Source organism: Rana temporaria, chromosome 1 (assembly GCF_905171775.1).
Source record: "Rana temporaria chromosome 1, aRanTem1.1, whole genome shotgun sequence".
NCBI lineage: Eukaryota > Metazoa > Chordata > Amphibia > Anura > Ranidae > Rana > Rana temporaria.
In genome coordinates, this window is record NC_053489.1 from 423,360,875 (window position 1) to 423,608,489 (window position 247,615).

A 247,615-nucleotide genomic window follows, 5' to 3' on the forward strand; every position below is an offset into this window, starting at 1 on the left:
TTAAAACATACGGTAACTTTAAAGACAGTTCCATGTAAAAGAAAGGCTTGTATGTAGAGTACAAAAATGAAAATACATATTTAAATAAATAGGTAATCGCATCCAATGATCAGATGGGGAAAAACATGCAAGACTGCTTTCACACTGAAAGAAAAAAAGTGCTGTTAATTTTAGGCCGCTTTTCAGACGTTAGCGGGGTACTTTTAACCCCAAAAAAGGGTTAAGAATTCCAGTTTTGCTGCGCTTTCAATGCACTTTTCAGGCACTTTGAAAGCGCTGCCCATTCATTCCAATGGGCAGGGGGTTTTGGGTTGGCCAAATATAGCGCTCCCAACCCGCCCCAAAGATGCTGCTTGCAGGACTTCTCCGAACGTCCCGCGAGTGCACCGCCCCAGTGTGGAAACACATACTGAAATAAATGGTAGGAGATTTTTAGGCACTTGGCAGAGGCTATTTCCAGTGCTAAAGCACCTGAAAAACACCCCAGTGTGAAAGGGGTCTTAGCCGCAACAATGTAAAACAGGTTCAAACTGGCAAAGAGCAATTCCTTCCTTCATTGCAGAATAATAAAACAGATTATGAAAGCTGCACAAACATGAATTTTTTGTTTCCGAGGCTGAATTAAGGTAAAATGTGGCTGTGTAGCGTAGTCTCTATAAGACTCCATAACAGAGAATCTAGCCAAGAATCCCTACTTCAGTAAAACCATTCAGAACAAAAACTCATAAAACACCATCCTTTGCCAAGTCCAGGGTATGCCTGGTAATGCCATTGGAGAGGTGGAGGGACCAAAGGACAAAAGGGCCACCTCACATGAACTGGGGTACTCTGATAGCAACAGGGAAGGTACTCCTCATAGTAGCCAAGTCTTTGGGAGAAGTTGTATGCCATTAGGCTTTTGTCCAGCTGCCTGTATGCTAACAGTGGAGAGCAACTTACCTGGCTGCAGAATATTTGACAAGGTTTTTTGCCTCATCAGGTTTGGCTTCTCTGAGTTGCTAAGGAACCAACTTCCTTGAGTATGTCCAGGAACAAAGGCAGTTGTGGAAAAGGGAGTTAAAATGCCCGCATCTGCATTTGAGCATTGTGAGTAAATGTGAACTCTGCTACACAAACATCTAGTCTGATACTGGAAATAACTAAATACCTGCTATTGCCACCCCCTCCATTCATCCCCCCCCCCAACTCCCATATACTGGCACTCTTGAAAGGTGGATCACTTGGAAAAAAATCCAAAACAACTGGCAATCCTGGTAATGTAAACTTGAGGCCTCTTGAACCCAATTGGCGTATTTGCTCTTAATGCCCGATTTACTGTACCTTGTGTAAATAATCCTATACTACTCTGTGTCTACTACTGCCTGTGTAATTCTCTGTACCATACATATTTCTCTCAATACAATGAAATTCTTCACCGTGAAAATACCTGCTATTGGGTTATATGTTATAGTAAGGAACACGGTTTCTCTTTTATTAAAGACTGCACATCCCTTTATAAAAGTCTGTGTTATCGTATCTCAAGTACTCACTATTTTCAGAATTATACTGTATGTCACATATTTAAATAACAAATATTTAATTTAATTTAGAGTCATCATTTACCATTACAAAAGTACACTTATTCTGTCAAAAGTACATCCTCAAAAATTACCAATTGTTAAAAACCTATGGCCCCGTACACACGAACAGAAATTCCGACAGCAAAAGTCCGATGTGAGCTTTTGAACGGAAATTCCAAACGTGTGTATAATCCATCGGACTTTTCCTGTGGGAATTTCCGCCAACAAAAGATTGAGAGCTGGTTCTCAAATTTTCCGACGGAAAAAATTCCTATCGGAAAATCTAATCACCTGTAGCAATTCCGACGTGCAAAATTCCGACACATGCTCGGAAACAATTCTGCGCACGCTCAGAAGCTTTGAACTTAATTTTCTCGGCTCTTCGTAGTGTTGTACGTCACCGCGTTCTTGACTGTCAAAAGTTCAGAGAACTTGTGTGACCTTATGTATGCAAGCCAAGCTTGAGCGGAATTCTGTTCGGAAAAACCATCCAAGGTTTTTCCGACAGAAAATCCGATCGTGTGTAAGGGGCATAAAGTTAAGTGTAGCCAACATAAACAGTTAAAAGGAAATCTATACTTTTTACACCGAAACCCCTGTGACTGAGATTGCTGGACTACACTTTATGAAGAAATCTGATGCTGCACAAATATTATTGCTGCGTGTGTTCATACACTATGTTATGCGGGTATTCATATTTTGAGAAACGAATATGAGACAACATTCCTATGAAAACAATAACTAAAGCAGGTACTTTCTACAATCCCAATGCACTTAACATATTGAAGTTGCAGTATAATGGCCATAGTTACTTGACGTGTACGTGAAATACATTTTTTGTTTTTTTTGGAATTATGCCCCACAGCAGTATAGTTTGCCTGCTGTAAAAGCTTCTTTAGTTGGTTGTTCCTGTTTGCCTATGTGATAGACCTGATAGACAGCCCAGTGGTCAACTGAAAGAGCACACACGGCAGGTCGACAACACTGTTGTTAGCAGGCAACTAAAAGTGCTTTTACTGGCAGGATCTCAAGGTAAGAAACTTTACAAAAAAAAATTTTTTTAAGAAAAATGTATACATAGCGTCATTGTGCCAAGCATGCTGAAATTTTTTTTTGGGTTTACATACACTTGAATAAATAAATTCATATAGATATCGGCCTTCCTAGCCTCCAGTCTTGTGAAAGAGTAATTTCCAATGAAAGTTTTGGAATAATATTATGGCTATTGATTATCAAAAGATGGAGCTTGTTGATCAATGGTCTCGATCTCGGATTTCCTAGAATTATAACGCACGCCTTAAGAAATGGTCTAGATCTCCTCTGGTATCCCAACACTAACACAGTTAAACAATTAATAAGATATTATCTAATTTCATATTAGAATAGAATAAATATAGAATGCAAGAAGAAAATAAGAAAATGTAATTAAAACTCTAGTAAAAAATTTCTGTTTTATTGCGGAGAAATATTTTAATTACAGTGCACTGATGACACAACATTCCTTACTTAAACCCCGAGCTTGAGTGGGTTTGTTTTAGTTGTGTGGGTTTGAGTATAGCAAAATGCAAGTCCAATGAATAGTCTATCTGCTATCAAACCATGGCATTGAAAGATAAAGCCATATATCTATTTCAGTCATTTATGTATCCTTTGGCATTGAACCACTGCATATAGAATCCCATTAGTTTCTTGGCATACTGGCTAATAACAAGGGGCAGCAAGTATTTTGTTCCCAAGGCAGTTGGTCATGAGAAGGCAAGGTCCAGTCCTTTATGGTATGAGGTCTCTATAGTCACATGAGTTCCTACGTTGACCACATGGGTACAGTAGCAGTTCCTTTCCCAATAAGGTAATGGGTTCAGTCTGTAAAAAATAAAAATAAAATGTAAGTGCATTAGTAAACCTAGTTTTGTTTTCTTCAGTGCATACAATAGAGCATTAATTTCATTTTACACCCTTCAATGCTGAGCTTTTATAGGACTAGTTTAAAACCAGGAGTCTGTTTTTAATTGGAAACTTTAGAAAGCTCACTTCTTCTGCCTCTACCTGCTCATACACTGAGGAAACTAGTAAGACTGCACTGTTTTTCTGGTTTATTCCTTGATTTAAACCTTTTTCAAATACAACACAACACTTACATTGTATACATACACGCGTACATTAGTTGCCCCCCCACTCCAGCAACATTGCCACAGAGGTCTTTGCTGTGTGGCTTCTGGGAGACAAACAACATTTCTCAGGTGAGTAAAGCCTCGTACACGCGATCGGATTTTCCACTGACAAAGTGTAGGATTTTTGTCCGAAGGGCGTTGGCCGCAGTGTTGCCAACCATCCGTATTTTTATGGACAGTTCGTAAAAACAGCCGAGATTGGTTCGGCTTGGAACTGTGCATGGAGATTGGATGCAGGGGGTGATTGTAACTGCGGTGACGCCTGAAGTGGGGGATGGAGGCAGGGGGCAATGAAGGCAGGGGAGATTGGAGGCAGGGGGAGATTGGAGACACCGCAGAGGGGGGTGGTGGCACCGCAGAGGGTGGGGGATGGAGACAGGGGTTGTTGGTGGCACCAACGATGGAGGCAGGGGGTGATTGGAGGCAGGGGGCCTGTGGGAGATTGGAGTTAGGGGGAGATTGGAGGCAGGGGGAGATTGTGGCATCGCAGAGGGGGGTGAAGGCAGGGGGTGTTGGTGGCAGAGGGGGATGTAGGCAAGGGGTGATGTGACTAAATAATTTGCCCTTATTATATCGAAAATAACAAAAATATGTTTTTTTACCTTAATATCTACCTTAAATCACATTGCTATTTGCCTAGCGTACTTGTTTGTAGTCTAAATACTGAAATGTGCACCTAAAAATGTAATTTAGTAACTTTTGTGAAATGTCAGTAAAAACGTGGCTGCGCCAATACATTTTGGGTGTCATGCCAATAAATTTCAATCTGGTAGGTTGGCAACACTGGTTGGCCGTGAACTTGTATTGCATACAAACGGCAAAGAATTGTTGACCAACAAACGTGAAACAACGTGGTTTTGTAGCTCTTTAGCTCCACCCTTTGGGCAACTTCTGCTAATGTTGTGTTATGGCTAGCTTTGCTTCTGAGCATGCGTGTTTGCACTTTGGATTTCTTTCCGACGGACTTGTGTACACACAATCGGATAATCAGACATCACACAATTGTTGTAAAATGTTAAAGCATGCTATCCCACATTTGTTGTCGGAAAAACCGACAATTGTCCGATGGAGCATATAAACTGGATTATCCGACAACATTCTGCCATCACGCAATTCCTGTTGGAAAATCATGTGTACAAGGCTCAAAGCTGGCCACAGATGGGTAGAATTTCAAACAAAAGTTCTAAGGAAAATAATGTTCTAAGGGAGTTTGTTCATTTTTCTAATCATTCGTGGGTCAAATTGACATTCCTTTTTGACCATAAAAAACAGAAAACTCAAAGGAGCAGGCTGAACAACTTCTCAAACAAATTAATTTCTAAAGCCCTGTACACACGATCGGATTTTCCGACGGGAATTGTGTGATGGCAGGATGTTGTCGAATAATCCAACCGTTTACATGCTCAATCGGAATTTCCGACAAATGTGGGATAGCATGCAAACAAATGTGTGGTGTCGGATTATCCGATCGTGTGTACACAAGTATGTCGGAAAGAAATCCAAAGTACAAACATGCATGCTCAGAAGCAATGCTAACCATAACACAACATTAGCAGAAGTTGCCCAAAAGGTGTCGCTAAAACCACAAAGTTTTGTGTTTGTTGGCCAACAATTCTTTGACATTTGTATGCAATACAAGTTCACGGCCAACGCCCTTGGGACAAAAGTCCTACACTTTGTCCGCGGAAAATCCAATCATGTGTACGAGGCTTAACAGTGTATGTGGTCTTTGTTCTGTAAAGTCCATTCATTCCAAAATAAAATGTTAAAGCAAACAAAATCTGTCGACCAAATGTTCTGAGAATTATGTGCAAATTTTTCTTAGACTTTTCCTAAACATTTTCATTTGAAAAATTCTATCCATCTATGGCCAACCTAAAGGAGAAGTATAACCAAAGCTTATTTGGCTGTAGTTCTCTAGCGGATCACAGGAGTGCAGATCGTTTTGCACTCCCATGACCCATTTTCAGCAGACAGCAGGCCCACTGTCGGATGATTTCACAGAGCCTGTTCAGGCTCAGGAAAGATCACGACCATAGGATTGGGATCTGCCCACATGTCTGGACTGGAACTGCTGGACGCTCCTGCTCCCTCCACAGCCCAGCACTCCAGTAAACACAGGGGGGTACAGCAGAGCGCCAGTGACTGACAGTAACCAGCTCTTTGCTCAGCACTGAGAACCAGCAGTGTTTTGATCACTCCCAGCCTTAGAGCCAATGGGGGACAGATACAGCATCGGACCGATGCTGTGTCTATCTACTTAAGTACGATTCAAAAAATAAATACAAAATTCCCATACTTCTCTTTTAAGGATCAGCATCAAATGAAAACCATTAAAAGAACGCAATCCATTTATCATCGTGTGTTTTAGAGCTTCAAAGTCATTTTTGTCAGCTAGGCAGGATAAATTCTTCCTATGCAAGGTATATTTTGCTATAGTAGAACTGAAAATAATTTTTAACCTCCTCAAACCTGACAAAACTGCACCAGTCCCATTCTACCCCTTGGTCACTTTCTCACCATTGCTTAGATATGATGTTGGTCTAATTCAGGTCCCTGTCAATTCAGGCACAGATAGGCCTGGGCACACACAGGAGCCCCGACTGAGTACAGCCTTTCATTTGTGAACCAAACGGCTTGACCTTAAAGCTGAACCCCAGTGTTACTTTAAATATTAATCCTCTTCTGTTCAGAATTTCTGACTATATTATTGCATTTTGTAGGTGTCTAACAGTGTGTACCAGATGCTGTATATTCCTGAATATCTCTTTCCTCTCTTCTGGGGCGGACTGGATGATTATTTTATTGAATCTCCAACCTCTTTACTCTGGCTGCTCTCAGAAACAGCCAATTCTGGAACTGAAGTGACCCACTGATTACATCAGTAGGTCATATATATATATGTAGCACCCTCTAGTTTAGTGTGCTAGATTTAGTGTACATAGCTGTAGTGCAGGTAGTAGTCTAGGTAAATTAGCCAGCTTGAGAGCCAGGCTGGGTTGAATCTGGGACAGAAAAAAAGAGAGAAAGATGGGGCAAAGTGAGGACCCCTGAAAAGCCCTTGTGGAGAATCAGCCACAGTATACCGAAATTAATTATAAACTTTATTGTTGTATCAAAGGGTGTGCTAAAGTTCCGTTAAATGCTAAATGTTACATATGAGGAATACGGTATATCATCGTCATATCCATCGATAAAAAACATACTTACAAAACAGTAAAAATAGACAACGGCGCCTAAACTAAAGGCGCCAGACCTAAAGGCCCCACACATACACATGTACGTCCAGCTAAGGACACTAGATGGTGCTGCTATGTATCCTCTTATCCAGCCTCTTCTGTGAGGAAACCGGGGGTGAATCATATGGGACTTGTGCTCTAAACAAGGTGAATCCACTATACACCCCCCTGAACTGTTTCCATAGACTTTTACAGCAATTGTGTTTGAAATATTAACATTGGTTGTGCTTCAGAAATGGTCAGCAGTCATCAATTAAAATATCATCAGGATAACTACTCATGGACTAGCTACAATGAAAATGGTCTTTAATAGACATTCAGAGCAATATCTCTTTGAGATCCAGTCCAATTACCAGAATCTAATTTCCATGCTAATATTAGTTTAGCTGATACATTGGAGCACCATCTAGTGTCCTTAGCTGGACGTACATGTGGATGTGTATGTGTGGGGCCCTTAGGTCTGGCGCCTTTAGTGTGACAACGTTGTCTATTTTTACTGTTTTGTATGTATGTTTTTTATTGATGGATATGACGATGATATGCAACATTTAGCATTTAACGGAACTTTAGCACACCTTTTGATACAACAATAAAGTTTATTAATACATTTCAGTATACCGAAAGGGCACAAGGGCTTTTCTGGGAACCTCACTTGGCCCCATCGCCATCTCTTTTTTCAGTTGTGTTTTTTGCTCTGGAGGTATCCCGTCCATTTGCGACGAAACACTAACCGTTATTCCTTCATTATAATAGCCACGCTATTATAGCAGTATATTAGATTCATGGATGTTTTTATTTTATTCCTTCATTATAATAGCCACACTATTATAGCAGTATATTAGATTCATGGATGTTTTTATTTATTTTATTGAATCTAGGACAGGGCTGAGTCACTCAGGGAGGCTGGATGACTCAGCAAAAAGCACCTTTGCCACCCCCCACTTGCTGGAACCTTGGATAAGCTTCCGGAAGAATGGGTGTGGGGTTAGGAGGGGCAACTTAGAGTATTGACGAGGGCCCTAGCCAATCCCAGCCAAGTGGGCTGGCAGGGAACAGGCACCTCTTAAATACTCCTGAGTCAGACCAGCAAGAGCAGTCGGGTGGAAGATGGAGAAGATGTGCTGAGGAAACCGTCTGTGGCCCTTGAAGGTGCACCTTAGGTCTAGGGCTCTTGTGCTGGAGGTATCCTCTACAACACACAGAGGAAACCTGTCTTGGACGCATGGGAGCAGGTGTGAGGACAGCGCATCCTGGAGTTCTCCAGGAGAAGTCAGCCGGGTGGGCTGGTGAATGTACAATCAGGGAGGACTGTGGGTAGTAGCCAGGAGGGTTAGTAAGAGAGGCAGCTGCAGCCATGTGGGCTGGCAGTGCCTGAAGAGCTAGTGCTTGGATCAGTAGCCACAGGAATGTAAGCTGGACATTGAACTTTACTACACCACCAAGGGGGGCTGCAGTCACTGCCTGTAAAGGGCTTTTGCTTCAAAATCTGACTGTTACATTTTTGTTGGATCAACCATCAGTGTGCCAGCTGGGATATCTGCAAGAAAGTGTGTTGAAGGAAGCAGTGGAGTGTATATGGACGGTATATAGGAAAGTTGTCCCTGAAGAGTTGTTTTCGGATTCTGGGAAACTGTGGAAATTCGGTGTGCCTGACTGGGGGAAGAGTTTGGGATCAGGCAAGTTATAATTTTGTCAGCCTAAATATCAGCTTTAAATAGACTTCTCCATTGTTCAACCTGCTCTTAGCCCTCAGGTACTCTGTCTTTTCCTGAACCGGTTCTCCCAGTGTCAGCTACAGTACCTCATCTAAACTGACAGCCAAAGCTCCTGCCCAAATTAGAAATATTTCAGGTCTAAATTGCTATGTGATTTTGTATAATTCAAAAGATGACACTCACCTACATGATGGCAGTGTTTGTATTGTAAGGAAATTAACAAATCACAATGATGCCATGACATACCACCACCTCTGCCAGTCGATGGAGTTGAATGTTTATTGCCTGATTTTTGCAGGATTCAGAACCTCTGCGGTGAATAAAACATGAACGCCACCAAATATGGTCGGTCTCTGTCTCTCTCTCATTTTTTTCAGTAATAATTATATATTATATATATATATATATATATATATATATATATATATATATATATATATATATATATATATACACATACACACACTATTCTTGTGCAAAATATGGATTGCTCTGTAAGTATAGTCACAGGCTTGATACATTATTTTCAACAGAAGGTAAAATAGAAAAAGATGGCTCTCTTATTATTAAACAAGTATGGCCAAAGCTTTTTTGGCTATATTTCTGAGAGCCTAAGCCAGCCTCTCACGCTCCAACCCCCTCCACAGCCCAGCACTCCAGTGAGCGCTTGAGGGGCAGACAGTTCTCTGTCTTAGAGGTGGTGGGGGACAGCTGCAGCTGGGATCGGTTCTGCAGCCATCTAGGTGGGTATGATTATTATTATTTGTTTGCAATTCCCGAACTTCTCTTTTTAGGCAAGCAATTCTTTTTTTCATGGCCTGGAGATGGATTTGGTTTCAAAGCACCTAGCAGGAGCCTGATACTTGTTCCCTGCTGCCTAAAATAGAGAAATCAGTTTTGAGTGGTGTTGCCATTTGTGATATACTCACTAAACAGTGACTTGCAATTAGTGGAACAAATATTCATCCAATAAGATATGAACAAGCCTGTACAGGGAGCTAAGCAAACAACATGTGTTATTACAATAGTATTACCTTGTGATATTCTACAAGGTCAGCCAGAGTTGCATGCTGTAGTTGATCCACTCCCAAAAAGCCACAAGAGGTGCCAGAAGCATCTATAAGAAAATGCATGTATCCATCTTCATGGCGATATGAGAGAACATAGCCTTGGATCTTCTCACTGACACGAAGAAGAAAGCTTCCTGGTGCCTGGCCTTTTAAAAAGTCTTCGGATTCTAGTCTCGAGATGATGCCTATGAGCAAAAAAATGAACATAAAGTTGATTCCTTTTTTTTCTGTTCTACCCCGAAGCCATGTTAAGCAATGCAAGTTTTCCAAAAAAGTGAAAGCCAAAACAGGTTGTTTTTTTGTGGTTTTAAAAACAAAAACAATGCAAGTCTAATGCTCTGTACTTAAAAGAGAAGTATGGGTTTTTTTTTTTTTGCTTGTCAGTCATACTTACTCAGACCGATGCGGCATCTGTCCCCCGGTGTGTCTGCACTGAGAACTGAGCCACGAACACCGCCAATGGCTTGGTTCTCACTCCTCCACGAGCAGAGCGATGCTGACCGTCAGTCAGCATCCCTTCTGCTCTACTTCTCAGTGCTCATTGGAGCGCTGAGCCATAGAGGGGCCGGGAGCTGCCGTCTCAGCGGCTTGCTGAGACTGCCATCAATCAAGGCAGCTGGCGGATCCTGACTTGGAAGTTGTGATGACGCGCTGCCTCGACTGACGGCAGTGATGTCGGGACCCGGCGCTAAGAGGCTGAGCCAGCCCCCCGCCCCCTCCACAGCTTAGTGCTCCAGTGAGCGTGAGGGTGGTAAACAGTCCTGCTCAAGGAGCCTTAGCTGCATCCCCCTATTTGCACTGTAGAGGAAGTCATATTTATTTATTTATTGAAGAACATACAGGTAGTGCAGAATTATTAGGCAAGTTGTATTTTTGAGGATTCATTTTATTATTGAACAACACACATGTTCTCAATGAACCCAAAAAACTCATTAATATCAAAGCTGAATATTTTTGGAAGTAGTTTTTTGTTTTTTTTAAGTTTTAGCTATTTTAGGGGGATATCTGTGTGTGCAGGTGACTATTACTGTGCATAATTATTAGGCAAATTAACAAAAAAAAAACATACCCATTTCAATTATTTATTTTTACCAGTGAAACCAATATAACATCTGAACATTCACAAATATACATTTCTGACATTCAAAAACAAGACAAAAACAAATCAGTGACCAATATAGCCACCTTTCTTTGCATGGACACTCAAAAGCCTGCCATCCATGGATTCTGTCAGTGTTTTGATCTGTTCACCATCAACATTTCGTGCAGCAGCAACCGCAGCCTCCCAGACACTGTTCAGAGAGGTGTACTGTTTTCCCTCCTTGTAAATCTCACATTTGATGATGGACCACAGGTTCTCAATGGGGTTCAGATCAGGTGAACAAGGAGGCCATGTCATTTGTTTTTCTTCTTTTATACCCTTTCTTGCCAGCCACGCTGTGGAGTACTTGGACGCGTGTGATGTAGCATTGTCCTGCATGAAAATCATGTTTTTCTTGAAGGATACAGACTTCTTCCTGTACCACTGCTTGAAGAAGGTGTCTTCCAGAAACTGGCAGTAGGACTGGGAGTTGAGCTTGACTCCATCCTCAACCCGAAAAGGCCCCACAAGCTCATCTTTGATGATACCAGCCCAAACCAGTACTCCACCTCCACCTTGCTGGCGTCTGAGTCGGACTGGAGCTCTCTGCCCTTTACCAATCCAGCCACGGGCCCATCCATCTGGCCCATCAAGACTCAGTCTCATTTCAGCAGTCCATAAAACCTTAGAAAAATCATTCTTGAGATATTTCTTGGCCCAGTCTTGACGTTTCAGCTTGTGTGTCTTGTTCAGTGGTCGTCGTCTTTCAGCCTTTCTTACCTTGGCCATGTCTCTGAGTATTGCACACCTTGTGCTTTTGGGCACTCCAGTGATGTTGCAGCTCTGAAATATGGCCAAACTGGTGGCAAGTGGCATCTTGGCAGCTGCACGCTTGACTTTTCTCAGTTCATGGGCAGTTATTTTGCGCCTTGGTTTTTCTAAAAGGTTCTTGCGACCCTGTTGACTATTTTGAATGAAACGCTTGATTGTTCGATGATCACGCTTCAGAAGCTTTGCAATTTTAAGAGTGCTGCATCCCTCTGCAAGATATCTCACTATTTTTGACTTTTCTGAGCCTATCAAGTCCTTCTTTTGACCCATTTTGCCAAAGGAAAGGAAGTTGACTAATAATTCTGCACACCTGATATAGGGTGTTGATGTCATTAGACCACACACCTTCTCATTACAGAGATGTACATCACCTAATATGCTTAATTGGTAGTAGGCTTTCGAGCCTATACAGCTTGGAGTAAGACAACATGCATAAAGAGGATGATGTGGTCAAAATACTCATTTGCCTAATAATTCTGCACTCCCTGTATAAGATATATGCACCTTTTATCTGAATTGAATTATTAATTTTAGAGTGAGCGCCCCTATACCCCTTTCTTATATCCATTTTGCTATCAGTGTGTGAACACTTACTAGGTGGCTGCTACACAATTGTTTAGTTTTTTCCCCCCACCCCCTTGTTGGTTTGCGCATTAGTTTCCCCTAATTTTCCCCCTAGACAAGTATAATTCTAAAAAAAACAAAAAACCCATACTTCTCTTTTAAAACAGAACTCAACGGTATGTGAGCACCACAAACTGAAAGCCCCTATTTGATTGTTTTTTTTTAATATTCAAAGCAAACTCACTGATCCATCCATGTCTCCATGCTTTATTTTGTTGAGAAATTACACCTTCCTAAAAAAAAATTAGCAATTACTTCCTGGAATCCATCTGCCCATAGCTAAGGCATGCAGGCAGGAGGGTGTGTTTAGCCAAGAAAGCCCCTCCTCTCTCAGATGAAACAAAAATGCCTATGAGGAATCATGGGATGTATGACATTTTGGCCTAGGCCAGAAACTAGGAAGCAACTGAAGAAATGCAAAAAAAATAAAAAAAGTTTAAAACCAGTAAATATATTATACCCAAAGTCTTAACCCCCCCAGGGACTCTCCCTCCTTATTGGCTGATACAGGGGATACTCAGAGCAGCAGCTTCGGAGCAAACCTGCTTGGGTGCCCTCACAGCAAGCTGTTTGCTATGGGGGCATTTGGCAGGAAGGAGGGGCCAGGAGCATTGGCGGGACCCGAGAAAAGTAGGATAGTAGCTGCTTTGTGCAAAACCACTGCACAGAGCAGGTAAGTAAAACATGTTTGATATAAAAAAAAAATAACATTGGCACCTAAGCCAAAATCCACTTCAAAGAAAAACCTTTAACCTGACTGAAGTAAGGATCCTGAACACCACAATATTCAAATATTTTTTTTCCCCTAAGTCAGAGCTCTGACCTGCCTGTGACATGCACATCATTACAGGTTAGTGAGCTTTGCTCCTGTTTTCGCTTCTCAGACCAGTGGCACAATGCATGCCCCTCCCCCCCCATCCATGCGCCCAGCCCCTTTCAGGACGCATGGACTCCTATGGCAGGGGGTGGTTTTTATTGAAGCAGGTGATTAGTGCCAGAGGCTCTAATAGGCTTCAAAAAAATGATGGACTTGGGGCACAGAGAGTGCGCCCTGATCCCACCCTGTTGTGTGACCATAGCGAAATAAGCCTCCCCGCCAATCAGTAGGCAGGTCAGTGAGACCTGTTTCCCGATTGGCCAAAGCACCAGGTGATCCTATTGGATGCCCAGCACTCTCACACAGGGGAGGAAATATGAGGATCAGACTCCTCCGCCGCTGCCTGCACTGAGACACAGGGGGAGAGGACCCTGTCGGTGTCTCGAGCCCCCGCGAGCTGTGGGGGGATGGGCAGTGCTATCAGTCCTATCTGCCATATCTGTGATGATGATCTATATACCATAATCTGTGATGCTGCTCTATGCACCCCGATCTGTGACGCTGCTCTATGCACCCCGATCTGTAAAGCTGACCTATATACCCTGTCCTGAAATGCCAAGCTATATACCCTGTCCTGCAATGCCGAGCTATATACCCTGTCCTGCAATGCCGAGCTATATACCCTGTCCTGCAATGGCGAGCTATATACTTCTGTCCTATGATGCAGGGCTGTATACTCTGTCCTGTGATTCTTGAGCTGTATACCCCTGACACTATGGGTGGAAGCAAGTGGAATACAGGGGACAGAGTTGATGGATTATATAAGCAGTGGGGCTTGTGAGAAGTGGGATGAGTCAAAAAAAGAAGGGCAGGATTTAGCGCCCCCCCCAATCCTATAACTTTACCAGCTGCCACTGTTACATACTAAAGTGAAACTATAGTCTCTTTCTGCAGTAAAAACAAGCAACTCCAGACAGACATCTAGCTCATAGCCAAGTATCAGTTATTAGGTTTGTTCCTAGTTCCAATTAAACTTTAACAAACCCAGAGGGAGGATTTTAGCTTCAAAAACTGGACTATTTCCAAATCAGATTTTTGCCCTCCGCACCTAGACAAATAATGTCACATTTAAAAAGGCGTGACTCATCAAAGAATTTGCTGGCAGCTACCATCATGTTTGCCAACCTAAAGCCAAATCATTTTATATACAGTACATGTTTTATCCATATATCTATTCTAGCACCGATTACACATGTCGGTATGTTAAGATTTTTTTACTTCCTGCTAAATCCCATGGGTAAAGTAATTCTGAGACACTGAGTTATGCTGTTGTCTTCAGGAGATTGGACACTGGAAAACCAAGCTGTAAGACCTAGTATGACCGCTCCCACTCCCATCATAGTCCAGAAGGGTGAGACCTGTGTTCCTTAGTAAACAATCCTATTTTATATTAATTCATTAGGGAATCATGGAAAAGTTATTTTGAGGCGCTGGGATGTTTAAAAGTAGTCCATCTAAGGTGTGGGCAACACAGTAAGCAAAATGCTATCGGGCACACACGTAAGAGCAGGTGAACAGAGGGAACTCAATAGGAATGAATGTGTAAACTGAAGTCCAGGTTGCAAATGAGGGAGTAAGTGAGCTACAGCACACGTAATGGCAAAATGGGGGTGTGTCCAATGTCTTAATGGTGGGAGGGGCTCACAAATGTCCCCCTAGCTCTCTCACCAATGCCCCCACCCTAGCTATCTCGGTAACCCCCCAGCTCTCTCACCAATGCCCCCCTCCTCTCTTAGTAATGACCCACAGCTCTTTCACCAATTCCCCCCTCCTCTCTTACTAATGCCCACCCATTAGTAAAGGGGTGGGTAAAAGAGGCGGTGGGTGAGTGTGAGAGAGGCGGTGGGTGACAGAGAGAGAGAGAGGGGGTGGGTGACAGAGAGAGAGAGGGGGTGGGTGACAGAGAGGGGGTGGGTGACAGAGAGAGAGAGGGGGTGGGTGACAGAGAGAGAGAGAGAGAGGGGGTGGGTGACAGAGAGAGAGAGAGAGAGAGGGGGTGGGTGACAGAGAGAGAGAGAGAGAGGGGGTGGGTGACAGAGAGAGAGAGGGGGTGGGTGACAGAGAGAGAGAGAGAGAGAGAGGGGGTGGGTGACAGAGAGAGAGAGAGAGAGGGGGTGGGTGACAGAGAGAGAGAGAGAGAGAGAGAGAGAGAGAGAGAGGGGAGGGTGAGAGAGAGAGAGAGAGAGGGGGTGGGTGACAGAGAGAGAGAGGGGGTGGGTGACAGAGAGAGAGAGAGGGGGTGGGTGACAGAGAGAGAGAGGGGGTGGGTGACAGAGAGAGAGAGGGGGTGGGTGACAGAGAGAGAGAGGGGGTGGGTGACAGAGAGAGAGAGGGGGTGGGTGACAGATAGAGGGTGGGTGGGATAGAGGGGGAGGGTGAGACCCCCTAGCCATGCCGGCAGTCCCTATTGTTCCTCCCTGTCTATGGGTAGGGGTGCGTCTGTGATGAATCTACCTCCCGTCCATCCTCTGAGTCCTTGGTCAGCCTGTCTTCTTAATGAGAATGACAGCTGGGAGCGGACTTTGGAGGAGTGCAGGCAGGCTCTGGGACTCAGTGCCGGGGGATGCTTCGCCCACTGCTGCTCAGGTCAGGGTGGCTGCCATTGAGGTCTTCTCCTACTCCTTGTTTCTATCCAGCCTCCGCGGTTGAGCCTCGCGCTGCTCACCGTTTGAAGATTGCCACCGCTCTGGATATTGCTTGCTGCCCTGCACCCCGCTGCCACTGGACCAGTGGAACCATGACATGGAAGTGGTGGTGGGACTCAACTCAAAGGGCAGCTGCTTGAGGTGCTGGGCAATGAGGGAGTCGCAGCCATGTCACTGATTGCTAGACTCCAGTCGGCTCTAGCAACCAGTTACCAGGAGTAGAGTCAGGATAGGTGGAGGTTGAGCCAGAGCTACAGTGGCTTAGTCTGTCAATGTCCCCTACATTCCAGACGGCTAACTTTCTTTTAATTGGGGGGGGGCACGGAGCCACTGGCTCCGGAACTTCAGCCCAGATCTGCGGGACCCCAGGACTTACCTCAAATCACGGGAAGGTTCTGTGGAAACCGGGACAGTTGGGAGGTAGGTTTAAAGGAATAAGCCACTTTTGAATGCAAAGAGACCCTAGGCCTCAACACAACCTTGTCTTTTGCATCACAAGAAAAGTTTCTTTACAGGTTAAAGCTAGGGTTGTTCTGATACCACTTTTTTAGGACCGAGTACAAGTACCGATACTTTTTTTCAAGTACTCGCCGATACCGAATACGATACTTTTTTTAAAATGTGTCCCCAAATGCCGCCATGTCCCCCCACAAATGCCGCCATGTCCCCCCACAAATGCCGCCATGTCCCCCCACAGATGCCGGCATGTCCCCCCACAGATGCCGGCATGCCGCCATGTCCCCCCACAGATGCAGCCATGTCCCCCCCATATGCAGCCATGTCCCCCCCATATGCCGCCATGTCCCCACACAGATGACGCCATGTCCCCACACAGATGACGCCATGTCCCCACACAGATGACGCCATGTCCCCACACAGATGACGCCATGTCCCCACACAGATGACGCCATGTCCCCACACAGATGACGCCATGTCCCCACACAGATGACGCCATGTCCCCACACAGATGCCGCCATGTCCCCACACAGATGCCGCCATGTCCCCACACAGATGCCGCCATGTCCCCACACAGATGCCGCCATGTCCCCACACAGATGCCGCCATGTCCCCACACAGATGCCGCCATGTCCCCCCCATATATGCAGCCATGTCCCCCCATATATGCAGCCATGTCCCCCCATATATGCAGCCATGTCCCACCTTATAAGCAGCCATGTCCCACCTTATAAGCAGCCATGTCCCCCCTTATAAGCAGCCATGTCCCCCCTTATAAGCAGCCATGTCCCCCCTTATAAGCAGCCATGTCCCCCCTTATAAGCAGCCATGTCCCCCTTATAAGCAGCCATGTCCCCCTTATAAGCAGCCATGTCCCCCCATATATGCAGCCATCTCCCCCTTATAAGCAGCCATGTCCCCCCATATATGCAGCCATCTCCCCCCCCCCTTACCTGCATGCTGCTGCGCCGCTTAGTTAATACGAGCGGGGAATATCACAGCTTTCATTTGAATAGCTGTAATGTTACCGCTGCGCTGCGTATAGACACTCCCCCTTGCTCGGGATTGGACAAATCACCCGAGCAAGGGGGAGTGTCTATACGCGGCGCGGTGGTAACAATATAGCTATTCAAATGAAAGCTGTAATGTTCCCCGCTCGTATTAACCAAGCGACGGCGGGATGCGGTGTAGCGGCGGCGGCGCCCCGGGGGGGGGGGTTGGGGATCTGAGTATTCTATTTAGGCATCGGCGGTATTTGTGGGAGTACAAGTACTCCCGCAAATACTCGGTATCGGGACAACCCTAGATAAAGCCACAAACTCAGAAAATCACTTTGCAGAAGTGGTGGAGACAAAGAAGGAAACCTTGTAAGTGAGCGTAAACAAAGAAACATCCCTGATAGGTTCAAAGGGCTGTTTTGAAAAACAGACAAAACCTGGTTGAGATCTCACAGTGTCGTTAAAGAACGTACAGGAGAACCATCTTCACAATACTCTGTATAAAGGCTTTCACTAAGGAATGCGAGGCAAGCAGTCTTTGTGAATTACTAGGGTTGAAATTTGACTCTTGATGGTACTCAGAGCCAGATGTTGATCCAGGCCAGACTGGGGAAAAGACAGGATTCCTCCCATAGAGCTTTTCCTGGAATAGAATTTCCTTGCCTTGCACCATGAGAACTATGCAATGTTGGAAGCTAGGAAATTGACATCTTGCAAAGTCATAGGAATAACAGAATTGGATGAGCCCCTATTCCTTATGACCTGGGTCTCCTGCACGTTTCTTTCAAGCCCTGTGCCATGAATGGCGGCTGTTATCACGGCTCCTGCCAGTCGCAGAGCTGCAGCCCATGAACCCGGAAGCAAAATGGGTGAAGATGGAAGTGGCTGCAGTGCTGACATTACGGCACTGGAACAGATTTGTTTTAAGGTAAGTTTCAGATAATGTGCTAGTAAGCGATTCATACTAGCACATTATGACTTTACCTTGCAGGAAAAAAAAATAATCCAGCTGTATACAACCACTTTAAAAAAATAAAAGCGTGTCTTCTGCCCTGAGACACAAGACATATGGGCTCATATCACCACTGCAAGAGACTCACAAAAGTGCAGACTTTCTGCTCCATGTATTTCCCTGCAACATCCTAACCAGGAGTTGGGTTCTCCTTTCTTAACAACCCATTCTTGAGAAAATAGTGTTTAAATGGCCAACCAAGACAAGACTAGGATGTCCCTATTTCAGTTTTTAACCCATAATAATAGAGTTGAGCATGAAAGTGACATATCCTTTTTACGCATCATGTGTTTGGATGTGTTTGGATGAATCCAGTGGACTGCTTTACCAGTCACCAAGAGAGGGAGTTGCACCTTTTTGCAAATTACATAATACTTACTTTAATTCATACTATCCTCTATCTCCTGGCCATTTAATCAAAATAAAAACCTATATTCCAATGACTCAACAACCACGTCCTTCTTTTGTGAGGTGTGATTGAAGGGATTGGCTAGGATATAAAATTATTCAGGGTGTGAAGTACTGAACTGCTTATTAGAGGATCAGAAGGTGAAAGTATTAAATTAAAACATGTATGCAGATCAGGAAATTAAAGAAATATCAATAGATCCTATGTGTGTGTTTGTTCTAGTATAGAAGTAAGAGGGGCAGCATGAGAGCCAGACAGCTAGAATATTCTAAGAAGTTGCAGTCTTAAAAGGGTTTTGTAAAATCTTTTTTTTTTTTAAATAACAAACATGTCATACTTGTGTAGCACCCCCTTACTTTCAGTATGGGCACTACGCTAAAGTTAGTGGGGAATGGGAGAGTTATTTCGCTCCCATTCACAATTTGCTAAATTTGGGCTGCTGTCATTCCTGAACTGTCCTGTAGGTCAGTTTGCGCTCCAGGGATGTAGTTTCCATCCCTGGGCGGCAGTTGGTGCTAGAGGGGTTCTGACAGAGCCGCTTTTCCCCAGCAGCCAATTAGAGGAGTTCTTCCCTCGCGGGGCATGCTGGGGGAGAGTATATCTGTGGCAGACGCCATTTTCTTTGGTCCTTCGCGGGTTCCAGGTTCCAGATGCGGCACCCACCTTCAGGGTGTGCGCATCCAACGGACCCCTGTGATTGCCTACCAGGCCGGGGTCGCATTCCACGTGGAGCTCAACTTTGCTAAAAGGGGCCCCAGTGACTTGCTGGGTCCCCAGTTTGACTGAGGAGATCCCAGGCTGTGTGTGTGGGGGGTCGGCTTGAGGAGAACCCGGAGGCAGGTTGTCCAACAGGGCTTGAACAAACCATCGGGGATCTGGTGACCGGAATGTTGACAGGTACACTATTGCCGTCATCCGGTGACCTATGCTTAATCTACTGGGAGAATTCGCTCAATCTCAATCCGTTCATTTAGCTCATTCAAGTAATTGGCCTGTGGCAGAGGCCCTAGAGCCAAGTCTGTGTCAGAGGCCTGTTCCTCCCAGAAATCTCAAGTGACACTTCGGCTGCCAGGCTTGTGGCAGAAGTCTGTCCGGGGGCACTTCACCCACTCTGGCTAGAGTGGCAACGAATTGTGTGTATTACTACTGTGTTACTGAGAGCAGGATTGCTCGGTTCATATCCAGGCCTGATACTGCAAAGTTCTCTCTTGCTTCATCAACCTTTCTCTCCTCATTTGATGTTGATGTTGGCCATGTTGGGCCTGGAAATAAAGCATTTGAAAACCCTTATTCAATGACTGGACATTCGCTCACTACTCTAAGGTACTCTACTTATCAACTACACCCCTAGACAACACTGAGGTAACTTAATATGCCGATCCCAACAACAACCAGCGGCTCCTCCGGGGGTAGCGCTACACTTGCCTCCTCTGTACAAGGGTTTTGCGCAGAGTGGCCCCGATGCTCCTTTTCTGGGGTCCCTCCACAGCGCTCCTGGTTCCTCCTCTTCTCGAATGCCCCGAAAGAGAATCGCTTTCCCTGGGGGCACTCGTACAGGCACGTTCCCGTGTCCTGCATCCATTGATACAGAAAGCAGGACCCAGCTCCACCCCCAAGTCATTGGATTTGAGTAACAGCAGCGGGAGTTAATCAATCTATCCAATGAGGACCTAAGACACCTGCTGGAGCTGTGTGCTTGTCCCAGTCACTGGAAAGACCGGGTTCAGGTAAGTAAAAGGGGATGCGATTCTGGGGGGCAGCTGCTGCACAGGCGGTTTTTCACCAAAATGCATAGAATGTATTACGGTGAAAAATCATGGAGGTTTTACAACCCCTTTAATGTTTTTTTGTATGACACCTTCTTAGTTTAAAAACAGAACCACACTTCAATTCAACAGGAATTCTTCCTTAAAGTGATTATGAAGCTTTATTTTTCTATTACAGTAATAAACATGTCATACTTACCCTCTCTCTCCGCAATGGTTTTGCACAGCCCCAATCGTCCTCTTATGTTGTCCCCCCACTGACGCTCCTGTCTCCCTCCCCCCTTACTGGAAGTGGCTTGTGCGTGCTCCATGCTGAGTGGTGCTGCTGGCATCTAAAAAAGGATGCTTGATACTGTATCGTAGGCAGCATAAAGGTATAGGACTTCTTGCTGCATCAAGCCTCAATAATATGAGTTGTGCCCCACTTTCCAAATTGGTATTTTTATTTACCTCCGGATCACCCTATAGCAGTTTTACTTCTACAGGGTGGCACCTCTGCACTGGATTCACATATATACAAGTGATCCAACTCTTCAGGGTAGGGGGAGCCCATGCACACCGCCTGCGGCTTGCTCCTGATGTGATCACACAGCGGCGGGTACCATGAACTTGATGTCCCCCATCACCCGCCGATCATCGAACAGAGAGGCAGAATGGTGGTCTGCCTATGTAAACAAGGCAGCCTTAATTTATGAAAAAAATTGATTTCTTTTAGAATTTTTTTTTTAGTAGATATTTTGTAAAGTAAAAAATATTGTTTTGTTTTTTTCAAATAAAAAACGCAGAGGTGACCAAATAACAAAAAAAAAAAAGCTTGGTTTGTGGGAAGAAAAAAAAAGGACACACATTTTATTTGGGTCCAGTGTCACATGACCGCGCAGTTGTGCAGAATCGCAAAAAATGGCCTGGTCACGGAGGGGAGTAAATCTTCTGGAGGTCAATTGGGTATTTAACATTTAGGGGCCCTCCCTCTGAAAATCAGGGTCGAAGCCATACTCAGCTAAGGTAGGTCAGGCTTACTTTAACCACTTCTCTACCTGCCCATAGTGATATGACGCCCGCAGGAGGGATCTTCCATCCTGGGTGGGCGTCATATGACGTCCTGGGCTTGAAGATGCCCCGTATTGAAGTGGTTAAAATGTTTTCAGTAATGAAGGTTTTCTTTAAATGCACATAAAACTCAGTAAAATTTTCTTGTTCACTACAATATGTTCCAGGAAGTGAACTGTGTTTTTACTAGTTCTTAAGAGCTTGCTTACTTGCTATATCAGCACACAAAAATCAATACTCTGCATTAGGCAACACAAAGTATGATTCATAACAAAAGGCAAACAAGCGGTAGAAGTTGATTAACGGAAGCTGGCTGATAAGGGTTTCCTATGAGGTTATTTGAGATCTCAAGGGCTGGGATACAAAATTATCTTTTGCATATTAAAATATATTAATTTTGGGAAGAACAAGATGGCAGATTAATGCTTAAAGTACTGTAGATGTTTTAGGGGTTGTGGCCAGATTGGGACCACATACCATATTTGGTGGACCTGCCCTAAGGTTAGGAGGTTCTGGATCAGGGTTTATAATTTCATTTATTCTCTGACTCAGTTGAACATGGTGAAATCAGCTAAACAGGCTCTTTTGGGTGGCAGGGTTGTGGAGGCCTCTAAGGCTCAAAGGCGGCTGCTTACTTTCATTTTTATATCGGCGAAGATTACAATAGCCAGAAATTGGCGATCCGCCACCCTGCCATTCGATCAGCTTAAACGAAAATTATCCTGGCTGATTTTGAACGAACGATTGATGGCACTGGTCCAGGATAAAATTAAGTTATTTCATGGAGTATGGGACCCATGGCTTGGATATCTTACTAATGATTTAAGGACGCTGGAGACGTAGTTATAGTGGTATTAGATGGATTTTGGGGCACTGGACGGTTGCTCTCCTGTTTCTTTCTCTCTCTTTCCTTTTTTCTGTTTCTGTTTCTCGAGAATTCTCAAACACTGGTCCTCATGCTGAGGTTATAGTTCTGACAGTAAGATGGGCCTACGATCTTTTGCCCGGGGATCCTCGGCCTGTAAGGCTTGGGGTCCATGGGTTAAGCATTGATTGTTTGTTAGTTTGTTTGTTTTTTGTTTTTTTCGAATTTTGTTAATACTTCTGTTGGACTTTATGTTATATTTAATAATTGCTGTATGGGCCTTTGCTTGCTAATATCTTGGGATGCTTTTGTACTATTTTATAAATCTTTTCAATAAACATAATTGAAACATAAAGTACTGTCGATAACTTACTTAGTGGGGACAATTTACTAAAGACAAAGAGAATGTTCGCTTTGCAAGGAAATTTTCCCCAGAGCTTAGTGAATGAGGTTAAGTTCTGCTGCATTTCATCATCCAATCATGTCCAAGCAAAATGCTGTTTTCCCTTGCATGTGATGGGATATTCTTTACAAATTAAAATGCCACCACATTAACTAAACTCTGGGAAAAATACCCTTGCCCAGTGGAACCTCAAAAAATCGTTTCCCGTTTGTCCCTGCTGTGACAAACGTTTTACCATGCGGTAAAATGTCTGTCACTGCATATTGTGTGAATTCACCCTAGTAAAAGTGGATTCAATTAACTAAGCACTCTTAGTTATGGTCTGTGTGATTATTAAAATAACATTTCCACATCAAGTGAACATTTTTACCTAATAAAACATGAAAAACATGAAGTTGACCCTTAGGGCGAATTCTCACTACAGCGCATAGCCACCGGAGTGACTTACCACTCTGACAAGCTCTGTGTTCCAGCTGCAGTAGGGGGCAGTGTAGTGCGGGATTCAGTGCATTACATGGCTCCCTTTTTTTTATAAACTTTATGTGAAGTGTACAAAATATACTATTCATTCACCGCAATGTAGGGCAGCGCAAAGCACTGTGCTGCTTTACATTTCAGTGCGATTTGGCCCCGTGCGCTAAGATAAAATGCAGCATGTCTGCACTCTACTGCAGCACAAGGCTGCATTGCAGTGTGAATGGGACACATAGAAAACAATGGTTTCCTGAGTATAGCCTCGTACACACGTATGGGTTTCCCGTCTGACTTTTTACCGCCTGGAAACCTAAGGGGAAAACCGAGAACCTGCTCGGTAACTTTTTCCCCCTACACACGACCGGGTTTCCCAACAGGAAAACTGCCATGAGAGCTTTGGTCGGGAATCCTGGCCATGTGAATGCTCCACCGCTGTGTTTCCCATATAAAAACTGCCGAGTTAAAAACCGCCGGGAATTCCGGCAGAAAAAAAAGAGCTGATGGGAAAACTGCGATGGAGCATACACACGGACGGTTTTCCCAGCCAAAAGCTCTCATTGCACTTTTCCCGACGGGAAAACCAGTCGTGTGTACGAGGCTTAACCCTGTGGTGACAGACATTTTGCTCTGCAGTAAAACATATAGTGTGAATTATCCCTTAATCCCAAAAATTACTGGCTAAAGAGAGGCTTTATCCCCTTCACGCCGACAGTACACATAAATGCAGCCTCACTGGACTGGGCTTTTTTCCTGTGGGACCGCATGTATGCGTATTTGTCTTTGTGCTGAGAGCGGGGTCTCAGTGGGGACTCTGGGTCCCGTACTAACGATCGGGACCCAGAACCCCCAGATCCAGGTCACCCAATTGCTGTGATAGCCTCTGATTGGCTATCACAGTGATCAGTCACTGTGAAACCTGCCCCTGTGTTTCTCCCTCTGTGAATGGAGAGAAAAGATACACGGCTTCTCTCTCTGCAAGGAGAGAGTGCGATACAAACAACTGTGTGTAAACCAAAAAAAAAAAATTGAAAAAAAAAAAGACAAAATATATAGATCTAGGTCAGTGCCAGTGTTAGTTTGGGTCAAAGGTCAGGGTCAGTATATTCTAGGCAATATTTTATTTATTTAATTAGTATCAGTGTGTTTTAGGTCTCCACCCACTCTCCTTCCCCTTCAATGTGCTTAAATCTCGTTGTTGCCGCTCACTCCGTAACTTTGAAAAAGCGCATGCGTGCGAAACATGCAAGCCACGGCAACCCAGAGTTTGCGGTCCACCACAACAGATGGGCTTCCCGTTTTTCCTTTGTTTACGGCACGACGCGGACGTCATCCAGTGCGCCCGGCTCCAACCAGCTTGTTCGGCTCTCCCGGTCCTATTCCTCAGCGTGGACATCCTACCACACAGCCAGTGGCTCAGCGTGGTTTACAGCCGTGACCAGCTACAGAGTGTTGCATAAGGGCCCTCGGCCATTGTGGTTCCTATCCTGGACACCAGCAGAGTCTGACCACCAGCCAGAGGTAAAAGGTTGTGACACAACTATCCCCCTCTGATCACCGGGCTTCCATCGTTATTCACTTGGATCACATCCCTACCCATGTTCTACCTGCAAGCTGACCGGTTGATGTTAACCCTTCCTCCACCCGGATGTTATAGTGGTTCCGTTCTTTTTAATAACAATCTTTTACATCAGTATCTATATTGGGAATATATGCTTCTATGACTGCATTTGCAACCTCTGCAAGTTTTTATTACTGACAGTTGCTATTTATTTCTCAGAAATGCAATAAATTAACTTTTTACTTAGCCAAAGGTTTACAAGTATTTATGCTTTGCCCATAGAGCGCTGCTTTTTTGTCTGAAGATAGTGAATCGCCTCAGAGGCAGCAATGAAAATTTTACTGGAGTGTTAACCATTTTAAGTCTATCTATAAAGGGCACATTCACACAGGAGGGGCTGGGGCTTCGGTATTTTTAGCAGCGCTTAACCGTCGTTTTAACAGCAGTTTTCAGCGAAAGACAGTTAAAAGTGCCCGCAAAGCGCCGCTACAGCAGTGCTTTTTGCCAGTGCTTCAGAGGCACTGGCAATGGGCAGGGGTGCTTTAGGAGCGGTGTATACAACGCTCCTACATCGCCTCAAAGATGATGCTTGCAGGACTTTTTTAGCGTCCTGCCAGCGCACCACTCCAGTGTGAAAGCCCTCAGGCTTTCACACTGGAGTGACAGGAGAGGTGTTTTACAGGTGCTATTTTTACTGCTATAGTGCCTGTAAAGCACCTCAGTGTGAAAGTAGATTAACTGTAACAAAACGTTTGGGCTATAGATACACTTTAAGAGTTTACTTTACCACACACGTTAAATTGCTGGGAATTGGGTACAAATACAGCAATATTGTGGTACATCAAATTCAATAAGGATTGAACCTATCATCTCTGTGCTTATTTTTCGCTGATATTAACTCGGACCAACTATACACATACCGTATTTGCCGGCGTGTAAGACGACTGGGCGTATAAGACGACCCCCTAATTTTCCAGCTAAAATGTTGGTTTTGGGATATACTCACCATATAAGACTACCCCCTTCCTACTAGTCATGCCTCGCCTCACCTCACTGTGCCATTACATGCCTCACTGTGCCACCATTACATGCCAGACTGTGCACCATTACATGCCTCACTGTGCACCACTACATGCCTCACTGTGCACCACTACATGCCTCACTGTGCACCACTACATGCCTCACTGTGCACCACTACATGCCTCACTGTGCACCACTACATGCCTCACTGTGCACCACTACATGCCTCAGTGTGTCACTGCTTACCTTATCAGTGACATGCAGATCGCGGCCATCCATTTTTCAAAAGCCGCGCCTCCTCTTTCTGCTGTTCCGTGGTAGGCGGAACACTCAGCTTCCCAGGAGACACTGTGTTCAGTGTTCCGCCTATCACGGATGCCCTCTCGTCCTCGGTCTCGGACGAGAGGGCATCCGTGATAGGCGGAACACTGAACACAGTGTCTCCTGGGAAGCCGAGTGTTCCGCCTATCACGGAACAGCAGAAAGAGGGGGTGCGGCTTTTGAAAAATGGACGGCCGCGGTTTGCATATTAGGTTACCGACATATAAGACGTCCCCCGACTTTTAAGAAGAATTTCAGGGGTTAAAAAGTCGTCTTATACGCCGGAAAAGACGGTAATTAGCAGCAAACCTTTACTTTTCAAAAGGTAATTATATGTTCACTGTGTTAGTTATTGATATCCTTTGTGACTTTCTAGGGCAGGGGGTCTCCAAACTTTTCAAACAAAGGGTCAGTTTATTGTCTTTTAGACTTTAGAAGGGCCAGATTATGGCCAGCAGGGGCAGAAAATGTCCTGGGCCCGGCATCAGTAGGCGGAATAGTATCCCATTATTGGTATCAGTGGAAGAAATAGTGCCTCCTTGTTGGTGTCGGTGGAAGGAATAGTACCTCATATCAGTGAGAGGATTAGTGCCAGAGGGCTGGATAAAGGCTAGCAAAGGGCCACAGTTTGGAGACCCCTGGTCTAGGGGAAAAGGGTCAGCAGGCCCAGAAAAGGGCATCACTAAGAATTTTAAACACTGCACACCACTAAATGATTCATAGATGCCCATGTTGTGTGGAAATCAGACATTTGGGTTGAATAAAGGTCTGCGCTAATTACTTCCCTTCTAAGAGCAAGGACATTGTTCAGTATATGGACACCACCAGGTAGTACTGACTAGTGCTTACCGTGAAACCAAGGTGCAATGCTGGTTCCAGATCTGTCCCATCCAGCATAAAGAGGAAGTTGCTCATCTTTATACCATTTGATGATATTATCACGTGTGCAGCTAGAATTTAATCTTCTTATACCTGGTCTTCTGTCAGACCTTAAAAAAATACAATAATTAATGCATTACAAAAAAAAAAATCAAACTGTTGGTTTTTGTTATTACTTATCATATCTAACCTAAAATAGGAAAAGCTGTGTTTGACCGGGATACTTGCTTTTTTTAAAGTGGCTCAGATTTGAACCTTTACTAATCAAATTTAGAAGCAAAATGACATTTGCGGAAGCTACTGTAATAACAAACTCAGGAATATTCAGTCAACAGTACAAGTATGGATGGAAAGCTATAAAGCTGAAATTAAGTAAACATTTAACACTTGAATATTGAATAGTGAATATTTAATACATTTGCACTGCACAATTTTGTACCCAAGAGTGTTGCACCTTGATGGAATTGATAGAAACTAATGAAACCTCTTAATGCACAGAACACAAAAGTGAACATTTGTCTCTCTGAATAAAGCACAACCCTCAAAACAGACAAAAATGTTTTATTGGTCTTGAATAGGATGAGGGAGGGCTGAAAATGCTCGCATTGTGGTCTTTACTACACTGGGGAGTTTGCTTCTCATGTTTTTTTCTCTGTGACACCAGGAAACTAGAAATTAGGTGAATTACCCTACCAGGAAAGTAAGGCAATGCAATTAAATTACAGAATTTCAAAACGCTTTTGGTCACAGGAATTTATGTAAAATTTCTTAAATGGGCACAAAGACAGCATTAAAATATATGAAAGTGGTTTTAATTTTTTCTTACTATAGTTAAATGGAAAAAAATGTTTGGAACTGGGCTTTAAAGTAGACATAAAAAACAAAACAAAAAAAAACGACTGACATATAAACATCTCCATGTATTTTTTTCTAACCCTGAATTCAAGGCTGCACTAGCATTGAAAACTTCCTGGAATGTATCAAACGTTGCCTGCCCCCTTCTGATTGGACTGTTGGCAGAAACACCAGAATAAATAAAACTGACTTAAAGAATTAACACATTTAATTTTTAAATGGATTGAACTGGTTGTGGCCCTTTATTATTGGTATTTAAATAACTAGACAGTTAAAAAGATACATAACCATTTCATAATATAATTATATACACCATAACTCATACACCGTTATATATATATATATACAGGGCTGGACTGGGACAAAAATTTGGCCCTGGACTTTATCCAGACTGGCCCACTTTGACAGGTCTCTCCCATGAAGGCCAGACAACTCCTGCACCTCCCCCGGCCACCCAAGCCCCCTCTACCCCTTCACTAGCCATTCTACTTCAATAGAGTAGAACGGCAGTACCAGTGGGGAAGCTAGACATTATTTCACCCTGGGCAAAGAATCAGTTCGGTGCCCCCCCTTATGGGACAAGATTAGGCTGAAGTGATAAACTCCCACGCCATAGCTGTTGAGTCAGCTGTCTGTCCCCTCCCCCATGCTCCTCTGTCGTCCCCCCTGCTCCTCTGGTCCTCCCCTTGCTTCTCTGTTCCCCCCAGTTGAGCGCTGCGGGGAGGGAGAGGAGGTGAGCGCTGCGGGAAGGGAGAGACAGAGGAGTGGAGGGGGGCGGCAGTCCACTGTCACTGAAGTGGCCCACTGAGCCATCGGCCCACCGGGAAACTCCCTGTAGTCCCAATGGCCAGTCCATCCCTGTATATTATATATATATATATATATATATATATATATATATATATATCTTTAACTCAGCCATAACACCTTGATATAGAACAAAAAAGTATAGGGGAAAAAAAAAAAAAACTGTTCCCTTTCAGAAGAAAGTGACTAAAACCACATAACAAAAGACTAAAACGATGGGCAGGAGTGTAGTACGCTCTTTCTCTGCTGTCAGCCGCTGACTGTAGCTTACTATGCTATTTGTTTCTTATATAGGTACCTGCAAATGCCATTACAGTTAATTGGAACATGTGACAACAAAACAAATCAATTAAAAAGGTAATTATGCAAATTAACTTTCACCAGCTAACTTTCAGAAATGTCTAAAGTCTGCCACGGTCCCATAGGTGGACAGTGCAAATTTCTTTGCCCCTCCCACCTCATATTCTTAATGGCCTTACACCAGGCTGTACTGGAACATAGGCATATCCGGTATGTGAAGGATGCAACAGGGGATGGTCAAGCATTAACACTGTTAAGAGACAGACAAAACTTTTCAGAATAAATAAGACATGGAAAAGAACTTGGAAACTGCTGAAGTATGCCAGCACCTTTAGCTTAGACTCTTTTATAACACTTGACCACAAATTGACAAAAGTGACAACCAACCCAAAACAGATTATTGTATCAACTACCATGTTCAAAATGTTCCAAATTTTTTATCTCAACTTACATTTTTATTGGCTCAGTAGAGAGTCACCTGTTTTGCCACAACCTTGGGTTTTACCAATTAATTTTACATTAAACATTCAAAAAATTGCTAAAATTAATATGTTTCACTCTACCTGCTGATCCCACAGTTGCTATTTGTAGATGAAGTTGGCTTTGGTTTTGGTGGTAAAGGGGGTCGTTTAGCTTCTCCAAAATTTTTGGCCCTCTGAGCCACACTTCCTCTCTCAATGGCCTGCATTGACAGCCTCTTGTAGTCGTCCCTGGCCTGTTTAGCCATAGAGCTCCGTCTCTGATCAGCCGCCTTTGATTTTCTTACTGAAAATTGGGAAGCAATATGATTTTATTTAAAAATGTAATGCCAAATACAAACGTTCACATATCCATGTAATACGAGGAAGGGGTGATTTTTTTTCTGTATATGACTGCACTGGGAAATTTTTCCCTGTGACACCAGGTCAAGACATGGGAGAAACTGGAAACACAGTAGGCACAAAAGCAATAAAAACTTCAAACAGGTTCTAATTTTTCTCCACCCTACTTAAAATAAACAATAAATGTTGATGCCTGTGTCACTCCCTGTCCCTCTGATTCCCTGTCACTAGATGGTAGGGGGAAATCTTTTGGGACACAGATGGCAGTTAACACCTGACAAAGGTTCTAACTGTTCAACCACAAAAAAATAAAGTTTCTTCAGCTGAATTAAATACTAATTTTGTTTTACTGCCAAGGATTAAAGTACTTTTCCTGATGGAATAGCGTGCATGCTTGTCCGTGATATAAACAACACAGAATTCTGACAATAAGGCTGCATTCACACCTGAGCGTCGGTCGTTCGGTCGTTTTTTTCCGGTGTTTTGTCACGCGTATTAATGCTTATTTGCGCGTTTGCATACATCGTCGTCCGACGTTTTTGTACTTTTAGCCAATAGGAAAATTATTATCTTTTCATCACTTGTTGCTATGTTGGTAGATTTTTTTTATCTTCTGCCTGGGTGAAATGTTCTATTGATTAAAGCGACGAAACGCCCGTAGCAAATGCTCGTTGTCGCGCTAGTCGCTTGAATCGAGCGTTTCCATTACTTTCTATGGGAAATGGAAACGCTCAAAAACGACCAAACCGCCCGATACGCGCGACAAAAAAGGGTCCGGAACTTGTTTGAGCTTCAGGCGTTCGGCGTCAGGCGTTTTGTAGTGGAGATGTGAACCATCTCCATAGGGAATAATGTATTTTTTCCCCTGTAGCGTTTTTGCGCGACGCGCTTCAGGCGACAAAACGTTCAGGTGTGAATGCAGCCTAAATAATCACAGTTAACACAAAAAATTGGATGGGCAGTACAAAAGTTTGGAATATATTTACTGCATCAAGCAGCCAGCATTTTAGATTGCAAAATAAGACAACATTTACAAAATAGACGATTCATGCTTGTTTTTAGTAACCATTTTGTGAGTATATGTAGTTGCCAATGCCTCATTCCCCAGCTGGAACTTTTGAAAATGCCTGGTACTTCAGGGTACAGGTGAGCATGTGACCTCTTCAGCTTCCTCTCAGTACGTGGTGCAATCATTGTATTATTCAGGAGAACCTGTTACTTTACTCCTCTGGACAGGTTTGCTTTAAAGGATTTAATTTGCAGTTGCTAAAAGTAAAATATAATATATGGCTAAAAAGGGTTATGGATACCTGACCATTACAACTATAAGAGCTTGGTGGACATCCTATACCAAAACAATGGGCATTATTGTGGTTAATATTGCAGATATGACAACTTCCACACTTGTGGGAAGGCTTTTCACAATATTTTGATGTGTGTGAGGGCCCGCTATGCAACTTTGCATGTTTTCCCATACCTCCTTGAGCCTGCCATTTCCAGTTGTCTGTCAAGAATTTAAATTAAAATAAAATCCAACAAAAGCCAACAACCCTATTACAATTTTTAGATCCCCAGTGTTCAAAAGGAGGACGAAGAAAACAGGTCTCCCCACAACAGCTTAACAAACCACCTTAACAAACCAATTTACAATACATTTTTCCCTGAGCCTAATTCCGAAAAATATTGGAAAGCCTCTAAACCAGTATCAATAGTGAAATGGATACTGTGTGGATAAAATATATTTTAAATTAGAATCCTTTAGAGGGATGACTACAACACACTACAAAGGGCCAGATCCACGTAGCGCGGCGCATTGTTGCGGCCGGCGTAGCGTACAGCGTATTTTCCTTATCCTCCAAAAAATTGTGGCGTAAGTTACGGCGGCGTAGTGCAACTTTGGCGGCGTAAGGGCGCGCAATTCAAATCGATATGATGGGGGCGTGTTTTATGTTAATACGTCGTGACCCGAAGTAAATGACATTTTTTTTAACGGCGCATGCGCCGTCCGTGGCGGTATCCCAGTGCGCATGCTCGAAATGAAACCGGAACAAGCCAATGCTTACGACGGTGACGTCATTCTACGCAAAGCCCTATTCGCGAACGACTTACGCAAACGACGTAACATTTTCAAAATTTGACGCGGGAACGACGGCCATACTTAACATAGGATACGCCTCATATAGCAGGGGTAACTATACGCCGAAAAAAAGCCTTACGGAAACGGCGTAAGAAAAATGCGCCTGGCCGGACGTACGTTCGTTCGTGGATCGCCGTATCTAGCTAATTTGCATACTCGACGTGGAAATCAACGGAACGCCACCTAGCGGCCAGCGTAAATATGCACCTACGATCCGACGGCGTACTAAGACGTACGCCAGTCGGATCGATCCCTCATTCAGTCGTATCTTGTTTTGTGGATACAAAACAAAGATACGACGGGGGGAACTTTGAAATTCCGCGGCGTATCAATAGATACGCCGGCGTAATTCGTTTGTGGATCTGGCCCAAAATGTGTATAACTTGGTTCTTGTAAGCATTCATATTTCTGTAAGTCTTTTCCGGGGACAGCACCAGACCTAATATTACAGTAAAATGTGATATTTTAAACACTTATCACAATAGATGAGTGCCAGCCTGCAGAACAGCAGCCTTAAAATAACAGCAGACTTGTCTGAGAAGCTTACCCCTCCCCCAACACATTCTTATGTCTCTTTGTCTTTGGAATTATTCCTATATACAGTTTGAAAGTTTGTTGTCCTCTGTTAATTAGGGACAGAAAACTTGGTGGTACTTCCGCATTACTTTGTTTGAAATAACCACAAGATATAGAGAAGGCTGCAGAAAAATGTTAATTATTTGCCCTGGTGTTACAGCTACTGCACCTTGTCAAAGGGGCTTTTTTTTTTTTTTTTTTTAAGGGAAAAATGTAATGTCACCTTCCTCAGTCCTCTCAGTCTGCAAACCAAATGAGCGCTGATGCACCCTGTTAAATATATTTTCCTCATTCTTCTTTTGCATTGTAACAAATTTGCGCCCTTAGTAAAACACATATTTCTCCTGTAACGTCACCTGAACATCATTTCTTCTAGATGTGTGTTTAGATAAATTATGGGATTGTTGGTTGACTAAAGGAGTAGAGAATGTTCACTTAGCAAAGTTAATGTTCACCTAGTTTAGTCATGTGAAGTTGTACTCACTACAATCATGCAGCCATGTGCAGGGCTATTTTTATTTATCTGGTTATTTAATGTGAACACAGCTTCTGCTATCAATCATCCAATGAAGAGCCGAGAAGAGCCGAGAAGCCAACGCGTTCATGACGCGGGACTTTCAAGGGCTCAGATAAGTAAACGGGGGGCTGTAGGGGCCTGTAAGCATCGGATGTTTTTTCACCTTAATGCATAGGATGCATTAAAGTGTCACTAAAGGAAAAAAACATTTTTTCTTTAAAATAACAAATGTTATACTTACCTCCAATGTGCAGTTTGTTTTGCACAGAGTGGCCCCAATCCACGTCTTCTGGGGTCCCTCGGCGGCTGTCTCTGGTCCTCCCCACAAGAACTCATCACATTCATGCGAGAGAGCTCGCATGGTGATGAGTCCTTGCGGGCACGCTCCCGTGATACAGCGAGCGGCCAAAGCCGCTCGCTGTATCACTCAGCCCCACCCCTCGGCACGCCGCGTCACTGGATGTGATTGACAACAGCGCCAGCCAATGGCTGCGCTGCTCTCAATCCATCCGCTCTAGCCAATCAGCGGCCAGGCTGAGCGGCAAAGAGGATCTCGGGACTTTCGAGGGTAAGTAAAACGGGGGCTCGGGGGGGCGGCCTCATCAGATGTTTTTTCCCCTTAATGCATAGATTGCATTAAGGTGAAAAAAAGGTTTTCTTTACAACTCCTTTAAGGTGAAAAAATGCAAAGCTGTACAACCCCTTTAACCCTCCTGGCGGTGTTCCCGAGTCTGACTCGGGGTTAGATTTCTGTGCTGCGATCGGTATCCCCGAGTCGGGCTCGCCTCGCAGCATCCACAGACAGTGTTTACTTACATTGTCCCTGGATCCAGCGATGCCACCGCGCTGTGTGAGCGAGCGGGTGCTCGCTCGATTCACACAGCTTCATCCTGTGCCGCCGATCTCCGTTCCCTGCGACGTTACGACGCACGGGAGCGGAGAACAGCGCCAAATTCAGAAACGTAAACAAACACAATACACACAGTATACTGTAATCTTATAGATTACAGTACTGTATGTAAAAAATACACACCCCCCTTGTCCCTAGTGGTCTGCCCAGTGCCCTACATGTACTTTTATATAATAAAAACTGTCCTTTCTGCCTGCAAACTGTAGATTGTCCATAGCAACCAAAAGTGTCCCTTTATGTCAAAAATGGTTTTAGAGCAGCTAGAAAACAGCGATAATAAATTATAATCACTTGCAGAATTGTGCGATAGTGGGGAAATTCGTCATAAAAAAATAAAAGTAATGACAGCGACAATTCTGCAACTGAGAAAATTTCAGTGATTTTGAGCTGATTACATTATTGAATAATTTTTATTATAATTATATTAATATTTGTTATAATTATTTATAATTATTTATATTATAATTTATAATTTTGTTTTTAAAAAAAATGTCATACCCGGGATGCCTATTAAGCCCCATACACACTATCAGTTTTCCTGCTGGTTTTCTCTTCAGGTTTACCAAAACCATCTAATATGAGGTCAAACCTTAAGCATTTCAATTTGAATGCAATCAGGCAGGTCCTTGTACTACATGGTTTTGGTAAACCTGAAGAGAAAACCATCAGGAAAACTGATAGTGTGTATGGGGCTTCAGACTCTTGTTTGGTCAGATTTAAGTGAGTTATTCCTAAGAATTACAGGCCTACAGTATAAAACGCCAAATTTCCTTGCAAATAATGGTACCGCTTTCAGCACCTTTTTTCTGAAAGAATCATACCGCCAGGGAGGTTAAGAGTGGTTGAAAACATATACTCAGTGAAATAACTAGCATCAGATGATATACAGAAATGAAAAAAAAATCCTCTTACATAAGTTGTACCCGTTTATCTGAGGCCCTCTGTCCTCCAGTCATTTTACACAAGATCTCTTAACGCTGAAAAGCAGGGGGCAAGGACCTGAAGTCCCAGTGCCAATCTCAGTGACTACAGCTCTGAGCCCTGACTAGACGAGAAGGGACACTCCCCACACATATTACACAGAGAACATGCATAGCTGTAGCTGTTAATCACAGGCTGGAACTCTCCCCCCTTACCACTATTTTATCTCTTGGTGTCAGAAAACTTGTCAGAAGCGATTCATACAAATAACAGAGAAATGAGGCAGCAGAGAGAAATCAATATCAGTGGTTTGGATACAGACAAGTACACAGTAGAAGAAAGATATAATTTGTTCATTAACCACTTAAGCCCCGGACCATTTTGTTGCTAAAGGACCAGGCCACTTTTTGCGATTCGGCATTGTGTCACTTTAACTGACAATTGCGCAGTCGCGCAACGTGGCTGCCAATCAAAATGTATGTCCTTTTTTCCCCCCACAAATAGAGCTTTTTCTTTTGGTGGTATTTGATCATCTCTGCAGTTTTTATTTTTTTGCTCTATAAACAAATATAGAGCGACAATTTTGAAAAAAAAAACAATATTTTTTACTTTTTGCTTTAATAAATATCCCCAAAAAATATATATTTTTCCTCAGTTTAGGCCGATACGTATTCTTCTACATATTTTTGGTAAAAAAATAAAAAATAAAAAATAAATCGCAATAAGCGCTTATTGATTGGTTTGCGCAAAGGTTTTAGCGTCTACAAACTAGGGGATAGTTTTATGTCATCTTTATTAAAAAAAATGTTTTACCAGTAATGGCGGCGATCAGCGATTTTTATCGTGACTGCGACATTATGGCGGACACATCGACACCATTTTGGGATCATTGTAATTTTTACAGCGATCAGTACTATAAAAATGCACCGATTACTGTTGAAATAAAACTGGCAGTGAATGGGTTAACCTTTAGGGGGCGCTGAAGGGGTTAAGTGTGCCCTAGTGAGTGATTCTTACGGTGTGGGGGCGTGGCTTGGCGTGTGACGCCACTGAACGTCGTTCCCTATGACAGGGAACAGACGATCAGTGACACCCTCACTAGGAAGAACGGGGAAACGTTTGTTTACACTTACCTCTCCCCGTTCTTCAGCTCTGTGACCCGATCGTGAGACACAGGATCAGGTCCTGCGGGCACGGTCACGGAGCTCAGGACTGGGACCCACGGCTGGGCATCTTAAAGGAGACGCACCTGTACGTGCTTATGCCCAGCCGTGCAGCTCTGCCGACGTATATCGGCGTTAGGTGGTCCTTAAACGGTTAAAAAAATAAAATAAAATTAGGTACTTATATAGTGCCATCAATTTATGCAGCGCTTTACGTATGTATTAGGCTGGGTTCACATATGTGCGACCATGGCTCACAGCATGGGGTTTGGTGCGTCCCTGTTCACCGATTCAGGTGCGATTCAGGTCTGGCATTTTGCCTGAATTCGCACCTGAACCAAGTCCAAAGACGCACAGGACCCTTCTGCAATCCGGACTGCGGCCGCCTGTTTCTGTGTGAACCAGCTCTATTGAGATCTGGTCACACTTGCCTGACATGCGATTTGAATGTAGGAATACCTGCATCCAATTTCCATATCTGTGAACCCGACCTTATACATTCACATCACTCCCTGCCCTCAAAAAGCTTACAGTCTAAGGTCCCTAACTCACATTCATACATACACACAGGGGCAGACTGACAACTCATGGGGCCCCCGGGCAATAGAAGAGTATGGGGCCCCTCTGGCTTACAGATGGCCACCACGCCAGGAGGTAGTGCAGAGGCGGGCAGCTAAAATCTTGGGATATTCACATTAAAAGCATGTCAGTTTCGGACATATCAGGGACAGATATAAAAAAAAAACACAGATTTTTACATACTGTCCCTGGTTTTACTGAGCCTGGCAACCCGGATGGGGCCCCCTAGTGGCATGGGGCCCTCGGGCAGTGCCCGAGTGACTCAATGGTCAGTCCGCCCCTGCATACAGATACTTAGGCCAATTTAGATAGGAGACAATTCACCTACCAGCATGTCTTTGGAGTGCGAGAGGAAACCAGAGTACCCAAAAGGAAACCCACGCAAGCACTAGGAGAACATGCAAACTCCAGGAAGATAGTGGCGTGATTGGGATTCAAACCAACAACCCTAGTGCCACCATACAGAAGTGCTAACCACTTAGCTGCTTCATATTATATGTCTGAGGTTTACAATGACTGTAATTTCTCTATGGAGTTGATTTACTAAAACTAGGAAGTGCAAAATCTGTTGCAGCTGCACATGGTAGCCAATCAGCTTCCAATTTCAGCTTGTTTAACCCGTTCTCTACCGAGTCATTGTAAAATGACGTCGGCGGGAACCCTCCGTCCCTTAGACTGGATGTCATATGACGTCCTTGCCTTCTCGGGCAGTTAGGGGGCGCGCGCGGATTGCTCGGGTCTCGGTGCGCGTGCCCGGCCGCGATGTCCGCCGGGCACCCACGATTCCCCGCAATCACGGCAGGACCATGGATCTGTGTGTGTAAACACACAGATCCATGTCTTGTCAGCGATGAGGAGACAGATGTGTGTTCCCAGTACAGAGGAACACACATCGGTCTCCTCCCCTTGTGAGTCCCCCTACAGTTAGAACACACTTTAGGGAACATATTAACCCCTTCCTCGCCCCCTAGTGTTAACCCCTTCCCTGCCAGTCACATTTACACAGTAATCAGTGCAGTTTTATAGCACTAATCGCTGTATAAATGTGAATGGTCCCAAAAATGTGTAAAAAACGTCCAATATGTCCGCCACAATGTCATGGTCACAATAAAAAAAAAAAAAAAAAAAAAAAAAAAATCGCAGTTCGCCGCCATTACTAGTAAAAAAAAAAAAAAATGCCATAATTCTATTCCCTATTTTGTAGATGCTAGAACTTTTGCGCAAACTGATCAATTACGCTTATTGCGATTTTTTTTTGCCCAAAATATGTAGAAGAATACGTATCGGCCTAAAAAAATTATGATATTTATTAAATCAAAAAGTAAAAAGGTGTTTTTTTCAAAATTGTCGCTCTTCTTTTGTTTATAGCGCAAAAAAAAAAAAAAAACGCAGAGGTGATCAAATACCACTAAAAGAAAGCTCTATTTGTGGGTAAAAAAAGGGCGTCAATTTTGTTTGGGAGCCACGTCACACGACCGCGCAATTGTCATTCAAAGTGTGACAGTGCTGAAAACTAAAAATTGGTCTGGGCAGGAAGGGGGTTTAAGTGCCCTGTATGGAAGTGGTTAATTGAGCTTTGACAAAAAAAAAAAAAAAACTGGAAGCCGATTTGTTTCTATGCAGAGTTGCACCAGATTTTGCATGCTCCAGTTTTAGTAAATCAACCCCTAGGTGTACAATTTTAAATATAAAATTTCCGTTTTGTTTGATCAATTTCCTATTGCTGCATTATTATTTTTTTTACTTACCTTCTTTTGGGTGTGCTGAAGTCCTTTTCTTTGCTTGTCACTTTATCACATGAATGTCACTCATTCAGTTCTACTGAACTCTTCACTACACTGGGGCTAGGAAGATGCCTTACATACATGTTCTTTGTATTCATGGTGCCCGCTTGGTTCACGTAGAATCGCGGCAGCGTAACATATCCTAGATACGTTACACCGCCGCAATTTTTCATCGCAAGTGCCTGATTCACCAAGCACTTGCGATGAAAACTACGCCGGCGGCCTCCGGCACAAGGCGGGCCAATTTAAATTAGGCGCGCTCCCGCGCCGGACCTACTGCGCATGCTCCGTTTCTTAACTCCCGCCGTGCTTTGTGCGCCGTGACGTCATTTTTTTGAACGGCGACGCGCGTAGCGTACTTCCGTATTCCCGGACGGCTTACGCAAACGACGTTAAATTTTGAATTTCGACGCGGGAAACGACGGCCATACTTTAGACAGCAATACGCCTGCTGACTAAAGTTAGGGCACAAAAAAAAACAACTAACTTTGCGATGGGAAACTAGACTAGCGGCGACGTAGCGAACCTGAAAAACCGTTGTGGATCCGCAGCAACTCCTAATTTGCATACCCGACGCTGGTTTACGACGCAAACTCCCCCCAGCGGCGGCCGAGGTACTGAATCCTAAGATCCGACAGTGTAAAACAATTACACCTGTCGGATCTTAGGGATATCTATGCGTAACTGATTCTATGTATCAGTCGCATAGATAGAAACAGAGATACGACGGCGTATCAGGAGAAACGCCGTCGTATCTCATTTGTGAATCTGGCCCTAAGAGTACAAAGAACAGAAACAAAAAGTAGGAATATTATTTTGTATATGTTTTTTGTCAGCACCAGCCATGTATTAAACAGCTGCTGTATTTACACAGTCATGTTGACAGTCAGGAAATGCTGACTGGCTGCATTGTAAACACTGGATTAAAAATGAAAAAATGTATAGAAAATGTATGGTAACAAAAAAGCAGCCAAATCATAAATGCATACAGTATTTGTAAGCATGCTCCCCAGTATTAGGCAGGTAGGCTGCTAATGGACTTGTACTGCATTTGTCCAGGAACGGTGTTTTGATAAAAAATATATATAAAATCACAAAGATAAGTACATTTAGTTACAAGAATGCAGACTTGAAAGGTCAGATGTTGAGAAATACAGTATCTCAGAAAAGTGAGTACACCCCTCACATTTTTGTAAATATTTTATTATATCTTTTCATGCGACAACTCTAAAGAAATTACACTTTGCTACAATGTAAAGTAGTGAGTGTACAGGATGTACAACAGTGAAAATTTGCTGTCCCCTCAAAATAACAACACAGCCATTAATGCCCAAGGGCCCTTTCACACGGACGTGCCCATGTACGGGCTCCGCTTTGCTCAGTGGGGATCGCTCCATCTATCCCCGCTAAGCAGGCAGATGACAGCTCTGTCTCTGCACACTGTACAAGTACCGACCTGTCAGAGTGCTGCTCTCCCCTATGGGGGATCGGATGAAGACGGACCGTACAGTCCGTGTTCATCTGATCCGCCAAACGGATAGAAAATAGAGTTTCTATCCATCACACTTTAGCAGATCGGAGCGGGTTGGATGTCAGTGTGCATGTCACCGCTGACATCCGTGGATCCATAAACCTGCATGGAGTGTCCGATCAGGCAGACCTGAACGGCCCGTGTGAAAGGGGCCTAAAACTCTGGCAACAAAAGTGAGTACACCCCTAAGTGAAAATGTCCAAATTGGGCCCAAAGTGTTAATATTTTGTGTGGCCACCATTATTTTCTAGAACTGCCTTAGCCCTCTTGGGCATGGAGTTCACCAGAGCTTCACAGGTTTGCCACTGGAGTCCTCTTCCACTCCTCCATGACGACATCACAGAGTTGGTGGATGTTAGAGACCTTGCGCTTCTCCATCTTCCGTTTGAGGATGCCCCACAGATGCTCAATAGGGATTAGGTCTGGAGACATGCTTGGCCAGTTCATCACCTTTACCCTCAGCTTCTTTAGCAAGGCAATGGTCATCTTGGAGGTGTGTTTGGGGTTGTTATGTTGGAATACTGCCTTGTGGCCCAGTCTCTGAAGGGAGGGGAATCATGCTCTGCTTCAGTATGTCACAGTACATGTTGGCATTCATGGTTCCCTCAATGAACTGTAGCTCGCTAGTGCCAGCAGCACACAGGTAGCCCCAGACCATGACACTCCCACCACCATGCGTGACTGTAGGCAAGGCACATTTGTTTTTGTACTCCTGGTTGCCGCCACACAAGCTTAAAACCATCTGAACCAAATAAGTTTACCTTGGTCTCATCAGACCACAGGACATGGTTCCAGTAATCCATGTCCTTAGTCTGCTTGTCTTCAGCAAACTGTTTGCAGACTTTCTTGTGGATCATCTTTAGAAGAGGTTTCCTTCTGGGGTGACAGCCATGCAGACCAATTTGATGCAGTGTGCAGCATATGGTCTGAACACTAACAGGCTACCCCACCCCTTCAACCTCTGCAGCAATGCTGGCAGCACTCATATGTCCATTTCTGAAGGGCAACATCTGAATTTGGTGCCGAGCATGTGGACTCAACTTCTTTGGTCGACCATGGCAAGGCCTGTTCTGAGTGGAACCTGTCCTGTTAAACCGCTGTATGGTCTTGGCCACCATGCTGCAGCTCAGTTTCAGGGTCTTGCCAATCTTTTTATAGCCTTGGCCATCTTTATGTAGAGCAACAATTTTTTATTTTTATTTTTTTAAGATCCTCAGGGTTCTTTTCCATGAGGTGCCATGTGTAACTTCCAGTGACCAATATGAGAGAGTGAGAGCAATCAGACCAAATTTAACACACCTGCTCCCCATTCATACCTGAGATCTTGTAACACTAACGAGTCACATGACACCGGGGAGGGAAAATGGCTAATTGTGCCCAATTTGGACATTTTTACTTAGGGGTGTACTCGCTTTTGTTGCCAGCGGTTTAGATATTAATGGCTGTGTTGATTATTTTTTCTTCTTTTTCTTTTCTTCCTTTCATTTAGAATATCATGTGTACCGTCTTTCCACTCACACTAGTGACATTAAACATACTACTACATACTATACCTAATGGACCATTAACTAGGTCTTTTCCATCCAGTTTACTATTGGGGATGAATTCCCCTACATAACCGCTAGATGGCAGCCCTAGCATCAATACTAATCATTATAGTTAAGCTATGCTGAATATCCTAATTCACTACTATATGCCTGATGTTCATTGGGTAGTCAAACCATAATGGCCATTCCTGTGCGGTTTCTGTCTAGGCATATATGTTTCTTGTTGTTTTATGCCCTGGACTTTATAGGCCGTTTTGGGCGATATGCCATAATACTCCGCCTTAGTGGGATCTTTATTTATGCGCCGTGCTATCAAAACGGCGCGCATCTATGACGTCATCACGTCATACGTCCATGTGATCCCACAGCCTATATAAACCTGATGCTCATGCAATGGCGCTGTGTTACCGTGTGTACACCCTGGGACACAGACGCATTGCTGCAATCAGTTATAGGGTAAGTCACTTCTCCTGCTCCAAATTGTTCCCTCAATTTCATCACACTTGAGAATGACCTATTGAATGTACACATTGTTTCATCTTAACAGGCCTGTACTAACGCCCCATGTAAATGCTGCTACAGAAAGGGTTTCTTTATGTAAGCCCCCCCACATTGCTGTTATACTGCCATCTGCTGTCCCAGTTTGCTCAGGACTTCATAAAAATAGGTAACCTGGATCTTTTGGTTAACTCTTTACTTCCATCATAAATGTTAGTCTTTAAAGGCTGTTTAATAGCTTCTTTCGTTATATTTTTTTATTATTACAGTCCGAGTAACTACTCTCCCTGTGGTACACATTTTCCACTCTTTGGACTTGTAGTCTTGACTCTTTCGACTTACCCAAGGTGATTATGGTGGCCGTTATGTCTTTATATTAACACCGCAGGAGCTATGTAGTAGTGATATCCAGTGCATTTGTTCACATGATTCTCTACCTTACTTCATTTCCTCCATATTATTTTATTATTTTATTTACATATAATTTTTTTTTTTTTTCTATCTTTTTCCCTTTTCTTCCCCCTCTTTTTCTTTTGTATGTGTGCGTGCATGTATGTGCATCTAGGTTTATACATGCATATACACATATGCAGGTCTCTAGTGTTTTCTCTGTTTCATCCCTTATCTTTACTATTTACTCTATCTTCACTATTTTCTATATGGTATCTGTGTCTGCACGTTGACAGCAGCTACGATAAGAATTCATATATCATATTTAATTACTGCTATATATATATATATATATATATATATATATATATATTTGTCAACTAGATTCTCGATATATGGAAGCTTGTGCCTAAGCTTATCTCCCGACCTGTTTTATCTCCATCTGTATCTTATATGCCCCGTGGACGCATCCGTTGAGGGACCACCAGCCATGTAAATACACACTATGACACCTCAATTCATTTCATTTTAATTCTGTATTTCGATTAATATTTCTGTTTTACTAATGTGCCACACTGTATCATTGCAGATAAGTTTCTATCTCTCTGCTAACTTTATATTCCTCATCCTCGCCCTGAAGAAGCCCCACGGCGAAACGTGCGTTGGCGACTTCGGAGGAATGTACAGTGGTCACTTGCTGTTGATTAATTTGTGATAATTTTTCTTGTATTTATTTATTATTATTATTTTTTGTATATCCTGTTTAATTTATTTATATGCTATTAAATTATATATTTTTACAAAACCATACTTCCTTGGCCTTAAAGTCTGACCATCAATGTCCACTGGCTGTGTTGAGCTATTTTGAGGGGGCAGCAAATTGACACTGTTATATAAGCTGTACACTCACTAATTTACATTGCATCAAAGTGTCATTTCTTCGTATTGTCACATGAAAAGATATAATAAAATATTTACAAAAATGTGAGGGGTGTACTCACTTTTGTGAGATACTGTATACTATAAACAGACTTGAAGCCTGTGTGAGTCATAACAAACTTTTCCCTTTTTCCCCAGTCAGGTGACACACCATGTCATACCTGGGCCAATTATACTTTCAATTCTGCAATCACACGTGTAAGACTTAAATTATAATGTAGACTTTTTGAGTCACAACATAATTGTTTTAAAATTAGATTGTCACAAAGAAATACTCCTATATTAACCTGTAACAGCAGCAGGCCTGACCTCATGGCTGATCATGAGTAGTTTAAGGAGTAGGTGTACTGTAGCTTGTACAGGAGTAGGTGTACTGCCCAAGAATTAGTACAAAGCATGTGTGTGTTTAGCTTTGTGAAGTTGTTTAAGAATTTATGTACCACTTGGTTTCATCACTCACTATATTGAAAATGTAAGAAATGGCTTATTTTTTAATAATGTTAGAAATGACCATTTTCTACTTTTTCAGGTTCAGACTTCTTTTTGAATAGCAAATATATTTACAAGTGAAGGAAAAAAGTATTTGATCCCCTGCTGATTTTGTATGTTTGCCCACTAATAAATAAAATGATCAGTCTATAATTTTAATGGTAGGATTATTTTAACAGTGAGAGACAGAATAACAACAAAACTATCCAGAAAAACACATTTCAAAAAAGTTATACATTTATTTGCATTTTAGTGAGTGAAATAAGTAATTTGATCCCCTATCAATCAGAAAAATTTCTGGCTTCTAGGTGTCTTCTATACAGAAACAAGCTGAGATTAGGAGCACTCTCTTAAAAGGGGAGTACTCCTAATCGCAGCTTGTTACCTGTATAAAGAGACCTGTCCACAGAGGCAATCAGATTCCAATCTCTCCACCATAACCAAGACTAAAGAGCTGTCCAAGGATGTCAGGGACAATATTGTAGACCTACACAAGGCTGAAATGGGCTAAAAGACCATCGTCAAGCAGCTTGGTGAGAGTGTGACAACAGTTGGTGCGATTATTTGCAAATTAAAGAAACACAAAATAACGGTCACTCTCCCTCGATCTGGGGCTCCATGCAAGATCTTACCTTGTGGAGATTTAATGATCACAAGAACGTGAGGAATCAGCTCAGAACGACACGGGAGAATCTTATCAATGATCTCAAGGCAGCTGGGACCATAGTCACCAGGAAAACAATTGGTAACACACTACGATGTGAAGGATTGAAGCCCTGCAGCGCCCGCAAGGCCCCCCTGCTCAAGAAAGCACATGTACAGGCCCTTCTGAAGTTGGCTAATGAACAATCCAAATGACCCAAGCACTAAAATTGGCCATACACTGTACAAATTTCCTCCTGAGAAATTAGTGGGCGAGTGGCCTTGTCAGCCGCCTCCCACCCAACATCCCTCAACTGAAAAAGAGTCCGACTGGAAAATTTGTCAGCTGAAAAACAGCTGCATCCAATTGGCAGGGAAAAAGAACGTCTGTCTTTCTTGTCTAAGCAATGAGGTTTGCCCCCCCCCCCCTCAATTCTGCACATGATCAGATTGCTGCAGGGCTTTGGGGCCCTACAGTACATGTACGCACACACACGTGCGAAGATGGGCTGGGATTCAAGTCCCAAAGCTTGGTGTATCTGTACATGTGTGGCAAAATCCCTTGCGTGTGAACAGACACGCTGTAGGGTTCTGCCATGTTTGAAGGCCAGGCAGTGCCTTTTGGCTCATCTGCGCACATGCAAAAATAACATACGTGGCTGTGTTGGAGGTGGGGCAAGGCCTAATGGAAGGGAACAGAAGTTCCTCTTTAACAAAATCTTTATAGTAGAATTATGGCCTCTTATTTAAAATATGTGCTGCAGCATTTGTCAGGCAGCACCTGGCCTCACCTACTGCTGGCCACTGCTTTCTGAATTGGCAGCACTGCCTCTGTTGTTGTAGCCGTTCCACTGTGAGCTGCAGTGCCTGGGAGGGGGAGCATGCAAGACATAAATTAAGGTGGATTTGGCTCAGTAGGTGAAGGTAAAGGGTGTTTTTTGTTTACTGTATATGGGATATATTTAGACTGCTGTACAGGAGCCTTTAGTCACACTTTAAAGTACAATTCAGCTGCAATTTGGGGAGTTCAAACACAGATCGTAATGGGAGCATGACTCACTTTAAACAAGCGCTTAGCAGGCTTCATTAGACTTTAGCATTACTTGAATCTTGTTAAAAGCCTGCTAACAATTTGTTTAAAGTGACAGCCAGCATTCCTTATAATATCTATGTTTAACATTTTCGTACTGAAGTTTTCTTTAAAATATGTAAACCCAACAATGAATTTCTCTTCTTTGCTCCCTTTTGTTCTGCTAAATATACCATTGAAAAAATATTTTGTTATACCTGTTCGATAAATATCAAAAGTACCTGTTGATATTTTTCCAGAAATCTTGTGAGCTGCTGCTCTCTGCCTGTGCACAAGGAGGGGTTATTGAAATGGTAAGCTCTTATAAGCATGGCCCGTCTAACCATCTTGCATTAAATTGGATTGCAACTGACCTGTCTCCCTTTATATTGTAAAGTGCTGCACAAACTGTTGGTGCTATAATTCTGTATAATAAAAATAATAATATTTATAAAAATAATAATGGGGATGAGAAGAGGTCCATGTGCTTTGCAATCCATTATAAATAAAATAATCAGAATGACAGCACATACTTAGGAGCTCAGAGCTGAAAATACACAGTGTTGTTGTGTCAAAGTGGAAGGTACAGTGCCTTGAAAAAGTATTCATACCCCTTGAGATTTTCCACATTTTGTCGTGTTACAACCAAAAATGTAATTGGGATTTTTTGTGATAGACCAACACAAAGTGGCACCTAATTATGAAGTGGAAGGAAAATAAAGAGTGCATTTGTATTCAGCCCCATTACTCGGATACCCCCAACTAAAATCTAGTGGAACTAATTGCCATCGGAAGTCACCCAATTAGTAAAATAGAGTCCCCCTGTGTGCAATTTAATCATATTATAAATACAGCTGTTCTGTGAAGCCCTCAGAAGTTTGTTAGAGAACCTTAGAGAGCAAACAGCAACATGAAGGCCAAGTTGTTACTTGACAAGTCAGGGATAAAGTTGTGGAGAAGTTTAAAGCAGGGTTGGGTTATAAAAAATATCCCAAGCTTTGATCTCATGGGGCACTGTTCAATCCATCATCCAAAAATGGAAAAAAGAGTATGGCACAATTGCAAACCTACCAAGACATGGCCGTCCACCTAAACTGACAGGCCAGGCAAGTAGAGCAATTAATCAGAGAAGCAGCTGAGAGGCCCATGGTAACTCTGGAGGAGCTGCAGAGATCCAAAGCTCATGTAGGAGAATCTGTCCACAAGACAGCTATTCGTTGTGCATTCCACAAATCTGGCCTTTATGGAAGAGTGGCAAGATGAAAGCCATTGTTGAAAGAAAGCCAAGAAGTTTAATTTGCAGTTTGAGAGGAGCCATGTGGGGGACCCAGCAAACATGTGGAAGAAGGTGCTCTGGTCAGATGAGACCAAAATTCAACTTTTTGGCCTAAAATCAAAACTCTATGTGTGGTGGAAAACTAACACTGCACATCATCCTGTTGATGGGAAGATAGGTGAAGTCAAATACAGGGCGATCTTAGAAGAAAACCTCTTAGGCCGCGTACACACGGTCGTTCCAAACCGATAAGAATGGTCCGACGGGCCATTTCCATCGGTTCACCGCTGAAGTGGCCTGATGGTCTGATGTGCGTACACACCATCGTTCCAAAAAACGATCGGGTCAGAACGCGGTGACGTCAAACACACAACGTGCTGAATAAAACGAAGTTCAATGCTTCCAAGCATGCGTCGACTTGATTCTGAGCATGCGCGGGTTTTAAACCGATGCTTTCTGTACTAACCATCGGTTTGGACCGTTTTGGCAGTGGTCCATCGGTTCGATTTTGAAGCATGTTTTAAAATTTTGGACCGAAGGAAAACAGACCGATGGGCTATACACACGGTCGGTTTGGACCGATGAAACTGAACTTCGGTCCATTCTCATCGGTTTTGTCCGACCGTGTGTACGCGGCCTTAGAGTCTGCAAAAAAGACTTCCAGCAGGACAAAGACCCTAAAAACAAACAGCCACAAGGGAATGGTTTAGATCAAAACATATTTATGTGTTAGAATGGCCCAGTCAAAGTCCAGACCTAAATCCAATTGAGAATCTGTGGCAAGACTTGAAAATTGCTGTTCACAGACACTCTCCATCAAATCTAACAGAGCTTGAGCTAGAAGCAAAGAAGAATGGGCATACCCAAAAAGACTTGCAGCTGTATTTGCAGCAAAAGATGGTTTTCTAAAGTATTGACTCAGGGGGGCTGAATACAAACGCACGCCACACTTTTCACATATCTGTACAAAATATTGAAAGCCATTTATCATTTTCCTTCCACTTGACAATTATGTGCCACTTTGTGTTGGTCTATCACATAAAATCCCAATAAAATACATTAAAATTTTTGGTTGTAACATGACAAAATTTGGAAAATTTTAAGGTGTTTGAATACTTTTTCAAGGCATTGTGTATTTTTGAGCTTTATGTCAGATTACTCTTTTCTTAGTAAAAGTATTGCTTCATTATTAAAACAGTCCTGTAGTCAGACGTTTTAGACTGTAATAAAACTCTTCAAATTGCTTGCATGATAAATACAGTATTTTTTAATATATGTGCAATATTAAAATTATATTATATATTATAAGTTATGATCATTTACACATGGAATCATTTAGAAAAAATCCTTACATGTTTCTTGCCACTCAGAATCTTCTTTTTCCAATTTTTGTTTGATCTCCTGAGCTTCTTTCCAATTCATGTAAATTTCCATAGTTCGTTCCTCTAATTTTTCATTTTCATTTATTTGTAAATTCATTGTGGCCGATTTTTTCTGTGATAACACAAATCAATGAAGAAATCATATCATACAGATGTAAATTAAAAGGAATACTAAATAGAATACAATGAACCTCTGCGTCTCTGTAAATAATGTGCAAAACAGAGTGTTGTAAGCTGCTGAACACCTATTTCCAAAATGAAAATGATAAAGCAGTTCAAATATACCGTAGTTAGATTGGAGCAGCGCTCGCAACAAAAACATATACAGCACTAAACTCAAACATACCAAATAAAAAATAAATAAAAAATCCACTTAAATTTGCTACAGGTGGTTGCCAGCTTTTACCTTGAGGAACTGAGAACTATTAACTTCTGTGCAATGTGTGAAACTATTAAGAACAACTATTATGATCGTCTTTCTTGCCTACTGTACTCGACTGTTCATTCCCTCCACTTAATACAATAAAGTGTTGATTTTATAAATAACTGAGACTGGGGACTTGTATGATAAATTTAAATTTTCTACAGGAAAATCCAGAAATGTTGCTGCTGGTAGGGACCCAGAATCTGTAAGCAGGTTACAACGTAGAACCAAATTAAGAGGATTATAGCACTTTATCCACACAATGTATTATTTTCCACTCACAGAATAAGCAGCTATAACGTCATTGGTTATTTAGGCTGACATAAGGTCCCATAGGTAAACTATTCTAAGCATTTTCCAAATCTTTTTTAGTGATAAAGCTCTTGGTTGCAGCAATCCTCAGTTCCCCTCTATCTGATTCTAATAGTTTTACATGTCCTCCAACCATCTCATCCTATGCATTTGGAGTAATTTTGGGAACTGCAAATAAGACGTAAAAGAAGAGAGCAAACGCAGGAATTATGCATCATATTAACAAATGATAAAGTTAGCAAGGAAGTTTTTTTACCTAATAAGAGTTTCTATCTAATGCCTTAACTGCAGGTATTAGAAAAAATCTTGTTTACTAAAAAACGTAATCTTCATATGCTGGGGGGTGCATGTCAGCAGGAGGCAGAGAAACAGCAGCACACTTATCTTCCCACTAAAAAGCTGTATAGAAGGGTGCATCAGCACTAGTCTTGACTCTTGAGGAACAGGCAAGTTGTGCTCTCGGCACAGCCAGAAAGCCGATCACACTGGGATGGACGTGATTCTATGTCTACCATGGTCAATTCTAAATAGGAAAGCAGGGGGACTGGCAGGATCACCAGGTTTTTTTTTTAACACAAAGGAAGAAATACAAAAGAACAGAATACCTTTTAATACAGGGCTGGAGTCTACAGAAATGCCATTCCCATGAGTTCCTGCAGCTTTTTACACTGCAGGAACGCCGTTCCCATTAGCAGCCGCATCCTGCAGGACTGGCATTTGAACCCGGAGGGGATAAACCCTCCCCCCTCTCCAGCAGCTGATCTCTACCTTTGTATTCGTCCCCCCTGCAGAAGCGCTGTCTACAGGGTAGAGTGCTGTTGGACTCCGCCCAGCATCAAAAAGAGACGGAGAGTAGGGGAGAAAGTCCCTGCAAGATGCCTCCCCAGTGGCTGGTAACTACACCAGGAGGAAAGCAAGTACCTCTTCCTCCTCAACAGCTTGGCACTACCAGCCTACATTCCCTACCAGCTGAAGCGCTAACATTGGAGCAGAGGGTCTCTTGTTAGCGAGACATCAGCAGACCTCTAATGTCTCTTTTTTGAGACAGAGAAAGGGACTGAAGACAGACCCTTTCTCTGCAGCCTGGACTGTACTGTAGATGAATGAGATAGAAGCCTGTATATATTTCCCAAAATTAAATATAGTAAACACTGTTTAGTGATTAATGAATAGAGAAGCGATCAGCACTGTGATCGCTGTCTGTATTCTTTCAGGAAAGGAACTGGTAAACACATGTTTACCAACCCCATCCCCAACTCTCCATCTATCCATCCAGACCTCCCACACTAGCAGCGGCTGCAGCCGGCAGGAGGGGGGGTGGAAAAGTCGGGCAGCTGTTGCACGGAGCAACCCCCCCTACCCATCCACATCTCCTGAATTAGAAGCTGCGGGAGGGGGAAGTGGCCAGCAGTACATGGACATGGCGCCTGGCAATCAGGGGCCCTAAAGAGGGGGTCGGAGGAGCAGAGGGGGATCTATCTGGACAAACTGATCCCTCTATGGATGCCCTGCAGCTCTCAAAGTCGGCGGGAGGTCAGAGGAGGGAAGCTGACAGCTGCAGGGCATCAGGTTTGCGGGGGTCATTGTAGCGGGGTGAAGTGGCAGGAAGAAATAGCCTGGAGGTGGCAGCAATGCCCCCCTAAAAACTGCCGCCCAATGCCTTGTTTGCCTCGTGACAGATACGCCCCTGACTTACAGGACATAGTGAATACATGTTACAGAATCCAATACCATTAAAAGTAATAAGAGTAGATTAGAAATAATTGTAAAAAAATGTGGAAATTATAGATTTTACATTTTGGCCACAGATACATTTTAAAGTCTAAAGTGGTTGTAAACCTCTGAAATATGAACAAAACACGTCCCTCTGTAGTGCATACTTGTCTCAATCCAGAGCACTAATGCCGCATACACACAATCAGGCTTTTGCCCGGCCAAATCACATCGGAATTCCATTGGAAAAAAATAGAACATGTTCTATATCTAAACTCAGATGGGGCTAACTCTGATGGGGCTCCAATGAAGAAACTCTGATGGGGCTACACACGATCGGAAAATCCGCTATAAAAAGTCCATCTGACTTTTTCCATCAGAAATTCCGATCGTGCGTACGGGGCATTAGTGTCATTTCTGTCTGCTAACTGCACGAGTCACTTCTGACAAATTTTCCTAACACCAAGAGGTAAAAAGGTGACAGGGGAGGGACCTCCAGCTGATTGACAGCCTCAGATCTGTCCCTGCATATTGTGTGAAGGAGGGCGTGTTCCTAATCAGCTCCCACTGAGCTCCTCAGAGTGCAAATTCAGCTCCCTGCCTCCTGCTTTCTGAAGGCTCAAACAAGCTTTATAAATTATACACTTTGAACAGATGTAGAGGCGAGAGGGCTACAGATAAACAGGTAATTGCAGGTATTTTCACCCACTTCCGGGAATACACTCCTGTGGGAGTCACGCCCCTCCCCCCTGCTGTCTTCTGGGAAACACACTGGTCCCAGGAGACAGTGGGGACCAGTGAGGACGAGCCATGCCTCTCACGCATGCACATTAGGGAACCGCAATGCTTCAGTTCCAGATTCCCTCACTGAGGATGGCGGCGGGGGCACCCGAGAGACAATCGATTGCTCGACTTTGGCTGCCGACATCACAGGTGCGCTGGACAGGTAAGTGTCCATTTACTAGAAGTCAGCAGCTGCAGTATTTGTAGCTGCTGGCTTTTAATATATATTTTTTCGTGGGACCTTTGCTTTAAAATTTCTGCAAGGATTTTATACTTGTCATGGACTTCTTAAGCAATATTTACCTTTACTTCCTGTCACTTTGATACACATACAAGAAACGAGGAGTGAAGCAGCCACAAAGACAGGAAGGCACAGACAGCAATGAAAACACAGAAGTTTAATCCCTTCTCCACCGTAAAAAGCATTGTTTGTCTGTGTTCCCGTTGTGGAAATTTCCCATTACATTTTGTCTGAAGTTGTCCTTTTCTGTTTAGACATGCTAGGAGTACATGCACATTTATGTATAGCATACACAGAAACGAATAATAATGAAGCATTGTGTATAGCATAGCAGTAACTGTACAGAGACATTTTTGTCATAAAAGTTAATAAATGTACATTTCTATTTCACATAAAAAAATTGGCTTTTGTCTTTCACTACTCTAAGTTTAAAAATTTGTAAGTGTGGGCTATACTACTGTATGAACTCTAAACTGCCATTTTTTGGATAGTCCAGTGATGTCAGAGTTTTTCTTTTTTTATTGGTGGTGGTATAGGTGGAGTTAGTAAGATACATATAGGTGTCCATTTATAAAAGGATGTGTGTGTGTGTGTGTTACAGTAGTGTGCAGGTTGGGGATGGTGTAAGGTGTAGTGTCAAGGGATCAGTGTGTATAGGCTGTGAGTGAGGGTCTGAAAAAATATTATAACATACAAAAAAATAGGGTGGTGTTTAGAGAAAGGGATGAAGGTCAGCCATAGGCGGGGTGAGTTTCTTTCCTGCAACCACAGGTTTCAGTAAATCAATTAGCTTGATTCTCCTATGAACATAATCAGTGTTGATGAGGGAATCCCTTATGCCAGGCCATTGTCTTCTCACAGAAAGGGGGGGTGCAGAGGAGGGAGAGGGCTGGAAGACGACATTGATTATCGCTAGCAGCTATAGCAGCCACAAGTGACAATCGCAAGAGAATGCAGCAGACCGGTCAACTTGATACATTTAGCCTGCAGATTATTGGTTTGAATCTCGGCCGGTTCAGCAGGAGATTTGAACGGTGTATGGCCGGTCTAAGAGGTTGGAAGATGGGGACAGGTTTGAGTAGAAAATTGGATATAAAAAGTTGTTAACCACTTGGATATAAAGGCAGAAGTTAAATAAAGAAATAAACAGGGTTATGGAAGTAGTTAAAATCAAACTCCCTCTTTTATAGCAGATCTTTCAAATTTTATTAGATAGCCCCAATCAGATGGGGTAAGGGTATAAGACTTGAATGAGGGCCTGGATAGCAGTAAAAACCCAACAGAAGTTATAAGCCTTTGCCACACTATCCAAAATTAGCACATGTTTTGGCTAGACTTATGCCCTGTACACACGATCGGTTTGTCTGATAAAAACGGTCCGATTGACCGTTTTCATCAGACAAACCGATCGTGTGTGGGACCCATCGTCTTTTTCCCCCCATCGGTGAAAAGAAATAGAACCCGTTTTAAAATGTTCTGATGGTTAAAAAACCAATAGAAAAAAACGATCGTCTGTGGGGAAATCCATCGGTCAAAAATCCACGCATGCTCAGAATCAAGTCGACGCATGCTCGGAAGCATTGAACTTAATTTTTCTCTGCACGTCGTTGTGTTTTACGTCACCGCGTTCTGACACGATCGGATTTTTAACTGATGGTGTGTAGGCAAGACTGATGAAAGTCAGCTTCATCGGATATCCGATGAAAAAATCCATCGGTCCGTTTTCATCGGATGAACCGATCGTGTGTACGCATTATACTTTAATAAAATAACCGATTAGGAATCACCTGTTTCAATATAAATTTCATTTAGCTTGTAACAATTGCAACAGAATACTTAACAGATCGTTGGCAAGATGAGATTTTGGCATATTTTTGCCAGAAAGGAAAACCATTTCCTCTAACACAGATGAAGTAAAAAAACAGATGCAAGTAACAAACAGCTAAACAGAACAATACTCTGATGACATAAAATGCAGTTTGGAAGTAAACAGGCTCACAAAAGAATTTTATTTTGACTAAAAACTTAAAAATATTTAACTCTGGGGATCCAAGAAACTATACTCTCTAAAACTAAATCCTTTAGTCTGCACAAATCCATCCTTGGAATTTTCTTCTTAAATTAAAACCTTATTTTTGGCATGGGAACAGGGTATATTAAATCCGAGTCTGGCCTGTGGATTTGGCCATGTTTTTGAAGGTAAACCTAAAGCAGCTACCGAGATGTGGTAACCCCCAGGAGCAGAAATGTTTAGTGTTGGTATACGGTAATTTATCTTTGTTCAGATTGGCTAATTAGAGGGAGAATCAACATAATTAACCACTTGTCTATCAAGGTACTTTTATAATGGCATGGTAGAAAGGGTTTAAAGCAAGTCCACATCTGCTACTGCAAATGTAAACTTGGTACCGACTAACAGCCGGTGGGCATATTCTGGTAAAAGTGATCTGATCACTTTTAAAGGGCTCTGAAACGGCATAATCTGTGCTTGATTAGTCGCATTGTAGGGCAGAGAATCATTGGAGGTACAACTCCTGATGTCTCCATAAAGAGGAGTTGGCACCTGCCCAATTCTATTACATAGGGAGTAATTAGCAGTAAAAAAAAGGAAAGTAAAAAAAAAAGATAAAACAAAAATTGTAAAAATATGTTAAAATATCAAATGAAAATAAAACTGCAAATAAGCAATAAAAAAAAAATTAAAAATTAAAAGCACCCCCACATACACACCCCATAAACATCAATTGCACATATGAGGTATCATCACAAAAAAAACAAAAACCTTAAGCAACTTTCTGCACAAGAGGAGGTTTTAGATTTACCTTTACGAAAGCCTGTTCCCCGATCTTCACTCTGTTGAAGCAGTACAGTCTTTGCCAGTATCTTGAACATCTGGGGAGTGTCATGCCTGGTTCCATCTACTGACCTTACATTACTACAGGACCCATAGTGACATAAGGTTCAATGGATGAAACCACAGTTTGCATTGGGGGGAGACAGACATCTGACACTCAGGCCTCGTACACACGACCGAGTTTCTCTGCAAAAACCAGCAAGAAACTTGCTGGGAGATATTTTGCCGAGGAAACCGGTCGTGTGTACATTTTCGTCGAGGAAACTGTCGAGAAACTCGAAGAGCCAAAAAGAAAGAAAGAATGTTCTCTATTTCCTTGACAGGAATGGAGAAAATTGGCTTGTCGGGTTGCTCAAGGCTTCACAAGGAACTTGTCGAGCAAAACGATGTGTTTCGCCCCGTCGAGTTTCTCGGTCGTGTGTACGAGGCCTCATGGAAGTGTTGCATGTTGAGGATTCTGACAGAGACTGTAGCGCTGTGAACAAAGATAGGATATACAAGTCACTAGAAAAGTAAGTATACCCACTTGACGACAGCCTAACTGGGAAAATACATCATGATTTTGGCGTTTAATACCAGGGGTTATGGCAGCAGTTAGATGCCATAACCCTGGTATTCTTTTTTCCCTCATCTGCCATCTCATAAAAGTTTTCCCGAGTAGCAGATTGGCTTTTAGAAGGTGGTTTTCTGGCTTACCTAGCTGTTTGGGAAGCCCCAAAACCGATCCGGAGCTGGCGGTGGCTAGGCACAGAGATAAGCAAAGGAAAGATGGTCTCCACTCATCTCTATGCCCTAAGACAGGGGTCTCCAAACGGTGGCCCGAGGGCCAGATGTGGCCCTTTGCTAGCCTTTATCCGACCGTTGGGGCACTATTCCTCCCACTGACACCAACAATGGGCCACTAGATCTTCCACCAATATCCCCAAGGGGATACTATTCCTGCTACCAATAGGTGCACTACTCTTCCTCCTATTGACCACCAACCCTGAGGCCATATTTATTTTCACCGATGCCGGGCCATTTTCTGCCTCTGCTGGCCACAATTCGGCCCTCCTAAAGTCTAAAGGACAATAAACTGGCCCTTTGTTTGAAAAGTTTGGAGACCCCTGCCCTAGGAGGACCAGAGTGATGTCATGACATCACTTCCAGCTCCATGTAAACAAGGTCAAACTTTTTTTGATCTTTTGCTTTTAGACCCCAGATCTCTCCATAAAGAGGACCTGTCATGATGTATTGTTATTGCAAGTGATTTTAAAAAAAATTAGGCACAGTGTAAAAACAAAAAAATGTAATAAATAAAACATTTCAAAGCGCTCCCAAAAGTGAATGCATACGTAGGTCACATCCACACTTTAAGTTTCACCACAAACATCAGGAGGAGAGTAACGCTAAACTGGTAACCTGTAGAAATTTCGAATGAATCGCCTATGGAGATTTTTTATGTACCATAGCATGGCGCCATTCCACGAGAGTAAGCAATTTTAAAGCATGACGTTGGGTTTCTTTTTGCTTGTCATAACACCAGCTGTTGGGGTATATATTGTGTTTTGTTTTTTATGTCTTTTTTTTTTTTAATTGCATTTGAAAAAACGCTGCGCTGTGAAATCGCTTTTTAATTCTCCTGGGCCTCTGCTAAAAAAATATATATAATGTATGGAGGTTCTGAGTAATTTTCCGGCAAAAAAATACAGATTTTTACTTGTAAACAAAGATTGTCAGAAAAAGGCCTGGTCCTTATTATAATACCCCATTTTTCTTGTTGTTTCAGGAAACAGTTTATTAGCAATGGTAGTGTTGCTTTAAGCAAAAAATGATGCTGGGATGCGATACATAAAAAATTGCAACCACCACTATTTTATTCTCATGGGCCTCTGCTAAAGAAAATATATAATGTTTGGGGGTTCCACGTCATTTTCTAGCAAAAAATACAGATATTTTACTTGTAAGCAAAGATTGTCAGAAAAAGGGCTGGTACTCCTTATAATACCCCCCCCCCTTTTTTTTTTTAGCAGGAAAACGGTTTATTAGCAATGCTTTAAGCAAAAATAATATGCTGGGATGAGATACTGTAATTCAGATATGATCCTATTAACTGCTTAAAGACCGCCGCATGACTATTTACGTTGGCAGAATGGCACGGCTGAGCACATAGGCGTACAGGTACGTCCCCTTTAAGGTGCCCAGCCGTGGGTCGCAAGCGTGTCGCCAGCGGCGCGTTTGCGGCTTGGTTCTGTCCTCCGTGACCGCGGGACCGGCGGACCCGATCGCCGCTGGTGTCCCGCGATCGGTTCACAGGAGCTGAAGAACGAGGAGAGGTGAGTGTAAACACACCTTCCCCGTTCTTCTCTGTGGCTTGTCACTGATCGTCTGTTGCCTGTTATAGGGAAACTGAAGATCAGTGACATCACACCTCCAGCCCTGCCTCCCTACAGTAAGAATCACTTCCTTAGGGCACATTTAACCCCTTAGCGGTTAACCCCTTCACTGCCATTGTCATTTTCACAGTAATCAGTGCATTTTTATAGCACTTTTCGCTGTGAAAATGACAATGGTCCCAAAAATGTGTCAAAAGTGTGCGATGTGTCCGCCATAATGTTGCAGTCACGAAAAAAACATCGCTGATCGCCGCCATTAGTAGTAAAAAAAAAATAATAAAAACGCCATAAAACTATAACCTATTTTGTAAACGCTATAAATGTTGTGCAAACCAATCAATAAACGCTTATTGTGATTTTTTTAACCAAATATATGTAGAAGAATACGTATCGGCCTAAACTAAGGAAAAAAAAAGTTTTTATATATTTTTGGGGGATATTATAGCAAAAAGTAAAAAATATTGAATTTTTTTTGTTTATAGCGCAAAAAATAAAAACCACAGAGGTGATCAAATACCACCAAAAGAAAGATCTATTTATGGGAAAAAAATACGCCAATTTTGTGTGGGAGCCACGTCGCACGACCGCGCAATTGTCAGTTAAAGCGACGCAGTGCCGAATCGCAAAAAGGGGCCAGGTCCTTTACCTGCATATCGGTCCGGGTCTAAAGTGGTTAAACAAAGTTTCAGGTCACTTGGTGGATGTATATGGGTTTAACAAAACTTTATAAATGATTCGTTTGTTATTAGAGTGAACTTTCTCTGCAGAAGAATAGTCACCCAGGGTCATTACAGCTTAAATTTTCCTCTGAGCATGTGTGCTTTCAGTATAGCACCGTATATATACATACATTGTGGAGAACTATGGCAAAGTTCACATTACTTAATAATTGCAAATATACCCAAGCAGCATTTATTTTGTGCAAAGCGGAATTGCAGGTCAAAATAAACAGCAAAAATATGACATAGTTATCCTCACTATTTGATGGCATGAAGATCTTTTTATTTTTAGCTCTTTTATAGTCACACTTGTTTGACCAGTTCTTACAGGAAGATTTTGTAAATAACAATGACAGTAAGGAAGCAATGTCTCTGAGGCTCACTGCCGGCAAGGACATACCATGGGAAATTCAGACCCAGGTCAAATGACACAGAAATTTGGCAAAAAGTAGCTCTAAGGCCTCGTACACACAACCGATGAACTTGTCGTAAAAGAAACATTGTTTTCCTCGACGAGTTCCTTGTCAGGCTTGTGGAGAAACTTGACAAGCTTTCTTTGCATACACACTGTCAAGACTAAATCTCCTCGTTCTCCAACGTGGTGACGTACAACACATACAACGGCAGGAGAAGTTTGATTCCACTGGCACAACCCTTGGGGCTGCTTTTGCTAATCTCATGTTACTGTGTGTTAAGTAAAAGTTTGGTAAGAGACAATTTGCACTTTTCAGTCTGTTACAGCGTGACGAATGTGCTATCTCCATTACAAACCCTACTTTTACCGAAGGTGCGCTCCCATCTCATACTTTATTCTAAGCATGCGCGGGTTTCTTACACATCGTGTTTCTCGTCGAAAACCAGCCCGACGAGGAAATTGAGACTCCCGTCGACTTGTTCTCTTTTTTCCTTGTCGAGTTCCTCGACAGTTTTCTCGATGAAAAGCATACACACGTCTGTTTTCCTCGGGAAAAAAGCTCTGCCACCAAGTTTCTTGATGGATTCTTTCGAGGAAAACGGTCATGTGTACGAGGCCTTACAGGCAAATTCTGTTAGCTTATATGCAGGGCCAGTGTAGATGATGCAGCAACACTGGATATGCAAAGCTGGGTACAATTATTTAATAAAGTGATTCTAGAATTAAATCTGTAGAGAACACCAGAATCCATTGAAATGGTAATGGTTAATTTTTTTTACCAATGCCAAAAGATCTTCTAACTGCCAAACAGCTGCATATATCTCACATGCTAGGAAGAAAATGTACTTTGGGGCTAGTCAACAGTGTCAAATGGACTAAAAACACCCCAATGCATACTCTGGTTTCAGAATATGAGGGAAAATGTAAAGAAACTCCTACATATACTTGAAAATTTAATAACCAAGGGCAGTGGCAACCTGTCCATAAGGGGCCCCGTCCCTAATCTACATGCAGGGCATCGGACGCATTAATTTTTTTTTTTTAAGCACATGATTAGAGCCTGATGATCCCATTGGCTTCAAAAAAGGGTGTGCTCGGGGCGCATAGCTCTGTGCTTTGAGCGCACCCAGTTGTGTGACAATAGCAAATGAATCAACCAACCGAGCGGTGTGGGAGGGGGGGTGGTGGGTGTTTTGTTTGTCGCCTCCCCCCAAAAATTGGAGCACCAGCTGCCACTGACCAAGGGGCTACAGGAAATAAACACATTTATTTCTGCTTAATGGACCACTATGAATCTTTTGAGCATAACATGCGGCTAGTTCTTAAAGGAAAACATGTAATGTTTTTTTTTTTTTTGCACAAAAACATTTTGTTTCCTTATTTATTAAGGGATTCAGTTATTTAGAGATCGAGTTCTGCTGCAGCCTACAGGAGGATTTGGACACTGGCAAACAAAAAAGCAATTCACTAGCCAAGTATAACCACTTCCACTGTCAGCATGCTTTGGATTTTGCTAGTATAATAGCAGGATGGAGGTCTTTTCTCTTATGAGAAAAGTTTAGCTATTTTACTAGACATTTTTCTATTTTGGCATTGTTTTCTTCTTTAATAAAGACTCCCTCTACATGCTTGTGCATTCTATTTTGCCCACTGCAGGTAGTGCTCAGGCAATGCAGATGGGGGAGGAAGTCAAGTGGAACCTAGTTCCTCTATGGATTCCGCGGTCACAGGGAGGCAGCTATACGATTGGATGCCGACACCCCATGTGACTTTGGCGTCCATCTTGGGTCAGGCAGATTTGAGTGATGGAACCAGGTGAGCTGGGGAATGGACTCCTCCCAGGGGTGCTAGCCTCAGCTTGCCGGCCGTGCATCTGAATAGGAAGGAATGGATGGGTGCACACCAAGGTAATAAGTCTCTTTATTGTAAAAATCTGTGACATGAATAACACCACAAGACAGGAAAACAGGTACAGGTAGACTTGTTTCACACAGCGACGCTGTGCTTATTCAGTACGTCTTTAGTCTATTTGAGACCCTGGCCCCCGGGTTTGGCATGCATTTTGTGAGTGGCTTGGTGTAGGGACAGTGACCAGGTCTCTTGGGCTGGAGCACCCCTCCCCCTTTTCATTACCTCACATTAGTGGCCACCAGTGCATAGGTGGAATCCCTTCAGTTCTCCCATATAGAGGAGTTTATCTCCCAAGGTAGAGACACTAGGTTCTTTCATTCTATTAACAGGTTAGGACCCACTAATCCGGGGTACTTTGTCGCAGTAAGTGGGCATAGCACTATATGACCTTATAGTGTGACCAAACCCCCGTATTTTTTAATACTTTCAGGTGTTTTTAACTAGCCTTGCAGGATAAATGTCATTTTTGCATGTGTGCTATAATCTGATTTGTACTGTCTTATAGCAGCACCATCTTAGATGTATAGCATTTTTAGGGTGTGCCCCCCAAGTATGTCTTTGTAGGTGTAGGGACAGGTCACCCATCTAACAGGGACAGTATCTAGAGTCAGGGAAAGGTTCTGAAGGTATAAGAAAAGTGCAGAGACCACACTAACCCTCTGGAAAGCCTCCCCTTTGGGTACGGACCAGCCAGGCCACACTCTGTTACCAAAAGCTGTCGGCATCTCGAGTCTATTGTCTCATCCCCGTTACACCTGGTAAGCGTCCCCAGTGGGGTTACCTCCCTGCCAGCCTGTTGTGTACTGCTAAACATTTGTTGCAATATATTTCTGTTACTACACTTGGACTCCTTGTGCTTTCTGCCCGCCACATCATGCTGCACCTACCAACATGCTGCTGAGCTGGAACCATTATGCAGCTATTAGGATCAGCGCACCCTCTGCAATAACTTTGGAGGCTATACCCAGACCCCACTGCAGTGGAGATTACAAAACCTAACCTGTCTGGAATGTGATGTTTCGGCACTGGGTTTCTGTTTGTGGCACCTTCCCGACCTTGAGTACTGTGTTCGCTGCAAAACACTTTCCAGGTCCAGAGCCATGGCACAGCTTCAGAAGTAATGGCTAAAATAAACAAAGTTTAAAGCCTTGGTGTGTGTCAGTGAGTGGTTTGATGGGGTTAAAATCTCTTCCAGTCCAAGGTGCCATCTGTTGTCAGGGGGAGAGCGTTCCCTCCCATGGGACACAGTAAGCCTGGCACTGACACACAGCAGACAAAGCTGTGCGATCATGTACCACTGAAAAATTGGAAAACAAAACAATTTACTCTGATTTATTGCAGTATGCAACATGTTTATAAGCAGTGGCAAGGTAAGGCTGTACATTGTGTTTATTTTAGCCTTTAGTTAGTCATTATTGCCCCCTACAGTAACCTGGTCACCTCTAGCTATTTAAACATGTCATGCTTTCAGCAGCTGGTTTTTCATTACTCAAGGCTTTTATCTGGTGTTCTGAGTTAGGAAAACCAGGTTAATCAGGCCTCTCCAGTACACAATTCACTAACAGTTATAAGGTGGCCTGCAGTATCCCTTCGCAGGGACCTGACAGACAGTCTGGACCCTTGTCCTCTGCTTAAGTCTTTACACTCCCCGGAGTCTCTCCTTAGCCATGTCAGGTGTGGCCCCCTTCACTCCCGTATGCATTTAAAAATTCTCCTCATTTATGCTAGATTCTATAGGCCAAACTGCAACTATCTTTGTCTGGAAGTGTAGTGACCTCTGACCTATCTGAGAAAAAAATCTCACAAATCCTTTTTATTTTACTACAGGTATTTATAATGCTTCAACAATTTATTTAGAACTTTACAAACCGTACACTCATATCAGTCTCTGATCTCAAGGCGCTTACAATCCAAGGTCCCCAACTCACATACTAGGGCCAATTTAGGCAGAAACCAATTAAGTCGCCAAAATGTCTTTGGAATGTTGAAGGAAACCGAAGTACCCAGTGGAAACCCACACAAGTGCAGAGAGAACATTCAAACTCAATGCAGCTAGTGAGCTTTTTGGTATTCAAACTGAGTACCCTAGTGCTGCAAGGCAGAAGTGCCAACGATGAAGGCACTGATGACCATGCATGATTTTGTTCTTGAGGAGTCACAGGTAACTGCTTAAAGATAACACGCTACCTTAAAAATAGAATAGCCTTAGCTTCCACCAGTGCTGCTACTAGCCTGGAATCCCAAGGCTGTAAAAACATTTCCAGGACAAACTTAAAGGTAATTTATACAGAGACTGAAAACATCCTGATAAACTTTTCACTCCTCCTCCTTTTCAATTATTTTTATTCAAAGTTTTCAATTTTCCATAATAAAGAAAGAATACAAAACATATAAACAATTTAGTGGCAGTAATTACCACTCCTCTCATTAAGGCAATCATACTCCTCCTATGATACAGTACTAACATAATGCCTTCAAGGATGCAATATATATTAACAAAACAACTACAAACAAATTTCTCTAGTGAGATCTGAATTTAAGCTAAATACAAATTTTAGGCTACAGGCTAACACTCTACGTAGCTCCATCATCCTAATCTGGTGCAACCAAGAGGAAAATTGCACCCAACAAGAGGTAGTTTAAGAAGAAAAGGAAAGAATAAGGAAAGAAGTTGAAATTTAGAAAGTGACCCTCATACCCCAACCTCCGCCCCCCACCTGCCCCCTTAATTTTGTGGTCCCGACTCCCGTTAGATACTGGATCCAGGGACTCCATGTCTTTTCAAACTGCAACATTTTATCATTTAAAGTTGCAGTCATTCGCTCGTTGAGCATAATCCAGGATAGTTTGAGTTTGAGCTGGTCAAATGGCACCACCGCCGACCTCCATGATTTTGCATATGAACCAATACCTATTTGAGGATGCTTTTATCAAACAGTGGGCCATTCCACTTGTGAATCAAGAGTTATTGTATCATAATCAAACACTAATCGTATACCTGTTGAGAATGCATCCGTTTTTAAGGATCTAATTAAAAGTTGTGTATTGTGCTAGCATGTCCTGTTTTGCAACCTGCCATAGTCATCATGTCAGTCTGTCAAACCTTAGGGGAATGGAATTGACTTGCATAAAAAGACCTAGCAAACTTCTTTACTAACCCTTTATTGGTAGTTGGCTTAGAGCCTATGCCTTCAGCTATACATTAGTGTGTAGGTAGGTTGGTTGATATTGTAGGTTTCCCCTAGGAGTCTCCTGCTATATAAGTAAGAGAGAGAATGGAAGACATCCCTCCCCAATATCTTGTCCAGGAAAAGTTATGACAAAAGATTCCTAAAGGAATGGATAAGGAACTGTAAGAGAAACAAATGTTTATAGACTGGCCTGGTAGGCAAAAGTCTATGAAGTCACCCATGATTGATATTTACCACAGGATTAACCACTTCAGATCCGTAGGACGTCCTGGGACGTCCTGGACTTTGAGCGGTGATATCTGAATGATGCCTGCAGCTGCAGGCATCATTCAGATATCGCTATCTTCAGCTGGCGATTCTGTGCACCAGAAGAACGATCAAAGCGGCGGTTCCGCCGCTCGATCGTTCTTCTAGGCAGCGGGAGGGGACATCCCCCCCTCCCGCCGCCATCCGGTGCTTCTCCGGGCTCTCCCGTGCCATCGGGGGCCCGGAGAGCGAATCGGCCGGCGCTCGTTGGTGAACCATAGAGATGACTGGTGACCAGACGGCCACAGTCCTCTCTATGACCGTCGGAGGGCCGGGCGCGACGTTATGACGTCACGCCCGGTACCCAGAAGTAAACAAAGCCGCTATCGCGGCTGTCGGCATGTAATCGGTGAAATTGTTTTCACTGATTTCATGCTTGTAAGCCTGTAGGAGAGATGTGGGGTCTTATTGACCCCACATCTCTCCATAAAGAGTACCTGTCACACTGATTCCTATTACAAGGGATGTTTACATTCCTTGTAATAGGAATAAAAGTGATAAAAAAAAAAAAAAGACAAAAAAAGTGTAAAAATAAAAAAATGAAGTAAAAAAATAAAATAAAATAATAAAAAAAAAAATTAAAACGCCCCTGTCTCGGTCGCTCGCGTGCAGAAGCGAACGCACATGCAAGTCCCGCCCACATATGTAAACACCGTTCAAACCCCACATGTGAGGTATCATCGCGTGCGTTAAAGCGTGTGCAACAATTCTAGCACTAGACCTACTCTGTAACTCAAAAATAGTAACCTGTAAAAAGTGTGCGCAATTTTAAAGCGTGACATGTTAGGTATCTATTTACTCGGCGTAACATCGTCTTTCACATTACACAAACATTGGGCTAACTTTACTGTTTTGTTATTTTTTAATTCATGAAACTGTTTTTTTCCCTATAAAAAGGCGTTTGAAAAATGATTGCGCAAATACCATGTGAGAAAAAAAGTTGCAATGACCGCCATTTTATTCCCTAGGGTGTCTGCTAAAAAAAATATATAATGTTTGGGGGTTCTGATTAATTTTCTAGCAAAAAAATTGTGATTTTTACATGAAGGAGAGAAGTGCCAAAATTGGCCCGGTAACGAAGTGGTTAAACAAGAATGTCACTGGGATTTAAATACAAGTTGAAAAAAAATGTTTTACTATTCAGCTTGGAAACAAAAAATAGCCAGCACAAGGGCCAATGATATGATTCTAACCAATCTTGGGAACCCAGTGGTTAAAATTTGTGACTGTATTGTATAGCCAAATATTTAATAAATCAATTTAAAGAAGGCAGGAAAGACAGGTGTTTACATCTGCGATCACCTGCAGTAACCAGCGCTGCTATTCGCATATAACTGTGGAATCAGTGGATTTCTGCAGCCGTGGGTAAACACCAGTGCTAATACAACCTCAGCAAATAAAACAGTAGATCCTGACAAATTTGTGAAAAAGTTAAATGCTTTGGGCCTATAGCCATCGCTGTGCTGATGGATTTTGGATTCCCTAACAGGCCACAAATCATGAAAATACTATCATTGTGAATACAGGGATACCACAGGGATGTGTGATGAGTCCGGCCCGGTTTACATTGTTTACGCTCGACTTAACTCCCATATATGCGTCTAACAATATAGTGAAGTTTGCTGATGACACCACTTTAGTGGGACTCTTCTGAGATAATGACAGCTCATAGGCAGGAAATTCAACATTTGGTTGAGTGGTGTACAGAAAATGATACTGCAAAAACTACAGAAATAATAGTGGATTATAGGAGATCAAGAAAGATCAACCATTGACCAGTTTAGAAGGGTGTTGAGGAAATGGAAAGGGTGGACACTAACATTTTTGGGAGAACATATTACGAGTTGTTGTGATCTCAAAATACTTTTTTTTCTTTTTGTGTGTGAAAAAAAGCACAGCAGAGACCGTTTTTCTTTCAGAGGCTGGATTGCCCTTAAGGCTTCTGATCAATTGCCATCATTGTACCATTGAGAGTATTCTTCTCCACTGCGCTGTAGTGTGGTATGCCAGCTGCAGGACGGAGGATAAGAAGTGCCTGTCTTGTGTGATGAAAACAGCCCAGTGAATCATAGGTGTGGAGTTACCAAACTTAGACACAGCATATGCCAGCTGAATAAAAAAGCGGGCAAAAGCTATTAGTAGTGATTCAGCCCACAAGGTTACAGTGCGTTTGTCCTGTTTCCCACCAGAAAAAAAGATATAGAGCACTTAAAGCGCACATTAATCGCATAAAGTATAGTTTTTTCCCTAGGGCTGTATTGTCCATAATCCCACCAGGTACCGCACTTTAGGAATTTTATGTGGATTTAAAATTTAAGTCAATTGCTAGATTGGCTTATTGTGAATAGGAACCAACTGAATTTCGTTCCATCTGCATGGCCAGCTTTACCCTCAGTTATAAAACGTATTTGTATTGTAAATAAACATTTATGGTATTTGCTTTCATAGTATGAGGTCTATTTATTAAGATTTGAATCTATCAATTGATACAAAGTTGGCCAACACATGGTAATTTGTAAGTTACTGCACTTTGAACTTTACTATCAGCCTAGAATAAAGACACATATGTTAGTAAGAAGGGCAATTCACTGGACTTGAACTTTGGCTGAAAAATCAATGTAGATAGGTTCTTGCATCATGGAACTATTTACCTGTGAAATCTGCAAAACATTCCCTGATGCTTACCTCATGTGAACAATTGGGGAATTCCACTACTGTCATGAAAATGTGACACTGAGTCATAGTCTGAGTACAAAACTGTCCAGTTAATCTAACTTTTTTTGTTTACACAAATGGGCAAGTAAATGTAGCAATTGCAAAATCTGTAAGGTCCCTTTCACATGAGAGGTCTGATCAGGTCTAGCTTTCCATTTTCAGTCATCCTGATTGTACCCCCCTTCTCTTCTATGGAGTGCCGGATATAACCTGACTTGTGTCCATTCAGGCCCCTTGCAAACACGAGGTTCAATCGGGTCTGGACGTCTGTTTCTCAGCCAGACCCAATAGGACCTTCCATTCATCTCAATTGAGCGCTGGATGTAAACGGATATGGGTCCGATCCGATAAAAAAAGAAATAAAAGGAAGGGAATCAGAGGGCAGTCATGTGTAAAATGGACAGATGGTCCATTTACATCCAGCTGTCCATAGGGCAGGACGAGCTGTGCAAAAGGGGTGTGATAGGGGCCTAACAGGTAAAGTAGGAAAAGGACTAAAAAATCTACACTTACTAAAAGTGTGCTAATCTACACTTACATCTCCATCTCTATTGGCTTGACATACAGTGTCTTGAAAAAGTATTCATACCCCTTGACTATTTCCAAATTTTGTCAAGTTACAACCAAAATCGTAAATACATTTTATTGGGATTTTATGCGGTAGACCAACACAAAGTGGCACATAATTGTAAGGGGAAATAGAATGATAAATGTTTTTCTAATTTTTTGCAAATAAATATGTGAACAGTGTGGTGTGCATTTGTATTAAGCCCCCTTTACTCTAACTAAAATCTAGTGGAACCAATTGCCTTCAGAAATCATCTAATTAGTAAATAGTGTCCACCTGTGTATAATTTAATCTCAGTATAAATACAGCGGTTCTGTGATGCCCACATCTCACGGAGCACTGTTAAAGCCATCATCTGAAACTGGAAAGAGTATGGCACAACTGAAAACCTACTAAGACACGGCAGTCCACCTAAACTGAGAGGATGGGCAAGTGGAGCATTAATCAGAAAAGCAGCCAAGAGGCCTATGGTAATTCTGGAGGAGCTGCAGAGATACACAGCTCAGGTGAGAGAATCTTTCCACGGGACAACTATTAGTGCACTCCACAAATCTGGCCTTTATGGAAGAGTGGCAAGAAGAACGCCATTATTGAAAGAAAGCCATATGAAGTCCTGTTTGCAGTTTGTGAGAAGCCATGTGGGGGACACGGCAAACTTGTCTAAGGTGGTGCTCTGGTCAGATGAAACCCAAATTTTACTTTTTGGCCTAAAAACAAAACACTATGTGTGGCAGAAAACTAACTACACATCACCCTGAACACTCCATTCCCACCGTGAAACATGGTGGTGACAGCATCATGTTGTGGTGATGCTTTTCTTCAGCAGGGACAGGAAAGGAGCCAAATACAGGGTGATCTTAGAAGAAAAACTGAGTTTGCAAAAGACTTCAGACTGGGGTGGAGGTTCACCTTCCAGCAGGACAACAACCCTAAACATACAGCCAGAGCTACAATTGAATGGTTTAGATTAAAACATATTCATGTGTTAGAATGGCCCAGTCAAAGTCCAGACCCAAATCCAATTGAGAATCTGTGGCAAGACTTGAAAATTGCTGTTTACAGATGCTCTCCATCCAATTGAACATAGCTTGAGTTATTTTGCAAAGAAGAATGGGCAAAAAGGTCACTCTCTAGATGTGCAAAGCTGGTAGAGACATACCCACAAAAAGACACGCAGCTGTAATTGCAGAGAAAGGTGGTTCTACAGAAAGGTGGTTCTACAAAGTATTGACTCGGGAGGGGGGGGGGGGCCGAATACAAATGCCATATTTTCAATTTTTTTACATTTTGAAAACCGTTTATAAATTTTCCTTCCACTTCACAATTATGTGCCACTTTGTGTTTGTCTATCACATAAAATCCCAATAAAACACATTTAAGTTTTTGGTTGCAACATGACAAAATGTGTAAAATTTCAAGGGGTATGAATACCTTTCAAGGCACTGTAATTGTTCTCCAATATGACAGAAGTAGTTAAGCTAAAGTGTACTATTTTTCTTATTAACACAATATGGACAGCAAGGGGACAAGTTGGGTAGGGATTTTTGAAAGTCCAAAAAGAAAATATGTTAAATAAAAAAGTCTCACTAGACTTCAACAACTTTTATGTAATCCTTTAGGGCACCAAGTACATGTAGCACTTGGAATCTGTACTGACATTGCCAAGCAGCATGATCAAACAGCCCATCATCTACCTCCCCTTTCCCTTTTGACATTGCTGCTAATAATGAGAGTTTCACGATTGATAGCATTGGTCTCTATAAGCTGGAGCCAGCTAACAGAGCCTACGTTCTCTCTGCATTGAAACATACACACCACTGGTTGATGGGGTGTACCATGCCACTGCACAGTGCTGCGATTGGCCAGGATTTTTTAGCAGAGTTCTGTATAAATATCATATTTTTTATACAAAATTATATTGTCATCAAGGTATCACCTGAAAAGCCCCTAAAGCACATTTTTATGTTATTGTACATGTTCTCAAAAGCCTTTATTTAGTACCAGTTCTAAAGGATTCAACACACAACAGATCGATCATGTTGTATTCACAACTGTCTATTAATTAGTCACAACTGTCTGTCAATTAAAAGCCATTGATCATTTTGGATGTGCAAAGAAACCTCAATAAATTACAACTTCCTACTATAATTTTTGTAAGATATGAAAGTAAAAATTATAAAAAGATTTAATCAAACTATTCTCGAAACATGTCTTAGCTGACCCATCCATAAATAAGAACACAACTCATACAGATAAGGAAAAAAAAAAGCAGAGCCTACCTATGCCAACTTATTCAGGGGGACCCACGGCATTTCTAACTTGTCAAACTGATATTCTGCATCAAAGAAGCTAATGCCTAGTACACACGATCAGAAAATCAGACAAAAAGAAAATTTTCAAAACTATTGTACGATAAATTTGATCATTAGTACACAGCTTTCGAAAGCCAATCACGACAGTTCATGTGAAATTATCCAAAAAAGTTACAAACAATTTTCTCGCAGGATACCAGAATGAACGATTTTCGATTAATCCATACAGTATTCGCCAAAAAAAAAAAAAAAAATCAGAAGTGCATTTTTAGAAATTAAAGAATACAACAATACAATACTTCCAAAGTTGTAGTCTATCGTACAAGAATTTTCCTTACTTTAGTAACCTCTTCATTTTTAATATGAGACTAGCATGGAAAAAAAAAAAACGAAAAAAAAAAAAAAGAAATCAATCGTCCGATATTTTCATTGTGTGTACGAGGCTTACGTGGTAGCAATCTGCCCAACTCATAGGCACTGCCCAATTCAGGTGGTTACCTTGCCTCTTTAAATTAAGGAACTCATAACAGGAGGCCTTTCTCCTCTGCAGAGATCAGAATAACCAATTGTACCTCTCTGTCATAGGAAAATGCCCTATGTAATATAACAAAAACTGTTATTAGAGTAATGGTACACAATCATTCTCAGAGCTTTGGTGGTTTTCTAAAAAAATGTATAACTGGCGAGAGCAATCCTTCATAAAATGTTCACCTAATAAAGAATTGTGCTACACAAGGTCAGTGTGCTTTGTACCTTTTAACACTAGAAAAAAATGAACTCTTTTTTAAACTAAGGTAGTTTCATATGCCTTTAAAAGAAAGTTAATCTTTAACCAAGATCAAAGAATTTCCCTTGCGGACTGAAAGCCAACGTGACCACAGCAAAATCAATTATTTTTAAGAATATTGAAATCTACACAGTACATACAGTATCTCACAAAAGTGAGTACACCCCTCACATTTTTGTAAATATTTTATTATATCTTTTCATGCGACAACATTGAAGCAAATTACACTTTTCTACAATGTAAAGAAGTGAGTGTACAGCTTGTATAACAGTGTAAATTTGCTGTCCCCTTCAAAATAACTCAACACAGAGCCATTAATGTCTAATCCGCTGGCAACAAAAGTGAGTAGACCCCTAAGTGAAAATGTCCAAATTGGGCTTAAGTCACAATATTTTGAGAGAGGAGAAGGACAGCAGTGCAGGAAGAAGGCAGATTATGAATTCTGCCTAGCAACAGAGCTTTCAAGATTAATTCTTGCAACTGCAGACCTGGAATCTAAATGTTGTGAACTGTACCGATTTTTCTGGATGTTACCAAGGATTTGTAAAATAGAAAGGAGAAATGGGATTACACTATTGTGGGTCTTTCTTCCCTTTTAAACCTGAGGACATTGAGGATATTGGGAGAGCTTTTCTTGGGGATCGATTGCAGTCCAGATATGGGAGACGATTGCATACACTGTTTTGTCAGTGCCTGCTAAACTCAACCTTTTGGTGAGTATAAACCCGAATGGGGGTGTGTGACACATGGTGGAAGCTACTTGCAGTGGAGAGCACTTCGTAGTCTAGAAGCACCTGTGGGTTTAAATGGATTCTGACACTTCTTTTAGCTTCCATACCTCTTATGAAATATTATAAGAAAAATTGGTCACGTTTAGAGGAGTGACAATTAGCGCTGCTTTAGTAATTTACAAGACCTTAAAGACTTGTTTTACTAATTTTTTATTTTTTTTTACAATATTTTGTGTGGATACCATTTTTTTTCCAGCACTGCCTTAACCCTTTTGGGTATGGAGGTCACCAGAGCTTCACAGGTTGCCACTGGAGTTCTCTTCCCCTCTTCCATGACAACATAATGGAGTTGGTGGATGCCCCACAGATGCTCAATAGGGTTAAGGCTCAGAGACATGCTTGGCCACTCCATCAGTACTCTCAGCTTCTTAAGCAAGTTACTGGTCATCTTGGAGGTGTGTTTGGGGTCGTTATGTTGGAATACTGCCCTGCGGCCCAGTCTCTGAAGGGAGGGGATGATGCTCTTCTTTACTATGTCACAGTACATGTTTGCATTCATGGTTCCCTCAATGAACTGTAGCGCCCCAGTGCCGGCAGCACTCATGAAGCCCCAGACCATGACACTCCCACCACCATGCTTGACTGTAGGCAAGACGCAATTGTCTTTGTACTCCTCACCCGCTTCCCAACATACACGCTTGAAACCAAAGCGTGTTGGTCTCATCAACCACAGGACATGCTTCCAGTAATCTATTAGTCTGCTTGTCTTCAGCAAACTGTTTGCAGGCTTAATTGTGCATCATCTTTAGAAGAGGCTTCCTTCTAGAGAGGTAGCCATGCAGACCAATTTGATGCAGTGTGCGGCTTATGGTCTGAGCATTGACAGGCTGACCCCCCATGCATGTGCACTCAAACTCTTTGGTCGACCATGGCGAGGCCTGTTCTGAGTGGAACCTGTCCTGTTAAACCACTGTATGGTCTTGGGAACTGTGCTGCAGCTAAGTTTCAGGGTCTTGGCAATCTTCTTCTAGCCTAGGCCATCTTTATGTAGAGCAACAATTATTTTTTTCAGATCCTCAGCGAGTTCTTTGCCATGAGGTGCCATGTTAAACTTCCAGTGACCAGTATGGGAGTGTGAGAGTGATGACACCAAATTTAACACATCTACTCTCCATTCACACCTGAGACCTTGTAACACTAACGAGTCACATGACACTGGGGGGGGGGGGTGGCTAATTGGGCCCAATATGGAAATTTTCACATTGAGGTGTACTTACTTTTTTGCCACAGTTTACACATTAATGGTGTGCCGAGTTATTTTGAGGGGACAGATTTATACTTTAATACCAGCTGTACACTCACTAATTTACATTGTAGCAAAGTGTCATTTCTTCAGTGTTGTCATATGAAAATATATAATAAAATATTTACAAAAAGTGTACTCACTTTTGTGAGACTGTATATACACACACATGTTGAAGCTAAGGGGGAAATAATACTAGGACGGAGTATGCTGTAGGCCCCCTAACCTGAGGGAGGAGGGGGAATCGGATCTCCTATCACAATTTGGATTAGTAGCAAGAATGGGAAGTGTTATCATATTGAGGGATTCTAATTATCCAGACAGACTGGGCGATGGGAACCACAAATTTGTCTAAGGCTCAAAAGTTCTTAAATGTCTTGCAGGACAATTTCATGGGTCAAATGGTAGACACACCAACTAGAAAAGTGTTACTAGATCTGCCGATTACCAACAATACAGACCTACTCACGGATGTGGAAATATGGGGCAATTTAGGAAACAGCGATCACAGGTCAATTGGATTCAGTATAAATCACACGTGATACACACCTTGCCCTGGGACACGCTTGATGTCCTACCCACAACAAGCGGTAACTACCCCTCTGCTGATGGTATACCCTAACCGGTCACCTCCAGCCTTGTACACGGCTCTTACAATAACAGCCATCTATTATCAGATAGGTCCCAGGGCCATCTAATTTTCAATACCTTCACACAGTCACTACAGGTCCTCTCTGCGCTGGGGAAATGTTTCCAACTAAACCTCCGTGTGAGAATTTTTTTCTCCACGCTGGACCCATGCTCCCCCAGCGAGTGGATATCTTGTGCACAGAATAATATCTCCTGACGAAGCTACCACAATAGCTAGTAGAGATGAGATCTTGACTTATACGACCCCCTTCGCTCCACCGCCACCCTCTGATCAGGGTCCCATACCACCTCGGTGATGAGTTGGCTGGTCGTATAATTTGTCTGCTTTACAATACTGCTGATGTATTTTATAAAACTGTGTATTTCCTATTTTTTTGTGTCACTTTCAATAAATTGATTCATTTTTTTTACCTTTACTACATCTCTCTTCTTAAATCACTTACCGAGTACCACTATAGTCCCCCTGCCCCTACCTATCTCGTTGGCTTTTTTGGGCCTCTGGGGTCCCAACAAACCATATCTCTATTCAAACTTATGCTTAGGATGATGGTACTTTAATTTTGTATTTATTTTCGTTACTGAGAGGCTTCTATATAAATCATAAATCACACAAATAAAAAACATAAGGGAAATACAAAGACACTGAATTTCAAAACAGTCAATTTCCCTAAACTACGAACCTTGCCAAAAGGCACAAATTGGGATAAAACCTTAGGAGCAAAGAACAAGGAGGAGAGATGGGTTCGCTTTAAGAGCATATTAAATAAGGGCGTTAGCCAGTGCATCCCATTGGGTAATACATTTAAAAGAGCGAACAAAAGTCCTGGATGGCTTAACTTCAATATAAAAATGCATATAAAAGCAAAAGAGAAGGCTTTCAAAAAATACAAGGTTGAGGGATCATCATCAGCATTCAGACTTTATAAGACATGTAAAAGTGCAATTAGGATGGCTAAGAAAGAACATGAAGGACACACATAGTGGAGGAGAGCAATAAAAAAAATCCCAAGAAATTCTTTAAGTATGTAAACAGTCAAAAAAGGGGAAGACGGACCATATTGGCTCCATAAAGAATGAGGAAGGACATCTGGTTACAAAGGATGGAGAGATGGCAAAGGTATTGAATTTATTCTTCTCCTGAGTCTTCACAAGGGAATCGGGGGGACTTTAGTAACCAAAACTACAGTGTTTATCTTCGTGAACAGGCACTGCCCGAGGGCCCCATCAGGATTGCCAGCCTCATTAAAACCAGGGACAGTATGTAAAAATCTGTGTTTTTTTACATCTGTCCCTGAAATGTCCCTTACTGACATCCTTTTGGTCTAAAAATCCCAAGATTATAGCTGCCCCACCTCTCCAGTACCTTCTCAGTGTGTGTGTGTATGTATAATGTGTCTGTTTGTACTGTGTCTGTATGTGTAGTCTGTGTGTATGTATACTGTGCATGTATATTGTGTATCTGTGTGTGTATACTGTATGTGGGACCCCATAATCTCTTATTGCCCGGGAGCCCCATAATCTCTTATTGCCCGGGAGCCTTATAATCTCTTATTGACCGGGAGCCCATAATCTCTTAATGCCCAGGGGCCCCATAATCGCTTACTGCCCGGGGGCCCCATAATCTCTTACTGCCCGGGGGCCCCATAATCTCTTACTGCCCGGGGGCCCCATAATCTCTTACTGCCTGGGGGCCCCATAATCTCCTATTGCCCGGGGGCCCCATAATCTCCTATTGCCCGGGGGCCCCATGACTTGTCAGTCCGCCCCTGCCCGTGACACATCACTGTAAGCACCTTCATGGCCAACAGAGAACAGAATTAGAATTAGACTTTGGAAACAACATTAATAAACCACTGGGACTAGATTGACTTGCATCCAAGGGTACTTAGGGAACTCAGTCAAGTTAATGCCAGACCTTTGTTTCTATTTTTTACTGATAGTCTAATGAATGGAATGGTTCCAGCGGATTGGAGAAAAGCCAATGCAGCACCATTTAAAAAAGGCCCAAAATACATCGCTGGGAATTACAGAAAAGTTAGCCTAACATCAATAGTATGCAAGCTCTTGGAGGGGATGAAAAGGGACTATATACAAGATTTTAGTCATGAAAAAGGTATCATTAGCAGTAATCAGCATGGATTCATGAAGAATGGTTCTTGCCAAACCAATCTATTAACCTTCTATAAAGAGGCGAGTTGCTATCTAGATAAAGGAAGGCCCGTAGACGTGGTGTATCTGGATTTTGCAAAAGCATTTGAGACAGTTACCCAAAAATGTTTACTGTACAAAATACATGGATTAAAAACTGGCTACAAGGTTGCGTTCAGAGGGTAGTGATAAATATGGAATGCTCGGAATGGTCAGGGGTGGGTAGTGGGGTCCCACAGGGTTCTGTGCTGGGACTAATCCTATTTAATTTGTTCATAAACGACCTGGAGTATAGGGTAAACAGCTCAATCTTTGTATTGGCGGACGATACTAAGCTAAGCAGGGCAATAACTTCTCTACAGGATGTGGAAACCTTGCAAGAAGATCTGAACAAATGAATGGGGTTGGCAACATGGCAAATTAAGTTTAATGTAGAAAATGTTTACCAAGACATGTGGCCACTCATTAAAATTAGAAGAAAAGAGGTTTAACCATAAACTACTTAGAGGGTTCTTTACTGTAAGAATGGCAAGGATGTTGAATTTCCTTCCACATGCGGTAGTCTCAGCGGAGACCATCAATATATATATATATATATATATATATATATATATATATATATATATATTTTTAACCATTAGGTAAGCACCTGAATGACCGCAACATACAGGGATATACAATGTAATACTGACATATAATCACACACATAGGTTGGACTTGATGGACTTGTGTATTTTCAACCTCACCTACTGTAACTATATAGTGCCACCAATAAAAACTATGTAACTATGCAACACACACACACACAGGTGAGGCAAAATGTACAACAGTGATTATTCTTAGTGTAGAGTATATATATATATATATATATATATATATATATATATATATATATATATATATATATATATATATATAGAAAAATCCAAAATAGGATTGCTGCACATAACATTTAAAAAAAAAAAATCAAAAGATTACAATCATCAGAAAGCTCTTTCTGATGCTTGTAATCTTTAGATTTCTTTAAATACTATATATATATATAATATATATATATATATATATATATATATATATATATATATATATATATATATATATATATATATATATATATACACACACACACACACACTAATACATGTCTGATGTTTACCTCATTCTCCTGATTTATTTTAATTTCTTCTGCCATTTTAGTTTCTTCTTTGGGTGTAATCTTTTTTTCAGTATTTTTCTTCCACGTTTCCTCGGTTTCATTCTGTGTGCGTATTGTCCGGGCCACTGTTAGATGGGGTAAATTTTTCTCTTGTCCTTTCCTGTGAGACAAACAAAGCCATCTAAGTACTCATGCAGTAACAACTTCAAGCTAGACAACTGTAGCACTTAAAAAAAAATAAAAAAAAGTTTGAGTTAAATATATTTACATGCTACTTCTGTATTTGAGAATACAACATTGCCATAGGTACAATAGGAGTTGAGAGAAAATCACTGTGCAGTGGAGGGAAATCCCCTCTTATCTGTAACCACAACAAATGTCCCCATTGAACGTTTTACACTCTAATTCTGTTCCAGTTAAAGCTTAATATGTTGGCTTTAGCCCAGGTTCACAATGGGCTGCAGGAGTGAAGCAGTGCGAGTTCAGCTGAACTCACACGATTTCACTCCCGCTGGCAGATCCGATTTCAGCTGCGATTACAGAGACATCTGTACAGATGTCAATGTAAATAGCGGGCCGAAATCGCAAATAGTACAGAAACTACTTTTAGAAATCGGTGCAGCGCCTCAGATGCGTCGTCGCACCGATTAAGACGGTGTCATGACATGTCAAATCGCATGTCAAAATGCATCAGTGTGAACCAGGGCTTACTCCCACTTTCTGCCACAGTGATAGTGGTGACTGGGACATATAGAGGAACCAACACAGTAATTAAAGTGGTTGTAAACCCAACCACACAACTTGCACCTAAAGGTAAGCCTAGATTAAGGCTTACCTGTAGGTGCAAGAAATATCTCTTAAACCTCTACGGAGGAGATATTTACAATAATGACAGGTGCCGATGTCCACGGCGCGCAACGGCACAGGCGCACTGACCGTTCACGTGCGCATTCGCCCAATCACAGCGCCGGAGCGGTGATAACAGGAAGAAGATGCAAGGGGACATGGCGGCGGTGGGAACGAGGAAGACTTCGATCTCAGGTAAGTGACACATAATGAGCTAGTATGCTATGCATACTAGCTCATTATGCCTTTCTCTTGCAGGTTTTTTTTCTCTTTAAGAAAAACTGACAGAAAATCCAGCCCCTCCCTATTCTATAGTAAACATGGTGCAATACAACACTGCATTATTTTAACTCGCAATTGCACGATCCTGCAACGCTGTACCTAAACATTGATGTTACTTTTTTCCATAGATAGAGCTTTCTTTTGGTGGTATTTGATTACCTCTGTGTTTTTTATTTTTTGCGCGATAAACAAAAAAAGTCTGACAATTTTGGAGAAAAAAAATTATACACATCCCCCACACACAAAAAATGAAGACACTCCTTCGATTTTTTAGATCACCAGAGGCTGGTGATCTAAAAGGGCCTCGACAAACCACCGGGGATCAAGGTAGCCGGACACTGAGGAATTGATCACCTGTCAGTCGGTACTTGGGCGACATTAAGAAGGAGATCCAGGAGTAATTCACCCAAGGAGGATTGCCTCCGTAGCTGCAGTCAGAGACGGCCCGTGGCAGAGGTGTCTCCCTGAAGTTCCTTTTAAGGAGGGTCTGTGGCAGAGACTTTATCCTACAAAGGTTTGAGTGATACTCCGGCTGCCAGGTCAGTGAGAGTGGCCTGTCCGGGTACACTAATTCCACTCAAACAGGAGTGGTGCAGAGAAGTGTTACGCTTGGGAGCAGGACTGTTTCCCTATCACTACGCCTGAATTTGCTATTCTCCTTTCTTCCTTCAACTTTACTTTCCTCATCACAAGTTTTATTGTTTTTACCTGGCTGGGTAATAAAGAGCACATTGAAGAGCACCTGTTGCGGACATTTCTTTACTTCTACTAAATGCACCATCCACGAAAGTGGGTGGGATATATTAGGCAGCAAGCGAACATGTTGTCCCTAAAGTTGAGGTGTTGAAAGCAGAAAAAATTGGCAATTGTAACGATTTGAGCGACTTTGACAAGGGCCTAATTGTAATGGCTAGACTGAGCAACTCCAAAACTATAGCTCTTGTGGAAAAAAAAAATCAAGAGATGGTGTTGCGCTCCAATAAAGTGTATAAGTGCAATACTAAAGTAAAAAGACAGTATGCATCAAACTGAGGGGGTACAGTAAATATATAAAACAAACAGTGATGAATAACGTGCAAACTTGCTAAATAAAGAGACTGCAGTGTAAAAAATACTGAAAACAAGTCACAATGAATTCAACCCTGTAACGGTCACCACCGTTTACGACCTTCCATCCAACCAACAGGCTGACCCGATCCATTCCATAAGAATTCCCTCAATAACGAGACTGACAAGCTCTGTTACTGCGTCAAAATATGAACTGAACTTGTAATGGTTTCTTCTCAGCTTTTTATACAGTGCAAGGCATGAAAGGAACAATCAACTTCCCACCCACACATCACACCGTGGGGGGGCTTCAACCACATTCTTTAGGCAGACGTTCTGTCTCCGACAAGTACATTCCACACATAAACAGTATTTAGCATACATAATTAGAGGAGCAGACCTGGATTAACACCTTTACAGCCTTACACAATGGTAATGAAATGTCTAGGGGTCTATGCAGTTAACACCTTTGAGCATCAATAGGCTTAAAGCAGTGTTATCACACAATGAAATGTCTTCCAGGCCTGACTCAATTAGCATGTCACTATTCAGGGCTAATCATAGAATATTCTTTGCAGGCATTAGGGAATATACTGTAGATCACTGTCCATGCCAAAACAATTCAACATGTGTCCCCCATCTCCTGGCTCAATCTGTGCCCAAAAGTCACTCCTGTTACATGGCTCCCTCCTTGTGGAACACTCCGGCAAACCCGGCTTGATCCTTTTCGGGTCAACTTGGGGATGTCCGGAACTAGGAGGCCAGGATGACGTCTGTTTGCCGGGATAAACCATCAGCATTGCCATTTGGCTTACCAGGTCGGTAGCTGATGGTGAAGGTGAATAATGGAATTCAGTTCTGGAACAGTCACTTGCTTTGCTCTCTCAATGGCTCCCAAAACCTGTTGCTGATGCTCTTGGGACAGATAAGGCACCACCTGGATGCAAATCCCATTTAATCTTTTGACAATTTCAGCCTGTTTGTGCATTTCAATGTTCAAGCTACGGGACATCTCATAATACATGATATGTCGTTGCATCTCTGATTTCTCACTGGCCAACTTGTCACATTCCCATTTTAGACTGTGATATTGTGCCGGATCTACAGTACATGTCGGGGAAGGTAGTCTTACCCGGGTCTCAGCAGCAAGCAAGTTGGTTCCAGCAACGCGGGTTGGGGCACAGGTAGTCACTGTGTGGGCTTCAGCGGGACACATCGGGGCGTACGCAGAAACAAGGGGGGCCAAATCATTCCCCAGTAGTACATCTGCTGGCAAATCCTTCATCACCCCCACATTCACATGTCCCGAACCAACCCCCCTATCCAGGTGAACCCGGGCAACGGGTAGCCGGAAGACGGTGCCTCCCGCTACTCTTGCGGCTACGGTGTCTCCGGTGTGCTGGCTCTCTGGGATGAGTTTCTTCCGTAGCAGTGTCATTGTGGCCCCAGAATCACGTAGTCCATTGGCTACCTTTCCATTGACCCAGACAGTCTGCCTGTGTTGCTGCCTGTTGTCCTGGTTAGCTGCTTGTATCGGATCTGCCCCATGCAGAACGCCCCAATGTTCTTCCTCAACGCAGTGGGCCGCAGGCATGGATGTGTGGGGGTTCCCCCTTTCTGGCTGTCTCCATAACTGTGACTGCCTGGGTGGATTCAATGGACAGTCTAGCTTTCTGTGTCCTAGCTGTTTACACCCAAAACACCTGATGAGCTGTGAGTAGTCCTGGGAGTTGAACCTAGGCTTCTGAGGATAAGTGGCCGCTGGAGGTGGTGTTGTAGGACGGTCCGACTGGGGTTTGTAGGCAATAGCCGGTGGGGGTGCCGCTGATCGATAATCCACCCGAGCTGTGGTCTTGACCACAGAGTTGTCCAGTTTGCGGGCGTCTGTGTATTCGTCCGCCAGACGAGCTGCTTCAGACAAGGAGAAAGGGTTTCTGTCCCGGACCCACTCTCTGACTTCCCGGGACAGTTTGTCAAATAAGTGCTCCAGCAGGAACACCTGCAGCACCTCTTCCCCGGATTCTGCTTAGCATCCATCGACCCAGTGGGATGCTGTGCGGTGTAGGCGGCATGCCCACTCGGTATATGAGTCTCCAGTCTGCTTGCCCGTCTCTCAGAACCGCCTCCGGTATGCCGGCATACCTGGCCAAAAGTGCTTCTTTTACCAGTACATGGTTCATAATATCCTTGTCTGGGATGGCCCTGTACGCTTCACTGGCCCGGCCGGACAATTTCCCAGACAAAATGGTAACCCATTCCTCTGTGGGCACCCGGTTTAGGGCACATTGCCGTTCAAAATCAGCAAGATACCCATCAATCTCCCCTTCAGTTTCAATGAAGTTCTTAAAAGCAGCATAATTAGAGGTCTGGGAGCAGACCTGGATTAACACCTTTACAGCCTTACATAATGGTAATGAAATGTCTAGGGGTCTATGCAATTAACACCTTTGAGCATCAATAGGCTTAAAGCAGTGTTATCACACAATGAAATGTCTTCCAGGCCTGACTCAATTAGCATGTCACTAGTCAGGGCTAATCATAGAATATTCTTTGCAGGCATTAAGGAATATACTGTAGATCACTGTCCACGCCAAAACAATCCAACATGTGTCCCCCATCTCCTGGCTCAATCTGTGCCCAAAAGTCACTCCTGTTACAAACCCCAACAGTAAACTGAAAAAATAAAGGTGCAAACAACGCAAAAACAGGTGACTCTGGTGCCACAACATTTAAATTATATAAGGAGCTGTAAAAATTGTTCTAGTACATATAAGTGCAAACTGGTGCAACTGCTGCTCAGTCCAGAAGTAATGCAATCTTCCTAACTGGAAAGTGCAAAGTGCAGATGAGTAAAGGTGCTAAATGACAGCAACAAGTGGCAAGGTGACTTTGGTAGATCTTCGGTGTGAAATAACACCCGCAGGTGTGCTAACTTTTTACCTTACAGTTGCAAGGTAAGCAGCATTTCAATGAAATCAATTGGATCACTCTGGGACAGAGGGGAGATCTCCTATTCTTTCTTCCAGTATGTGCGGCGCCTAGGGGGTTAAAGCTTTCTCCAGGGCTATATATACAGCAAGGTGTATCAACCAAATGGGGTAGAGAAATAGAGAAAGAGGCTCTCTGGTGTAGTATGTTTAACACTCTGTATTATTTACTAAGCATAGAGCAACAATCAGGGCACTCACATTTAAGTAGAGCAATAGTACAATGTATACAAGATGAGCAGCGAGCTTGCGCCATAAAAACGTCACTTCCGGTGTCCTAGTTTAGACACTAGGACACCGTTTTTATGGTGCAAGCTCGCTGCTCATCTTGTACATTGTACTATTGCTCTATTTAAACGCGAGCACCTCGATTTAACCCCCTGATTTAATCTACATTGGCTTATATAAAAATAAATAAAAAAATACTGAAATGCTGCTCCAGGTATATCCACACGTCGAGATGTCTCACACATTTGCACGCTTGGCTGATTAATCTGTTATGCAGTTGTTTCAAATAAACAGCCTTTTTCGCTCTCATCCTACGGTCTTTATTTGTAGGCATACTGACCTCGTGACCACAGCACACCCCAGGTCACTTTTGCCACCTTCCTCCCTTTCCTTTTCTGGACTGTCTGCAATAGACTCCAAATACAAATAGGAAGGCTGACCCGCAGATCAGCCTGAAATTGTAGGAGTCGTCACGCCCTTTAAATACCTGCCCTCAATCCACTTATCCCATTGATGTTTCTTTTCACATTATCCCACCTACGCATTCCCCTTTTGTTTTACTTTCTATCTTTATCAATTACTTCTTGGGTATGCCCCCTTTTAAGCATACTGGCCTCGTGACCATGGAACACCCCAGGTCGCTTTTCCTGCCTTCCTCCCCTACCTTTCCTAGACTGTCTGCAAGAGACTCAGGCCTCGTACACACGACGAGTTTCTCTGCAAAAAACAGGAAACTGTCGAGGATCCCGTCGAGCCAAAAGGAGAGCATGTCTTCCTTTTCCTCGACGGGAATGGAGAAACTTGCCTTGTCGAGTTCCTCGACAGCCTAACAAGGAACTCGATGAGGAAAACGATGTGTTTCGCCCGTCGAGTTCCTCGGTCGTGTGTACAAGGCTTCAGAGTACAAATAATATGCAAAGTGGTTGGATGGAAGATGTTTTTTATTACAAAGTATGTGAGCAGACTGCAGTTCCTCTTTAATACTACTTGACTGTATAAAGTCACTATGTACATATTTTTTGTAAATGCCAAGCAATTATTAAAATAAATTCCATGACAGTCTGATCCACAATTTTCTTGACTTGTATTCTATACATATTAGTTCACATTCATCACATTTAAAAAGGCCACTCAACCTTTGTACAGGAAATGATAAAAATGCCAGTCGCTGTATTACTGAGTCACATATGACAATGATAATTTAATTTAGGCTTCATGCAATAAATGAGCAAGCCGAGATAACAGATTATTGCCTCATTTAACCTATTCAAAGTAAACAATCATCTGATGGTTGCATAGACTGGCGCACCTGCAGGCTGCCAAGCCCAATCGATTTACTTTACGTAATGGGAAAAAACATAACTTGAAGTAAAAAACTGGGACCTCACAAGCTAAATATTGTCATTGAATTTGGTTATAGGGGCAGCAGTTTTTTTTTTCCATCATTAAAGTGTATTAAATATGTACTTAAAACGATTACAGTTGAAATACTGTAATTTTCAAGCAAGTTTGTTAGTATTATTATGTTACAATAAATGTATTTTTTTATGCTTAGAACACCACACCACTTAGTGAGCAAAAATAAGATACTTTAGCAAAAAAAAGAATGTTTGCTCTGTAAAAAGGTCGACAAAAAGAAAAAAAAAATTCCAATTTTTAAGACCAAAACTGCAGGACAGATTTTAATTCAAACTGAGGGTCTATGGGAAAGCTAACTCGCACAAAAACGGTGGTTTAGCTGTGCTATATTTTTTTCTGATCATCTCGGGCCTCTTTCAATCACTTTCTGTACATGTACTCTCCATTGCTTTGGACTAGCCTCCCGATGGTGATAACAGTGGACCATGCTTGCACAATAAGCGTTTGCACAGTCGATTGTTGTCTCCACCAGGGGTGCTTGTGACATGGTGACAACTCCCTGCAATGCCTACACCAATGAATACAGATTGCACCAAGAAAACAACTCTGGAAATTACATTAACCAGTTACCTACCTTGGGCGTCTTACAAACGTCCATAAAACCCCCTCCTCTGTAAACTGGACGTGCCTTGTACGCCCTGCACTATCTTATATTTTCTTATCTCCTGCTCAGCTACTGTGCACGGCCCTTGAGATCCTATGACTGGGACCTTACTGAATGATCACTCTGACAGACAATCTCGTGAGAATTCAATGCAACATTTTGAGCCAAAACAACAAACAAGTAACTAATAGCCAGATTCAGAGAGACGGGCGCATCTTTAGTTAGGCGTAGCGCATCTCATATACGCCGACGTAACATTGAGAGGCAAGTACTGTATTCACAAAGCACTTGCTCCCATATGTACGCCGGCGTAACGTAAATGGGCCGGTGTAAGCCCGCCTAATTCAAAGTAGCAAGGCAGTGGGCGTGTTGTATTCAAATGAATCGTGACCCATGTAAATGCATGGCCCGAACGAACGACGCATGCGCACGCATGCTCAGAATCACCTCGCAAATACTCCCTACGATACGACGGCTCAATGCATACGACGTGAACCTAACTTACGCCCAGCCCCATTCACGTACGAATTACGTAAACGATGTAAACTCCGACGGCACTTCCGACGTCCATACCCTAAACGACTTAGACCAGCTTTTTGGTGGTTTAACTTTACGCCGGAAAAACGCCTAACAAAGTCGATTACAGCGATGGGCGCAAGTACGTTCGTGAATCGGCGTATCTAGCTCATTTACATATTAGACGCGTAAATCAACGGAAGCGCCCCTTGCGGCCAGCGTAAATATGCACCCAGGATACGATGGCGTAGGAGACTTACGTCGGTCGTATCTTGGCAAAATTCAGGCACATCTCATTTTAAGAATGAGCGCATAGATACGACGGCAGCAAAGCACAGTAAAGAGAACAAGCAGCAAAATAAAATGTATATGTTTTCCTCACATTAATGGTACTAGTGTTCACAATAAAACTGATCAAACTTGGATTTTATTTTACTCTTTTTCCTCTTAAAATGCAAAAAAATATAAAAATTCTATGAGGACTTTAGGGTCACCAGAAAGCCCCATTTGTCCCCCCAAAAGCAATATACATATTAATTCTTTATCATAAGTAATTACAAAGTTATAGACTCATGAACAGACATAGCAGAAATGTGAAATATGATCTGGTCCATAGGGGTAAACAGGTGTAGGAGCCAAAGTGGTTAACATGTTAAAGCTTATATGAAATGTTAAGCCTCATACACACTACTCATTTTTTCCGTTCAACCTAGCGGGCTTAGGACGGAGCCGCTGTACTATGTGATGTTAGTAAAGTGGCCTTGCTGTTCTATTGTGTTCTGACAGGGGGACGCCCCCAGCCAAAATACTCTGGTCAGTGTTCTCAGCCATTGGCTGAGAGCACAGAGCGGCAGCTGATCGGCAGATCTTTTTTGGTCATGCCCCTCCGATGGAAGGCAGCTAAATGGCTGCAGTACACATGGGTGGAATTGTCAGCTGGTTTCTATTGCACCAGCCGATACCGCCCGACATTCGACCCATTTGTACTAGGCTTTACACAATTTAACTAGACTCTGTTTATTCCCAATACCCACATTGGGTTCACAATCAATTTTAGTTTTGTTAAACTGTCTTGATCCTGACTGGATGGATTGACACAGACACTCCTGCTCCTGAGTGCCTATGCCTAAAATCTTCAACAAGCAAAAGCTTTGCAATATCTTCCACAAACATCAGATAGCAAGGTACATAGAGTGGGTGGGATTAGAAATACTAGACTATAAATTAAAGGGGTTGTAAAGGGAAAAAAAAAATCATAATAAGCATCCTTTACCTGCAGACATTCCTCTTTTCACTTCCTCATTGTTCGTTTTTGCTCAGAAGTTGCTCTATTTCTTCTCTGTTCTGTTCACTTCCTGCTTGTCTGATTTTACTGACCACCGCGAAGGGAGGCTTTAGGGCGGTGGTCAGTAACGTGCTCACCCCCTCCTGGGAACTACATCTGTGTGGCAGGACGCTCTCTACGTGTTAGAGACTTCACGGAGGTGTGAATTACTGGGCGTGCCGCAATTCATACTGGGAAATGTAGTTCTTACATGAACGAGCGATGCAAACCAGGAAGTGAATGAGAGAACAGAAACTAGAATGCCGGAGGTGATATAGATGAAGTTATTTAACCACTTTCCCACCGCGCCAAATGACGGAGCGATCACTTGTAAACAAACCGGCATCATGTAATGACGCCGGTTCCTCCCTCTCCTCTCTGTACCGATCGGTACAGTGTGAGAGGAGGGGGGGAGCGGGTGTCAGCAGCAGCTGCTGTGGGCTGGATCTGTGACTATTGCAGTGACAGATCCAGCCATCCCTCCCTGCGCAATACTCGGCAATAACACCCCATACTGTCTGCAATACCCCCCACACTCTGCAATACCCCCCCCCACACTCTGCAATACCCCCCCCACACTCTGCAATACCCCCCCCCCACAATACCCCAATACTCCACAATACCCCAATACTCCACAATACCCCAATACCTTACAATACGTCGCCTATGGGGATTTTTAAGTAGCAAAGTTTGGCGCAATTCCACGAGTGTGTGCAATTTTGAAGGGTGACATGTTAGGTATCTATTTACTCAGCGTAACTTCATCTTTCATAGTATGCAAAAAACATTGGGCTAACTTTACTGTTTTTTTTTTTAAGCACAAAATACCGTGCAAGATAAAAAGTTGCAACAACCGCCATTGTATTCTCTAGGGTCTTTGAAAAAAAAAAGCATATATAATGTTTTGGGGTTCTATGTAATTTTCTAGCAAATAAATGATGATTTTTACATGTAAGAGAGAAATGTCAGAATTGGCCTGGGTGCTCCAGAACGCCTGATGGTGCTCCCTGCATGTTGGGCCTCTGTATGTGGCCACGCTGTGTAAAAGTCTCACATGTGTGGTATCACCATACTCAGGAGGAATAGCAGAATGCGTTTTGGGGTGTAATTTGTAGTATGCATATGCTGTGTGTGAGAAATAACCCGCTAATATGACAGAAACTAGAACTTTTTTTTTATTTTTTACAGAATTTTCAGTCTTTTTTCTTTTATAGCCCAAAAAATAAAAACCGCAGAGGTGATCAAATACCACCAAAACAAAGCTCTATTTGTGTGAAAAAAAGGACAAAAATTTCAGACGGGTACAATGTTGTATGACTGAGTAATTGTCATTCAAATTGTGAGAGCACCGAAAGCTGAAAATTGATCTGGTTAGGAAGGGGGTTTAAGTGCCCAGTGGTCAAGAGGTTAATAGGTATTTACTCGTTTTTTAACAGAATCATTACACTATTCTGCCTGTCTACCTTGCAGACATTAATTTTAGGCAAAAAAAAAATTCCTTTACAACTCCTTTAACATAGTTCTGAAAAACAGGTTACTGGAAACAAGTGACTGAAAAACAGTAGGATGGTTGGTGTACATGACATTTGCTTTTATTGTGGGGAAAATCTTTAATGGGAGACACAGACAGCATTTTATAGTAGAATAGGAAAGGGTTAGAACCTGTCCAAGTTTCTGTTGTCTGTTGGTGTCCCACTGAGATTTTCTATGTGTGTCAATTGAACAAGAAATGGTGGAAAAATTCTGCAATGGGGCAAAGATATTAGTAAAAACCTGACACGGAGTGAGTCTAATGTTTCCCTAATCTAAATGTAAAAAAATAAAAATTGCATATATTTAGTTTTTTTATATATATATTTTTTTCTAATATGGCAATAATTGTATTTCCAAAAAGGCTGTAGAAACCCTACCTTCGCTCCTCTGCTTCTTTTTCTGCTTGCTTGCGTGCTCGTTCTGAAATTATCTCATCACAGAGATCATCATATGGTTTGTCCAATGAATGTTCACCCATGACCCAGACCCACACTTCTTCATCTGCTCCAAATTTCCAGTTTACCGATTTGTGTGACGCTGGAAAACAATACATTTTTCAAGATAAAATTCCAGGATTGCACAAAACAAAGCACACATATTTTTTTCACAACCACTTTTTGGACAAATATCTTTTAAATGCCTGGTTATAATATATTTTAAATGCCTGGTAATATCTGGTTAACCGATGAAAACGGTCCATCAGACCCTTCTCATCGGATGGACCGAACGTGTGTACGCGGCATAACACAAGTGATATATGAATTTGACTGGGTAGGGGTTTAGATAGCATAGCTTTGTTATGTAATCCCTACCATAATTTTATCATACTTTATATCAATATAAGAAATAAACTGGTCATTGCTGGAAAATTCAAAAATTTACATTCCAATTATGGAGGGGAAAATCCAGCAAAAAACTTCTGTGACACACTGTAGATAAACTATAACACTACTGGGGTAAATATGGCCACATTTTATTCATATGTTATAAAAATAATGCCCCTTCGCACTTGTTCATGTGTTTTTTGTGTGCATTTTTTTTTTTAACATGTCCCTTAGTAATAATGTGGGTGGCCACCATTTTGGTTGATTTTAGCAACAAAGGTAATTAAGGCAGACCATGACAAAATATTTGTTTATGTAGAGAAAAAAAGTATAACAAAAAGGTGCAGTTGACCTTTAAGTTTATTAGGTAGACTTCTTCCCATTAAAAAATATTTTTCCGCAAACTGTAAATTTCTACACCCATCACCGATAAACAAGCACACCGTCACACTTTAAGTAGCCATGCAAGAAGAGGGATGTAAAATGTGAAAACATTAATACAGTTACAGCTTGAAGTTATATTATACAACACAAACATTTAGAAGACTGGCATTGGTAAAAACAAACATTTAGGTCGAATAGTTCAGAAAATATCAAAAAGACGAATGTTTACCCAGAAAATGTAAAATGTAGAATTTCCTTTGGCAATGACAAGTGAGATTCATGGGCTTCTCATTTACCAAACCTTGAAAAACAATGGATCCCATTTTGGTGAATACATTGGTATTTCAACACTACAAAGGGGTACTGCAGCACTACAATGGTTATCCTCAGGTTATGTTTAGGAAGTTACACTTTCCTTTTTTTCATTTAATATGGACCTATTTAACAAGACAGCCAGTGCAGTAACTTGTGGCAACCATCAGACAGAGTTACAATACTTGACAGATATGGAGCCACTCAAAGACTCCTGTGTATCATCCCCCCGCTCTTTCTCTCCACTGCAGGTCCCTCTAAGGAGAATGTCCAGTTTCGATAATCCTAAGTAATACAAAGCCCTGGGCCACACTCTATATGTATCAATTACTTTTCAAAGTGAAAGTATAAGCTTCAGGTACATTCACTTCCTGTTGGCCATGACCCTCTATCGGACCGCTACAATTACGCCCGATTCTGGTGAAACACATCAGTGGGGTGTGGCCAATGGGTGGGGACTGTAGCTCAAGCTTGTACTTTAACCAATCAGTCAGATTTTACTATTTAAGAATTTGACGTAGCTGTGATAGAGAAAATGATAGCCGATTGATTACAATGAGCCAATTGCAATTATATATCAGACAGGAGGCTCATATCTTATGCATTAATCTTCCTTTATTAATGCTCACAGCAGAATCTATTTCTACAAAACTTCAATGTAAAACTTTTTCAAAACAACTACCACCCCCAGCAGTCCATACAGTCTCTAACCACGCCCCTACGGGGACCTCCATAAAAGGGGACTGCCTGAGGTGGATCTTCCTCTTTCTTTCTGCTCACAGCACAGAGAAGATAAGTATTGATCTCCTATAATTACGATTTCTAGTGCAGGCAGTGCAGGTTTCCCTGCCTTTTCTCATGTCTGTTATTACACTTGATTATTCTTATTCAGAACTTTCTCCTTTATATTTATAGGTGTATATATATATATATATATATATATATATATATATATATAGCTTTCATACAGTGTCCTTCCCTGTATCTTTTTGTGACATTCATATCTTTTTGTGACATTCATATGTGTTTCCCCTATGGTTATTGCGCTGTATTCCGCTTGTAAATCAGGGATTCTCTTTCCCCCCTCTTCACCTGAGACTGTCCCCTTACACAGATCCCCCTGCGCCATACCGCCGCCATTCTGAAGGAGGATCCTTCTTCCTTCTCTCGGCGCGCACGTACGGGGGGCGGAGCTTACGATCTCGCCGTCCGACCAATCAGCGCCCAGCGGGGGAAGTCTCGCGAGACTTCGTTCCCGGGCTCTGGGGATCTCAGGCTCCCCTCCTCTCCGTCACCACTCTGGCGCCGACGGAGGGGAGGTCAGGACGGAGCCTGTAGTTCAGAGCCCTGCTGTAGGTACATTTTTTGCCTAATAAGCCTTACAGAGCCATCCGGTTTACTGGCCATCCGTTTTCACTACTAATAGCCTAACAGAACCATCCGGTTTACTGCAATTTACCCTAACAGAGCCATCCATTTCCTTAATCTGCATTAACCCTTGCAGAAGCATCCACTTAAACTGCATTACCAGCAGAGAGCAATACCCCTCATAGACCCTTTTAAACTTATACTGACATTTAATAGATAGTGCAGCCGCAATATATATATATCATGTCAGAAGTTAACCCAATGAACCCCATTGGAGATGCAAATCCCACAGGCACCTCTCATACACTGAGTGCCTCTCAATTGCAGGACATCATACACATGTCCATACAGGCTGCATTAGCATCCACCACCCCATCCGCCTGGACGCTACAGTCCACTAACAATAATCCAATACCATCCCAACAGGATGAACCTCCCTCAAAAAAGGGAAAATCCTCACATAAGAGGAAGCACACTTTGGTGGTACATGACTCCCCCGGCAGGGAAGTAAACAGTTTGCATCAGGTAGCCCCCACCACGGTCTACCAACCCCAGCACCAATCCGAAACTTCTCGACCCCTGGACCCCAGGGAGACTCAAAAGGGGTATAGAGCCTCTAGGAGGGCTAAGCCGGACTCATACATTGATTCCTCGGAGGACGATTTGGCCGATCCCTCTGAGGGATCGGACGTTTCAGACGCCGAATCATACATAGAGGATGCTGGGGCCACGGCGCTTGACACAGCCGCCAATCCTGCCACGCAGGACCAAGTCCTTCTGGACGCACTCGGGGAACCCTTTTTTCCACCCGGACGCAATCCACCCATCCGCCGTTCGGGGGAATGGACCCCACTGCCACATGTGGCAGAATACGTGGAGTTATGGGCCAGGAGTCTTTAGATAGGACTGCCCGCAACAAATTGAGGGCTGAGTGCCCTAGGCCCTCCATACCCAAAAAAGTGGTAGCCACACCGGAGGTGGACCCGGTCCTAACCAAGTACCTCCTTAGACGGGGAAGTTTCAGAAGAAGGGTATTGAACGATCCTTTCGCTCAATACAGGACCGCGTCCTGGACCTCATGGGTCCACTTACCAAGATACTCAACTTGTCCGAGCAAGCTGCAGCTTCGGGACAACCTGTTGATCTCCCACAACTAAGGGGTTTGGGCACAAAGAGCCCTATGCCTAGCCGGCACTGCCAACACGGCATGCTCCGTGGAGCGGCGCAGATCCATCCTCATGCGCCTTGACCCCCAGCTTTCACATCTGGCGGAATCCGAACCCGGCCCATCGGCTGAGGGCCATGCTTTTGGTGACTTGGTCATTAAAGATATTAATAAATTCGTAGGCTTATTCACCAGCCTAGACAAGGCACAGAAACTCCTTAAGGAGGACAGGAACCAATAAGGTTTTCAAACAGGGCCGGCAGAAGTAGAGGCGTTCTGCCGGCCGTGCCAACTACTATAGGCCACAGAGTAGAACACCGGCTCAATATCACTACCAGGCTCCATCCTACGACCCACCTGTGGCTCAACCGGCGCCCTTTTTTCCTCCCAGAGGCAGACCATGGCGCGGACGTGGAGGACGCGGTTACCCTCGATCCCGACCTACTGGTAAGCATACCTCACACCACACTCGATCACATTCCTGTGGGGGGCCGTCTGAGATTTTTTACCCACGCCTGGTCTGCGATTACGGCAGACGCGTGGATTCTAAACTCAGTAGGAGGGTTCGTGATAGACATACTTGTCCCACCTCCTCTCAACATCATCCCCCCTCCCATTCGGTTCACAAAACGAAACACCCTCCTCATAGACAAGGAGATACTAGACCTGCTTTCCAAACAGGCTATTATAGAAGTGCACCCTTCTTCCCCAGGGTTCATGAGCAATCTCTTCCTAGTACGCAAAAAAAGGAGGTGGATATCGACCAGTGATCAACCTCAGGGGTCTGAACCAGTACATCCAATACCGGCATTTCAAGATGGAAGGAATTCACTTCCTTCGAGACCTCCTCCATCCTGGAGACTGGCTCATAAAAATAGATCTAAAGGATGCATACCTTACAGTTCCCATTCACCCAGAATCCCAATACCTCCTATGCTTCCCATGAAAGGGCAAGATATGGCAATTTACTTGCCTCCCGTTCGGACTGTCGTCCGCCCCATGGTGTTTCACCAAGATCATGAAACCTGTGGTGGCAGCTCTAAGGAGCAGGGGAGTACGTCTAATCATCTATCTAGACGACTTACTCATCATGGCCTATTCCAAGAACCAGGCCCTTCTCCACATGTCCTGGGCTATATCCCTTATACAAGGACTGGGCTTTGTAGTCAATCACGACAAATCGATTTTAATCCCATCCCAACAGATGGAATTTTTAGGATTCACGGTGGACACGGCCCCTATCCACCCTCAGTCTACCCAAGCCAAACTCACTCTAATCCGCAAAGAAATTCGTCAGCGCTACGCAGAGGATACCTCTCCCTCCGTACGCTAGCACGCCTGGTAGGCCTATTGGCGGCATCTATCCAAGCCATATTTCCAGCCCCACTACACTACAGAGCCCTTCAGAGGCTCAAAATTATGCACCTGAGACAGGGCCTCAGGTATTCGGACGAAATTCCCCTTTGCCAAGAGACCACCGAGGAGTTGCGTTGGTGGCTTCACCACGCAGTCGAGTGGAACGGCAGAACCATCTTCAATCCCAGTCCGGACATCGTCCATAGAGTCGGACGCCAGTCGTCTGGGGCTGGGGGCGCCCGGTGCGGCTCAGCCTCCACAGGGGGAACCTGGTCCCCTTCGGAGACTTCTCTCCATATAAATGCGCTAGAACTGTTGGCAGCCCTGTTCGCGGTCAAGAGTTTCATGCCTTATACTCCCACATGCTGCATTCTTTTCGCATGGACCAATGTGGCGGCGGTTGCAATACGTCAACCGTCTGGGAGGCACCAAATCCAGAACCTTGGCGTATATTGCAAAGGACTTCTGGCACTTTTGTCTAGCCCCACGGCATCACTCCCATAGCGGAATACATCCCGGGAATATACAACTCGGTGGCCGACTGGAATTCCCGGTATCTGCGCGATTCCAGCGACTGGAGACTAGATCGTTCGACATTTCTTCTCTTACAGAAGCTCTGGGGGACCGCTATCCTTCGATCTCTTTGCTTCCTGACTCAACCACCAACTGCCTCGCTTCTTCAGCTGGAGGCCGGATCCGGAGGCTTATGCAGTGGACGCTCTCCGCCAACCTTGGCCGGAGGGAACACACTACGCTTTCCCTCCATTCCAACTAATCTCCAGACTTCTTCTACGGATATCCAACCTGGGAGCGAACGTGGTTCTAATTACACCATGGTGGCCGACCCAACCTTGGTTCCAATTCTACTGGAGATGTCCATAGATGTTCCCAGACTGATTCCACAGTTTCCCCATTTACTCACCGCTCCGAACGGGGAACCCCATCCCCTAATTCAAGAGGACAACCTTCCACTTCTCACGTGGTTAGTCTCCGGGGTCCAATCTCTCAGACTCCTTTCAGACTCAGCTCAGAACCTCCCTTACCATGGCCTGGGCCCCCGGGACTAGATCGGCGTATCGATCGGCTTGGAAACGATGGGTCCGTTGGTGTGATCAACGGGCAAGTTGATCCCGTACAGGCACCTGTAGCATTAGTAGTCAATTACCCTGGCGGATTCATTTGATTCCGGTAGCTCATACAGCTCAATTAACATCTATCGGTCAGCAATTTCGGCTTATCACTGTCCCGTAGACTCCTTGCCTCATTGGCAGACATCCACTCGTGTGTCGTCTGCTGAGGGGTGCAAAATTTCAACGTCCCCCTAGGCCTAGATACCAAGCGACCTGGGATGTTTCCAAGGTGCTTGATATGTTCGCCAATTGGGGGGACAACACGGATCTCTCACTAAAGCTCTTATCCATAAAACTAACCGGTTCTTCTTTGTCTGATTTCCGTCAAAAGAGTATCCGACGTTAGAGCTCTAGATATTTCCAGACGCCAATTTTCACACCTAGGGGTTATGTTCTCCATAGTGCGTAGAACAAAAACCAGCCATTTCCTCGGTTTTTTACCCCTCATTCCCGGCATCACCCACTCCCTCTGTGTCGTTCGTTGCCTACGTGCCTATGAACTACGGGACATCTGCTCTACGACCTGCAGATTCCTCCCAACTTCTTGTGTCATATGTTAGACCTCATTCACCGGTCTCGTCTACCTCTCTGGCACGCTGGGTGAGAACCGCCATGGAAATGGCGGGTATTGACGTTACCATGTTTGGTGCCCACTCCACCAGGAGTGCTATGGCTACCAAAGTTCTCGTATCAGGAAGGCTCGCTCTCCGATCTCTTGAGAGCAGCGGACTGGTCTTCGGAATCCACGTTTCGCCAATTCTATTTCAGACCTCAGGATCATATCTCATTGTCAGTTATCTCTTAAGACTAATATAGCTGTGTATTGTCATGTTGTATACTGTTTACAGTTAGCTTTGACTTGCCATAAGATATGAGCCTCCTGTCTGATATATAATTTGAGATTTTCCTAGCTTGTGACTGAAAATATGATTATATGAAGACAGGAGGCGAGTATCTTCCCTCCCTATTACGGCTGTTTTTGCTCTCTTCACAGGCTACTGAAACTCCGCGTACGTCCTCTCGACGGATTCTTCAGTTTGAAGGATGAGGACTCCCGCCCTTCGTGCTGATGCACAGATTCTACTTTGATATCCCCGGTTGGGAATTGATCGTTCCTGGGACCCCGTTGGGTCACGGTCAGTGGTTAGCTGCTTCCTGGAAGCTGTTGGACGTCGACCGGTGGTCTGGACTCCGAAGTTACATCTCTGTCCTACGTTGGTACTGTTTTTCCTTAGACATCATCGCATAAAGAAAGAGGAAGATCCACCTCAGAGCAGTCCCCTTTTATGGAGGTCCCTGTAGGGGCGTGGTTAGAGACTGTATGGACTGTGGGGGTGGTAGTTGTTTTGAAAAAGTTATACATTGAGTTTTGTAGAATAGATTCTGCTGTGAGCATTAATAAAGGAAGATTAATGCATAAGATACTCGCCTCCTGTCTTCATATAATCAATATTTTCCGTCACAAGCCTAGGAAATCTCAAATTTTATGTTACTCATTGTAATATTATAATTTTAATAAGCATATTTCTATATTCTTAAGGGCTTATTCATACCAGCGCATGCACATTAATGTTCGAAAAGCACGTACATGCTGATGTGTGCTATGAACACGTGCTGCATTGCATTGTTAAAATGCATCACAGTGCTTTTTTTTTTTTTACCCAGCTGTATGTAGTTCTTAGATTTGTGTCATGATGCATTACATTATGTTGGAACATGTTTTGCAAAAAACGCAGCATGTCCTACTTTTTTTCAGCATGGTGGTGTGAAACTGAAGCCATAGGGACTTATGGCAAATTGCCTCATTCTTGCACTAGGACTGCCTTGGGCAACGCTGTCCCAACACTGCTGGCATGAACAAGCCTTTATGGTTTTGAAAGCTGGTCAGATAATGCAGGAGGCATGACAAAATATCTTTGAATATAAATAGTCTGTTTCTCACATAAAAACTAACTACGCAGTCTGGAGCGGTAAGAAAAAAATGTGCAGTGTTGATCCTATATCCCAGTAGATTACAAATAACAAAACCTGATCTAATCTCCCATAATCTACATTGCTATGCCAGACCCTGAAAAGATTTTCTTTAGTTTATGCCCTCAGACCTCAAGTAATTGGCTTGATTGGTTTTACCCTAAACCCACCTTGCCCTTGGCAATCAAAAAATGAAATTCTCTGTGAGGTTTGGTTACATTTAGGCAGGGTAAGCCTAAATTAATAAATACATTTTCTTTCACAAAAGTTGAGTTTTTACCAGTTTTAAGAGGAGCTTCATCCTGTAAACAAAAATTTAAAAGTCAGTATTTGTAGCTGCTGACTTTAAAAAAAAAACACACATCTGTCCCAGGATCCAACAATGCCCTTACCTGACCCGGCTCTTTGCCGGTCTTCAGAATAAAAGTATAAAAATAACAAATATAGGATATCAGGTACGCTGGGGTAAAAGTTGACATAACAGAAAGGCGAGGAGTCACATTCAACACTCCATATTAAAAATTAAGGCCAGCAAATAAATCCAAGTATATGGGCTTACGTGGGTAGTGGGTATAGCTGTTGGTCAGACCAAATACTGGTAGTCCAATACGTATTGGGCTAGTGTTCTCTCAATAAGGATCATTAAATACATCTTCAAAAAACATACTAGGGGAGGTAGTACTAGGATATAGGACAAGAGAAATTAAATCTAAATGTTCACAAGCTACAATTATGGCAAATTCAGTGTAAAGGCATGTGCATAGGTATACAAGGGGATATAGTTGGTTTAAAGTGGTTAGTAACCCTGTATAACCACTTTTAGCTACAGGTAAGCGTATAATAAGCCTTACTGCAGGTACCGTGAATATCTCCTAAAAACTTGCACAGTTTAAAACTGAAAATTTCACACGAAATCTCATTAGTCCTTCACACCTGTTTTTTAGTTCTTTACTACAGGTGCATATAAAGCACCATCGATTTATGCAGTGCTTTACATTATATATTGTACATTCACACCAGTCCCTGCCCTTAAAAGAGCTTACAATCCAAGATCCATAAATCACATTCATATATACACATAGGCCCGGATTCACAAAGCACTTGCACCAACGTATCTCCAGAATACGCCGCGTAAGTGCAAATATGCGCTGTCGTATCTGTGCGCCGGACCCACATACTAAGATACGCCTAAAAACAGGCTTCATCCCACCGACGTAACTTGCCGGCCGTAGAGTGGGCGCATATTTACGCTGGACGCATTTGGCGCTCCCATTGATTTTCCATTCAAATATGCAAATGAGGGAGATGGGCGCACGTACGTGAATCGCCCTGACGCAAGTGCGCGTAAGTTATGCCCCATAAAGGAGGTGCAACTCAGCAGCATCCATGCAAAGGGCTGCACCAGGGAACACAAGCCGGGGTATTTTTTATTATTTTTTAAAGTGCAGCTTTTAAGAGTAAGAAATTTTTATTTGAAACAACTTAAACCTACATCTAAATACAGACAAAAGCAAGGAAATGAAAGCAAGATGTGGAAGTTGTGGTCCAATCTGCTCTGGTAGTCCAATCATGATGTTCAAATGTCCTTTATAACTTCTTCTAGCTCCTCCTTACAGTACATATGAAATTTCTTTCCAGGCTCTATCGTTGCAAGCTTAATGTTTATGGCATTCAATTTTTCTTCAAGCCGGCGTATTTTACGTTGGACGTGAATATGGCTGAGCGTAGGTTACGTTCACGCCATAGGCAGTGATCCGACGTATCTTAGGGAGTAGTTCCGACGTGATTCTGAGCATGCGCACTGGGATGCGTCCACGGGACGGCGCATGCGCCGTTCGTTATACGTATCTTTCTGGCGCTTGGCCCATCATTTGCATGGGGTCACGCCACATTTGCATGGCTCACGCCCACTTCCACCTACGTCGGCTTACGTCTAGGAAACCCAGCGCAGTTTTGGGAGCACTGGCTTTGTGAATTCAGTGCTTGCCTCTCTGCGCTGCGTCGGCGAAGCGTACAGGAGATACGCTACGGCGGCATAAATGTGCGCCGCTGTCTGTGAATCCGGGCCATAGTGTGGGAGGAAACCAGAGTACCCAGAGAAAAAAAGCGCTGGCACAGGAAGAACATGCAAACTATGTGCAGGTAGTGACAGGGTTGGGATTTGAACCAACTATTCTAGTGCTGCTAAGCAGATGTTTGGAGTTAGGAGAATTCCCCTCATAGACAGTTTTTCCCAGAACAGGCGTCTCTATTGAAAGATGTCCTCTTAGCTTTTGCTTTGACCACAACTCTAAAATTTGTCCTCACTTTTGGTTTCAGTGACTGGTCATCGGTACAACTAGAGGGGTGAATCTCCCCAATGGGGCTACAGACAGCAATATCTTCAATTGGGATTTAAATATAGTGAAATTTTACTTGGAAAAAAATTACTTACTACATCTTTATAACACCAAGATTTTTTTCTACTTTCAGAGCGAGTGCGGCTGTTAATTTTTTAATGCTATAAGTAAATAGTCACTGTAGTATTTATGTTCATCTCAGCCAATGAGGCCTCTGTTAAATAGACAATTCAAGAATTACCAAGGACAACTGAGAATTTGCAGTGCTTTTTTTTTATTGAAACGAATGGGATTTTGAATGAGAGAGTATAGTTATCAAAATATAAAAATGTCACAACACAATACAAACTATACAGGTTTCACAAATGCCGTAATATGTTTATCATCATAGAATCCACCTTTCCATAAATGTATACAGCATTAACCTCTTCCCCACCGCGCCATAGACAAAAGACGTCTACATCGCGGTGGAGTTATTCTGGGAGGACGTCCCTGGGACGTCCTCCAGAATCCTTCACTCGCGCGCCCCCTGGGGCGCGCTCCTGGAATCATCTGTGAGCGCCGGGTCTAGAAGACCCCGGCGCATCACAGATCGCAGTAAATCGCTGCTAATAGCGGCGGTTTACCACGTGATCGCTCCGTCAAATGACGGAGCAATCACTTGTAAACAAACCGGCGTCATGTATCGGTACAGTGTGAGAGGAGAGGGGGGGAGAGTGGAGGCAGCAGCAGCAGCTGCTGTGGCTGGATCTGTGACAATGCAGTCACAAGATCCAGCCATTTCCCTGCGCAATACTCTGCAATAAAATCCATACTCTGCAATACCCCCCATACTCTGCAATACCCCCCATACTCTGCAATACCCCCCCCCCCACACTCTGCAATAGCCCCCCCACCCTCCAATAACCCCCCCCCCCCCCCCCCCCCCCCCACCCCCCCCCCCCCCCCCATACCCCCCCCCCCCCCCCCCCACCCCCCCCCCCCCCCCCCCCCCCCCCCCCCCCCCCCCCCCCCCCCCCCCCCCCCCCCCCCCCCCCCCCCCCCCCCCCCCCCCCCAATCCCCCCCCCCCCCCCCCCCCCCCCCCCCCCCCCCCATACCTCCAATAACCCCCCCCCCATACTCTACAATAACCCCCCCCCACCCCCCATACCCCCCCCCCCCACCCATACCCCCCCCACCCCCACCCCCCCCCCACCCCAATACCCCCCCCCCCCCCCCCCCCCCATACCCCCCCCCCCCCCCCCAATAACCCCCCCCACACACCACCCCCCACCCCCCCCCCACCCCCCATTACCCCCCCCCCCTCCCCCCCCCCATACCCAATAACCCCCACCCCCCCCCCCCATACTCTACAATAACCCCCCCCCCATACTCTACAATAACCCCCCCCCATACTCTACAATAACCCCCCCCCCCCATACTCTACAATAACCCCCCCCCCATACTCTACAATTACCCCCCCCCATACTCCACAATACCCGCTAATATGACAGAAACAAGATTTTTTTTTTACAGAATTGTCAGTGTTTTTTCTTTTTTAGCGCAAAAAAATAAAAAACCCAGAGGCGATCAAATACCACCAAAGAAAGCTCTATTTGTGGGGAAAAAAAGGACAAAAATTTCAGATGGGCACAAGGTTGTATGACTGAGTAATTGTCATTCAAATTGTGAGAGCACCGAAAGCTGAAAATTGGTCTGGTTAGGAAGGGGGTTTTAAAGAGGAGTTCCACCCAAATTTGGAACTTCCTCTTAACCCACTCCTCTCCCCCTTACATGCCACATTTGGCATGTCATTTTTTTGGGGGGGGAGTGGGGGCTTCAGCAAGAGTGGGACTTCCTGTCCCACTTCCTCCTTCCTGTAGGCGACTAAGCTTAATCGCCTTCAGGAAGGGGCTGCTGTAGGCGATCGCCTAGGATACGTCACAGGTCCTAGGCGATCTCCTGGCCAATTACACGGCGCGCCGCTCGCGCATGCGCAGTGCCGCTTGCGCATGCGCAGTGGGTGCCCGGCCGTGAAGCCGAAAGCTGTCACGGCCGGGTGCCCACACTGAGAATGAAGACGCCGGCCGGGGAGGGGGGGGAGGAGAGGAGCGGAGCCCAGGCCGGCGCGTCGCTGGAGCAGGTAAGTGTCTGTTTATTAAAAGCCAGCAGCTACACTTTTTGTTGCTGCTGACTTTTAATAAACATACAAATGGCTGGAGCTCCCCTTTAAGTGCCCAGTGGTCAAGAGGTTGTAAAGACACAAATATTTTCCTCTTAAATTAAAGTCTGACAGTAGCTGATAAAGTAAAAAGTAATGTTTTGCATTATAACTAGTTTGATACCTGTTGAAATCAAGCTGTTTTATTCACCTCCAGCACTCCTGAATCATTATTCTCACTGACTTCCTGGTTTGCGGTGCACATTCATTCTTGCTACATCACGGCCTAATGGGAACTACAGTTCCCATTAGGCTTAGCCTCCATGCCTGTGAGGGATAAGAGATCATCTTCACGCAGGGCTGTAGTCATAGGGAGGGGGGTGAGCACATTCTGCTTTCCACCATGCAAAACGGCTCAGATGCTGGTGGAAAGCAAGAAGAGGAGTGACAGGAAATGGCATTTTCAAACCTGGATTACTGTATTTTGGAGGTCAAAAGGAAAAATGAGGTAAGCAATATTTAAATGCTCTAGCTTACAGCAATCAATTGATCTAATAAAAAACAGTGTTCCTTTAATGTATACAGCCTCAATTGTGACAACAGTAATACATCTGGACTATATTATACAACTTTATATATATATTAGTGCTGTCAAGCGATTAAAATTTCTAATCACGATTAATCGCATTAATGTCATAGTTAACTCACGATTAATCGCGCGATTAAGGAGGTTCACCCTTTAAAACATTTTTTTTTTGTTTTCTTATTTTTTTTTTCTCAATATTAAATTGTGTTTTTTTATTTTTTTACATTTTGATCACTTTTATTGCTGTCACAAGGAATGTAAACATCCCTTGTGACAGCAATAGGTGGTGACAGGTACTCTTTATGGAGGGATCGGGGTCTAAAAGACCTCCGAGCCCTCCTTTGCACTTCAAAGTATTCAGAATCGCCGAAAACGGCGATTCTGAATACTGTGTACTTTTTTAAATCCGGCGCCATTGGCAGCCGAGAAACCCGGAAGTGACGTCATGACGCCGCTTCCGTGGTTTCAATGCAGAGACTAAATCAAAGCCGTTTAACGGCTTAGTGTCAGTCTCCGCCTGAACACAGAACGCGGTGGATGGAGGATCGGGTCTCCCGGTGGGATGGGAGGGCCCGGTCAGAGCGGCGAAAGGCGGCGGGAGGGGGGGATGTCCCCTCCCGCTCCTCCGGCATAACAACCGAGCGGCTTTTAGCCGCATCGGTTGTTATGTTTGGATAGCCGATCGCACCGCTCTAAACAACGGTACGGGATGATGCCTGCGGCTGGCAGGCATCATCCCGGTTATAACCCCCAAACGCCGAGGACGCATATATGCGTCCCGTCGGCGTGTGAAAGGGTTTAAGAGGTACGTGCTGACAAAAAAAAATAGGATTTTTTGTACTCACCGTAAAATCCTTTTCTCTGAAGTCCATGGACGGACACAGCTACTTAAAATCTTGACCAAGTGGGTTATGTTCCCTGTTTACAGGAGAGGACTAGGCAGAAACATGTTAAATAGTTAAATACATGTTACCATTAACAGAGTTGAACAGCCCCGCCCAGGGGGCGGTCCCTCCAGACATAACCCTCCTCACTGCAGCTTGCAGCCTCAGTTCGTAACAAGCAGTACAACCTAAAAAGGAGGGGTGGGAGCTGTGTCCGTCCATGGACTTCAGAGAAAAGGATTTTACGGTGAGTACAAAAAATCCTATTTTCTCTTATCGTCCATGGACGGACACAGCTCCTTAAATCTTGACAAGTGGGACGTCCCCAAGCAGTGTCAAAAAACGAGGGGTGGGAAATATATCAGTAAAAACAATTTTAACTTCACCCCAAAACAAGCAGAGCTCCTCAACGGAGGAGGTGCAACTTTAAACAGCCGCCGGCAAAAACTAGCGGCTGAAAAAAACATCATAAGATGCACTCACAGCAACCATGTAAATTCTGGAAAAAAGCGTGAACGGACGAGCAAATCGCCGCCTCGCACACCTGTGAGACCGACGCATGATGTCGAAAAAAAAAAAAAACCCAGGAAGCACCAATTGCCCTGGTCGAAAGTGCCGTGACCTGAAAGGGGGGCCCGCCCCTTAGAAGCATAGGCCTGTATGACGGCCTGCCTGATCCACCGAGAAATGGTGGTCGACGAGACCGCCAGGCCCTTTTGTGGACCAGACACCGACACAAAAGAGAGTCAGAAGCTCCGAAATGGAGCCGTAGTAGGCTGGTATACCCGCAAAGCGCGTACCACGCCTAAAGTATGAAAGGCCGAAACCTCCTTCGGAAGAAGGGAAGGTCGCGGGCGCACCATCACCTAATCCTTATGGGGGATCAAGCATGGCGGCTTGCAAGACAAGACCGCCAACTTTCTCTTGATAGTGTCAAGAGAAAATGTCTCTGATGTTTCCAAAAGGAAGGTTCCTGAAGAACCGAGAGCACCAGAGTCAAAACTCATGGGGGAAGAGATGGGCCAAGAGGGGAAAGTATATGACAAACCCCTTGCACACAAAAAAAGGGGACCCCACCAGGGAATGGGCCGCAAAAAGGCCACTAAACGAACACAGCCAAGGCTGAAATCTGCCCCCCAAACGGTGCTTTAAGCAATTTTTAGATCCAATCCAAGCTTTAAAAACAGCAGGACCCTTGACACCGAGAGTACGCCCGTGGACGTCACTCCATCCCTTCGCACCAAGAGAGGTGCGACGGTAGATCCTCCGGAAGAAGACTACGGTGCCCTGTTGAGATGACCGAGTCAGACAGACCCTGGTCACCTAAAGTCTGGCTTCCAATAACCATGTTGAGCAAGTCAGTGACTGTACAACAGGAGGAAGTATGGGACCTTGAGACAGGAACCTCCTGCCCTGGCAATCGCCAGGGTGCCTCCGCTACCAGGCGCCTGATATCAGCGTACCAAGGACACCGAGGTCAATCTGGAGCGATTAGAATCATCGGGATCTCCTCAGCATCCACTCTGTGGAGCGGCCCGAGGAAGCAACTACCATGGAGGAATGGCAAAAAATCACTGATACAGACAACACAGGGCCACCAGCGCGACTGACGCGTCTGTACAAGATCACTAGACCTGGCCACTAACTTTGACACCCTTGCGGCGAAGACAAGCTGCCAGGAGATCCATGCCATGTGAGGCTCACCTCCTGCAAGGGAGCCGAAACAACCCAAGCACAAAGACCAATCGCCCTGGTCCAGCATCTGGCGACTCCAGTAGTCCGCCTGCCGGCATACCTGATGGTAGACTGAAGACAAGGCCGTGGCGTTGTCTGGCTGAAACCAGATCGGTCGACCACAAGGAGAAGCATAGCCTGATCGCCTAAAATAGTAGGACAATGAACAGTAGACAGCACCTGGTATTCCCAGGCGGTCTCCCACCAGGCACTAGCCAGGCCCGACCCTGGGTAGCTACCGAGACCAGACACATTCAAGGAGGTGTGGTCATAGGTCCACGCAAGTCCAGCGACTCAGGGCCGACTGGACCCCCCAGTTTTGTGAACCTGGAGGTTCACAAAACGTGAGCTGGCATCCGTCGTAAACACCGACCACTGGAAGGAAGGAACAACTTCCCGGACGAAGAGTCGGGAATCTCTGTCACAACTCAGAGAGACTCTGACTAGGTGGCGCACAGGAATCTAATGATTTCAGAGACAAGAGATTTTTTACCACCTGGACAGTAGTTCCCCTGGAAAACCAGGGTGTGAAACTGGGCATACAGTACACCTTGAAGGAGGCTACCCACAGACCCGAACCAGCAGGCGCCCGGAGAGAGAAGACCGATTGCGTGATGCCAATACCTTCACCGCAGACTGAAGAGTCTGCAATTTCTCCAGGGGGGAAGAAGGACCTTTGCCAGTGAGGAGTCTGGATCAACACTAGATACTCCAACGCTGAGTCGGAACCCTAGCATGCCCATGATTTGAACCCTGGGTCGCACACATGGAGGGCAGGCTTGCTGCCACGAGCTACACTTTCTGGCCTAAACGTTTAACATCCACCCGAATCTTCGGAGGGTCTGAATGGGAATAACCCATCCACTAGGTCGGAGACAGAAGCTGCTCTCAGAAGAAAGGCGTCCAAGTAGCCAATGAGGCAAAGCCTCGCTGTCCCAACAAAATTCAAATAAGTGCGAGCTCCTAGCTGAAAACCCATGGTGCCGACGCCAGATCAAAAGGGAGGGCCACAGGCTGACAGAGACCCTTCTCTCATCACGAAGCACAGAAAAAAACACTGTGACATGTGCAAAACGGGACATGAATGTATGCATGCATTCCTGATGTCCGAGGACGTCAGGCATCCCCCGGATGAAGCGCAGCTACCACCGAAACAAATGGATTCATGCAGAACATACCCGACGTTCAAAGGTATTTAGGGCCTGAGGCCCATAGAAAACCCCAAAACTCTCGTCCTGCAGGAAAGGTAAAATTACCTCGCAGCTTAGCAAAATCCCACATTGCCCAAGGCCAGACCGACGGGCCGGGAGAGAGGAAGAATTGTGAACCTGCAAGCCGCCCCTCCCACCCAGAGCCTAGGCTCACACTGCTACGAATTCAAAATCGCGGCAAAATGCGCGATTTTACCGCGATTTAGCGGCTGCGAATCTTGACGCGATCTTTGCCGCGATTTCGGCCGCAATTTAATGTAAATCGCGGCCCAAAATTGCAAAAAGTAGTACAGGAACTACTTTTTGAAATCGCACTGATTAGGACCGTGCCATTGCCGACAATTGCCGCCGATTTGAGATGCGATTTGACATGTCAAAATCGCATTCTCAAATCGTTCCAAATCGCACCCAGTGTGAACCAGGGCAGAGACAGGGAGGGAAGGCTATATACATTGGCAGGGATTTGGGTGAGGCGGTGATCGGCTTATGCACCCAGGGACAGAAATAGTCCCCCAGCTGGGCCTTTGACGGCCTGGGAGGGTTGCCCCTAAATAATACACACACATGGTGTGTATGTATATTATGTAGGTGTATGCACACATGTCTTTGGAGGAAACCGGAGTACCCGGAGGAAACCCACGCAGACACAGGGAGCGACAATGCAAGCTCCAGGAAGATTGGCGTCAGTGTGCGGATTCTAACCAATGACTCTTTTGCTGCCAAGTAATGGAGTTAAGCACTACACCACCGTGTGCATAAAAGCATTCAATGAAGCATCACAGACCTATATGAGGCCCTGGACCAGCTGGTCGCTAGGCTAATAACCTCAGGAGAGAGTCGGTGCTCTCCACTGTCTGGTGCAAAATGCTCACTCAGTGAGTTGTATACAGCACTAGGGGTCAGAACTACTCCAGGATGGCCGCCGAGCGTTCAGAACGCAGGCCACAGGAAAATGGCCGGCACAATGTAAGCTGCGCCATAGCGGGGGCTACGACAAAATGGGCGCCAATGGGAGTTTTCAATGCAATTGAAAAACCTCCCAAAAAATGGTGCCAGCGTCGACTGAGACCCCAGTGTAGTGGGCACAAGCCAGACCCCAGCATGGTAACATGGAATGGGTCAGTACTTCGGATCTTCTATCAGTCAGATCCATAGAAGTGGGGGTTCCCGCCCGGCGGTGAGGGGACTACAAAAGCCCTCAGCGGCTTTTCTCATTCCGCATCTCAGAAATTATCAAAGAAGGGCACAGAAGGAAAAGACCTACACAGCGGTCTGATTTGTGTGATCCAAAAAAGACCGAGCCCTCGACGGAAACCCAGCTGCACTATGCAGCTTAGGAGAGTCCCTTGCAGCAGTAAAAAGCGCCACCCATAAATGCCTTATTCTGCCTTTTTTTTTTTTTTTTTTTTTTAACTAGGTACCTGGTCCATGGCTCCATAACAGAGCATTCCCCAGGGGGATAACGGGGAAGGGGGCCACTCTTTTACCGCCCGCCCGCAGTCCCCCCCCACCCTGGCACAAACTGTGTCCAGGACTAACAATAAAAAACTCTGTGGGAATCCCAGGTGCTAACACCTGCTGCCACCACCAGCATGTGGGGAAGGACCCAGATACTGACTCCAATATTTACATAGTGTGTATTATAATATGCACACCTGTCCATAGAAATAGACAAAAGCTCCTAGAGCCCTATTCAGGGCCTCTCACCCACTTGCTGCGCTGACCAGGGGTAACCAGGGGACTCCCTCAGGAGGAGACTGCCCAGCGCTGCCTGTGAGGAAAGAACCGTGAGGTAACTTTAGCAGGGACCTGTGTTTAAACAGGAAAGCCTCCTAGGGCTGTTTTATTTAAGGACAAGTCACAGATACAGCATAAAAAGCAAAACCATTACAGGTGTCACCAATCAGTCCAGCGTCTGCTGAAGTATAATCATAAACATCCTGTGCTCATCACAGGGCTTTTTACCTCACAGGAAAGCCCAATACAAAAAGAAAAAAACACAAGGCCAGATTAACCACAGTCTCAGGAAGTCCCCCCTCCCCCCTGACAGCGGCAATGTTAGCAATGCAGCAAGGGAAAGGAGCAGGGAAGGGAGAAGGGACCCCCAAACCCCAGGAATGCCCAGCTGTACCAAACCCACCGAAAGCAGGAGGGGACTGTACTTACCCGTCCAAGCGAGGACTCGCTGAGGCATTCCTGACAGAACCTACAACCGAAATGGAGGTAGCTGTCGGCCCGGTCCCACTGTGAGTGAGACAACACCACAGCCCAGTCATATGTGGACCTCGGAGCAAAGCTCACCGGCCCACCCCAGGAGTCATGGGGGTATGGCGTGGCAGACCAAGCCTCTTTGCAAAGGTGTGCCCACGCTTGCTGGTCGGACTGAGTAGACTACAAGGATCTATATTATCCAGCCTGTCTCTCAGCCGACAGTTGAAAGAAGATTCTTCAAGAAAAAGTGAAAATAAAATAAAAGAAGATAGAATAAAATAAAATTTCTCCTCAGGGCGCTGGGCCCAAAGGGAGCCATACGTCCTTCTCCTTTGCTAGGCAGAACGAAACTGAGGCTGCAAGCTGCAGTGAGGAGGGTTATGTCTGGAGGGGACCGCCCCCTGGGTGGGGCTGTTCAACTCTGTTAATGTAACATGTATTTAACTATTTAACATGTTTCTTGCCTAGTCCTCTCCTGTAAACAGGGAACATAACCCACTTGTCAAGATTTAAGGAGCTGTGTCCGTCCATGGACGATAAGAGAAAAAATGTTTTTAAAGGGTGAACCTCGTTAATCCGCGCGATAAAGAAATTGACGGCGTTAAAATGGGTTTGTGTTAACGCCATTAATAACGCGTTTAACTGACAGCACTAATATATATATATACATACACACACACACATACATACACAACTAGAGTTATATTACAAAGTTATACACTTATGCTTGAAATTATACCATAATAACAAAGAAAATATGAACATATTATTGGTGTACCATGTTTATATAAACATTTATTCATGTGATGTTGCAATACAAATGAGTCTATTAGTTTAGAAAGGTCAGAACATTTCTCTCCAGCCAGCATTGACACTCCTTGCAGTCTTAAAAGGGAAAGGGAATATTTTGTTGCATAACCCCAGCAAGGAAACTATGAGCTAAAGATCATAATTGCCACAGTTTGCACACTACTGATAAATTTCTATGCCGAAATATAACTATCTTTCCTCCACTTTAAGAACTACACAAACAAAAGAATTTTGCATTTTCTTCTTTGGAATGCTGTGTATGAAATGGTTAATAATTTTTACCAACACGTCTGTACTGAACCCTTTTATAGATGAAACTAAAAACGTGAAAAATGTTTTTCATGATTCCCTAAACAAACTCTCAGGCTGGGTTCACAAATATGGGAAGTGCCCACATCCAATTTGCATGACAAGCGTGTGCTAGGCTCTCAATGGAGCTGGTTCACACAGGTCAAGGGCGGAACCAGTCCAGATTGCAGAAGGGTCCTGTGCATGTGTGGGTCAGGTTTACGGTGCGAATTCAGGCAAATATTTGGACCTGAACCGGTAAACAGACACGTAGCGGCACAAACCTGTGGTCGCACATATGTGAACCCATAAAGTGGATGTAAACCCTCACATATACTCAGTGAAGTGAACAGCCTCAGATGATACAAAGAGATAAACAAATCTCCCTACGCAAGTTAACATGTATATATACACACACTGTCTTCAGCTTTATATACCATTTAGAAAGTGCAAGTCCTGTTAGAATTTCCTCTTCCTGTTCCAGCAGGGGTAGGAGAGTCTTGCCATACACTGTGAGACAGATTATTGGGGGAAAGGCACACCCCCCTCTCCACAAAGACAAAGACTTGCAGAGCTGTGCTGTAAGTTTACCAGGCTGTCTGCTAATCTATTTATAGCACCCACCCTGACAAAAAATTCCAGGATGGTTTTATCACATGTGTCATAGAACTTGTCAGAAGTTATCATGTGATAACAGAAGAACGGAGCAAAAGAAAGCCACGGGACATAGTGCTTTGGAGAGAGGTACTAATATATATATATATATATATAAAAAAAACACTGCAGCTACATGTGCCCCAGCTCAAATTTCATGATTCGGGGTTAATATCTACTTTAACCACTTGCCAACCAGCTCACGCACATTTACGGCAGCAGGTTTTCTCGTTCCCGCGAATCGCTATACCTGTAGTCGGCTCCTTTAAGAGCCATAGGCAGACGTGCACGCCTGCTGCAGGACAGGGAACCCAATCGCAGGCACCAATGCCAGAACGGGGATCTGTGCATGTTAACACACAAATCCCCATTCTAACAGGGGAGGAGAGACAGATCTGCTGCTCCTAGTAATTAGGAACAATCCGTGTCCTTCTCCAGTCAGTCCCATCCCCCCCAAAGTTAGAAACACCTCCCAGGGAACACATTTAACCCCTTGATCGCCCCCCTAGTGTTAACCCCTTCCCTGCCAGTGACATTTATACAGTAATCAGTGGCTATTTTTAGCTCTAATCTTCTGTATGTCACAAACTACGGTGAACAGAAGTGAACCACAACTGCAGTTTATGAAAGATTTCAATGCACCTCTCTATATTATGTGAAATATCAGTATTGGACCCCAGGCGTCACTCCAATCAAAGAACAGGAGTTTGGGGGTTCTCTATGTAGCGCCCCCCTACTTTCAGTATGGGCCACTACACTAAAGTTAGTGGGGAATGGGAGAGTTACCTTGCTCCCATTCACGAATTGTTTACATTTCTGGGACTTCTGTCATTCCAGAAATGTCCACTGGGTCAGTCTGTGGTCCAGGGATGCAATATCATCCCTGGCCAGCAGTTGGCACCAGGGGGATTCTGACAGAGAAAGTTTTCCTCAGCAGCCAATTGGAGAAGTTTCTCCCTCGCAAGGCATGCTGGGGAGGAGTATATCTGTGACAGGTTGTCATGCGTTCTAAAATCTTTGCAGGGTCCCATTCCAGGTGCAGCATCCACCTTCAGGGTGCGCGCATCCATGGACCCCGCCGGCGTGGCCCACCTGGCCAAAGCTGCAGTCTACGAAAACCCTCATCCGGAGGTACAAGGGGACCCCAGTGACTCGCTGGGTTCCCGGTTCTACTAAAAGGGATCCCAGGCTGGATGCCGTGCGATTGGGGAGTCGGTTTGAGGAGGACCCGGAGGCAGGTCGTCCAACAGAGCCTGGACAAACCAATTGGGGATCCGGTGACCAGAGTACCGACAGGTATGTTGCCTGTCATCTGGTGACCAACGCAGAAATCTACTGGGAGGATTGCTTTATTCATCTACCTAGCTCAGTTATTGTCCTTGGCCCGTAAGACAGGCCCGCATCCTCCAGATATCCTAAGTGACACCCTGGCTGCCAGACTTGTGAAAAAAGAGTCTGTCCGGGGGCACTTTACCACTCAGATGGAGTGGCGACGTGTTACAAATTGGTACTATGACTGCTCCATTTATTATCCAGGCCTGATACTGCAAAGTTCTCTCCCTCTCTTCATCATCCTTGACCTTCCTAACTGATGTTGATGTTGGCCGTGTTGGGCCTAGAAAAATGAAGCATTGAGAAAACCTTTATTCACTGTCTGGACCTTCGCTCACTGCTTTTGCTCTCACTATTCCACCCCTAGACAACGCCAGGGTAACTTAGCAGGCCAGTCCCAAAACAAACCAGCGGCTCCTTCAAGGGTGAGCGCTACATCTACATCATATCACTTTCACATATAGGAATGCGATGAGCTACTAAGGGAGGAGGTATTACAGCATGCCATTAAGCCCTAGCATTGAAAGACTACGACAAACGTGAATGAGCACAACTGCATTAAAGGTTCCAATGCACTTCTCTATGCAAGTGATTATCAGTACGGGGACCCCAGGCGTCACTCCAATCAACGAACAGGAGTTTGGGGGTTCTCTACATCATATCACTTTACATCCTTATCCTTAACATCCTATCCCTTAGGATAGTTAGAGTGAACATATTCAGCATTTTAGGGCGGAAGCCCCGTATACAAATAACAACAAATGTCAAGCACGTAGCATTTGAAAATACTGTATGCAAGTAGCATTAACTTGTGAGAGGCAATTTCAGTTTAAATGTCTTAAAAGTGTATGTCCCTTTAAGATAGTCCACAACTGTTACATGAAGGCACCATTAGTCCTCGCAAGCATAATCGTAGTAATTACTAGAGCCAGATTCAAATACAGTACTTAATAAAGCTATACATGAACCGGGTATTTGTACAGTAACAAATGTGATGTAGTAATGGTACTTATCCGTTTGCAGGGATGAGTGTTTTCCAGTAAGCAGGTATCGCAGCAGCCTTGGGATTCTGCAGTGCAGGGTCTCCTGGTAGGGGATATTATAGGGTGTCCCCAGCCACAGCAGTTAGATGGGCAGCGTGGAAGGAGGCAGTAGATAACCAAGAGGTAGCATGGATCCAGTTGGCGCTGCTACTCAGTTCAGGGGATATGCCAGTAGCTTGTATGTTTAAAAGTAGCCAAGCCGGCTACGGCCGACTATAATAGAACCCTGTTTGAATGGGGCTAGAAGGCTTTATAGGCAGCTGAAAGGTGCATGGAGCAAACAGCGGTGATCGCAAAGAATTAAATTAATTAGCCAATTTTATCAAAATAATGGAAGCCAGAAAAACTATCTGTAATTAAAATACACCCCTATGGGTGCCCCTCTATCATTGTAGTCTTGCTCAGTGCAGGAAGCTACTCGTGTCCTAGAGCTATGAAGTTACCTGTATATATCAGTATGTCACCGATAGTGGACAGGTAGGCTGAAAAACAACTCCACCTAACTAAGAGGAAGGTAAATGGAATATATTTATTTTAGATATCACTGAGCATACTTCTTGGCACAATATATTGTTATAGCCGCTGATTTATTTATTGTTGGGATTATTATTGAGTGGTTTGTTTTCAATGTCAATATACTATCATTATACCAAAGCAGTATATGGTGATCAGTGGCGTGTAATTACATAAATGTATTTTGTTGTAATATTGTGTATGCTTAAAATTCAGATTTGCGCTGCTGTAAATGGTTTGCTTTAAAAGGTATACTAAAGGGGCCTAGTTATAAATGTCACATAAGATTTACAAAACCTTCACCCAAAAACAAATATTTTAAATATATTCAATTTAATAAAGTATGAATCATGGGGAAAAGTTGTGTGAATCATGAGTGAATTTTTTTTTAAATAGAACTTTAAAGCGACATTAAGCCTAGGTTCAGACTAGTGCGATGCGGGAACCTGCACCAGTTCCCGCTTTGCTTCTTTCCCGTAGGCAGTTCACACTGCCCTCTGTGAGTGTCAATACAATGTTAATGACACCCTCAGAACAGTTGGAACTGTGGATTCATACAGGAATCGGATTGCATGGGTGAGAACATCCATGCGATCCGATTCCAGTGCCGGGAAAAAACAAGTTCTTCACTTTTTTCATTGCGAATACAATGCGAGTTCAGCCATACAACTGTATGGCTGAACTCGCATTGCTCAGACATCACATGTGATTGGCAGCTGCGCTGCGGGTGCAAATCACATGCAATTTCTTAGATCGCACTAGTTTGAACCTAGGCTAAACGTTTTTGTTTTTTTAACAAACTTGTTATACTTTCTATGTAATTTTGCACATTACAGCACTGATCGTCCTCTTTTTGGGTCTCCTGCCAACATTCCTGGCTTCTCCTCTTCAAGACACTTGCCAGAGCAACAGACCCACGGCTCGGCCCTGCCCCCCGCTCGCTCCTTAATTATTCACTAGCTGTGATTGAAAGTAGCCAATGGCTTCTGCTGTTTCAGCCAATGAGGAATGAGAGACCCGAGAGAAGCTTAGCTCTTGTGCACATCGCTGGATCGAGAGGGAGCTCAGGTGAGTATTAGGGGGGCTGCTGCACACAGTTTTTTTACCATCATGCACAGAATACATGAAGGTAAAAAAACCTTGAGCCTTTAGAACCACTTTAACAAACATTTTAATGGGGAAGTAAACCCATTCATAAAACGGTTTTTAATTTCCTGCATGTCCCATTGGCTGTCCTCTCAACCAAACTGTCAAACCATCCAATGGCTGGTGTCATAAATGATCACATGTGCAGCATCATGGCAGTTGTAGATTAAACAGAGGAAAAAATGGCAGCTGAAAACGATAGGAGGCTTTACTTACACTTTAAGTACACGCCTATTTTTTTTCTTTCAGCAATTTTGGTAAATTACACAAACTGTACAACAATAACATTTTATTAGTGCCAAATGAATATTTGGATAAAATGCAAGTCTTATTTTCAAGAAATCACGATATGCCCCACTCTTTCACACAAAGCGTCTAAAAATAATATGACCTTTATAATTAAACATAATATACTGTATTTATTGATGTATAACACTCACTTTTTTACCCTGAAAATACAGGGTAAACTGACTGCGTGTTATACACAGGGGGCTGTGGAAAGTTTTTTTTCCTGAAACTTCCCTCTTAAAGTTAGGGTGCGTGTTATATGATAAATACGGTAAACATAATAGTCTCCTTTGTAAAACTAAGTAGGTTGTTTATGTACACAGTATTCAAATTAGCTGACAGTCACTATTTCAAGATAAATAACATTTGATCTAAAAAAAAAAAAAAAAAAAAAAAAAAGAAGAAGAGACAAAATGTTTATCCATGTGAATTATGTAAGATTCCTTACATCGTTCACATGGATCAATGCTACAGGATGCACATGACAAAGTACGTTTATAACTCTTTAAAGTTTAAGTGCTTGTAACAGTTTTATCAAATTGATATGCAATTAAGCCTCTTTGAGGATAACGTAATTGTTTTACTCCAGCTTATGTAACATTCCCGTGTGTGTGTGTGATGTCACATTCATGTTATGTTTACTGCATAACAGTCATTCTAAGGGGATAAACATTATGCTTACATCATGTTAGTAGAATTATAGTTATATACATCATGAACTAGTCTACATTCCAGCTTGGAAAGCACTGATGATGATGCTAGGTATGAAGAGGTGCTGTGTACCATTGCATTTTGCTGGAAGATTAGAGTTAATAATGTCTTGTGAAATGCTTATGTGTGTGCGGGTTTTAAAAAAGATAGCTTAACTTTTCAAAAATGTTTTCGACAATTGCCCCCTTCCAATATTTTCCACAACCCCTCGGATTGTTCAACGACCACCATTAGAGCCAACAGCAGCTCTAATGTTTTTATGGTCGTCTTGAGATACCAAAGACAAGGAGCTTTTCTTCATAGGCTCCATGGGACTAGACATTTCCCTGCAGCCAACTACAGTATGTAGTACAGGGTTAGAAGGGATAGGGAGGCCAGAGAGACAGATTGCCATAACATAGAACACACTCGTCATCAGAAACTGGTTTTCCAGCATGTCCCTTAAGGCCCGTACACACGATCGGATATTCTGACAATTGTCCGCTGGACGGGTTTTGTTGGATAATCCATCCGTCTGTATGCTCCATCGGACAATTGCTGTCGGAATTTCCGACAACAAATGTTGGATGTTCATGCTCTCAAATTGTCCGACAACAAATGTGTTCCGTCGGATCATCCGATCGTGTGTACACAAATCCGTCTGACTAAAATCCAAAGTAGAAACACGCATGCTCCGAACCAATCCTAATCATCAGACAACATTAGCAGAAGTTGCCGAAAGGGTGGTGGTAAAGAGCTGAAAAATCACGTAGTTTCACGTACATTGGCTGAAAATGTTCTGCCGTCTGTATGCATACCAAGTTCATGGACAACGCCCTTTGGACAAAAATCCACGGATTTGTCCAATGGAAGTCCGATCATGTGTACGAGGTTTAAGACAAAAGCCGCTCATTAGACTGGCTTCTGTTGGACAGACAGCTGTACACACTGACCGAATGTTGGCCAGTTTGTGTACCCATGCTGGGTGGCAGTGGCTAAATTGGTGTTGGTGGCAAGAACAGGCACAGCATGACTCCCATGCTGTGGCTCCCAACACTAATATAGTCAGTGACAGATTTGCATATAGACAACCCAGGCTGTGACACACAGCCACCAACACATTAAGTTGTTGATTGTCTATACACATATTTGAGTTTATAACTAAATATTATAGAAGGCTACCCTTTCTGCCAGTAAAATCCCAATTTTGCGGTCCTTGCAAAGGCGTATGTGTGTATTTTTGGTTGAAAATTAGGCGGTTGATTTACTAAAACTGGAGAGTGTCAAATCTAGCTCTGCATGGAAGCCAATCAGCCTCTAACTTCAGCTTGTTTAATTAAGCTTTGACAAAAAAGTTAGCGATACATTCCATTCACCTTTCTTTAGAAAATGTGTCACATTTTTATGTAGCTGCTATTACACTATTCATTATTTATTGTTTTTTATTATTTTGTTTTTTTTCACCCTCATTGTTTGCGCAGTATTTTTTCACCCATTGACAAAAAAGAAAACTGAAAGCCGATCAGATCTATGCAGATTTTGTTTACAGTTCACCCTAGTAAAACTGTTTACCCTAATATTTTATTTCATGGTTTAAGTTGAACTGAAAAAGAGTGGGTGGGCTAGCTCTTTTGACTCTCAGGCCTCGTACACATGGCCGAGAAACTCAACAGAATCCATCAAGGAACTTGGTGGGAGAGCTTTTTTGCCGAGGAAATACGTTTTTCATTGAGGAAACTGTCGAAGAACTCGAGAAGGAAAAAAGAGAACAAGTTCTCTTTTTCCTCGACGGGAGTCTCAATTTCCTTGTCGTGTTCCTCGTCGGGCTGGTTTTCTACGAGAAACTCGAGCGTGTGTATGCTAAGAAACACACGCATGCTCAGAATAAAGTATGAGTAAAAGTAGCATTTGTAATGGAGATAACACATATTTCACGCTGTAACAGACTGAAAAGTGCAAATTGTCTCTTACCAAACTTTTACTTAACACGCAGTAACATGAGATTAGCAAAAGAAGCCCCAAGGGTTGTGCCAGTGAACGAGGAGATTTTGTCTTGACTGTGTGTACGCAAAGAAAGCTTGTCGAGTTTCTCGACAAGCCTAACAAGGAACTCATCGAGGAAAACGATGTGTCTTTTCCGATGAGTTCCTCGGTCGTGTGTACGAGGCCTCAGTCTCAGCATGTCTTGTAAAGCTATGATGTTTGATACTAAGGTAGCAAGGCAACTGGCATAGAAAGGAGGAGCACAAAACAGTTGACACAGAGGAGCAAAATGTATAAGCCCTGGTGATAACAATATGCGGAGAAGAGGTGACCTTACATTTGTATAATTGTTAGAGGATTCTGGGTCCCATCATCAGGTATCAACATGTTCTTACTAAGAATTAGCGTTCTTTCCCCATCGTCATCAGCAAGATTCAAACTTTCATAACATGTCCGATGCTGAATAATGGCTATGATGGAGATAAGTTTGGTTCTTATTTAGAACATGTTGATACATAAGGCCCACATGTATATTTGAAAGTGCAGTGGACATTTTAATGTGGCCAATTTAGGTGAAAACAGCACTTTAATGCAATGAAAAAAAAAAATGAAAAGAAAAAAAACAATATAGTGGTAAAATCCAGCAACATGGATATGTTCTGTATGTCTGTACAATGACTTATTTTAGTATGAACTATGGAAATGTACAATACTATACTCTGAAAAATGAATATACAATATTTAAAATGCATGCACGTGACATACATATGATGTGTGATGTAAGAGGAATGTGAAATGGTGTGTGTCAATTTATGTACAACTTCCTTATTTCATACAGTACATTCTACATAGCTTTTACATGTAGTGTAGGTGATAAGAAACACCATAAGATAAGCATGTGTAGCTATAACAGCATGCAATTCATTGAGAAGGTATATTTTCTGCTAAATACTAAATGAAAGTGTACTGTAGGTATTGTTCTATACAACTACTGGTATAGATAACATATCTAATAAACCCACTTCTTTTCTTCCTCATAATTCTCATTGATTTTAGAAATTATACTTGTAGGAGTAGCAGTCTGGGCATTAACATGTTATTTTTCTAAAACATTTTAGTTGATATTTAGAGGGTAGAGTAATATCAGCATAAAGTGTTTTTTTATTATACTATTTTGCTGTCTTCCTATGAAAATACTTGGAGTATGATAATAAAACATGGTCTAGAATTACGAAATACACAAACATATGTTAATGTTTTACATTTAATGTTATTGTAATCTATTATAAAACTGCAGAGATCCACATTTCAAGCTTATATTTATATAAAACTTCATACACTGCTGGAGTTGGAGGACCTTCCACTGCTTTCTCGTACCTCTATGGTCAATATTCCTATGCTACAGATTTTTGTTTTAAAATATATTACATATTAATTATATATATATATATATATATATATATATATATATATATATATATATATATATATATATATATATATATATATATATATATATATATATATTTAAATAATGTTCCTTTCCTTTTTTTGTCCGCTTCCGATTTCCTCTTCACTTTTTGCCGACTCAAATGGTATTGCTTTGCCATTATTATGGTTATACTCTCAGGTATTTGTCTATATGGAGTTCCCTATTATCTTCAATGCCGTAGCCCCTCCTCACTTTTCATTTCCTACTTTCCCCTACCGTGAAATTGCCATTTACAATGCATTACCAAAGGCAAATGTTGCGATGCATTTTAATGCTACTCTGGTTCAATGTGGTCCTAATTTGTACTTGCTAGCCTTTACCTTGAAAAATCTTGATTGTCATTAGGGTGCCTCCCCTGGTATTAAGATTTCGGTATCTGATGAGTTATTAGGTAGGTTTTTCTAAGCGTCACCAATGTATTATTGTTCTTAGTGTTATGGTAACCTGAGAAATTTATGATATCTTTTTGGCATTTTCTACAGTTTTTACTTTTCTTAATTTCAATAAAAACATTGAGCTATTAGTCTATATAACACTCTCAAATATCTCTGTGTCCCCTATATATTTAGCTTTATTCAAGCTACTAAATGCAACAATTTGTGTTTTTCTTTTGGAGAAATCTGCATTACCTGGCCTTAAAGTGGTTGTAAAGGCAGATTTTTTTTATCTTAATGCATTCTGTGAGCAGCAGCCCCCCTAATACTTATCTGAGGTCCATCTAGATCAAGCAATGTTGCTGGAGTGTCTCGGCTGTCCAGAACTCCCCTCTCATTGGCTGATACAGCAGAGCAGCACCATTGGCTCCTGCTGCTGTCAATTAAAGTTACTCAGCCAATAAGAAGAGAAATGGTGCGGGGTGGGGGCGGGCCGCCATGTCTAAATGGACATAGGGAGCTGTGGCTCGACTGTCCCCATAGCAAGCTGCTTGCTGTGGGGGCACTTAACAGGAGGGAGGGCCAGGAGCTTCGAAGAGAGACCCGAGAAGAAGAGGATCTGGGCTGTTCTGTACAAAACCATCACACAAGGCAGGCAAGTAAATCATGTTTGTTATTTTTAAACTAAAAAGCTGATCCAGGCTCTGGAAGGATTCCAACCATATAGTCAGGATCCTCCCAGCTGCCTGATTGAATCTGGCTCCAGCTCTCAGCACACAGCCGAGAGCCAAATTCAGCTGCACCTGCACCCTCTCCGACCAGATGCTCCAGTAAGTGCTGGAGGGACAGATCAGCAAGTAGTGACCAACATTCACTGCTCTCTGCTGCGAGCTGATCAATAATTAAGTGATCAGTGGCCATGGGATCGCTAAGTTTTTGGTCTTAAAGCCAATGTGGGACAGCTGTAGCATCAGACTAATGCCGCAGCATATAGGGGAGTTTAGATGTTTTTTTTTTATAACCCCTCAAACTTCTCCTTTAAAGCTGCACTCCAGAAATTACATATATTGTATATTTATGTTAGCCCAGCTTGGCACAATGTAAGTATGCATATCTCATACATGATGGGCTGCTTGGAAAGCTGAAACTCTTCTTTGTCCTGCATGGGTTCCATGCAAGCATCTATCCCTTTGCACACTGACCACAGGGAGTTGCTCACTCAGAAGCGCCAGTATTTATAGAACATATTGCATTTATTTCAATAATACAACACATTCACTGAATAGACAAGGTGGAGCTTGTGACATCACAACCCCTTCTCTTCACCTTGCCCAATCAGAGAAAACCTTGTATTCATTGGAAAAATGCAAGATGTTCTATAAATTGGAGGTACGGAGCAACCAACATCCTGTTATAAGTCTAGAAAATGGAAGCCAATCACATTTTTATTAATGCATAACAAAATTAAGGGGTGTTTTATTTGCTTAGTGTTCAGCTTAAATCTTAAAGTGGTTGTAAACTCCAAGAAAAAAAAAAAGCATAATGAGCTAGTATGGTTCATATACTAGCTCATTAGGAAATACTTACCATAGATCAAAGCTGTTGGAGCGGTCCCTGCACACCGCTGTGTCCGGTGACATGTCTCCTGGAGTTACTTCCGTGTTTGCGGGCTCGGTCATGGTACGGCTCCTGCAGAAACAGCACGAGCGAGCCGTTTCTTCAGTGCGCATGTGGCCAATGGCATCGGCAAATGCGAATACAGTGAAAGTTTAGGAGATATTCACAGTACCTACAGGTAAGCCTTATTATAGGCTTACCTTTAGGTAAAAGTGGTGTAACAGGGTTTACAACCACTTTAAGGTATCATGTACACAGGGCGTTGGAAAAAACGAGCTGCAAAGTCACTACCAACAAACGGCTGTAAAAACGTACTTTACTTAGCTTTTTGCATTGGCGTTAATGCACGTTTAGCTGCACTAGCTTTTAGCGGCGTTTCTCTGCCTCTTTTCAAAATCAGTGGTTCTCTATGAGAAACCATTGATTTAGATTAAGTCGGAACACGATGATCCGACGTGCAGTGCAGCTTATGCGCTGAGGATCTTGAAGAGGAACCCCCGCTAAAATGGGGGGAAAAAAATTAGCATGGGGGCCCCCCCCCCCCCCAAGAGCATACCAGACCCTTCGGTCTTGTATAGATTTTAAGGGGAACCCCCACACCCAAAACATTGGCATTGGGTTCCCCCCAAAATCCATACCAGACCTTTATCCAAGCATGCAGCCTGGCATGGCTGTCATCATCCTGGACCATACAATACCACATGCCCTCAACATAAGGGGGGGGGGGGGTACTTTGGGGCACATTTAGCAGCGTCAAAACTTTTTACAGCTCTAAAGTCGGTCCTCAGAATGCTCTGGTCCTGTTTGTTTTTTACAGGAGTCTGTGCCACTTACAGCTCCTAAGGCCCCTTTCAGACGTCCGCTCCACCTGTCCGTTATTACAAGTCTGTTAACAGACTTGTAATACATCCCTATGGGATCGCATCCGCTAACGTCCGCATCCGTCGGGATCCGGTTTTCGGACGGAAGAAAACCCTATTTTTCTTCCGTCCGGCGGAACGGAACTGATGCAGGCGGACACACGGTCCGTCTGTATCCGGTTCCTCATAGGGCAGAGCGGAGCTGAGACAGGGCGGTCTCTGCACTGTGTGCGGGGACCGCTCTATCCGCCGACAGCTCAGCGGGGATCCCCGCTGAGCCGACGGAGACACACGGAGCGGACCCAGAAACGGTCCGCTCCGTGTGAAAGAGCCCTTAAAGCCTGTGTGTATGGACACATAGAATAACATCTGACGCTGCTAAAAGCAGATATATAAACGCCCTTTGTGCATGAGGCCTAAATGTTAATGTTATACTTTCCAAACATGTTACATAGGACTTTGCTAATTTGTTGTTACAGATCTGTAATTTTGACTGTAGCTTGAAAAAAAAAAAAAAAATTGCAACAATAATGTTGTGTCATATAACATGTATGAGATTAACTACATTTTAGTGCTGGTTAGGAGGAGCAGAAAAATATTGTTATCTCCAAAAAGCAGCTACTGTACCCAACTACAGATAGAGTTAACAAGATCCACATTCCTCAGCAGTAGAATGAAGCATAACAGGAATTAGAAGGCTCAAACAATTCATCACAAAGCATTAGTGCCCTGAGTCATAGCTAACAATTAACTTTTCTTTCTGCTCTTAGTGACAAGAGAATGAAGGTTTTATTTTACCACGACAAAATAAAATGTAACAACAGAATGGCTTTATGTATGGAAATATTAAAAGGTTAGAGTGCTCCTTTTCACAATTGTGTTGTACCAGGTTTCTAGCACAATAGAATTCTTTGTTGCTTCTCAGATAAATCTTAGCATGATTGTTGCCAATATATGTCACAATACGTTCCCTTTGATATGTAGCACCGTTCTTTTGTTTTTTTGAAGTCTCCTAAACAATCAATTGGTAATGAACCATGTTACATCTGGAACTGATCATTCAGCAGAGAGAAAATGTTTGAACAATTACAGAACGGGCCCATTAACAGCGTATAACTAAAAAAACAGCAAACACAGCAGTGCCAAGCTAGGAGAAGAATTTTGTACTGGTGAGTTATTTACTAAAGTTTTAAAATGACTGGTGATGGTGTTGCTTATTGCTTACTTTAAATTAAGAAGGCTGCAGGAGGGGAAATTACAGCATTGTATTTCTTTTTGTAACAAAAAAGGCTCCTCCTGTCTGTGCTGCCTTGCAGAGATGTATAAAAGTACAAAAGTGACTGAAAAGAATTACAAATCCTTTGGCAGCCAATACAGTTCACACATGTACAATTTAAGAATTTGCCTTTAAACTCTTGCTGCCCAAGTAATGCATACGTGCAGTGGCAGGGATGGACTGGCCATTGGGACGACAGGGAGTTTCCCGGTGGGCCGATGGCTCAGTGGGCCGGCTTCAGTGACAGCGGACCGCCGCCCCCCTCTGCCTCTCCCTTCCCGCAGTGCTCACCTCCTCTCCCTGCCTGCAGCGCTCACCTGGGGAGGAACACAGAAGCAGGGGAGGACCAGAGGAGCAGGGGAGATGACAGAGGAGCACGGGGGAGGGGACAGACAGCTGATTTAACAGCTATGGCCTGGGAGTTTCTCACTTCTGCCTAATCTTGTCCCATAAGGGGGGGCACCAAACTGATTCTTTGCCCCACTGGTACTGCCTATAAGAGTACCAGTACCAGCTGTTCTACTCTAATAAAGTAGAACGGCTAGTGGCTAGTGAAGGGGGAGAGGGGGCTTGGGTGGCCGGGGGGGGGGGGGGGGCGGGAGTTGTCCGGCCGCCATGGGAGAGACATGTCAAAGTAGTCCAGTCTAGATGAAGTCCAGGGCCAAATTTTTGTCCCAGTCCAGCCCTGTGCAGTGGCGAAGAGGGAGGTAACACATAGGTATCAGTGGGTGGCAAAGGTTTCTGTGCTCAGAATGTGTCCAATGCATGCCCCTAGCAGAGACTGAGCTGTCAAAGACTGTCTCATGATCATATGACCAGCCAATAACAGTGGTCACATGACTAGGCAGACCTCACGCCCCGGTCATAATACCCCAGTTATTGCGATGTGAGGGCAAGCAGGAAGGAGTTAGGAAATACAGAAGTATTATTTTGTCTTACTTTATATTATTTCTTACACTGGTGGACAAAGCTGGGGCTTTGACAGGAAGCCTAAAGGCTCTTATACACAATTGGATTTTCCGACAGGAATTGTGTGATAGCAGGCTTTTGTCGGAAAATCAGACCGTTTGTAACAATCGGACAATTGCTGTCAGTTGTTTTTTTGGCCCCTCTAGGCCATGAAAATGTGAGGACTACTGCTCTTACCTCACTCAATAATTACCATGTTTTGTGCCCACTCAGACCGCATAATTCTTATTGGTGATATCGCATTTGATAATATTTTTTTCTCTCTCACTGCTCCTGTGCTTGCCCCTAGTCCCCCCCCCCCCCCCCCCCCCCTCAATCCTAGTTACGTGTCCTTTTAGGTCTGTGTCTTCCCCTATTTGTCTGTCTTTCCGTTTAGTGGTCATTTGTTCTCTTACACAATCTCCTGATAAAGGGAAAATTTAGTCCTTCCATGCAGCCGAACTTCAGGATGCCCTTGCTATATACTGTATTCTTTCACTATATTAGGAGATTCTCTGCACCCTATTTGTCATGTACAGGTGCATGATTTTTTTTTGATTATCAAAATGTTAAAGTGGATGTAAACCCACTCTCATCCTTTCTAAACTACTGCCATAGTGCTGATATATAGTGATATACATACCTCCTGCATGTATCCTTACCTGTCAAATGTTTCCCCTCTGTCTGTTATAAGAACTGAAAAACTGCAGATTCTGTGGGTGGGTCTGTTGTCTGAAGCTGTGGGTGGAGTCGTGTGGTCAGTAGACTGCTCCGCCCTCCTCTATACTCCCCTTGTCAACATTCATTTTGTCCTATGTATTTCTTACACTGAATTCTGCTATGATCACAAACATCCAGTCAAAATCCAGAAAAGTAACCACATGACTTTAGAAAAGGAGTGGGGGTGGCAATTAAAAAATAACGCCCGTCTCCAGGCTAGTGCATGAGATATATAAATAACCTGTCACTCACAGCAAGAGGGTGGAACGGACCAAGGTTTTTCTTTGCTAGTCCATTTTATCTCACTGAACAATAAAAGAGGATTGCTCAGAGCTGGATTAACTCTGTGTGGCAAGACTGGGCACAGATGATAGGAAATCTTTTACTCTACATTGTGACAGCAAAAAAAAAAAAAAATTGGGTTTACATCCACTTTAAATTTATTTCAGTAACTCAATTCAAAAAGGGAGACTTGCATTAGATTCATTACAAAGAGAGTGATATATGTCAAGCATTTATCGCTTTTAATTGTGATGCTTATGGCTGACAGCTAGTGTAAACCCCAAATTTAGTATCTCAGAAAATTAGAATATTGTGAAAAAGTTCAATATTGTAGTCTCAAGGTGTCACACGCTAATCAGCTAATTATCTCAAAACACCTGTAAAGGTTTCCTGAGCCTTTAAATTATCTCTCAGTCTGGTTCAGTAGGTTAACCACTTAAGACCCGGACCAAAATGCAGCTAAAGGACCATGCCCCTTTTTGCGATTCGGCACTGCGTCACTTTAACTACTTGCCGACCGCCCACCGCCGTTATACGTCATCACTTTAAAGATGAATATCTCGGTAACGGCAGCAGCTGCTGCCACAATCGAGATATTCATCTCTCCAGTGGGCGGTCCGGTACACGATAACGGCAGTCTCCGCAGCGGATTCGCCGCGAGATCGCCGTTAACAGTGGCGGGAGAGGGCCCCCCCTCCCGCCGCTCTCCCGCGCCCTCCGCCGCTTACCGGAGCCGTCGGTAGCGGCGGAGGGTATCGGGACCATTCGGCAGCTGAGTGGGGACGAGACTGAAGGAAAAATCTCCTTCGCCCGTCCCCATAGCTCTGCTGGGCGGAAGTGACGTCAAAACGTCAGTCCCGCCCAGCCTCTTAAAGCAACATTTTTTTTTTGTCATTTGAAAAATTTCCAAATGTTTTTATTTTTTTGCATTTAAGCCCAAATATGACATCTGAGGTCTTTTTGACCCCAGATCTCATATTTAAGAGGACCTGACGTGCTTTTTTCTATTACAAGGGGATGTTTACATTCCTTGTAATAGGAATAAAAGTGATAATTTTTTATTTTTTTTATTTCAGTGTTAAAAATTGTAAAATAAATATAAATAAATGCGAAAACCAAAAAAACATTTTTTAAAGCGCCCCGTCCCGACGAGCTCGCGCGTAAAATCTAACGTATACGCGAGTAGCACCCGCATATGAAAACGGTATTCAAACCACACAAGTGAGGTATCGCCGCGATCGTTAGAGTGAGAGCAATAATTTTAGCCTTAGGCCTATTCTGTAACTCAAAAAATGCAACCTGTACAATTTTTTGAACGTCGCCTATCAAGATTTTTAAGGGTAAAACTTTGACGCCATGCCACGAGCGGGCGCAATTTTTAAGTGTGACATGTTGGGTATCATTTTACTCGGGGTAACATTATCTTTCACAATATATAAAAAAATTGGGCCAAATTTATTGTTGTCTTATTTTTTTATTTAAAAAAGTGAATTTTTTCCAAAAAAAGTGCGCTTGTAAGACCGCTGCGCAAATACGGTGTGACAAAAAGTATTGCAATGACTGCCATTTTATTCTCTAGGGTGTTAGAAAAAAAATATATATAATGTTTGGGGGTTTTAAGTAATTTTCTAGCAAAAAAAAATTTTTAGTCTCGTAAACACCGACTCTGAAAAACAGGCCCGGGGCTAAAGTGGTTAACTGACAATTGGACTCCCAAACAAAATTGGCGTCCTTTTTTCCCCACAAATAGAGCTTTCTTTTGGTGGTATTTGATCACCTCTGCGGTTTTTATTTTTTGTGCGCAAAATGTATAGCGTTTACAAAATAGGGGATAGTTTTCTTGCATTTTTATTAATTATTTTTTTTTTTACTACTAATGGCGGCGATCAGCGTTTTTTTTCATGACTGCGACATTATGGCGGACACTTCAGACAATTTTGACACATTTTTGGAACCATTGTCATTTTCACAGCAAAAAATGCATTTAAAATGCATTGTTTATTGTGAAAATTTCAATTGCAGTTTGGGAGTTAACCACAGGGGGCGCTGATGGGGTTGTGTGACCTCAAGTGTGTTTACAACTGTAGGGGGGTGTGGCTGTAGGTGTGACGTCATCGATTGTGTCCCCCTATAAAAGGGATCAACAATCGATGACGCCGCCACAGTGAAGAACGGGGAAGCCGTGTTTACACACGGCTCTTCCCATTTTTCAGCTCCGGGGACCGATCGCGGGACTCCAGCGGCGATCAGGTCCGCGAGTCCCGCGGTCACGGAGCTTCGGACCGGGTCGCGGGAGCGCGCCTCGGGCGCGCGCCCGCGACCCCACGGCTTGGCTTAAAGGACAATATACCTATACGTTGATGTGCCCAGCCGTCCCATTCTGCTGACGTATATCGGCGTGAAGGGGTCGTTAAGTGGTTAAACAATCATGGGGAAGACTGCTGACTTGACAGTTGTCCAGAAGACAGTCATTGACACCCTCTACAAGGAGGGTAAGTCACAAAAGGTAATTGCTAAAGAAGCTGGATGTTCAGAGAGTGCTGCAATCAAGCACATTAATGGAATGTTGAGTGGAAGAAAAAAAGTGTGGTAAGAAAAGATGCACAAACTGGGATAAACTCAGCCTTGAGAGGATTGGACTACAACTATGTCAGTGCTTCAAGAGCCACCACACACAAACGTATCCAGGACATGGGCTACAACTGTGGCATTCCTTGTGTTCAACTCCTGAACCAAAGACAACTTCAGAAGTGACTTTCCTGCGCTAACCAGGAAAAGGACTGAACTGGTGCTCAGTGGTCCAAAGTCATCTTTTCGGATTAAAGTAAATTTAGCATTTTATTTGGAAATCAAGGTCCCAGAGACTGGAGGAAGAGTGGAGAGGCCATTGCACAGAGCAGGTAAGTTTAATATAGCGCTTCTTCTTACAATACACACAATGAAGAAGGCACCGGTTACATAAAAAATTAGGATATAACGGAGAGCAATAAAATAAAAAAATAGGGGAGAAAAAAGGAAGGAAACTTGAAAGGTCTAAATAAACAGTGAAAAAAATATATGGTATATCCTGTGCATAGAATACAGTGAAACTATGCATTCACGTGTTAGTTTCAAAAGTTTCTGCATCAAAGATAGTGTTACCTTATTTTAAATATCATTCTTTGTATATTGCCATCATGCAGCACTTATTCTAATGTATAAAATGGTAGACTTTTCAGCATAGCATACTGTTGTGCGCTTATCAACATAGGCCCAGATTCAGGTAGATTTGCCCTTTAGTTGCACATGTGAAGAGCAGCTGATTTGCTCTGCGCTGGGGCAAATTGGAAAGATTGCCACCTGATTCAGGATTCCTTTTGTCTGCTAACTTGCTCCTTTGTAAGGCAAAAATCAGGGCCTAAGGCAGCGCAAGTGAAAGTGGGTGTGCCCTATGCAAATGATCTTTTTTCCACTCAGCAGTGGTTTGCGCCTATTTTCAGGGCAAATTTTGCCCACCTGCTTGCACTGAGCAAATAAATAGGGGCAGACCTGCGCAGGTCCTGTGCAAAATTACATCCTGCTTGTTCCACCCCCCCCCCCGAGCAAGGTAATTTTGCCCTTTTTTCTGAGATGGCACCTCCTGATAAGAAAAAAAAAAGAAAAGCAAATTTTGTCTCCGCTGAGATGGATATACTGCTTGCGGCACTGACGCGCCATACTGCCGTTCTTTTTGGTTCAGAGCGGAAGAATACCACCGTAGCCCAAAGGAGGGCAATATATGAGGCTATTACATTGGACATAAATGCCCTGGGCATTGAGGAGAGGTCCTGGGAGGACATCCAAAAAAAATTTACTGACATGCGTCGTCGAGTCAGGGACAAAATTGTCCTAATCAGAAAGCATAGCAGGGGCACCGGAGGAGGACCAGCCTGTTCTGTGCGACTCAATCCGGAGGAGGAGGTCATCTCTCAGAGTCTAGCGCTGGAGCAGGTGGAGGGACTGCCAGGCTATGACTCCACTGTTGGGGACTTGGGGACTGGTAAGTTTTTGTTTCTCATATTTGCTGTGTATCATGGGAGGGGGTAGAAGTGAACATATGAGGGGGTAGAAGGGAACATGTAACAAGTTTATGTTTCTCATATTTGCTGTGTATCATGGGAGGGGGTAGAAGTGAACATATGAGGGGGTAGAAGGGAACATGTAACAAGTTTATGTTTCTCATATCTGCTGTGTATCATGGGAGGGGGTAGAAGTGAACATATGAGGGGGTAGAAGTGAACATGTAAAAAGTTTTTATTTCTCATATTTGCTGTGTATCATGGGAGGGGGTAGAAGGGAACATGTGATAAGTGTGTTGCTCCAGCAACATATTTTTTTGTGTCATCCACAGATGTTGATGATGAGGCTGGGCCGTCGTTGGCTGTAGGGCGACCCACGCCATCCCCAGAACATCATGGGGTGCAGTCAGGCCCCCTGCAGATCCTGGGCATGTTGGTGGAGGAGGATATCGCCCATAGTCCATCTAGGGAGGAGGAAGTGGTGGAGGAGTCCATTATCCTCAACCTGGATGAATCTGTGTACCTCCAGGAGGATCCCACCATCCCTGACCTCCCCACCACCCCCCGACCATAACATCATCCCCCTCCAGTGTCCCCTCCTCCAGTGTCCCCCCCTCCAGTGCCCCTCCCTCCAGTGTCCCCCCCTCCAGTGCCCCTCCCTCCAGTGTGGCCCACTCCCCTTCTTCTCCCTCAGTTCGTGCCCCAGCCTCTCCTCCAAGAAAGGCTCTATGTAAAACGAGGGGTGTACCCTCCAGCCTCCGTGAAGGTCTGCAGGAGGAGCAGGCCCGGCAGACCCGCCATATAGGGGACATGGTGGGAGACTTGAGGCGGGTGGCGGACAGCCTGGCATCCACCTCCTCCTCTCTGCAGCAGGCCCTCACCCTGCATGCTGACCGGGGGATACGAGATACTGAGAGCTTGGAGGAAGTCAGTGCCAACTGTGGAGCCATGGTCACCTGCATGGTTGAGCAGCAGGGCGCCATCGCTTTGCTAACAGCGGAGGTGAGCAGGTTGGCAGGTGCGGTGGAGGCCAACACTGCTGCTGTGCGGGAGGAGGGGAGATTAACCCGGCAGCAGCAGAGGACCAATACCACCCGGCAGCTGCGGATGTTGGCCCAAATCAACAGCGTGCTCACCCGCCTGGCCAACGCCATGGAGGGCATGCAGGCACCACCTGCCAGGAGTGAGGAAGTAGGGGTTGATGCTCCCCCCCCCTCCATCCCCACCCCATGCTCGATCCCCACCACAGGCTCCATCCTCAGCCCAGGCTCCATCCCCACCACAGGCTTAACCACGCAGACTGAGGAGCCAGAGCCGGGGCACCCTTGGCACAAGGATGTCCAAAAAAAAATAATTATTTTCCTTTTATTTTTGTATTTTTTACCTATCCCTTGCTGCTCATATAATGAGCCTTTTCTATTTATTTTGATTATGCTTATATTTTTTATTTTTTTGGGGGATATTTTTTTTTTGCTCAGATTAGGAGCTTTTCTATATTTAGTTTATGCTCAAAGTTTTTTTTTTTTTGTTTTTGTTTGTAGTCCCTACACACGGTGAGGAGTGCTGTAGTTTCTCTCCAGCTGACCTGTGGCCATCTGTTGCTAACTTGCCCCTGCTTTTATAAAGTGCAAATTTGCCCCGGCCAAACAGCTTGCGCGCTTTGGGAGCAAAATGCTCCTCACACGCGCAAGTTTATGAATCAGTGGCAGTTCCTCATTTGCATATTTGCTGAGGGAAAACCATGAGAGCGCAAGTTGCTCCCTGAGCAAAATTGCCCCTTAATTGCGCCGGGGCAGAGAAACTGCCTCCGTGCAAAAATGGCACATTTCAGGCTTAGCTTGCTTTCTGGGTCACCCGCAAATTTGCCTGGGAGCAAATCCGTACTTGCACGGCGCAAATCACACTTGCTCCCGCGCAAGTCGTACCTGAATCTGGGCCATACAGTATAAAGTAATAGTATTCATAAGCTTATTTCATAAATAATTACAGAACATAGTATATACTGTAGCTTTGCTCTAATGGTTAGACTTTAACTAAATGTGCATGCACATTTTAACTTAAAGTACAACTAAAACGCAAAACATTATTTATTTATTTATTTTCTCCATTTGTCCTGTTTACCATTATCATAGAAAGTGAAAGTAAAAGAAAATCCAAAATGATACAAAATAGATGTCATTGGATAATAAGGCAGGACAATCTGACCACTAATGCCGCGTACACACGATAATTTTTCGGGTTGTAAAAAAGGACGTTTTTTAGGCTTTAGAAAAAAACGATTTTTTTTCAACTTGGTCAATAAAACGGTCTTGCCTACACACGATCGCGAAAAAAAATGCTCAAGTAAAGCGCGGTGACGTACAACACGTACGATGGCACTATAAAGGGGAAGTCCCATTCGAATGACACCACCCTTTGAGCTGCTTAAGCTGATTTTGTGTTAGTAAAAGACGATTTGCGCTTTTCTGTCTGTTACAGCGTGATGAATGTGCTTACTCCATTACGAACGGTAGTTTTACCAGAACGAGCACACCCGTCTCATAACTTCTGAGCATGCGCGGATTTTTCACATCGTTAAAGCCCACACACGACCATTTTTTACAACCCGAAAAAGGGATCTTTTTGACTGAAGTCTTTCCATAAACATGAATACTTTGATTGCTTGAGTAAACCTCAATGTACAAGCGGAAGGAATTGTAATATTGGAAGACATCCACATTAGCTTATCCCTGTGGCAAATAGAAATCATCTGAGAAAATCCAACCATGATGATCAATTCCTGCCATTAGAACATTTAGCCAGAACATTGTCTAAAAAAAGTCTCATAACCACAGACAGGCCCAGATTCTCAAAGGGCTTACGACGGCGCAACGCCATGTACGCCGTCGTAAGTCCTAATCTGGGCCGTCGTATCTATGCGACGGATTCTTAGAATCAGTTACGCATAGATATCCATTAGATCCGACAGGCGTAAGGCTCTTACGCCGTCAGGTCTTAACTGCAATTTTTTTTTGCCCGCTAGGTGGCGCTTTCGTAGTTTTCCCCGTCGAATATGCAAATTAGCTAGATACGCGAATTCCCGAACGTACGCGCGGCGGTTGCAGTAAAGTTACGACGTTTACGTTGGGCTTTTCCCGGCGTAAAGTTGCCCCTTGGTCTATGAGGCGCAACCAATGTTAAGTATGGCCGTTGTTCCCGCGTCAAAATTTATAAATTTACGTTGTTTGCGCAAGTCGTCCGTGAATGGGGCTGGACGCCATTTACGTTCACGTCGAAACCAATGACGTCCTTTGGAGCAATGCACCCTGGGATATTTTAAGGATGGCGCATGCGCAAGACGTTCGGCGCGGGAACTAATTTGAATTAGGCGGGCTTGCGCCGGGTGATTTACGCTACGCCGCCGCAACTTTACAGGCAAGTTCTTTGTCAATAAAGCACTTGCCTGAAAAACTTGCAGCGGCGTTACGTAAATGAGATACGTTACGCCCGCCCTAAGTTACGCCATTCTACGAGAATCTGCCCCACAGTATTTTACCAGTCGAAATTCAACAAACCAAAAATTTCAAAAAGTTCAAATCACTTAGCATGGAAGCTTTGGGTCAATAAACTGGGACATTGGACACTGGACAGCAAGCTCAATATGTTCCAATATGATAAAATGACCCTCTTGATTACTACAAGAACTACACAAAATTTTTAGTGTGAGAAAATTAAATCTTTTTGCATTAAGGTGTGCTACCCCCTTAGGAGCGCTGGATTGATGGGTCTTTCTGCAGCTCCCAGCGATGACTTACCCCAGAACTCATCGACACACTAGTTTTATTATAGACATGTCAATCTGTTAGCAATAGGCAGTAAAGTATTCAGACCATTGGTCCTCAAGAAGCCTCTTACCCCGAATGCTGCTCCAAATCTGTCCCTTTGGGACCTGGCGTCAGGCCACATTATAAAGATCCTCTCTTAGGCCAGCCTGTATTTTGTGGCATTCACTACCTGGAGTCAGTAGTCTCACTCAGCTCTGGGCACTAATCTGCAGTAATCTTGACACTGTTCTGTTGTAGCTCTGCCCTATATTGCTTTGCCACTGTGGCTCTCTGCAGTCAGTCTCTCACTCAGGATCTTTCAGTTCGCAAGCAGCTCTCCATTGCCTAAGGCTCTCCACCTAGCACAGTACAGCTCACAGCGATTCTCCTCTCTATGCAGTGCAGAACAGTACAGTACACACACAGAATTAACCTCTGATCAGCACTGCCATTTCTGAGGAACCTAAGGGATTAATCCTCCGCATTGTGTAAAAAGGCTGTTTGATCCCGTCTTCTCTGCTCCTCCCCTCCTTCCACTGTCCCTGATATTTTCCTGATTACACATGAGTCTATGGAGTCAGGCTGCGGATGCTCGGTTTGGTGAGTATTGCTAAGAGAGGTTTTTTTTTCTTGGTAGAGTGCATGTGATCAGCACAGAGCCAATCAGCCCTGTCCAAACAGAGGGTCAGGGGTCTTGTAGTCTCATAGCAAAGTCAGAAACTCCTCCTTCAAGCTTTAACCGGTACTTGACTAGACACTGATATAAGTCACAAGTGTGCTCTAACTGCTTGTGAGAAAAGGTGTTTAGCAGTTTATATTTACTAAAATAATTGCATTTCCATGTTCTGTCTGCTGTGGGAGACCAGATATAGTGAATGCAGGGTCCTGGGTTTAATACTGGTATTGACATTGAAAATTATTTTGCGCAAGACCATGGAATGCTTGTTTTATTATAAAGCACTCACATGTCAATGCCCATCATAATATGCTGTTTTTTTAGGATATATTATTACAATACATTAAGATTTTGATGCAGGAACGCCTCAAATGCAGCTTAAACATATATCAAACTTGATATTATACATAAATGAAAAGTCTTGCCGTCACCATGTGAAACATCTCTTAACTATAACTTTATGGAATGCGAGTACAAAGATTCTCAAGTTGTTGATCAAGCATTCTTTATCAAAGCTGTGAGACACACCAACTAACCAAACACTTCTGTTTGACCCTCCAGAGGTGTGGTGTAACCACTCCTTGTAGCTATATAAAATCCATCCTCCGAAACAGTTAACATACATCTCTTTATACATCTAGTGTAACCACATATATGTATAAATATAAAATAAAACATGACACAGTGAGATCCTAGTACAATAAGCACATTAGTTCAGCAGTTTTAGCATGAGGGTTGGTATCAGTTTTGTTGGGCTTTAAGGCAGTGCAATACAATATTGTAGCACAGCACACCATTTACTTTTTTTTTTTTCGTTTCTTCTTTTGCTTTAAGTGGATGTAAACCCACTCTCATCCTTTCTAAACTACTGCCATAGTGCTGATCTATAGGGATATAGATGCCTCCTTCATGTATCCTTACCTGTCAAATGTTTCCCCTCTGTCTGTTATAAGACCTGAAAAACTGCAGATTCTGTGGGTGGATCTGTTGTCTGGAGCTCTGTGGTGTCGTGATGTCAGTAGACTCCCCGCCCTCCTCTACACTCCCTTTGTCAACATGCATTATTTTCTGTGTATTCCTTACACTAAATTCTGCTATTATCACTAACATCCAGTCAAAATCCAGAAAAGTAACCACATGACTTCAGAAAAGGAGTGGGGGTGGGAATTAAAAAATAATGCCCATCTCCAGGCTAGTGCATGAGATATGTAAATAACCTGTCACTCACAGCAAGGGGGTGGAACGGACCAAGGTTTTTCTCTGCAAGTCCGTTTTATCTCACTGAACAATAAAAAATATATATAATCTTCATCAGTTCTGGCCGCTATACATTCTTCTACATATATTTGGTAAAAAAATAAAAAAAATAAGCATATATTAATTGGGTTTTGCGCAAAAGTTATAGCGTCTACAAGATAGGGGATAGATTTGTCATTTATCATTTTTTTCACTAGTAATGGTGGCAAGCTGCGATTTTTATTAGGACTGCAACATTGCGGCGGACAGAGCAGACATCTTTGACACCATTTTGGGACCATTGACATTTATACAGCAATCAGAGCTAAAATTAGCCATTGATTACTGTATAAATGTCACTGGCAGGCAAAGGGTTAACACTAGGAGGCGATTAAGGGGTTAACCGTGTTTCCTAGGCGTGTTATAACTGTAGGGGGATGGGACTGACTAGGAGAGGAGACCGATTTGTTGATACTTAGTAGAACAGGATTTGTGCGTTTACATACACAGACCCCTGTTCTCGCTCTGTCACGAGCGATCGCGGGTGACGGGTGCGCATCGGCTCCGGGGACACGCAGCAGGTGTGTGCGTACGCCTGCTGCGACATCTTAAAAAGGAGTGAAGTACAGCTACGGCGATTTGCTTAGCCGTGCCAACCTGCCGCAGTATAACTGCGGCGGCTGGTCGGCTAAGTGTTAAGGAGGATTGGGCTACCTCCAGGCAAACCTGCACCAATTTGGAGACAAAACTATAGAGTTAGGGCCACAGTATACATTTGCAAATATGTGCAATTAAGGCCTCTGTTTTAGTGTGAACCATTACAGCTAATTTGGTATTGTTGCAGGCTAGCTGGTAAGTGTGCTAGGAAATTTTATTTTTGTAATGTGCAAAGCCCCCTCCATGTGCACCTTACTGTAAAGACTAGTAATAGATTGGGGTGGTTGCCACTTATTTGAATCGGCTGAATGATCAGACAGGGAGTAACTGTAACTTGCAGTTTAATAAAAGTGCAAAGTTAGAAGGAGAAATGCAAAAGGTTCAGAATGTCAAGAGAACCCATACATCACAGAATAAAATAAAGATTCTGAAAGTTGCACAAGCATGTCTCTGTAGCTTAATCAGGTTAAAGCGGGAGTTCACCCGAATTTTTTTTTTTAACCTTAGATTGATGCTCATTTTGTCAAGGGGAATCGGCTAGTTTTTTTAAAATCGAAGCCGTACTTACCGTTTTAGAGAGCGATCTTCTCCGCCGCTTCCGGGTATGGTCTTCGGGACTGGGCGTTCCTATTTGATTGACAGGCTTCCGACGGTCGCATACATCGCGTCACGAGTAGCCGAAGGAAGCCGAACGTCGGTGCGGCTCTATACGGCACCTGCGCACCAACGTTCTGCTACTTTCGGAAAATCGTGACACGATAGATGCGACTGTTGGAAGCCTGTCAATCAAATAAGAACGCCCAGTCCCGCAGCCCATACCCGGAAGCGGCGGAGAAGATCGCTCTCTAAAACAGTAAGTACTGCTTCGATTTTAAAAAAAACTAGCCGATTCCCCTTCACTAAATGAGCATCAGTCTAAGGTTAAAAATTAAATTTTCGGGTGAACCTCCACTTTAACTTGTGGCTGCTAGCATAGTCTTGATAAGACTTGCTCTTTCTATAATGCTATCGCTTGATTCCCCCACAGTCAGTCAGTGTTAATGGGGGGGCGGGGGGAATACCTCCAGCTGCGCTATAGTATTCCACACCATCAGAATACAATGATCATGCGATCGTACAAAAAAACAACAACAACAGGAACAAGCTGATTGTACTGAAGTTAATTGATAGATCAGCCAGCCTGCAAGAGATTCCTGCTGAACTGGCCCAGTTTCAATTCATCTCTGGCTGGCTTAAAGGATAAGTTTACCTTTCAGAAAAAATAATAAATATAATTTTTTTTTGCAGGTACAAAAATTATTTTTTGTTGCAGGAGCCTGTAAAGCATTGCACCAGCTATCAACAGATAACTGATGACATGCAGGTCTCCTTCGTATCTGATGATACATGCCGATAGAAAGAATGAATGGCCTACCACAGCACTCAGTGTCATGGTAGTGCATTAAAAAATAACAAGCCGACAACCGCAAAGGCTGCCGGACCTTGTAGTTTTCCATTCACAGAGCACTGTGAATGAGTGACGCGGCCAGGTGGGCAGAGCCCCGCACAGCCACGTTTAAAAAAACATTTGGACAGCTAGCCGGTGGAGAAGAACCCCCACTAGCTGGCACAGCGGGGATAGGGGGAAGGTGCGGGGTCTGTGCATTCATAACATCATGTTATATGTTACGCCCCGAACATGGGTGTAACATGTTATGAAAAGTGAACTTATCCTTTAAGAATTTCTAACAAAGAGCCAAGCGGAGAATCATTACTTCAGTAAAACAGCGCAGAACACAAAGGGCTACTTGTGACTATCCTTAAAGCGGAGTTCCACCCAAAAGTGGAACTTCCGCTTAATCCACTCCTCGCCCCCTTTCATGCCACATTTGGCATGTAATTTTTTTTTTTGGGGGGGAGGGAGCAAGGGCTTCAGGAGGAGTGGGACATCCTGTCCCACTTCCTCCTTCCGCCGAGGGGCTGCTAAGGCGATATGTCATATCACCTTTTGGCGGCCCCTCCCTGTAGGCGATCGCCTGGGACACGTGACAGGTCCAAACTTCTGAGTGATCTCGTCGTGGCAAGATCTCGTGGGAGTGGGGACAGGCATCTGCTCCCCCCCGAAAGGTGCCAAATGTGGAATCGGAACGGGGGGGGGGGGGGAGGCAGGTAAGCAGAGCTTCCACTTTTGGATGGAACTCCACTTTAACATTTATAAACATTCCCTACAAAACATAGAAAATCTAGGATTACTGAAGTCAAAAGTAGGTGAATGTTCTGGTTTTGGCATAGCTATGGTGCCGATTGGTTTCACTTGCTGCCTTACATATAATTTATTATTATCTTTAACCTGTGATAACACTGGTCACACGACCACAGAAGCTCAGCTGAGCTTGTGTCCATTGCACAGATATAGTTTGCAGATCATACTTTTCTGTAAGTGTTATGCCGCGTACACACGATCATTTTTCGGCTTGTAAAAAATGAAGTTTTTAAACAAATGTCATTTAAAATGATCGTGTGTGGGCTTCACATCATTTTTCGGGTTCTGAAAAACGACAAAAAAAAAAAATTCGAACATGCTGTATTTTTTAACGACTTTTTAAACAATGTCGTTTTTCGGGTTGTAAAAAATAATCGTGTGTGGGCTAAAACAACATGAAAAACTTGCGCATGCTCAGAAGAAAGTTATGAGACGGGAGCGCTCGTTCTGGTAAAACTAGCGTTCGGAATGGAGTAAGCACATTCATCACGCTGTAACAGACATAAAAGCGCAAATCGTCTTTTACTAGCAAGGAATCAGCTAAAGCAGCCCAAAGGCGAATAGAACTTCCCCTTTATAGTGCTGTCATACGTGTTGTACATCACCGCGCTTTGCTAGAGCATTTTCTTTAACGAAGTTGGAAAAAAAAAATTGTTTTCTAGAGGCTGAAAAACAGTTTTTTACAAGCCGAAAAATGATCGCGTGTACGCGGCATTAGGTGTACGTGCATATTCAGTAAAAGCTGTAGTCTATTAAAAAAAAAAAAAAATCATCACAGGACCCTAATTTAGCCTTATATTAAAAAAAAAAGTTGGATTTTATTTTGACCTTTTGAAAACAGCTGGTGTTTTTTTAAATGTATCCTTTGTGCGACTTCCTTAATTTTTTACTTGTTTAGATCCTATCTTCCTGCTTCGTTGTAATAATTCCTGGCACTCTAAATCACTTCCACAAACAAACAGGAAGCTTTTGTATTTAGGGATTGCTTTTTTCTAGAAGTGAGATATTTAATCAGCGATAACTGTCACGCAGACTCAGATTGCCCCGGATCCAGTCAGATTTAAAGGGAAAAGTATAGTACATTTTTCGTGAACACGCAATTAATGCAATTATGTATTCAGTTAAATGTAAAGAAATCAGCATTTAAAAGGGATTATAAAAGGGAAAAAAAAATGGAAAAAAAAATAACAAACCTCTCTATACTTACCTGCTCTTTGCAATGGAATTGCACAGAGCGGCCCGAACTTCCTCTTGTCGGGTCCCTCGCTGGCTCCAGGTCGTCTCCTCTCTGTCCAGTGCCCCCATTATTATTATACAGGATTTATATAGCACCAATAATTTGTGCAGTGCTTTACAATACAAGTTACAATACAATAAAATACAAGAGGGTGAAGAGGGCTGTGCGCAGAAGAGCTTACAACCTAATAGGGTGGGGCAAGTGGTACAAAAAAATTTGAATTATGGGGAATGAGCTGATGGAAGTGATAAAAGATTTGTTGGAGGCGTGATATGCTACCCTGAAGAGATGAGTTTTCAGGGATTGCCTAAAATCAGCCAGAGTAGGAGATAGCAAGTTTAAGAGGATGGGAGAGGTTCTGGAGAAGTCCTGGAGACAAGCATGGGAGGAGGAGACAAGGGATCTTGAGATCAGGAAGTCTTGGCTTTGTATGTTAGTTAGTATTTTGAATTGAATTCGCTGGGTGATCGGAAGTCAGTGTAGGGATTGGCGGAGAGGGGTGGCAGACACTGAGCGGTGGTAAGGTAGATGAGTCTGACAGCAGCATTCATGATGGACTGAAGAGGGGATAGCCTATGAAGAAATAGGCTATGAGCAGGGAGTTGCAAGAGTCAAGGAGAGAGATAACAAGGGAGTGAATAAGTAGCTTGGTGGTTTCATTACTTAAAAAGAGGCTTACCCCATGGTAAGCCTCTTTCTATGGGGGCACTTGTGTGAGTTTGCTCCTGAGCCGCGCTGCTGTGTCCACTAACACAGACTAATACGCCCCCGGCTCCCTCATCACTGGCTGTGATTAGCAGCAGCAGGAGCCTGTCAGATTGATAGCAACAGCTCCTGGTGCCCCAGCAAAGCCAGTGAGACACAGAAGTGAGAGTAGAGAAGAGCTGGAGACATGCACATCACTGGACCGAATGAAGTAAAAGGTAAAAAAAAAATTCCCTAAATAGTTCCTACGTTGCAGATAGAGAAAGGAGCTGTGTGTTAGTGGGCGTCCTGACTCTCCTTTAGTCCAAGGGAGGGGGCGAGCATGACACTCCACACCAGGGAGAAAGCCTTGCATTACTGTGTGGAGTTACAGACAGAAGAACAGGAAGTGAGGATTTTTTAGAAGAAATAAGGACATTTAAAAGCAAAATGGAAGGATGAGGTAAGTGAAGGAGGACTGGACTAAGGTAAATGAAGCCATTTAGAGAAAACATTGTTTACCTTTACAAACCCTCCAAGGTAAAAACCTTCTGACTTTGACCACTTTAAGTCCTAGTAAATTTTTTTGTTTTGACGATGTCACAATTCTGCATCCTATATCATATTACGCCAAATAGGGCTTTATTTTGAAAGTAGATTTGGATAGATTTTTTTTCTACATTTTATTTAGGAGAAAATAGAGACCAATTTAAAAAAAAAAACATTTCCACTGCAACTTTGCATAATTTCATAAGTTCTTGGTATTTAACCCAAAATATAACCACACAATCTTGTGATTAAAATGATAAAAAGTGACTGTGATGCCGCGTACACATGCTAATTTTTCCGGTTGTAAAAAACTATGTTTTTTAAAAATGTAATTTAAAACGATCGTGTGTGGGCTTCAGAGAATTTTTTGGGTTCTGAAAAACAGGCAAACTTTTTTTCGAACATGCTCTATTTTTTCACGACGTTTTAAACTATGTCGTTTTTCGGGTTGTAAAAAATGATCGTGTGTGGGCTTTAACGACGTGAAAAACTCACGCATGCTCAGAAGCAAGTTATGAGACGGGAGCGCTCGTTCTGGTAAAACTAGCGTTCGGTATGGAGTAAGCACATTCATCACGCTGTGATGAAAAACGCGAATCGTCTTTTACTAACACGGAATCAGCTAAAGCAGCCCAAAGGGTGGCGTCATCCACATGGAACTTCCCCTTTATAGTGCCGTCGTACGTGTTGTACGTTACCACGCTTTGCTAGAGGCTGAAAAACTTAATTTTTTACAAGCCGAAAAAAAGAGAGGTTTAAAAAAAAAAAAAAAAAAAAAAAAAAGCACATTATAAAAGGAGGCAGAAAAACACTATAAGAAAACTTCATGGAAAACAGATTACAGGGCCATTAAAGCGGAATTCCACCCGCGATTTTTTTTTAAAAAAAGTCAGCAGCTACTAACAGTGTAGCTGCTTACTTTTAATAAGGACACTTACCTGTCCTAGTCGCCCGCGATGTCTGTCCCCTGACGGTAATCGCTCGGTCCTGGTGCCTCCATCCTTACTAAGGGAAACAGGTAGTGAAGCCTTACGGCTTCACTGCCCCTTTCCTACTGTGCATGCACCACTCGCACGTTGCTTTGTGAATGGGCGGCTGCATCCTGGGATACACACAGTTCCCAGAAGGCAGCTTGGCTCATTCATAAGAAGACACAGCGACGTAGGATGAGCCAGAAGATCCACAGCGGTGGAAGAAGAGGCAGAAGATCTACTTCTGCATAGCAACCGCCCTTTCAGGTGAGTATAACATATTTTTTTTTTCAATATTTTTTTTTATTTATTTTAAGAATTTTAGGAATAAAAAACCCCCCAAAAAAACGGGTGTAACTCAACTTTAAGTAGTAGATACGTATGGATTATTTTTGGTGAATAAGGATGTTGTTTAACGTCATTTTATAGACAAGGTCATTGCTAAAGAAAACCATTGTCCCCAAAGCCAGAAGAATACCCAAACCAAATCATAAAAAATGTAAACCGACTATAATAAAAATCATGTATTTACCTTTTTTCGGTTTGTTGCATTTCTCCAACACTTCATTTTGATTGGCCTCTCTTTCTTTCCATCTCCGTATCTGTTCTTCTCTCATCTTGAAGAACAAAATCTGTTTCTGTTCTTCACTAAGTTCCGATAAAAGTTCTGGGTCAATATACATATCGGCTAATATCTGCTTAAGCATGGCTGCTGTTATTTATACCAGTTTATATGAATTAAATCCTTGGGATCCAATTCCAGTAGGTAATCTTTTTAGGATTCTTAAAGCGTTTTTAAAAATAAAGTTTTATTTCTTGGGATTCAACAACGAAGAACACATGAAGACTGTATAACATCCATTCCATAGTGAAAACTATTTTTTCATCTCTGAAATAAAAAATAAAATAAAAAAGGGTAACGTGTTATTTAAATTATGCAGGATATATAAAACATCAATCACAAAATTACATTGTATACTATGTATGCACACTCAATGTTAGAAGAAGGCAAAAATGGTGACACTTGCATCTCATTAGTCCCATCATTGATTGATCCAAGACCCCTTTCTGCGACACTTTTGAGTTTATACTCGCATATAGGTTGGAAGGAAATTTAACTTGCTGCCAGGGCCCATTCAGGTACAAGACCGTAGTAGCCGAAGGAAGTAAACTGTGCATGATATTTCTTACTACCTTAATTTTTTCACTGCTATCTCAGTCTGTCTTTAGCACTGGAGGTAATAAAATAAAAAAAAGTCTGTTTTAAAAAATAAAAATAAAAAAATCTTGTTTTGGATAAAGTGTGGAAGTGGTAAAGCCCCTATCAGGTTTTTATAGCCTGTGGTGTCTATACAAGAGGCACATTGGGTTTTGTTTTCCATCTCTGTGGATTGGTTTATTTGAAGCATCAGTATGCATGCAAAGTGGTCAAATTATCTACCTATACTTGATATCTTTGGGCCTACATCCCAAGTGCAACTTTCCTGGGACATTTTTCCTACACCTGATCCATTTCCACAAACATTAAGGTGAATGCTTAACGGAAGTGACACAGGACGATGCATGATACACATACTTATGCACACAATAGCATGTTTTGCAGTGGCAGCTGGGGTTTTTTTTGGGGGGGGGGGGGGGGGGAGAGGCAAAACAACCGTCCCCGGATAGATTGGTCAGTCCCATTCCCCTTCCCCGTGGGCTGTGTCGGTCGGTCATCCAGCCCCACACTTACCCCATCTAGGTTACGGTTGACAGCTTGCGTAGTATATGCATCCTAACAGAATTGATTAATCCAGATCAGAAAAGAGGGTATGTAGCCCACCTAATCCAGATCAGGAAAGAGGGTATGTAGCCCACCTATCCATATCCAAACGTACCTGTTGAAAAAGCGATGGGTAGTTGGCCCTATATAAAAGGTGTTAGTAGAAGGAGCTAAAGTGGAGTTCCACCCATAAATATAACATTACATAAGTAGTTTTAAAAAAATGTCATTAGTCCTTTAAGAATTTTTTTTTATTTTTTTAGATGACTTCAAAGTGTTGTTGCTAGGCAGAATAGTTAATTTTCCCTCTTCCTGCACCTAGGTGCTTAAGCTTCCTAACCTACACCGCACAGACTCCTGGGAATGTAGTGGGTGTAACTTTCCAGGAGTCTGTGCACTCCCCAGTCTCAAAGAATCATGTGACTTGGACAGTACAGGTGCTGAAACCTGATCTGAAACCTATTACACTGCTTGTGCAGCACTGAGCATGTGCAAGATCTGCAAGGCTGAAATCCAGGAAGTCATACAGTCTGGCTTCATGATGCCCACACTTAAGATGGCCCCAGTCAATTTCTATTTTATAAAGTGTCTAAATGCTGTAACAACCTAACAAAACTGACCTTAGTTTACAGACTAACTTTACTAGAATACATTAAGCTTGTGTATTACAGGGGTATTTATATTTAAAAAGTGAAATTGTGGCCGGAACTCCGCTTTAAATAAATGCCTAAATAAGGGATTGAAGAATGGGCCCACTGAAAATCAAAGGTGCGTTTAATCCAGTCCACCTCAGTCTGTGGCAAGGCCATAATGTTAGTACGATTGAATGCAAGTCTCAAACATTTGAGAATTGGAGAACAGCAAAGCCAATACTATAGTTTGCGGGGTACGAAACATACAGAAAGACATTGTCCACAAACAAGGCACATTCAAGTTCCCGATCGCCACAAAAAAATACCACATTCACTATATTGCCAAAAGTATTGAGACTCCTGCCTTTACAGGCACATGAATAATGGCATCCCAGTCTTATGCTGGCCATACACTCCACGAAAAAATCGTCCGAACGAATTTTCGAAAAACAAAAGTTCGTTCGTGAGCGCAAACGATAGTGCCATCATGTAATGACCGATGAATCGTTCAGTGGACGTTTTTTTTTACATATACCTAGTGCAGAAAGTTCGGACGGGAAACACATTAACCTTCCGATTTATCGTTTGTTCGGCAGAAAATTTCCAAACTTGTCCTTTGTTTTTTGGCTCAAAAACGTCCAAACGATTATCAATTTTGTGCCCATTAACTGTTCGAAAAACGAAAGATCTTTCTTAACAACCGAATGTCGGCCGAATTTTCGTATAGTGTATGGCCACCATTAGACTGTAGGGTTCAATATTGAGTCGACCACCCTTTGCAACTATAACAGCTTCAACTCTTCTGGGAAGGCTGTCCACAAGGTTTAGGAGTGTCTATTCTTCCAGAAGTGCATTTGTGAGGTCCGGCATTGATGTTGGACGAGAAGGCTTGGCTCGCAGTCTCCGGTCTAATTCATCCCAAAGATGTTCCATTGAGTTGAAGTGAGGACTCTGTGCAGGCCAGTCAAGTTCCTCCACCCCAAACTCGCTAATCCATGTCTTTATGGCCCTTGTCTTTAATACATAGTTTAGCATTTTATTTAATGCAATACTTCCCATTATAATATTTACTGTACGAAACCCACCTCAACACAGACTAGCACTGGCACATCAGTTCCCTGGGCAGCCGATGGAGCATAGAGGGGAAACCTTCTAAATGTGAAATGGACCGCAACTGATCAGAAACACCTTTGATGTGACATTTTATAGCAGCAAAGGATGGTCCAAATCAATATTGAACCCTACGGACTAAGACTGTGATGCCATTAAAGTTCATGTGCCGCAATACCGTTGACAATATTTATAAAGGTCACAACCCCATGCAGCGTTCTATTTATAAAACATCCGACACCCTGATGTAGCCATATCATTTTAAAAATCCTCGAATACACACAGCATATTTAAAGATCCCACACAAAGCATATACAGTATTTATAAAGATCCCACTTTGCGTTTCCCTTAACCCCCTCCCTTTTTCCACAGCAGCCAGATAAAATAAAGACCACCTATGGAAACATACAAAGACTCAATTTTACATTCAATACATTTTTATTGTTTCAACGTAAAAAGGAGTGTCACAGCTAGGATTAGTCCATATTGCAGCAGCCAAAGATTCATGACCAGTGCAAAGAGAAGTGAAGACAATGGGCAACCCTATTGTGTGCCTCTCTGTATATGTAATAAAGAAGATTTGATAGACACCTGGGCTGTCAGTACATCATAAAAGGACTCGCAGTGTCAGAGAAAAGGAACCAAAACCAAAAGATTACAGAACTCAAATAAGATAGTGCTGCGAAAGGTTTTATGCAAGTCCAACGTAACCTCCCTCTTAGAAGGGGAATGCCAGTTAGTGCTTATGGTGGAGATTAAAGTGTTACTAAACCCATAACAATAAAATCAGTCTGTATATTCAGTAAAACATGATTGTCATACTGCTCACTGTGGAACCTAAGGGTGTTTCAATGTAGATATATCAGATTCTGGGTCTAAATTCAGAGCTGTATAAAAAGAAAAATGTGAAAAATCTTGAGTATGGTGACTACATCTGAAGCCTGCATGGGCATAATGCCAAAACATGTGCACCAACTAAAAATGTTAGACATCCAGTAAAGTACTTCAAATTAGGCATGTGCAATTTTTTAAGTTACGAATACGTTTTCTGTCAATTTTCATTATTTTAGTTGATTCGTTAACATACGAATGAACGAACAGTTTAGCGCAATTAATAACGAACAACAATATTTTCAAAATAACGAATATGGAAAACAACGAAGATACGAAAGAAGAAAAACTAAAACATAGAAACAACGAAAATACCGAACACCAAAAAAAAATAAACAATTACGAAAAACAAAATGAACGAAAATGCAAACTTACTAATATTCAAAGACCGAAAAGAAAACAACCGAAATGCCGAACAAAGAATAAAAAACGAAAATCAAAACTAACGAAAAATAAATTACGAATCTTCGTAAAACGGAAATGAAAACAACGAAAATACTAAATAATGTAAATTAGCTTTCGTTTGTACTGAAATATTTCTGGACATTGACCAATAGCCACTGAGCGCTGTCCCTTTCCTCTGAAGAGGTTTGTTCCTTCCCCCAATGAGCTTCTTTCTCATTACCTTCTGGCTCCTTGTGTGTTAGACTGCAGTGCATCTAATTTCTAGATTTGTATTTGTAATATCTGACATATTTTAGTTTTCTTCTACGTCAGACTTCATTCTAGACAGGATGTGTGTGCTAACTAAGACAGTCAAGTCAATCACAGTAAAGTACGAATTACAAAATTACGACGAGTAGTGTGTCGAATAAATGTAAAATGTATTCCAACAGAATTACGAATGCAATAAAATCTACAAAAGTATGATTTTACAATCAAAGAAAATTAGACACGAAAATACGAATGATCATAAAGCAACGAAGATATATTTCTTACGAAAATACGAACGTGGCATGATGAAAAATATAATGTAAATACGAATAGCAAAACAACGAAGATTAAACCAACGTAAAAACGAAGTAACGAATAAAATCATTTTAAAAATACGAACGCGGCAGAATACAAAATATAACGAAAATACTAATCTCGATTCAACGAAAAATAAACTAACAGAAAAAAACGGAAACGGAAAAAAAAGTGTTACGAAAATACTAAAGAGTACGAATACGATAACCAACGTCTTACAAAATTACGACTCGTTACGAATCACGATAAACGAACAGAAACGAAACAGAAATAAACGAAAATTTTTGCTGTGCACATGTCTACTTCAAATAGTAGAATACTTGATACCTTGCTCATATTCTATAAAAATCTGTGCTGCAGGCTGGATCAGCAATTCTTTACTTCTTATAGTGTCCCCCCTCCTTTAGAACACTTGGCATCATTATCTCCTAACTGTTCCTACAGTATGTCCCACCAACCAGTGGTAAGACAAACTGTGACGCCCCCCTGCCCGCCCCCCCCCCCCCGCCATCCGGGGTGTGTGTGGAAGGGATTGCCAATGGTGGTGTGTGCCTCGAAATGTATGTAATGTTTTTGACATGCTCTGAAATAGTACCAATAGTTATGGCAAAAAGCAGCAAAGAGTTTAAAATCAGTGAGCAAAAATTAGGCTAACAAGAAGTAAGGAAAATGTCCCAGCATTGGTGGTGTCACTGAAAGGAAAAAAACTTCCTGCATTGGTGGTGTCACTGAAAGGAAATGTTTTTCCTGTATTGGTGGTGTCACTGAAAGGAAACTATGTCCCCCTGTGATGGTATCAGATGAAATGGCCCTGGATTTGTTTCTTTGGGGAAAAAATGCCTCAGTGTTGCTGAGGTCAGTAGGATCGATTGGCATCTATGTCAGTGGTATAGGGGAGGGGAGCTGGAATTTGGGCTCTGAGGGGTGCATGGAAAAAGAGGATTCTATTGGAGCTCTGGGGGAGAAGGGGCTGAAAGGGCTCTAAGAGTCCATTCTGATACACAGCTATCATTGCCACCCCTCTGAAAAGTGAGCCATGGTGGATCATTAATCAGAGGGCATTCTGCATGCAGTAGGCTGCTATTGGATGGAGGAGAGAGCAGAACCCTCTCTCCAGCAGCTATCAGGTCTTAGCTCCCGACAGAAATGATGGTGCAGCTCTAACTCACCATGCACAGCTTATTTTGCAGGCATGCACTGTCCTACATGCATACAATGTGCATTTGGGGTCACGCACCTATCCATTTATGCCTGTTAACATTGGCTGTGCACTAGAGTCCATACAGCCACTGCGTATCATTCGTTAAGGGCTTGTTCACACTTGACTAAATTTATGCTTAACAAACGCTCCTATAGCGTTTGTATGGAGTTGGTATGTGCATCAGACTGGCATCAATGAGCTTTAACATGGGGCATTTTAAAAGAGTTAAAAACACTCCCTTAAAGCCCGATGCACATTTTTTCAGCGCTTGATGAGAGTGTTGAGGCCTGCCGCACCGCCCATATAAATGAGGCCTTAAAAAAATTAATAAAAAATGATTTGTCCTTATTTACCATTTAGGGCCCAGCATAAGCCTTACCCTGATTCACATTTCACTTTTCTATTGACTTCAGAAACTAGGATCTCTGCTCTCATTTCTCATTCTTCATAGAAACTCAAACTGTTACTAGGAGTATTGTGACGTTTTCACTTTTAGAAGAAAGTCCGTGCTGACGTACAGTATATTGAATAGTACAAAATAACCCAGCAGCTACATTCACAAAGGTTAAGATTCTGTAATGAAAACCAAGTTAACAAAAGCAGCTTGTTCTAAAGTGGTTGCATCATTTTCTCTGACCTTTTTGGAATCAAATAACCCCAGTTAAGTTCTCAAATGTGTCTGGTCTGCCCTGAATAGCAAGTAAGAATTTAATAATTAAATGCTGGTGGAGTAGATTTACTAAAATTGGATTAGAGAGTAATGTATAACAGCAACAGTCATATTTCACTTGTCATTGTCTGGTGCTGAAAAACGTGTTAAAGACAATATGGACAAGTTCCTTTCTTCGAGTTCCATTATGTATCAACAAATCAAATCAACCCCAGGTGGTATTTGGGATGACATTTGTTCTCTGACCTTATGACTACTCTAGCGAGGAATATTCTGTAAGGGCTCTTTCACACGTCCGTTCCGTTCGTCCGTTTTTTGGACGTCCGTTAACGGACCGCAATGATTCCCTATGGGCTAGCGTCCGTTAGCATCCGTCTGCGTTAAGTTCCGTTTTTTTGGACGGAAGAAAACCCTATTTTTCTTCCGTCTAAAAAACGGAACGGACGAAAAATGGACGTTAACCGATGATCCGTTTATCATCCGTTCCGCTAACATCCGTTTTTCTATGTAAAAAGCCCAAAAAAAAAAAAAAAACGGATGAAAAAACTGATGTAAAAACTGACGAAAAACTGACGAAAAACTGACGAAAAACTGATGGAAAAATGGATCAACTGATGCAAAAAAAAACTGATCTGAAAAACTGAACGGACGTGTGAAAGAGCCCTAAGGGTGGGTTACTTTGCACCTTTGAGAACACAGACAAAGTCATTGATAGCTATAGAAAGGTTTATAGCTTAGCATCAGATCAGAATACCAAAAATACTTTGTGTTTAAGTCAGTTAATTTGTTGTCCAAGTTCAGAACTAAGCTTGAGGTTAACTTTAGTATATTTTGGACTTTTTATCCAGGCCTGTTTTACAAACTTTATTTTCTTAAAGGAACACTAAAGGTTCCCGTTTAAAAAATAAAAATAAAATAACAAACATGTTATACTTACCTCCACTGTGCAGCTAGTTTTGCACACAGTGGCCCCAATCCTGGTCTTCTGGGGTCCCTCGTCGGCTGTCTTGGCTCCTCCCCGCATGAACTAACCCCCTTCCTGGGAGCTATAGCCGCCCACTGTATCACTCAGCCCCCGCCCCTGGCACGCTGCGTCATTGGATGTGTTCGACAGCAGCGCGAGCCAATGGCTGCGCTGCTATCAATCCATCCAATCTAGCCAATCAATGGCCAGACTGAGTGGCGAGGAGGACGTTGGGAGCGATCGCAGAAAGTGAATGGTCTCAGGTAAGTAAAACTGGGGGGGGGGGGGTGGTCATTGCCAGTTTTTTATAGGATGCATTAAAGGTGCAAAAAAATGAACCTTTACAACCCCTTTAACAAGATGACATGATTTTGTGATGTGAGAGAACTATTTTTTTTCAGCCTACTGAAGCAATAAATACTGTGTACCAGTCACCCCACATGTTGTATACTGCCTACTTCCTATTTAATAGGAGCCACCAAGCGTCCTATCTGTCGCTTAGTGTCCATGGCACTGGGTGGGAGGAGACTTGTCATGTAGCTCTTTCATTTTAAGAAGTATCACCACACATTTTAAATGTGTATCAAATGCACCAGGGGACCAAGTGCATGCAGTATTTTGTCCCATTTCAGTATGTCATGTGGTTGCTAAGCAGCATGGTTCAAATTCCTACACATGTAGTACTGCTCCAAATTATGCTTCTCTCACTCACAGTGGCATACCTCCCTACTTTTGAACTTCAGAATGAGGTACACTTATGGGCAGGGGAGGGCTGGCAGCCTTAAGCCTGGGGGTCCAGTCAAGTGGCCCATTGAACCGCTGAATCAGCTCACCATCCATGGCCCATCTGGTTTTTCAATGCAGCCTGATCACTGGGACAGGTTACATGGGGTGTATGGGGGGTGGGGGTCAGCTAGGGGTGGTAGGGTCTCTCACCTCAGTGATCTCATCTCAGCAGGTCCTTGCACGCCATGGGCTCCTGGGGTCAAGTTGCAGCCAGCGCCCAACCCTGCAGCCCTGCGTCCTGACATGCCCTGCCTGCTTCCAAGAATCCAGTCCCAGGGAGTTGTAGTTTGCACTGCTCTGTTTTCCACCCACCGGGAGCTTGAGCGTGGACTACAACTCCTGCAATGCAACAGCTAATGGTCAGCCCGACTTCCAAGACCAGAATAAAAAATAAAATGGTAGCGGGCATTTTGAACATAAGTTAGGGCGGCCTGGGGGGCAATTGCCACCCTGCCCCCTGGCCCAGTCCTCCCCTGCTTACGGGAGCAAGCAACAGGCAGCACGCTACGTGCATCACGGCAAAAGTGGGTGTGACCAAACTCTTAACAGTGGGAGGAGTTTAGGAGAGTGCAGGGTTCTGTAGTGTGTTATGTACAGGAAGGTGGGTTCTGGAGTGTGCTATGTACAAAGTGCAGGGCTCTGGAGTATGTTATGCACTAACTGCAGGGTTTTGTAGTGCATTATGTACAGAGTGCAGGAGAGTTCTAGGCACAGAGTGCAGAGTTCTGGAGTGCGTTCGTACAGAAAGGTGGGTTCTGGAGTAAGTTATGCACAGGTCGCAGGGTTCAAGAGAGAGAGCATATTCATCTATTCACATCTCACCTCCCTTCAGCTTTAACCCACACACACACATAAATACATACATATACAAACACCTCTTCTGCCCTCCCCTTCCCCAAAGCTCTACCATATTCCACATGATTACCTATGTAAAAGTACCTTTCTGTAGCCGTTTAATTTTTTTTTCAGTGCACACTCTTCTAATTTTTGGCTCCCAAACTCCCCTGACCCAGCAGGAAGGAGATAAGAATTATAGTGCAGCTCACCTCCCCTCTATCATTCTTGTCTAGGCTCTCAGAGCAGAGCATGGAGGTTGCTATAGTGAGGGAGGGATGTTACTTTTAACTGCAGCTGCACAGAGCACACCAAGTGGGTTTTCTGGCCAAATCCTGGCTGTGCTTGATGTTATTACTTGCGCTAGTAGTTACAATATAATCAACTGATGCAGGACTAAGCCCTCGTACAGCAGGGACAGAAGTATAAATGTGGGAAAGTCCCGTCCGATCCGGGACTGTTGGGAGATATGTACAGTTTACATATAGATGCATCCACATAGTCCCCATCCAGGACCACTGGCTTAATTGCAAAAAAGCTGCACAGCATGGTCATACAGCTCACCCAGCTCCCTCCACTGATGTCTACTCTACTAGCAAGGAGACAAATACTTTACGGACAATTAATAGCACCTGTTTTTGCAGCAGGTGCACACTGGAGACATGCGCCACCATTTAGAACAGCAAGGGTCAGGGTCAGCTCCATTCATATCACAGCTACTAACTGTTCATTCACAATAGTAAACAAGTCAGATCACAGAGCCCTGTAATGCTATCTGCCGACTAAAAGGGTGAGACTTGGATGCGACTTTCGCTTTGACCAATGACAATACACAACAGTTGCATGTAAAACATGCAGGTGTGACTTTCATGCAACTTTTGAGTGTTAACATTGAAGTCTATGGTCCTCAAGTCGCATGAAAGTTGGACCAAAGTAGCCCACAAACTACTTTGAAGTCGCTACGACTAAGTCACATAGATATAAACAGTACTCCCCGATTGGAATTGAACCTTTGCTTAACCACTAAAGCGGAAAAGTACCTTAGAATCAAGCCTCCTTTTACTCTAAAAGATAAACCGGGAACATTATTGGCTCGCAAACTTACACCTCGGTTTCATCAAACTGTACTTCCTAAACTTAGACAAGCAAATGGTAATTTGACACAAAATCCACAAATTATTATGGAAATATTCCAATCGTACTACTCCTCCTTATATTCTGCACAAGGAGACCCACCTCCCAAAACTCTGAATGATTTTTTTTACTGATGTGACTCTCCCATCCTTTTCAGATTCTCATCGTGAAATTTTGGAAGAGGACATTAGTATATCCGAAATACTAACCACTATAAAACAAACCAATACTTCCAAGACTCTGGGACCTGATGGCTTCTCGGCCTCTTATTACAAGAAATTTGCTCCACTTATAATACCCCATCTTCAGAAATTCTTTAATGCTACATAACGGAATGTCACTTAATGAAGACTCCAATAGAGCCCACATAAGCATGATACCAAAACCTAATAAAGCTTATAGTGACGTAGCAAACTATCGCCCAATATCACTAATCATCACTAATCATTAACAATTTAAAATTACTCACAAAAATATATACAAACCGATTTAATACAGTACATTTTTGACACAATATATTAATATTGACCAAGTGGGATTTGTTAAGGGATGACAAGCCGCTGACCAGATTCGACGTACCGTTGGCTTGATCTCTATCTTACATTCTAATTGAGATGGAATGGGTGATACACAAGGAATGCTTTTGTCATTGGACCTGCATAAGGCATTTGACTCCATTTCTTGGCCTTTTCTCTTCCACATACTGAAAAGATAGAATTGCGGACCTAAATTTGTATGTCTTATTCATACTTTATACGCCAATCCTTCAGAAAACATTCTTATACATGGACACAAATCGGATCTTTTACAGATAAAAAGAGGTACTCGACAGGGATGCCCTCTTTCGCCTATACTCTTTACTCTAGCTATAGAATCGCTTGCAGAGGCCATCAGTACTAATCCCAACATTCATGGTATTTATAGTGGTGGTAAGACACATAAATGTGCTCTATTTGCCGACGATTTATTATTATTTATATCCAATCCCATTAAGACCCTACCAAATTTATTTGCAACTTCATCTAAGTTTGAAACTATCTCTGTACTACATGTTAATCAATCTTAATCTGAAGCGTTGATATAAACCTTCCAACAATGTTACAAGATACAATACAAAAATCTTTTCAATTTAAGTGGTGTACACAAGCACTCCCTTACCTTGGGGTTAAACTCATCCGAAACATTTCAACACTATTTGAAATTAATTATGCTCCCCTTTATAAATCCATAGAACAGGACTTGAAGAACTGGCAGATGCATGGTCTTTACTGGATGCGTAAAATATCAGCTATTAAAATGACAATACTCCCTCATTTTTTATACTACTTTCCAGTGGCGGCTGGTGCTCAAAATTCTTGGGGGGCACAAACGAAAAAAAAAACAATTGAACCCTGTGTCCAGCAAATGCAGCCACTGTGCCCATCAATTGTCACCACTGTGCCATGCCATCAAACGCAGCCACTGTGCCATCCCATCAAACGCAGCCACTGTGCCATCCCATCAAACGCAGCCACTGTGCCATCCCATCAAATGCAGCCACTGTGCCATGCCATCAAACGCAGCCACTGTGCCAATTGATGCCACTGTGCCCTTTAATTGTCGCCACTGTGCCCATTGTCGCCACTATGCCCATTGTCGCCACTATGCCCTGTAAAATGCCCCTTCCCCCGCCCCTTACCTTTCTGGGGGACAGCCATCCTCCTTCCCACCCCCGATGACGCTTCAGCCAATCAGGTTACCGGTAACCAGAACCGGTGAACCTGATTGGCTGAGACGCCTGTCAGTCTCATCCAAGGAACGCACCCCGTACGTCCCTTAGATAAGCATTCGGAAGTCGACTACAGCCTGAGGGCTGTACTCCGGAGGCTCTGATATGCACTTCCACACAGCCAACCAGCTGCCGTTATTCAGGTAGCCGGCGCTCACCATCCGGCCATCTGAATAGGCGGCAGCGGCGAAAATACATAGATTCATGCAATGCATGAATCTATGCATTTCAGTGGCGGTGCAAGAGCCAGAGGGGGCGACGCTCCGGCGCCCTCTATGCATGAACCGCCACTGCTACTTTTGCACGTTACCAATTCCAATAATTCACTTACATTAAAAAACTTCAATCGTTAGTATATAAATTCATTTGGGGGGAATAGTGGATACAGGGTGGCTCACTCCACTCTTTACATTTCCAAATGGAACGGTGGACTAGGAGTTCCCCATTTCTTGAAGTACTATAGAGCTGCTCAAATAGTACAACTTTACCAGATTTTTTCTACAATATATCATCCCGATTGGGTTCTATTGGAAACACAAGCCAGTCCTTCACTACCAATAGATCTTCTGATGTGGCTTCCTTCGAAAAAACGTTGAGCAATTTTAAGTCCCACTTTATCCCACTCCCTGCGTCTATGGGACATAGTATGTAAATTATACCCATTAACCACTTAAGAACCCCTCACTGTATATATACGTCATTTTTTTAAAGATGGCTATCTCGGTAATGGCAGCAGCTGCTGCCACAACCGAGATATCCATATTTCCAGTGAGCGGTCCTTTAAACGATAACGGTGGTTTCCCCCCCTCCCCCGCCGCTCTCCCGCGCTTACCGGAGCCGTCGGCAGCGGCGGAGGCGATCGGGTGCTTCCTCCTGCTTGGCTGGGATACGAGTGAGGGCAAGATGGCCCCCACCCATCCCCATAGCATAGCAGGGCGTAAGCGACGTCAAAACGTCACTTCTGCCTTTGCATTTTAGTCTAAATATGAGATCTGAGGTCTTTTTGACCCCAGATCTCATATTTAAGAGGACCTGGCATGCCTTTTTCTATTACAAGGGATGTTTACATTCCTTGTAATAGGAATAAAAGTGATCAATTTTTTATTTTTTAGTGTAAAAATTTATAAAATAAATTAAAAAAAAATAAGAAAACAAAAAAAAAATTTTTTAAATCGCCCCGTCCCGACGAGCTTGCGCACAGAAGCGAACGCATACGTGAGTAGTGCCTGCATATGAAAACGGTGTTCAAACCACACAAGTGAGGTATCACCACGATTGTTAGAGCGAGAGCAATAGTTATAGCTCTAGACCTCCTCTGTAGCTCAAAAGATGCAACCTATAGAATTTTTTAAACTCCACCTATGGAGATTTTTAAGGGTAAAAGTTTGACGCCATTCCACAAGCGGGCGCAATTTTGAAGCGTGACATGTTGGGTATCATTTTACTCTGCGTAACATTATCTTTCACAATATATAAAACAAGTTGGGCTAACTTTACTGTTCTCTTATTTTTTAATTAAAAAAAAGTGAACCTTTTCCAAAAAAAGTGCGCTTGTAAGACCGCAAATACTGTGAGACAAAAAGTATTGCAATGACCGCCATTTTGTTCTCTAGGGTGTTAGAAAAAAAATATATATATATATATATATATATATATATATATATATATATATATATATATATATATATATATATATATATATATATATATATATATATATATATATATATATATATAATGTTTGGGGGTTTTAAAGCGGAGGTTCACCCAAAAAACAAGTATCTAACATTACATTCAGTATACCTCAAACATGTACTGTATGCCAGTGTTTTTTTGGGGGGGTGTACATACGGTCTTATCTGTATTTTCTCCTGGCTTCCGGGAACTCGCTCCCACGGGACTGGGTGTTCCTGTGCAGTGCCGCAATGTCACCTGGGACTTCGCCCATATGATTGACGTGCCTGAGAAAAACGCACCGACTAGGAGCCGCGTAGAGCTGACTGCGCAGGCGCCGTATAGAGCCGACTCGCGGTTCAGCTACTTTCGGAAAGTCGTGACACGCCTAATGCGCCAGTGGGAGTTTTTCCCAGGCACGTCAATCATATGGGCGAAGTCCCAGATGACATTGCGGCACTGCACAGGAACGCCCAGTCCCTCGGGAGAGAGTACCCGGAAGCCAGGAGGAAATACCGATAAGACCGTATGTACACCCCCCCAAAAAAAATCTTGTAAACGCCAAATCTGAAAAACAGGCAAGGTCCTTAAGTGGTTAAAATCTCCACATTCTCCAGTGGCCCCTATATTTAATAATCCACACTTTCCTCCTGGACAAAATCCCCAACAATTTCCATGGTGGATTAATAAGGGTCTTTACAGGATAGCACACTTCATTGACCACAAAGGAATCAGATCACTACCTTACCACAGTAGGAATTATTTAATCTAGATCTAATTACTCACTTCATAAAATCCTTGGATAAATATTCAATAAATATAACTGCTAGAACCTTGCTTGAAAATAACTGCTTATACAAACTTGAATCACAGGGAAGGATCTCAGAGCTCTATGCCATATTCAATAAAACACAAACCAAACCTTCTTACCAAATTGCATGGGAATTAGACTTGGGTGAAACTATAGAGAAGGAAATCTGGGAACAGTGGTCGACCATGGTGCACAGAGGAATACTTAATACTTCACTAATAGAAGCAAATTTTAAAGTATTATCCAGGTGGTATTTGGTCCCAACAAAATTAGCAAAAATATACCCCGAAAATTCACCCCTTTGCTTCAGAGGGTGTGTACAAGAGGGAACCATGTACCATATTTGGTGGTCCTGCCCCAAAGTCCAACGTTTTTGGACCAGAATTTTTTCATTGATTTATTCCATGACTGGACTGAATATACCTAGAAATTCTAAGACGGCACTACTATTTACAGATCTGCCTGAAGGGACCCCAAGAAATCTTAGAATTTTTTTCTGCAGCAAAAATAGCAATAGCACGTGCATGGAAGACTCTAGCAATTAATCTCGATGTGGTAAAAAAAAAAATTTCTTGGATCATGGTCAATGAAAAATTGAACAGCATCCTTAAAGATAAACAAGCTGTATTTGACAAGGTGTGGTCCCCTTGGATTACATCCAAACACCCCGATACCTGAATATAACTCCTGCTTTGCTTTGATATGATAACCTCAATTCTTCTTCCTTAAAGTGGAGTTCCACCCATAAATATAACATTACATCAGTAGTTTTAAAAAAATGTCATTAGTCCTTTAAGAAATTTTTTTTTTTTTTTTTAGATGCCTTCAAAGTGTTGTTGCTATGCAGAATAGTTAATCTTCCCACTTCCTGCACCTAGGTGCTTAAGCTTCCTAACCTACACCGCACAGACTCCTGGGAATCATGTGACTCGGACAGTACAGGTGCTGAAACCTGATCTGAAACCTATTACACTGCATGTGCGAGATCTGCAAGGCTGAAATCCAGGAAGTCATACAGTCTGGCTTCATGATGCCCACACTTAAGATGGCCCCAGTCAATTTCTATTTTATAAAGTGTCTAAATGCTGTAACAACCTAACAAAACGGACCTTAGTTTTTAGGACTAACTTTACTAGAATACATTAAGCTTGTGTATTACAGGGGTATTTATATTTAAAAAGTGAAATTGTGGCCGGAACTCCGCTTTAAATCTCCTTTCTTTTCTCCTCTACATACTCATCTGATTAATATTCTTACAATTTATTCCCTCTTCTGGATTTATGAACCTTTAAAGCGGAGTTCCACCCTATTTTACAACTTCTTTGCATTCGTTTTTACACTGCCCCTTTAAATACATTTGGGATTGATCGGGTAAATAGAATAGCCATTTATTTAATCAAACATTTATTCACGATTATCAAAGCATGTGTTTCTGTTGTGTATGTGTATATATATGTATATGTATATGTGTGTGTCCATGTATGTGTGTATGTATGTATGTATGTATGTATGTGTATGTGTGTATATGTATGTATATATGTGTGTGTATATGTATATGTGTATATATGTATATATATATATATATGTATATATATATATGTATATATATGTATGTGTATATGTATATATTAGTTGTGTTCATTAGGTAAAATTTATTGGAATAGCAATGTATTTCTTACTGTGTTTAAAAGCCTATACTTTGATGTATCAGACATGGGATGTGACCATTCAACATCCTATGTCTGAACAAAAGCCATTCACACCTTTAGCTGTGAATAGGCTCATCTCTGGGTTTTTTCCCAGAGAAATCTGGAAGTGACATGTAGAAGCTAAAATGACCATCTGTGGTTTGAATGAAGCCACAATCAGAGTGCCTCCCTTTTTCTAAAGTGTATAAATTGCATAGAGGCTTAGAACTCAATAGAACAGTTTATTTTGAAATGTATGCATTGCACACTGTTCTCCAAGCTTTCAGATTTTCTGGAAGCTTGCTTGTATATTAAATACATCTTTTTTAAATCAATTTGGATTCAGCAGTCAACGTTACTGAAGAAACTTTAAGTTAAAGTTTCTTCCCCGTCAATTTGGTCCTTCGAGCCGGAAAGAAATACTCTACAGCACGCCGCTGAGAAACGGAACAACACAGGCTGGGAGGTCATTGCAACTGGATAAGGTAAGCTAAACTTCCTGCTTACTGTGATCTTCCCATTTGTGCTGGTCTGTGTAAGAAGGTGTGCTGTAAGAGATTCTCTTTTTCAAGAACCTTGACTGTTGAAAAATTTGTTATTTTTCTTTATAACGTTTTTACCTTTCATACTATCTGTGCTATTACTGTCCTTTGTATGAATGCTCTGTGTGAACGGTCTGCTCTATATCAGATGCAGTGAATGTTGAGCTAGAATTTCTGCATTTCCTGCGACTAGGCGACTAGCCAGGTCAGAGATTTGGGTTTTCGGACTCAAGGGACCATAGGCTGTGGTTGATAAGGTACTTGTGTGGGGAGACCGGAGTTTATAGCTCAGGGTGATGGCCTGCTTAAAAAACAGTGCTGCTCGAATCACAAGTACCAGACTCGCATAAAAAAAAAAACTGTCTTCTTTTCGCTTGTGCGCAATTCTCTATAAAATCGTACAATAAGCAGAAATACTATCTCTCCGATTCCGCACAGTGTCTATAAACTGCTGTGGAAGACTCTTAGGGAAACCAAGTTGTCAGATTCTGTACTCTATAACTTTCTCCTATTTAATATTATGCTAAGTGTGTATCCTGCATAAGTGACCTGTCTAAAGGGAGTGTTTTTATTGTTTATTTTTTATTTTTTTACATTCTTAAACTATCTGTGTGACCTCACTCAGTCTGTGTGATTGATTTATAGTGTATTGTCTGGTATATTCCTGGCCAGGATAGAGTCCAAACAATACAGTTCCTGCTATAACTGGGGTCGCTGTGTCTGTATGACATGGGGTCTTAGGTATAGATTAATTCTTCAGGAAGTCTGGGAATTGTACCACTGCGTACACCCCAGAAGAGGATCTGTGTAAATCCCATTGTGAAACCTTCCTGGTCGGCCAAAGAGTATATGATATATAACTTTGGAAAAGGAACGGTTCATCCCTTGAAGAAATGGAATAGAGGCCCACAGGGGTTTATTCTGGAATGAATGTAAAAACCACTATTTTTAAAACAAGAAAAGACAAGCAGGCATTAGACGGGCTAGTCAGTGTTGTGAAATCATGCTAAAAACTAGATTAAAAGTAACCTATTGCCCTGTGAGAAAGTTATGTGAATACAGTCCTGAAGAACTTGATGACAATATTGCTGTAATGACTGTAAGCAGATTAGACCCTACATTACAACCCCCACCTACCACTAGTGATGAAAGGGCAGCGAACAGTTCCACTGTGCATAACTTATCTGCACCCCCACCCCTACCCCCCCACCCAGAACCAACAATAGGTGCAGATTCAAAAATACCACTAGCAGAGGGATTCTCAGCCATCCTAACCCCCCCCCCCCCCCTCAAGAAGACCTGTGATAACACATCAGTCTCCCATGTCCCCTTATGCAGCCAATCAATCAAATTTTTGGGGGCCTGTGAGATCTCAATTTACATCACCAAATGATGGGGCAAGGCATGTACCCCTCATTAACTCTGATTTACAGATAATTATAAAAACCATGCCTGACCTTAAGAGAAATCCACATGCTTTCACTCAAAAGATAAAAGCATTACAAATTGCTCACCAGTGTTCAGCATATGATATCTACATAGCTTGTTGTGCATGCCTGGGTGTCCAAATCACTAATCAAATTATTGATAACAGTGACAGTCTTAAAGAACCCATACCAAATATTGATGTAAAAAAAGGTGAGGAATGGATTAACATCTTCTGTACACAAGTACAAAAACAATACAAGGGGGGTGACTGGGCTGGTCTGTTGCAAACAACTCAGGGTGCAAATGAGACATGTGATATGTTCTTTCAAAGAATGAGTGAGCATGTTACTGCATGTTGTCAGAATGCAAATGAGCAAGTAAATGATGAGACCCATGGATGTGATGTTGGATGAGTGTTTTGGGGTGAACCTCCACGTTAAGGGTGGGGACTGATGAATATGAAATAATAATACTAACACCGTATGAATTTTGGTGGCATGATGATTTAGTTTATGTTTGTTATGTATGTTTTAAAGTGATGTGACAGTGCCACAAGGACAATCAACGGTAACAAGTCAGTGGCATGTTGGTCGTTGGACATTTGTCTTTAGAAGCAAGACAAATATTTTGTCTGTAAATTGGGACTAAAAAAAATGTATTTCTGACTTAAAATCCTAAAATAGATCTATATAATTGGGGTATAAAATAATAAATAAATCGTGTGCAATGTGTTGTTATTTTGCACTGTGGTAAATTAAATATTAGAAATAAAACATAATAAAAATATATTTACTTATTTTAAAAAAGAAAAAGGTATCATGTGGACAGTGGAGCCACACTTAATAACATTAATAAGAATAATAATAAGTGAAATATTAAAAGATTAGTGACATAAAATAAACCTTTTTTACTAATAATTAAAATAAATAAATAAATAAATAAACAAACAAGAAATGGTGTTTTATAGTTCTTTTCATTGACGTATGTTCTCAGCTGCTGACAACCCAAATGACCCCCCCTTCATTCCTGTAAGAGTGTGTGAACAGCTGTATTATCATGCAAATTGAAGTGAGCCGATTGAAGTTGTAAAAATAAAAATAAAATGCCTCCAATCTATAGAATATATATATGGATAATGTATATTTACATGTATGTGTTTGTATTAACAATAATATTTGTTTCTACAGAAGAAACAGTTGTTGAAGAGTTTTCCAATGTACTCAGTATAGGTGAAGTATACTTGTCTTGCAAGACAAAGGGGGAACTTACAAAAAATGTTGTTTGTTTTGAGTTGCTCATTTTTAAACCATGGTGAATAATAGTTTTTTTTTTATATACCATACATAGAAAAAACCACGTGGTTTTAATAGTTTGACGTCAAACAATTTTTTTTGGTATTAGAAAACGTGCACTATTAAAATATTTAAAGAAAATGTTCAAAATGCTTACTGTATGCTAAATATCTCTAACCTTTGGTTTGTTTTCAGGAGGAAAATATAATGTGTTTTGTTACTAAAATTTTGATGCTTATTTCTCAGATTAAGCCTTATGCCCTGGATTGATTTGTTCAAGGTCTTCAGAACAGAAGAAAACCACAGCCTTCAAAGACAATTCCCTTTTTGAGGAGTATTTTTTTATCTATTTATATATAAACATGAGTTTCAACCCCCCCCCCCCCACTAGCTAAATCTGTACTGCCCTTAGCACTACATTTTTTTTATCTGACATGAATGAGATTTAACAAGTTCTAATGACCTAAACCACAGGTTTCAGGCTCAAACCCCGCAGGCCAAAGCCGGCCCTCCAGGCCATGTCATGTGGCCCTCATGCCTCTCCTGCAGCTTCGGCCCTCCTCTGGTCTTCCGCCGGACCCTTGCTTTCTGTTTTTAAGCAATGCCAGCTTCTCCCCAGCAGCGGCATGGGGAAAGGGGGGTGCACTGTAATATGGGGGAGAGTGGGGGACTCAGCTTCTAATGGTGGGGTGGCTCTTGACATCTAGTGTGAGGGGAGGGGATACGCTGGATATCTAGTCTTATAGATACAACCAGCCTTTTACCCTTTTGAGGGTGATGCTGATGCAGTCCACGATAAAATTGAGTTTGACACCCCTGCCCTAGAGAATTAGGTCCACTGTCTTGGGCTACGTTTCCACTATAATGACCCCCAAAATCACATGATTCAGAGACTCTGGATTGTGACTTTGGTCCAAATTTATAGTCCCCGTCAAGGTAGTGCAGGAATCTTTTAAAAGTCGCTGCAACTTTAAATCGCAATAGTGGGAACTGAGCCTTATACAGTTTTTGTATATTATTTTATGATAAAAAAAAAGGTTTGATAAGATTGAATTGAATAACTGTTGCTCTAGTATAAAAAAAAAAAAAAAAAAAAGTAATGAATGTATTACTACATGCATGTTAGTGTCACTACAGTGAGTGTTAAGATTACTGGGGTATTATTAAGAGTTTAAACTAGGCCTATGTCTCAGATCTTCAGCTTTTCTACAGATCTGTCTCCTCCATTACAAAAAAAGTGTTTAAGACTAGTTTAACATCCTGGTAATTGAATTAGCTACATGCCCAGCCAGTACTGCCTTTTTAAGCTGAAACAGATTGCCTTGGGCTTTGCATAATAATGTCCCAAGCAAGTCTGCCTTTGTGTCTCCAAGTGTATTTGAAGCCAGTTTCCTGTGCGGGGTCACAATATATGGCTACTCATTTCTAGCTGTATTATATGTCTTGGCATATGTGTCTCCAATGTCTGTGTGTCCAGGCACACACTCCCTACTGTTTAGTGATCCCAGCATCTCAGCACTGCAAGGGATTCTCATGTGTTTATTGGCCTTTAGTGCTAGGTATCATTCCTGCCTTAGAATCCTTGTATACATCAACTGTATCTTGTGTATCTGACCTCCTATGAACCATGAAGCTCAGTGCTGCACTATACTCCTGTTATTCCTGTAGTCTGTGCTCCCTTGTCTATGTTCCTGTAGGATCATTGATCCAGGCCATATGTTCCCCTTCGGAGAAGCCTATTGTTTATGATAAATGTCTTATTGAATTTAGAATAATGTGGACAGTTTAGTTGGATGACAGTTGAATAACATTTTATTGTAAATGAGAATGGTTTCTCCTTGTATAAAGATTTACTTTTTATTTTTATTTTTCCTTCTAGGTCGTATTGCCTCTAAAACATACATTTACTTCAGCAGTAAAAGAAAACTCAAAAGGCTTTATGGGCATTTTTTTGTTGATAATCATGTTTTGGGACTAGCAATTTCTGACACCATTCCTCCACCATCCCTCCACCATCCCTCCACCATCCCTCCTCATGCCATCAGTCACGAACACCATTGATGAAAAAGAGTGCTTTCAAAAAACTTGTGTCTAAAGAACTTTGATACCTACCATGTCAGTAACAAGGTATTTTATCGTGTGGATTGGAAAAAAAAAATCCTGAAGAAAAGAAGATTAAAATCTGCACATTTATAAAAAATTATTTTATCGTGTGGATTGCAAAGATCCTGAAGGAAAGCTGCACATTTATCAGAAATCTGTTTATCATGTGGATTGAGAAAAAATCCTGAAGAAGATTACATGGTGTACACCTACCGGAGGTCTATGTGGACTACGATAGTCCTGAAGAAAATGATGTACATTATATGCGCTCTTAAGGTGTTTCCGTGGCGTCTCGTGGAAGAATAGCCTGTGACAGTTACAGCAGAGGAATCAACTATAGACTTGGTGTTCATGCATTGTTAGACCAAAACATAATATTTTCATTTTGTTTAGATCTTTTGATATTTTTTTATTTGTATTTTTTAGCCTTGACAAAGCAAAATGAGATTTTTCTGCAGAAGTAAATTGGGGACATAAATTAGGAAAAATATGAACTAGAAACCAAATGAATATTTCACGTAAGATTAGGCAGTTAGAGGGACATGTTGGAATTTAGGACTTATAATTGTATATGATGTTAGGTTTTGTATGTGTTATGAAACTTAGTTTTTTTTCCATCTTCCCCATTATCATGACAAATAATGTTCACGTCTAGTTTGGCCCTTTACAGCTTTAACTGTCTCAAAAAAAAAAAAAAAAAAAAAAAAGAATCTTTACACTGAATAGTCAAGAACTGTCCACAACCAATGTATGAATTGTTATAGTGCTGTTATGTTTTGTTGATTATGTGGTCAATTTCTAATTTGACCAAGAGATGGGATTGATCGGGTAAATAGAATAGCCATTTATTTAATCAAACATTTATTCACGATTATCAAAGCATGTGTTTCTGTTGTGTATGTGTATATATATGTATATGTATATGTGTGTGTCCATGTATGTGTGTATGTATGTATGTATGTATGTATGTGTATGTGTGTATATGTATGTATATATGTGTGTGTATATGTATATGTGTATATATGTATATATATATATATATGTATATATATATATGTATATATATGTATGTGTATATGTATATATTAGTTGTGTTCATTAGGTAAAATTTATTGGAATAGCAATGTATTTCTTACTGTGTTTAAAAGCCTATACTTTGATGTATCAGACATGGGATGTGACCATTCAACATCCTATGTCTGAACAAAAGCCATTCACACCTTTAGCTGTGAATAGGCTCATCTCTGGGTTTTTTCCCAGAGAAATCTGGAAGTGACATGTAGAAGCTAAAATGACCATCTGTGGTTTGAATGAAGCCACAATCAGAGTGCCTCCCTTTTTCTAAAGTGTATAAATTGCATAGAGGCTTAGAACTCAATAGAACAGTTTATTTTGAAATGTATGCATTGCACACTGTTCTCCAAGCTTTCAGATTTTCTGGAAGCTTGCTTGTATATTAAATACATCTTTTTTAAATCAATTTGGATTCAGCAGTCAACGTTACTGAAGAAACTTTAAGTTAAAGTTTCTTCCCCGTCAGGGATGTTTTATTTTTGTCTTTTAAAAACTCACGTTTTTATCTGTGAGTCTCTTATTCCCCCGCCGCGGCGGAATGGCCCCCCCCCCGCCGCATCCAGCGCTGCTATGCCTCCTGGGATATGTGTCTCTTCAATCCCAGGAGGCTGGGCTGAACATCGCAGCCGTGGATGAACATCTCGGGGGGCGGGAGGGAGGGCGGGCAGTGCCGCCCATAGAGGTGGTGTCCTTCCTCTTCTCCCTCTCCAACTCCTCCCCCGTCCTAGCTCCGCCCCCGTCCTAGCACCGCCCCCGTCCTAGCTCCTCCACCCGTCCGTCACCGCCGCCCCCGTCCTCCTCCCTCCACCACCCGCCCACCTGCCATCTGTCTCCGATGCACGGAGATACAGATCATCAGGCAGAGAGAGCGAATCTCACTCTGTCTGATAGATCTGTATGTGAGAGCACCGAGCATAGTACAGCCCCGCCTCCCTGTACATAGAAACATCGCTCTGCACTGTGTGTTACAATTCTAGTGCAGGGAGGCGGGGCTGTACTATGATCAGTGTACTCACATACAGATCTACACAGACAGAGATGTGCTCTGTATGCCTGATCATCTGTACCTCCCCCCACTCTGCACATAATGTCACCGCACTAACGTCACCGCACCGTCACCGCACCGTCACCGCACCGTCACCGCACCGTCACCGCACCGTCACCGCACCGTCACCGCACCGTCACCGCACCGTCACCGCACTGTCACCGCACTGTCACCACCGCACCGTCACCGCACTGTCACCGCACCGTCACCGCACCGTCACCGCACTGTCACCGCACCGTCACCGCACTGTCACCGCACTAACATCACCGCACTGTCACCGCACTGTCACCGCACTGTCACAGCACCGTCACCGCACTGTCACCGCACCGTCACCGCACTGTCACCGCACCGTCACCGCACTGTCACCGCACCGTCACCGCACTGTCACCGCACTAACATCACCGCACCGTCACCGCACTGTCACCGCACTGTCACCGCACTGTCACCGCACTAACATCACTGCACTGTCACCGCACTGTCACCGCACTGTCACCGCACTAACATCACCGCACTGTCACCGCACTAACATCACCGCACTGTCACCGCACTAACATCACTGCACTGTCACCGCACTAACATCACAGCACTAACATCACCGCACTAACATCACAGCACTAATGTCACCGCACTAACATCACCACCGCACTAACATCACCGCACTAACGTCACCGCACTAATGTCACCGCACTAATGTCACCGCACTAACATCACAGCACTAACATCACCGCACTAACATCACCGCACTAACATCACTGCACTAACATCGCAGCACTAACATCGCAGCACTAACATCGCAGCACTAACATCGCAGCACTAACATCACCGCACTAACATCACAGCACTAATGTCACCGCACTAATGTCACCGCACTAACATCACCGCACTAATGTCACAGCACTAACATCACAGCACTAACATCACAGCACTAATGTCACCGCACTAATGTCACCGCACTAACATCACCGCACTAATGTCACAGCACTAACATCACAGCACTAACATCACAGCACTAACATCACCGCACTAACATCACCGCACCATCACAGCACTAACATCACAGCACTAACATCACAGCACTAATGTCACCGCACTAACATCACAGCACTAACATCACAGCACTAACGTCACCGCACTAATGTCACCACCGCACTAACATCACCGCACTAACATCACCGCACTAACATCACAGCACTAACATCACCGCACTAACATCACAGCACTAACATCACAGCACTAACATCACCGCACTAACATCACCGCACTAACATCACCGCACTAACATCACAGCACTAACATCACAGCACTAACATCACAGCACTAACATCACAGCACTAACATCACAGCACTAACATCACAGCACTAACATCACCGCACTAACATCACCGCACTAACATCACAGCACTAACATCACCGCACTAACATCACCGCACTAACATCACAGCACTAACATCACAGCACTAACATCACCGCACTAACATCGCAGCACTAACATCGCAGCACTAACATCACCGCACTAACATCACCGCACTAACATCACCGCACTAACAAAATGAATTTATTGACAGTGCACATGTCTGGTATATGTATACACACCACATATATAACAAGAGATATATATCATCTTGTTATGTAGATATATCTGCACAGGAACAAATTATTTTGTATATTTACTGGTTCCTGGAAGGAGAAGGGGAGGAGGGGAGGAGAGGTTTGCTTTGCATAGATAAGGGGCGGTAACTTCCTCTGACACTCCCGTTGCTATTGAAAACTGATCTGAAACCATTACACTGCTTCTACAGCACTGAGCATGTGCGAGGCTGAAATCCAGGAAGTCATACAGTCTGGCTTCATGATGCCCACACTTAAGATGGCCCCAGTCAATTTCTATTTTATAAAGTGTCTAAATGCTGTAACAACCTAACAAAACGGACCTTAGTTTACAGACTAACTGTAGTAGAATACATTCAGCTTGTGTATTACAGGGGTATTTATATTTAAAAAGTTTTTTTTTTTCAATTTGTGGCCGGAACTCCGCTTTAAGTATTAAAATAATATTCATATCCATTCTAATTATTTTATATTGTTTGCGTACTGTTATTGGTAACAATACTCACTTCTGCAAATTACTCATTCACTGTGTAACTACAGATGTATGTTTGCAGTTTTTAATTCTATTTGAGAATTGAAAATTCAATAAAAATATTGAGAAAGATATGAACAGTACTCATTGGAAAACATGGGGTGTGACACTCCATGTCGCACAAGTGTTAATAGAGTCTAAACAGGTTTTTAACGCTGCTTTTCTCCAGTCAGGAAAAAGCAGTTCAGGAGCGCCTAGTGTGCATGAGATCTAACATGCCGTTAGAATAAGGGCACAGAACTGGGCCCTTGGGTTGGCCCAGAGGCAAATGAAGCTCTGAACTTAACTTATAACCATAAAGCTATAGAAAAAGTGGCTGATGTTTTTTGTATGCATAATTACATTTATCTTAAAAATTTAAAATAAAATGAATTCATTGGCTTTTTTATTTATTTATTTATTTAGCCGTGGTTATAGTAGGGGGATCGTTTAAAACCTTCACTTTCAGCCAATGGGTTACAAAAAAAAAGTTTAACAAAATCAGAAGTTTTGAGTTTTGCCTTCACATGTTGTCCTGTTGTGACAACTATAAAAGGTTGGGGCCCACACACAGCAATAAAAACCCCACAGGGTTCTAATAGTTCCCTGCTGTATCCAAAACTATTATAAGCTTTGGGGATGCATACATTTTAAATAGAATAAGTATTAATTACAAATATCTTCCTGACAGGAGTACATTCTCCACTTAGCTCAGTGAAGTTTTACTACAGACATTCACAGATGCAAACACCTAATTTTCTATCCCTCCGTCTATGCTCCATTCAGTCACTGGAAGTGAAAGGAAAGCCGTGTAAGCTTTTAGAGGAACTCCCCATTTGACAACGCTGATTGGCTCAGCACTGTAACTTGGAGTGAGTCACATGCAGTGGCGGCTGGTGCTCAAAATGTTTGGGGAGGTGCCAGCAAACAGAAAAAAAAAAAAAAAAAAAAAAAAAAAAAAAACTATCGAAAGCAGCCACAGTAGCCCATCAAACGCAGCCACGGTAGCCCATCAAACGCAGCCACGGTAGCCCATCAAACGCAGCCACGGTAGCCCATCAAACGCAGCCACGGTAGCCCATCAAACACAGCCACGGTAGCCCATCAAACACAGCCACGGTAGCCCATCAAACACAGCCACGGTAGCCCATCAAACACAGCCACGGTAGCCCATCAAACACAGCCACGGTAGCCCATCAAACACAGCCACGGTAGCCCATCAAACACAGCCACGGTAGCCCATCAAACACAGCCACGGTAGCCCATCAAACACAGCCACGGTAGCCCATCAAACACAGCCACAGTAGCCCATCAAACACAGCCACGGTAGCCCATCAAACACAGCCACGGTAGCCCATCAAACACAGCCACGGTAGCCCATCAATTGCCACCAGTGTGCCCATTAAATGCTGCCAGTGTGCCCATTAAAGACTGCCAGTGTGCATCCCCCGCCCGCCTGGCACTCACCTGCTTCGGTGGTTCAGCGGGTCAGGGCAGCAATGTCCTCCAAGCTCCTTGATGTCCTCTCCCGTCCTCTCTTCCCGTCCTCTGCTATGATTGGACGTCTGATAGGCATCCAATCACAGCGCCTGTCGTTTCAGCCAATCCGGTGACGGATAACATACCCAAGCACCTGATTGGCTGAGAGTGGCGGTTCAGTGTCATTCGCTTTTCTAACGCAACGCTGAGTAGTTCGCGAGCGGCCAGCATGGTGCCCGCTGTTCACCTAATCAGGTCCTTCCAAAAAATTCCCCACCGCTGTAATCCAGGCGCCCGGTGTGCGAAAAGGGGCCAGGCACCTGAATAGGGGGTGGCAGCGGCGACCATAGATAGATAGGTGGCAGGAGAGAGGGGGCGGCACCCTTTTTGGATGCACCACCACTGGTCACCTGCTCCTCCATACCTGAGTGTACAGGATACTTCTTTTAGCTACTGGCAGTAAATAAAGCAGCAGTGGAACGACGGAAAGGTACTGTATGTATACACTTTTGGATGGGGAAAGGAGTAAAGCAAACCTGTCACTTTGCAGTGAATGGACAATTTAGTTTGATTTAAGGTTAAAATACCCCAAGCTTATATTTGGATACCTTTTATAGCCTCTTATTGCATGAAGTATCTCCTAAGCACTAAATTATGGAAGTACTCATTAAGGGTGTATTAAAAAGTACATCTCATAAATGGTACATTAAATAGAATTAAGAGGATTTTGTTACACCTAGTAATAAAGTGATATTTATGGATCAGATCAGCCACCTTAGATCAGGCCAAACATGACCCCCACCCAGGTGCTTACTTAGCTCTTCTTAATGGCAGAAGCCTTCTCCCATGGTCTCTGTGCCGATAACCAATCTGACACTACCAACATCTGTGCAGTATTGGAGAAGATTTCAACACTAAAGCCTCGTACACGCAATCGGATTTTCATCGGACAAAGCGTAGGACTTTTGTCCGAAGGACATTGGCCAGGAACCTGTATAGAAAACTGCAAAATGTCGGCCAACAAACACAAAACGACATGGTTGTTCAGCTTTTTTTTGGGGGCAACTTCTGCTAATGTTGTGTTACGGTTAGCACTGCTTCCGAACATACGTGTTTTTACTTTGGATTTTTTTCCGAAGGACTTGTATACACACGTTTGGACAATCCGACAACGCACATTTGTCGGCAGGCAATTTTAAAGCATGCTATCCCACATTTGTCCGTGGAAAATCCAACAACAATTGTCCGACGGAGCATAAAAAAGGTTGGATTTTCCGACAACAGCCTGTCATCGCAAAATTCCCATCGGATAAACCGATCGTGTGTACGAGGTTAAAGGGTCACTAAAGGAAATTTTTTTTTTTGCTGAAATGACTGTTTACAGGGTATAGAGACATACAAGTTACTGTATTTATTGGCGTATAACGCTCACTTTTTTACCCTGAAAATAGAGGGTAAACTGTGCCTGCGTGTTATACGCAGGGGCTGTGGATAGTTTTTTTCCCTGAAATTTCCCTCTTAAAGTTAGGGTGCGTGTTATACGCCTGTGCGTGTTATACGCCGATAAATACGGTAACTGATTCCTTTTAAAAATGATTACAAATAGATACAAATCAATCATATAATGTGCCTGCAGGTTAGTTTCACTTTTAAACTGGTTTCATGTTCCTGTGAACTAGAGAGACATACAGAACAAAAACAAACAAATCGAGGGCAGTGTTTTGTTTTTAAAATTAATCTGATTGGTTCTGTTAAGTTTTAGACACACAGTAATGACAGCTTAGACCACCGTGAAAAGCTTCCAGTACTGTGGTTATAAGGAAACAGACAACCAGGAAGTGTGGAGATCACAGCAGAATTACAGCAACTTCAAAGCAAAAACGAACAATAAGGACATGAAACCAGTACTGCAGTAAGGTAAAGGAAGCTAGTTAGCTAAAAAAAAAATCTTTTAGTGATCCTTTAAGACTGCATACGTTTTAAGAGACCCCCTGTCATTGGGAAAAGGTAAGTAAGCACCTGGATGAGGGGTTCTGGATTAGAGAAGGTGTGCCAGTTGCAGTTCTTTATAGCATGTCAGATATCATAATAATGTATTCATGGGGATACAATAAGAGCTACACTTTGCACAATTCCATTGTTACTTACATTACAATAAAATGCCCATACATGGTAATATACACTTACCGGACACTTTCTTAGGTACACCTGTTCAAATGCTTGGTAACACAAAATGCTAATCAGCCAATCACAGCAGCAACTCAATGAAGACGACTTGCTGAAGTTTAAACCGATCAGAATAGGGAAGAAAGGGGATTTAAATGACTTTGAATGTGGTATGGTTGTTGGTACCAGACAGGCTGGTCTGAGTATTTAAAAAACTGCTGATCTACAGGGATTTTCACAAAAAAACATCTCTAGGGTTTACAGAGAATGGTCCGAAAAAGAGAAAATATCCAGTGAGCGACGGTTATGTGGCCGAAAATGCATTGTTGATGTCAGAGGAGAATAGGCAGACTAGTTTGAGATAATAGAAAGGCAACAGTAGCTCAAATATCCACTCATTACAACCAAGGTATGCTGAATACCATCTCTAAACACACACAACACATTGAACCTTGAAGTAGATAGGCTACAGCAGCAGAAGACCACACCGGGTGCTACTCCTGTCAGCTAAGAACAGGAAACTGAGGCTACAATTTGCACAGGCTCACCAAAATTGGACAATAGACAATCAAAAAAATGCTGTCTAGTCTGATTAGTCTCGATTTCAGCTGCAACATTCCGATGTTAGGGTCAGAATTTGGCATAAACAACATGAAAGCCTACCCAAGTCTTGATGCTGACCATGCCCATCCCTTTATAACTACAGTGTGCCCGTCTTCTGATGGCTCCTTCCAGTAGGATAATACACCATGTCACAAAGCTCAAATCATCTCACCACTGGTTTCTTGAACATAACAATAAGGTCACTGTACTCCAATGGCCTCCACAGTCATCATGTCTCAATCCAATAGAGCAGTGGTTCTCAAACCTGATCTTAAGTACCCCCAGCAGGCCACGTTTGCAGGTTTTCCTTTATCTAGCTTGGTATTTTGGACAGCTATTTTATCAGAGAAACTCACAAAACATGGCCTGTTGGGGGTACTTGAGGACAGAATTGAGAACCACTGCAATAGAGCACCTTTGGGATGTGATAGAACGGGAGATTTGCATTATGGATGTGCAGCCACTGCATGATGCCATCATGTCAATATGGACCATATTCTCTGCGTTTTCCAACTTCTTGTTGAATCTATGCCACAAAGAATTAAAGTGGTTGTAAATCCACTCTCATCTTTCTAAACTACTGCCATAGTGCTGATCTATAAGGATATAGATGCCTCCTGCATGCATCCTTACCTGTCAAATGTTTCCCCTCTGTCTGTTATAAGAACTGAAAAACTGCAGATTCTGTGGGTGGGTCTGTTGTCTGGAGCTCGGTGGGTGGAGTCGTGATGTCAGTAGACTCCCCGCCCACATGCATTTTTTCCTATGTATTCTTTACACTAAATTCTGCTATGATCACTAACATCCAGTCAAAATCCAGAAAAGTAACCACATGACTTCAGAAAAGGAATGGGGGTGGGAATTAAAAAATAATGCCCGTCTCCAGGCTAGTGCATGAGATATGTAAATAAATTGTCACCCACAGCAAGGGGGCGGAACGGACTAAGGTTTTTCTCTGGAAGTCTGTTGTATTTCACTGAACAATAAAAGAGGATTGCTCAGAGCTGGATTAACTCTGTGTGGCACGACTGGGCACAGAGGATAGAAAATCTTATACTCTACATTGTGACATCAAGAAAAATAAATAAAACATTTTGGCAGTTCTGAAGGCAAAAGGAGGTCCAACCGGTACTAGCCAGGTGTGCCAAATAAAGTGACTGGTTAGTGTATCTCCCTGTTAATGACAACCAGGGAGATACATGCCCAACTTTGAGTGTCTCATTTCAGCACCTGCACCCACTTTATTTCATACACAACACAGACAATGGCCTATGCACACTAATACTTCACTTATCTAAATTAGGGTTGTCCCGATACCGATACCAGTATCGGTATCGGGACCGATACCGAGTACTTGCGCTAGTACTCGTACTCGCGCAAATACTCCCGATACCAAAATAGAATACTTTTTTTTTTTTTGTGACATCGAGCGGTGCATAGAGGCAGGGCCGGATTAACCGTGGGGCTGATGGAGCTGCAGCTCCAGGCCCCCATCATAATATAGGCCCAAACTTAATTCTCTCACCAGGGCCCGGCGGCCGGCCGACGACCGCTATATAATAAATCCACACGTCCAGGCAGCTGCAGCCTGCATTATGATATAGGCCCAATTGACGCAGTGAACAACATTTAATCACGGGCCGTGGGCCGCTGCTATGATTCACAGCAGAGCCGCGGCTATCCACAACAACACAGCCTCTTGTAGCGCGGGCGGTGCCAGTGCGCCGAGGCTGAGCGTGCTCCTCCCCTTCAGTACTGTACTGAACACAGACACTGACTGTAGGCTGAGCGCTGGGGAAGTCACTGTCATACAGATGAGATAATGTTTAATTGTGCAGAAGAAGTGTGGGTACAGTACTGGCTGCAACGAACCTGAAGTGGTTAACTTTTTTTTTTGGGGGGGTGCTATATCAGTGCAGGGAGGCAGCTTATTAGTGCATCTCATCAGTGCCACATTTATGCGTGCCATCCAATCAATGCCAGTGCCACCTATCAGTGCCATCCATTTATGAGTGCCATCCAATCAATGCCAGTGCCACCTATCAGTGACATTGGATGGCACTGGCATTGATTGAATGGCACTCATAAATGGATGGCACTGATAGGTGGCACTGGCATTGATTGGGTGGCACTGATGAGATGCACTAATAATCTGCCTCCCTGCACTGATGCACTAATGGGCACTGATCTGCACTGATAGGTGGCACTGGCTAGCTGCACTTTTGGGCACTGGCACCGATGAGCTGCACTGATAGGTGGCACTGGCAGTGATCACTCCTTCAATGATATGTAGTTTTCCAGTACCGTATGCTAAAAAACAGCCCCACACATGATGTACCAGTTCTTCATAATTCTAAAGAAAATTTCCTTGGTCTGTATTGTGGTTTGAAAACGGTCACATGACATTTTAAAAAAGTATCGGTATTCGGTATCGGCGACTACTTGAAAAAAAGTATCGGTACTTGTACTCGGTCCTAAAAAAGTGGTATCGGGACAACCCTAATCTAAATTAATCAGAAATGGATCAGGTCCCATTCACAAGGAGACAGTCCAAAGGTTGGAAAAATCTCCCTGTGTGATAAGAAACTCTTAAAGCAGGAGTTCACCCAATTATATATTTTTTTCTCTTTTCCCCTTAGATTCCTGCTCGTTTTGTCTAGGGGAATCGGCTAGTTGTTTTAAAATATGAGCCGTACTTACCGTTTTCGAGATGCATCTTCTCCGTCGCTTCCGGGTATGGGTCTTCGGGAGCGGGCGTTCCTTCTTGATTGACAGTCTTCCGAGAGGCTTCCGACGGTCGCATCCATCGCGTCACTAGTAGCCGAAAGAAGCCGAACGTCGGTGCGGCTCTATACTGCGCCTGCGCACCGACATTCGGCTTCTTTCGGAAAATCGTGACGCGATGGATGCGACCGTCGGAAGCCTCTCGGAAGACTGTCAATCAAGAAGGAACGCCCGCTCCCGAAGACCCATACCCGGAAGCGACGGAGAAGATGCATCTCGAAAACGGTAAGTACGGCTCATATTTTAAAACAACTAGTCGATTCCCCTAGACAAAATGAGCATCCATCTAAGGGGAAAAAGGGTCATGTGCGGTTGAACCTCCGCTTTAAACTGCCTGAAGTGCCCTGTCCTAAATGACCTCAGAGACCCCCAGACAGTGTCAAGTGATGCTTGAAAATGAGAACCCTGCTGGTATTTATTGGAATGTTCATTGCCCCCTACAGAGTGATAAACAGCATATTATCCAATTACAGTAAGCTAGTTAATATGGTAAAGTTTCACTTACAAAGAATACCCAATCAATAAGAAAAAAAAAAAAGTTAAAATTTTTTTGTACAAGGAAATTTATACATGTTATACTTACCTCCACTGTGCAGTTCGTTTTGCACAGAGTGGCCCCGATCTACGTCTTTTGGGGTCCCTCAGCAGCTGTCTCTGGTCCTCCCCGCTAGAACTCATCACATTCATGCGAGAGAGCTCACATGGTGATGAGTCCTTGCGGGCGGGTTCCCGTGATACAGCGAGCGGACATAGTCACTGTATCACTCGGCCCCGCCCCTCGGCACTCCCCGTCACTGGATGTGATTGACAGCAGCGCCAGCCAATGGCTGCGCTGCTCTCAATCCATCCGCTCTAGCCAATCAGTGGCCAGGCTGAGTGGCGAAGAGGATCTCGGGACCGAGTGCGGGACTTTCGACGGGTCAGGTAAGTAAAACGGGGGCTCGGGGGGGGGGGGGGCAGAATCATCAGATGTTTTTTCACCTTAATGCATAGATTGGTGGAAGGTGAAAAAATGTTTTCCTTTACAACTCCTTTAAATGCTTGCACATGATTGGTCAATAGAAGTCAGCAGAGCTTCACCTCTTTCACTTAGCTCCATGGAAAAATTCCCTTGCAAAGGGTAATTTCCCTTGCAGAGTCTGCCGTTAGTGAAGCAACCCCAATTGTGTTAATGAAGATTGAAGAGCATATCTATATATTTTTTTCTCTTGTGAATGTCAGCAAGCTGCACGCACCTTTCGCTTTATTGGTAGTTACACCCACTGCAATCTGTTCCCTTTATCTAACTGAAAACATATTTAGTACTGGCAAAGTTTCCCGGCTAGAATTTGTGAAGGAATGGCTGAGGCAGAGCGTTTTAGCACAGCAATGCACTGGATAGTCAAATATGAGAACAGGACCATCAGTACATCAGTTCACAATCTTTGTGGTTACATGTAGTGTGCTGTGACCATAGGCGTGCGCACAGGGTGTGCCGGATGTGCCCAGGCACACCCTAATCACCCGGTTTAGCACAGATTTCCCCTACTGCCCTGGCTCCCTCCCTCCTTCCCTCTGCAGCACTGCCAGCTCCCCTCCTTTCCTCTCCTGACGGCTGTTGCTGGGGGCATGTTTTAGGATGAGTGAGGGAAGGGGCTTGTAAATATGGATTTATCAGCCCCTTCACTTTCTGAATGAACATGGTGAGTAATCGGTAGTGTGTGTTTGAGCTTTGGGGTGCACACCTATAGCTGTGACCATGCAGTCCTAAATCCCTCTGTGCAGCAGCTACCAAGGGCATCATATCCCCACCTTGAAAGTACACTTTGAAAACCTGATGTCTTCTTTCAGATCTGAATGAGCCTTAGCAGGGCTTGACTGGGACAAAAATTTGGCCCTGGACTTCATCCAGACTGGCCCACTTTGACAGGTCTCTCCCATGGCGGCCGGACAACTCCTGCACCCCCCTGCCACCCAAGCCCCCTCTCCCCCTTCACTAGCCACTAGCTGTTCTACTTTATTAGAGTAGAACGGCTGGTACTGGTACTTATAGGCAGTAGCAGTGGGGAAGCTAGACATTATTTCACCCGGGGGAAATAATCAGTTCGGTGCCCCACCTTATGGGACAAGATTAGGCAGAAGTGAGAAACTCCCAGGCCATAGCTGTTGAGTCAGCTGTCTGTCCCCTCCCCCATGCTTCTCTGTCGTCCCCCCTGCTCCTCTGGTCCTCCCCCTGATTCTTTGTTCCCTCCAGGTAAGCGCTGCGGGGAGGGAGAGGAGGTGAGCGATGCGGGGAGGGAGAGGAGGTGAACGCTGCGGGAAGGGAGAGGAGGTGAGCGCTGCGGCGAGGGAGAGGAGGTGAGCGCTGCGGCGAGGGAGAGGAGGTGAGCGCTGCGGCGAGGGAGAGGAGGTGAGCGCTGCGGCGAGGGAGAGGAGGTGAGCGCTGCGGCGAGGGAGAGGAGGTGAGCGCTGCGGCGAGGGAGAGGAGGTGAGCGCTGCGGCGAGGGAGAGGAGGTGAGCGCTGCGGCGAGGGAGAGGAGGTGAGCGCTGCGGCGAGGGAGAGGAGGTGAGCGCTGCGGCGAGGGAGAGGAGGTGAGCGCTGCGGCGAGGGAGAGGAGGTGAGCGCTGCGGCAAGGGAGAGGAGGTGAGCGCTGCGGCAAGGGAGAGGAGGTGAGCGCTGCGGCAAGGGAGAGGAGGTGAGCGCTGCGGGAAGGGAGAGGAGGTGAGCGGCAGTCCGCTGTCACTAAAGCCGGCCCACTGAGCCATCGGGCCACTCCCTGTAGTCCCAATGGCCAGTCCATCCCTGAGCCTTAGGCAGGCCATACACAGAGCAAAATTTCTTCCTTGCAGAAGAAATTTGCTTGATTCCCGCATCAACACAGACAGTGTTGACTGGGAATTCCCTCCCTCCCAGTCATTGTATTCTCCCGGTGGGGAGTTGGGGAAGCTGCCCCTGCCGGGAGAAGACAGTGATTATTGCTAACAGCTATACAAGCTGCTAGCGATAACCGTATGTAAAAATCCATCAAGCTGGTTGTAGCCAAATTGATCGTTCGATCACCTTGGCTACATTCAGCCTACCTACACACACATGGTTCAACCCATCTATGGCTTGCCTGAAACGATACGAAAAATTGGTAGAAAATTTCATCCATCCAACGAACGATCTGCCAATTTTCGTTAGCACGGTGCTTTCGACAGCCGATTTTAAATTTTTTGTTTGACAAAAGCTGGGATGAGCAGACTATAAAATTTGTCGTACGTAAATTCAACGTCCGATTTTCGTTTAATTAGTACGGCTTTCGTCCAAAAAATAAATAACTTGTAAGAGCAGTACTACGCATGCTCAGAAACAAAAGAATACATACAAAAACTAGTCAACACATGACGTCACTTCTGAAGTTGTATTCTGTCTTATGAGAATTTTTTACATGGCGAGTAACCTCCTCACTTTCGAAATGAGACTAGCATGGCAAAAAAAAAAAAAAAACAGACGAGCCGTCGTCCAAAAATCTAATCACGTGTACAAGGCTTTACTCACTCATTGTTATCTGTTAGCCCCCATTCATGTTTTTTTTTTTCCTACTCATTTTCTTATGCCAAACTACGCTCAACACGCAGAATACCATTCACACTTTTATGCTCAGTTGTTCTACACCCTACTCTTAAAGCGGGGGTTCACTCTAAAAAAAAAAAAAAAAATTCTAACATTACATCCAGCACACGAACGACATTTACAGTATGCAGGTCTTTTTTTTTTTTTGTACATACCGATATAGTGTGATTTTCTCCCCGGGTTCTGATTCCCGCGGGACTGGGCGTTCCTATCCCTGGGTTAGATGATTGACGTGTTGTGAAAAGATTCCCATGTCGCACAAGGCGCGTCACCAGTTTTACGTAAATAGCCGAGCTGCGAGTCGGCGCTATACGGCGCCTGCGCTCGCCGTGTAGAACTGACTGCGCAGGTGCCGTATAGCGCCGACTCGCAGCTCGGCTATTTATGTAAAACTGGTGACGCGCCTTGTGCGACATGGGAACCTTTTCACAACACGTCAATCATCTAACCCAGGGGTAGGAACGCCCAGTCCCGCGTGAATCACAACCCGGAAGCCGTGGAGAAAATCACAATATATCGGTATGTACGGAGAAAAAAAAGACCTGCATACTGTAAATGTCGTTCGTATGCTGGATGTAATGTTAGAAATTTTTTAGGGTGAACCCCCGCTTTAAGTTCATGAGCTTTTTTTTTTATTAACATATTCTGCTGTTTTAGGTGTTATGGGCGTCATAGACCTCAATGAGAGCTGCTGTAGATGCTGGATTCATGCGTTTTTGTTTACATCTGAAGAACTCTCCTGCTGGAGAACTTCTCTCCTCGCCCAGTACAGTAATACCTTGGTTTGAGAGCATAATTTGTTCCAGAAAATGCTTGTAATCCAAAGCACTTGTATATCAAAGCATTTATTTTTTTACAAGGTATAAAAGAGAAGAGAGGCGCCTCTAAGCGTAGCAATAAGTTGCTAAATGTTGTCCCTTCATTAAATGTAACCATATTGCTACACTAAATGCCCATTCACACAGGGGCGGCACGACTTTGGGGGTGACTCGGCAAGGCGACCTGAAGACGACTTCAGAGGCGACTTGCAAAATGACTTCTGTATAGAAGTCAATGCAAGTCGCCCCCAAAGTCGTACAAGAACCTTTTTCTAAGTCGGAGCGACTTGCGTCTATTGAATAGAACGGGACACGATTTCTCAGGCGGCTGTCGCCCCTGACGAGTCGCCCCCAAAGTCGTACAAGAACCTTTTCTAAGTCGGAGCGTCTTGCGTCTATTGAATAGAACGGGACACGACTTGTCAGGCGGCTGTCGCCCCTGTGTGAATGGGCTCTTAGAGGCTCCTCTCTTCTTATTTATACTCAGTTGTGACATGACGTTATATCAAGACATCGCTTGTATATCAAGGCAAAATTTATCAAAACATTTTGCTTGTCTTGCAAAACGCTCTCAAACCAAGGTTTTACTGTAACATGTAAAATAGTACTAATTGTATAATTGTATAAACAACAATATAAACTATTCTAGTTTGCCACAATCTCGCACCCTACTATTTAGATACACACTGATACCATGTTTATTAAACATTGTACACTCTTTTCCCACCAGACTGATAGATAAACTCGTTTTTTCCCAAACAACAAGTCAAACAGCTGTCCATACACAGTTCTCAATTCATAGCTTGTACTATTTCTCTGGTTTGTGATTCCTAATCACCCATGAAAACAAAGGCAAGGACACGAGCCTGTACAAGTTACAAATACAATAAAAGGATTTGGTCAAAGTACAAGAAGGGTGACAAAAAGCACAAGAAAGTTCACTTACCCCAAACTGCACAACCGTGTTGCAGCCAGATCTATGAGAGCAACAATTCAGAGTGAAGGAAGTGCACACAAGTCATTAGAGTTGTTGGGCTGGACAAAACATTTCCACATGCATACTTCCACTCCAGAGGACTGCCTACTACTGAGTAACAATTCCAATTGTTAGGAGTTCTCTGATCAGAGGCACCATCTGCTGGATGACTGTGGTATTACATTGTCCAGAAAATGTAAAGGGGATGGTTGTGTAAGCAGACACCAATAGAATTTAAAACATTATCGTACTTTTCACAATGAATGCTGCGCAAATTCGCTGCAAATTCTCACCGCGTCTAAATCACAAACCTGTTCATGCAAACTAATGTTAAGTTAATGACATCTCACAATCAGTTTGCAAAAACGCAGCACGATTTGCAGAATCGTATCGTATAGGAGTGAACAGACATGCGATCCGATTCTGGTGTGGACCAAAAAAATAAAAAGGGTCCTGCACGAGTTTGGTCTGAATGCGATGCAAATCCAGTCGTGCAGTTTGTATGGCGGAAATCCGCATTGCACAGACATCGCACGTGATCTGCACAGCACAGTGCGAATCACAAACAAAATCTGGCATCGCAGCAGTGTAAACCGGTGATCTGCCGAGCTGGTTCCGCAATCTGACCTGCCGAGATGGTTCTGGACTGCGCAAACTTGCCGACGGAAATCTCCGAACCTCGGCCGGCATACAGGGCGACGTGGATTTCTAAAGCCCCATAAACACTTTACCGAAACCATATAAAATGAGGTCAAACCTTAAAGCCTCGTACACACGATCGGATTTCCATCGGACAAAGCCGTGGATTTTTGTGCGAAGGGCGTTGGCCTTTTACTTGTTCTGCATACAGACGGCAGATCTTTTTCAGCCAACATTCACGAAACTACCTGTTTTTTCTGCTCTTTAGCACCACCCCTTGGGCAACTTCTGCTAATGTTGTTTAATTGTTAGCATTGGTTCGGAGCAAGCGTCTAACAGCACACATTAATTGTCGGAGAATTTGAGAGTATGCTATCCCACATTTGTTGTTGGAAATTCAAACAATTTACGATGGAGCGTACAAACAAACCCTGCCATCACACAATTGTTGTCTGGAAATGCGATCGTGTGTACGAGGCTTAAGATTTTCAATTTGTATCCAATCAGGCATGCTCTTGCACTACATAGTTTTGGTAAATCTGAAGACAAAAATCTGCAGACAGACAATCTTAAACCTCGTACACACGATCGGATTTTCCGCGGACAAAGCGTAGGACTTTTGCCCGAAGGGCGTTGGCCAGGAATTTGTCTTGCATACAAACGGCACACAATTGTTGGCCAACAAACACAAAACGATGTGTTTTTTCAGCTCTTTAGCGCCACCCTTTGGGCAACTTCTGCTAATGTTGTGTTATGGCTAGCATTGCTTCCGAGCATGCGTGTTTGTACTTTGGATTTTTTTCCGAAGGACTTGTGTACACACAATCGGATAATCCGACAACACACATTTGTTGTCCAACATTTTTAAAGCCTGCTATCAGACATTTGTTGGCGGAAAATCTGACAATTGTTCCATGGAGCATACAGCCTGCCATCACACAATTCCTGTCAGAAAATCCAATCGTGTGTACGAGGCTTAATAGTGTGTATGTCACTAAACCTAGATAATCATGCAGCAAGCAAACTCACCATGACATCATCAATATTGATTAGAAAGTATTAAAACAAATACAATTCTTGCAGCCAAGTATGCATCGCTTTCAGGAGCTGTAAGCAATGCATCTACAAAAGTAAATAGCCTTCCACTGGTTTTCAGGCATTTATCATTAAAGTCATTGTAAAGTTTTTTTTTTGTGCTCTTTTGAATTAATTAAAACCGTGTTTGGCTATGGCTAGGATACTGCTGCAGTTTTTGTTTTTGTTGATTCTGTCAGTAGGTCAACTGACTTACCTGATTTTAACCACTTCTGCCCCGGAATGTTTTACCCTCTTAATGACCAGGCCATTTTTGCCATATCGCACTGCGTCAATGTAACTGACAATTGCGCGGTTGTACCCAAACAGGGGCGGACTGACCATTGAGTCACTCGGGCACTGCCCGAGGGCCCCATGTCACTAGCGGGCCCCATCAGGGTTGCCAGGCTCAGTAAAACCAGGGACAGTATGTAAAAATCTATGTTTTTTTTACATCTGTCCCTGATATGTCTGAAACCAACATGCTTCTAATGTGAAAATCCAGAGGTTTTAGCTGCCCCGCCTCTGCACTGCCTCCTGGCGAGGTGGCCATCAGTAAGCCCAGGGGCCCCATAGTCAGGCATGCTCTTGCACTACATAGTTTGCAAACGTTGAAAAAAAAAAACACAATATTTTTTACTTTTTGCTACAATAAATATCCCCCAAAAAAGTAAAAAAAAATGAATTTCTTCATACATTTAGGCCAATATGTATTCTTCTACATATTTTTGGTAAATAAAATCGCAATAAGTGTACATTGATTGGTTTTGCTCAAAAGTTATCGTGTCTACAAACTACGGGATAGATTTATGGACCTTAATTTTGTTTTACTGGTAATGGCAGCGATCTGCGATTTTTAGCGGGACTGCGACATTGCAGCAGACAAATCTGACCCCAAATTACATTTTTTTGGGAGCAGTGACATTATTACATTGATCAGTGCTATAAAAATGCATTGATCAATGTATAATTGACACTGGCAAGGAAGGGGTTAACACTAGGGGGCGATGAAGGGGTTAAGTGTGTTCCCTGGGTGTGTTCTAACTGTAGGGGGGGTGGGCTTACTGGCACATGACAGATCGCTGTTCCCGATCACTGGGAACAGAAGATCTGATATGTCCCCTGTCAAAATGGATCCCCGTTCTGCTTCGGTGCACAACGTTTGCGGGCGGTCGGGGGCCCGCAGGCACGCTCCCGCGGCTCGCAGCAGGGGGGCGCACCCAACCTCACATGCACGGACCGATGTACAGGTAGGTCGGTTCGCGTAGTCGAGCCGACCTGCCGCAGTAAAAGTACAGTGGCTGGTTGGAAAGGGGTTAAGGAATACTGTTCATTCTGCAGTGAAATTGTGGCAGTGAGCTAAAATGGCTGAAATTTAAACAAAATGGTTGATTCTGATATAATGTTCTTACTTGTAAATAGTTCTGAGTAAAATTGTATACATGTGAGTGTGAATAGTTAGGCTACTTTCACCCTGAGGCAGTTTTCAGGAGTTTTAGCACTAAAAATAGCACAGAGGTCAATATAAATCACAGCCTGAAATCTCAAAAAGTAGTACAGAAACTAGTGGATGATAAATTAGGAAGATAACAGAGTGCAGATGTTATGAACTAACAAGCTCTTTAGAGGCTAACGAAATGCTTTAGGAATGTCTATGTAACAGGGGTCAAGTCCTGGGGAAAAAAGTGTGGGAACTCCCACCCAATATCCACTCCCCCACCAAAAAAAGAAAAATGATACGCTCATATGCATAATTACTATTCTTTTTTTTTTTTTTTCAATCCACTGTTCCTTAGTAAGTTCTTTCTAAATCCCGGGATAACTCACGGCAGACCTCTGCAATGTCTCCTGGAAACAATGACAAAAGCTCCCAGGAGACATTGTGGCATCGAGGCAGTGACAGAATACCCGCACACTACCTCATGAATCCATAAACAGGAAGCTGCCAGTAACATAAAGGATTACTAAGGTTCGCCTGCCCTTGGCAGTGACTCGAGCTGGGCGTCGCCGCTTAGTGAAGGATTGGCTCGGGCGGCTCGGCTGCTCTAGTCCTGCAAAGAGAACTGAGTTCCTGCTGTGGAAAAAGTGCAGGAACTCTGTTCCCACGCGTTCCCTCAGGACTTGAGCCCTGCTATGTAACAATTGATATACAAGACCTCTTTCACACTGAATGTGTTTTTCAGGCGCTTTAGCGCTAAAAAAAGGAACCTGAAAAAGGCGCCTCATCTGCAATCCCAGTGTGAACGCCTGAGTGCTTTCACACTGGGGCGCTGCTCTGGCCGGACGTTAAAAAATGTCCTGCAAGGAGCATCATTGGTGCAGTAAAATAGCGGTGTGTACACTGCTCCTCCACCGCTCCTGCCCATTGAAATGAATGTGGTGCTATACGGGCGCATTTAACCCTTTATTCGTCAGCTAACGGTGGTTCAAAGTACCCCACTAGCGCTAAAATGACAGTAAAGCGCCACTAAATATAGAAGCGTTTTACCGTCAACGCCTGCCCGTCCTGTTGTGAAAGGGGTCTTAAGCTTTGACAAAAAAAACTGGAAGACTCTGTTCACACTGAGGCAATTTTCAGGCGTTTTATCGCTAAAAATAGAGCCTGAAAACTGCCTCTCAAGCCACCCTAGAGTAAAAGCCCAAGTGCTTTCACACTGGGGCGGTGCGCTTGCAGCAGGGCCATCTTTAATATTGATTGGACCCTGGGCAAAAGTTTTCAATTTCACTCTCTAACTGCTCTGAGACAGACAATAAATAGCAGCTAGACTGAAAATCAGGCAGCAATTGCCATTGGTTTTTAGGGGTTACAGCATATCATTACCGCTTACTGACTGGTTGCTAGAAATTACAGCACACGTTACGGCTCACTGATTAGTTGCTAGAGGTTACAGCACATGATTTCTGCTTGTTGATTGGTTGCTAGAGATTACTGAGGTTACAGTAAGGCCCCGTACACACGAGAGGATCGATCCGCTGAAATTGATCTGCGGATCGGTTTCAGCGGATAGATCCGCTGGTGTGTACGATCCAGCGGATATTTATCCGCGGATATATTTCGGGCCGACCAATTTTTCAGCGGATAAAAATTTCTTAGCATGCTAAGAAATCTATCCGCTGGAATCGGCTCCAGCGGATCGATCCGGTGGTCTGTACAGACTCACCGGATCGATCCGTCCGATTCCCTCCCTCGCATGCGTCGTAATGATTCGACACATGCGTGGATATCCTTATATGACAGCGTCGCGCACGTCGCTGCGTCATCATTGCGGCGACGGCGCGACACGTCACCGCGGACGGAATTCCGCGGGGATTTTGATCTCCTGGTTAGTACAACCAGGAGATCAAAATCCGCCAGAGGATTTATCCGCGGATACGGTCCGGAGGACCGTTTCCGCGGATAAATCCTCTCGTGTGTACCCGGAATAATACTGCTCACTGATTGGTTGCTAGAGGTTACAACACATCATCTCCTCACTGCCTGCACACCATGGACTGGAGAGGTGAGCGGACCCATCAATAGACAGACAATTCCTTGGAATCCTAGGACTCCTGGGATCAGTAGCAGTGCTGGGGGGATAATGTGATCAATGGCAATGCTGATTTTTTTTTTTTTTACTGACAACCAACATAAAGAGGAGTTTCAACACTGGCCACCAATGTAATTGGGGTTTACACTGACCACTAATGTAATAGAAGCATTCACAGTAACCACCAATGTAAGGAGGGATTTACACTGACCACTAATGTAAGGGAAACATTTACACTGGCCGTTAGTGTGAATGAAAGGATTGTACACCAAGCCCCAATGTAATGAGAAGATTTACACTGACCACCAATGTTACTGAGACATTTAGCCTGCGTTCACATTAGTGTGTCAGGAATGCATGCAACATCACTTTCAGAAACATGCTGCCCTTTATCAGATACACAGCAGGGCCATTAATTGTTAATGACACCCTCACGCTTCTGCTGACATGTGCTGTGGCACTGTGTGATTTTGAAAACGGGTTTGGGACTTTTTTCCACATTTCTAGTGCATAGAGCAGCCCATTGAAACTAATTGGCTGCCCTACATGCTACCTACATCTTTATCCACCCTGTCAGTACACCTATGCATCCGAAAACCCCTGCTAATCTCTACACCCCAAACCTCCCCCATCCTTTCCACTACAACCTTTCACCTCTTTAACTCTACCTGCCTCCTCTGTTTATGTTTGCACCCGTCTTCCTTACCCCTACACATCCACTCCTTGCTCATCTGTGCACCCTATACTCAAATTTCTTCTCTGCCTGCCTCTGCACACCCCACACTACCCCCCCCCCCCCCCACCAATTTGCTGAGCTTTGCAGAACAGGCTGATGTTATGCTTAATGACCACAGTTGCAGGCAGTACTTTTAAGCATGCCCTTTTACCTCCCCAGTGATCGGCATTCAGTATAGGGGGGCCATGATATACATATCAATGCAGCGTTTGCTGCTATTTACATATTAACCACTTCCAGACCTGCGCACGACGATGTACGTCCATTTTTTAAAGATTGATATTGGGGAGGGTAGTGCTGCGCTAATCAGTGGTGAATGGATAGGTGAATAAGCAAGTGGGGGAAGGGAATGAAGATAACGTGTAATTGAAATGAGGAGCGGTATAGCCCAAATGGCATCAGCATAGAATTAAATATAAATAATAAATAAAAAATGATCAGTGAACAATAACAGTACTGGTGTAAATCATATGACTCCACAGGTTCCTCTTAGTGTTGTAAAATACACTATAAATAATGGTGCAAAAATTCCCAAGTAACTGTGCTAAGTGACACTTCTATACTGGTGAATAAACAGTCCATCAACAGGGCTTGAAAAATATCAACAAAAAAATATATATATGTAAAATTTCAACAGTCCAAGAAAGCAAAAGTGCAAGTGTGGGTCCGCAATAAGGAGTGAAAGGGGAATGGGTATCCAGTGATCCTTTTAGGGTAAGTCAGGCTGTCCCCTTACCTTACTGCTGTAAGGTAACAGCATATAGGTCCAATCACATTAGATGGTTCTCTCGATGGGCTCTGATCCAACAACGGCAGGTCCTCCTTGGAGTTCGCGTCCCAGATTGGTCAGTTTCTCGCCCCAAAGAAATAAAGCATCGATGGTGTGATACCGTTTTAAAAGATTTTAATTCTCAAAGAAAATAGACAGGGGTACTCACATAATCCAAAATACAATTGAGCATGTAAAAAAGAGGGGCAATCTGTCGCCAACGTCACCTCCGATACCTCTCAGTGGACTCATGCGCATTCGTCACTATCATGTGACTTCCTCAGGAGCGAGAAACTGACCAATCTGGGACGCGAACTCCAAGGAGCACCTGCCGTTGTTGGATCAGAGCCCATCGAGAGAACCATCTAATGTGATTGGACCTATATGCTGTTACCTTACAGCAGTAAGGTAAGGGGACAGCCTGACTTACCCTAAAAGGATCACTGGATACCCATTCCCCTTTCACTCCTTATTGCGGACCCACACTTGCACTTTTGCTTTCTTGGACTGTTGAAATTTTACATATATATATTTTTTTGTTGATATTTTTCAAGCCCTGTTGATGGACTGTTTATTCACCAGTATAGAAGTGTCACTTAGCACAGTTACTTGGGAATTTTTGCACCATTATTTATAGTGTATTTTACAACACTAAGAGGAACCTGTGGAGTCATATGATTTACACCAGTACTGTTATTGTTCACTGATCATTTTTTATTTATTATTTATATTTAATTTTATGCTGATGCCATTTGGGCTATACCGCTCCTCATTTCAATTACAGGTTATCTTCATTCCCTTCCCTCACTTGCTTATTCACCTATCCATTCACCACTGATTAGCGCAGCACTACCCTCCCCAATATCAATTGCTTATGGTTTGATACACCTTTCAGTGCCGCAGCTGTACTTCCACTTCTCCTCACTTTCATTCCCCCCCCTCCTTTTTTCTTTTTTTCACCTCCTTTGATAAGCGCGGTAATATCCATTTTTTCAATTTTTTAAAGATTGATATCTCGGTAACGGCAGCAGCTGCTGCCACAACCGAGGTATCAATCTTTAGTGTGCGCAGTCTGGTAAACGATAACGGCGGTCTCCGCGGTGGATTCGCCGCGAGATCGGCGTTATCGGTGGCGGGAGAGGGCCCCCCCCTCCCGCCGCTCTCCCGCGCCCTCCGCCGCTCACCGGAGCCGTCGGTAGTGGCGGAGGCGATCGGGACCGTTCGGCAGCTGAGCGGGGACGAGACTGAAGGAAAAATCTCCTTCGCCCGTCCCCATAGCTCTGCTGGGCGGAAGTGACGTCAAAACGTCAGTCCCGCCCAGCCTCTTAAAGAGACAATTTTTTTTTTTTGTCATTTGAAAAAATTACATTTCCAAATTTTTTTTTTTTTTTTGCATTTAAGCCCAAATATGAGATCTGAGATCTTTTTGACCCCAGATCTCATATTTAAGAGGACCTGTCATGCTTTTTTCTATTAAAAGGGATGTTTACATTCCTTATAATAGGAATAAAAGTGATCAATTTTTTTTTTTCAGAGTAAAAAGTAATAAAATAAATAAAAATAAATAAGAAAACAAAAAAAATCTTTTTTAAAGCGCCCCGTCCCGACGAGCTCGCGCGCAGAAGCGAACGCATACGCGGTGTTGAACGGTGTTCAAATCACACAAGTGAGGTATCGCCGCGATTGTTAGAGCGAGAGCAATAATTCTAGCCCTAGAGCTACTCTGTAACTCAAAAAATGCAACCTCTAGAATTTTTTAAACATCGCCTATCGAGATTTTTAAGGGTAAAAGTTTGACGCCATGCCACGAGCGGGCGCAATTTTTAAGCGTGACATGTTGGGTATCATTTTACTCGGCGTAACATTATGTTTCACAATATATAAAAAAATTGGGCCAAATTTATTGTTGTCTTATTTTTTAATTAAAAAAAGTGAATTTTTTTCCCAAAAAAAGTGCGCTTGTAAGACCGCTGCGCAAATACGGTGTGACAAAAAGTATTGCAATGACCACTATTTTATTCTCTAGGGTGTTAGAAAAAAAATATATATAATGTTTGGGGGTTTTAAGTAATTTTCTAGCAGAAAAAACTGTTTTAGTCTTTCAAACACCAAATCTGAAAAACACCTAAGGTCTGGAAGTGGTTAATGGCATCGCTATTTACATATGAATGCCAGTTATTTATGTAGCACCGGGTTACTTCCAAGTACTGGTGCTGACAAAATTTAAGGGATAATCAGAGTCTAAGAGACTCTGATTTCAATTTCAATTCTAGAAAAGGGTCTCTGTTTCAGCTTGGCTGTGCTGTGGGCTCATTCTGTTGCGCTGGGGTGTTTTTCCCACCCCGGTGCGGTAGGTGGCAGCAGTGGAGTTGAGGTTTGGGTGTTCTCCTCCAGCGGCCAATCAGGAGGCTTGGGCCTCACTGGGCATGCTGGGAGAGGGTAATTATGGAACAGACGCCATTTTAGGCGGGTTGTCTTCTTCCTGTGTGGCACCCACCTTCAGGGTGGCCACATCACGGCACTCAGGCGTTATGGCCTACCTGGCCGGAGTGTGCGTGCTATGCAGTGTTCCTGGTTTCGGGCCTAGTTTGGTCCGGAGCATTCGAGCAGGAAGGGAACTCAGTGGTCGACTGGGTTCCCACTTTTGAAGATCCCAACACCCAACACCATATCCCAACACCACACCGCCAGCAAGGATTGTAGTAATTACCCTAAAACTCTCTTTATTTTCTCTTTATCATTCTCTTTACTGACCAATTCTATTTCCATGCACTGAAGATCAACTCAGTTAAACAGATCACAAGATCAGGTCATGCTTACTTTAGGGGAGACATGAAATGTTTTTGTTGATTATTAATAATTTGTAACCTCCATTGTTTTCAATCCAAATGACACTCCTGGCAAAGTGGACTTAATAATATTTCTGCAGTTTTTCCCCTTGTTAATTATTTCTCATTCCATCCTAACTTACCTCCATCCCCCATACTCTCCACACACATTTTACCCCTCTCTCTCCAATACCCCCTCCCCTTTGAACACTTCCACACAGTAACCCACCTGTACTCATCCAAATTAACAGGGAACACCAGAGAAACTGTCACATATTCCATCACACAGGCAGTTCCTATTTCTTGCCATGGGCAAAAGGCCCAATCTTCACCCTTCACCTACAGTGACTCTTTCCCCCCAAGAGGATCACTGCCCTGTACAGCACCCCGGACCTGTACAGCACTGACAACAAGGTCATCAGATGAAAAGTACCCTGAAGAGCGATGTCCACAGGATCCAGCTCTGAACAGCAACATTAAAGGCCATTCCTGCTCTTGTATTTGGGGTCCAGGTACGGTCCCTCTTGGCTTTAGGGCTGCAGGTGACTGATCCAGATGAAGTCTTTCTCTTCTCCAGCATGGTTGTGCAGACTAGGCAATGAATTAAGGGAATGATGCCCACAAAATACATTTTAAGAGAGACATTATAGGCACATCCATCACTTAAGGGCACTATCTAAAAACTAAGTCTTAGCTGAACAGAGAGGTGTTAAAAGAGAAGTGCAGGATTTGAAAAAAAAATAACATTTATACTTACCCAGGTGACTGTTAGTCCAGCTCTGTACTCTGCCCCTCCGGCAATCACTGGGGCGTTGGGCTGTGGAGGGGGCAGGAGTGACTGGCTGAGGCTCTCAACAGCATGCTCAGAACCTGACTCTGCATACCACTTATGACAGTTTGGTCCCTTAATTTCCTGAATTTTTAGTGTTTAACATTACTTAACAAGAACAAATATATCTAATGCCAGGGCATGTTTAACATGGTAAATAAGGATCTTATTTTTCCCACCTGTAGAGTTCATCTCTTTAAAGATAATTTCAAGGTATTCCCAGTCTAGGTAGATTAAATAATCTCTCCTGTCGGTATGCCCATATCCCCCAACTGGCAATTCTCTATAAAAAAATAACAGTTTTTACAACATACTTCAAGATGGTCTTGGACGGCACACTCCTATTTTATTTATTTATTTTGGGGGGAGGGGGGTGTATCATGTCTAAGGAGTATTTTTAGATGAATCTCTAGTGGTACAAATTATAATACTCAATTTACAATCTTATAGCTTTCTATACTTTTTTAAGTATAAAAAACAATATTTTCTATTGTCCAACCATACTCATTTGTACGTTATACTCATATAAAATCATTTGTCTTGTCTGTGAGACACTGGAACTATATTAATGTTAATTACATACTGCAGCCTCATCCATTTCCTTTGCATGTAGTCCTATGAAAGCAGGGTAAAATAAATTATCAGACCATGAATAATCAACTTGACGGCAGCTTCTCTATTAAATCCCTGGACTATTCCATTTGTAACTACTATCTGTGAAGCTTCCTGCAGTCTGAATTTGTAACAATGCAATCAGTTCTTACACATTTTTTTCCTGTGCAAAAGAAGCCCCATAAAACAGAATTATCTATAAAATTATCAAATTAATTCTAACTGTTATTGGAGATAATCTTGGTTTTATTAAGGATTGGGACACAAGAAAGCTACCTATGGACCTTGTGCAATCTGTGTAATAAACAACAGAAGAATTATATGTCTAGAGGATAGAAACGACATCTTAACCTTGCTTAGGAGACTGGATCCTGGTGAGTATTTTAAAAAGACATATTAAATTGATGACTTTACTATTTTATTTTGTATAAATCCATAGAAATATTTTTTTTTATAAATGTGAGGTGTTACTTCAGTGTCTATTTATAAGGTGTTGCCAAGTGTATAAACTAAATAATCTATCCTGGTAATTGTTCTGAGAATTAAATTGTTTTATCTCTAGCCTGTTGGGGAATCCTTATATTCAGCTGTTTGCAGGCCCTAAAAAAAAAAAAACAATGTTTATCTATATAATAACTTTATAGATTATAGCTTGTACACATGGATGGCTCAGCAACACTCTTCCAGAGGGGGTACACTTATTGAAAAGGTCATCAGATATAGCCTAGATGCAGTGGGGAATGTTCCAGCATACATTATGTAGAGAAAAGCAAAGTAAATACTTAGGTACTTAACTTATCTAACCTCAAGTTCAAAAATGTAATATAAATTGGCTCCACCCTATGGAGGAGCAAGATAGACACCCATGGGCAGCAGCTTTGTCAAACTGTGGAGCACGTGGTGTTAGATGCACTAGCTAATGTAGATGTACTTGACAACAGATAAAGGTCTGATCACCAAGTAAAAACAAAGTGAAAAAAGCCTAAAAAAGACACCACAATCGGTAAGCTGCAATGTGCTACGTTTTTGCTTTTGGGATTGGATTTGCTTTAACCAAGCCTTTGTACCCTTCTAGGGCTGGCAACTTTCAGTGGGCATTAACAAAGCCCTCAAAGCTCTATCTTTTATAGGTCAAAGCTTGAACCTATATAGGTAACTCTTAAAAATATCCAGTATAGTCACAGACCATAGCTTGACATTTACAGCTGATGTACAGCAAAAAGTGATGTTCCAGTTTTGAACTATACTCCTTACTTGATTTAGACAACCATTCAGCAGACTGGTTGCTGTTGGAAGCACTAATAGCTAACAGTTCCTCTCTGTCATAAATTCTTTGGCCATTGGCTTAGATAGAAGTGTTAGCATGTTTCTAAGTCACAATGAGGCCAATGAATATGCCACTATTTTTATAATACCAATGTAAATTGGCTAATGTTATTGTACTTGTGATCCATGGATTGTCTGCTTCTGAGCCTCTTACTCCCTTATTGGTAAATTTGCTATAAAGATATCTGCTGGGTCACTTGGATAACATAATGTTCACTCTTGTATAAGAGGCCAGAGAATATAGCTCTATGACTAGTTTAGTCTCATATATGGCAGCCCCTGTTCCTTTGAAGCAGGCAGACCTACCATTACTTGGTTGGCTAGGAAAGAAGAAGATCCTGGACTGCGGGACTCCTTAAAATTATGTCTTCATTGTACAAATGAAATGTTTCACATCATATGATGCTTACTTAAGCTACGAGAAAGCATCACATGAAGTAAAACATGTCAGCCACCTTTCTCCTGTTTTTCACTTCATTTTGACTGCACCGCTTTGTTTTTATTTTGGATTTCATTTGTACAATAAAGACATCGTTTTAAGGACTGCGGCAGTCCAGGATCTTCTTCTATCCAATGCACCTGTGCAAAGTCAAGGGATCAGCAGTTTTTAGAGCGGTATCATCTCTCATTACTTGGTTGCCCTTTAGGACTTTTTACATGATGATATTTTCTCTGGCCAGGTAGCAAAAGAGGCTGAGTGAATGTAAAACAAAAAGATACCTGTGGTACAAAGGAAATAACAATGTCTGCTGAGGATGGTGGAGACTAGTGCTTTGGCAGGAGCACGGCCATGCTGAGAGATTGGGGTTGGCAGCAGGCAGAGATGTGATCAACAATGAAATAGAATTGTAAAATCAAAGTAAAACTAAAAATCTATTTAGTAAAAAGATGGACCAGGCTTGGCCAACAACACACAAAGTTTGTTTTTGCCTATAAAATCACCAGGGATTCACCATCACAGGCTTTTAGGAACTCAACATTTCCTCAAAAGTCAATGAGGTTGATTTAAGGAAAAATGGCTGTTCATTTAGCAAGGGAAGGTGCACTTTGCAAGTGATTTTTTTTTTTTTATATTTCTTGCACGGGATTAGTTATTCCTTGTAAAGTGAAATTTCACCCCTTGCAATGTGTACAGGCTATTTGTCTTTAGTAAATCAAGCCCATTAGCCCAAAACAAGTATGCAGTTAAAGGAAGATCAGTACTCCTGATATACATAGTTCCACTTGTGAGGTGAAGAAGTACTGGACTTTTATGTACTATTCAAATCTTATTTGGATGTAGGTTTGTGGCAGACAGCTCTCTAATCTACAGGAAACTTAAGTGGGTAAATAACATAAAGAAAATTAAAGAATGAAAGCACCAATCCCCTGATGTCTCTCCAGAATACTTTTATTAATTATTGCAATCAATAAAAACAAACAAATATATTTATAGAATGAATGAAAGCATCAATCCCCTGATATCTCCAGACTACTTTTATTAATTTATAAAGTAGCATTAAAAAGTCCAGTTCCAACCCTGTATACATTTAATGCTATAGCAGCACTCATGTCAGTTCATCGGAATATGACAAGCATTTATATGATTGAACATATAAGAAATGGTGTGATGACACTTGACGAACAGTTCTGAAATAGTTGGTGATCCTAGTAGTTGTCAAAGCATGCACCTTTAACCCTGGACACCACTATGTGAGTCACACTCCCCCAAGGGGTTACACTCACCAGAAATAAGTAATTCACAAGCCTCAAAGTAATCCTCATATCACTTTAGAAAAAGGTCATCCACCATATAGGCTGGGTTAAAGATGTAAGTTGCTCCAATAATACAGGATCATATAAAAGAGAGATACCACATAGCGTGATCCCGTTTAACAATTTTATTGTAGCATACCCGACCCCCTATACAGATTATACGTACTAGCTGTTAAATACAAGTAAGCATGTAACAGAAGCATATTCACCAGTCTGCTGTATAGGAGAGCATCAATGTAGTTCATACGGCCATGCTGTTTTTTCCTAGTCTCTCACCGATGGTGACATGCAAACGTCACTTCCGGTTGCCGTGGAGATAACAACTGATGCGTTTCGTCACTTCTGACTTCAACTGAGGGCGTGATCTCACGGCACAATGTCACGGTTTATATAAATCCATCATTCAGCCTATTTACTCCTCATGTGCCAATTGCTTAAACTTTTAATGGTGCACGCAAGCGACATAACGGCACGTAGAGGCAAAGATATCTAAGGGCAGAGAGATTGAATACTCAAAACACACTACAACTCAATATGATAAACCAGTCATGATATATACTACCTACATTAAACATCAGCAATGTATATTACACAATATTGTCATAATTGCGCATATACCCCTATACTATATGGATCAAGGTTATATAAACATCACATAAAAAACATATATGACAATGTTAATATACGCAATTCCAATAATCAATTACTTCTTACAATCAGGATAAAAAAACATCCAATTCCATTATTCACATAGTAAATAAAGTTCATAAAATGCAATTAATCTAATTAAAATAATTGCATATTAATGCATGCTTAATAAATTCATAATCATGTAATTAAAATCAATCGCATTTCAATGCATTAATACACAAATCCTTTCAAATTATTATACTTTACATATACCTGCAAGTAATTTAATAAACTATTAGGACTGACCTCAGGAATCGCTAATAAAACAGTTGATATCCAGTTCTATATGTAACCCCTTAGGAGAAACTGTGTCAGTCAGATAAATCCAGTGTGTTTCACGTTTTGATAGTTCCCTAACTATATTTGAACCCCTCCACACGGTTTTTACAGGGTCAACACCAATTTTTTTTAAGCCTGACGGGTCTTGGTTATGGAACATTTTAAAGTGTAGGGACACACTATGGTTCTTAAACCCTATTTTAATATTCTGGATATGCTCAGCTATTCTAATCCTTAGAAGTCTCCTTGTGCGGCCTATATACATAAACCCACGTGGACATTCGAAGGCGTAGACCACATGAGTGGAATTAGACATGATGATATCCTTAATAGAAAATACCCTATTGTTAGGGGTGGAGATAAACCTCTCCAGACCCCTCATGGGCCTAGCTACTTCTCTGCATGCTCTCCATCTCCTGCATGCAAAAAAAACACCCGTATCCCAAAACTACGGAGGTCTGGTGGGTGGATTCAATATTTTTTTTACCACTCTATCCCCAAAACTGGGTTCTTTTCTATAAATGAATTTAGGATTAAGGGGGAGCACAGGTTTGAGCATTTTATCTAAAAGTAATACATACCAGTGGGCTCTAAATATTGTTTCCACTTCTTTATATTGTTAGTGAAACCCTGTAATAAAACCCCACTGCTGACTGTTATCACTTCTAGGTTGTACTGTGTCGCTCAAACAACTCACTTTTGGTATTGCTACTATCTCTTCTACTAAATTATCCATATACTGTGGGATATATCCCTTATCCTCAAATTTAGCTTTCACTATTTCCGACTGGGAGATAAAATGATTAGCCATTGAACAATTTATTTTAACTCTCATAATTTGACTCTTGGGAATGTTCTTAAGCCAGAGTGGATGATCTCCGCTTTGTACTGGGAGATAACTGTTACGGTCAGTGGGCTTAAAAAATACTTTTGTATCAAGTTTGTGATTCTGCCTATACACATTAACATCCAGAAAATTAATCTCATCTTTGCCCCATTGACTTGTTCATTTAATATTATTTCCATCGGTGTTAAATTCCTCAATAAATTGTTGGAGAGATTCTGCTAATCCTGACCATATAAAAAACAGGTCGTCAATATACCTTCTGTAAAAGATAAATTAATCTCTTGTCATATTAAATATATATTTATCCTCCCATAAAGAGGTTTGCAATGTTGGGGGCGAATTTTGCACCCATAGTAACTCCCCTTTTCTGGGGGAAAAAGTTATAATTATACCAAAAGTAGTTATGGGCTAGACAGAAGTCTAATGCCTTTTGCAAAAAGACTTTCTGATTGTATGACAAGTTGTCTCTCTAGCATAAAGCCAAATTCAGGACCAGTAAAGTGTCGTCATGCTGTATCGCTGTGTATAAACATGACACATTGGCATTTACTAGATATACCTCATCTCTTCCTCCTAATTCCACTTCTTGTAGCAGTTGTAGGAAGTTTGTATCCTTAAGATAAGCCTTAGTTTGTGTGACACTTTTTTTATAGAAATTTACCAAATATTGTCCCATCCTTGATGTTACCGAACCTATGTCATTGACTATAGATCTGGCAGGGGGGTTTTGGGGATCTTTATGTATTTTTGGGAAAGTATATATCGTAGGTATATGGCTACTACTGGGAACCAGGTATTTCCTCTCTTTATTAGCTAACACTCCTGTCCTCAGACAGCATTTATGTGAGATGATTAAAGGAAAAATAATTCCTTCCTGAACCCCCATGAGGCAATCGGATTTTCCCCGGATCAACTTTACCTATAAATGTTACTACCCAGTTATATTATGTACATTTAGGAAAGTATCCAGGCCTTTCTTAAAGCACTTTACTGAGCTGGCCAGAACCACCTCTGCAGGGAGTCTATTCCACATTTTCACAGCTCTAACTGTGAAGAAACCTTTCCGTATTTGGAGGTGAAATCTATTTTCCTCTAGACGTAAAGAGTGCCCCCTTGTCCTCAGTGTTGACCGTGAAGTGAATAACTTAACACCAAGTTCACTATATGGACCCCTTATATATTTGTACATGTTGATCATATTGCCCCTTAATCTCCTCTTCTCAAGAGTGAATAAATGCAGTTCCTCTAATCTTTCCTCATAGCTGAGCTCCTCCATGCCTCTTATCAGTTTGGTTGCCCTTCTCTGCACTTTCTCCAGTTCCCCAATAACCTTCTTGAGAACTGGAGCCCAAAACTGAACTGCATATTCCAGATGAGGTCTTACTAATGATTTGTACAGGGGCAAAAATATATCTCTGTCTCTGGAGTCCATACCTCTCTTAATACAAGAAAGGACTTTGCTCGCTTTGGAAACTGCTTTGGCATTGCATGCCATTATTGAGCTTATGATCTACCAAAACCCCCAGATCCTTCTCCACTACAGATCCCTCCAGTTGTACTCCCCCTAGTATGTATGACGCATGCATATTCTTAGCCCCCAAGTGCATAACTTTACATTTATCAACATTAAACCTCATCTGCCACTTAGTCGCCCAATTAGACAGAGCATTGAGGTCGGCTTGTAAATTGGCGACATCCTGTAAAGACATTATTTCGCTGCATAGCTTGGTGTCATCTGCAAAGACAGAAATGTTACTTTTGATCTCAGATCGAATATCATTTATAAAGATATTAAAAAGTAAGGGTCCCAACACTGAACCTTGGGGTACACCACTGATAACCTTAGACCATTCAGAGTAATAATCATAAACCACTACTCTCTGAATTCTGCCTTTTAGCCAGTTTTCTATCCATTTACAAACTGATATATCCAATCCTGTAGACTTTACCTTACACATGAGCCATGTGTGGGGAACTGTATCGAACGCTTTTGCAAAATCCAGGTATACCACGTCCACTGCCACGCCCCTCTGTCCAAGGTTATACTTACCTCTTCAGAAAAATAAATCAGGTTTGTCTGACAACTTCTGTCTTTCATGAATCCATGCCGTCTGTTGCTTTTTTTCCAGCAAGAACTCCTCTATGTGGTCTTTTATTAATCTCTCCAGTATCTTCCCAGCTATAGAAGTTAAACTAACACGTCTATAGTTACTTGGTAAAGACTTTGGTCCCTTTTTAAATATGGGCACTACATTGGCCCTGCGCCAATCCAGTTGTACTATCCCTGTCATTAATGAGTCCCTAAAAATTAGATACATTGGCTTTGAAATTACAGAGCTCAATTCTTTTAGGATCCGTGGGTGGATGCCATCAGGCCCAGGTGCTTTATCCACCTTTATTCTGTCTAAATTTTTCTGGACCATATCACCTTTGAGCAATTGTGTATCATTTGGGGCTTTGTCACTACCACCCCCATTATGGACATGAGCTCCCCCATGCTCCTTTGCATACACAGAGCCGAAGAAAGAATGTAATAAATTAGCCTTCCCTTTGTCCCCAGTCACCCACTCTAGATTATTTTGTAAAGGGCCTACATGCTCAGACTTGACCCTTTTAATATTAATATATTTGAAGAATTTCTTGGGGTTTATCCTACTATCTTTTGAAATCTGTCGTTCATTTTGAATTTTTGCATCCTTGATTTCCTTTTTACATATCCTGTTATATTCTTTGTAACATTTAAATGACACTAGTGTTCCTTCATTTTTATATTTTTTAAAGGCGCTTTTCTTATAGTTTATAGCTTTTTTAACTTTGGCCGTGAGACACAAAGGTTTTATTTTTAGCCTTTTAAACTTATTGCCCATGGGAATATACTTTGCAGTGAGTTCACAAACAGTCTTTTTGAGGAATTCCCATTTCTGTTCTGTGCCTTTTGATGCCAATATTCTCTCTCAGTCTAAGTCCTGGAGAGCAGCCCTCATCCTTGGAAAATTTGCTCTCTTGAAATTAAGTGTTTTTATCTTTCCCATATGTGGTTTTTGCTTACAGCTAACATCAAATGAAATCATGTTATGGTCACTGCTACGCAGGTGTTCTTTTATCTGAACATTAGTAATACCCTCTGCATGGTTTGAGATTACCAGGTCCAACAGAGCATCATTCCTAGTTGGGGCCTCAAAAAGCTGGACCATAAAATTGTCCTGCAATAGGTTTATAAATTGTTGCCCTTCAACTGTCCCAGCAGTGCCATTACTCCAGTTAATTTCTGGGTAGTTAAAATCACCCATTATTATCACTGCCCCAGCCCTTGCAGCTCTTTCCATCTGTGCAAGGAGTCTCCACCTCCTCATTAACATTGGGTGGTGTATAACAAACTCCAATGATTAACTTTGAACTATGCACATCTTTATACAGATCCACCCATAATGCTTCAGACTCATCACACTCTCCATCCACCATGTCCTCTTTTACACTCGCTTTAAGATCACTTCTCACATAGAGACAGACCCCTCCACCTTTCCTTTTTACCCTGTCTTTCCGAAAGAGTGCATTGCCAGGAATATTAATAGCCCAGTCATGTGAGGAATGAAGCCAAGTTTCACCAATACCGATTACATCATAGCTCTCCTGATGCACCAGAGCTTCCAACTCACCTATTTTGCTTGGCAGACTTCTGGCATTGCTGAACAAACACTTTACTGCATTAATATATTTTGACCGGTCACATACTATCCTCTTGGGTGTTCCGAGATTGCAACTAGGACCTGCTACTCTACTTACCTTGCGTTTATGTGCTTTGGTTACCCTACCACTAATGCCCCTAATACTACCCTCTTGAATATGTTCCACACTGACTATCGCTATCTCTGGACCCTCCCCCCGTCGCCTAGTTTAAAAGAAAAACTTTTTGCCCATCCTTATTCCCAGCTGATCTGCACCCTCCTCATTTTGGTGCAGTCCGTCCCTTCGATAGTACTGGTTATCGACTGGGAAGTCGGCCCAGTCCTCCAGGAACCCAAACCCCTCTTTACTACACCAGCTCTTCAGCCACTTTTTTACTTCCCTAATCTCCCTTTCTGGTGTGGCTCGATGTACGGTAGTATTCCTGAGAATACTACCTTGGAGGTCCTTTTCCTCAATTTAGCTCACGTTCTTTAGGACACTCCATCTGCCTCTGACTTTGTCATTGGTGCCAACGTGCACCATGACACCTGGGCCTTCCCCAGCCCCTCCCAGTAATCTGTCCACCAAATCCGTGATGTGCCAAACCCGAGCGCCCGGTAGACAACATACAGTTCGGCGCTTCAGGTCTTTGTTACAGATTGCCCTCTCTGTCTTTCTAAGAATTGAGTCCCCTACCACCGGAATCTGCCTTTCCTTTCCCTTCGCTTCCTCCCCACTCTCACTGGAGGAGTTCTTCACCTGGCAGCTAGGAGAGTCCCTCAGCTCCAGCAGTTTCACCAATGTCACTCAATGGAGCATACTTATTGGGATGCTCCAGCCCTGGATCGGCCTCCCTGGCACTTGCCCCTCTACCCTTCCTGACTGTCACCCATCTACTATTTTCTAGTGCCTGGACCCCTTTGTCTCCACCCACCTCTGTGCTGGCCCCTACCATCACCTGCTGGGTACATTTCTGGCTCTCCTTTAGTGTGGAGGGTCTTCCCAGTGCTGACAGTTGCTTCCCCAGATTCAGAACTTTGGCTTCCAGGGAAACAATGTGCTTACATTTTGCACAGTAGTAATCTCCCTCGATCAGATGATCAAGGAACGCATAAATGGCGCAAGATGTACACTGAGTCGCCTCGCCACACCCACCGGGCATCGTACCTATTAATTTAATGAAGATTAGAGATGAGCTTCAAGAGGTAGTCACCTGGCGCAGCACCCCATCACTCTCCTTCTTGGGCCTAGTACACACGAGAGGATTTATCCGCGGATACGGTCCACTGGACCGTTTCCGCGGATAAATCCTCTCGAGGATTTCCACGGATTTGGATCCGATGGAGTGTACTCACCATCGGATCGAAATCCGCACCGAAATCCCATCGCGATGACGTGTCGCGCGACGCTGTCATATAAGGAATTCCACGCAGGCGTCAAATCATTACGACGCATGCGGGGGATCCATTCGGACGGATTGATCCGGTGAGTCTGTACAGACCAGCGGATCAATCCGTTGGGATGGATTCAAGCGGATAGATTTTAAAGCATGTCTTCAAATTTTTATCCGCCTGAAATCCATCCCAGGGGATAAAAATCCGCGGAAACAGATCCGCTGGATTGTACACACCAGGGGATCTATCTGCTGGAGCCGGTCCGCGGATCAATTCCAGCGGATGGATCCTCTCGTGTGTACGGGGCCTTGGTCAAATAGCCCTTACACAGCCTGGAGGTGTGTTTGGGGTCATTGTCCTGTTGAAAAATAAATGATGGTCCAACTAAACGCAAACCGAATGGAATAGCATGCCGCTGCAAGATGCTGTGGTAGCCATGCTGGTTCAGTATGCCTTTAAGTTTGATTAAATCCCCAACAGTGTCACCAGCAAAGCACCCCCACACCATCACACCTCCTCCTCCATGCTTCACAGTGGGAACCAGGCATGTAGAGTCCATCCGTTCACCTTTTCTGCGTCGCACAAAGACACTGGGGTTGGAACCAAATATCTCAAGTTTGGACTCATCAGACCAAAGCACAGATTTCCACTGGTCTAATGTCCATTCCTTGTGTTCTTTAGCCCAACCAAGTCTCTTCTGCTTGTTGCCTTTCTTTAGCAGTGGTTTCCTAGCAGATATTCTACCATGAAGGCCTGATTCACACAGTCTCCTCTTACCAGTTCTAGAGATGTGTCTGCTGCAAAAGGTGGCTACTAAGAACCTAGAATATGAAATATATTTTCAGTTGTTTCACACTTTTTTGTTATGTATAATTCTACATGTGTTAATTCATAGTTTTGATGCCTTCAGTGTGAATCTACAATGTTCATAGTCATGAAAATAAAGAAAACTCTTTGAATGAGAAGGTGTGTCCAAACTTTTGGTCTGTACTGTATATTGAATCAGTTTGTATTTTTTTGGTCACCATAAGATAAGGAGAAAGGCAACAAGATTTCATCTCCAAATACGGTTTCTTCACAGTAAGAGCTGTGAAAATGTGGAATAGACTCCCTCCAGAGGTGGTTCTGGCCAGCTCAGTAGATTCCTTTAAGAAAGGCCTGGATACTTTCCTAAATGTACATAATATAACTGGGTACTAACTAGGGTTGTCCCGATACCGATACTAGTATCGGTATCGGGACCGATTCCGAGTTTTTTCGGCGGTAGTCAGACGCCGATACCCCGCCCCGATACACAAATAGAATACTTAACCCCCCCCGCGCCGCGCCGCCGCCGCCGCCGACCACCGCCGACCGCCGCCACCGGAGCCGCAATTCGCCGCTGCGATCCGCCGCCGTTACGCCGCTGACTGTGTAATACGGGCGGGAACATTACAGCTTTGAATAGCTGTAATGATTTGCGCCACGCATAGACACTCCCCCTTGCTCGGGTGAACTGTCCAATCCCGAGCGAGGGGGAGTGTCTATACACGCAGCATGGCGCCAATCATTACAAAGCTATTCAAAGCTGTAATGTTCCTGGCCGGCCGTAGTACACAGTCGGCGGTAGCAGGTAAGCGGGCCATGGCTGCATATGGGGGGGACACACGGCTGGATGGGGGGAGACACACATGGCTGCATATGGGGGGAGACACACACGGCTGGATGGGGGGAGACACACACGGCTGGATGGGGGGAGACACACACGGCTGGATGGGGGGAGACACACATGGCTGCATATGGGGGGAGACACACACGGCTGGATGGGGGGAGACACACACGGCTGGATGGGGGGAGACACACACGGCTGGATGGGGGGAGACACACATGGCTGCATATGGGGGGAGACACACACGGCTGGATGGGGGGAGACACACACGGCTGGATGGGGGGAGACACACACGGCTGGATGGGGGGAGACACACACGGCTGGATGGGGGGAGACACACATGGCTGGATGGGGGGAGACACACTGGGCTGGATGGGGGGAGACACACATGGCTGCATATGGGGGGAGACACACACGGCTGCATATGGGGGGAGACACACACGGCTGGATGGGGGGAGACACACACGGCTGGATGGGGGGAGACACACACGGCTGGATGGGGGGAGACACACACGGCTGGATGGGGGGAGACACACACGGCTGGATGGGGGGAGACACACACGGCTGGATGGGGGGAGACACACATGGCTGGATGGGGGGAGACACGGCTGCATGGGGGGTGACAATGGCTGCATGGGGGGTGACAATGGCTGCATGGGGGGTGACAATGGCTGCATGGGGGGATACATTGCTGGATGGGGGGTGACAATGGCTGGATGGGGGGATACATTGCTGCATGGGGGGTGACAATGGCTGCATGGGGGGTGACAATGGCTGCATGGGGGGTGACAATGGCTGCATGGGGGGTGACAATGGCTGGATGGGGGGATACATTGCTGGATGGGGGGTGACAATGGCTGGATGGGGGGATACATTGCTGCATGGGGGGAGACAATGGCTGGATGGGGGGATACATGGCTGCATGGGGGGAGACAATGGCTGGATGGGGGGATACATGGCTGCATGGGGGGAGACAATGGCTGGATGGGGGGGAGACAATGGCTGGATGGGGGGGAGACAATGGCTGGATGGGGGGGAGACAATGGCTGGATAGGGGGAAGCCAATGGCTGGATGGGGGGATACATGGCTGCATCTGTGGGGGGACATCGCTGCATTTGGGGACACATTTTAAAAAAAGTATCGGTATTCGGTATCGGCGACTACTTGAAAAAAAGTATCGGTACTCGTACTCAGTCCTAAAAAAGTGGTATCGGGACAACCCTAGTACTAACATTTATAGGTAAAGCTCCAGGGTAAGTCTGATTGCCTCTCAAGAGATCAGGAAGGAATATTTTGCCCTGCTGTAGCAAATAGGATCATGCTCTGCTGTTTTTTTTTTTGCCTTCCTCTGGATCAACTGTGGGTATAGAATTGGGTATTGTACAACTATTTTGTATGGTTGAACTAGATAGACTTGTGTCTATTTTCAACCTGACTATGTAACTATGCAACCAATAATAGTTGTTTGCTACAGTACAAAAAATGCCAAGGTGCATCTCATTAGCCACAGAATTGCTAGCAAAGTCAGCGCTTATATACACAAATGACGATTATAAGATAGATATGCAACCAATATATGCCAATATTTAATGTTATTAACAGACATTTTACTGGTTTTATTAATTACGATATTTAGCTACACTGAAAACAATTCAAATGTCAGATGTTGAAAAAAACTGAAATAAATAAAAACTCAAAAGTAATAATAATAAAATCAGAAGAGTTAGCGATTTTCAAAATTGCCTATTTTTTTGCAATTGTAAAAGATTAATGAATCAATACAATCCTCACTCACATGTGCACACATTTTTTTTCTGTATGAGTATAATAGGAAACCAATTTTTCAACTGAAAATATATCACTTGAAAGAATTCATGGCTATATATGAATCATGTATACTGAGAACATAAAATAATTTTTGGCACATAGTTGAGAGGCAATTTAAAACTCACACTACAGTAGACTTCAGTTCATGAGAGTGCTTACTTTTACTGGGCTTAAATATTTGGCTTAAATTTCTGCAAAAAAAAAAAAGAATCTTCAAAGGTTACTATCAATTCATAGTCATATACCAAGTGTAAACATTGTGGGAGTATTATATAGTATGTAATAGTTGCACTTCTGGCTCCAGCTGGATTTTATTTAAACTTTGGTTCAATGCTTATCTATGCTATGTGATCCCCCATTCTTGGGATGCAGCCAAAAATACAAGAAAAAAAAAAGACGAATACAGTCATATGAATGAAACATTTGTATAACTTTCTAGAGACTGTAAAGGTTGGGATTTGCTATTCTTTACCCCTTCTGTGCATGGCCTTGGGCAGTTTAAAAGTGCTAAATACTAGCAGACCAGCAGAGAGTAAAGCTGTGAATCACTTTTAAATTAGCTGTTTAAAGCTGAGCTCCAGGCAGATGAACAAAACACCAACTAGGCAGATGTAAAAAAAAAAAAAAAAAAAAGAAAACACCAACTAGTGCAGTTAGGTGTTTTATAAAAAAATATGGAAATGTAACTAGTGTAAGTACCGGAATTTGACTTGGTACAAGCCTCCTGTAATTCCCAGTACCCAGTACCACAGCACTTGGGTGAGGCAGTACAGTACTATGAACCAATCACATGCATACACACTGTGATGGAAGTGAAATAAAATGAATGGCCCAGATTCAGATACATTGGCGCATATTTATGCTGGCGTAGCATTCCTTATTTACACTACGCCGGACCAGCGCGGAGAGGCATGTACTGTATTCAGAAAGCTATTACTCACCAAGATGCACCAGCATAACGTATTTTTGATGGCGTAGGGCAGCGTAAGTGTAAGTGAGCGTCACCCCATGCAAATGATAGTCCGACCGTGTCGCAGTGGTTTACGTCGGGCGTATCCTAAACGGCGTATGCGCTGTGACATGGACGAATTGACTGCACCCATCTGCGCATGCTCACAACTATACCCGGTGTAACCCCTAAGATACGCCGGCCCAACGCCTACGCCCAGTGCATAAATACGCCCAGACATGCGCCCGTCAAGTGCAAAAGTACACAAGCATTTTTTTTCTGGTAGTACTTTTGTTATTTTCTTGAAGCATGTCTGCACCAGTGGTGACTGCTAAGGGTCGGAGGAAGCTCAATTTCACCCCTGAGGAGAAGGCACTTATTATCGAGGGCCTCAATAAGTACGGCGCGTGCCTCTATGGGGCACTGACTGGCACTACCAGCAAGGTGGAAAAAGATCAGATCCTGCTGGAGATAACCACACAGGTGAATGCCCTTGGCGTGGAGGCTAGCAAAGATCCGGAGGCACGCCAGTGGCACAGGAGGTGGACCAGCCACCAACATCACCCTCACTCCTGATGAGCTGGTCATTGCCCGATGCCTGGAGAGGGAGCAGGTTGAGGGCCTGGAGGGATATGATTCGGTTGATCAGCCCTTGAGTACAGGTAAGTGTGTTTTATCTTCTCTCCTGTGTGTAGCATGTGAGGGGGTGGAAGGGAACATGTGACAAGTGTGTGGGTCCACCAGCGTCGTCGGCTGCTGGGCGACCGACGACATCCCTGGAGGAGAGTGCCCCCACCTCACCTGGAGAGGAAGTAGAGGAGGAGCAGGTCACTATGGAGGAAGGTTTTATCATAGTGGAGGAGACCCCCATACCTGTACCCTCCCAAACCTCCTCCCTCATCAGGGATAGCCCCTCAAGGGCCACCCCCCATCAGGGATAGCCCCTCCAGGGCCACCCCATCCAGCCTGCCCCAAGCCTCTCCTGCCCCAAGGAAGGCTACACAAAAAACAAGGGGTGTTCCCGAGGCATTGGAGGAGAATTTGGCGAGGGACCAGGCCTGCCAAACCCACCATCTGGCTGCCTTAGTGGGGGACCTGCACTATGTGGCAGAGAGCCTGGCCTCCTCGGCCCAGACCCAGGCTGCCTGTACCGTAGCTGTGCAGCAGGCCCTCACCCAGCAGGCGGATCAGAATTTTGCCATCAATGATAGCCTGCAGGATGTGAGTGGCAATTGCACAGGTATTGTCACGTGTCTGGGGGAGCTGCAGGCCACCACATCAGGCCTTGTAACGGAGGTCCGGAGCCTGGCAGAGGCAGTCCAGGCCAATACGGCTGCCATGCAGGTGGAGGGGAGGAGCCTGGCAGCTTCCGTACAAGAGAAGGGGAGGCAGACACGTTGATACGTTGATGGAATGCCAATGCTTCCGATTGCGGTATATGTGCTCTGTGGCTTGGGGGGGCCGTAGTGCCACATGTGTGCAATCAATGGCCCCCACTGTGCGTGGGAATCCGTCAATTCTGAAGAAATCCGCCATTTCCTTCTGCCGCAGATGCTCATGGGTGGGTCTGATGATGTGGTGGGACATGCGTCTGAGGATTGCGGGGACAACCTGGTGCACACATCTGCTCATGGTGGATTGTGACATCCCAGCCACGACTCCACTTGTACGCTGAAAAGATCCACTGGCGAGGAAATGCAGTGTTGCCAGTACCTTGACCAGTGGCTGCACTGCATGTACGCGTTGTGTCTTGCTGGTGATGTCATCATGCAGGGCTGTGGCTATTTCCAGGATGGCATCAGGGCTGAATCTAAAGATGCGATACACCTCCAAATCACCCATGTCAAAGACGTCTATGCGCGTGCGGTATATCCTCTCCCGTGCCCTCCTACGTGACCATAGACGCAGTAGTGCTATGACCACGGCTGCCCCTGGCATGTTGGCATACAGATGTGTTGTCCTGCAAGTGTGGTTGCTCAGCTCGTCCGTAACGGTGCTGCTGTAGCTGCTCTCCAGCTGACCTGTGCAACTCTGGTGCAAAGTTACCCCTGCTTTATGAGGGGTAACTTTACGCCGGACGATGCACTTACGCGGACCGCACGTAGCCTGCGCCGGCCAAACGTACATTTCTGAATCGCCGTATCTCACTCATTTGCATATTTGAATAGGAAATCAATGGGAGCGCCAGATGCGTCCATCGTAAATATGCGCCTACGATACGCCGGCGTAGGAAATTTACGTTGGTCGGAAGAAGCCTGTTTTCAGGCGTATCTTGTGTTCTGGGTACGGGGCACAGATACGACGGCGCTAATTTACACTTACGCGGCGCATATAGAGATACGTCTGCGTAAGTGCTTTCTGAATCCGGGCCATCATTTTATTCTATGCTATTTTATGTTAAGCTAATTCTTTTATTAGAACCACTGAAATGTTTTCTCTTCTTATATTGTTTTAGTTTCTTTTATATTCTTATATTGTTTTCATATTCATTATCTATATATGCATGTGTGAAATATATATATCACAATACTGTTATTATCCTTACATGAAGAAACAGATAATGTTTTAAAGATACAGTACAACTCAGCATTGAAATGGAAGACAAAGAGCTTTTCAGCTGCTATTCCCCCCACCCTTGCTCCTAAACAGCCTCACTCCAAACCCCCCCCCCCCTCCTTGTCTCTCTCCATATGAGCTTATATGGGTTTGAAGAGAATGTTGCCTCTGTGGGCTTCAATGGGAATCCCTGTTTGACACAAGGAGACTTTTATGCCACATGGCAAGAAGAAGGATGTGTGCAGCATGCCCAAAAATGGACTTCCAAGAAGAAACCATCCTTATATGAACTGACCTATGAGGGCTCCATGCCAAGATCAGACGTCACTGGGGGGGGTGTAATAAGGGACTGAAATGTATAGACTGAACCAATCAAATGTGCTTATGTGTGTGATGTCATGTTGTTTTTAAAAGGACCAATAAAGTGGGTTCGGTCTCTCTCTCTGGCTGGACACCGAAAGGAACAGAGCTTTCTCTCAGGTCTCTGCATACTTTCACGATTTGGGTCAAACGGCAGAAATGGGTTTCGCCCTGAGAAATTGTGTCAGGGGTCTCATCTACATCAACACGTGCTGACACGGAACATGCTAACAGAAGGAGAAATCACAGTGAGCAAAGCCATAATCTCATCAGTCTGATGCTGTTCCTTTTCGGTCCAATAACCAGGGCCGATGTTAGAAATCATGGGGCCCCATACAGCCTTCCTGATGGAGCCCCCATTCTTGCCCCCGACCACACCCTGTGAAGGGGTAAAGAGGAGGGTGGAGGGAAAGAGAAGTGAGAAAGGGGGAGATGAAAGAGGACAAGAGGAGGAGAGAGTGGGGGTAAGAGAGAGAGATGGGAATGAAAGAGGGGAGTGGGGGAGGAGAGAGCGAGAAGGGTGAGAGAGAGGGGGTGAAAGAGAGAGAGAGAGGGGGGAGTGAAAGAGGGGAGTGGGGAGGAGAGAAAGAGAAGGGTGACAGAAAGGGGGTGAGAGAGAGAGCAAGAGTAAGAGAGTAAGAGGGTGTAAGAGCGAGGATGAGAGAGGGGATGAGAGAGGGGGAGTGAGAGAGAGGGAGTGGGAAAGAGGGAGTGAGAGAGAGGGGGAGTGAGAGAGAGGGTGTGAGAGAGAGAGAGAGAGGGGGGATGAGAGAGAGAGGGGGTGAGAGAGAGGGAGTGAAAGAGAGGGGGAAGAGAGAGAGGGGGTGAGAGAGAGATAGAGTAAGAGGGAGGGGGGAGAGAGGAGGGGGAGAGATAGAGGGTGTGAGAGAGAGGGGGATGAAAGAGAGAGGGTGTGAGAGAAACATGGTGAGATAGAGAGAGAGAGAGAGAGAGAGAGGGGGTTATAGAGAGGAGAGTGAGAGAGAGAGCTGGTAAGAAAGAGAGAGCCCCAGGCTGCTATTTTGTAGGCTCAGGCAGCCAGGATTTAGAGTTGCTGCTGTGTGCTGTATATTTAAATCTGCTGCCTCCATAGCCCCTTTTCACAGGAGTTTAAAGATCATCCTCCATCTACACACAGGATCAGCTCCTTATCTTCCAAGCCGAGGACACGACAGAATGAAAGTGGGATCAGGGCTTCAGAGTCAGGGCAATGATACTGGTAGCCGATGAGCGGAGGAGGGATGGGGCTTGTCATGCATGGCCCTGTTTTGTCCATGTGTGTGGGAAGGATAGAGGAACCAATCACATGCCACCAATCTAGGAAACTGGACTGATAACAAATTGTACTGCTGAGAAGAGCACTGTGAACAGACACTGCTCTGCAGGAAAGTATGATCAGTGCTGCGCAACAAGTAGAGGTAAAGTTACCGAGCCTCTCATGGGGCCCCCCACTGGCCCCAGTCCTCGGGAAGTGCTGGCTGGGCCCCCCTGTTAAGTAATGCGGCCCAGGACCTCTACAGGCGGCCCGGGGGTACCCCCTTATTGGCAGCCCTGCCAAAAAAACGATATCTCCATGTATTACATTATGAACCAGGGAGTGTGAGATGATTGCCTAAAAGTGAGCAATTAACACTTTCTATTAACCACTTGGCCCTGGAAGGATTTACCCCCGTAATGACTAGGCCATTTGTTTGCAATACGGCACTGTGTTGCTTTAACTGACAATTGCGCGATCGTGCGACGCTGTACCCAAACAAAATTGATGTCCATTTTCCCCACAAATAAAGCTTTCTTTTGGTGGTGATAGCGGAGGAAAGTGGGAGAACAATGTATTCAAAAATGAACAAATATTATATAAAAAATATACAATTTTTATTAGGATAACATATACATGTAAATTATACAAAAAAGGTTAATTAAAACCAATTGTTCAAGCAGATATTCAAGTTTGTGGGTCGCTGGTGTTCCCAAATTATATGAGGTAGTGGTCATAGGAGATGTCCCATCCATACATGTTTCGCCATATAGGCTACCTATATGGCGAAACATGTAGGGATGGGACGTCTCCCGTGACCATGGTTTAACTGGAGGAAAAGAGAGATCTGAAACACAAAATCCCTATTTTCCTCTGACAGAAAGGCGATCTGCCATGTTTACATAGGCAGACTGCCATTTTGCCTCTCCTTGCAACAATCAGCAGGTCCCGGCGGACATCGCATCCAGCAGGTCCTGGCGGCGCATGCGCGTCCCAGACCCAGGAAGAGACTACTACGTTGTTTCACACAGCCGGGCTGCCCTGCCGCAGTAAATGTGCAGTGGGCGGTCCAGAATCGGTTAAGGTGAAAATAAGGGAAAGCCTAAAAAAGAAAACGAATGTGGCCATCACAACTAATAATTGGTAAGCTGCAATATATACAATTTTTGGGGTTTTGGGTTTAATAACACTTTAATGACAAGAAAGGCCACTGATTGAATAATCCTGTTCAACAATAGGGATGAGCCGAACACCCCCCCCCCCCCCCCGGTTCGCATCAGAACCTTTGAACCGAAAGTTCGCGCAAACTTTAGAACCCCATTAAAGTCTATGGGACTCGAACATTCAAAATCAAAAGTGCTAATTTTAAAGGCTAATATGCAAGTTATTGTACTAAAAAGGGTCTGGGGACCCGGGTCCTGCCCCAGGGAACTTGTATCAATGCAAAAAAAAGTTTTAAAAACTGAAGTTTTTTCGGGAGCAGTGATTTTAACGATGTTTAAAGTGAAAAAAAAAGGTGAAATATTCCTTTTAAATATCGTACCTGCTGGGTGTCTATAGTATACCTGTGAAGTGGCACATGTTTCCTGTGTTTAGAACTGTCCCTGCACAAAATAAAATTTCTATAGGAAAAAAAGTCATTTAAAACTGCTTGTGGCTTTAATGTAATGTCTGGTCCTGTGCAAAGGACACTAAATCAAAATACTGCAGCTCCCTGCCTGTATTTGTATGAGAACACCAGCAATTGTATTCAGGTAGCTTTAGGTGCACACTGTGCAAAGGACACAGTACACTAAGTGAAAATACTGCAGCTAGCAAAATCACCTGCCTGCCTGTATATTATGAAGAGAATAACAGGAACGGATCTAGCTAAACTGAATACAGTGTATAAATATATATATACAACACCTGGGATGCATATATATCCTCTACACACTGTAACTGAAGCTAACTGATTCGACTGCCTGCCTGCTCTATCTAACTCAAAATAAATGACACTGTCTCTCTCTGTCTGTCTTTAACCACCACCGCAACACACTACACAAGGCCGCCACGCAGCCTTATATAGTGTGGGGCGTGTACTAAATCCCCTGAGACATAATTGGCCAAAGCCACCCTGGCTTTGGCCAACTATGGCTCTTTGTTTTTTCCGTGCTGTGATTGGCCAAAGCATGCTGGTCATAGTGCATGCTTGGCCAATCATCAGCCAGCAATGCACTGCAATTCCGCAGTGAATTATGGGCCGTGATGCGCCACTCGAATTTGGCGCGAACCGCCCATAATGTTCGAAATTCGGCGAACAGTCGAACAGCCAATGTTCGAGTCGAACATGGGTTTGACTCGAACTCGAAGCTCATTCCCATTCAACAATATTTTGGTTGATGTTTATGCTTTACTTTATTACAGTATAAGATTTTATTGTAGATCTGCAGTTTCTAATATTTTAGTGTTAGTTCAGTGTTTTATTTCACACTAATTTGCTGTAGCAACTTATTTAGAATGGTTTTGTTTAAGTAGGCAACACAGAAAAATATTTTTTATAAGTTGGCAGCAGAGAGGTAATCTACCTGTATTACCTGCAGTAGACAAAATTAGGTCACCAACCTGGTTGTGCTGTGTAAAACTAAGGACTTGATGTACCGTATTTATCGGCGTATACCGCGCACTATTTTGCCCTGAAAATCAGGGCAAAATCGTTGGTGTGCGGTATACGCCGATACCCGATTTCCCGCGCTGAATTTGAATACTGCGCCGGCATATACCGAGCGCAGTACACTCGTGTATCTTCGGGCAGTTCCGGCACCTCTCGCGCTGACGTCCTGGACGTACAGGACGTCACCACGAGAGTAACCGAGCCTGCCCGACGATACACGAGTGTACTGCGCTCGGTATATGTCGGCGCAGTATTCAAGCTCGGCGCGGGAAACGAGCGGGGAGGACGCGAGGACCCCGCAGAAGGACGCCGGACCCGACGAAGAGGACACCCGAAGCCGCAGACGCCGGACACGACGAGGCCGCCGATGGACGCCGCGGAAGACACCAAAACTGTAAGTACAAAAAATCTTTTTTTCACAGGAATCCGGGTCAAGTTTAGGGGTGCGCGCTTTACGCGGGAGCGCGCTATACCCCAGTAAATACGGTATATAAGGATGGATGGACAGACAGAAGAAAATACAGCTCAGTTATGTATTTAGCGTTTTGCCTGGAATGCAGTTTTATGTCAGCTCATGGTATATAATTATTTTGTCTAATCTAAAGGAATGCTTGTGTACTGTACATGTTTGTACTCCTCTGCTATGGATTTTATACCCTTTACCAAAATGACTGAAAGTCATTACACTAATTCCCCTAAAATTCTTCATCTACTTCTAGTGCACTGGTGCATTTGATAACATATCAAGTTACAAAGTTGATGTTTAGTATTTTCATAGACTGCCGTGTACACACGATCGGACATTCCGACAACAAAACCATGGATTTTTTTTTTTCGACGGTTGTTGTCTTGCATACACACGGTCACACAAATGTTGTCGGAAATTCCGAACATCAAGAACGCGATGACGTACAAGACGTATGACGAGCCGAGAAAAAGGAAGTTCAATAGGCAATGCGGCTCTTTCGGAATTTCCTACAACAACTTTTGTTGTTGGAAAATTTGAGACCCAGCTCTCAAACATTTGTTGTCGGAAATTCTGACAGCAAATGTCCAATGGAGCATACACACGGTCAGATTTTTCGACAACAAGCTCACATCGATCATTTGTTGTTGGAAATTCTGACCGTGTGTACGCCGCATAAGTTTAATCACTTCAGTATTTTATGGTTGTAATACAATACAATCTGTAATTATAATGTCACCCTAAATAGAACTTTATTTTTTATACGATATATTGCTTCCTTGTCTGTTAACATAAATTTCACTAGTGCCTTTATAAATACATTCTTTAAATTTTTCTAACACAGTCTGCTCAGTGCCTTAGTTATTTAAATAGCTAGATATTTTACAGTTATTTCAGTTTTTAATTGTACTGTAAATAAAAAAACACACACATTATATATATTAATTATTATTAATTAGATATAAATGATATTATAACTAAAATATTATGTCATATACTTCGAAAGCATGCATTTAGATCATTAATGCCCATGTAAGGCTGTATTTCCATGCAGAATTTTGGCAACTAAACTAAATACTATGTATGTTACAGTATGTATTTGTACTTTTATGCTCATCTCACAAACATTGCCTGAGCTCCACATATATGGGAGTTGTTTTACCTTTGAAAATATTTGTATTTCTGTCCATGCAATTCTGAGATCTACATAGCTCTGCCATATAGGAGTGAGCCCTCTCTGGCAGGGCAAGAGACCTTTTTTTCTGTTGTAGGTAAAAGAGAAGCATGGGAATGGGGGGCCAAATTCCCAAAAACGTAGCCTAACTTAACTTTCAGCAGTTAAGTTACACAGGCGTTAAATTTCTACCTAAGTGCCCGATCTTCAAAGCACTTACCTAGAAATTACACGCCGTGTAACTTAAGTGCCTCCGTCGCAAGGCGGTCCTCCTCTCCGGGGGGCGATTACAATTTAAATGAGGCGCGCTCCCGCGCCGGCCGTACTGCGCATGCGTGTGACGTAATTTTCCCGACGTGCAGCGCGCGAACGTAATTTACGCCGGGCTTTGTGGATTGCGACGGGACAATAAAGTTGCGACGGGTGAAAAAAAAATACGCGTCGGGAAAAAAAATTCAAATTTAAAAAAAAAAACGCGGCGATCGAAAAAATGGTCTGGTTTTACATGGTGGACTAACTTTCCACATTGTAAAACCAGCCCTAATTTTGCGCAAGAAAATCGGAACTTACGCAGAAACCACAATGCTTAAAAGCTTTGTGGATCTGCTTAAGTCCTCATTTGCATACGCAAAGCGGCATTTCAATGAGAAATGCCCCCAGCGGCGGATGCGGTACTGCATCCTAAGATCTGACAGTGTAAGTGTCTTACAGATGTCAGATCTTCTGCCTAACTTTGGAAAAATCCTTTTGAGGATCGTTTCCAAAGTTAGGCACAGAGATACGCAGGCTGAACAGCAGTTACGCCTGCGTATCTCTTTTGTGGATTTGGCCCGGGGTTTTTAGTTAGAATCCTGCTTACCTAGGTGGATGCAGCATCGGTCTAATGCTGCATCTGTCTCCCGCCGGCTCTAACACTGAAAACCGAGCTATCAAACACCACCAGTCGCTCAATTCTCAGAGCTCCCTGACTATCAGTGGAGTGCTCACTGGAGTGAAATGCTGTATCTTGGCCTAGGCCAACAAGATCCATGCCTAGGATGGCATTTTGCAAGGGGGCGGGACAGAAAGTGTCCCAGCCAGGGTTGCCAACTTTCAGTAAATTTACGAACAGTTTGTAAAATCCGTACATTTTTCATCTGTCCTTGAATGTCCATTACTGACATGCATAGGTGTGCGCAGCTTGTTGCATTAGGGTGTGCACCTAAAAGCTCAGAAACACGGTACCGATCTCTCACTGTGTTCATTCAGAAAGGGAAGAAGCCGGTAAATGACATTACCCCTTCCCCCACTCATCCTGAAAAATCATCTATGTGTGCCCACTGTAGTAGCCAATGGGAGAGGAGGGAAGCCAGCCATGCTGTGGGAGGGAACACCGGGCAGCAAGGGGAATCTGCACTGCAGGGAGTGATTAGGGTGTGCCTGGGCACACCTGGCACATTCTGTGCGCATGCCTATGCTGTAGGCTGCATGTCTGTAACTGACATTCATGGACAGATGCGACAGTTATGGATTTTACAAACTGTATGTAAATTTACTGAAAGTTGGCAACCCTGGTCCCCGGCCGGCTTGCGCTCTTTTTTTGTTCCTGCCACCAATCCTTCTTTTGCTCAATGCCTGGACCACATACCTTCATCACTGTGCGATGTGTTTTCTGCTGCACCACTGGCATGGTTATATCCTCTTAGTTCTCTCCATAAATTTAGCAGAATTGTATGCTAAGGCCCCGTACTCACGACCAAACATGTCTGCTGAAACTGGTCCGCAGACCAATTTCAGCAGACATGTTCCGTCGTGTGTACAGCCGCGCGGACAGGATTCCAGCAAACAATTGTCTGACAGACCGTTTCTGAGCAGACAACTGTTTCCCGGACTTGCTTTAAAACAGTCCGCTGGAAACCTGTCCGCCCGGACATGTACGGTCGTCTGTACAGACCTACCGTACATGTCCTGCCGCCCGCCATCCCTCGCATGCGTCGAATGACTTCGACGCATGCGTGGAAGCATTTTCAAGGCAGGCCGCCCACGCCGGCGCGTCATTGTCGCGGCGACACCGCGTCATCGACGCGTCGACACCGCGGACACGCCCCGCGTATTGTTTACGCGCGGTCTTCTGTTCGATGGTGTGTATAGCCATCGAACAGAAGTCCCCGGGCAGTCCCCGGCCAGACATGTCCGATGGAAACGGTCTGCAGACCGTTTTCATCGGACATGTCCTGCCGTGAGTACTCGGCCTTAAAGTAGAACTATAGGCAACACTTTTTTTTTCATTTTGGATAAAGTAAGGGAGGGTTATAGCCCCTGTCAGTTTATTTTTTGCCATCCCTGTCCCATTGCAGACTTTTCTCTATTTTTCCTGGCCCATAGTAAACATGAAGTGAGGACATTTCTGCAAATTAAAGTGGTTGTAAACCCTTTTTTTTACTTTTACCTACAGGTAAGCCTATACGGTAATAAGGCTTACCTGTAGGTAAGGAGAATATCTCCTAAACCTGCACGGTTTAGGAGATATTCCCCTCGCAATGCGCCGCGGCGCATGCGCAGGGGAGATCTACGGCGAAAGGACCGGCAGCCGCCGGACCATGCCGAATTTAAATCTCCCGCGCGCACGCGCGGGAGTGACGTCATGGAGCTGGAGCGGCGATACCCGGAAGACATGCCAGGCAAGAGGACATCTCGCTCGGCGTGGACCAGGTAAGTGCTACAAACCTCGTTCCGAGGTAAGTATTTCATAATGAGCTAATATGCGGTGCATATTAGCTCATTATGACTTTTGCCTTGCAGCAGAAAAAAATAAAAAAATTTTTTAGGCGGGTTTACAACCGCTTTAACGGAATCCATTGGGCAGGTCTCAAACAAGAAGGGTGTGGCCTTGACAGGAAGGGGTTGGGTCATATTTAAATTAGGGAGTGCACGAGTTTAGTCAGGCCTATGACAGCACAAAGCCTAAATACACCACTGCTGGATTGCTGGGCTGTGGAGGGAGTGGGCGCGGCTACCTCAGGTTCTCAGCGGATTGCTGAGAGGCTGAATTGGGTGCTGGTCCAGGCATATGTGGGAGGACCCTGACCATATGGTCGTGATATTTCCAGAGCCTGTACTGGCTCTGTGACATCAGCCAAGAGCCGGCTGTCTGCTGAAAATGGGTCACAGGAGTACAAAACAGACTGCACTCCTGTGATCAACCTTTTGGCTGTACTTCTCCTTTAAAGTGACTGTAAACCCAAACTTTAAAAAAAATAATAAACATATCATACTCACCTGCCCTGTGCAATGATTTTGCACAGAGTAGCCCCAATCTTCCTCTTCCTGGGTCCCCCGCCTCCACTCCTGGCTTTCCCCCTCCCCAGCCGAGTACCCACCATAGCATGCCACTGCTATGGGGGCATTCAGACAGGCTCACACCAGAGCCGTGTTCTGGTTGTCCACTGACACAAAGAGCATGGCTTGGTCTCACCCCCTGATTCCTCCCCACTGGCTGTGATTGAAAGCTGTCTCTGAGCCTATGAGGAGAGCTAGAATGCTGCTCTTGTGACCATCGCTAGATTGAGATCTGGCTCAAGTAAGTATAAGGAGCGGCTGCATTACACTAATGCAGAGAATGCACTTTAAGTAACACTTATGCTGCATACACACGACTGTTTTTCATGAAGAGAAAAAAAAAAATGTAATTGGTCATTGTGTAGGCTCCAGAGCATTTTTTCTCGTCGCGAAAAATGGGCACTAAAAATTTTGAACATGCTCTATTTTTTCTCGTAGTTTTTCACATAGTCGTTTTTCACGTTATGAAAAACGGTCGTGTGTAGGCTTTAACGAGGGAAAAAACGCGCATGCTCAGAAGCAAGTTATGAGAAGGGAAAGGCGCCATTCGATTGGCGCCAAAGGGTGGCGCCAATCGAATGGAACTTCCCCTTTATAGTGCCGTTGTACATGTTGTACGTCATCACGCTTTGCTTGAGCATTTTTTTTTTACGATCGTGTGTATGCAAGGCAGGCTTGACAAGAATCATGTCGAGAAAAACATTGTTTTTTTCCATGACATGAAAAATGGTCGTGTGTACGCAGCTTTACAGGTTTTGTACATGTCAGTCCATGACTGTGAACAACGGGTAGTAGGTTGAGTTCACTTCTCTGTCACTCCTCTTCTCTTGTCAGCATGTCCCTGATTGACACATAAATCCTGCAGCACAACTTATTGGTTCATTGTGCGGTTTCTCCTTTTCCTAGTCTGCTGTACAGGGGATTGCAAAAAGCTGATATCAGGTCACATTCAGCACCTTAATTTCAAAAAATACATTTAGTGATGTATTTATTAAAGTTTCCTCTGTAACTCTAAACAGGTAACCTGTAAAAACAAAATAAGCAATGAAAGCGTCGCCTATTGAGCGTCGCCTATTTGTCGTCATTCCACGAGCGTGTGCAATTTTAAAGCGTGACATGTTGGGTATCTATTTGCTTAGAGTAACATCATCTTTCATATTTTACAAAAAACTATTGTGGTATGTATTATGTTTTTTTTTTTACTATTCATTAAAATGTTCCAAACATTTTTTTAAATTGCAACGATCACCGTTTTATTCTCCATTGTCTCTGCTAAAAAAAAAATATAGGGCCAAATTCATGTAGAATTACAGCGGCATAACGTATCCCGTTTACGTTACTCCGCCGCAAGTTTTCAGCGTAAGTGCTTGATTCACAAAGCACTTACCTGTAAACTTGCGGCGGCGTAGCGTAAAGCGGTCCGGCGCAAGCCCCCCTGATTCAAATGGGGCGTGTACCATTTAAATTAGGCGCGTTCCCGCGCCGAACATACTGCGCATGCTCCGTTTTGAAATTTCCCGCCGTGCTTTGCGCCAAATGACGTCACCCGATGTAATGTTTTGAACGGCGACGTGCGTTACGTACTTTCTTATTCCCGGACGACTTACGCAAAAAAAAAAAAAAAAATTGAAATTCGACGCGGGAACGACGGCCATACTTTAACATGGGCTGTCTAATTTTACACCACCTAAATAGCAATCGCAACTTTACGACGGGAAAAGCCGACTAGCGACGACGTAAGAGAATGCGACGAACGCGCGTACCTTCGTGGATCGCCGTAAACAGCTAATTAGCATACCCGATGCGGAAAACGACACAAACTCCACCCAGCGGGCGCCAAAGTATTGCATCCTAAGATCCAAAGGCGTATGAAGCCGTACGCCTGTCGGATCTTAGCCAAATGCCGTTGTATCTTTGTTTGTGAATTACAAATAAAGATACGACGCGGCAAATTTGAAAGTACGCCGGAGTATCAGCAGATACTTCGGCATACTTTTTCTGTGAATCTGGCCCATAATGTTTGGGGGGTTCTAAGTAGTTTTCTAGCCAAAAATACTGATTTAAACTTGTAAACAAAAAGATTGTTACTGTGTTTTTGCTGCAATAGAATCAACTTTCTCCTACGTATACCAATTTGTACTTCTTCGGTTGTCTTGTCCATTTTTCATAAATAAGGAGAAATTTCTCAGCAACATGGATTGTAGTTTATATGGAAACAATACTACTTTGAGAAATTCACTGTTTTAAACTGTTATGTCTCTTCTGTACTGCATAGTACATACTACATATACTTTGGTGCATTCTAAGAAACATACTGTTTTTTATATCATTATATCTGAATGTTAAAACATCTTATATCAGATGCTGCTTGCTGCAGCTTGCCTTAGAGCACTAGCTATTAATACCCATTGCATAACTGATATGTCTCTTTTTAGAAGTCCTGAAATTTGGAAGCGGAGGGGGATAAGCCCTCCCACTCTTCAATGATTTTCCTGGCTCCTTCCAAGGCTCAAGCTTCATTTACTCCCCTTCGTACTTGGTTGGTCCCTATTGAGTTGTTTCATTCATTGTAAAAATGTGTGAAAGGAATCTTTTCTGAGCAAGAGTTACCTTCATCGTCAGTCCAGCCACGAAGAAGGGATTGTGTCAGATGCTTCACTAAAAGTAAGGTTTTTTTTTTTTTTTTTTAAATGTAAATTCTTTTGTTGCTGTAAAAATGTTTAAACTATTTCAGTGCTTCAGGAAGTGGACTTAGTTTTTTCAACTTGTGGGAGTTTTCTTTGTTTTCTTTTTTTTTTGCCTCACTTCCAGATGTTTTCCATTAAGGAGAAGTACCTAATAATGTAAAGCTGGCTTGTGGTCCTATGAGCTGCTTCATGGCTCTGTCCATGGAACAAACATGACTCCGTCTGCTAGACCGTAAAGTTTAGCAGTACTAATTTTATATATATATATATATATATATATATATATATATATATATATATATATATATATATATTTTTTTTTACTACCATGTTTCGTATATTTTGTATTCATTTATTGCCTTGACACATTATTACAGTAAACAAGTACAGCTCTGTGCTTTCATTTGCATGTTCTTTTTTTTCTTAGGTTGCAAACAAATCAAAAATAATAGGTTCAGAAATATGTAACATATGAAACTACTGTTGTTAGATTATATATTATATTCGACTTGTTTTTTTAAGACACTGATCAATATACAAATATCAGTAACCAGTCAGTAGTATCCTTTGTGTGTTTTTACTGCTATTAACTGAAGAGACAACGAGCTGTTTATTATGGTTTAATGATCTTTGTTTTTTTTTTTGTTTTTTAATTAGTACTTTTTGCTGTATTATTTTTTTTGATCTGGGGTTTGATGTTTATTTAGCATGTTTCCTTGTCCTGATTCTAAACGCAAAAGTCTTCTACGAATACCCACTCGTACATGCAATACCTTTTGAGATCCTCATTACTTGGTCCGATTTCTTTGTTTTCTAAAATATTAATAAAAAAGTATTGTCAGTGAAAATAATAAAAAGAAGAAAAAAAATATTGTAAGGGAAAATACAAAATCTAATATATATATATATATATATATATATATATATATATATATATATATTTATATTTTAGCTTAAAAATATATATTTTAATTATGATAACATTTCATTGATACATTTCATTGAATATATAAAACAAAAAAAAAAGACAGGAAATGTTAGTGTTGATTGGAGGTTCCAATTAACGTTATTCCATTATCATTTAAAATAAAATTGTTACAGGTGATGTTAGATCAGTGTTGTAAAACAGGCATCAAAGAAATCACTTTTAGGCGGGCCAGATTCTCGTAGTAGATACGACGGCGTATCTCCAGATACGCCGTCGTATCTCTGAGTCTGAGCCGTCGTATCTATGCGACTAATACATAGAATCAGTTACGCATAGATTTCACTAAGATCCGATCGTATCTTAGGCTGCATATTTACGCTGGTCGCTAGGTGGCACTTCCGTTGTTTGCAGCGTCTAATATGCAAATGAGCAAGATACGCAAATTCACAAACGTACGCACGGCCGACGCAGTACAGATACGCCGTTTACGTTAGGCTTTTCCTGGCGTAAAGTTACCCCTGCTATATGAGGCGTAGATGCGGCGTACCAATGTTAAGTATGGACGTCGTTCCCGCATCGAATTTTGAAAATTTTACGTAATTTGCGTAAGTCGTTCGTGAATAGGGCTGGGTGTCATTTACGTTCACGTCGAAAGCATTGGCTTCTTGCGGGTTAATTTGGAGCATGCGCACAGGGATACTTTCACGGACGGCGCATGCGCCGTTCGTAAGAAGCGTCATTTACGTGCGGTCACAGTAAATTAACATAACACACGCCCACATCTACCACATTTGAATTAGGCGGGCTTACGCCAGCCTGTTTACGCTACGCCGCCGCAACTTTCTTTTGAGAATACGGCACTTGCCTGTAAGAGTAATATACAGCTGTCATAACTGGCCTCTTCTTCCTAACCCTCTTGCTTCAATACTTTTAGTCAAAAAAAGTATGCAATTTAGGACTTCTGACTTTGTCCAATTTCCTTGGTTTTGCATACTGGTTCTGAAATAATTATTAATGTCAGTGGGTCACAATAAGAGACATAAAACTGCCATTTACAGAGAGAGGTAGCAATGGCAGCCCTATTCCTCTTTCTTTCTGGTTTTCTTTAACCACTTCAGGCCCAGATGGATTTACCCACTTCCTGACCAGACCATTTTTTGCAATATGGCACTGCGTCGCTTTAACTGACCACTGCGCGGATGTGCAACGTTGTGCCCAAACAAAATTTATGTCCACAAAAAGAGCTTTCTTTTGGTAGTATTTTATCACCGGTTTAAATTTTTTGCACCATTAACAAAAAAAAGCGCCAATTTTGAAAACATTTTTTTTACTTGCTGCTATAATAAATATCCCCCCCAAAAATGTAAAAAATTAATTTCTTCCACAGTTTAGGCCAATATGTATTCTTCTACTTATTTTTGGTAAAAAAAAATCGCAATAAGTGTATATTGATTGGTTTGCGCAAAAGTTATAGCGTCTACAAAATAGGGGCTATATTGGTGCCATTTTTAGTATTTTACTACTGAGATCAGACACTTTTGACACTTTTTTGAAACCATTGACATTTATACAGAGATCAGAGCTAAAAATAGCCACTGATTACTGTATAAATATCGCTGGCAGGGAAGAGGTGAACACTAGGGGGCGATCAAGGGGTTAAGTGTTCCCTAGGGAGGTGTTCCATCTGTGGAGGCAGTGTGGTGAATGGGAGTAGAGAGATATCGCTGTTCCTAATCTCTAGGAACAGCAGATTCCTCTCTACTCTCCTGTCAGAAAGGGGGTCTGTTCTGGCTCTCCATGGAGCGATCGCGGGTGGCTGGTGGACATCGCGGGCCGGCCACCGGCCAGGTACAGTGGCTTCCTATACCTCTTAAAGCACCCAACGTACACCTACGAAAATTAGTACTTTAGTACCTTTTAGTAAACTCCCAAGTACTTTTAAAAGGATCAGCCTATCAGCTGCATACAGTGTGTGCTGCAAGGAATTGGAGCATACGGCTCTGTTGAACATCACAGGAAGTTATTCAGTATAGTAGCACCTACAGTAGATTTAGTATTACATTGTAAGATTGATCAGGAAACTGAAATATTCAGTATTGCAATAATATTTGATTTTGTCTAATTATTAAAATTCTGCTGTTTAAGGCTTTTTATGTGAGTGACAGAGTTTGCTTAAAGGGTAACTTTACTTATGTGGGGGAAAAAAATAGCAAATAAAAAAAAATATATATATATAGCGTATACAATAGCTACATAAGTCATATTGTAATTTACCTTTTGCATTTCGATCTGCAGAGCTGTAATTTTTTTTTTTAATTCAATGCAATATGGCAACCTGGAGGTGTTCCATACACCACTGGTGTATGGAACACCCCCTCGAGTCAGATTTTAGGCATCCACTGCAACAATTTATTTTTATTTTAGGTGAGATAATCCCAAAGGCTTAAAGAAGAACTGCAGTCTGCTCACATAATTTGTAATAAAAACATCTTTGCCATTCTGAAGCTTCCCTCCAACCACTTTGCATATTTTATATATACTGTGATTCTGTACTTGCCAAATATGCTGCAGAAATCTCTCTCCACTGAGTCTGTCTGCAACCATTTTAACTGTGGGCAGCTGAAGCCAGGGCTGTCTTTTCCATTGGGCACGCTGGGCAGTTGCCCGGGGGCCCCCCTTGCCTGGGGGGCCCCCATCGGCTGCCCAGCAACCCCAGTAAAAAAAATGGTGGAGAGCAGCTGGACAGAACTGTAGAACTGTATCGTGTCTACAGTCTCTGAGAGTCAAGAGTGGGAGCGCCTCCGGGATGGGGGTCACGGGAGAAGTCAGACATGAGGAGACAGTAGGATAAAACCAGAGCAGCCAAGCTGGAGCCATCTGACTGAGCCGTGCATGTTGCACCTGAGAGGAGATCAGTGATAGCGCCGCCAGGCCAGTCTAAGGGGCAGGTGGTTGCTGATGTAAGGGGGGAGTGTATACAAAAATATTAGTGACCCCCCCTTACCTTAGTGTATTTACTCTACGGAAAGTGGTCTCTGGTCACCAGAGTGCCCCACACATCAGAGTTCCTGGTGTTCCCCTTTACATCAGAGTCTGCAGGATTCCCCCTTACAGTGCAAGGACCCTGATGTAAGTGGGAACTCTGATGTAAAGAGAAAGCAGTGTACTCTGATATAAGGTAGTCTCTGGTCACCAGAGTCCCCCTCCACATCAGAGTTCCCCCTTACATCATGATCTGCAGCGTTCCCCTTTACATAAGAGTTCCCTTTCACTGTAAAGGGGAATCCTGCAGACTCTGATGTAAGAGGAAACTCTGAGAAGGCTGGGTTATAGTAACCTAACCTTCATGTCAATGAAGAAATTTGTAAAACTGTAATTTTAGGTACTTTTTTTGCAGTGCCAGTAAAATAAATGTGGTTCTGCCAATAAATTTCATGATTTTTGTCAGTAAATTCTCGTGCACGATTGTGTAGACAGGGCCCCAGTGCACTGTATTGCCCGGGGGCCTATAATTCTCTTAAGATGCCACTGGCTGAAGCTGCTGCCTGTTCACTTCCTAGATTTACACAGACACACAGAGGCACACCTCCAGCTTTGCAGTTATCATTGGCCCTCTCCCCCCTCCCTTCCTGGCAAGCTCTCATGAGAATGAGAGAGAGAACTGTGCATGATGTCATAAGCCTAGGCTTTTTACCAGACAAGAAACAGGAGTTGGGCTGTATAAGGTATTTACTGGCAGAAAAAAAAATGTTTTACTATCCAAAGTTAAAACAACAAGGGCAGAAGAATTAATAGATGAAAAGTTGACAAAATGACTGAAGGTCCACTCTAATTACTTCTAAAGGAATGGAGACCCTGCTTTTTCCTGACTGCAAGTGCATCAGTTGATTAATAACGAAAAAGTCACTCCCTTTCAGATTCTCTCTGCACACAACAAACATATTTTTCTTCAGAGCAGAAACAGGTAGGACTCTGCAACAAAGTTTTTTTTTTTTTTAAATCAGCCAGAGTGGATTGTTTTTTATTTTTCTCAACAAAAGTTAACAATATGCTGGTGGATTATAATAGGGCCGATCTAAGTTGTAAAGCTGTAATATGGCCTTAACAATCCTAACCAGAAATACTAACATAAAATGGAACGATAAGCAATATGAAAAATGACACACACTAATTTTTGTTGCCAGCAGTTTAGACATTAATAGCTGTGTGTTGAGTTATTTTGAGGGGACAGCAAATTTACACTGTTATACAAGAGTGATTGTTCAGCTGGTCCTGGGAATAGCTTCACATGACATGACCTGCTCACCCAGCTTGCCCTTTGATTTCTCCTCTGGTGTCTCCTATATCACCTGACTTGCCCTGTTTCCGGGTGACTCTGTTGGCTCTACTGCTTAGGATTCAAATATACATCAAAAACCAACTTTGGCTGTCGCCTGATAAAGTGGGCGTTGTCCCATGAAACACGTAGAGATTACAGCTCCTGCTTAGTAGGAATTTAACGTTCTATTTTATAGAGCTCAATAGCTCAAGTGAACAAAAGTTGCCAATGGTGTGATTCACCCCTCATGGGGCAGCTCATTCTATGTTTGAATCGGACAGATTCTTCCTTGGTTCAAGCCATCTATATTTATGAGTGAACGAGAGGTGCAGACATACGTTTACATTGGGAGAAAGATCCAGGCTGGATCTATATTAAACGCGCTGTTTGATCCCCTCCCTGTAACGGGGGATCATTTGGAGCTGGTAAATCGTATGATTTGGTGGCGGATTCCTCACACAGGGTGATTATTTCATCAAAAACTTTGAAAAGCTCCTAGTTACAAGCACTGGTGGACTTTCTTATGAACTTCATATCTATAAATCTGAAAGATTGATTTGTGGAATACAGATCTAGCGCGATTCTATTTTTTCTTTAATGTATGTTATACTGTGTTTTATGTCATACAGGAGAATTGCTGCTTGTGTTCATTGATTTAGTTTTATATTCCTTTCAGCGCAGTTTTTTTCCATACTTTTTCTATACAAGCTGTACACTCACTACTTTACATTGTAGCAAAGTATAATTTCTTCAGTGTTGTCACATGAAAAGATATAATAAAATATTTACAAAAATGTGAGGGGTGTGCTCACTTTTGTGAGATACTGTACGATCCAGGCTTTCACTAGCATAAAACACACGTTTTTTCTTTTAAGTCTCCCCTGTAACATAATGATTCTACCTGTTGATCTTGTAGATTTTTTCCCCCACCTTTTAACCCCCTTAGCGGTATCCCCGAGCATGACTCGGGGTGGTTTTCCATGCTAGGATCGGTATCCCCGAGTCACGTTTGGGGTAGATGTGCAGAGCGTGCAGCGGCGCGGCTTACCTTTCGCAGCATCCACAGACAAAGTTACTTACCTTGTCCCTGGATCCTGCGATGCATCCCGCTGTGTGAGCGAGCGGGTCCTCGATCGATTCACAGTGTCCCAGTGTGCCGCCGATCTCCGTTCCCTGCGACGTTACGATGCACGGGGGCGGAGAACGGCGCCAAATTCAAAAAAGTAAACAAACACATTACATACAGTATACTGTAATCTTATAGATTATAGTACTGTATGTAAAAAATACACACCCCCCTTGTCCCTAGTGGTCTGCCCAGTGCCCTACATGTACTTTTATATAATAAAAACTGTTCTTTCTCCCTGCAAACTGTAGATTGTCCATAGCAACCAAAAGTGTCCCTTTATGTCAAAAATGGTTTTAGAGCAGCTAGAAAACAGCGATAATAAATTATAATCACTTGCAGAATTGAGCGATAGCGATTTGTGGGGAAATTCGTCATAAAAAAATAAAAGTAATGACAGCGACAATTCTGCAACTGAGCAAATTTCAGTGATTTTGAGTTGATTACATTATTGAATAATTTTTATTATAATTATATTATTATTTGTTATAATTATTTATAATTATTTATTATATTTAATCATTTTGTTTTTAAATAAAATTCATACCAGGGATGCCTACTAGACTCTTGTTTGGTCAGATTTAAATGAGTTATTCCTAAGAATTGAAGGCCTACAGTATAAAACGCCAAATTTCCTTGCAAAATAATTGTACCGCTTTTGGTACGTAATTCCAGACAGAATCATACCGCCAGGGAGGTTAACAGGCCAAGCTGTCCAGCAAACGTTTTAGGAGGGGTTTAGACAAACTACTCAACACTGACAATGGTACCTACAACAGTCCGCTTTTATTCGCATGGCTTAAACATGTTTTTCAAAAGAAAAAAAAATTCTGTATCTGCCTAACAACCTGTAGTGTATTTTCAATTTGTCAGTCTCGTACCTAAAGTCAATTTAAAATAAAAAATGACAGAGTCCATAGGGTGACAGTTATTCTTTGCAATTTATTGGAACAGTGTTATCACCTTATTACATCAAGTAGAACATTAACAAAAGTTTACTGGCAGGATCAAAAGAACATGGAACTATGCTACAGTGGTGAAGAACAAAAACTGTTGTGTTAATGCATGCATCAGACTGAATTATATAGGTAACTTTTAATTGTGTCCATAGTTTCATTAGTTGCCCGTTAGTGTTTTTTTTTTTTTTTTTTTTTTAAAGCTAAAGAAAAGAGCTGGGATGAAGAGACAATCTTGGTGGAGGAGTGTTGGAAGCCCCTGTCCCTCCACTGTGCTCTGCAGTTTCTTATGCTGGTCCCTATATCAGTATAGCACACAGTAGGCATAGTGATGTGGGTGCTGGTGCACAGCAGTGTTAGATTACAGCAGACACCCCTGATTCCCCAAAAAAGAAAACAAAATGCACTGACATTAAGGAGTTAAAGTAAAACTATAGGCAAAACTTTTTTTCCATTTTGGATAGAAAAAATTCCGATCGTCTGTGTGGAACTCCGACGGAGAAAAAAACGTGCATGCTCAGAATCAAGTAGACGCATGCTCAGAAGCATTGAACTTAATTTTTCTCGGCTCGTCGTAGTGTTTTACGTCACCGCGTTTTGGAGGGTCGTAATTTGGTCTGACAGTGTGTATGCAAGACAGCATTCCAAAATTCCATCGGAAATTCCGATCGTGTGTACAGGGCATGAGTGGTGACACCAGCATAAAAACATTGATCTGCAGGTTTAGAAACCTTTCAAAAAGAGAATGTTATATCACACTGATATCAGTATACAACGGACATATTCTTTTCCAGAGTAGTTAGCTGGAAGATGTCTGCTTCACTCTATAAACAGGATAATGTCACCCAATCCAGCTGAAAACTTTCATGTAATGCCGGCATATTTTCATGCTTAAGAAATGACTTGTCTAAATCAAAATGTAATAATAAATTTGTTAATCCCTTCTTTTGCACACAGAGCTATATGTATAGTATCTCTAGATTTATATTCCAAATCAGGATACATTTTACAGGAATAATCATGTAAACATAAGTAAAGCTGCTGGATTCCATCAGAAGTTCAGGAAAGGTTGATATTTCTCTGCATTCTTAGCAGGGATATGAATGCTTTTCAGGATTGTCATGTCACCTCAGGGCATAGTCTGAGTCTTTCTAAACAATTGGAAAACTTCAGGGAACACAGGGAACACATTTGAGGTGAATGTGGTTCCCTCATCAGGTATTTTTGGTTATTTGAATCTTTTCATGTAGTTAGGAAAACAAAATCAGAAAATGTTTAACCTCCCTGGCGGTAAACCCGAGCGTGACTTGGGGTTGGTTTTCAATGCTAAAATCGGTATCCCCGAGTCACGCTCGGGGTGGACGTGCAGCGGCGCGGCTTACCTTTCGCTGGATCCACAGGCAAATTACTCACCTTGTCCCTGGATCCAGCGATGCCACCCCGCTGTGTGAGCGAGCGGGACCTCCTCGCTCGATTCACAGTCCCCGTGTGCCGCCGATCTCCGTTCCCTGCGACGTTACGACGCACGGGAGCGGAGAACGGCGCCAAATTCAAAAAAGTAAACAAACACTTTACATACAGTATACTGTAATCTTATAGATTACAGTACTGTATGTAAAAAATACACACACCCCTTGTCCCTAGTGGTCTGCCCAGTGTCCTACATGTATTTTTATAAAAATAAAAAATGTAATTTCTGCCTAAAAAATGTAGATTGTCCAAAAGTGTCCCTTTATGTCAAAAATGGTTTTAGATCAGCTAGAAAACAGCGATAATAAATTATAATCACTTGCAGAAATGTGCGATAGCGATTTGTGGGGAAATTCGTCATAAAAAAAAAAAATAATGACAGCGACAATTCTGCAACTGAGCAAATTTCAGTGATTTTGAGTTGATTACATTATTGAATAATTTGTATTATAATTATATTATTATTTGTTATAATTATTTATTATATTATAATTTATAATTTTGTTTTAAAAAAAAAATCATACCCGGGATACCTACAAGATTCTTGTTTGGTCAGATTTAAGTGAGTTATTTCTAAAAATTACAGGCCTACAGTATAAAACGCCAAATTTCCTTGCAAAATAAATGTACCGCTTTTGGTACGTAATTCCAGACAGAATCATACCGCCAGGGAGGTTAATGAACCAGGGTTAGATTGCCCACAAGACCTGTTCCTATGGCCTAGTGGATGTGTGGAGACATACCCTTTGGATGCCATGTTTCGATTTGTATTCAGGATTACATAAATCGTTTGGCTGCTCTGTCATGGCGTAAAAAGTAGAAAGGACATTACAAAACGTCACAGGGTTGTAATAATCCTACTTCCAACAAGACATATTCTACAGAGTTCAGTGACATTTTAAGCGACTGCCATTCATGAAGTTCCAGAAAAAGACTTGACTGGTGCTTAATGGTGATGTCCAGGAAATCTTTTGATTTAAACAGGATAGGGGGATTGCGGGGGCTGTTAAATAATACAAAACTTGCTCAAGTTCTAAAGCAGAGGGAGTTTTGCCTTTGAGGTCATTGTATTTGGGAAGCTTGTGGAGTAAACCACAGCCTCTCCAGATATTTTGTATGCTCTCTCTGGGTCTGAAAATCTGTAGTGGCATTGTGCGATTACATGCTATGATTCTACATTAACCACTTGACAACTGGGCACTTAAACACCCTTAATAACCAGACCAATTTTCAGCTTTCGGTGCTCTCACATTTTGAATGACAATAACTCAGTCATACAACACTGTAACCAAATGAAATTTTTGTCCTTTTTTTCCCACAAATAGAGCTTTATTTTGGTGGTATTTGATCACCTCTGCGGTTTTTATTTTTTTCGCTATAAATGAAAAAAGAACGAAAATTTTGTAAAAAAATGAATTTTTCTTCATTTCTATTATAAGATTTTGCAAAAAATGAATTTTTCTTCATAAATTTGGCCTAAAATGTATACTGCTACATATCTTTGGTAAAAAAAAAAAAAAAATTGGGATATTATTTAGTCTGGGTGAAAGTTATAGGGTCTACAAGCTATGGTACCAATTACTGAAAATTGATCAATTTGATCACATCTGAAGTACTGACGGCCTATCTCATTTCTTGAGACCCTAACATGCCAGAAAAGTACAAATACCCCCTAAATGACCCCTTTTTGGAAAGAAGACATTCCAAGGTATTTAGAAAGAGGCATGGTGAGTTTTTTGAAGTTGTCATTTTTTCCCACAATTCTTTGCAAAATCAAGGTTTTTTTTTTTTTTTTTTTTTTTTTCCACAAAAGTTTCATATTAGCAGGTTATTTCTCACACACAGCATATGCATACCACAAATTACACCCCAAAACACATTCTGCTATTCCTCCCGAGTATGCCGATACCACATGTGTGAGACTTTTACACAGCGTGGCCACATACAGAGGCCCGACATGCAGGGAGCACCATCAGGCGTTCTGGAGCACCCAGACCAATTCTGACATTCCTCTCCTACATGTAAAAATCATCATTTATTTGCTAGAAAATTACATAGAACCCCAAAACATTATATATGCTTTTTTAGCAAAGACCCTAGAGAATACAATGGCGGTCGTTGCAACTTTTTATCGCGCATGGTATTTGCACAGCAATTTTTCGAACGCATTTTTTTGGGAAATAAAACAGTTTTGTGCTTTTTAAAAAAAAAACCATTAAAGTTAGCCCAATGTTTTTGCATAATATGAAAGACGAAGTTACGCCGAGTAAATAGATACCCAACATGTCACCCTTCAATATTGCACACGCTTGTGGAATGGCGCCAAACTTCGCTACTTAAAAATCCCCATAGGTGACGTTTTAAATGTTTTTACTGGTTACATGTTTTTAGTTACAGAGGAGGTCTGGGGCCAAAATGATTGCTCTCGCTCTAACGTTCGCAGCGATACCCCACATGTGTGGTTTGAACACCGTTTTCATATGTGGGCGGGACTTACGTACACATTCGCTTCTGTATACGAGCACGCGGGAACAGGGGCGCTTTAAATATTTATTTTTTATTTTTATTGTTCATTTTACTTAATTTATTTTAGTTTGACACGTTTTTCCCCAAAAATAAATGTTTTGATCACTTTTATTCCAATTACAAGGAATGGAAACATCCCTTGTAATAGGAATATAGCATGACAGGTCCTCTTTACAGTGAGATATGGGGTCAATAAGACCCCACATCTCACCTCTAGGCTGGGAAGCCTGAAAAAAAACAAGAAAAAAAACTATCCTGGCTTCGATCGCAGCGGTGAGTCAGAAGAAGCACCGGAGGGCGAAGGGAGTGGGGACGTCCCTTTTTGCCTCCCGTAAGAACGATCAAGAGGCGGAACAGCCGCCATGATCATTCTTATGGTGTAGAGAATCGCCGGCTGAAAAAAATGATATCTGAATGATGCCTGTAGCTGCAGGCATCATTTAGATATCCCTGCACAAAGTCAAGGACGTCATATGACGTGGGCGGGAAGTGGTTAAAACGCATTTTTTTCCCCAGAGTATTTTCTGGGTATTGCAAAGTATTGGTGTGGGGGTATTGCAGAGTATTGGTGCGGGGGTATTGCAGAGTATTGGTGCGGGGGTATTGCAGAGTATGGTGTGGGGGTATTGCAGAGTATTGGTGCGGGGGTATTGCAGAGTATTGGTGCGGGGGTATTGCAGAGTATTGTGTGGGGGGTATTGCAGAGTATTGTGTGGGGGGTATTGCAGAGTATTGTGTGGGGGGTATTGCAGAGTATTGTGTGGGGGGTATTGCAGAGTATTGTGTGGGGGGTATTGCAGAGTATTGTGCGTGGGGTATTGCAGAGTATTGCGCGGGGGGTACTGCAGAGTATTGCGCGGGGGGTATTGCAGAGTATTGCGCGGGGGGTATTGCAGAGTATTGCGCGGGGGTACTGCAGAGTACTGGCAGGGGGTACTGCAGAGTATTGCGCGGGGGTATTGCAGAGTATTGCGCGGAGGTATTGCAGAGTATTGCGCGGAGGTATTGCAGAGTATTGCGCGGAGGTATTGCAGAGTATTGCGCGGGGGTATTGCAGAGTATTGCGCGGGGGTATTGCAGAGTATTGCGCGGGGGTACTGCAGAGTATTGCGCGGGGGTACTGCAGAGTATTGCGCGGGGGTATTGCAGAGTATTGCGCGGGGGTATTGCAGAGTATTGGTGCGGGGGTATTGCAGTGTATTGAGCGGGGGTATTGCAGAGTATTGCGCGGGGGTATTGCAGAGTATTGCGCGGGAGTATTGCAGAGTATTGCGCGGGGATATTGCAGAGTATTGCGCGGGGGTATTGCAGAGTATTGCGCGGGTGTTTTGCAGAGTATTGCGCGGATGTTTTGCAGAGTATTGCGCGGATGTTTTGCAGAGTATTGCGCGGGTGTTTTGCAGAGTATTGCGCGGGTGTTTTGCAGAGTATTGCGCGGATGTTTTGCAGAGTATTGCGCGGGTGTTTTGCAGAGTATTGCGCGGGTGTTTTGCAGAGTATTGCGCGGGTGTTTTGCAGAGTATTGCGCGGGTGTTTTGCAGAGTATTGCGCGGATGTTTTGCAGAGTATTGCGCGGGTGTTTTGCAGAGTATTGCGCGGGTGTTTTGCAGAGTATTGCGCGGGTGTTTTGCAGAGTATTGCGCGGGTGTTTTGCAGAGTATTGCGCGGGTGTTTTGCAGAGTATTGCGCGGGGGTATTGCAGAGTAATTGCGCAGGGAAGGCAGAGCATTGCAGAGTATTGCACAGGGAAGGCAGAGTATTGCAGGGGTTAATGCAGGGATGGCTGAGCAGGGATGGATGGATCTGTGACTGCAATAGTCACAGATCCATCCCACACTGCTGCTGCCATCCGCGCTCTCCTCTCACACTGTACCGATCGGTACAGCGAGAGGAGGGAGGAACCGGCGTCATCAGATGACGCCGGTTTGTTTACCTGTGATCGCGCCGTCATTGGACGGCGCGATCACATGGTAAAAGACCGGCGTTGCCGGTCAGTTACCGTGATCTGTGTAGCGCCGGGTCTCATAGACCCGGCGCGCACAGAATTTTCTGTGTGCGCGCCCGAGGCGGCGCGCATTACTGCTTCTGGTGGGCGCCGTTTCAGAACGGCGACCCCCAGTTAAGCAACCACCTTGCCGCCGTTTGTAGACGGCGGCTGGTGGTTAAGTGGTTAAGGGGAGGACTGGGCCTGGGGGCAATGGGGAATTTGCCTCCCAGTACAATGAGGACTGGGCTGGGGGGCAAGGAAACATTTGCTGATGAAAAGAATTTTCCCAAATGGGGTTATTGCGCAGCTCGAAAAAAGAGAGGTAATACCATGTAATAAAAAATTATATTTATTCACATGTTAAAAATTGGACAAAAATTTTGTTTGCAATGATGTACATGAATTTGCTTAATTTTTTGCTTTCATTGCATCTCTTTGCACACTGCTCTCCCAACCAAAGGGCTTTTGTAAAACCAACAATGTACCTCTTATTACCTAAATGATAATCATGAGATGCCTAATCATTATGTGTTCCTTTTTCAGCCACACAAATTCTCTGAAGAACACCTCTAAAGGTCGAAACGTTCGTTAGATTGTTTTTACTACAATGCACATTTTTGACTGTATAAACATTATTTGTGTACTGCTTTTTATACATTTATGTAAACGCTGTTTGTGTACTTGTTACAACTCATGCTCCATCCATTTTTTGCTATCCAACTTTTGTCCACTTCTGTCCAATTTTTAACATGTGAATAAATATAATTTTTTATTACATGGTATTACCTCTCTTTTTTCGAGCTGCGCAATAACCCCATTTGGGAAAATTCTTTTCATCACTCTTTTTGGGGTGAGCAGCCACATTCTCTCCACCATAGTGTCCTGTCTCTTTTCTAGGAAACATTTGCTTCCCAGGCCAATACCAATAAGATATGTTGTCACTCTGGATGGAGATACTATCAATCAATCATTCATGCATCAACAACAGTGAAAACTGCAGTAAGTGACATGTGATAGACATTATAAAGCTATTTTCTATCCACTTAGACCTGCATTTAATTTGCACTGAAATGTCATGTGATCAAATGTTGTAGGATGAAAAATGTGCTTCACTCCACTACAATGGCATAAACAATGAGTGAGAATATCTTTTTTTAGTAGCTCTTCTCCTCTGTTGTATTATCATCCTAGACAACAAGAATAGTTTGCCACAAATGTGTGGCAGTGTTAAATTGTAAGTCTTGTTAACTTTCACTGGCAAGTTGTACACTTGAAGCACAAGTTCTAGTTGACACATTTCCAATTTGTAGCAAATGTGCATGGCAAGTCCCTAGCAAGAGCAAAGTTGCAGTCGTGAGTCTACAGCAAGAGCTCTGCAAGTCACAGTGGTGGGCTGACTATTGCACATCATAACTGAATCAGAACTTGCAGCAGACTTGCAAAATGTTTGCAAAGAAAGATCCGGGTCATCCAATGTGGACTTGATGCAGTGGCGGCTGGTGGGATTTTCTCCTGGGGGCACTACCCCATCCTCAGGGCGGCGCGACACTGATGCACCCCCCATGCACCAGGGGCGGACGCGTGTTTTAGAGGCACTGTCAGCCAGCAAACCCCCCCCCAAGTCCATCACTTACTATGCGACAGGCAGCCTGGCTGTGTCCTCCTCTCCGCGCTGACTGTGTCCTCCTTTCTGGCTATGTCATCCTCTCCTCACTGGCTGTGTCCTCCTCTCCCTGCTGGCTGTGTCCTCTGGGTAGCGGCAGCGGTGGGTCCAGCTTCAATGTCTCCTCTTCCACAACGCTAGGCATCCAATAGGATTGCCTGGTGCTTTGGCCAATCGGGAAACAGGTCTCACTGACGTGCCTTCTGATTGACGGGGAGGCAGTGTAGTGTGAAAACAGCGAAAATATATTGCCACCCTATTTTGAAGCCTATTCGAGCCTCTTGCTCTAATCAGGTGCTTCAAAAAACACTCCCCCCACCCAACCCCACCATAGGAATCCATGTGTCCGATGTCCTGAAATGGGCCGGGCACATGGATAGGGAGGGCGACGGAGATGTTAGGGGGGCGGCGCTGTGCACCCACAATGCACTGGCCGACACAGACTAGCTGCAAGTTGTGAAGCCTGGCATGTCTAGCAATAGCTTAGCAAGTCCTTTTCAAACTTGCAGCCAGTGTTGCCAACCTACCAGAATGAAATTTATTGACACGACACCCAAAATTTACTGGCACAGCCAAGTTTTTACTGGCATTTCCAAAGTTACAAAATTTGTTTTAAGTGCAAATTTCAGTATGTAGGCTATGTAGCGCCCTGCTACTGTTCATAGCTGGTGCTGCTGTAAATTTAGAGGGTGGCCAGAGGGTTAGTTGCCTCTGACTGTGTTTATTTGGTTAAATTCAGGGCCTCTGTTCCAGCTTTGGCTGTACTGTGTGTGTACACTGTCATTGCCTGGGGAGTTGATCCCACCCCAGACCGATAGGTGTCAGCAGTAGGGTCAAGGTATTATGGATATTTCTCCTCGGCAGCCAATCAGGAGGGTTGATCGCCTCACTGTGCATGCTGGGGAGGGGTATTATGGGGCAGACGCCATTGGTTGGGGTCGTCTTTGCCGCCATCCGCCTGGGCAGTCGTCCCACCACCCCCGTGTGTGGCCCTCCTGGCCGGGGTGTGTGTTGCAGTGTTTCTGGCTCCGGGACCACGTTGGTCCGGGGCAAACTTACAGAGTTGTAAGTCCTGAGGGAGGAAGCCGACCGATGAAGAACCTGTCTGGGAAATACCGAGCATGAGGCTGGTATCTCGGGAGAGGCCTACTGCTTCATCGAAGGACACATCATTTCTGAGAGGCTGGACGAAGGTCGCCTATCAGTCCTGAAATAATACAAGTTGTTCAAGGGAGATCCAGGTGCTTAATCCAGTGTTGAGAAGGATTTTGGACCGAGTAATATCTCCACCTTTGGGAAGGTCTGTGGCAGAGACTTAGCTAAAGTTCAGAGTGACACTCTGTCTGTTGGGTCGGTGAGAGCGGCCTATCCAGGTGCACTATACCCACTCTGTCTAGAGTGGTGACGAACGTTGTCGTTGGAAGCAGGACTGCTTCTGAAACTCAGTTACACGCCTGAATCCATTACCTAACACTTCTTCTACCCTCTCACCTACTACTACTTTTACCATTTTTACCCCGTTGGGCAATAAAGCACAGAAAAAGGTATCTACAGTGTGGACATTGACTTTCTTACAGCTCTTATCCAGTACCCTAGACGGCGGAGCATTAGAGGTAACATGCCGCCCAAATCAAACCAGCAGCTCCTTCGGGGGTAGTGCTACAGCTACAAACAAGTACAATATGCAATTAACAATGTGATAATAGAGATATTAAGGCCAAAAACATATTTCTTATTTTATTTTCATTATAGTAAGTAGCTCAGGACAGGACTATTAAAAAAACACCCCCTCCTCAATAAAATGCAGTATCAACGTATGCCTGAGGTTTTCATTTGGGGAGTGCTCATGCATTTCTCTGCTGCTTGGCTGCTGAGGGAGGAAAACAAGCTGTTTCCTGCGTCACTGGGGATGATAGGAATTATGGGAAGTGTGCCATTGTCCCAACGATGCACACATGGGAAACCCTGTGATTCAGTGCCGGTTCCCACATCACATCAAATTGCACAGTGGTTCACACTGGGATCTGCAAACTGCTGGGGGTGTTAATGTAAAGGTAATGACACCCCCAGATTGGTTTGCAAATCGCAATGCGAACTATAAAATAGTGTAGGACTCGGATTGCATTATTGTGAACACCCATGCAATTCGATTCCAGTGCGGACCAAAAAATGGCCCTGCACCATTTTGTTGCAAATGTGGTGCAATTTCAGCCATACAGTTTGTATGGCTGAAATCGCATCGCAAGACATCGCATGTGATCTGCACAGCAATGCTGTGCAAATCACATGCAATGTCTGGCATTGAACTAGTGTGAACTGACACTCAAAATCACAAAAAAAATTATCAGAGATCACACTTTTTTTTTACAAAAACTTGTTCTAGTTTTGACTTGCAAAAGTTCATTCTCTTTTCCCTCTATACTTTTTCCCTCTAAACTGCGTAGTTGTGAACCCTTGTTCTGGATGTTCTAGAAATGTTCTGGATATACAGGAATTGAAATAGTGAATGCCTAACTTTTTCCATTGATTAACTTTATACCTATATTGTTTATTGGTGTTAAATATTTAAACAAATTTTCCTGCACCATCTGGTACTGTGGGACTTTTGCTAGTGCTTCTTACGGCTTGATTTCTTGGATATTTCAGGGACGGTCTCCTCTGTACTCCCTGGAGTGGTTGTCAGGATGCTCTGCATTCGCTAAAATACCTACATGCGTGTTACTGTTTAAGGTTTGGGATGCAGCTAAGAAGCTAATGGGGGTTTCTTTCCCCAGTATCTATAACCCTATATAGGGTAACGACAGGTTCCCTGAGATACGCATTGTTTCCAGAGGTGGGAGCGGACAGGTATTCATACTCTAACATAACTATTCGAAAATTGTGTAATTAAACTGTTTGCTCCATTGACAAGAGAATTTTCATTGAACCCTAAGTGGTTTTATCAATACTTGCAGCTTTGTCATGCTTTGCAGGCTTTTTTCCGCTGGTGTTGGACAGAGTGCTAAAAGCGATTCCCACGAAGTGCCTCACGTTAGCCACCTATTTGGCCCTATTTTGGAACTTTTTGGATAAGTTTCTTTTGGCATGTGCAGCAAAGTGGGAACAGGATATTGAGCCAGTTTCGAACCATGCTTGGGAGAGAATTTTTTGGGCCCTCCCCCTTGTTTTACTCTCTCCTTCACAACAGCTAACACAACTTTTTATTCTCCACAGTGTTTACAGGACCCCAGAATTTCTGTGTGCTCTCAGACCCAGCGTGTCCAAAATGTGGTAATTCGTGGGTCTCTGATACACCTACTCTGGTGCTGCCCCAAGCTAGAGAGGTATTGGGCGAAGGTTGTGGGCATGTTAAATGGGCTTCTAGATGTTACCCTTTTAGTGGATCCACTTTTATGCTTATTTGGCTAAGTTGATCACTCCGCGCTTAAGTCATCAGCTCCGATCACTGTTGTGCAAGCCATGTTTATGGCCCATAGACAAATTGCCCTTAAGTGGACTTCTCCTCACCCCCCGACCCTTTCTGACTGGATATTGGATCTCAATAGATGTATTTCTTATGAGAGACACACTTTTTTCTCAGGAACTCCCTAAAGAACTGTGAAGCACTTTGGACACCTTGGTTAGAGCATATGAGTTCTGAAACACCTTAGTCTTTAATTCTTTTCTAAGCACTTGCTCCTACACCTATCTCTAAAAGCAGGGGCCCTGCGCGGCTCCGACATGTTGCATATCTTTGTGTTGTGATCTCTCTTAATTAAAGAAACCTTTGGACGATGATTGCTGATCCATGTTGTGCTGGCGAATATGTACACTTATTCTAAAGTTTATACTGTGCCTTTTAACTTTCCTATTGCGCTGGCAGTTGGATATGCTTTTTTGCATTTTTGTGTCTTTTTTTTTCCCTATGTATTTTGTTTACTTGGTGTTTGTGTTTTATGTTTTGTAAATTTTCTGTAACAATAAGCAAAATTAAATAAAATCTCATAAAAACAAATAAAAGATCCAATAAGGTGGATTGCTTATCTATTTATGTTTTGCACATGTATAAGAACATGTCCATTCCCAAAAGTTATTGTAGTCATGCATCAATACATACAGTGTACACAGCTTGATAAATTCCAATTCAAAACGCAAACACTGCATTCCACAGCCATCAAATTGCCTCTTAAATGGATGTCAGTAACAAAACACAAATGCTTTAGCATGTACATTAGCAATTAATCACAGGGGCATAGTTATCAAGATCAAGAGAACAATCATTTTGCTTTTCCAGACTTTGCTGAGCTTACACTTTACTTTGATCATGATTTTGGGGGTAAGTAATGAAAATAGTGAACATGAGGCCAGTGAAGTGATTTTTCAGCACAGTCCAGTAAAGTGACAAATATAAATAAGGATTAACAAAAATCTTTGTGAATACAGCCCAAGGTGAAAGAAGTTTTCCTTTTTGATCGGTTCCTGCTCTTATTTAATCAACCCTAGCCAGAGACTGGAGAGTGAAGAATGTAGGCTATCATTGTAAAGAAAAAGAAAAAAAATATTATTGTATGGAAGACTAGATAAGCTGTACAAAGGTCCCCTCTTTTGAAATATTTTTTAAATCTGCCACTGGTTTTTAATTAACAATGGCATGATGATATTAAGGGAAGTGCCCATCAGTGCCACCTTACCAGTTCAATTTAGGTAAAAATGATAATAAACATTTGCATTGAAAAAGAAAAAAAAAAACAGGAAATAAATACCGTAACTTGCTAACATAAAGCTATCTTTACACATGCCAAAAGTAGAAAAAATTTCAGGGAAATTTTAATTTTTGACAGGACACCTTTTGCGGGTAAATACCATGATGTATATTTGTAGCTACTGCTAATGACGTCATCACGTACTCTGTAACCAGGAAACAGTCTTCCAATTCCTGGGATTATCTGTCTTTACAGGCGCTTATCTTTCTTTTTTTTTTTCTTTTTTTATTTATGTCAAGGGAACTGGTCCACAAGGATTACAAACAAAGAAAATATAACAATAAGAACAGATAATCAGCCACATTGCTCGTGCACCTACATGGATATCATAAACTTAGAAATTATATTTATTTTCCATTTTCTTGAGGAAGTGAAAATAAAAAAAATAAAAAATAGAGGGGCGACCAAGGCCCCGGAAAGAAGATCAGAAAGTAAAGAAATAAAAAGGCAAAAGGGAGGGAGGTGGGGAGTCAAAGGGAAGGGAGGGAGGAAAGGGGGCTTGCAGGCATGGAGATTTAAGTGTAAGTCCTTTAATGCGATGTTGTCCTAGTTCACTTCCCAGGTGTTCTTAGACTAGTTTATGTGAACCTGGTAATGATGTATATGGAACTGTCAGTTTGGTGTGTCGGTCTCTCTGAGGCGTTGGCCCTCTATTGAGTACCTGAATGTATTCCAGGGTTGCCAGGTGTCTTTGTAGGTCTCTTGTCGCTTTTGGCCAGTGAGAACCAGGTCCTCTAGACGACCGATTTCGTCAACCCTCTGCAGCCAGGATGCTATAGATGGGGATGCGGTGACTTCCAGTGACGGATAATTGACTTTTTATAAACTCGCATCGCAATGTCAGTTGCATGCAAAAGGAAAAATGCCGGGTCTTCCGGAATCGTACAGTCCGTAAATTGTTGTGCAATTTCACAAACCCCCTCCCAGAACCCCCCAATGCGAGGGCACGACCAGACTATATGTAAAAGGGTACCCCTACTATTCTGGCACCTCCAACAAAGGTCTGAAGACATCGGAAATAATTTGTGGAAAAGGGCAGGGGTCCTATACCAACGTGTAAGAAGTTTATAGTTGGTTTCCTGGTATTTAGAGTACCTGGAAGACTTATGAGTGAACTGAATTATCCGTTTTTTCTCATTCGAAGTAAAATGACAGTCTAGGTCTCTCTCCCATTTCAATAGAGTCAGGCGCTTATCTTTCATGTCTTTGTAAGTAGTCTGTAATTGTTTTATATAAAATATCCATACAGTTTTACACTATGTGGCCCTTTGAGCTTTTCTTTCTTGCTGGTTAATTATGCTTGCCAATGAGAGACTTATGTGAATACAATGGTATTCCAGAGGATATCCATCCCTTGTAATAGGGTGCATTAAAATATACATTTCCTGATGGCTCCATGTCAGCACAGCTGGGTGAGGCCCCGCCCACCCCCACGTGATCAGAACTTAACTATACATTTTTCACTCACCTCGGCCTCAGCGTTAGACCGCTTACATTCCCAGTCGGCACTAAGTTGCTGAAGTTCCATTCCAGGGCCCAGGATCCACAAGCTCTCGGAGTGGAGATGCTAACCACAGAATGGATCGCTTAGACGGCTTATGCCTTTTCTGCTGCTCCCTCGGATTTTCAGCTTCCAGCTAGGCTGTGGCAAAGGAAGGCGACAGTTCTGGTTCCCACTACTCATCCTGATAAGTGTCAAGTAGTGACTACATTTACCTGGTAGGTCAAATCTCTAGTCCCATTCATCTGGAATCTGATAGGCTCAGGCTGATGGCTGGGATCTGGGGAGGCTGAGGCTAACGGATGTCGAATGATCTGTGAAGATTTGAATAATCTAAGCATAGCTGTAGTGGAACATGGCATATATGCCCAGTAGATTTTGCTGATCAAGATTTTACGCTGGCCTCTTCAGAATGCCTACAGGGGAGGTTTGACTTAGTTCTTTGAGCAAGCATGATATAGGCATGCATTTTGGCTATCTTTGTCATCACTGGCATTCAGCTGGCTTCCAATGCTTAATTATTTCATCAGATGCCTTTAATCAGCCCGTGGTACCTCTCACTGAAACTGATTTACTTGTGGCTATGACATCAGCATTGGTGTCCTTGGGGTTTAGAGATCCCATACTCGCGTACTTCCCAGAAAGGACGGTGCTCATGCCAGTGCTTGAATTTGTGCCTGAACTGACCTTCAGAGTCCATATACCACAAGAGGTTTTTCCTCCTACGTTCTCTTTGGGGAGTATTCAAGAAGTTGGCCCATCGGTTGTGGGCTAAGCTCTAAAATATTTAATCAAGGTGACTCCTGCCATCAGGAAGTCTGTGCATCTGTTTGTCATTTTCAGGTGGAACACATAATGATTTCATGGCTTCCAGCAAGATCATTATCTCTTGGTTGGTAACCTCATCTCCTTTGCCTCTCACTAGGCTCTCACTAGGAGGGTCCGGACCTTTAGAGTGACAGCAGGCCAGGTGTCTCAAACTATCTGCAATGCAGCTATGTGGACACTAAGATAGTCATATTCATGGCTTAATGACTATTGAGTTTGTCTGGGGCATCATGGCTTCTGTTACTGTTTCGTCAGAGTTGTGGAGTGTGTAGCATTATCCCTCCCCTGTTTTGGTTAGTTAAATCCCAGCTGTGCTGACATGGAGCCGTCAGGAAAACGGAAAATTGAATTCAAATACTTACCGTAATTTTCCTTTCCTGACAAGCTCCATGTCGGCACAGAACCCGCCCAGTTAAGTAGTAATAGTTACGAAACGCTGAGGCCGGGGTGAGTGAAAAATGTATAGTTAAGCCCTAAACATGTGGGGGTGGGCGGGGCCTCACCTAGCTGTGCTGACATGGAGCTCATCAGGAAAGGAAAATTACGGTAAGTATTTGAATTCAATTTCCCATTGTCTTTTTGACTCTTTTTAGTTAAAGAGTCCGCTAACTCTCTGGTGGTCCTAACTGCACACATAGGTGGTGAAGCACTTGGAGGATTAATTAAATATACAGTGAGGGTAAAAAACTATTTGATCCCCTGCTTATTTTGTATGTTTGCCCACTGACAAAGAAACGATCAGTTTATAATTTTAATGGTAGGTTTATTTTAACAGTGAGGACAGAATAAAGACAAAAAAATCCAGAAAAACGCATAAAAAAAAGTTATAAATTGATTTGCATTTTAATGAAATAAGTATTTGACCCCTTCACAAAACATGACTTAGTGCTTGGTGGCAAAACCCTTGTACACAATCACAGAGGTCAGACGTTTTTTGTAGTTGGCCACCAGGTTTGCACACTCAGAAGGGTTTTTGTCCAATTTATTAAGGTTTCGAGGCCGACGCTTGGAAACTCTAACCTTCAGCACCCTCAGCACCTTCAGAATGGCCGGGTGGTGGTTCAGTTATCCTGACTGGGTGTCATATGACATCCAGCAGGACAACATGCCAGTGCGAACCCGCGAGGGCGCGCAGCTTGGCGATCAGTTGTGCTGTGTCACTCTGACACAGTGCATCTCCAGTCATAGTAAGGAGCCTCTGATGGAGGCTCCTTACCACGTGCTCAGCTGTGACCAATCACAGCTGATCACAGCGTGAACCACAAAGTTCCGGTAAAAGGCTTTCCTTGGTTTGCGCTGACAGGGAGAGCTGATCGGCCGCTCTCCCTGTCAGAGGTGGGGTCTGTGCTGATTATTATGTTTATGTTTATGACTGACACAGTAGGCGCCACCACCTACTAACTCCCTCTATCTGTGCTGATAATCAGCACATTGATTATCAGCACAGCCCCATCAGATGTGCCACCAACAATGCCAATCAATGCCCATCATCTGCCAGTCAGTGCCCCATCAGAAGTGCCTGTCAGCGCCCATCAAAGTGCCAATCAGTGCCCACCACAGTGCCAATCAGTGCCCATCAGTAAAACATGTCAGTGCCTCATCATTAGTGCTGCTCATCAGTGCCATCTATTAGTGTCCATCAGTGCCGCCTATCAGTGCCAATCATTGTCGCCTATCAGTGCCCATCAGTGCTGCCTGTCAGTGTCCATCAGTGCCGCCTGTCAGTGCCCATCAGTGCTGCATATCAGTGCCGCCTATCAGTGCCATCAATTCTACATATCAGTGCCTCCTCATCAGTGTCAATCAGTGCCGCCTCATCAGTCCCTGTCAGTGAAGGAGAAAACATAATTGTATAACAGAAACAAAGAAAAACTTATTTTTTTCTAAAATGTCTGTCTTTTTTAGTTTAGCAAAAAATAAAAACCCCAGAGGTGATCAAATACCACCAAAAGAAATATCTATTTGTGGGAAGAAAATTATAAAAATGTTGTTTGAGTACAGTGCTGTATGTCATTCAAAGTGCGACAGCACTGAAAGCTGAAAATTGTCCTGGGCAGGAAAGGGATAAAGGGCCAGATCCACAAACGAGATACGACGGCGTATCTACTGATACGCCGTCGTATCTCTGTTTCTAACTATGCGACTGATTCATAGAATCAGTTACGCATAGCTAGCCTTAAGATCCGACAGGTGTAATTGAATTACACTGTCGGATCTTAAGGATGCAATTCTAGGCCGGCCGATAGGTGGCGAGGCCATTGCGGCCGACGTAGAATATGCAAATGAAGACTTACGGCGATCCCCGAACGTCCCGAACGGCCCGTCGATCTAAATCTACGTTTACGTCGGGTTACGCCACGTAAAACTAGGGCTGAGCCCTAGTTCTCTTAAGCCATGTTAAGTATGGCCGTCGTTCCCGCGTCGAAATTCAAACATCAACGTCGTTTGCGTAAGACGTCCGTGAATGGCGCTGGACGCCATTTACGTTAACGTCTAAGCAAATGACGTCGGTGCGACGTCAGTTAGCGCAATGCACGTCGGGTAATTTACCCGACGGAGCATGCGCAGTACGTCCGGCACAGGAGCGCGCCTAATTTAAATGGGACTCGCCCCATTTGAATTGGCCCGCCTTGCGCCGGACAGATTTAAGTTACACCGCTGCAAATTTCCAGGTAAGTGCTCTGTGGATCGGGCACTAACTTGGACAATTTGCGGCAGTGTAACTTAAATGGGAAAAGTTAAGTTACGCCCGCTATTTGTGGATCTGGCCCATAGTGCCCAGTTTTGAAGTGGTTAAACACCATGATAAATTGCGTAAAGCTCTTGATTATGATTTCACTCATTGATAAATACGCCCTGCAGTGTAACAGGAGCTATTTCACCTATGAGTGTGTGAAAGATCTGTTCAACATTATCTGTTGTTGGTCCCCAAGGACTAGAAAATATTGTTAAAGTGTATCTAAACTCAAAATCAAAAATGTAAAACATTGAAGATTATTAGTGCTGGGTGTGGTGACCACATTTGTTTTCGCTCTTTGTCAAGCTTCTTTATCTTTATTTTCACCTGATAATCCTGCAAATAACACACCTCTAATGCCGCGTACACACGATCAGAATTTCCGACAAGAAAAGTTCTATGTGATCTTTTGTCGGAAATTCCGTCCGTCCATCGGACATTTTCTGTCGGAATTTCAGACAGCAAAAATTTGAGAGCTGGTTCTCAAATTTTGCGGCGGGAAAAGTTCTTGTCAGAAATTCCAATTGTCTGTATGCAATTCCGATGCACAAAAAAACATGCATGCTTGGTATCATTGGACTTCATTTTTCTTGGCTTGTTGTAGTGTTGTACGTCACCGTATTCTTGACGGTCGGAATTTCAGACAACATTTGCGTAACCGTGTAAATGCAACACAAATTTGAGCCAAAATTCAGTCGGAAAAAAAAATCACGGTTTTCTTGTTGGAATTTCCGATTGTGTGTACGCGGCATTAGGCTACTTTCACACTGGAGCGGGGGGACGTTAGCGGTAAAAGCACCACTAGTTTTAGCTGCGCTCTACCCCTGTTATAGTGGCGCTTTTTGACCGAAAGTGGGGCGCTTTTAACCCCTGTTAGCGGATGAGGAAAGGGTTAAAAGCTCCCTAAAAAAACGCTGCCCATTGATTTCAATGGGCAGGGGAAGTTTAAGAGAGTTGTATACACAGCTCCCGCACCCCCCCCCCACCCCAAGGATTCTGCTCGCAGGACTCTTTTTCCCGCTCCAGTGTGAAAGCACTCAAGCTTTTACACTGGGGCTGCAGAAGAGGACGTTTACGGGCGCTTGTCAGGTGCTAATTTTGGTAAAACACCTCAGTGAGAAAGTAGCCTTATTGCTGGATGGCTATGTCACTCCTCCACTATATCTATGGAGTAAGTTATGGTTTTCACCCTAGGCTGCTCTCCTGATATTGGACTCCAAACATGCCCACATCTCTTCATCTCCATTTCATTGGCGGGGGGGGGGGGGGATTGGTAGTCTATCTATAAGAGATAGCTAGGAAAAAAGATATTCTTTAGTGCAGCTCAAAGGAAGTGACAAGGACATGGCATTTTTGGCAAGATCACGATTTGTTCCTGTATTTGGTAAAAATGTTCTAACCTTGGTACAAAAAAGACAACCAACATAGCCACCACCTCTAAGGACTATAAGCTGCAACTTTGTGCATTTTTGTTCATTATTTTAATTATCCTTCATGTTACGTATTTTATAACTAGAAATACAACTCATGATGAATTAAATAAACATAAGATACCGTACATATGTATTTTTTTAACGCAGGATGCATTTGTACACCTTAAAGTAGCTCTAAATCTAATCACTAAAAATCGTATATAAGCTTTTACATGTTAATGTAATTAAAATCTGCTGTTCTCATTAAAAGTATAAGGCCTCGTCCACACGGCCGAGTTTCTCGGCAAAAAACAGCAAGAAACTTGCTGGGAGATATTTTTTTGCAGAGAAAACCGGTCGTGTGTACATTTTCGTCGAGGAAACTGTCGAGAAACTCGACGAGCCAAAAAGAAAGCATGTTCTCTATTTCCTTGACGGGAATGGAGAAAATTGGCTTGTCAAGTTTCTCGACGGCTTCACAAGGAACTCGACGAGCAAAACGATGTGTTTCGCCCGTCGAGTTTCTCGGTCGTGTGTACGAGGCCTGACTGGTAATCCTGCCATGTAGGTCCTTGTTTAGGCTCTTCCTGGTATGGGCTCCCAGTTGCTGTCCCTTTGTTATCACTCTGTCATTTGCACCCTGATGAGGACTACAAGAGGCTGTAACCTCAGGCCCGGTACACACGAGCAAACATGTACGATGAAAGCGGTTCCGTCGGACCGTTTTCACCGTACATGCCTGCCAGAGGGCTTCTGTACGATGGTTGTACTAACCATCGTACAGAAGTCCGCGCGTAAGCACTACGCGGGGCGTGTCCGCGTCGTCGCCGCGACAATGACGCGGCGATGACGCGGCGACGTGGGCGTGCCTGCCATTTAAAGGCTTCCACGCATGCGTCGAAGTCATTCGACGCATGCGAGGGACGGCGGGCGCTCGGACATGTACGGTAGGTCTGTACTGACGACCGTACATGTCCGAGCGGGCAGGATTCCAGCGGACGGTTTTAAAACACGTCCAGGAATATTTGTCTGCTGGGAAAAGGCCCGGCGGGCAAATGTTTGCTGGAATTCGGCCCGCTCGCGCCTACACACGACCGAACATGTATGCTGAAACTGGCCCGCGGACCAGTTTCAGCATACATGTTTGGTCGTGTGTACGGGGCCTCACACATTGCACAGGCATTGTCCACCGTTGTCACCATCATAAAACTTGCACTGAGAAAGGAGGTGTCTGCAGAAGATCAGCAACCCTGAGATAAAAAATATTTCATTAAGGTGCACATAGCAGTTGTTTACTATGCACAGTGCTTTAGAATACTAAATGTCACCTAGTTAGAGGTTACAGCATATCTCCCAACTGTCTCCGATTTGGAGGGACTGTCCCTGATTTGGAGCAATGTCCCTCTGTCCCTCTTTAACCCTCATTTTGGTCTGATCTATATAGTTGTATATAAAATGCACTTTTTACCTTTCAAAATTGTTTCTCAGTGCTAAACCTTTCATGGGTTCATTCTCTTTTACGTGGGTGGGGCAGGAGGCGTGTCCTATGACCACTTACGCTTACTAGTAGGTGTCCCTTATTCCCATCTCAAAATGTTGGGAGGTATTTTACAGTATATCTATATTTATTAATTTGGTGTAATCAGGGATCCAACATTGAAAAGCAAATAAATAGTGTAACAAATTGTTGTATTCCTTTTCAAAATGTCTGCTTGTTTGTTCCTGTGTTATGACCATGGTGACCATTTGTTCACAGAACAAATAAGACAGGGTAAATCTGGGTATTTGTCATTACAACTTACAAAGAGTGCATTTCAGAGTTTATAGGCTTGTTCACTCATTTGAATTGCTCTTCAGACAGCATTTGAAATGTGGTGAAGATGAATTGTATTGCCTCCTCTCTGCCTGCTTTAACCCCTTGAACCCAGTGGCCTCATTCACTCCAATGGGTTGTATTTGGTGGGCAATATCCTCGCCAAAAGCGTATGGAGGTATAACTCTGCAGCTAAAGGGGTAGTGGTGGTAAAAGCGCAGCTCAATCTGAGGTTTTTATATTCCATCAACCGCTAGTCTGAATGTTATCTATCAGTGCCATGGTCTAAGCCAGCACTACTAAGTGTCAGCTCTGAATTCATATTATCACACTGTAGTACTCGCCACAAAGCATGGACTATTTTTTTCTACAATCATTGTAAAGCGTGTCTAAGGTAGGGTGACCACGTGTCCATTTTGCATTTTGCAGGTCTGTCCCAGGCACATTCATTCCAGGACAATACAGTGTCCCGGAATGAAACTGATACAAGCCACCCCACCCCCCAGGGCACACTTATGCCCCCAAAAAAGGCAGCCACATCACCATTACCGTACTTGTCCTGGCCAGGAATGCCTGGGGGAGCACAATCCCGCCCCCTGCTTGTAAATGGAGAAATCATAAATCCCGCCTCTTGTGTCCAATCACTGTGCTGTGATTCATTACAGCACAAGCTGATTTTTGGGAAGGGAGGGTGTCCCTGAATGGTAGTTTGGAAATGTGGTCACCCTAGTCTAAGGTAACATTGTAAATCATATATTCATTTCCACCCTGTATTTCAATTATTTCTAGCCTATTAATCAGCTATTTTGAAGCTTGTAAACTTGCTTTGTGAAGATCCCCACACTTCCTGGAATTATGTGACACATATTAATTATGTGTGTGAGTAGGCACTGCTGTGTCACACAGTTATCAGAGCCTGCCTTCTGAACTACATATGTACTGAGAGGAGGAGTTTCAGGAGACAGAGTCAGTACAGAAATCACTGTTTTCAGGCAGTAAGGTACCATGGGATATAGTTCTTAAAAATTAAACAGCAGGAGAAAAGCTGTAAATCATGCAAGGAATCTAGGAAGTTGTAGAAAGAGATGACCAGCAGGCAGGCAGAATTCAAACCATGAAATGAGATTTTACAAGTAAGGTTATATTGGATCATCAATAATAACTACTGTTTGTATTGTTATTAGAATGCTGATGTTAAGAAATGAAAGTGTATACTGTCACCATAGAGTTCCTTTATAAGAGCTCCTGCATAAAATGTGCATGCATAACAGCTAACCGATGTTAGATAGCTCAGATTTACTGCATCTTAGGTAAGCCATCACTTAGCTAATGTACTTTTAAGACACTGGAATGTAAACTGTTTAGCAAACATTTGTTGAAGAATTTGATGTACATACAATGTACATGATGTGCATGTCTCTCTACACATAGTAAACACTGTGAGAATTTGCTTTTTTGCATCAGTGTCGTACATGCATTTTTTTTTGTAAATCGGGCCCACTGTCTTTCCAAAAAAGCAATAAAATCCTTATATTTAGTATTTTTAGTATTTGAGGTCTTATATATCAATTTTTTTCATAAAGTCATGGTGTTCAAATACTGGACTATTGAGGGTTAACATATCTGAAATATCTGTCTGTGAGATAAATATTTAGGCTGTAGATTTGCTATAAAGCAATAGCTAATGATGCAGAGGAGCACAAAGGAACATTTTCTATAATGACATATAAATACCTTCAAATTGAAAAATACTATGCAAGGATTGTCCTCAGAATGAGTCCTATACACTAACAGAACAATTATCTCTCGATGACTGCCATTAAACTCAAACAGCTAACACGCTGGGCGTGATGTAACGCGTAGGGCATAAACTGCGGCATACCAGAAGTGACGCCAACATCTATACGAGTTTGGCACTTAAGGATTTTAATGCATTTTTAAAATGTGAATAAGAGCTGTTTTACCTTAAAGAGGGGGTTCACCCGAAAAAATATTTTAACATTAGATTGAGGCTAATTACAGGAAGCAGAATCGGGTGTTTTTTTTTAAATCAATGCAGTACTTACCGTTTTAGAGATAGATGTTCTCCGCCGCTTCCGGGTATGGTCTTCGGGACTGGACATTCCTATTTGATTGACAGCCTTCCGACGGTCGCATACAGCGCGTCACGTTTCGCCGAACGTCGGTGCGGCTCTATACGGCGCCTGCGCACCGACGTTCGGCTACTTTCGAAAAATGGTGACG

The 247,615-nt window shown here is 43.2% G+C and overlaps 1 protein-coding gene across 1 annotated transcript; it reads right to left on the reverse strand.

Moving 5' to 3' along the window:
- Window positions 1–2,991: 2,991 nt before the first annotated feature.
- On the reverse strand, window positions 2,992–177,617 carry SH2D4A (SH2 domain containing 4A). The gene is made up of 9 exons (XM_040325285.1): window positions 177,470–177,617; window positions 139,114–139,470; window positions 86,935–87,094; window positions 75,772–75,931; window positions 48,127–48,268; window positions 29,549–29,750; window positions 26,994–27,133; window positions 9,719–9,939; window positions 2,992–3,422 (listed from the first exon to the last, which is right to left on the reverse strand). Exons 2-9 carry the CDS (start codon window positions 139,286–139,288, stop codon window positions 3,330–3,332), a joined length of 1,293 nt encoding a protein of 430 aa, XP_040181219.1. The 5' UTR covers window positions 139,289–139,470; window positions 177,470–177,617; the 3' UTR covers window positions 2,992–3,329.
- Between the last annotated feature and the right edge of the window lie 69,998 nt (window positions 177,618–247,615).

Bases quoted from the DNA above. Each gene is read 5' to 3' on its own strand.
- SH2D4A (XM_040325285.1), bottom strand. From the start codon at position 139,288: ATGCTTAAGCAGATATTAGCCGATATGTATATTGACCCAGAACTTTTA. The intron at 75,932-86,934 runs GTAGGGTTTCTA...TTTGTCTCACAG, and splicing joins AAAGAAGCAGAGGAGCGAAG to GAAAGGACAAGAGAAAAATT. The intron at 29,751-48,126 runs GTAAGGATTTTT...CCCAATTTTCAG, and splicing joins TTCTGAGTGGCAAGAAACAT to TAAGAAAATCAAAGGCGGCT.